The sequence below is a fragment of the Mauremys mutica genome, chromosome 1, assembly GCF_020497125.1.
Source record: "Mauremys mutica isolate MM-2020 ecotype Southern chromosome 1, ASM2049712v1, whole genome shotgun sequence".
NCBI classification, from domain to species: domain Eukaryota; kingdom Metazoa; phylum Chordata; order Testudines; family Geoemydidae; genus Mauremys; species Mauremys mutica.
The window spans coordinates 252,796,636-253,079,183 of NC_059072.1; the positions used below are offsets into that span (position 1 = coordinate 252,796,636).

The 282,548-nt window shown below is 43.1% G+C and overlaps 5 protein-coding genes across 11 annotated transcripts; 1 reads left to right on the forward strand and 4 right to left on the reverse strand.

Annotated features, from left to right (window-relative positions):
• Positions 1 to 40,170: 40,170 nt before the first annotated feature.
• Positions 40,171 to 50,869, reverse strand: CHAMP1 (chromosome alignment maintaining phosphoprotein 1). Of its 3 annotated transcripts, none has more exons than XM_045007059.1 (2): positions 50,610 to 50,869; positions 40,171 to 43,878 (listed from the first exon to the last, which is right to left on the reverse strand). In XM_045007059.1, exon 2 carries the CDS (start codon positions 43,812 to 43,814, stop codon positions 40,974 to 40,976), a length of 2,841 nt encoding a protein of 946 aa, XP_044862994.1. In that variant the 5' UTR covers positions 43,815 to 43,878; positions 50,610 to 50,869; the 3' UTR covers positions 40,171 to 40,973. The 3 variants fall into 3 exon arrangements, with proteins under 3 accessions (XP_044862994.1, XP_044863002.1, XP_044863012.1); XM_045007067.1 differs by lacking the exon at positions 50,610 to 50,869 and adding an exon at positions 50,114 to 50,262; XM_045007077.1 differs by lacking the exon at positions 50,610 to 50,869 and adding an exon at positions 45,458 to 45,474.
• Positions 50,870 to 60,732: 9,863 nt separating this feature from the next.
• On the forward strand, positions 60,733 to 78,653 carry LOC123346416 (F-box only protein 36-like). 2 transcript variants are annotated; one of them, XM_044983808.1, is made up of 5 exons: positions 60,733 to 60,998; positions 65,769 to 65,888; positions 67,819 to 67,927; positions 73,945 to 74,117; positions 78,106 to 78,653. In XM_044983808.1, exons 2-5 carry the CDS (start codon positions 65,793 to 65,795, stop codon positions 78,268 to 78,270), a joined length of 543 nt encoding a protein of 180 aa, XP_044839743.1. In that variant the 5' UTR covers positions 60,733 to 60,998; positions 65,769 to 65,792; the 3' UTR covers positions 78,271 to 78,653. The 2 variants fall into 2 exon arrangements, 1 of the variants encoding a protein (XP_044839743.1); XR_006572988.1 differs by lacking the exons at positions 60,733 to 60,998; positions 65,769 to 65,888; positions 67,819 to 67,927; positions 73,945 to 74,117 and adding an exon at positions 74,427 to 74,635.
• An 11,009-nt stretch (positions 78,654 to 89,662) lies between these two features.
• UPF3A (UPF3A regulator of nonsense mediated mRNA decay) lies at positions 89,663 to 140,651 on the reverse strand. Of its 3 annotated transcripts, none has more exons than XM_045007160.1 (10): positions 140,455 to 140,651; positions 139,042 to 139,148; positions 123,438 to 123,544; positions 119,445 to 119,543; positions 119,221 to 119,331; positions 113,612 to 113,667; positions 113,359 to 113,517; positions 108,676 to 108,836; positions 98,853 to 99,147; positions 89,663 to 91,108 (listed from the first exon to the last, which is right to left on the reverse strand). In XM_045007160.1, exons 1-10 carry the CDS (start codon positions 140,587 to 140,589, stop codon positions 90,935 to 90,937), a joined length of 1,404 nt encoding a protein of 467 aa, XP_044863095.1. In that variant the 5' UTR covers positions 140,590 to 140,651; the 3' UTR covers positions 89,663 to 90,934. The 3 variants fall into 3 exon arrangements, with proteins under 3 accessions (XP_044863095.1, XP_044863112.1, XP_044863104.1); XM_045007169.1 differs by having other exon boundaries at positions 89,664 to 91,108; positions 98,909 to 99,147; XM_045007177.1 differs by lacking the exons at positions 139,042 to 139,148; positions 140,455 to 140,651 and adding an exon at positions 133,713 to 134,053.
• Positions 140,652 to 156,896: 16,245 nt separating this feature from the next.
• On the reverse strand, positions 156,897 to 222,725 carry CDC16 (cell division cycle 16). Its single transcript, XM_045007190.1, has 18 exons — positions 222,478 to 222,725; positions 217,737 to 217,791; positions 215,667 to 215,764; positions 214,522 to 214,560; positions 209,742 to 209,882; positions 207,087 to 207,246; positions 206,149 to 206,243; positions 205,436 to 205,569; positions 204,531 to 204,610; positions 202,251 to 202,300; positions 190,531 to 190,604; positions 188,153 to 188,278; positions 181,875 to 182,027; positions 181,059 to 181,122; positions 179,807 to 179,868; positions 171,419 to 171,554; positions 168,783 to 168,873; positions 156,897 to 158,256 (listed from the first exon to the last, which is right to left on the reverse strand). The coding sequence occupies exons 1-18, from the start codon at positions 222,523 to 222,525 to the stop codon at positions 157,991 to 157,993; spliced, it is 1,872 nt and encodes a 623-aa protein (XP_044863125.1). The 5' UTR covers positions 222,526 to 222,725; the 3' UTR covers positions 156,897 to 157,990.
• A 30,500-nt stretch (positions 222,726 to 253,225) lies between these two features.
• CFAP97D2 (CFAP97 domain containing 2) lies at positions 253,226 to 282,293 on the reverse strand. Of its 2 annotated transcripts, none has more exons than XM_045017383.1 (5): positions 282,250 to 282,293; positions 262,654 to 262,734; positions 260,294 to 260,412; positions 257,254 to 257,446; positions 253,226 to 254,787 (listed from the first exon to the last, which is right to left on the reverse strand). In XM_045017383.1, exons 1-5 carry the CDS (start codon positions 282,259 to 282,261, stop codon positions 254,620 to 254,622), a joined length of 573 nt encoding a protein of 190 aa, XP_044873318.1. In that variant the 5' UTR covers positions 282,262 to 282,293; the 3' UTR covers positions 253,226 to 254,619. The 2 variants fall into 2 exon arrangements, with proteins under 2 accessions (XP_044873318.1, XP_044873327.1); XM_045017392.1 differs by lacking the exon at positions 282,250 to 282,293 and adding an exon at positions 266,625 to 266,851.
• Between the last annotated feature and the right edge of the window lie 255 nt (positions 282,294 to 282,548).

Consider the following 282,548-nt stretch of genomic DNA (forward strand, 5'->3'; position numbering starts at 1 on the left):
AAGAGAATGTTGCACAGTGGGTGGGATGGGGTGAGTACAGAGCTGACATGGAGGTATAAGCTCTGAAATAGACTGCTGTGGGGGGAATCATCACAAAGAGATCTTTATAGAGACAGCCTCTCCACCCCGAGGTCCAGGTCCCATCTTGTAGATTTTTCCACAGGTCAGGGGGTCTTTGGCTGCTCTGTGAAGTTCACACCATCCCTTGTTTTGCGTCACTATAATGTGTAGTCAGTTCTCTGTGTCATGTTAGTCGGCCATTGACAGTAGCTCTTTTCTTGTCTCCTAACATTCCTTGGCACAGAATGAATCACTGCACAGTTTTAATACAGCAGGTAGATGTGATGGGTTTCCTTGTATTACACAGTAATGGTACACGACGTAGTTAATTCAGAGCTAAGGCAGAGCATATCAGACAGAAATGGTTTTTGAGGTTTGTGAAGCTGAGGTGTTGGCTAACCACAAAAGCATATTCACGCATGTGAACTTCTGCACATCACACCCGTTATGCAACAACAGAAAAGAAGAGAGTCAATAAACCACAACTTAAAAAAAGAAATGGGGAAATGCACTGTTCTTCCCTTGTGAGGGTTTGGAGGTTCTGTGCAGCTAATTCCTCTAACTTTCAACTGAAGCCAAAGAAACTGATACCACAGAGCTATGGGTTACGGAGGAAAATACATGCACACCTTCTGCATGGAGGTGACTGGAGGCCAGTGGTGAGGAGAGAGAGACAGGGGCACCATAGGTCAGTGTTCTCCTCTTGTGAGCAGGCCACTTGTTTCTGGAGGGCTTAGTTTTCTTCCAAAAGTTGCATCACTTGAGCCTGAAGAGCATGGACCTCAGTCTGGAGATGGACAACCAGCTCCTATGGACCAGCCGCCCTCTGGAGGGTCACCCCTCCATCCTACTATTTGGGCATCATCCAGGGAGGGGTCAGAGGTGATCTGTGCAATCTGTCATGCGTCAGGAACCAGAACTGAGGGTCAGAACCAGAGTCAAAGGCTGAATGCCTGCGCCAAGGATCAGACCAGAGTCAGAGCCATGAATCAGGGCCAAGAGTCAGAACTGGTGTACCTGGAGTCAGAGAAGGCCAGAACTGAGCTGGGTCCAAGGAAGGAGCAAGGGTAGGACAGGGACTAGGCGGGGTCTGTTTTAGCAGGGATCTGCCTTGTTGCACAGACGCCTGGAATTCCCTCCAGGCTTAAATAGTGCACTTGGCCCATTCAGAGGTCACGGGGATGCAGCCAATTGGGTCTTCTGTGGGTGGCACTTCCTGTGGTGCCTAGTCTCCCAGGGTTTATAGAGCACTGATCATGGCTCTGGCAGGGCTGCCAGGCAGTGGCTGGAAGAGTCAGTCACCTGGAGTCTGGCAAACTTGGGTTCTAGCTCACCAGATCCTTACAGACACATACTTGGGAGTAAAACTTGATCGTAGCCTGACATACACCTGCCTACCTGGAACACCTGAAAATGAAGATTTCGTCCCTTAATGCCATGGTACCAAAACTAGTGGGAACCTCCTGTGGAACAGAGTCTTTGGTCCTTCTTACCCAAACCTAATACAGTGTGAGTTTTACATGGGTAACAGTATTGATGGATGTTGCCTCCAATTGTAAATTCTATTTCATATTTCATCCCCTAACTCACTGAAATTCCACTCCATCTGTTGTGCTGCTCCCATCCACTAATAATTCCATCTTAAATATCGGAACCAGCAAGATGTGTGTTTAACCTCCTCTCGCAGTACATTATATCCCTTTTCCACCAGCATTCGTCGGTTATGATCTAAGTAGATTGTTCTCTCAAAGACAGGAAACTCTTTTGTGTGTATTAAAGAAGCACAGTTCACTCTATCATTCATTATTGTTATAAATAACTAGAATGAACAGGATAGAGTCCATCTGGTACAATCAGCAGCACTGTACATGTGTTGCACTTGGACCTGCAGAGCAGTCATGTTTGCATAAACTTATTTTTGCAAGTTTTGGCTACAGTCTATAAAATAATACACCTCAGTAATAATCACGCCTGGCTGTCTCTAACAATTGCACAATATCCCTAACGACTGGGGAAGAAACAAAACTTAGCTCAGCCTTTGGCTGACAAGTGGCTCTTTCCTACCTCACTGCAGTCATGGGACTAAGCATTTGCTTTCCCTGAGAGACTCTTGATCCACTTCAGTCATTACAGCAAGAAACATCTGACGACTATAAAAGCACAGACAGATCAAAATAAAAACAGAACTCTACAAATGAAAATACAAACACAACCTCAACACCATGAAGTATTACAGAAACTTAAAACATGTTTGCAAGCTACGGTACTTTGAGATGAACAGGGCCTTTCTGTTCTTTTTGTTTAGATTTCTGAGCTGGAACTTGTATAAATATAGGGACCAATAAAAACAAAAAGTTGAATTCAATGGAAAATTGCTGTTGATTTTAACGTGCTTTAGATTAGGCATCTATTCCGGAGAAAGCTCCAGGCTCCCATTAGTCAAGCTGTATTTGCACCCATTCATGCAGGTTAAACTCTGTAGAGAAAGTGGTTTGAAACTCTAATATGATAAAATCTCAAGTTCCCTGAGGGGGACTAGAGACATGCTCCAGTGTAAATCTGATTGACATACAGATCTACTTGTATAGATACTGTCATCCTGTACAATATCCCTTACCCTTATGAAGTACAAGATTATTACTAACAAAAAGGAAAGCTGTTTAATGTTTTCATATTTAAAAACAGATAATTACACAATAATACAAATGTATCACATGCCATCAGAAATAGTACTGGGGCAATAATTATGATTAGAAAGAAAACAATGTCATTATTTCATATATCTATTCTTATTTTAGGTATATTTCACATGGATAACATTTTTGGATAATGAACTATATTACACATCTAAACAAAATGCCACAGCCTGGTATATTTTAAAGAAATAAAATTTCATACCACACTGCACACATCATGCATTGTGAATATGCTACATTTGTTACTGAATAGCTAGTTTAGGAAAGGATGGTTGCTTTAATTTTTTTCTTTTCTTTTTAATTGGGACAATTGTTTGTATCTCTTCACTTGTACGTTCAGTGTAATGCACCAATAGCCACTAGAATCAGTGGCTACTGGCCCTTGCATGTGAGTGGGGTGTGACCTTCCATAATCCTGACCCAGATCAGGCAACTGGTGCAAAGGAGTCAAGATTATTCTCTCTTATCAGTACTCCCATATGTCACACTTATGACAGTTACTCTGGTCCAGTTGTACATGTTGTGACCCTACACCCCAAATTCTTCAGAGATATTGTTGTTATACAAATGTGGCATAACTAAGACGTGTTCTATGTAAGATAAGTCATGTGAGGTATCATTGGAAAGGTTGTGATTTACTGAATATAATTATCCTATTTGTATGCATGTATAATTTTTATATCTAAAGTTGGGAATATGAACTATGTATCAATTACAAAAGTGTTTGCACCTGGGGAATGCCCACCAGACAAAATGCAATCCGTCTGTCTGGTTAGTCAATGGGCCATGGGAGAACAATAGGACTCTGAAGATGCTAATCTCCCACCTTCCTGAGAAGCTTCCTGGGATGCTGCTTTGATGCTGCAGGGTCATGTGATCATGTCACAGGTTACTGGACCCCATCTTGGCCTACTAATATTTTTCCACTAATAGGGGATGGGGATCAAACTGAGAAACAAAGGATTCCAGGAATATGTGAATCCTATTTAAGACAGGGAAGTGAGTTAAGCAGGGTTGGCTCTTCACTGAATCCCCGCCCAAGATGACTGCTGAAAACACCTAAGACTGATCTGGGGAAGAAAGGACTGGACCCAAGCTAGGTGTCTGGTCTATGAAAGGAATACCTGGAGTTCTAAGCTGCAAGCAAGAGCAGTTTGTCTTCAAGAAACTCTGCAACCTGCTTAAAACAACATTTAGGCTGAGAAATTACTACTTGTAGCCAATTTCTTTAGTGTATTAAGCTTAGTTTCCACGTTTGAATTATTTGCTCAGTAATCTATTTTGATCTGCTTGCTATCATAGAATATCAGGGTTGGAAGGGACCTCAGGAGGTCATCTAGTCCAACCCCCTGCTCAAAGCAGGACCAATCCCCAACTATGCCTTATAATCACTTAAATTTATCCTCTGTAGTTAATAAACTTGTTTTTATTTTCTCTAAACCAGTTTGTGCAATTCATAACTGGGGGACAAAAAGCTCTGCATATCTTCCTCCACATTGAGGGAGGGGGTGAATTTCAATTAGCTTACACTGTAGAGTTCTCTGTGTTGCACAAGACAATACAATTTTGGGGGGGTGCACTTGAGTGCTGGACAATCCCCTAGCTGATTCTTCCCATGCAGAGCTGATTTCAGTGTCTGTTTCTTTCTGCAGATGATTGTTGTCCCTACCTGTCTGTGTGCTAGAGGAGGCTTGAGGGCCTGGCACAGCAGGACAGGGTGAGGGAGCCCAGGCTGGTGGAACGGGCGGGCTCAGTGGGACTCCAGTACATCAGGTGGCACCCCGGAGTGGGGGACAATCTGTCACAATGGCACAGTGAGCAGGGTAATGTGCACAGCTTATTGCTCTGAGACACTGGTGATGATTTTAAGTGAGCTTTAAGTGTGTTGGCTAGAGAATAGACAAAGTGGTTACCAGTTTGTTATTTTCTGTTTGCTTATTTTGGGCAAGAGAAGTAGGGGTAGAAAAGCAGGAAAACGAGTGAAAGTGAAGCTACCAAAAAGCTGGAGCTCTGTAGATTGCAGGCAGAAGAAAATGAAAAGATGCACAAGAAACAGGTGGAATTAAGACAATTGCAGATAAAAGAACAAGAATCGGAAGAAGCCAGACAAAAAGCAGGCCATAAGAGGGCCATGGAAGCTCAGAAGTAAGCCATGGAATTGCAAGCCAAAGAAGAAACAGCCAGGCAAAGAGTTGCCCTGGAACTGCAAGCCAAAGAAATAGAGGAGAGAGAAAAAGAGAGACAGCATGAACTGGCCTTGATTGAGAGGCAGAACCAGAACCTCACACCTGCTGGCCCCACCTCTCCAAAAATCCACAAATGGGCATGGTTGTGTCCTGCATACAGTGAGACTGGGAACATTGCTGAATATTTCATCACCTTTGAGAGGCTGTGTGTGCTCCATGCGATTCCTGAGGGCCTGGCATGGAGGTAGAACGCACGGGCTCAGTGGGACTCCAGTATATCAGATGGCACCCCAGAGTGGGGGGAAACCCATCACACATGTGTCAGGAGAGAAACATTAGACTCATAGAACCACGGGGTAAGAAGGGACTGCATGGGTGAGCTAATCTAACCCCCTGGCAAGATGCAGGATTGTTAGGGGTTAAACCATCTAAGACAGATGGTGATCCAGCCTCCTTTTGTAAACTTCCAGTGAAGGAGCTTCCATGACTTCCCTAAGCAGTTTGTTCCATTGTCCTACTGTTCTTACAGTTAGGAAGTTTTTCCTGAGATTTAATCTAAATCTGCTATGCTGTAGTTTGAACCCATAGCCTCTTAGCCTGCCCTCTGTGGCAAGAGAGAACAACTTTTCTCCATCTTTTTTTTATGACAGAATGACTAAGTATAGATGAGACGATTCTTGGGGCACCTAGAACTGAATCACTGTGTTACCCCCTGCTTCCACCCAAAAGTTTAGTAGCACTTGGACATCAAACTTTATGAATACCAGTGTAAATGAGCTGGGATCAGAGGCTAAAACAGGTAAAGAACAAGATAAAAATTATTTAGACAAGTTAGTTGTTTTCAAGTTACCATGACTTGATGAAATACATCCTAGAATACTCAAGGAGATGACTCAGGAGATATCTGAGCCATTACTGATTATCTTCAAAAAGTCATAGAATATGAGTGAGATTCCAGAGGACTGGAAAAGGGCAAATATAGTGCCAATGTATAAAAAAGGGAAATAAGGACAACCCAGGAATTACAGACCAGTCAGTTTAATTTCATTACCTGGAGAGATAATGGAGCAAATAATTAAGCTATCAATTTGCTGATACCTAGAAGATAATAAGGTGATAAGTAAGAGTTAGCATGGATTTGTCGAGAACAAATAGTGTCAAATCAACCTGATAGCTTTCTTCCACAGGGTAACAAGCTTTGTGGATAGGGGAGAAGCGGTAGATATACCCCATCTTGTCTTTAGTAAGGCTTTTGATACTGTCTTCTCATAAACAAACTAGGGAAATACAACCTACATGGAGCTACTATCAGGTGGGTACATAACCGGTTGGAAACCTGTTCCCAGTGAGTAGTTATCAGTAATTATGTTTCGGAGGTCATGAATTCTGTGACTTCTAGAGACCTCCGTGACATTTCTTCAGCCTGAAGATGGCAGTGCTGGAGCTCCCAGTTATCACAGGGGACCCTCACACACAGCTCCCAGCTGCCATGAACAGTGGGGGGCTCCTGCAGCTCCCAGCTTCCGTGGACCTCTTCCCCCCCCCCAACTGCAGCAGGGCTTGGGCTCTCATCCCCCGTCAGCCCCATTTTGTCAAGGTTATTTTTAGTAAAAGTCAGGGACAGGCTACTGGCTTCAGTGAATTTTTGTTTATTGCCCATGACCTGTCCTGACTTTTACTAACAACAGTGACAAAATCTTAGCCTTAGTTATCAGGGGGTCACAGTCAAGCTGGAAGGGCATATTAAGTGGGGTCCTGCAGGGATCAGTTCTGGGTTTGGTTCTGTTCAATGTCTTCATCAATGATTTAGATAATGGCATAGAAAGTACACTTATAAAATTTGCAGGTGATACCAAGTTGCGAGGTGTGACAAGTGCTTTGGAGGATAGGATTATAATTCAAAATGATCTGGACAAACTGGAGAAATGGCCTGAAGTAAATAGGATGAAATTCAATAAGGACAAATGCAAAGTGCTCCACTTAGAAGGAACAATCAGTTGCACACATACAAAATGGGAAAGGATTGCTTAAGAAAGAATACAGTGGAAAGGGATCTGGGGGTTATAGTCGATCCCAAGCTAAATGAGAGTCACAGTGTAACACTGTGCAAAAAAAGCAAATATCATTCTGGGATGTGTTAGCAGGAGTGTTTTAAGGAAGACATGAGAAGTAATTCTTCTACTGTACTCTGCAGTGATTAGGCCTCAACTGGAGTATTGTGTCCATTTCTGGGCAGCACATGTCAGGAAAGATGTGCACAAATTGGAGAAAGTCAGAGAAGAGCAACAAAAGTGATTAAAGGTCTAGAAAACATGATCTTTGAGGAAAGATTGAAAGAACTGGGTTTGTTTAGTCTGGAGAACAGGAGACTGGGGGGAAACTTGATAACAGTTTTTAAGCCCGCTACACCAAAATTCCACACAAAGATGGACTACAAGCCATCAGGAACAGTATCCCAGCTGAGCATTGTGACTTTGTCCTCACCCACAACTATTTCAGATTTGGGGATGATTTATACCTTCAAGTCAGTGGCACTGCTATGGGTATCCGTATGGCCCCACAGTATGACAACATTTTTATGGCTGACTTAGAACAATGCTTCCTCAGCTCTTGTCCCCTAGCGCCCCTACTCTACTTGCACTACATTGATGACATCTTCATCATCTGGACCCATGGGAAGGGGGCCCTTGAGGAATTCCATCAGGATTTCAACAGTTTCCACCCCACCATCAACCTCAGCCTGGACCGGTCCACACAAGAGATCCACTTCCTGGACACTAGAGCACAAGTAAGCAATAGTCACATAAACACCACCCTATACCAGAAACCTACTGACCACTATACTTACCTACATGTCTCCAGCTTTCATCCAGACCACATCACACGATCCACTGTCTACAGCCAACCCCTAAGATACAACCACATTTGTTCCAATCCCTCAGACAGAGACAAACACCTACAGGATCTCTATCAAGCAGTCTTAAAACTACAATACCCACCTGGGGAAATGAAGAAACAGATTGATAGAGCCAGAAAGGTACCCAGAAGTCACCTACTCCAGGACAGACCCAACAAAGAAAGTAACAGAATGCCACCAGCTATCACCTATAGCCCTCAACTAAAACCTCTCCAGCGCATCATCAAGGATCTACAACCTATCCTGAAGGACAATCCCTCACTCTCACAGATGTTGGGAGACAGGCCCGTCCTCGCTTACAGACAGCCCCCCCCAACCTGAAACAAATACTCACCAGCAACTACACACCACACAACAGAAACACTAACCCAGGAACCAATCTCTGCAACAAACCCCGTTGCCAACTCTGTCTGCATATCTATTCAAGGGACACCATCATAGGACCTAACCATAGCAGCCACACCATCAGGGGCTCATTCACCTGCACATCTACCAATGTGATATATGCCATCATGTGCCAGCAGTGCCCCTCTGCCATGTACATTGGCCAAACTGGACAGTCTCTACACAAAAGAATAAATGGACACAAATCAGACATCAAGGGATAGCTCAGTAGTTTGAGCATTGGCCTGCTAAACCCAGGGCTGTGAGTTTAATCCTTGAGGGGGCCATTTAGGAAACTGGGGTAAAAAAAACTGTCTGAGGATTTGTCCTGCTTTGAGCAGGGGGTTGGACTAACTAATCTCCTGAGGTCCCTTCCAACTGTGATATTCTATGAACATTCAAAAACCAGTAGGAGAGCACTTCAATCTCCCTGCATACTCAATAACAGACTTAAAATAGCCCATTCTTCAACAAAAAAACTTCAAAACCACGCTTCAACAAGGAACTGGAATTAATTTGCAAACTTGACACCATCAAATTAGGCCTGAATAAAGACTGAGAGTGGCTGGGTCACTACAAAAAATTATTTTCCCTCTGTTGATACTCACACCTTCTTCTCAACTGTTGGGAATGGGCCACATCCATCATGTTTGAATTGGCCTCATTAGCACTAACCCCCCACTTAGTAAGGCAACTCCCATCTGTCTATTATTTAGGACTGATTTGCACACAGATTTTGTTCCAATATAGTGAAATTGGTATATCCCCTTAGTGTGGATGCAGCTATACCAATAGAAAACTACTTATTGTGATAAATTTACCAAAATAAGCTATAGCAATGTCAGCACTTTTATTTAAGTCTAATTGCATCCACAGTAGGTGTTGCACCAATTTAATTTAAACTGATATTTTTAAATCAGTACAAATACTGTGTATAGACAAGCCCTTGGACTCCCAGATGTCTGCCTCTTGTTTTTGACTCAAGGCCATATCTAGAAGAGGCAAGGCTATGCTTGTTTAGCAGATGAAAGTTGTCATGCTAGAAATTTCATTATGGCAGGATTTGCAGAGTAGGAAACTTGCAGTAATTAGTTCCTGTACTAGCATATAAATAAAAGGACAAGATGCTGACAGAAGCCCTTTATCTATAAATAAAAGTAAATACGATGGGTGTGTTCAAAATAAGGCAGAAATGTAATAACTTGATTTGACCTAGGACACATTCTTTGAGATTAACATTTTATTCCCAGAGGAATTGTGGTTTATTTGCCACTGTGTTCTCCCACGTAGTTTTTGTAGAATTTCGGAAAACGTGTAGTATGTTATACTTCAGTTAATACAACTTAAAATAACCCCAGAAAATTATCAGTGACCTTTTGCAAAGTGTTTTAAAAAATTAAAATGTCCTTAACATTTTATACTTGTGCTTGGCCAAGGAACAAGAAGGGTCTAATAAGCTGTTTTTGTGTGTGAGCACAACCCATTTTATTGTTATAAAAATATTTAGCAAAAGAAAATTGGATATGAAAAAATAGTGATAAGTATTTGGGAGTAAACCCCAAAATTCTAATTCCTCCCCTAACGTGGGTATTTCAGACGTCAATGGGCAGGGTGGGTATTTTGTTCCTCATGCTGCCAGCTATCCTAGTGCTGAAACAGAGAGAACACACACAAAAGTGTCCATCCATCCTCTACTGGATGGACTCTAACTTGGTCAGGTGCTGGTGGTTCTGCCTCACCCTCTAGGGACCAGCTTGCAGAACACATGAATGTAAAGTATCAGAGGGGTAGCCGTGTTAGTCTGATTCTGTAGAAGCAGCAAAGAATCCTGTGGCACCTTATAGACTAACAAACGTTTTGCAGCATGAGCTTTCGTGGGTGAATACCCACTTCTCCGGATGCAAGTTTCCACTACTTGCATCCGAAGAAGTGGGTATTCACCCACGAAAGCTCATGCTGCAAAACGTCTGTTAGTCTATAAGGTGCCACAGGATTCTTTGCTGCTTCTACATAAATGTAAGTTTCTCCTTTGTGACTCAGAGGTTCATTTTGGCTTGCTGCTAAAGGTAATTAGAGATGCTGCACATTTTTTCTTGTTATTCCCAGATGAATAACCCCCAAAGCAGTATCTTGAAGAATAACATTTCAGCCATGATTGGCACAGTCTTTGGTAGCAATTAGGAACAATAATGTTGGGCTGAGCACACGTAGTGTGTATTTTGTTGGTACAAGCCACCAGTAGGTATTAGTACCAGTTCAACTCTGGGGTGGTGGAACAATGTATTTTTGTACAATGTACAGAAGGAAGGTTGTGTTTACTCCTCACCAATGAGGAAAACATGTTACACCATATATTTACTGGGATAAAAGGATCAGATGGCAAGTGAAGACAGTTCTACTATAAACAGAAACCACTCTTTTTCTGGGATGTGCCCTTTGTCATAAAATATTGTCACTGTAAATCAGTTGGCCACCCCCCGTGTGCTCCCTTGTACTGCCTGACTCTTTATCCTCCCTCTTCCAGGCCCTTTCACACAGACTCCACATGCTTGCTTACCTAGTCACCACCCTTACTGGGGCAGGGTTTATTCAGACAAAATGAACTCAAAACTCATTTTTTTTAATCACTTCTTAAAAGTCCTGCTCTACATTTGACTCGCTACTGCCCTGCCCAGAGCTGACTCCATTTCAGACTTCCCAGAGTCAGCTCCCCTCCCCCAAGAACTGCTTCAGCTCTCTTATTAGGAATCAGCTTCTTGAGGTTCCCTCTCTGCCCCAGGTATTTCTGGTTGGCTCATTTAGCCAGGCTCTTCCAGACTTGAGTCTTCTCTAGGCCAGTGGTTCTCAAACAGGGGTCGCCGCTTGTGTAGGGAAAACCCCTGGCAGGCCGGGCCGGTCTGTTTACCTGCCCTGTCTGCAGGTCCGGCCGATCGCAGCTCCCACTGACCACGGTTCGCTGCTCCAGGCCAATGGGGGCTGCTGGAAGTGGCGCGGGCCGAGGGACTTGCTGGCCACCGCTTCCAGCAGCTCTCATTGGCCTGCAGTGGCGAACCGCGGCCAGTGAGAGCTGCAGTCAGCCGGACCTGCGGACGGGGCAGGTAAACAAACAAGCCCAGCCTGCCAGGGGCTTTCCCTGCACAAGCAGTGGCCCCAGTTTGAGAATCACTGCTCTAGGCAGTTCCCTCTGCTCTCTCACAGTTGCACTGAAGAAGAGTCTCTGACAGAGACACACACAATCTGTAGCCACCAGGCTGTTTCTCCTACCCAAGAGATGGAGGTAACTGAGTTGAATGGAACTTACCAAAGCTTGCAAGAAAAACAAACACTTAGGACAGAGGAAGTATGTGTATAGGCCTCTAGTTGTTTTACCCTTTGCTCTGTGAGCTATGTACCTCTGAGTGACTAAATCATGTTTTGTTTTGGAGAAGATAGTTTTGAGTGACTTTAATCAGCCATTGTCACAGGCTCTTGGAGGAAAAGGGGCTCAGAGGTGCCAAACACAATTGGGCCTGTCAGGTAAAGGCGGATGGTAAATCTAGGGCTGCAGCCCAGAGAGCCAGTTTAAGAGTGAAAGGACCATGTGGTTCCACCCAGAGAGGAGCAAAATCTGTCCCCAAAGGGGTGCACTTGAGAGGGACTGAAACCAGTGGGTATGTACTCAGCTGTTCCTCTGCTGCTCCTACCTGTGCTAACATGGCTACACTGCTATTTATACTCATACTAGCTCAAAGAGAGCAACTGTGAGTATATGTACATGAGCAGGAGAATCACACCCACAGCTTGTGGTGCAGATGTAGCCTAAAAAGGTCTCCAGCCCAGCTCGCCCTGTAACCATAACATACCCCATTGTAGTTATTCTCAAATTGATGCTTCCTGAGCTAAAAAATTTAAAAGCAAATAGTGGTGTCGTCTTATAACTCTGCGCTGGGAAAAAGCAAAGCAGGCTTTTATTAAATCATAAGCCAGTGACCTAGATTCTTCCCAGCCTAACATTTTTTCTGCTGTTTTGTGTACATATACACTGAATACTTTGATATTGTCTGCAGTGAAGTTATGAAATTAATGCTTATGTTCATTCTTTTAATGACCATTGCAATAAGATTAAATGCATACAAAGCTTACATGCTAACTGAGTCTACTGTATTGGGAATATTCAATAGATCCGAATTCAATAGAATTCAATAGAATTCAATAGATTCGAAACATGGATTAGATATGTATATGATTAAAAACAAAATCTATTTTAATGCAATGTTAGGGATGTACAGGTAAAACAAAAATAAGACTGAAGAAATGCAAGAGTTAGGATTCCTACAGCAATATTAACTTGATTACATTGCACATATGTTATATTCTTCTCTGTTGTTAAATATATAATTTAACACATTGCTGTGTTTGGGCCAGAGCCTTAAGTCTAGGTGAGCTGTGATCATTAAAGGATCTGTTTGTGTGTGAGTTGGTGGCATAGAAGCAAGATGGGTTTAAATCACCATTTCACAGCAATTCCTATAACCTGCTCTAGCAGCTGAGGATCACCAGTGTGCCAGATGCTCTGGCCACCCTACCTACTGCCCTAACATGTCCCTTATGCCTAGCCAGCTGAGAACAGGTGCTATAGATGGTATTGTCAACTCCAACTGTTCAGAAATCATGAAACAGGCCCCCAAAATCTGAGATGGTCTTAAAAATCATGCATTTGGTGTCTTTTATTTGCCTTCTAGATTTTGAGCCTGTACAGGTCACATTTTCAAGCTTTTCTACACGATGGTGAGAGCTAGACACTTCCCTGAAAATAAATCTGAGATTCTCACATAATAACATGACTCCAGGAGATGAGGCTTTAGGAAAAACATCAAATAACACAAGACTTATAAAACTGCAAGAATTTGCATCACTTCACAGAGCTGCTACCAGAGCTGCTTTATGCCACCCAGGGAATTCCCTGTAGAAGAGGATTCCCCAGTTGCCCTCTTAGGGCTACTTTCAGAAAAGCAGCTGGACCTGCGGGCCAAAGATCTGTCTCAATGTTCTTAAATATGGACCACAAAATAATCTAGATGTGCAATGCTGCTATGTTAACTTTGCAGTAAGAACTTTAACTTTTGCATGCCTTCCACCAAAATTCATGGATTAATTTGGCCCAGTGTTATACCTAGCATAATGGGCTTTTTCTCCTCTCATTTACACCCCCCATTTTATACCAATGTCATGTCAGTGATGTTAGTGGAATTACTTCTGATTTGTGGCAGTGTGAAAGGGAACTCAGGCCCAATGGGTGCAGCTGGATCCAGTAATATAGGAAGGGGTTAATGAAAGGCCTGATGATAAACAAAATCAGCATACATCTCCTTCCCCTGAAGAACTGTATTTCACCGTGTATAATATATGATGCAAACCAGCCTTCACTCACTAGAAAAAGGCCAGAGTGGCCACAAACACAACAGCTCTAACTGAATTGCTAAAGGGCAGTGATAGTGACATTTGAGAAGTCTGAATATATTCATGATTTTGTTTGGAGCACAGAGAGGTAATTCTGGGTTAGTCCCAAGAAATTGGAGCAGCACTATTTACATTAATGATTATTCTTAGCTAAGTTGCCATGGAGCAAATCCTGGCTAATCCTAATGGACCAGTTCAGGAATAATCTATTTTTTAAATCCCATTGCCTAATTCTCTATCACAATTGTTAGGCCAGTATTTATCTAAGCTACAAAAGCAGCAAGATATACCAGGAGTTGCGATTTCACCAAGTTTGGGCAATGCTATCCTCATTGTTAAGGATAAGAGAGTCTCTTATTGTTCAAACTTGAACTACGCAGAGAAGGATTAAAAAAAATAAAAAGAAAAACATTTCCCTTGATTTCCCCCTGAAATTACATATTATATCTACTATATTCCTTAGCCTGGCATGCCACAACCATTAGATTAATGGCATTTCCAAATGAATGCTTAAGAGGATATGTACATAATGTATATGCAGTCGCAAAGGGGATCATTAAGGTTTTTTTCTTACGTGTGCCCAGCAAGTCCACATCAATCTTGCTGCTGCCATCCTACAGCAAGTCTCTGTCTCAGCCTAAGTACTTAACATTTATTAATTAATTCTCCCAACATCTTTTCAACTTAAGCAAGCATTATTATCCCCCAACTCATGCAGGATGGTTACACACTTAGTCAAGAACACAGAGAGAGTCAGTGTCAGTGCAATGCACCCACACTGCAAATACAAAAAGCTGGGGGAGGAATGGAAAAAAGGTCTAGCCAAGTCCATGCACACAGCTCCCTCCAAGCTTTTGGGGACAAGTGCATTGGTAAACTCTTCAGAGCATTACGTTTTTTTACAAATTAGTATGGCAGGACCTAAATCATGGGTAGTTTTTTTATGGGGGGGGGAGGAGATATTATGAAAAGGAATGCCATTTATATCAGTAATTTTCTTCCTCCACAAAAAAACCTCTTTGACTATCCAAGTTTTCTGTACACAGCTAAACTTATTGTCACCAAAGCCACAGCAGTGTTCACTTTGAAAGAAATAATGGCATAAGGTCATTGTAGACAACACCACATTGTTGTCTGCCATTAGTTACTAGGGACAAAGGCACAAAACCATTTGATTTTAAAGTACCTCATTGCTGGAAAAAATTCCAGAGAAATCAAATTAGTGTAGACAATGGAGGTATTTAAAGGGAAATTTAATGGTTTGATGAGACAGATGGAATCTGTAATTAACTCTGGAATTTTATTTCACATATGTTATGCCCTGCACATTTTCAAAGTTACACCAGATGAAATGGGTGTCCAGCAACCTAATTAGCTGGCAACTGATCCTCCTTGGATATAAAACATTAACCAAAAAACCCAAACAGCCTACAGCCAATCAGAAATCAGCTTATATAAAAACAGTAAAATAACTACTTTTAAAAATTCTGAAGAGAATACAACTTAGGTCCAGAATGACCAAAAGCTATAGTAGCTGTTGATTGTTTACTAGTCAGTTGCTAGTCTTAATGCATTTCATAATGGAGAAGTGTCCACATCATAAAAGACACTAACACGGTCAGCTCCCTTGTTGGCAGTCTGATCAGGGAGGCCAATGGTTTAATCAGCATAGAGGCTCAACTACCCCTCAACTTGCACCCCTAATGGTTCTCTCTGTTGGTTAAAGTTGTGGCACGTTAGCAGGTTGGTGGAGGAAGATTGCCCTGTTGCTATCTCTTGATATGCCTCACCCCTTCTCCATGAGTAGTAAATATAATCTTGAGAAGGTCAAAAGGTGGCTGCACAACACTTTTCTAGTGTCCTTATTCCTTGGGCAACTGAGCCCCAAGTTTGTCCTAAGGAGCAATTTAGAGCAGCTTCAGGGCTCCCTAAATCACACCAACATAACTCTGGGATCATTTTGGCAGTCCTAGAGCAAAAGGGCACAGGCTATACCCTCTTTTTCCCAGCCATGTTCCAGATGGGTCATGGAGTAGTGTAGGAGCCACTACCCTGATCTCTGTACTAATTGAGCATTTAGTCTCTTGGTTACAGCAGATTTAAGGATGCTTTATGTTACCAGAGCAGCGCAAAGCATTCTTAACAGTGTTGATGACCTGGGCCAAAGAGAGTAATTGTTAATTTTCTGTACCATTTGTTAGCAAAAATAGGAATCCTTATATCAATTATTTGGGATAATACAGATACATTTATTAGTACAGAACTAAATTATTCCAGTTCTGAAATGAATTAATAGATATTCAAATCTCTGCATGCTGCTTAGAAAATTTATTGGTGAATGTCTCTACACTCCCTCCAAAATTATTTTTCATAAATATTTTGCCACTTTCTCTAGCAGCAGCAGATCATTTTCCTGAGCTAACGTTTTCTTCCAACTGATGTAATTTTACTTGTATTTTATCTTCTTTCATATGATTAAAGTATGCACTCAGATTCCCATGGGTTTTGTTTCTCGAATGCTGAATTTCAAAGGATTTGTCAAAGACAAGTTGAGAATATCAAAAATCTTTTCTCCACCCCTAATATCAGAAACAAAACATTCATTGCATCAACTAGCTTTTTTTAGAGACATTGTACAGGTATATAGTCATCAGATCTTTCTATTTAATGTGGTGTTACCATATTACAGGATGAGCATCATTACAACATTATGTCACTTCTAGTGATTTTATTAAATTGAGAGAAATCTCTATATAAATATATTTAATAGATCAAGTATGTCTATCAAATGTTAATATTCAAAAATATTGGAGAGGTATGCTGGGGGCGGGGGTTGAGGGTGAATGTCCTTTGTCTGTGTACTGAATAAAAGGTAACCAAATATCTAAGTATCTATCTTTCCTGTCTATTTTGCTGAGTACATAATTGGTGTGTTAATTTTTCCATAACCACAACCTGCCATATTTTTTTAATCATTCCTTAATGGTTGGGCTAATTTTCTTTTTACAAGTAGAGGCTACCAATAGCAGAGCAACTACTAGTAGATGAAAGATTAATTCTTCATTTCCTTGTGAGGTCACCTAATATTTTAATTGTACTATTTTTCACAAAGGATACAAAGGCTCTGTGAAATATTTACCTTTTATTTTTTTACTCTAAACAGAGCAGTAAAGTTCCATGTTCACCAAACCAAATCAATGTGCTCCTGTTTTACAATTTCAGCTCTAGCCACATAACATGTGAGGACCAAACAGGTCATATAACTCTCCAAAATTCATTTTTGTCTTGAATGAGCACAATGAGAAAATAATGGAGCAATCCCAAACCACAGCTAAAGTATGTAAAAGAATACAAGGGCAAAGCTTGCAGAGTTCATTACTATTGTATATCTGCACATAAACTTTCCTTTCAATAAGCCAAATTTTGAAATCCTTATTCAAACAAAACTCCCATTGATTTCAAAGGGAAATTTGCGAGAATAAGGACTAGGCCTTATACTTGTATAATACTTGGACTACCATAATTTCATTGCACTAATAACCACAAGGTCATTTAAGTGCAGTTTGCCTGTAACCAAGGAAAACACTGTTAAGTAATAGCAATGGGACCAAATCAGAACCTTGCCACAGCCCGGCAGGGCCGGTGCAACCATTTAGGCGGGGCGCTAGGATTTGAGGGGTGCCATTTTCTTCGGCAGCGACCACGGCGGCCGGATCTTCGGCCGCCCTGTTCGCTGCCGGCATTTAGGCGGAGGGAGCTGAGACAGGGGAGCGTGGGGAGGGCTGCCTGCAGCAAGTAAGGGGGGGGGCAGCATGCAGGGGAACTCCCTGCCCCAGCTCACCCCTGCCCCGCCTTCTCCCCGAGCACGCCGTGGCCGCTTCACTTCTCCCGCCTCCCAGGCTTGCGGTGCCTAAGCTGATTGGTAAACTGCCGCAAGGGAGGCGCCTCAGGACGGAGGAGGGGAGCTTCCGCGGGGCGGGTGTGCCTCAGGGCAGAAGTGGGGAGCTGCCGCGGGGGGGGGGCGCCTCAGGGCAGGGGCGCGGGGGGGGGAGCGCGCAAGGTGGAAGTTTCACCTAGGGCGCGAAACATCCTTGCACCGGCCCTGCAGCCCAGACATTACTTAAGGGCCTGTTTCTCCATTGCCTTGCATCTTGTGTAGTTATTTACATTTCTGCAAATTATATATGTATTATATAAGTACAAAGGATCTGAACTTTGTGTCTGGTCTCACCTCTATATCATCATCTAATAATGGTCACAGTTTTGTCCCCCTCCCACCGAACTTTGAGGAAGTTTGGATATGGACCTGAACTTTGCCCTTCAGGCTCACCTCTAAAATATTATCTTCCCCAGATAAACTTCTGTGTGGTTCTGGATCCCTCACTAAACAACACTGGAAATACAAACAAGAAGTTCAGTACTGTCTCATTATGAAATATACACTTAAGTTAAATCCTGATCCTAGCTCTCTCCCTCAGACCAGAGCCACTCAACAGCCATGACAGAAGATCAGGGATGGAGTATCTTCTGTGGCATTTGCCCCTTCCACTGCATGGGTTGAAGAGTTTTGAATGGTGATGGAGCCGCTAAATAGTGAGTGCACCAACCTTACAGTGTTTCCTGCTTTGAGCCATACCAACATTTCTGATGCATATCCCAAATCTAGGGTGACCAGATGTCTCGATTTTATAGGGACAGTCCCGACTTTTGGGTCTTTTTCTTATATAAGCTCCTATTGCCCCCCACCCCCTGTCCCGATTTTTCACACTTGCTGTCTGGTCACCCTACCCAAATCCCACCCTGTCTATGCCACAGAGCTGCACTAGTTTGGTTGCCGTCCCTGTCCACTCCATGCAAGCAGAGTAAAGGGCAGGATTTGTCCCTAATTGTTCAGCATTTTATTAATTTATTATTATAATGCAGGGGAGAGAAAAATTTAGGGAACATGAGCATGTGTATTTTTGAAAATTATTTCAAATGTTATTTAAAATGCTATTGTAATTAATAAACTCGTTATTTAAAGGAGATAGTAGTCCAAGAAAGAGAGCATCCCCAAATAAAATAAGCCGGAAATTCTGTAATACTGAGTTCTATGGAGTAGGCGGTAAAGAGTTCACAGTCTTACTGGGCTTCCTGCCCACAGCTAACTCCCCATAATTAAGGATCTAACTTTTGAACAAGCACAGAATGCATTTGTATGTAACTTGGATGCACAATTATCACAACTGCATGGTTTAAAACCTATGTTCTCATTTGAAATACCTTTACCATACTCTACCTGGCAACAAATTGCTCTCCAGCTCTCTCTAGTGGACAATTGCACTACATGGGGTGGGGGAGCTGCAAACAACAGAAATATTAATACATAAATTTGGTTTAGAAATAATGAAGATACTTTTTAAGAAATTGTACAGGCTCAGGACCCTATTTTCCATTCCATGTTAACATGCAAAGGTGTCATGCATGAGTATATCTGGAGTTGTGTATTGCAATAATGTCAGACTCCAACGAGAAACTGCTGAGCTGGAATTGATATGCAAACTAGATACAATCAACTTAGGCTTGAATAGGGACTGGGAATGGCTGAGCCATTACAAACATTGAATCTATCTCCCCTTGTAAGTATTCTCACACTTCTTATCAAATTGTCTGTACTGGGCTATCTTGATTATCACTTCAAAAGTTTTTTTCTCTTACTTAATTGGCCTCTCAGAGTTGGTAAGACAACTCCCACCTTTTCATGCTCTCTGTATGTGTATATATATATATATATGTCCTCAATATATGTTCCATTCTATGCATCCGAAGAAGTGGGCTGTAGCCCACGAAAGCTTATGCTCAAATAAATTTGTTAGTCTCTAAGGTGCCACAAGTACTCCTGTTCTTTTAATGATTATATTGGATAAACATTTGCTTATATATAAAATTATTTTAAAATATATACAAGTATTTTTCTTTGATCCAGAGCTAAATTTAAGATTTTAAACTCACAACATTCAAGTAAATAAAAATTATGACTTTTCCATTTTAATGCACGTTTTCATTATAAATATACATGTGCATTGTAAATGGTTTTAAAATGTTAATTGTTCATCATTTGTTTAATTTAATGCACAAAATAAAGATGGTGCATTTAACAGAATATTCTCTGTATTATGAGATACACAATACAATCTTCACATAGTATCGACAATTGTTCTCTGCCTTTATCTCTGCAACTGTTATTACACTTCTTAAAGCTGTTAAAATAAAACAAAATAATATACAATAAAATAAAAAGGTTAAAGCACAGAGAAATGGGGTCTGATCCTGCAGTTCACACTTAGGGTGAAATTTGCTCAGGTTGCAGAAGGCCTCCAGTGCAATGGAACCACCAGGGTTATGCTGTGCAGGTGGTAGGCAGCTTCAGAGTGGGTACAAAGAGGGATGCAACATCTCATGTGCAAAGTGGAGCTAAATTCTACATAGGTTCTGTAAAGGACACACTGACATCCGGAGGTTTTGAAGCAAGATAAAGGAAGCCAGGTTGTAGCCATTAGGGCCACGATTATGTGGATTCAGGAAGAGTCCACAAAGCCCTCTATAAGGGATGAGAATGGTTTATGATCCCTACCCTAGCACTATCTGCAGTGAGGCTCCCTCCCATTCCCTGGCACGCTCCCCCATTCAAACTCATTTACTTGGCCTTCATGCAAGCTAGGTGATTAATTTCACCTCCAACTGAACTCTTATAATTTGCAGTGAGAGTATTGGCTACTTAAGAAATGTATAACTGAGCTCAGAGCAGGTAACAAAGGTAGGGTATTAAAATAGTAAAAATGTTAGTCACCTCAGACAGGGGTGAGGATTTATAAACATTTAACATAAAAACTGCATCCATACTGAACTGAAATGTAAAATAATTGTAACTTCCTTCCAGTGCAATTCTAAAAGGACCCATAAATCTTCATGTAACAAAGTGAAATGGTGGGCTATAAATGGAATCATAGAGATACCCCCACTAATCTTTTCTAACCTCTACATCTCTACAGTTGCAGCCAGCTCCACAGAACTTTGCACAATAATGATGCAGTGTGGTCTGTCTGACTGACAGTTATGAAAATTATTTCTAGCTCATATGAGTTTATGGAAATTGAATAGGTGTGAGAAAGCTGTAGAGCGACAATTCTTCAGCTGTGAATAAATGATTACAAGGAATGCCAAGTTTTATTTTAATCCCACAAATTTAGCGATTTATTTTCATCAAGTTACACTTCTCTTATTTCCTGTATTTATACATTAGGAGCAAGTAATATGTATTATATTAAAGAGGTTTTGATATTAATCCCGAGACCTGGGATTGAACACAATGAAACTATTTTTGGAAGAATGTAATGTTTTGTCATGTAATTTAGTGTTAAAGCCGCTTTCAAAACCAAGATGCTGTTTTAAAAGTGGAGGAAGAAGACACTAACATGCATCCGTTCTGTGGCTGGAGTACTCATTGCCAAGGAGCCAGTGGAAGAGGAAAGCTGGGCTGTGGTACATGGTAATACAAGTAAATAATGATTATCTTTAGTTAGTGAATTGAACTTTCTGTTTCTGATCAACATCCGTCAAGATTTTTTAGAATTGGTAGATCTCATCCTCTCACACCTAGTTTTTATTTAGATTGGAAGAGGAAAACAAGCTTTCCTACTTTTTAAACTCCCAATCAGTTTCTTCACTTTGATTGAACTAATTATTGAACTGAACTAACAGAATAAACTAAAATGAAGAAAATATTCTCTCTGTACCTACAGAAAAAACTGCTGCTGTGAAAAGCTGGTTTAGCACGTCAACAAACTCTAGTTCCAGGTGCTTTGTCAGACTTCCACCAGTTCAGTGGCTTGACTTTAAAACTTTGCTGGCAAGCATGTACTGTTTGCATTTTTTTAATGTAAATGATTTTAATAGATTATAGTTAAGGCTGCGAGTTTGTCACAGAGGTCATGGATTCTGTGACTTTCAGTGACTTCTGTGACTTTAGCAGCAGCCAGCTGTACCAGCTGCTGCTGGGGCAGTCTCAGGCCACTGCCCCCCCAGCAGCAGCAGGAGTTTGGGTGGGGGGTGGGAGTTCAGGCATGGGAGAGGGTGAGGGTTATGGGCAGTGCTTACCTCAGGGGGAGTCCCTGGAAGTGGCAACATCCCTCAGCTCCTAGGGGGAGGTGCAGCCAGGGGTCTCTGCGCATGGCCTCCACCTGCAGGCATAGTACCTGCAGCTCCCATTGGCTGCGGTTCCCAGGCAATGGGAGCTGCGGAGCCAGCATTTGGAGAGGAGGCAGTGTGCAGGGCTGCGTGGCCGCTCCTCCACCTAGGAGCTGAGAGATGCCACCACTTCTGGGGAGGCGCAGAGTGGGGTAGGGAGCCTGCCAGCCCCACCGATTTAGGTCATGATTATCTGGTGTTATACAGAAGACATGAAGTGACATTTGCTTATTTCTTAAGCTTTTTTTCACTTGTTAGGAGAGCACTTCTGTGACTGTGAACATGGCCTGTTACCAACTAGCTATACATAATGTGCATGCTCTTGCTAATGAATTATTAGCTTTATGAAAGCTCAGATTACTTGGGAAGAAATTCACTCTAAAAAGTAAATTTTCAGGTCAGTACCTGAATCTGTTTATTTCCAATAATATTTTATAGGGATTTAGTTTTCTTTTTAAAGTTGAAGGCAGAGCATTTAATTTAAATTTGAAAGTGACTTACTATGGAACGTTTTATTTCAGTATGTTTCAGATAACGCCACCATGCATGGGGGAGGAAAGGAGAATGGAGGTAACAGCTGAGTATCCACTCCCTCCCATGACCAGCAAGCATTGATTTCCACTCCCTTTACAAAGGAAAGAAAGAGAAATGCCTAAAGATATGTCTACACTACGAAATTAGTTTGATTTAATAGAAGTCGATACTGTAAAAATAGATTTGATACTGTTGTTTGCGTGTGTCCCCACTAAGCACATTAAGTCGGTGGTGTGCGTCCACAGTATTGAGGTTAGCGTCGACTTTCAGAGCGTTGCACTGTGGTAGCTATCCCACAGTTCCCGCAGTCTCCGCCTCCCATTGGACGTCTGGGTTGCATTCCCAATGTCTGATGGGGCAAAAACATTGTCGTGGGTGATTCTGGGTACATGTCATCAAGTCCCCCTCTGTTAAAGCAACGGCAAAAAATTGTTTCTCGCCTTTTTTTCCTAGGTTACCCGTGCAGACGACATACCACGGCAAGCATGGAGCCCGCTCAGCTCACTGTCACCATATGTCTCCTGGGTGCTGCTGACAGATGCGGTACTGCAGTGCTACACAGAGCTGTTCCTTGCCTTTGCAAGTTGGCAAAGATGATTACCAGTCATACTGTACAATCTGCTGCTATCTCCTGGTTGCTCCTGGCTGGCCTCGGTGAGGTCGGTCGGGGGTGCCTGGGCAGACATGGGTGCTCCTGGCCGGCCTCGGTGCAGTCGGTTGGGGAAGCCTGGACAAACATGAGAATGACTCCCCAGGTCATTCTCTTCTTTAAGTTTTGTCTAATGGAGATTCAGTCCTGCCTGAAATATCAGGTAAGCCTACTAAAGAACCAGAGAGGCAAACGGCCACTTCGGGTCAGAGCCCCAGACATCCTGCAGAAATGATGAGCTGCATGCCATTCTAGGGGGTGCCCCGACAACTACCCCACCCGTTGCTTCCCTCCTCCCCCACCCCTCCTGGGCTACCTTGGCAGTTATCCCCCCATTTGTGTGACGAATTAATAAAGAATGCATGAATTTGAAACAACACTGACTTTATTGCCTCTGCAAGCAGAGATCAAAGGGGGGGGGGGAGGATGGTTGGCTTACAGAGAAGTAGAGTGAACCACCATTCTGCACTTGCTCAGCCTATAGTTGGACTGCTCCTTACTACTGTCCAGGCTTCATGAGCCATGGGAGCAAGGGGTAGGCGCGACCACGCGGTGCTGCCGACTGGGAGATCAGCCTGAGGCAGAAGCCTCCAGCTGGCATGATATTCTAGGCAGGACTGAATCTCCATTACACAAAACTTAGAGAGAGAATGACCTGAAGTCATTCCCATTTTTGTCCAGGCACCCCCGACCAACCTCACCGAGGCCAGCCAGGAGCACCCACGGCACGATGAGGACAGCTATCAGTCATACTGCACCGTCTGCCATCCGCAAGGCAAGCAGCACCCAGGAGACATATGGTGACAGGAAAAAAAGGCAAAAAACTATTTTTTGCCGTTGCTTTCACGGAGGGAGGGGGGGCCTGATAACATGTACCCAGAAGCACCTGCGACAATGTTTTTGACCCATCAGGCATTGGGAGCTCAACCCAGAATTCAAATGGTTGGCGAAGACTGCGGGAACTGTGGGATAGCTACAGTCGTCAGCCCTCACTGAGAGCAACGGCTGAGAATCGTTTCGTGCCTTTTTTCCGCGCAGATGGCATAGCATGGCAAGCATGGAGCCTGCTCAGATCGCCACAGCAGTTATGAGTACTGTAAATAGCACACGCATTATCCTGAAGTATATGCAGCACCAGAACCTGCAAAGGCAGGCGAGGAGGTGACAGCAGCGACGGCAGTGTGGTCACGAGAGTGATGAGGACATGGACACAGACTTCTCTCAAAGCACGGGTCACGGCAATTTGTCCATACTGGTGACAATGGGGCAGGCTCATGCCATGGAATGCCGATTCTGGGTCTGGGAAACAAGCACAGACTGGTGGGATCGCATAGTGTTGCAAGTCTGAGATGATTCACAGTGACTGCGAAACTTTCGCATGCGTAAGGGAACTTTCATGGAACTTTGTGACTTGCTTTCCCCTGCCCTGAAGCACAAGAATACCAAGATGAGAGCTGCCCTGACAGTTCACAAGCGAGTGGCAATAGCCCTCTGGAAGCTTGCAACGCCAGACAGCTACCTGTCAGTCAGGACTCAATTCGGAGTGGGCAAATCTACAGTGGGGGCTGCTGTGATCCAAGTAGCCAAAGCGATTTTTGACTTGCTGCTATCAAGGGTAGTGACTCTGGGAAATGTGCAGGCCATAGTGGATTGCTTTGTTGCAATGGGATTCCCTAACTGTGGAGGGGCGATAGACGGACTGCATATCCCTATCTTGGGACCGGAGCACCAAGGCAGTGAGTACATAAACCGAAAGGGTATTTTTCAATGGTGCTGCAAGCACTGGTGGATCACAAGGGATGTTTCACCAACATCAATGTGGGATGGACGGGAAAGGCACATGACACTCGCATCTTTAGGAACTCTGATCTGTGTCAACAGCTGGAGCAAGGGACTTACTTACCAGACCAGAAAATAACTGTTGGGGATGTTGAAATGCCTATAGTTATCCTTGGGGACCCAGCCTACCCCTTAATGCCATGGCTCATGAGGCCATACACAGGCAGCCTGGACAGTAGTCAGGAGCTGTTCAACTATAGGCTGAGCAAATGCAGAATGGTGGTAGAATGTGTCTTTGGACATTTAAAAGCGCGCTGGTGCAGTTTACTGACTCGGTTAGACCTCAGTGAAACCAATATTCCCATTGTTATTAGTACTTGCTGTGTGCTCCACAATATCTGTGAGAGTAAGGGGGAAGATGTTTATGGCAGGGTGGGAGGTTGAGGCAAATCGCCTGGCTGCTGATTACACGCAGCCAGACACCAGGGCGATTAGAAGAGCACAGCAGTGCGCGGTGCGCATCAGAGAAGCTTTGAAAACCAGTTTCATGACTGGTCAGGGGGCTACGGTGTGAAAGTTGTTTGTTTCTCCTTGATAAAAACCTGCCCCCTTGGTTCACTCTACTTCCCTTTAAATAAACCACCCTCCGCTCCTCCCTTTCATCACCGCTTGCAGAGGCAATAAAGTCACTGTTGTTCAAAATGTATGCATTCTTTATTACTTTGTCACGCATATGGGGGGATAAGTGCCAAGGTAGCCCGGGAGGGGTGGAGGAGGAGGGAAGGACAAGGCCACACTGCACTTCAAAACTGATTGAATGCCAGCTTTCTGCTGCTTGGGCAGTCCTTTGGGGTGGAGTGGTTGGGTGGCCGGAGGCCCCCACCGCGTTCTTGGGTGTCTGGGTGAGGAGAATATGGAACTTGGAGAGGAGGGTGGTTGGTCACACAGGGGCTGCAGCGGCGGTCTGTGTTCCTCCTGCTGCCTGTCCTGCTCAACAATACGCCAGAGAATATGTGTTTGATCCTGGAGTAGCCTGAGTATTGCTTCCTGCCTCCTTTCATCACGCTGATGCCACATCTCCTCTCGCTGGTCCCTCCTGTCCTCACGTTCATTTTGGGCTTTCCTGCATTCTGACATTGTCCGCCTCCATGCATTCTGCTGGGCTCTTTCACTGTGGGAGGACTTCATGAGCTCAGAGAACATGTCATTGAGAGTGCGTTTTTTTTCACCTTCTAATCTTCGCTAGCTTCTGGGATGGAGACGATACAGTGAGCGTTGAAACATTTGCAGCTGTGGGAGGGGAAAAAAGGGAGAGTAGTATTTAAAAAGACACATTTTAGAGAACAATGGGTAGACTCTTCCACGGTGAACCAAGCTGTTAACATTACATAGCACGTGTGCTTTCTTTACAAGGTCGCATTTTGACTCATATTGAGGGCCCGCTGGTTTGGTGTGAGAGATCACACATGCAGGGCCAGCAGGCAACAGAATTCGGTTTGCAGGCAGCCATGGTAAGCCACAGTCTTTTGGCTTCTTTAACCTTCATAACATGTGGGAATGGTTTCAAACAGCAGCGCCCTCATGTCCCATACCAAGCACCCGTTGGGTTGGCCATTTAAAATGGGTTGGCCATTTAAAAGGAGGGGCTGCAGTTTTGGGGTTAAAGCGCAGCACAAACACAACTAAAGCCCTCCACCCCACCCTATTCTCTGGGATGATCACTTCACCCCTTCCCTCACTGCGTGGGGCACAGCGGGGATGATTTCTGTTCAGCCACAGGCAAACATCCCAGCAGGAACAGCCACCTCTGAATGTCCCCTTAATAAAATTCCCCTATTTCAACCAGGTGACCATGAACGATATCACTCTCCTGAGAATAACACAGAGAGATAAAGAACGGATGTTGCTTGAATGCCAGCAAACACTGGGACCATATGCTGCCATGCTTTGTTATACAATGATTTCAGACTATATGCTACTGGCTTAGCATGGTAATGGAGGACAGAATAAGGCTGCCCTCCCCAGAAACCTTTTGCAAAGGCTTTGGGAGTACATCCAGGAGAGCTTCACTGAGATGTCCCTGGAGGATTTCCACTCCATCCTCATACACGTTAACAGACTTTTCCAGTAGCTGTACTGGCCACGAATGCATCCCAAGTCTTCAGGGCAAATTAATCATTAAACACGCTTGCTTTTAAACCATGTAAAATATTTACAAAGGTAAACTCACCAGAGGTGCCTTCGCTGCCTTCAAGGTCCGTGAGCCCAACTTGGGTGGGTTGGGAGGGTACTGGGTCCAGGGTGATAAACAGTTCCTGGCTGTCGGGGACAACATTTTCTCTGCTTCCTTGCTGTGCACTAACTTCAATGTCCTCCTCCTCCTCCTCTTCCTCGTTCCCTAAATCCACATCTCTGTTGCATGAGAGTCCATTGACGGAATCAAAGCACGGGGTGGGGTAGTTGTAGGGGCACCCCCTAGAATGGCATGCAGCTTCATAATAGAAGCGGTGTGTCTGGGCCTCTGCCCCAGAGTGGCCGTTTGCCTCTCTGGTTTTTTGGTAGGCTTGCCTCAGCTCCTTAAGTTTCATGCAGCACTGCTGCGGGTCCCTGTTATGGCCTCTGTCCTTCATGCCCTTTGAGATTTTTTTCAAATATTCCGGCATTTTGACTTTTGGAACGGAGTTCGGATAGCACGGATTCGTCTCCCCATATAGTGATCAGATCCAGTATCTCCCGTTCGGTCCATGCTGGAACTCTTTTGCGATTCTGGGACTCCATGGTCACCTGTGCTGATCAGTTCTCCACGCTGGGCAAACAGGAAATTAAATTCAAAAGTTTGCGGGGCTTTTCCTGTCTACCTCGCCAGTGCATCGGAGTTGAGAGTGCTGTCCAGGGTGGTCACAATGGAGCATTCTGGGATAGCTCCCGGAGGCTAATACCGTCAAATTGCATCCACACTATCCCAAATTCCAACCTGCAAGGTCAATTTCAGCCCTAATCCCCTCATCGGGTAGGAGTACCAAAATCGATTTTAAGAGCCCTTTAAGTCGACAGAAATGGCTTCGTCATGTGGACGGGTGCAGGGTAAAATCGATCTAATGCTGCTAAATTCGACCTAAACTCGTAGTGTAGACCAAGGGCTAAGAGAACTCTCTCCCTGCAGCGGTGGTGGAATTGAGTACAGACAGTCTCTCTACTAGATGCCATTACTGGAGTTCCACTGACATTCCCAATCACACTGGAGCTTTTCTGAGGTTTGGCTCCAGGGATTCAGAAGTATGAATAATCGGTATCGATGTAAGCACCTAGGGTGGGAACCACAAAAGTACTTAAGCGCCCAAACCCCAGACTTAGGTGCCTAAATCCCAGTTTTAGGCTCCATTGCAATCCTCAAAACTCCTGCTGGATCCAGTGCCTAAACTCACTCAGTGCCTAAATTTTCAGGGTAAAAGTTCCCTCGGCACCTATGTTTCTGCCTCTAGGCATATGCACTGCTGCCTCCCTCTATGTGACCAAATGCTTATCTCACGTGTAAGCCCCACAGCAATCTACGAACTGGGGGGAAGACAGGCATTTGCTCACCTATCTTGCACATGGGGCCTGATCCTGTAGACATACTCAAAGGCCACCTATCCAGCGTGGGTCCCTTTCCAAATCAGGAGCAGGAGAGGAGGAGCAACCACTAACCACCTTATAACTTTTATCCCAGTGGTTAGAGCACTAGCCTGGGATGTGGGAGGCCCAGGTTCAATTTACCGCTCTCTGCCAGAGGAAGAGAAAGGATTTGACAGCAGCAGCAGTTCTCAAACTGTGGGTTACGATCCCAACAGATGGACTGTCGGTCCAACAGGCTAGATTTGGCACATGAGATGATGTGGTCCACCCCTAATGTGTCTGGATCTGCTCCACAAATGCTGCGCCAGAAGACTGCCATTTTGATCTACAAAATGATGGCCTGCACCTGGTGTGACCTTTGCTTGAAAGGTCACATTGTGCAGAGGCCGCCTTCCAGGCTCAACACTTGTGGAGCAGATCCAGACACTTTGGCTGTGTGGAGGGGGCTATGCAGACAATGCTTTGCCATTTGCACCCCCCAAATGTGCAAGCATCCAGCTGAGAGACTTGAATCTAGAAGATCCTTATTTGCTGGCAGCAGCCTTATCAACAGAGCATCCTCTCTGCTTGAGCTGGTATGAGCCTATAACATATGAATGGCCCTACTGGGTCAGACCAAAGGTCCATCTAGCCCAGTATCCCGTCTTCTGATAGTGGCCAGTGCCAGGTGCCCCAGAGGGAATGAACAGAACAGGTAATCATCAAGTGATCCATCCCCTAGTTGCTCATTCCCAGCTTCTGGCAAACAGAGGCTAGGGACACCATTCCTGCCCATATTGGCTAAAAGCCATTGATGGACCTATCCTCCATGAATTTATCTAGTTCTTTTTTTTAACCCTGTTATGGTCTTGGCCTTCACAACATCCTGTCAAGGAGTTCCACAGATTGACTGTGTGTTGTATGAAGAAATACTTCCTTTTGTTTTAAACCTGCTGCCTATTAATTTCATTGGTGACACCTAGTTCTTGTGTTCTGAGAAGTAGTAAACAACACTTCCTTATCTACTTTCTCTACACCAATCATGATTTTATAGACCTCAACCATATCTCCCCTTAGCTGTCTCTTTTCCAAGTTAAAAAGTTCCAGTCTTATTAATCTCTCCTCGTACGGAAGCCGTTCCATACTCCTGATAATTTTTGTTGCTCTTTTCTGAACCTTTTCCAATTCCAATATATATTTTTTGAGATGGGGCAACCACATCTGCACACAGTATTCAAGATGTGGGCATACCATGGATTTATATAGAGGCAACATGATATTTTCTGTCCTATTATCTATCCCTTTCTTAATTATTCCCAACATTCTGTTCACTTTTTTCACTGCCACTGCACATATGCTAGCCTTTTCTGAGATAGGAATCTGCAGACACTTGTAATCACCTTATGGCAGAGCCTCTATCTTCTTTTATGCAACCCTGAATACCCTGTTGGCACGAGAGGATAAAGAATCATTGTAAGTCACTGTCTCTGTTCTGCCCTAGCATCACCACACAGAGCCTTCTTAAGTCCTGGCCTCATTTGCTTAACAGTGAATTCCTCCTTATTTGTGAGAAGAGGTGCAATGGATTTGGCCTGCTTTGAGCAGGGGGTTGGACTAGATGACCTCCTGTGGTCCCTTCCAACCCTGATATTCTATGATTCTATGATTTTTGCATCAACAAGTGCAATGCAAAGAGCCACGTCCATCTCTGACCACACTCACAAGGCATCATTTGAGGTGAATTACCACATCACATCACACAGGCCAAAAAGCCTCACACAATTGGAGAGGCTTTGATTTTGTCAGCTGCAAATATGATGAAGATAATGGGTGGGGAAACCAAGGCAAACAAATTCAAAGCCATACAACTCTCCAACAACACAGTGAAGCGAGGGATTGAGGTGATAGCAGCTGATCAGGAACGCACACTGGTGGAGCATCTGAAAAACACAGATGCTTTTACTCTTCAAGTTGATGTGAGCACTGAGAGCTGTGATGCACATTTCTTGGCTTTTATGAAATACATATGGGAGGGTGCAATTCTTGAAGACCTTCTGTTCTGTCTCCCTCTTCCTGGACACAAGACAGCACAAGGAATGTTCAACGTGCTACATGTAAGATTACAATATCCTGTGTGATCGCATGGTGGGCTTTTGCACAAATTGAGCTCCATCTATGGAAGGCAACAAAGCAGGTCTGCATGCCTTGGTAAAGAAAGTTGCTCTGTCTGCTGTGTGGACTGAGAACTGGCCGCTAAAGCTCTAAGTCTAGAGGTCGGTGAAGTTTTGCAGCAAGTATTGTCTACTGTGAACTACATCAAGTTTCAGCCTCTTCATGCACATCTGTTTGAAAAACCATGCGAAGACATGGGGTCCAATCATGATGTGGTGTTGTTCCACACTGAACCTCGTTGGCTCTTGAAAGGAAAAATACTGGGATGATTCTTAGAACTGAGACAAGCTGCATGCCTATGGAATGGATTGCAAAGAGTGAATTTGATTTTCTGTGGCCAAAGGAAGATATGCCTTCTTACTTATGTCACAGACATATTTGGGAAACTGAACGAACTGAAAACAGGTCTGCAAGGAAAGAATACCTATCTCCTTCAACTGAGTGATCGAATGATAGGATTCATGAAGAAAATTGTTTTCTGGAAGAATAATCTATTGAAGACAAACTGTAAATCCTTCTTGCAGCTCTACAAGTTCCTGGCTGACAATGAAATTATTGAGCCGCCCACTCAGATGACAAAGAGCATCTCAGCTAGAGGAAAGAACAGTCTGCATCCTTTTTTCCCCCAAGTTGGACACGACAAAGTATGATTGGGTGCGAACCCCCCTACAGTGCAAGCCAGATGCCATGAATTTGCCAGCAGCTGAAACTGAACAGCTCATCCAAATTTCCTGTGATTGATTCATGCAACCAACATATGCCTCTCTCTTCCGGAGTTCTGGTTCACTGTCAAGAATGAATATCCTGCACTCTCAACATGCGCCTTGAAACTGATGGTGCCATTCACAAACACATATTTGTGTGAAGCTGGATTCAGCACACTTGTGTCTAAAACATCTTGCCAACAATCTACCATTGATATCACACTGGAGATTAGATGTCCAGTTTCTACCATGCCACCAGATTTTGAGAAGCTATATTATAACATGCAAGCCCATGTGTAACATTAGAGTGCATTAAATAACGTACTTAATGTGCAAATTACTTGGATTCCTCAGTGGCTGGGTTACTGTCTGGTGTCACAGGAAACAGTAAGTCTCAAAATGGGGTCATGCAGGCAAAAAGTTTGGGAACCTCTGGTCTACAGGATATTCTGATATGAGACTCCCCAATCTCTCCTGTCAAAGCTGTTCCACTGTGGATTATATAACAGAAGAGTGACTGGGCCAGAGTTATAGCCCAGACCTGAAGACGAGCTCTATGTAGCTCAAAAGGTTGTACCTTCCAACAAGTTGGCCCAATAAAAGATATTACCTCACCTACCTTGTCTCACTTATACTGGGACCAACATGGCCACAACACTTCAAAAAACTATGGTTCCTTCCTATTATGTATGGTATGTAAAGAGCAAGAGACAGCTTAACTATTGGGACTTTGTGTATTACAGTTAGGGTGAGTCCAGCACCCAAACAGAAATTCACTGACTGCAACATCTTGGTGGGGATAAAGTGAGAACATGTGTATTCCCAAACACAGAAAGAGAAGACTGTCTTAAAAGAAAATTCAAAGGCACATTTCCCAAAGAGGGGTGTCAGATAGTACCCTCAAAATGTAGACATTAGACAAAATGTAGACATTAGATGCAGCAATGGCAGGCACTGGACACTAGCTTCTGCTGTGTAGGGGGTAGGTAGCACAGAAATCCAGCTGGCAGCCACAGTTGGGGAGAGGGCAAGGATGGTCAAGTGGCTAGGGTGTTGTGAGCTGGAAGATCCATGTTTGATTCCCATCTATCACAGGTGCCTGTGTGACTTTAGACAAGTCATTTAGTCTCTCTATGCCTCAGTTCCCCATTTGTAAAATAGGGATAGTAGGACTTATCTACCTCCAGTGATGATGTGAGGATAAATACATTAAAGACTATGAGGTATGCAAATACTATGGTAATGCAGCCCTTATATGTACTCTCCTATAGCCTTCAGGTGATGGTGGCTATGCTTTCTGCCATAAAAAATTATTGATGAAAGAGTAGAAAATAAAATTGATACTCTGGCTCTAAAGCTAGGAAAAATGTCTGTTCAGTTGTCAAGAGAAAAAACACAAACTGAGCAAAGATTACCTTATGTAGAAACCTTTAATTCATTAAAAAAGATTTTTGAGTTTAAAGATATTTTCCCTGGGAACAGAAAGGAGAACTACATGTGGCTGCTAATTTAGAAAAAATATGAACTGCTGTTGACTCAAAGAGTTGTCAGGTTTTGATTTATTTTTACATTTTATGTGAATTAAATTAGAAGAAAGCATGGTTAAGATTACATAAGATTTCACTGTCTATGCTGAAATATTCCAAGCTTGATTTCTGCTTGAAGATTAAATTTGTTTTTAAAGCTAGAGTAAGTGTGGTTTAAGATATTTTGGAGTATGGGGAACGTGGAAAAATACTTTCCTCATTATTAAAACAGCAATTTTAGCAACTTTTTTCTTCTATTAGAGGAGGGTAGAGAGTTGAAATCTGGCACAGAAGAGGTCCTCATTGATATGCCTTTGAGTGTTGCTCTTCTAGAATCCTTTCTAGATTGCTAGAGTATGGGTGGAACTTTGAAAGCAGAAACATTCCACAGCAGTCAGCAACTTATCCTTCACACTTAAGGTGAAGTGTCTCTGGGATGGTAAGCAGAATTCTGCTTTGCTGTTGAGACAGGAGGTAGAGTGACGGAGGTAGAGTATATGGCGCTTCTCCAGCCAGCTGCAGATCTGGACACCAGGCCACTTTGAGGTTATTATGGTTGCTCTGTTCAGCCTTATCTTCCTTATGAGCCTGGTTATCAAGGGAATGGGAGGGGGAAGGGATTTAGGTTACAGCTTAAGTCCAGCAGAAATGCAACTGAGAGAGCACTTCTGTGTACTCTTGTGCAAAACACTTGGCATTTGGTGTTTTGTTTGGAAGCAAAGAGGTCTAATATTACTGGGTGACTCATCTGTGAAATAGTTATCTGCCTGCTACTGGTTTCAAGGACTACTCATGTTGATCCTGAGACCTCCTGCTAAGCAAGTGCCCCGCTACATTCTTCTTCCCTGTAAGGTGAAGAGCTATTGGGAGGTTTTGTTTTTGATGCACTACAGCCAAAGTTTTCTTGTCTCCAAAGACAAGATCTAGGAATGCATTCCTCTCTATTTATTGATGAAGTACATAGCCATGGTGGTGTTGGTAAGCACCTGTATTACACAATGCTGCAGGGAGGGTGAAAGGTCTTGAGGGACCATTGTATTACTATCAGAGAAAACTCTCCAGTCTCTACTTGAATAGAAGATTGTTGGGGGTGGAATAGATCTGGACAAGGAGAAGTCTGGAGATAAATGTGAGAAGGGAGGGACAGGCAGTAGAAACAAAAGTGAAACTGTTTGAGCAGCATATTCCAGAAGTCTTGAGGTCTTTCTGAGTGTAGCCTTCATTGATTTGAGATCTACCATACCATTCTCTCACTAGAAGGGAAAACCTATCATGGCAGCAGGCCGTAAGAGACTCCGTTTGAGAATATCTTAATGAAGTTCCTCTACTTGTGGGTAAGAGAGGCATGCGTGCAAAATGCAAACAGCACAACAAAGAAATGCAAGGCCTGGTTGCCCTGAATGAAACAACATCATGAGAAGTGTTCCTTCTCAGGAGAAAGCTGCGTTGAAGTTGATGAAAGGAATATGTCTGAACATGCAGGATCTTCAGGTTGGTAAACTTTTTTATTTCATACTTCTTTCTTAAGGACTGCCTGTCTTCCTTCTGGACTATTCTTGAATTCTCATGTTTGAGCAAAAAGTATAGTTGTTACTCTATGGTACTATCATTTTAGATGCAGTTATGATAAAAATAAATAGCTGAAATATGCATATCTTCCTTTTACAATTTCACCTTTAAAATAGTACTGAATGTCAATGAATGCAATAAGTTATACTAAATGAGCAGTGTGGTGGTAATAATTAAATAACTGCATTGACTTATTTTGTTTAGGAGAATTCATCCTCAACATACAGGATTCTGAAGACTATCCACCTTCAAGATCACCATCATTTTCTATAGTTTCAGAGTTATCTGCCAATGATAGTTTCAGTCACATCATGTATGTCACATAGCCACAGTATGTGACCTGTAGCAAAAAGAAAAAAAAATCTCCATCATCCAGAAACATCCATAGATAAGTTTGTGCTAAGAACCACCAGATTACAAAAAGAGGTAATTAAAGAAAAAGTTGCCCAGTTTGTTTATGCAACAAACTCTCCTTTCCGTATAATTGAAAACCCACACTTCATTAACACGGTTCAGTCATTAAGACCAGGATACAGTCCACCCAACAGAGCAGATATCGCAGGCAATTGCTGGAGAAAGTATATGAAAGAGAAATTGAGCAGTGTGCAAAATGTCTAGAGGGTGAAATTGTTAATCTGTCTTGATAGGTGGAGCAATGTCCACAATGATCCTGTTGTATGTGCTTGTGTGACAACAGAAGAAAGGAATGTTTTCCTTACAGAAACAATTGATACATCAGGAAATGCACACACAGCAGAATACTTACAAATAGCAGCAGTAAAAACCGGAACAAACTGTGAAAAAAATTTCAAATGTCTAGTATGCAGCTTGGTCACAGACAATGCTGCAAATGTATCCAAGATGAGAAGAAATTTAGAAGAGTCCCAAGCTAATAACATACGATTGCAGTGCTTATTTGATGCACCTCCTAGCCAAAGACTTCAGTGTTCCAGAAATAAAGGCAAATGTTGTTGAAATTGCAAAATACTTCCATAACAACCACTTTGCAGCAGCTGCTCTGAAAAAAGTGGGAGGAACCAAGCTAACTCTCCCACAAGACATGTGATGGAACTCAGTAGTGGACTGTTTTGAGCAATATATCAAGAACTGGCCTAATCTGATGACCGTTTGGGAATAAAATCGTGAAAAAATAGATGGCACTGTGACAGTTCTCAACACTGGGCTTAAGAGAAATGTTGAACACATGCTGAGTACTCTGAAGCCTATTTCTGTAGCCTTGAACAAAATGCAGAGAAATAGCTGTTTTATTGCTGACACTGTTGAAATTTGGAAGGAAATGAGTGAGATCTTAAAAAGAGAAATATGCAATGACAGAGTTAAATTACATGCATTAAAAAAAACAAATGGGACAAGCACTATCTTTAGCTCATTTTCTTGCAAATATTCTCAATACTCGGTACCAGGGTCAAACCTTAACTGCTGAAAAAGAGTTGGCTATGACATGGACATCCAGCAATCATACCTCCATAATGCCAATTATAAGAAACTTCAGAGCTAAGGGCAAACCATTCAAGAAATATATGTTTGCTGATGATGTTTTAAAGAAAGTCACACCAGTGAACTGGTGGAAGTCACTTAAGCACTTAGATTCAGAGACTGTTGAAGTGATAGTCTCACTTTTAACAGCAGTAGCGTCTTCTGCCGGTACAGAAAGAAGTCTCTTCCTTTGGACTAATTCATTCCAAATTGAGAAATCGTTTGGACTCAAAAAAGCAGGAAAGCTTGTTTTTCTTTTCCAGGTTATGAACAAACAGGAGAATGAAGATGAAGACGACTTAGTTAACTGCAGATGCCAATATTTTAAGTTTCTCACCTTGACCTGGCTGACCTAGTCAATTTAATTTTGGGTTGGTTTTTTTTTTTAACTATTTCATTTAACTATTTTAGTTAAACAATTTTAACAAAAACAAACCTAATTTTAAAAAACTTGGAGTGTTTAAATTCAAAAATTCATATGATTGTTTTGTTAAAATATTGTTTGCTGTTGAAGAAAAGATCCAGAATACATAACGTTGTTGTTTTAGTTAAATAAAACAATTTAAATATCTGTCTGGTGATGTTCTCCTTTTAATACAGCATGGCAAGAAAATCCTCCAAATATTAATGATTAACCTGTTGAACTGGAGATAGTTTACCTTCCAATGACTTCATAAATATCTGCTTCAATTACCTTTGGTAAATGAAATAACCAATCATCCATTTTCTGATATAGCCGTAAAATTAATCTGAAAAGTTTTCAAAATAAATCACTTTAAAAATGTATAGTGTGTACCTTCTAAAAATGAAACCTATCTCTGAGTTGTGAATATGTATTAAGGTTATAACAACCAACAAGAATGCACTTTTATGTAGAAATCCATGATTAAATCAAGTCTTCCTGACTAGCTATTTAAATGATAATTTAAATCAATTTGATTTAAATCAAATCCACCCTGACTAGAGACATCATCCCTGCCCATCCTGGCTAATAGCCATCGATGGACCTATCCTCCATTAACTTATCTAGCTTTTTTTTTTAATGCTGTTATAGTCTTGTCCTTCACAACATCCTCTGGCAAGGAATTCCACAGGTTGACACTGCATTGTGTGAAAAAATACTTCCTTTTGTTTGTTTTAAACCTGCTACCTATTAATTTCATTTGGTGACCCCTAGTTCTTGTGTTATGAGCCCATGAAAGTGAACTTAAAAACCTCATGTGATTATGAGAAAACTAGAAGCATATTGCCCTCCTTGCAATGCAGGACTATTGTCTACAGTACAGCCTAGAGCAGGGGTAGGCAACCTATGGCACGCGTGCCAAAGGCGGCATGTGAGCTGATTTTCAGTGGCACTCACTGCCTGGGTCCTGGCCACCAGTCCAAGGAGCTCTGCATTTTAATTTAATTTTAAATGCTTCTTAAACATTTTAAAAACCTTATTTACTTTACATATAACAATAGTTTAGTTATATATTATAGACTTATAGAAAGAGACCTTCTAAAAACGTTAAAATGTATTACTGGGACGCAAAACCTTAAATTAGAGTGAATAAATGCAGACTCAGCACACTTCTGAAAGGTTGCCAACCCCTGGGCCTAGAGTATATTGCTTTCATTGGAAATAACAGGTTGACTTCCCACCATTGAAAAGTGCAATGAAAATACACAGTCCATTACTAATATTTATTCCAGTGTAAGTGCATTAATATATGGCCAAAGCAGATAAGCATAACTTACTGTATCTGTTGGAAAACAGCAATGTTAAGTAACATCCAAAAATAATTAAAACAAAAGGATCCTGACAAAAGGAAGAAAGGAGAGTAGCAAAATACAGATCCTGGACTTCAGAAAAGCAGACTTAGACTCTCTTAGGGAACTGATGGGCAGGAGCCCCTGGGAGGCTAATATGAGGGGGAAAGGAGTCCAGGAGAGCTGGCTGTATTTTAAAGAAGCCTTATTGAGGGCGCAGGAACAAACCATCCAGAAGTGCAGAAAGAATAGCAAATATGGCAGGCGACCAGCTTAGCTTAACAGTGAAATCTTCAGTGAGCTTAAACTCAAAAAGGGAGCTTACAAAAAATGGAAATTTGAACAGACGACTAGGGAGGAGTATAAAAATATTGCTAGAGCATGCAGGAGTGTAATTAGGAAGGCCCAGGCACAACTGGAGTTGCAGCAAGGTATGTGAAGGGTAACAGGAAGGGTTTCTACAGGTATGTTAGCAACAAGGTGGTGGTCAGGGAAAGTGTGAGACCCTTACTTAATGAGGGAGGCAACATAGTGACATATGATGTGGAAAAAGCTGAAGTACTAAATGCTTTTTTTTGCCTTTGTCTTCACAGACATCAGCTCCCAGGCTGCTGCACTGGGCAACACAGTTTGGGGAGGAGGTGAGCAGCCCTCAGGGGTGAAAGAACAGGTTAAGGACTATTTAGAAAAGCTGGACATGCACAAGTCCATGGGGCTGGATCTAATGCATCCAAGGGTGCTGAGGGAGTTGGTTGATGTGATTTCAAAGATAATGGCCAATGGCTCTGCAAACTCGTGGCGATCGGGGGAGGTCCTGGACAATGGGGAAAAGGCAAATATAGTGCCCATATTTTAAAAAGGGAAGAAAGAGAACTTGGGGAACTACAGACCATTCAGCCTCACTTCAGTCCTCGGCAAAATCATGGAGCTGTAACTCAAGGAATCCATTTTGAAGCACTTGGAGGAAAAGAAGGTGATAAGGCACAGTCAACATGGATTCACCAAGGGCAAGTCATGCTTGACCAACCTGATTGCCTTCTGTGATGAGATAACTGGCTCTCTGGATATGGGGAAAGCGGTGGACATCATATATCTTGACGTTAAAGCTTTTGATATGGTCTCCCACAGTATTCTTGCCAGCAAGTTAAAGAAGTATGGGCTGGATGAAGGGACTATAAGGTGGATAGAAAGCTAGCTAGATCATCAGGTAGTGATCAACGGCTCCATGTCTAGTTGACAGCCGGTATCAAGCGGAGTGCCTCAGGGGTTGGTCCTGGGGCCGGTTTTGTTCAACATTTTAATTAATGATCTGGATGATGGGATGAATTGCACCCTCAGCAAGTTTGCAGATGACACTAAGCTGGGGAGAGAGGTAAATATGCTGGAGGGTAGTGATAGGGTCCAGAGTGACCTAGACAAATTGGAGGATTGGGCCAAAAGAAATCTGATGAGGTTCAACAAGGACAAGTGCAGAGTCCTGCACTTAGGAAGGAAGAATCCCATGCACCGCTACAGGGTGGGGACCAACTGGCTAAGCAGCAGTTCTGCAGAAAAGGACCTGAGGATTACAGTGGATGAGAAGCTGGATATGAATAAGCAGTGTGCCCTTGTTGCCAAGAAGGTAACGGTATATTGGGCTGTATTAGGAGCATTGCCAGCAGATCGAGGGAAGTGATTATTCCCCTCTATTCAGCACTGGTGACACCACACCTGGAGTACTGTGTCCAGTTTTGGTCCCCCACTACAGAAGGGATGTGGACAAATTGGAAAGAGTCCAGTGGAGGGCAACGAAAATGATTAGGGGGCTGGGGCACATGATTTACGAGGAGAGGCTGAGGGAACTGGAGTTATTTAGTCTGCAGAAGAGAAGAGTGAGGGGGGATTTGATAGCACCTTCAACTACCTGAAGGGGGGTTCCAAAGAGTATGGAGCTAGGCTTTTCTCAGTGGTGGCAGATGACAGAACAAGAAGCAGTGGTCTCAAGTTGCAGTTGGGGGAGGTCTAGGTTGGATATTAGGAAACAGTTTCACTAGGAGGGTGGTGAAGCACTGGAATGGAATAGAGAGGTGGTGGAATCTCCATCCTTAGAGGTTTTTAAGGCGCAGCTTGACCAAGGCCTGGCTAGGATGATTTAGTCGGGGTTGGTCCTGCTTTGAGCAGGCGATTGGACTAGATGACATCCTGAGATCTCTTCCAATCCTAATATTCTATGATTCTATGAAAGGGATTGGAAATGGAAAATAGTGTATGCGTTCCCTACCATGGTATATTACAAGTATTTTCTTCCTCTTGTATTTAATGCTCCTTTCCAAAGTACAGACATGGGAGTTTAAACTATTTTTGCTTCCATGAGCAGAAAGCTATAATACCTACAGAAAAACTTCAGATTTATTCTGCACTGAATGCTGCTATTCAAAAGTATTTGAGACTACAACATAGTGGACTACCACAGGCTTTTCTTTTAAAGACTAGACAAAAACAATGCCCAGTGTTCAAGTTAGCCTTTTATTAAAAGATTGAAGCATAACATTTTACCAGATACAAGAAATTCAGTTTTCTCTGGCATATCAAAACATCAGCGCCAACAAGAGAAAATTCTGGTTGCTGTATATATATATATATAGTAAATCTGAGATTACTCCATCAATTTAATGTATATTAGCACATGCTTAAAACATAGTCAAAATACAATGTCACAAAATAAGTACCTTGACATTTTTATAGTCAGACAAATAATTCAAAGAGGTGAGAGCAGTGAATTTCCAACAAATGCTACATACTCAATCACAAGCTCATGGAATAATTATTCCAGAAAACCAACATGATTCTTTCATGCCTGATCAATCATTTTCAGTTTCATGGGCTACTAATTTTGAGGCTTTGCTTCACATTTTAAAAAATAAGACATTTGAGAGATGTGAAAAACAAAGTTCAGTCTTCACAGTAATATGATTTGGGTTGTTTGCCACACACACCTCTCTACCTTATTACCTGCATGTTTTACAACAATCTTTACAAAACTAGTTTTCATCCCTGTTTTGGTTTCAGAAATATAGCATCTCTGACGAATAAAGTATGAATTTATTGATGAATAAAACTGGGACATGAACATGTATTTAGAACAACTTTTGAATAATAAATCCTTTCAGTAATACAACTATAAGACAAGTTAAACACAGTACAATAAACCATGCATTTTTGACTTGTCAGATCAGCTAAACTACTTAGCTAACGTACAGCAATACTTACATATTTTAGTAAATTAAACTCATTGAGTATAAGAAAAAAATCACATTTGTTCAAGTGGTTCAAGGCTGTCCAATTGCTTTTTATTTGTATCTTCACTATGACGGCTTTGGCAATGGGTTAAATGTTTCTTAAAGCCTCTGGGAAAATTTGATTCAAAATTACAGCGTGGACATTTAAGCAAACTTTGACCATGAGCAGCAACGTGGTTTTTAAGAAGGGACTCCAAAAGAAAAGCCTTTCCACATATTTTACATTTGTAGGGGCTTTGAACATTATGCTTGTTAACTAAATGATGCAAAACAGCACCTTTTTTCATTGCACGACAGCAACAAATTTTGCAATAATACTTTCCCTTTCCACGCTTCATGTATTTTGCAATCTCTTCTTCTGAGATGAAAGCCTCTTTCTCTTCTGTAAACTGCAGTACACACTGTGGCTGAATGGGAGTAGTTGCATCTATTTTGCTCTCTTTGTTGTAATCGGATGATTCCATATCAAACTGTTCTTGATCACTATTTGATTCTTGTTCCTTTACCTTGACAGAATCCACCTCCGTTTTTCCACATTCGCTGTTATTTACTTCACTATCAGAGGTCTCCTGGTTTTCCTTCTTAGGCTTCTTTGGGGGGCATGAATACAACATATCTTCTAAAGGCTCCTTCACTAAGATTGACTGCTCTTCCTGAGACAATAGATCATCCAGTGTTTTTTGGTCTTCTAAACTCTGAGCTAGGATATCACTCTCATCGGACTCAACAGGCGTCTGGGGCTCAGCAGAAACAACTGAAGCAGGTTTGAGACACTCAGGAAAAAGAACATTTTTCTGGACCTCAGAGGAAACAGAAGGAGCAGGTTTGTGGGGATCAGTAGGAAGAGCATGTTTCTGCACATCAGAGGAAACAGCAGGAGCAGGTTTCTGGGTCTCAGAAAACAGAGCATGCTTCTGGACATCAGGGGAAACACCACATTTCTGCGGCTCAGTAAAGGCTTGTTTTTGTGACTCGGGAGAAACAGCAGGAGCAGGTTTCTGGGACTCAGTGAAGAGGGCATGTTTCTGTGCCTCAGGAGAAACAGCAGGAGCAGGTTTCTGGGACTCAGTGAAGGGGACAGGTTTCTGGATCTCAGGGGAAGCAGCAGGAGAAGCTTTCTGAGACTCTGGGAAGCAAGTATGTTCCTGGACTTCAGGAGAAACAGCCGCAAGTCTCTGGGGCTCTGGGAAAAAGGCCTGTTTCTGGACTTCAGGAGAGAAAGGAACAGGTTTCTGGGACTCAGTAAAGACGATATGTTTCTGGACTTCAGGGGAAACAGTAGGAGCAGACACCTGAGGCTCAGGGAAGAAAGCACGTTTCTGGACCTCAGACAAAGGAGCAGGTGCAGATTTTCGTGGCTCAGAGAAGAGGGCTCTTTTCCGGGATTCAGGGAAGAGGGCCCGTTTCTGTCCCTCAGGGGAAATGGTGGGGGCAGACTTCTGAGTCTCAGAGAAGAAGGTTGACTTCCGGGACTCTGAAGTAAGTTTCCAAGACTCAGGAGACATTGAGGGAGCAGGTTTACGAAGATCAGAAAACAAAGGAGATTTCCAAACTTCAGAGGAAACAGTGTGACTAGGTTTTCGGAGTTCAGGTGAAACAGGGGGAGCAGACATCCAAGTATCAGGAGAAAGAACAGGTTTCCAGCCTTCAGGGTATACAGAGGAGATGGGTTTCCATGGCTCAGACGAAACAAGATTAGATTTCTGGGGTTCAGAGAAGGATGCAGATTTCCAAGGGTCAGGAGCAGGCCTCCGTGGCTCGGGGGAGACCACCGGGGCAGGCCTCCGCGGCTCGGGGGAGACCACCGGGGCAGGCCTCCGCGGCTCGGGGGAGACCACCGGGGCAGGTTTTGGGGGCCAGGGAGAGACAGCGGTGGGAGATTTCTGTAGCTCATGAGAAATAGCAGCGGCAGGCCTCCAGGGCTCAGGAGAAGCAGAGGGAGCAGGCCTCCACGATTCTGGGGAAATTGCAGAAGCAGGCCTGCGGGGCTCAGGAGACAAAGCAGGAGCAGGCCTCCGCGTCTGAGTCATATGCCTGCGGGGCTCCGGAGACACTGCTGGGGAACGTCTGCGGGGTTCAGGGGACACCGCCGGGGAACGCCTGCGGGGCTCAGGGGACACTGCTGGAGCAGGCTTCTGGGGCTCCGGGGACACCACTGGTGAACGCCTTCGAGGCTCAGGGGACACTGCTGGGGCAGGCTTCTGGGGCTCAGGAGACACTGCTGGGGCAGGCTTCTGGGACTCAGGAGACATGGCTGGGGAATGCCTGAGCGGCTCAGGGGACACTGCCGGGGCAGGCTTCTGGGGCTCAGGGGACACTGCCGGGGCAGGCTTCTCAGGTTCAGGGGACACTGCCGGGGCAGGCTTCTCAGGTTCAGGGGACACCGCTGGTTTCTGAAGCTTGGGGGAAATAACTAGGTCAGGTTTTGGGGGTTCAGGGGAAAGGGCAGGTTTGTGTGGTTCAGGGGAAAGGGTAGGTTTGTGTGGTTCAGGGGAAAGGGCAGGTTTGTGAGACTCCCGAATGAGTGTTGTTTTCAGGGATTCAGTCTCAGCTTCTAACTGATTTTTCTGGTCTTCATTCCACTTTTCAGGTACTGCATGTTGTGATGTGATGTGATAATAAACGTTGCAATACATCTTGCTGGTAAAGAAACATTTGTGACAATGGAACAGTTTTGCACTTTTCTGATAAAATATAAGTTTACCTAAACCAGCAGCATCCATTTCATCACAATACTCTGGGTGGATGGTACCCATATGTATTTGTATGTTTTCATAATCTGTCCCTCTGAAACTGCAGTGATCACATTCTAAATGCTCTGATGTTTTACGCAGTATCTGGAACATGTCCATTTTTCTATGGTCCGTTGGAGCTTGCTCAGCACAAGAAGTCTAAAAACAGCAAGCTTCCGTATTCCTGCAATAGAGGTAAAACAGTGCATATTTAGCTCATATAATACAAAATTTACTTTTTAAGTTTTATTCATTTTGAATTAGCTTGATGCACTTCTCCATTTCTAGAATAAAAATTAATCCCTGCTAGATCAAGCCAATCCAGACATTTACAAACCTTCAAGATAGTTACGAAAAGCGTCATCACCATCTGATTCTTTCTTTACACAAAATCCACCTATTTCTCTTACACAGGAAATTGATATCTGAATTTAATAAATTATTTTTCTGTGGGGGGGAATAACTTTTGCATGGCTATAACCTCCTGCATGAAGACATACAAATACAATTTCCCCTAGGCCTGCAAGTCACTGCACAAAGTGGAGTTTGTGCAAGTAATTTAAATTCTATTTCTGTTTACCAGGTGGGTCTGGTTGGTATATATTTATCAGCAGAGGGACTTTGCAAATAAACCACATGCAAGGGACCAATGTAACAAATATTTAGCTCATGGCACCATGTTCATCTGACAAACATTTCTTTGCTTGATATGAAAATACTTATACTACACATTTCATCTGAAAAGTAGACAGCACTTAACAAAAAGTTAATCTTTGCAAAACCACTGTAGGACCATTATCTTCATTTTACAGATTAATAAACTATAATGAGAAATTAACCATCTGGGACAAGGCCACATAAGCATTTCATAAAGCTGTAAACAGAATCATGAGGTCCTGACTCTCAGACAACTGCTCTATTCACTAAACCCTCCTTTCCATACTGTAATTATTTTCATGAAAACACACATTTGTGGCACACAGAATGACTGTAAATTACAAAACCATGCTGCTGTCTGAAGTCTGTCTACCTGATGTTGTTACATTTAGGATTACCAACATTGAAAAAGCAGAGAAAAAAAATTTTTTTTTCATTTTTTGTGCATTTGACAGCCCTCTTTATAGGTGGTTTCTCCAGTATGTATGGGTCTTTCACACAATGGAAGGGAATAAAAATGTTTATAAAATAAAAAACTGACTGTAAACCCAAAACAAACTCACAAAGAGATTAAGACAGATGCAGCAGAATGGGTGACAGGGGCTGGATCACTTGATTACATGATCAATTAATTCCCTCTGGAGCACCTGGCATTGGCCACTGTCAGAAGACAGAATACTAGGCTAGATGGATCTTTGGTCTGACCAGTGGCCAGTATGGCTGTCCTTATGTAACTCATTTAAAAAAAAAAACTGACTAGATTTCAACTGATAGCATCTCCAACAGTGAAAAGTGATAGTGTGATAACAAGCTGTCCAGATAAATTATTGCTGTAAATAGAAGACTCAGTCTAACCACACCCCATCAACAATTTTCACCTGTTTTCATTAGTGCCCTTGTACTGGGCGAGGAATATGTGTGTGGTAGTAAATTATTAATAATATTATTGTTAATATTATTTATTTGTATTGAGGTACTGTCTAGGAGATCCAGTCTGGAAGTAAGGTTGAGTCTCTGCTCTAGGGCTGAGAAAAAAATCCTTCACATATGCACAGAAAAATGGTCACTCAACTGTACACTTCCATATTGAGAAATAATTAATCTACCTAAAAGATGGAAGCTTTTTCTTTTTTCCTGGAAGACATGGCTTTGATTTCCACACATCTTGAAACCACAGAATCTGAACTGGAAACATGGGTTAAAAAAACCTTTGAGATTTTATTATTTATTTTAATCCTTACTATAACTCTGGATAGTCTCACTACCCATACTAAATGTACAATCCTTTTATGAATCCTGCTAAACTGCTGGTTTCAATTATATCTTGTGGCAACAAGTTCCACAGGCTAAATGTACATTATGTTGCTTTTTAATTTTATTGAATACCTTATCCTTTTATTGCGAGAATGGACCCATCTTATCCGCCCTTTTACCCTTTCCATACCACTTATTATACATACCTTTATTATATCCCCCTCTATACTAAACCATCCCAAATCTCTTCAACATCTTTTCATATGGAAGCTCTTCCATACCTCTAATTATTTTGTTGTCTGTCTCTGAGCCTCTCTCTTCCTCCCTTCATGTCCAATCATTTTCAGAATTTCTTGATACATGGCATATTACTAACCATTCTTGGGAGGCTGAATTATTTTATACTTCAATGCATTTTATATTTATAGGAATTTCTGTGGTTTGACACTAGCCTTTGGCTTTCATTGTCTCCCAAATGAAAGCATAAAAATAAGGTGAGTCTGTAACAGACTGGGATCAGAATGCATCAAATTGTGAGCTCCATTTTTTATTGTAACCACCACACTGTGCTACATGCTAAACACGTGCAATGTTGACTAAGTCTATGTCTACATTACAGACATTAGAGTGGCACAACTGTACCACTGCAGCTATGCTGCTGTAAGGTCTCCCATGTAGCCACTCTACACTGATGGCAGAGATCGCTCCCATCAGCATAATTAAACCATACCCAAGGAGCAGCAGTGGACGCAGTGCTATCCACACCAGCGCTTTTGTCAGTGAAACTTATGTAAGGTGTAGTTTTTTCACACCTGACTGACAAAAGTTTTACCAACAAAGGTGCTAGTATAGCCATACCCTCTAAGATAAGTCTATTGTAACATATTCTGAGCCACTATCCTGCCCAGGAGATATCACCTCACTGAAGGACTACCACTGAAGGTATCAGAGCAATCTAGGCCAGTGGTTCTCAAATTTTTGTATTGGTGACCCCTTTCACACAGCAAGCCTGTGAGTGCAACCCCCCTTCTAAATTAAAACCACTTTTTAAAAATATTTAACACTATTTTAAATGCTGGATTTGGGATAGAAGATAACAGTTCTCGACCCTCCACATAATAACTTTGGGACCCCTCTATTTGAAAACCCATGATCGAGGCCCATTAACTTTAACTGTTCTCATCTGCTGATTACTCCCATGGATTTTCTACACTGGACCATCAGCATAGTTAGTAGATCTGCAGCTTTTCAGCCTGGATGCATGACAAAAACAAAGGGGAGTTTGCTTCTTTGAGAAGGGGACCATCCATCGCTACATATAAGAACAACCAGCTAGAGAGAAGGCAAGAGGGACTCTGACTAGCCTAAAACACTGATAAGACCTCACTTACAGCGTGACTAGAAGGGTGTGCATCTCAAGACATCTGTTACTTTGCAAAGATCTGTAACTTTTCTGTTTTCTTAAGAATAAAGTGACGCTAAGAAATTCCTTTGCTAAGCCTGTGATTCTGGCTTCCCTGCCATGTTGTCCCCGATGGGGTTAAACTAGAAGCCAGAGTGCCAACGTGTAAAGGACTGGGGGGCTCGGAAGGTGAGAGGCACTGGTCCCAGGGTCTGGGGTGGCTACACTATGGAGTCCACACAGGGTGGATTGATTTAAATTACCCATTTTAATCATGATTTAAATCAGCAAGCAAGAAACCTTGTTTTATATCATCAATTTTAGTGTTGTTTGTACAAATACATATACTTTTTATTTTCCTAAAGAAAAGTTATCATCATTGGTTGGTAAGTATTAAAACATGTTCATTTCCAACTCAATATAGCCTGTACACTAAATTCAGTATTTCTTTTTCCTAACTAGGTGAATATGCTGTATTTATACATATTTATTTAAGCAATTACATAGCTTAACACATGGTAATTCACAGGTTTTTTTATTTTATGGTAGAAATTGGTGAATGATGCATTTCTTATTTACTATGTGATCAATTTTTTACTTTATATCATATTCTAGATCAGGGGTCGGCAACCGGTGGCTCGCGGCTCGCCAGGGTAAGCACCCTGGCGGGCCGGCCCGGTTTGTTTATCTGCCGCGTCGGCAAGTTCGGCCGATCGCAGCTCCAACTGGCCGCGGTTCGCGGTCCCAGGCCAATGCAGGAGGCAGGAAGCCGCGGCCAGAACATCCCTCGGCTCGCGCCGCTTCCTGCCTCCCGCATTGGCCTGGGACCGCGAACCGCGGCCAGTGGGAGCCGCGATCGGCCGAACTTGCCGACGCGGCAGATAAACAAACCGGGCCGGCCCGCCAGGGTGCTTACCCTGGCGAGCCGCAAGCCACCGGCTGCCGACCCCTGTTCTAGATAGAAAGAAATTGGAATTCAATTAAAAAGGTACAAAATATCATTTTGAATTTGTTTTTATTAAATAAAACTATCTTAGAGTTACTGACTACAAAAGAAAAATATTTATCAAGACATGTTTTGCCTTTAAAATTGATTATTTTAAAAAGAAAGTATTATATCATGGAAATAATTAGGGCTTCTAGGCACTACGGTAATACAAATAATTTTCTGTAGTTAGTGAACTGATTATTTCTGATCAATGTGTCTTTCAAAATTTTAGAACTAGTAGATCTCATCTTCTCATCTAGTTTTTAGTCACAGAGCGGAAGAGGAAAACAAGCTGTTGGGTTTTTGCTTTGTTTTTTTAAACTCTTAATGAGTTTCTTAACTTTGAATGAACTAGTTATTGAACTGAACTAACTGAATAAAGTGAAATGAAGAAATATTCCTGCTTCACCTACAAAAGAGGCTACTGTTGTCAAAAGCTGGTTTATCATCTCAGTATACTCTGGTTCCAGGTTCTTCACCAGGGGCTTCCACTAGTTCAGTGGTTTGACTTTAAAATTTTGCCACCAAACGTATTGTTTGATTTTTTTTTAATTTAAACAATTTTAATAGATTATAGTAAATTTAGGCTTAGCATAGATAGACAATTTCAAATTTAAATATATTTATTTTAAAGAGAAAAATATATTTAACAAATAAAAATATGATTTAAATAAAAAAAACAGTCCCTGTGATGCTCTTTTTCAAGTATATTACATGAGGATATTGAATTGGCTGAAAATTCATCCCAAGCCAGACAATTAGTTTTCAGAAACATTTATAATATAATTAACAACAACATTTTCTTGGTAATATAAGGCTTAGAATCTAAGTTTAGCAAAAAATCAGATTCATTTAGCTGTAAAGATAGTTAAATTGGAAAGAAAAATTAAATTGGCAAAATCCATCTATAATCACATCTGAACATATTCTCCTGAACTCTTATCTCTCTTACTTTATTGCATCTTAATTTCTTTCCTTACTGACTTTTCTAACTCTTTTCCTTAAGATCTCCCAAAGTCACTGCTACTCAGGCACCTGCACCAACTACTATATGGTACTGCTACCCACCTTCACAGATGTATCAAAAAGTGTGCACAAATCACACACAAACCATTTCAGGATCTACTTCTAAAATACCATTCAATAGACTTGCTCGCACCTTCCTCATATACCTAAAAAAAATTCCAGACATGGCCAAACAGTGGCTCATGAGCCATATGTGGCTTTTTTACAGTTAAAGTGAGTCTCTCACAGCCCATGCCACCTCCACTCCTTCACTTACCAGACTGTGTGGGGATGGGGAAGAGGGGCCTCAGGGCATCTGCCCTACAGTGGGGTGGTTGGATTATCATTAGGGGCTTCTGCCCTCTGGAGAGGGGGGAACTAAGGGCTTTAGCTCTACAAGGTGATGTCAGGGCAGAAGCGCAGCAGTCACTGCCCCACAGGGCAGGTTGTGTGTTTCTTGCAGCTCTTGAACTTCTGAAGATTATTGTATGTGGCTTGGAAGGTCAGTAAATTTGGCCTCACCGACATAAAAAAAAACAATTACTACTCTGAATAGGTTAATTTGCACCCTTCCATAAGAAACTCATGGGATTATATAGCCCAGTGGTCAGCAATGAGCTGATTTACTGTGGCACGCTGCTGCCGGCCTGGGGTCCCCGCCACTGGCCCCGCTCAACCCGCTGCTGGCCTGGATGCACAGCACCTCGGGCCGGCAGCAGGCTGAGCGGGGCCGGCGGCCAGGACCCCAACTGGCAGGGGCCAGCAGAAGAACCCCAGATTGCCAGCCTGGGGTCCCAGCCACCAGCCCCGCTCAGCCTGCGGTTCCATCCGCCAGCCCATGTAAATGTAAAATCAATTACTGGCACGCAAAACCTTAAATTACCAGGAATAAATGAAGATTTGGCACACCACTACTGAAAGGTTGCTGACACCTGAGACAGCCCATCAAGTTGATTCTAATAACAAGTGACAGGGACAGTCCCTTAAAAATTGCATGCTGTAGAAAAACTCCTTTATTTGAGAAAACATTATCCTAGATTATTAAAAAATGAAGGGAAGTTTGCAATTCAGTTAACCTGTCTCTATTTCTGGCAGCTATTTTTGTTTGCTTACTTTTCTCGCCACTGGGGCAATGAAATCGGCTGCACGCCCAGGTCTCAGTACCGCGCGGCGCGGGTTTCAAAGGCTGCTGGTTCCAGTAACTACAGCTTTCACCATTTGTTTTCTTTAGTATTTTGATTCCGCGTTTTCTATTGCCGTAAACCTCAGTATAAACCTGGGGGCGGGGTTTACACATATAAAGGCCGGGACCAAAATCCCACTGGGGGGAGGGGGGAGGAGTTCACGCCCCCGCACGGGGGCAGCCCCCTCGCACTTCCGGCTGGGGCCCGACCGGGGGCGTGCGGGGGGAGGGGATCCCGCAGCCCCGAAGAGCGGGGGAGGGGCCTGAGCGCGAGTCTCACCGGCAGCGACCGGCCCCGAGCACTTTACGGGGGGAGGGCGGGGTCTCCAGCGAGAACGGCCCCAGCACGGGGAGGCCTCGGTCCCGCTCCCGCCCGGAGATGGTTTCCCCCCACACACACCCCCGCCCTGTCCCGGCCGGACTCACCGCGGCGGCGCCGCCGCAAGGGGCCGGGGCGTCTCTCGATATCGTTGTTCCCGCCGCTCCGGTCGGGCGGGGGCTCCGCGCGCGGGCAGACCGCGGGGTGGGCGCGGCCCCTCCAATGGCGGCGGCGGCTGCCGGCCGGGCTGAGGGGGCGGGGGGGAAGAACAGGGGGGCGCGCGGCCAAACGGCGGAGGCTTTGTCGGGTCTCCGGCCCTTCCCGCTGCCCCACCGGAAACGCCGCCGCTGTCTCTGCCCCGCCCCCCGCCGCGCGAGACCGCAGGCGCCCCCCGGGAACGTGCCGCTGCCTTGTGGTGTTGTGCGCGCGCGCGGCGAGGCGGGGGAGGGGGCGGGGCGATGAGACCGTTACGGCTGGAGCGCGGAGCGGGGGCAGTTCGGGTGGGGAGAGAACGGGGGGGGGCGGCTGTTGCGGCAGGGAGGCCCCGTTCGGGGGAGCGCGTGCAAGGCGGGGGCAGGTGCCGCGCGTGCAGCAGCCGGGCAGGGCCCGATCCAGCGCCTCTTGGCGCCAAAGCCCCCGGCTGGGGTGGGAACCGGCTTGTGCCTAGTGAGGGGCCCTGGTGATGTGATTCGCGGGAAGGTGGCCCCTGTCATGGGTGGGAAAGGAGCATCTGTTACACACCCCCAGGCGGTGCCAGTGCCCCACTCACTGCTCCCCTCTCCCCGCACCCATCCTTCACATTCTGGGGTTCTTGCTCCCGCCCCAAAAGCTCCCCGAGGCACTGGCTACATTGGGAGTGTCCCCTGGTTTCCAATTGGGCTACGCACTACGGTTGCGACTCCAGGCTTTGCTCGCCTACGGGTGGTGTTTGCACAATCTCATATGCCAATGGCTAGAACTGGTGCAAACTCCCAAAGCAGACAAGGCTGGAGACCCAGTGTGATACTTAACTGGCTAATGTGGGTTTGGCTTTTGTTTTTGACAGAGGACTTGAAAACAAAACTTAGAATGTGTGATAATGGTCGGCCAGTTGCCAGCTCAGGCCAAGGTCCCCAGGTCTCAACTGAACACTGACTAAATAGCTGGCATTAATCTGGCTCACCTTTGTGTTAGTATTGTTAAAATAGGTGTTTGTGTTTAGTCTTTATTGAATGCATGTGAGTTGCTGCAAGAGACATCAAGGGTACAAGAGCAAACTATCCCACTGCAATGGAAAGATAGAAAGTATGGCAAGAGACCACCCTGGCTTAACCAGAAGATCTTCAATGAGCTAGCAACCAAAAAAGAATCCTATGAAGAGTGGAAACTAGGTGAAATTACAAGGGATGAATATAAACAAATAACATAAGTATATAGGGACAAAATTAGAAAGGCCAAGGCTCAAAAGGAGATAAAACTAGCTAGAGACATAAAGGGTAACAAGAAAACATTCTACAAATACATTAGATGCAAGGGGGAGACCAAAGACAGGCTAGGCCCATTACTCAATGGGGCGGGGGGAATAATAACAGAAAATGGCAGAGGTGCTTACTGATGTCTTCGTTTTGGTTCTTACCAAGAAGGTAGGTGGGGTTTAGACCATAGTGAATGCCAGTAAAGTGCCACTTCTCTCCAGCCAGCTTTGAAGGGGAAAGTGCCGCTTCTCTCCAGCCGCTGGCTGCGCGGCTGCCCCTGCTCCTCCTGAGTCCTCCGGTCCGTGCTCACAGGGCCGCATACTGAAAGGGGCTTTAGAGCTGCAGGCCCTCAAGCCCTGCCTGCCGAGGGGGGGAGCTTCCTCCCTCCCAGAAAGTCCTAAGCACTGCCAAACAGCTGTTTGGTGGCGGGGGAAGCGCTGGGAGGAAGGGAGGGGAGGAGGTGGAGAAGAGGAACTTGTGCAATGCTCCCTTGTAAAGTCAGCCAAATGACATTATAAGGGAGCATTGCACAACTTTAAACAAGTATGTTCCCTAATGCAGCAGCGATGCAACTTCAAAACAATATTAAGCGGGAGGATGGTAATTGAGGAGTTACTGTATATTGCTGTGATTCTTGGTGTAAGGCACCATCTAACATCTGGATGGTGAGATAGATCAGAGTACCTAAGGGTACTGCCTGTGACTCCATGTTTAGGCTGTTATAGTGCCCACGGAGTTTACACTTGATAATTGGTGGGCAAAATCTAAATATAGATCTCAAAACCAATTTGGGCTTTGTTTCCTGGGTCTTAACAGTCTGCCCTGAGATTGGTACTCATGCTTATGAGTCACGGCAGGCAGCTTTACAGAATGAAAGGCTGGTTTTCAGCTCTAACTGGAGTCTTCATGACATTACTGGATATGAACTAGTTTGCCAGGGATGTCTGTCACAACAAAATGGTTCCCACGGCATTGGAATATCATTGTGATTTAGAAGGCAAATGTTCATGAAGAGAGGTCAGTAAACCTGCAGTTGCTTGTCTGCTTTCTTTCTTGACCCCCCACAAAGCTTGTCCATCACACACTTTAGTCTTCTGGTGGGTTGTCATGATGGGATGACAGGCAGTAAGCTTGGATTGTACAGTGGCTTTTAGTTTAAACAGAAATTGTATTTGTGTTAATTCTTTGCTTTTTGCTAGGGAATGCAATGTTGGAAACATATGAGCATATAAGCATAAAAGGGAAAGAAACGGAACAGTAACAAGACAAATTCCATCTCTGATTATCATTTGATCTTGAATCTCTATCCCTCTCCTTTTCTTCTTGAGCATCTTTTCAACAGAATGCTCTGACCTCTCAAGGTTCACCAGCTTCCCTTCTTTCTTCACCAAGGAGTAGATTGGGGTTTCTCAAACTGGGAGTTGTGACCCCTCAGGGGGTTGCAAAGTTATTACGTCAGCCTCCACCCCCAAAACCTGCTTCGCCTCGAGCATTTATTATAGAGTTAAATATAAAAAATGTGTTTTTAATTTATAAGGGGGGGGTGTCGCACTCTGAGGCTTGCTGTGTGAAAGGGGTCACCAGTACAAAAGCTTGAGAACCACTGGGGTAGATGTTATTTAGTCACCCATGGCCCAGGCTGGGAGTTAGCTGGTACAGGCTGGTTCAGCATACCAGTCTGTTTGGGGCTGCTTTTTTATTCTCCAGAATTTAAGCTTTCATTTAAAAAAAAAAAAAGGAAATCTCTACCTGTTATGGTTGCTGAGATACACTTGGTCATATTCTCAAATCTAACTGATTTAATGACATCTGCCTGCTTTTTCAGAGCCTTTACCAATAATTCAGAAAGATGTAATCTGCCCTCTACATCTTAATAGGCACTAACTCTGATACCAATTGATGACAATGTTGGCATTTAAAATATTGTAAGGGGCTTCCTTTTCCCCACGGGCTGGGTTGCAGGTTGAGAAAGAAGCTGGGCGACTGGGAAATTGGAACAAACTGTTCTTGTGAGTGGTTCTGCTGGTCACTAGTTTTAGGGGTAGTAAACACAGCTGTGTTAGGGCTCTGACAGTATTAAAGTTTGTTGGATTTTTAGATAAAGTGGTCTCAGTTAATTCCTTTGGTACTCAGACAGTACAGTATTAACTATTTCACTGGTCATCAAAAGAGCTATGAGTGGAGATATAGGATTATACTGTAATATGAAGATCTGCACACTCTATTGTGAGTGCTAGGCACTCATTTCGTTGCCTCAAGAGAGTGGGCTTGGGAGAATACCAACACTTTTTCCCACCCCCCAATCAAGACGGAACCAAATTGAAAGAGCCTGGCAGAGTCCACCAGGATGTCAGTGGAGCATGCCTCACTGGGAGTCTGACCACACCCCCCCCCCCCCAAAAAGAGAGAACCAAGCTAAAGAAGCCCAATGGAATATATGAGCCTCCCTGAAGTGAAGCCAAGCCCAAGAAGACCTGAGAGCATGTATGGTCATATTTTCAAACTAAACTACTTTGAGTGGCATCTCATGTAGGTGGATCCTATTCTGTGGTGGATCTTGGAAGAGTACCACCATCTCTTCATCCCCAAATCTGACCTCCTTCCCATTACTACTGCTGAATTTTTTAGGGTCCTTTCTCATGGCTACTGCTTAACACATGATGTTAAGCCTTCTATCTTTAATAGCTGAAACATGCAGGAAAACTGCAAGTTACAAAACCTGTTTAATATATAATCCTTTGTTTATATAATTTAAAATATTAACAGGGTTAGTAAAGAAGTGAAAAACAAAGATAGTCCCAGAGAGTGGGAATCAATTTATAAATCAAAGGAAAAGAGAAAATAATGGAGGCCAATTTTTCCCAGATTTCATCAAAAAGGTAGCCTTTTATCTGAACTTCAACATATGGTCTAGGCATAAGATAAGCAAAACTAATTTGCATCTTACAACAGAAAATGCTTTTTCTAACAAACACTGCTTGACATATAAAATCATAGAATATCAGGGTTGGAAGAGACCTCAGGAGGTCATCTAGTCCAACCCCCTCCTCAAAGCAGGATCAATCCCAACTAAATCATTACAGCCAGGGCTTTGTCAAGCCAGGTCTTAAAAACCTCTACGGAAGGAGATTCCACCACCTCCCTAGGTAACCCATTCCAGTACTTCACTGTCCGCCCAGTGAAATAGTTTTTCCTAATATCCAACCTAGACATCCCACACTGCAACTTGAGATCATTGCTCCTTGTTCTGTCATCTGCCACCACTGAGAACAGCCTAGCTCCATCCTCTTTGGAATCCCCCTTTCAGGTAGTTGAAGGCTACTATCAAATCCCGCCTCACTCTTCTCTTCTGCAGACTAAATAACCCCAGTTCCCTCAGCCTCTCCTCATACGTCATGTGCCCCAGCACCCTAATCATTTCCATTGCCCTCCATGGAACTATCTCCAATTTGTCCACATCCTTTCTGTTGTGAGGGCCCGAAAACTGGATGCTTCCCATACTGTGCTGTCCCCTGTAGCAGTCTGGGAGCTGACCTAGTCTGTGAAGATCGAGGCAAAAAATGTTTTATATGGCTTCATTTAATTACAACAGGTTCTTGTCATAGTCTTAAAATCCTCCCTCTCTGGTCCAACATCTTTAGGAGTCCCTTTCTCTTCCTGGACCATCAGTATTTTTTTGACTGTGGCCATTAAACCCCATTAGTCATTTAGGGGACTACTTGAAAAGACCACTGTGTTCAGCACAAAAAAGCTGTGACTCCCTTTTAGGTACAAGTATGCTATTGTGACGATAGTGAAACCTAGTCCTGCTTCCTCTGTTAACATAATATGGATAACAAAAGGAACGTATAATGCGCTAGCTAGTGTGCATGTTTATGCCACCCATTCTGCTACATGGAAAGTCAGAACTGTTCAAAACGGTGATAGTCTCCCTCTAGTGGTTGGTCACTCAAAAGCAGCAACCTAAACATGACATCTACCTTTATCATGATGAGTGAAGACAATAGTTTAAAAAATGATATGTTAGTAGTTACTTGTCTGTAATATTAAAAGAAAAATTGTCTTTATTCAGAAAGTCTCAGATTTTTCTATAGAGGGTTTATTGGTGAGCCTTAATACACATTAATACTACTACAGCTAAGTAGTGGAATGTCTGGTTTCTCCTTCAAGTGATTCTGCACATATACTGTAGGCATATATGTATATACTGTAGTGCTCCCAATGCACTCATATCAGACTTTTGCCAGCAGTATCGCTAGGCAGCTCATGCACCCCTACTCTCCTCATGCATTGAGACAAGGCCATGAAAGGGGCATGTCTGGCACCTCCTTCTCAGTTCCTTCTGGCTTCCCATGACAAAAGCCAGAGCTGTCCATAGCTGTTTGCTTCAGTTATCCAGTATTTTCTAAAAAGCTTTTTCAATATAGTATCATAGACAGGCACTGTAAGTGTCCTGTTACTAAGATCTTTGCAGTACCGACGGATCCTGCTGCTTCTTAGCTTTACCCTCCAGCTGGGGGGCCTTCGGTATCAGTTCCGTGGGATCTGCTCATGACATCTTACCTGACCTGGTGTGGCTTAGGGAAGGATCGTGTCTCTTATGAGCAGCCCTCTGCAGGGATCTGCTCTTGTGCCCAAGGAAGTGTGTCTTACTCTTGGGGTGAGGCTTGTCCTTGGGCTTCTGTGGCTCATGCTCAGAGGGGCACTGCCTGTCTGTGGAGGCCGTTGTACAGAGCTGACTCCTTGGCCAGGATCAGAGTGTCTCTGGGGTGTCATTTCCATCAAGAACTTGCGGAGACGGAGTTCATGGGTCTCTCTGGTTCTAGGGGAAAAGGACTTACACTTCACCGAGATGTGTGTTTCTCCCAGACAGTATAGGCACCATTGATGCTCATTACTGACAGAAAAGGAACAAGGGCAGGAGATGCAGTTCTTGAAGCCTGGGATCCTGGGCATAGTCCCCAGGAGATGAGGGGTTGAGTCACCCAACTGGGAAGGGACTATACTACAACTGCATTAACTATTCTAAGTAAACTATAAATGAAGTATAAAACTATTTACAATAGTGTAAGGCAACTCTTTTATCTAGGTAAGAGTGAAGGAGGAATAGGGGTTCCAACTTAGGCCATGTGGCGGTAAGAGGGAACTGGAGTGGCAATGACCCGCTCTTCCTCTTATCCCTTGATCAGGAGAATGAGGAGACATACTACACACATGTGGATCAATGGACACAGCTTGGAGACAACTTCTGGATACTTGTAAGAGAACTGATATAAAGTCACCTGCCATGCAATATATATGTGCACAATCACATGAAGGAGAACAAACAGTTACTTACCTACAATAACTGTTGTTTTTCAAGATGTATCATGCACACATACATTCCATGCCACCTTCCCTGGCAATTGGGGCAGTAATTTTACTAGCAGTGAGAAGGAACAGAGAGGAACCTGATAGACACCGGACACACCCCTTTTATGGCCTCAGCTCAATGCATGAGAAGAGCTGAGGCCCATCTGCTTCTTAATGGCACTGCTGGCTGTGGTATTCCAATAATGTGAAAACTCAGGTTTAAATGCAAACAAGAACAAACTTTTATTCCAGGGGTCTGATGGGCACTCTAGGTGTCTCCATGATCCTCTCAGGGCTCCTCCTCCTCCTCCCTTTCTCGGCTCCAATTACTGATTTCTTAAAAGAGCCATGCCTCATAAGCAGACATTCCCAAATACTACATTTCCCCCTCCAAACGCTTTTGTTTGTATACAACCATACAATAACACATTATACAATTTAAACCTTCAAAATTCCAGTAATTCCTCTGTATATTACACCACAAAGTCCTTCAACCAACTTGGTGGCCCACAGGACCGTAAAGGTCTATGCATCACCCTTGGGACACCCACAGCTGGCAGAAGTGGCAGTGGAAGCAAAATTAGAGCCTCTAACAGAACAGGCAAAACTTTCTGTTGGGGAAGGCAGTACCACTTCAGCTGCTGATGAAGCAACAGGTGTTTCCAGACCCATCTCACCTGTGATGGCCTCCCATCATGGACTAAATTACTGATATGCCAATGGGACCCATCATGCAATTCATATGTTACCACTCCCAGACGCCGGGAAACCTACATTGAAATTGAAAGCTGTCACCCCAACTTGACTCCCCTGCGTGGCCTGCATACATGTACCCATTACCCCACTGCCAGGGTCTTCACCCTAGCCCTCTCCTTGTCATCGGTGCAACCTTTGGAGTATGCCTGATACTTCTGTACATGGTTATGAACCTCCCATGGACCTATATTCTTGGGATCCTTAAGAAGGGGGTGTAATAAGTCTAATGATAAGCATTTCTCTCACCTCAGCAGCAGCAAAGCTCTCTCAAGAACAGCCCATTAATGCTGTAATACTGAGCAGAGAGCATGCAGAAGGGGCAAACCCTGGAACAGATGGGCCTGAAGTGAGGTCTTCAATGTAAGATTAAATCTTTCTACATCTCTTTTAGCCTAAGGGTGGTATCTGGGAGTAAAACTATGAATATGAAGGGGTCAGTGCCCTGACCCAAACAGTGTTAACACTGTGGTTAATGCCTGGTGGACAGTGCGTAATGTGAAAGTGTGGCCATACAAATAAGGATGCCAACTTTCAATGTCCATATGCAGGCTAGGGCCTCCTGCTCTCCAGCTGAGTAGTTCTGCTCAGCTGAAGAGAGAGTTTGGGAGGCAAATGCCACTGGGTGTTCCACCCCTTGGTGGATCTGGGAGAGCACAGTACTGAGATCTACAGCGGTGGCATCACACATGACTAGGGCCTTACCAAATTCATGGTCCATTTGGGTCAATGTCACGGCCATAGAATTTTAAAAATTGTAAATTTCATGATTTCATGACCCCTACAGAACTTCTTTCTTTTTTACAACAACAAGATGTGACACCCACAGAGAAGAGTCAATTGCTTCTATAATGTCCTCCTTGAGCAACAGAGAAACCTCTGTGGCTACAGTAAGATCTGCAGAATGTTGTATAATTGGGATGTCCAGTGGATTCACCCATGGACGATGCTCAGAAGTATGGCAACAGAGAGACCAGAGGAGACCTCATGGAATACATCTCTCCAATCATTCCCCACAAAGTGGATTTCTGTTTACTGTGTATTTAATACTTGAAAGTCCAGTGCCTGGAACTATAGATGCTGACTCCATGGGTGCTCCGGGGCTGGAGAACCCATGGAGAAAAATTAGTGGGTGCTGAGCACCCACCAGCAGCTCCCCATGGCCCCGCCCCCTGCTCCAGCCTCACCTCCGCCTCCTCCGTGAGTGTGCCACTGCATCCTGCTTCCCCTCCCCCAGCACTTGCGCCACGAAACAGCTGTTTCGCAGGGCAGGGAGGGAGTGGGAAGGAGGAGGAATGTGGCGCGCTGGGGGAAGAGGCTGGGCTGGGGTGGGGATTTGGGGAAGGGATCCAATTTGTGGAAGGGGTTGGAATGGGGGCAGGGCCAGGGGTGGGGAAACTGTGGAGTTGGGACAGGGCCAGGGGCAGGGGGAGCGAGCACCCACCGGCGCCGGAGAAAGTTGGCACCTATGCCTGGAACAGATCCAGCCTGAGAATGTTGGCTCCAGAACAGGCCACATAAAGCGGGAACATTCCCTCTTCTCACTGATGATACGTCACGGGGAGATCCATCATCCTCAACAAAGCAATTTTCACATTGCCATATCTAGAGAGTGTGGACTGCACTGGCTCCAAGGTGAAATAGGCAAAATATATATGGTACATGGGTGTAGTTTACTAGTGATACTCACCAGCAGCAGCATCTCTCCACCAACTAAATGGCAAGGGCAAATTTTAAAACTCTCTCAGTCCCATGTAACCAAGTTGATCCCCCCAGGGATGGAATCTTCCTCCATCTCCTGGTCATCCATATAGGTGATGGCTGGGGCAGAGCGACATCATTTGGCACATCGGCAGCACATTTGTCCCTCAGCTGGACACTCCCAGAGCCCCTGACAGTGCCAGTTTCAGCAAGACTTGCTTCAGTGAGGACCCGTGTCAACACTCTGCTCATGCATCCGCCAATGATTAGAGTGATTCCCCTCATTAACCCACACAGTTATCTGACCCTCTGTCAATATGCTGTACCAGGGTGGCTTCAGTGATGGATGGTGTGAATGAGGATCCTGGAGAGGTCTGGGTCTGGGAAAGGATCTGAGCCTCTTGAGTTGCAAGTACAAATTGACAGCCAATCTCCACCACCCTGTAGTGTCAGGGAATCCGGTCCATCAGGAGGACCTGCAAATGTGGGGATGAAATCTGCTCCATAAATTGATCCTGAATTATCTGATCAGTTAGGGGTGCAAATTTGCACAGAGCTGCCAGTTCCCAGAGGCTGGCTGCAAACTGCCAGACTGACTCCCCAGGGAGTTGCCTTGCTGCTGAAACTTAATGCGTTCGAACATAGCATTGGGTGTAGATGAAAGTGAGCTGCTAGTGCCCTCACTGCCTCCTGATACAATATGTTGGTCTCCAGAGTGGAGAAGATCCAAAAGCCTTCAGCACCTGGAGTAGAAGTGCGTGCTGATGAGCTTCAGGTGCCACTTCCAGACCAGTTGCCTTCAAGTACACATCTAATGCTGCAGTTCACCTGGTCCATGACAAACATGAGTCTCCTGGTAGCAACAGGAATGGGACAGGTGTGGTCACAGAGACTGGGAATTGCCTGGTAGCCGGGGCCACCCCTGGGTCCAACATCTTGTTGCCACTGTGGTATTCCAATAACTTAAAGACCGCTCAGGTTTAAATGCAAACAAGAACAAACTGTTATTTCAGGAGTGTTATGGGCAGCCCCTCTCTATGTTTCTCCAGGACCACCCAGGGCTCCTCATCCTCCAGGCTCCACTTTCTGGTTTCTTAAAGGAGCCACACCCCATGAGCAGCCATTCCCAAATATTACACTGGCGAAAGTCTCAAACTCAAGTGCATTGGGAGCACATACACCTGCAGTGGAATGTATATGTGCACAATACATCTTGAAGAACAACAGTTACTGTAGGTAAGTAGCCATTTTTTCTTGAAGGTCCTGAATTCTATCCTGAGTGCCACACTTGTACATAAGAACATAAGAATGGCCCTACTGGGTCAGACCAAAGGTCCATCTAGCCCAGTATCCCGTCTTCCGACAGTGGCCAATGCCAGGTTCCCCAGAGGCAATGAACAGAACAGGTAATCATCAAGTGATCCACCCCTGTCGCTCATTCCCAGCTCCTGGCAAACAGAGGCTAGGGACACCATTCCTGCCCATTCTGGCTAATAGCCATTGATGGAACTATCCTCCATGAATTTATCTAGTTCTTTTTGAACCCTGTTATGGTCTTGGCCTTCACAACATCCTCTGGCAAGGAGTTTCAAAGGTTGACTGTACGTTGTGTGAAGAAATACTTCCTTTTGTTTGTTTTAAACCTGCTACCTATTAAATTCATTTAACAAGAACTAGGGGTCAGTTCTTGTGTTATGAGATGTAGTAAACAACACTTCCTTATCTACTTTCGCTATACCAGTCATGATTTCATAGACCCCAATCATATCTCCCCTTAGCCGTCTCTTTTTCAAGCTGAAAAGTCCCAGTCTTATTAATCGCTCCTCATATGGAAGCCATTCCATACCTCTAATCATTTTTGTTGCCCTTTTCTGAACCTTTTCCAATTCCAATTAGAACCCAAACCTTCAAATAAAACAGAAGGGGTTGATCTAATCCTTGTGTGCAGGGTTTGCCTGGCCCTATTCTATTTTCTAAATGGAATGGAGTATTAAAGCTTCTCTGATGGAGATGGGATATGTTACTCCTTTTTGTTTTTATTCCTTTTGAAGAGAGTATTAGTAATTAGCTCTAGAAATAAGCTGTAAACAGGAGGGTTGGATTTGCTTGTTATCCATGTTGCCTTGGGAGAGAGAAAGTTTTGTGCACCAAACACTTGAAACTGTATATCTGTTGGCTTGCATATTGTTTACTTGTTGATGCTAGCCAATAATGCTAGTCTTGCCTCATCAATAAGGTGTCTTAAAAGTACAATGTTGTTTGGCATTCTACTTCATAGCACTGAACTGCTGGAAAAGCTCCAAGACCCAGGCAGAGAGTGGACAGAAGAGATAAATTGTAAATTGAGTGTAAGGATATTACATATACATTACCTGGATTCATTTTATACTAATGCCCAAATTGGAAGAGAAGTGATGCTATTCCCCCCCACAAGTTATGGTAAATTCCATCTTGTTTCATTTTTGCATCCAGTAATGTTTAGAAGCTGGGGAGTATTGTACCCACCCACCCCCCCTAAATTACCATGGATAGGTACATGAATCCAGCCTTTTCAGGGTTATGGAGCTGTAACAGTGCTTCTTGTAATGAATCTCAGATGTCACCTGATTACTATTTGTTGCATCAGTCCTGCTAGATGTATGCCCTGTTCAGTGAGTCAGTGTTTACAACCTGCCACTTTCTGGCAGAATACTGCTAAACTAGACTTCAGTGGAGTTGCACTGATTTACACTAGCTAAGAGTCCATCCTTCAGCATTCAAGTCTGAGGACAAATAAGTATTTAAAAGAGAAGTACTGTATGAGTTATTTCCAAATAACTCAGCATTTTGCTTTGACTATAAGGCAGACATTTCTTAAGGAAATGCATGTCTGGAAAACTAAACAAAAGCTATGGAAAAAGATATTGAAGCCAAGCATGCAGAAGCATAGAAAAGTGTCAAAGAAGAGTTTTCAAGGGGCCATGCACAGAATTATAGAGGTGTGTGCATCCCAGAGTAGGCCATGGAGATGGATTCTCTGGAACCCAATTAGATTTCTATTGGCCTCCTAAAAATTATGGCGGTATGTGAGCAATTAAAAGTGGTTTGCCCACACCCAGCAACTTTGTATAAATGGTAATTCATTAAAACAGGCCTTTATGAGGGACATGCACTGCAGCCGAGGGTGCTAAAGGAGTTGGTGGATGTGATTGCAGAGGCATTGGCCATTGTCTTTGAAAACTCATGGTGATTGTGGGAGGTCCCGGATGACTGGAAAAAGGCTAATGTAGTGCCCATCTTTAAAAAAGGGAAGAAGGAGAATTTGGGGAACTACAGGCCAGTCAGCCTCATCTCAGTCCCTGGAAAAATCATGGAGCAGGTCCTCAAGTAATCAATTTTGAAGCACTTCGAGGAGAGGAAAGTGATCAGGAACAGTCAGCATGGATTCACTAAGGGCAAGTCATGCCTGACTAACCTAATTGCCTTCTATGATGAGATAACTGGCTCTGAGGATGAGGGGAAAGCAGTGGACATGTTATTCCTTGACTCTAGCAAAGCTTTTGATATGGTCTCCCACAGTATTCTTGCCAGCAAGTTAAAGTAGTATGGGCTGGATGAATGGACTATAAGGTGGATAGAAAGCTGGCTAGATCATCAGGTTCAACGGGTAGTGATCAATGGCTCCATGTCTAATTGACAGCCGGTATCAGGCGGAGTGCCCCCAGGGTCGGTCATGGGGCCGGTTTTGTTCAATATCTTCATTAATGAACTGGAGGATGGCATGGACTGCACCCTCAGCAAGTTTGCAGGTGACACTAAACTGAGAGTAGTGGTAGATACGCTGGAGGGTAGGGATAGGATACAGAGAGACCTAGACAAATTAGAGAATTGGGCCAAAAGAAATCTGATGAGGATCAACAAGGATGGAAGAATCCCATGCACTGCTACAGAGTAGGAACCGAGTGGCTAGGCAGCAGTTCTGCAGAAAAGGACCTAGGGGTTACAGTGGATGAGAAGCTGGGTATGTCAACAGTGTGCCCTTGTTGCCAAGAAGGCCAACAGCATTTTGGGCTGTATAAGTAGGGGCATTGCCAGCAGATTGAGGGACGTGATCATTCCCCTCTATTCGGCATTGGTGAGGCCTCATCTGGAGTACTGTGTCCAGTTTTGGGCCCCACACTACAAGAAGGATGTGGAAAAATTGGAAAGAGTCGAGCGGAGGGCAACAAAAATGATTAGGGGGCTGGAGCACATAACTTATGACGAGAGACTGAGGGAACTGGGATTGTTTAGTCTGCAGAAGAGAAGAATGAGCGGGGATTTGATAGCTGCTTTCAACTACCTGAAAGGGGATTCCAAAAAGGATGGATCTAGACTGTTCTCAGTGATACCAGATGACAGAACAAGGAGTAATGGTCTCAAGTTGCAGTGCGGGAGGTTTAGGTTGGATATTAGGAAAAACTTTTTCACTAGGAGGGTGGTGAAGCACTGGAATGGGTTACTTAGGGAGGTGGTGGAATCTCCTTCCTTAGAGGTTTTTAAGGTCAGATATTCTATGATTCTATGACATGCTGTTAGACAACAGGAAGGTGGTTGGCCATTCCTCTACTGCTTTTTTGAACCTTACAAGTGGAAATGGGGCTCCCCAGTGTGAAATATATGAGTGTAAAAAGGAACATGTTACAAATGAGTTAAATTGTTGAGCACCAAGTAATTTTATGCTATAAAAATTATAATCTAGAGAAAATATTCAGGTAGACCAAATTATTAATAAGCTTTTTATGATAAAAGTTTAAGGATGTGCCTCCCCACTTGTCATACAAAGGTTCTTACCATGGTTTAGGAGACACCATGCCTTACAGCCACATTCCCAAGCATCTGGCTCAAAATGTGTTGCTGGAATCATAATGTAACAAGCGTAACTTTTAATTTTGTATTAATGCATTTTTGTTCACACTCCAGAAAATGCATTATTGCAAAATTAAAAAGGCATTGAACTACACAAAATATTTTTTAAAAAACCCTATGAATTTGAAAACTTATATTTAAAGCTTTACATATAAGTATCGGATCCCATGGAGACTTTTGGGGCCAGATTCTTTGATTCAACATGGTCACCTTGTACACTCCCAGCAGAGAATTCACCCTATGTGGCGGGAATCTCCTCAGAGTATGCCAGATCAGGATGGTGACCTGTCAGGGGTGAGGGGAGGGTGAGAAAAAGCATAGTAAAGCTGAGGTCTTCCATGCCCAGTCCTATGCTGGCATAAAGAGACTTTATGCAAGGCTGGACAGCCCTGAATCAGGGAGCCATAACTGGCACCTTCTGGCTGCCACTCTCAGCTCACATCATTAAGTTCAAGTAGTAGATTTTACTACACCTACCTTTCTATTAGCAGGTTAAAAATGAAGTGAATGATGGTTCCTGCTCCAAACCGCTTTCCATAGGCAGAACGTTCCACCTGCGTCAGCAATAGGTGATTAAGGCTGTGATCCTGCAAGTGGATCTGGGTGGGCAGATCCCAATACTTGCATAGGTTCAGTTGCAGGATCAGGGACTTAGTTGTCTGGATACAAACCTGATCATGTGATACTGATATCAGGCTTAGAACCAGCTCTCTCTCTCCCAACTTTTTTCCTTTTACTAACTTCATAGACTTATTTTCTCTCTCTCATTTATGTGAATGTCCTGTGGGATTAGTTCTGGTCTTTAATGGCTAAAAAAGTGTGCCATGAATACAAACTAACCTATGCTGAGAAGGTTGGACATTGTCTGCAATTATGTAACTTTCACTTCTAATAGAGCACTCTAATAATTTTTGACAGCTCCTGAGTAATAGTCAATACTGTGAACATAGTACTCCTGAGGAGAGATTTGCCCAACACTTAGCCCTCCCCTCAAGTAGGCTGGAATGTGGATGCTGATTATGCTTTTTGTTATAAGACAAGGTAGAAAGAGTTGAGTTCAACCACTCACTGCACAGAGTCCATAGAAACAATCTAGTGAGGCTGTGATCTGTCTTGCAGTCCAGGCAAGTAGGAAAAGCCAGCATGACTTCCCTCCTGCAGGATAAACTTTATGAGATCCAGTGTCAGGCTCCTTCTCCCAGCAAAGACTTCCATCACTTTACCATCACCAAGACAGAGGTAAAAAGTGTTCATTGACTTTCAATTAGCATTGTAAAAAAATCATCAGCTCATAATTGTGTTTCTAAAAATGTTACGCTTTGTATTCAAAGCATATAGAGCATCACACAATGTTTTCAACCTTTTTTTGCATCACAGTAATGTCAGAAGATGTCTTTTGTGGAAGAAGTTTAGTCCTATAATTTGTATTGACTGATCTTTAATGCTTTGCTAAACAAGATGCTTAAAACAAAGTGAATTTGAATTTCTTTTTCAAACTTGCAGTAAATTATCTGACATTCACTGTGCTGTTGGTAGTGACACTTTTACTCCTTGCTTTGTTAGTTTTGAAAGTTCAATAGCAATTTGAAAGTTCAATAGCAACCTAATATTATATCATCATAGCAATATATGTAAAAAATTGTCTTAATATGACAGTAAGCTTGCAGAGTTATAATCACTTATTCAAGAAATGCAAAAGCTAGGTTCCAGCAGCAGTGCAAACTTGGCTGTTTTTCACATGTATGCCCTGTAGTATATGGATAAAATTTTCAAAAGCAAAGTGACTTAGGTAGCACAGCTGAACTCTTATACACAATTTTACCCTATATTTAGAAAATGTCTAATCCAATAGTTCTCATTCTTTTTCATTCTGGGACCTCAGGCATATGCACCGAGTGTCTAATGTACCGGGAGGTGCTTGCCCTGACTCTGCCCCAGGTCCTACCCCGACTCCATCCCTTCCCCCAAGGCCCCACCCCCACCCTGCCTCTTCCCACCTCAGCTCTGCCTCTGCCCCCCTTCTTCCTTCCTCCAAGTGCACCAGGCCCTCACTCCTCCCCCTAGCACCTCCTGCACTCCGCAGAACAGCTCATCTTGGTTGGTGGGAGGCTCTGAGGGGATAGGGAGGCACTGATAGGGGGTCGCCAGTGAGTGCTAAGCACCCACCATTTTTTTCCATTGGTGCTTCAGCCCTGGAGCACCCACGGAGTTGGCACCTATGACCCCAGGTAACAATAGGAATAAAAAGCACCTTTAATTCTACTGTCTCTCAAATAGGTCGGTTGCAAATTCTAACAAAACTGATATTTTGACCACTTTTTTTCCCCAAAAAAATGTTTTTTTTTCTGATCAGCTTATAATATGAGATCGGATTTCTTGATAAACTAACATTTATCTGTCACATCTTCCAGAAAATTGTTTTAGAGGGAATTTTGTCAGTAGTCAGGCTAAATTTTCAAAGAATCAAGCTTATACTCACTGTAAGAGTACAATGAAGGGCTTTTGGATTTCTTTGTATAGTTGATGAAGTAAGATTTAGTATTGACAGAGAATTTTTCCTTCCTTATATCTGGAAATAAGACTCTCTGGCCTCTACAGAAGAATACTATGGGATAGCACGATGGACTGCATGTATGTCTTGTTTCGTATAGTATTGTCCTATGTTCCTTTCCTTTTGTTTTCATGTATGGTATAAGAGTTGTGCTTAACAAACCTTGTCATAATTGAGAAAAATAATGTTAATAAAGAGACAAACAAGTGTAAGACTGTATGTGATGTTGATTCAAGTTTTTTAGGCTGGTGAATTTAAAAACAACAACAAAGAAACAAAATCTTGTAGATAATTTCAGAGAGGCTGTGTGGTTTTGTTTTACACTGATTTACAAATGAGCGTGTTTAATTGATGCATACATCTACAGTTTTGTGACCCCCAAAAGCAGTATTGGAAGAGTGATATACTGTACAATTGTTTTGGTAAGCATTTATAAAAAGCGTCTTTGTGATTCTAGTCCTAAATTTGTATCTTTTCTTGAACATTACAAATGGGTTGTACAGTATGAGATCAAAGACCTTGGCGTAGCTGTTTTTTGTTTGAATTTATTTTTGGCTAAATTAAATTGAATTTAGTCCCTGTATCCACACTCATTCTTCTTGGTGCTGGTTGTTGTAGGTGATCTGGAGATCATGGAGGATTTCCTTTCGGCCTAATCAAGAAAAGCTTTTCCCAAAGGAAGTGAGGAAACCCCACAGTGATTTTTTGCTGAATGAACAGTTACACAGCAAGTATTGAGTTAGCAAACAAAGAACAAACAGTATGACTAATGTTGTCTCTCTCCTCTGTGATATATAGATGTTCTAATACCACTGCTGGTTTTGGATTACATGTTGTTGTGGTGTATGCACACTCCGTCCCCATTTTGGGATGAGTCGTGGGTGTGGGGGCACCACGGTTACAGTCTACCAGACTGTCCTCATGCTTAAGAGAGTATGGGTCACAGGTTAGAGTGAATATGGCAGCTCTTGAGTTTGGGGCTGCGTGGCCTAATGGCCAGAAACAATATGGCTGCCCTCAGGCACAAGGCAATATGGCCTAATGGCCAGAGTCAGTATGGCTGCCCTTGCGCTCAGGGCTGCAGGGCCTAATGGCTGAAGTCAGGGGCCACCACCCAGGGGAGTGACAGCTGGGGTAGAGGGACCTGGGCCCTCCCTGCTCCACCGGCTCCCAGCCCAGAGCCCTGTCAATGGCAAGTGTGGTCACCATCCAGTCAGTGGGGCTCCTACTGCAACACTCTGACCTTCCTTGGGTGGGAGATACCAGTCACACTGCCTCCCTGGGCAACTTCCTACTGTGTCTCCTGAAGCCAGGATCTGTACTCTGTCAGGGTCTCTGAGCTCCTCAGTGCAGGTAGTTTCCCGGGATTCCGACTCCGGCTGGCCAGCCATAGGCAACAGGTCTCCAGTCTGGTCCTCAAGATTGCTGGTTCCTGCAATCAAGTGCTGAAGTGGTTCCTGGGCTGGAGCCTCCACCAAGCATCCTCCCTCTTCGGCGGTCAGCCTAGAATGAGCTGGGCTGCTCCCTTTTATACTGAGGCAGCAATCAGAGCATACCCAGCAGGGTCTGAGGGGGCGGGACTTCCGTGGCCCATAATGTGAGGTTAACCCTTTCTTGTCTAGTGTGGGGTATGCACACCCTGTCACATATACCCTTCTTTTTACCTGGTTAAAAAACTTTATCCTCAAATCCACAACTCATTCCTGAAATCATTTTATACTATTTCATGGATTCCAATCTATGGAATATCTATCATGTGTCTGTCTCTTTCCCACACCCCCCAACAATGTTAGTTATATAGAAGATCCTTGGACATAATTTGCAGACCAGGATTTATCCTTCGTGCCCATGTAGAAGCAATACAATTATCTATATTAACAAATTAAGTTTTTTCTCATAGTGAGATGCTTGACAGTAACAAAGCTAAATGTAGTGGTGTGCAATATAGTCACTGCATAGGACTATTTTAATTTATTTCAATCCCTTTTTGGATCAGTCAGTTATTTTAGAATTATCTGTTTGTTTTTGTTACATGGTGATGGTTGTAATGAACAGGGCAATAAACATGTAACCCCATATGGTACTGTAGCTATGGAGAAATCCATTAATTATTGTACATGTCTTAAACACACATTGAAAACCCTTATGCCTTTTGTGACAAATGTGATACTTACATTTCAAAGGGTTTTCTTCGGAGGTAGTTGGTGTTTATATAAGGAACTGACAAGCTTTCAGTATGCAATGGTCTATGGCATTTCTATTGCAGCATGGTGTTCTAAGACAAGGAAATGGCCTTTGTTCGTTCTGCTGAAGAAAACTACATCTTTCATTTGACATGTCTGGGCAATTCACCCTTATTATTCCACTTTTAATTATTATGGAAGCTTGCCCTAGTGCTAAATTATCTTTCCTGGGTTGGTAGTTAATATTCTTTTAGTGGATTATCTTTAATTGAAATTTTCCTGGGGGTAGAACACTTAGTTCTGAAATAAATAATATTACTGTCAATAAAGGGAATTTAACATCTCTTATTAGCACCTGTGATTTTGTTACACCTTGCTCAAGTTTAGCTACAATGCAGTGATCAGTCCTTGCCGATACCTCCCCATTTTGTACCACATGAGCTCTCTTCTAGTCCTTTTTAGTGGCAGCAGATAATCCTTTCTTCATCAGCAGTGGGGTGACTTCCATTTGGTTTTAACCAGTGAGAGCTGATTTGTCTTCAGTATCATTAGCTTTACATATGTATTTTAAAAGTTCATTACACATGTGTGACATTTTGGAGATCACCCAGAGCAGGCTGGGGTTCTGTCATCACCTTACTTGTAACTTAGTGCTATGCTGCAATAGCTGAGAGTTCTGACACCAGTAGCCAGCCTACATGAATAAAGGTCTCAGCCCTGGCTTCTAGCAGCCTAGTTACTTCTTGCACGGTAACCTCAACAACCTGCTCCAGTTCAGAATTCCCCAAATCCATCTCCCCAAGTTCTTAGCTACCAGACACTTGGGCTTTTCCTCTCTGGCTTGTTGCTCCCAAAGCCATGAAACCTGCTCTCAGTCATCAGTTCTCTTTGGGACACATTGAAAGCCCAGTTATCAGTTCTCTTTGGGACTCTGTTTGCTCATCAGAGACCTGGTTGGGGTAAAAATAAGCAAAATGTTTGATTAATAGAAAAATCATAGTTCAAGTGATTGCCCATGTCCATTTCACTGTAGGTGCATGCGTGTGCTTCAGTGCACAGCTGTCAAGAGAGGTTTTCCCTTAGCGGTATGTGTTGGGGGCGGCATGAGCACCTTCTGCTGCCTTGCGCACTGCACACAGGCATAAAGGGTGGAGCCACCCACCCTGACCCCCTTCAGTTCCTTCCTACTGCTTGTGATGGTTTTCAAAGCTTCCATCCTTGCTTCTGAAAATCTTTTTGTCTAGTGTATAAATAGTGCTGGTATAGGATATATATAGTTAGTTCAATTTAGTGTCATTTAAAAAAAATGTTTTTGTGGCTCCAGTGCCCAATCTGTGTACCTGCCCTGATACTGGACATATGCCACGTTCTTTGGGTTTCAAGCCCTGCCACTCTTGTGGTAAGGCAATACCTAACAGTGACCCTCACCCCACCTGCCCTAAGTGCTTGCGGGAGGCTAACAAAAGTGACAGACGTAGCATCTGTAAAGGTTATAAGCCCTGCTCCAAGAAAGACAGGGCAGCCAGACTTAAATTAATCAGCACTCCATCCTCCATCAGAACCATCTACCAAGCACCTCTGTGTTAGTTAGTAGTTCACCTTCGGCATTACTGGTACTGAGAGGCAAATTGGTGTTGCTGGCATCATAAAATAGACTGGCACCAGGGTCATCAAGAGAGGCAAAGAGGTTGAGTTCATCTAAGGACTTGGGAGTGAGCTCAAAGAGGAGGCACTCTCCGGAGCATACCACCAAGCAGGGAAGTTTGCTGATTCCAAAGACTGGTATGGGCCTGTTGAGACCAATTTCTGAAGTACCACCATCAGGATCACCTCACACGCCGGTACAGCAGAGCACTTTCCTGATACCATCTAATCCTGAGGCAGCTGAGGCTGCAAGAGAGTTATTGAACCTCTCAGTAGTGCCATCATTGGCAGTTCAGGAGTCTTGCCCAGCACCAGTGCCCAAGGAACCAAGATTGGTGGCTTCACGTCCACACTATGCAGGTTCAGCAGATTTGGCCATTACTGTAGCAATGAAGACGGTACTGTCTAGGGAAAAGCTGCAGATCAGCTCCCCTGCTCTCCTTTCTTCAGAGTCTGAACCTACCTCACCGGTACCAATGGGTACAGAACCATAATGCTCACAAGAAGAGGATTCTTCTTTGTCAGATTTTGAAGTGGGCTCCCATGTGTCCCACCCGAGCCATTCTCACCATCAGGAGCATATTACCTGTCCACCTTGGTTTCAGCACAATATCACCATGGGACATAGCAAAGGGATCTTTGGGCCACACGTAGCTGGGGATTGAGATCACACCACTGGCCCTTTGGGAACCTGTGGAGGTTTCCCCCTCAATCTAGAGTGTCCTCACATCCCCTCCAGCTGGCTCTGCCTACTGGCTGTCAGGAGCATTGACACTGCAAACACCTTGTGTCAGTACCAGGCCCAGCACCGAGCAGGTTCAGAGCCCTTCTTACAGGCAAGCCTGGGAAGAATGGGAACTAGACCAGCCCCCAGAACCAATGCCACCCTCTTCCTCATTCCCTGATGAGGCAATTGTGGCAGACCCTATTTCTCTGACTCCTGATGATTTCAGGACACATCAGGAGTTGAAGACGATGACTTTGGCTCTGGACATCCACCCAGAGGAGGTCCAGGAAAAGTCACACGGGCTTGTGGACATCTTGACATCGGTGGCCCCGGCTAGTATAGCTCTGCCTATTAATGAGACTTTTTTAGAGCCCAACTAGGTTCTTTGGCAGACTCCAGTTCCCCTACTGCCTACTGCAAAATAGGTGGAGAGGAAGTACTATATCCCCTCACAGGGGTTCGAACATCTATATCACCATCCCCCTCGGGGCTCCCTGGAAGTTTCGGCAGCCAATAAAAGAAAGAAAGGGACACCAGTAATCAACCCTGAAGAACAAAGAGGCCAAGAAATTGGACTTGCAAGGAAGCTTTATTCCACAGGTGGATTACAGATTGGTATTACAAGTGAGAACATTTTGCTTTGGTGATACAATTTTTCATGTGGGATACAGTGTTAAAGTTCAAGGACAAGCTCCCAAACGATGCAAAACAGGATTTCCACATTGATTGAGGAGGGCAAGTTGGTTGCCAGAGAAGCTCTGCGGGCTGGTCTGGATGCAGCAGATTCTGCAACTGATGGAATAGCCTCTTCCATCGCTCTGAGATGCTTGTCATGGTTGCAATCTTCTGGCCTCGCTCCAGAAGTTCAGCAAACAGTCCAGGACCTCCTATTAGAAAAGTAACTGTTCTTCTCTGTAAAAACTGACAAGACACTGCATCATCTCCAGGATTCTAGAGCAACCCTAGAGTCCCTGGGTATTTACATCCCAGCAGTAAAGCAGAAGGTCTTCTGTCCTCACCAGTCCCAGGGATTTCAGGGGTTTGCCCCTCAAGCCCAACAATTGCCAAGGAAGAAGAGCAGAGGTCACTAAAGACACCCACCAGCATCCTCTGCCCCTGCAGCTTCTGGTTCATCAAGGCATCATCCTCCAATACCTCATTTTGATGAGCTGGTCAGGAACAGACTGCCAGTTCTTAGAATGCTACCTTTTTCTTCCCTGATTTTTGCAAACCACCTATCCCACTTTTGTAGTAATTGGGCCCACAACACAACAGATCAGTAGGTTCTAAGCATGGTGGAAGTGGGATATACACTCCAATTTATTTCTAACCTCCCATCCCATGTCCCTGTCCCTCTTCAGTGGCCTCTCTCATGAGACTGTGTAGTTGCACGAAATACAGTCACTTCCCCTTGCAGGAGCTATAGAGGTCCCTCCATTGTTCAGGGGGAAGGGGTTTTACTCCCAATATTTCTTGATCCCAAAAGCAAAAGAGGGGTCTCAGGCCTATTTTAGATCTAAGGGAGTTAAACAAGTTTGTGGGGGAGAAGTTCAGGTGGGTTGGGGAGAAGATCCACAGACCCCAAAACAGGCCAGAACATTGAGCTGCAATGCAGCTCCCTATGGTCACTTCTCCAGTCCATGGGCTAGAGTGGTGGCTGCAGCCCTCCTTTCCCATTGCATGTGGTGTTGAGGCTACTGGATCAATATAAATAGTGATCCTGTGGCTCCCTTCCCAGGCCAGTCCCCATAATAACTAGGCATCCCAGCCTGTGTGCGACTGGTGCAGAGACTTCTGTGGTACAGACAGCCGTTTTTTATTCTCCTCTTTGTTACAGCTGTCCTATCCACCACATAGCCATGAGTTGAAGAAGGTGAGCATGAGTTATCTCCTCCCCCGTCCGCCCCATCCAGACTCTCAGCAAATCCTGTTGCTTCTTCCCCTATAACATCTCTAAAAACTGCCCCCTTTTGTCCCCTACTGTTAATTGTAATCTTTTCCCTGCTAGATCACAGTCTCTTTCCTCCTAACACAAGGGTGTGCACATGCTCCTAGTGCTGGATCCTTCATCTAATTACAGTGTCACACTCGGGACCTGGCATTCATGAACATGGCTTAAAATTACTCATTTCCAGAGAGATGTTTATCTGCAGTTTATTTAGTATCTATTCTTTTCTTCCTTTTACACAGAGCAAGTGCAGAATATCTTTGGCTACAAGATGCTGGAATACACGCTGAATTTGTGTCAGGGATGTTACGATTTCCTAACTCGAATGCCTGATAACCTGATTATGCACATCCTGTCCTTTCTTAATGCAGATGACATCAGACAGCTGTCAAAAACTTGCAAGAAGTTTCAGCAGGTAATTGTATAAGTACTCACATTACTACTGATGTTGCAATGAATTTGAAGCAATAGGGGTCTTAAGGTTTTGAAGGCTGGAGCTTTACATTATCATTTTTGACACAGGGGCACTGTGATCAGTAGATCCATCACCACTGATTTCTATGGTAACTAGAGATGGAACTAGGTAGGAGAATGCAGATCTGGATTTTGAATAGTTTAGGGGTATCAGGATCTTCCCTCTCTAGTGGGAATTAGAATCTTGCTATGGACACAAATAATCTAAAACCATATTCCGCTTGGCCAGTTGAACCTTTATGATGTCACAGCCATGCCTCCGAACACAGGAACTGATGACTTGAATCCTAATCATCAAAAAGAAAATTCCTACAATTGTGATTTAAAAACATATGGACTTGGGGGTAGCAGGGGGGAGAGAAAAGATGAAAACTGCTAGCTCTTTCTGTTTCTTTTCTACCCTCATCTAATATGTGTTTTGTATCTGAACCCCTCTGAGGAAGCTTGATAACAGCAAAGGTAAGGTTTCTTCCCCTCACTTTTTCACAGAACCCATTCTTCATTTCCCTTTCCCTCTGCACTTTCACCTCTCCCTCTCTCTCCCCTGGTGCATCCTGGGAATTGTAGTACCTGAACTCAAAGCTACTAGAATCACCTGGGAACAAACTTACAAACACAAACTGGGGTAGCTATCGGCGCCAGGCTAGATACAACAATGAGCTAAGAGTTTCACTTTTAAAATGTAGCTGCATTCTCTCCCTGCACCTTTCCTGCCAACCCTTTCCCGTCTTTGTTTTTTCACCTCTCATAAGCTCTTTAGCAACTGAATGGGGAGCCTTAAACCAGTTCACCACTCAGGTTATTAACTTAAACTTTACCATGAAAGCTGCCTAGCCAAGCTGGAGAGCAGCAATTGGGTTGACAGAAGTTGTGGTTTCTTTTGAAGTTCTTCTATGGGAAGCATGGGACAGGATCTCTATGTGCAGTAGAAACCTATTTCATGCTACAGAAATCTTTGAAAGTCAGTTACCCAGAGGCAGTTCCAGCACATTGCCAGAACTGAATGCTTGCCAGCCGGTCAAAGGGTCATGTTTCAGGTTTTTTTCCTATAGTATCTCATTGGACCTGCACTTTGGACTTCTAACACCACTCGGCCTGGGATTTGCTAGCTATATACACTGTACCTTTGTGTAGACATTAGCAGAACATCCTACTTTCTTAAACAAATCAAGGGCTGTTGACAGAGTGCACGTAGGCCAAATAATATCCCTTTCCTTTATCTAAGTCCTTATGTGACTCCTCCTCACCCTGACAAGCCATCATAGCTAAGCACCATGCCACAATATCTGCTAAAATAGTTTTATATATATATATATATATAGTCTAGTCTTGGGTCTGTGAAATTCTATCTCCCCCACTAATCAGCCTCACTGTCATGAAAGGTAGTGGTCATGGGAGGGAGAGGTGATCTCTCAGGTAGCTAGGGCCAGCCCTAAGATCTTTAGTTGCACCCTATATTCAATGGGGAGCCAATGCAGAGAGTAGAACACCAAGGTAGCGTGTTCACAGCAATCCATGTTGTTAAGCAGATGGCGGGCTGAGTGTTACTTCTTCTGAATCCCAGTCAGTTTACATCTCTCTTCAGTCATTGGCTCTTTCATCTAAAATTATCAACTGCATTAACCGATGTATGAGAGAAGTTACAACACACAAACAACTTTTACTATTCTGGTGCAGCTCTGGCTTTGACACAGTGTTGGGGCACTGTGGGTGGGAGGAGGCATGACCAGATATCCCTTTGGCCTACTGATTTTTCTGCTACCACAAGGCCCATAAGGACTATGGAAATGGGAGGTGCAAATATAGATAATCCTCAGGGCTGCCTTAGTCTGTGCCAGGGGCCAAGACAGCACCAACCAGCTCCCAAATAGGGAAGGCATAAGCTACATCTCCTCAGTCCCCGTGCTGGCATTGGACCAGGGGCATTTCCCCTTCCTTTGGGTACATTTTGTAGAATAAGATATTGGGGGGGGGGCAAGGGCTCCCTCAACCACCTCCAGATCTCACTGTCCATCATTTATACTGTCCCCCCGACCCAGTTCATCACACAAGGGGTTATCTGAGTCACACAAATAAGCAAGAGTAAGGTTCTTTCCCCTTTCCCTTAGGAGAGAGGGCAATCTGGGTGACACCAAGACAGGCAGAGGTAGCCTGTCTCTCAGGTGGTCTTTCTGGACTCAGCTCGATGTGCTTGGTCTATCAGGATCTATTGCCTGTTAGTGGGGCTACCTTCAGCCCCTCCTCTTGGGACATACTGCTTTACAGCTGGCCTGTGCAGCTTTGGGAGCAGCACAGTTTGTGACTGGCTCCTTCTCAGCCGACCTGTCTCTATTATCAGCAGTCTCTAAAGCTAAGCAGCCTTCTTTCTGTTCACCCCTTCCTGTGGCAGGTTTTCCTTTTTAAGCTCCTCCCCTCCAGGCAGAAGTAGTCTTGCAGGTGTGCCTCATTAGGGCTGAATAGGCCCAGAAGAGCTCGTTAATCTTGTCTCCCGTAGAGCAAGGGCATGTCCCTTCACAGATGTAAATAATTTCATTCAATAAAATGCATTAAGTGGCAATTGCACTGTTTGGCATTCAGCAGATGTGCAAACCAGAAACATACACACCAAGGAGATGAAGGTATAGGGAACTGTAGGAACCGGAACTAACAGAGGATGCAAGATAAAGCCGCTTCCCACAACAAGTTTAAACTTACATCTACCACATCACTCCCACAGGACAAATTCAGCTCTAAGATAAGGAAGTTCATCTCCTACTGATATGATTCTTATCTCACCCTGTTTTTACTAAGGAATTCCATTTACTTCAGTGGAGTTACTCTTGTTTCATCAGGATGGGAAATCAGAACCAGGCCAACTGGCTTCAGTAGGCATTGCAATCACGTATGGCAGGGTTGGTATGCACAGAGTACCAAATCAGTGCAAATTCATTTGTTCTGCACACTCAGTGTCCCATACTGTCCCCTTACAAGCTGCACACAGAACACATGTGGAAGGAGGGCCAGTTGCCTCCTCTGGACCCAGTGAAGGCCTCTCCCTGGGATCTGGAACATGCATGGGGAATGGAAATGGGACAGGCTGCAGGGAAAACACACATCAGCCCCCTTACAGCCAGAGCAAAATTCCCTGGAGAAGATAATACAGGCCGTATTTTCTGCAGAGCCTTCTCCCAGTGGTTGCCAAAAGCAGTCAGCCATTGGAGTGTGCTGCCAGGGTCTGGAGCTAGTGCAGCAGCACAGGGCCTCTGCATGAATGGCCTGACCTCCTCCTACTTATCCCCCAGGCTTAGAAGTGGGCCCAAATGCCTTTCCCATGGTGGGCCAAGCTCCTGTCTTCCCTCCCCCACGGGATGATGTAGCGGAGAAGAGGGGATCACTGCAAGGGGATCCTCATGGAGGTTTCCTTCCTGGGCCTCCCTCCGACAGGTTTATCTTTGGGAGGGGGTTGACCCGGGACACTGAACCAAATTACATTACTTTGTTGCTTATGTTCATCTTCTTATACTTATACCATCTTTTAAGACACCATTGAAATTAGTCCCTGGTCTTGTTGTGAAATATTTTGCCAAACAAGGGTATTATTTAGCTTGACATTTTGGAAAAGGTAGAATTTGTATTGATATTAGCAGTCAAATCTCTTCTAAACTTGTGCCACTTTTAACCAAAGTTTTTTTTCCCCATTGGCTTCAATAAAATAATATAAAGGAAAAACAAACAAAAACAACTAACCACCCCCTATCTCCCCCCCGGACCCTGCAAAAAACCCCAACAACCAGCTATGAGGGAGTCAGATTTTGAGGTCATTTACAATACTTTAAATCTGGAGTAACTCCTGTGACTTGAGATTTACACCACTATGTTCTAAAATGAAATCAGACTATGGCCTAATGAAGTGTATATTGAGTAATAACCATTGCAAATATTTATTTTAGTTATGTAGCAGTGAAGAACTTTGGGAAAGAATTAGACTGCTACAAGATAAACACACTCATGATCTGAAGATTATGAGGTTCCCAGTTTACAAGAAGCTAATGTACTTCAATCAAAAGCCCAGTCATCAGAAGCAGATGCAAAGACGACAGACCACATTCTTCTAAAACTGTTTGGCAATTATCAGACTAGACTGACAGACCACACATCTTTTTTTCATATTATGTTGCTATTGTTATTAAAAGTCTATTGTGGAGATCAAGAGAATTATAATAAGTAAATATGAATTGTCTCTAGAAGTTTAAGAGATCACAGAGCTTTCCTTTCATAAATTAAAACTGAAAGGAGTGGATTTAAAAATCTTTATTACAAATAATTCATCAGAAAAAGATTAGTGATTTTTATACCTTTCTCTTTGTGTATGTGTGTTTTCTTTGTGCACGTAACATCATTTTTGTGTATAGTCAGTTTCACTGTTTTGTTGATGATTCACAGCTCTATTGGGGCACTATTTAGCCAAATCTGAAAGCAAACCCGTGGTGTAGCTCAGATGCCTGCCTAAAGGAGTCTTTGAAAAAAATAAAGACATGAAGGAATGACTTACAGCAATTTATTTTATTTTATTATGTAGAAAACTTAGGGCGTGCTATTTAAAGGGTGCTGTATCAGAAAACTGAGTTGTTGAAGTTGCCAGTGTGAAGTTTTTGAAATTTAGTCAGTGTGCATTTAAAAATGCTTCAGGCCATGAATATATTTTACTTTATGATCCTTTGCAGCGCACTTCATTCTGCCTTACAAAAAGTAGCTCCTAAGATGCACACATTCTTACTGTGGTTCACTACATACAGAAGGACTTACCCACTATAACATATTGATGACTTGACCCATAAGTAATGTCTTCAGTGAAGAAAGGGTGCAACAGACAGAGATGGCCGTTGGTCATTAAAATGCTGAAAGTTCTTATTAAACACAGAGTATAACCTCTTGCAGCCAACATATTGAACTAAATTCAGCTGTAGATGCATTTCCATCATCCTCAATGAAATTGCAAGAATGAGTTTGGGTCATTGTGCAAAGCGAGTTAATATGGTAGAAATAAAAATTTTCACACCATCTGTACTCTGCATGAAGGCTGCCTGCACATCTGCATTTATTTGTGTACTACCAGATTGCCTCATTGGGGAAGTGCAGCAGGTTGCTAGGCAGATACAATCATTTTCAGCCTAAGTCAGCTGGTGTAGTGAGCCTACTGCTGTTGCTTGGCAACAGGCAAGCAGCTGGTTTTTCTGGCTAGTCTGGGGCTGAGGCAAGTTCAGCCAGCAGAGTCTTTGCATAGCAATGGGGATGCACCTGAAGATTTTAACAAGGACCTACCAGGGGAAAAATAATAATAATAATAATAATAATAAAAACCCTTGGGGAGCATATGCTTAAGAGAGGAGTGGATCAAGGACTGGGAAACTTATTTCATTTATTCTGCCATCTAAAGAAAAAGTTTCTATTATAACCAAGGGGGGAGGCAAAATTTCTCAGAAAAAAATTAAGTCCATTTACTGTAGATATGTAGATTAAAAAATAAACAGAGCATATTGACACTGTAAGAGCATGCTGTCCTTTGAACAAAGGCGGAGGTGGGATGGGATGAAGCCTTTTCAGAAAACCTTGGGCTGTCCTTTCTCGTGAACATCTTTTGAAAATATCTGTGGTTTTGGTGCAATCTGTTTCATTCCAATGCAAAAACCCTGGCACCATAAAGCAGGCAGATCTGGCCAGCTGATTGTTCCCCTGGTGTGACAGAGTGCTCAGCTGGCACAGAGCGGGAGTGCCAGGCCCCAAACCACCTTCTCCATTTAGCCCTAGCACTTGGCATGAGTCATGGGTAGGGAAGGGTTGTGGCTGATATGCTCAGCTGTCATATGGCCACTTAGGTACTGTACCCTTGTAGAAGTTAGAGCAGCACTGTAGGGGTCATGACTGCAGAGCCACCATGAGACACAAGAAGCTTGGTACAACAGAGCATGTGAGATACGTTCTTAAAATATTTTTATGAGTTGCAGGGCTAGTTACAGCATTGCCAACACTTGCAATTTTATTATTGAGTCTTGTGCTATTTGGTGTCTTTTTAAGCCTCAGCTCCTGGAGTAAAGGGATTATTTGAGCCTCTCAACTTTTATTTAAAACAACACAACAGGTTTTGACCCCTGCTGGCTGCAGAGAAATGTTGGAAAGCATGCCCAGTGTATACCTGAGACGTTCAGAACCCAGGAGTCAAAAGAATTCCAAGATTGTAATATTAAAAAAAAATCAGGAGGGGCAACTCCTGATTGTGAATACTTGGGGCTGGCAATACTGAAGTTAGCTCTGGGGTAGCAGTATCGATACGTGGGACGGACTCTATCAGAATCAGATAACTCATCCCTTCATCCTGTCACTGAAAGCTCACTCCCTGCCTAGGCTTTCTTTAAGTCAAGTGGGAAACTGCTCTCATCAGCCTGGAAATAATTGTTATAGGTCTTCCCTGTGATCTCTCACAGCTGCTGGCCTTTACCAGGACCTCCTCAGGACGCAGAAGCTTGTGTCTGCAAGCAGCTGCATGGTGGCTGCCAAGGGAATGACTATCTTGTCAAGACCCCGCTGCATAACCCCATCTTCCTCCAGGTGATGGAGGCGCCCCTCAGTTTGCCAGAGGTTGGTCCTAGCTGGTGTTGTCAGAATCTGAGACCTCTTGGATGATGGACAGTGGGACTCGGGAGACCCTGGGGTACTTGCCCACATGAGGTTGCCCCTCTTCATGTCCTCTGTCATATGTTCTAGGAGGTGGAAGACCACCCAGTCCTCTATCCTTATTGCATACTTCAAACATGTCCTGCAGGCAGGTGCTCCTACCTGCTCCTATCTCTTGATCCTCTGGAGCTTGACACCATCCAGTCTGGTTCTCACTAGCTGGGTCTAATCCTTAATTACCTGTCTCCCTTTCATGTGCCACAGTATGGGCTAATTGGGCTCTCTGGCTCCCCTTAACTGTCACTGCCAGTGTGGGGTTTATACACCCCATCACAATGAACTATCTGATTTAGGTGTAAGTCAGACACCACCGGGGGAAAAAACTTTCAGATGGGGTAACCTTAACAACAGTATATGGAGGGCCTGCTGTAAGTGCTTGTAATTCCCCAAGTCTACAGGGTGACGTGATTGCTACTAAGCAGGCTGTCTTCTGGAGAAATGTTGTAAGCAACTTGATGTCAGGTGCTCACAGGGAAGACCCACCAACACAGCTAGAACCATACTGAGATCCCAAGAGGGTAAAAGGTGGGAACACATGTATGAGGCCTTTAAGAAATCTAACCACTGTATGATGTGAAAACTGTGTGGTTCTGTTTCAGAGGAAGGTACACTGATATAACTGCCAGGTACACCCTGATAGAAAGTCCTGATCTTTTTAATTATGTTATGCAGTCCAGAATATTAGGATCATCTAATTCTGTTCGAGAAATACTGTGTTGCTGTGCCCAAAGGCAGAACTTTTCCCGCTTTGCTGCATAGGTGATTTTTTTAGATTCCCTTCTACTTTGTCTGAGAATGTTTTTGACATCCTTAGAACAAGATCTCTTCATGGGAGTCTGCCAGCCTACAGTCAGGCTATGAGCTATAGAGAGGTCAGGTTCAGATGCAAAATGCTCAGGGAGACTATGTCTGGACTTACTGGTAATGTTTTGGAAGTTGAATTGACTCTCATGAGGTCTTGATATCTGAATTGTATGAGCCAATCTGGTGCTATCTGGATCATTACCACAGATTCTTATTTGAGTTTCCTTAAAACCCTCAGTGTAAGAGGAAATGGGAAATATGCATACATTCGATGCAGTGTCCAAGGAGTGAGGAATGTATCTGAGAGGGCTCCTGGACCTGGGACTCCCCTGGAGTAAAAAGGTGGGTGATTTTTTTTTGTTTCTGTAGCAAACAAGTCCATGTGGGGCTGGTCCCACTTTCAAAAACCTTTCAGAATGATAGAGTCCTTTATCATCCAGTCATGGTAATCTGAAAACTACCTGCTCAGGCCATCTGCTAGAGTGTTCTTTAGTCCTGATAGGTACACAGCTGTCAGGCTGATGTGGTAACAGATGCCTCAATTCCACAGGCAGGCTGCTTCTTCATACAGAGAAAATGATCCTGCTCTTTATCTGTTCACACAGAACATTGCTGTGGTGTTGAATCAAAGGTAGAAACAACAAATCACTCTGAGTTCTAACATATTTATGTGGTATCCTCTCAAGACCGCAGACCCTGACATTGATGTTCTAGGTATGCTCCCCAGCCAAGGTTGGAGGAATCTGTCACTACTGTCTTTGAGGGAAGTGGAGGAGAAAAAAATAGGACACCTCTGCATACCTGATCAGGGATTTTCCACCAATCTAGCAATTTTAGGACATGTAGCGGAATAAGGAATATTGTTGGGATAACTGCTGGGAAGGTATATGGACTTCATCCAGCCTTGCATCCCCATCTCTGAAGATCGAAAGATGGGATAATTGAGGAAAAACTCCCCATTCTGAGCTAGATATGATGAATAAAGGTGTTGAGTTCCCTTAAATCCAGAATAAGATGCTATTCTCCTTTTTTTCTTGGGAATTAAAAAGTAACAGGAATAAATACCTTTTCCCTTGTATTAAAGAGGCATTTCTTCTGTTGGTCTTAGAGTAAGAAGGCTCTCAACATCCTGTTGCAATAGTCTCTCATGAGAGGAGTCCTTGAAAATGAACAGGGAGGATGAATGGGGAGGGAGGGCTTTCAACTGAATTCGGTATCGCACTTGGATTATTTCCAGGACCCAACCGTGATGGGTGAATGTGATGGGATCCCTGGGATACAACCTGGGGCCGTGGGACCACTGTGCCCTCTTATCTCTCCAGCCTGGGCTGTCTCTCACAATGCTTTGCTAGTGACAAGCAGCAAACCCCTCCAGGTGCTGTTATCACTCAGCACAACAGCATGTGGAGCCCCACACCCAGCTAGATTGCACAAATGCTCCCAGAGCCACACATGAATCACACAGAGAAAGGTACCAGCCAAATCCCCCCAGCTCCCAGTATGGTACCTCAGGAATATACCATTTTGCACTGCTCCAGGTGAGCAGTGCAAGTTTATTAATTGGTTCACCACTTCATCAATGGAAAGTGGATATACACCATCCTTTGTAAACCTGAACAGATTTACCAAACACTTCAGGCAAACTCACTGGTAAAGATAAACAAGTTTATTGATTACAAAAGATAGATTATAAGTGATAGGCAAAAAGTCAGAGTGGTTACCAAAATAAAATAAAATATAAGCACGCAGTCTAAACTCTCAACCATATTAGATTGGGCAACATCTAGATTAAGCAGTTTTTCTCATCCCAATGGATATTGCAGTTCATAGTATACAGCAGGGGTCGGCAACCTTTCAGCAGTGGTGTGCCGAGTCTTCATTTATTCACTTTAATTTAAGGTTTTGCATGCCAGTAATACATTTTAATGCTTTTTAGAAGGTCTCACTCTATAAGTCTATATATTATATAACTAAACTATTGTTGTATTGTAAAATAAACAAGGTTTTCAAAATGTTTAAGAAGCTTCATTTAGAATTAAATTAAAATGTTGATCTTACGTCGCTGGCCCGCTCACTCAGCTGCTGCTCTGGGGTTCTGTTCACCTAGGCCGGCAGTGGGCTGAGTGGTGCCTGCAGCTTGGACCCAGGCTGGCAAGGGTCTGGCAGCCAGAACCCTAGACTGGCAGCGGGCTGTGCGGGGCCGGTGGCCGGGACCCCAGACCGGCAGTGGGCTGAGAGGCTCAACCCACTGCTGCTCAGGGGTTCCATCCGCCGGCTCCTGCCAGCCGGGATCCTGGCTGCCGGACCCGTTCAGCCCACTGCTGGTCTGGGGTCCCAGCCCTGCCCACATACAGTGGGTACCTACCTTTTCCCTGGTTCTGGCCCATTCTCTTCCTCTCTCTGCACTGAGCTGAGGGTGGGAGTGCACTGAGCACAGGGCTGGGGGTGAAGGGTCTGACCAGGAGCTAGAATGAAGGAGGGGGCTCAGGCTTGGGGCAGGAGGTTTGGGTGTGGGGGCACTTACCTGGGCAGTTCCCATTTCGTGCGAGGGGTGCAGGTGGGAATGTGGGGGGGCAGGAGCTCCCGTTTGGTGCTCAAGGTGGGGGTGGGGATGTGGGGGGTGCATTGGGTGTGGGGGGGCTGGGTATGTGGGGGGGTGCAAGAGTCAGGGCAGAGGGCTGGGGGCATGTGAGGGGAGTGCAGGTGTCAGGGCAGGGGGGGCTGGGTATGTGTGGGGTGCCAGAGTCAGGACTGGGGTCGTGGGGGTGTGTGAAGGAGTCAAGCAGAGGGCTGGGTGTGTATGAGGGGGGTACAGGGCTCAGGGCATGGGCCTGGGGTGTGTGTGGGGCTGACGGCAGAGGACTGGGTGTGTGTGAGGGGGGGTCAAGGCAAGGGATATGCCCCTATTCCACCTCCCCTTCCCCAACGCCCTGCCCCCGCTTCTTCTCTGCCAGGAGCAGCGAGCACACTGACTCTGCTCCTTCCGAACCCCCTCCCTTGCAAGGGCCATCAGCTGATCGGCCGGCAAGAAGGGAGGGACGGAGAGGCAGAGGAGGGGCAGGAACCCAGCACAGTATGGGAAGAGGCAGGGGAGCCGGCAGGACCAAGCTTCTGCCCCCTGCCCCCGCGGGATGGGGCAGGGGGGTAGAAGGGGGAGAAGAGCGGGCTGGGCAGGATTTTTAATGGCACACTGCTGCCTGCCGGGACTCTGGCAGGCAGCAGTGTGCCATTGCCTCCTCTGTTGGAGTCTTCAGTCTTCTGAGTGTCCTTGTTGCTTGCAGCGTACAAGGGGAGAGGAGAAAAGGCCAAGCATGGGGTCACAGTATTCTGTTTTATACCCTTAGTGCCATGTGCCTGGAGAACACAAGTCAGGCATGTCTGGTGGGCATTGCTGAGTCCCCAGGCAAGGTTGACCAATTCCCCTGGTGTGGCCTTGTGCAAGTGAGTCATTGTATTGTAGCTTCCTTGCTGGACCATGGCTGTTGATGGTTGTTCGAAACCCACCCGGGCGTTGGTTACTTTCCTTGCTGTTGTCTTTGGGGAGCTAATATCTGGCCGATTCCCCAACTTACAGCATGTTTTAGTGACAACCATACTACACAATCTCATAACTTCATATGCACTAATAATATACATATTTAGATAGAACACTGATTTTCAGCAGATCATAACCTTTTCCCTGATACCTTACATGGCATGCTTTATATGCGAGATCACAATTATAGATAAATGAGGGGGTTACAGGGTGCTCCTCTGAGGTATAGAGTGTCACAGTGAGATTGGTCCACACAGCTTGAAAATAAATGATCCTCAAATGGAGCAGGGAATGGGTTAAGATAACCTGGATATGGTTTCAAGAAGTTCTTGACTAAAGCATCAAACCATCTGTCTGGATGTCGGTATTGATCTCGCTGTTGCAGAGGAAGAGAAAGTGGAAGGTTGTTTCCTGTATAATCTTTGTTTCTTCCTGAGTGGTTCCCATGGCCTGTGGTCTGGAGGATAGAAAGAGGATGAAGAAGGCTGCATTGGATAGTGTTGTTTAAGCTGTTTTCTTCTGGGTTGTGGCATATTAAGACCCAGGTACCTTAGGGTAGCTTGTGAGTCCTATAAAAATGTCATGTATCATCTGTCTTACTGCTGAAGAGATCACAACCCTCAAAAGGGAGCTCCTCTATAGCAGTTTGTACTTCCTTCCGGATCCCCAAGGATTGCAACCACGATGCCCGGCTCACGGTCTCTGCTGTTGCCATTGATCTTGCTGCAGTATCTGATACGTCAATCGCTGTTTGCAAGGAGGCCCAAGATATTAACTGACCCTCTTCAATTAGGGATTTTAATTCCTCCCTCAGATCCTGTGGTAATTTGTCTATGAACTCCAACACCTTATGCCAATTTATGTAGGCGAATTTGGCAAAGAGTGGTTGTTAATTGGCAACCCTAAACTGGACAGAGGAGTCTCTCTTTCTTCACAGAAGATCCAAATATTGGGCTCTTTCTCTTTAGGGGTTACCCTAGAGCTTTGCTGTTTTGTTCTCTCCTGAGCTGTGGTTGAAACAAGAGATCCGGACATGGGATGAGTATACACACGCTCATATCATGGAGATGGCACCTGGTTCCTTCTGTCTGCCTTTTTCGATGCTAGATGACTAGATGTGTCTACCAGAGAAGCTGAGGAGGTTCTAAGAGTCCCTCATTTACTGGTTGTATGCAAGATGTCTTAACAATTTGTGTGAGACTTCTCCTGCACAACCTCAGTTGGAACTGCTATGTCTCTGCCATTCGACAGAGGTCTTAAAAAGTCTGGTCGTTGTCTGAGTGTTATGGAGCAGGTAGGACCACAGCTTTGTCAGATGAAGATGACAAAATGGCAGCAGGAGGAATATCAGTTGGCTAGTGGAGTTCCTTAGCGACTTGCAACTTTTGAGGATCCACAGTTGCTACCTGGGATGGCTGTTGCTGTTGGTCTCTCACAGATGCTACTTGGATAGGGGATTTAGGACTAGAGGACACCTGATGAAAGCCCCATAGTGCCCAATATGGCCATGAATAAGGGCTGTAAGCAACATGAGTTGGGGGGCAAGGGGAGGGTACCAGGATGATGGGTATTTTTAGTAACAATTTTTAGTAATTTTTAGTCATAAACAAAAATTCACAGCCTGGCTGTGACCTGTCCATGACTTTTACCCCTGACTAAATCTTAGCTGAGGGAGGCACTGCTGTGGGGGAGCCCAGGAGGGCAGGAGCCCTGGGGGGCTGCTGCTGCTGCTCGGGAGGTAAGCCCCAGAGGCTGCTGCTCGTGGGGGGGCCCAGGGCCAGCAGCACCAGCTGTGGGGGCTGCCAAGCAGCGGCTGCTCCAGCTGCCCCCGGGGCCACCCACCCGCCACTGCTGCAGGCAGCCACTCAGCAATGGCTGCTCTGGCCGCCTGGGATCACTGACCAGGGGGTCCCCAGGGCCAGCCGCACCGGCTACTGCTTGGAGCTGCCCGAGCAGCGGCTGGTGCAGCTGGCTGCAGAGCTGCTCCAGCAGTGGCCAGTGGCTGTCCCCGGGGCCAGCTGCTTGGGCGGCCCTGGGGTCAGCCACACTGGCAGCTTCAGAAGTCACTGAGGTTATGGAAAGTCACAAAATCCGTGACTTTCGTGTCCTCTGTGACAGACACAGAGCCCTAATGATAACAGCACTGACTCAGGGAACATGGTTACCACTAGATCTCCTTGTGCTGTGAATGTCAGAATTGAGACTGTTGGTACCCTGAGCAGATTTTTTTGAGGTAGTCAGTACCAGAATAGATTATGCCAACAAGGTTGGTACCAAGGTTATTGGTTCCAAAGCAGGAAGCCACAGCATCAGTACTGAGTGCCCTGGATACAGCATTTCTGAAACAGTAGTGGAGACTGCGTGAAGGTTCTCCCTGTCTGGTACTGGTGTACAGAGACCAGAATATTTATGAGTGCCAGAGAGACTTAAGTCAGACCTTGTTCTACCCTTGTGAGAGGAGGCATGAGATCTATGGCCCTGTCTACACTAGAGACCTTACAGCGGCACAGTTGTACTGATGCAGTTGAGCCACTGTAAGATCTCCCGTGTAGCCACACTATGCCAATGGGAGAGAGCTCTCCCGTTGACCTAATTAAACCACCACCACTGAGCGTCAGTAGCTATGTCTCCTGCCAACAGCGCTGTCCACATCGGTGTTTCTGTCAGTGTAACTTATGTCGCTCGGGGGAGGTCACACCCCTGAGTGACATAAATGATACCGAAAAAAGTGATAGTGTAGACATAGCATAAGTCTCTTCCTTTTTACAGGTTCCTCAGATGGCGCCTGTCCTACTCTTTAAAAGAGTGGTGCTGTGTTCTTCCCCTCATGGCTGAGAGGACTTAGAAGTGGCAGCAGAGGTGTGCTTCACAGGAGCTGGGGCTGTGGAGGAGCTTGCGGCATTCACCATCACCAGAGCACTTCTGGGAACAGAGTGTTCAGACCCAGGCAGATCTTGTTCACCCTGGTCTGAGGTTGGCCTTATATATTTGTCTAAGAGTAAAGCTTTAAATGAGCCTCCCTCGCTTTTCGGGTTCTTTTAGAAAAAGACATTTAAATGGAGCGTTTGTTGGAAATATGCTCCCATCCAAACAGAATCTAATATGCCTGTTGTTGAGGGGTGTAGCCACCTCGCCCAAAAGGCAATATTTGAACCCTGGTGGTTTTTGCTCAGCCATAAGGACTGAAGCCTAGCTAAAAGACAGAGAAAAAACTATCTGGAACAGACACCTAATAAAAAACTGTTTCTAAACTATGCTACATCTACACTGAATAGCTAACTATGTATGGCGATATCAGTTTTATAATCGCAAGTGAACAACAGACAGGTACACTGCTCTCGGTTCTGTCTTGCAGTCACAGGCAGTAAGAAGGAACTGAGGTTTGGTCAGCCCCACTCTAACCTATATGACCTCAGGAGGGGGAGCACAAGCACATTCAGGGTGCATGTGTGGCCCCAACAGATGCTGTTGGCCAAAAGATTCTGAACACGGCTGCATGGGACACATGAGCATCAAGTCTGGATTGTATATGGACAAAATATCTTGAAGAAGAATCAGCTACATTCTGCATCTTGTGGCCCCTCCCACATCCAATGTAGGGGAAGGGGTGGCCTTTAGGCTGATGGGCTCTGGTCACTACCTCCTATAATTCAAAGAGGCTGGAAATATTTGGTCTCATTTGGGCCCTGATCCTACAAAGACTTGCGGTTTACCTACACATAAAGATGCACCTAAATAACTAATTTGGTTTGAATTGACACCTCTCCTTATTTTGGTGTAAATCTGTGGGTGGACAGTTATGACAAGATCACTTTACCTCCCTTGGCTTCCAGGCACCCGTTTGCCTCAGTTTCCCTACCCTGGTCAACTCACTGTCTCCCTCATACAGTCCAGCAACCCAGAGCTATTGGGTCACCAAGGTGATAAGCCCTCTGGCTAAGTCATTACAGTTCATCCTTTTCAGAGTTAACAAAGAGTCCAGCAAAACTGTAGAGAACCGCCTAGCATTTTCTGTCACTGATCTGGCTCTACTGTAGCCAGCATTCCTGCTCCCTGCAAGTCTCTCCCTTCATGCTACATAGGCTCCCATAATAGGAAGTTCCACTCTTGAGATACTGTCACATGATCCTGACCCAAACACTAGCCCAAGCCCAGCACAGGTGGGATAGAGCCCAACTCAGCCCATCCTGTGATGACAGACTTATTTAATATTAAGAGTGTCTTACTTCAAAGTAGTTTAAGTTGGTAAAAAATGGTTAATCCTCTTGCATATAAAACATCTTATATGTAAAGTTAATATTAAAACTCTTCAATTATATTTTTAATCTGCCTTTTAATACTAGTAAGTGGCATACTATCTTTCTTAATACCTTTGGTGTACTAGGCAAAATAATTGTGGAAGATCATTTCTCAGTTCATCATCAACATGTTTTTACTTTTTATTATATTTAATGTTTAATGTCTGGGAAAATACAATGAATTTTTCTTTGAGTTTAGAACAATCAGATGTTACACTTAACAAAATGTTCAAAGTAGAATGTCAAAAATAAACAAACATCTTAATATTAAACTTCACTGACAAAGCAGATCTTGGTTTCAGATAACTGAAAAGTGAATCAGTCGTAAAAGACAACTATCAAAGAGCCATATTTTGCCCTTGGATGGACATGTAGCTGTCTCTGAAGACACTGGGAGCCATATGCATGCATCAGAGGGTGGAATTTGGCCTAGGTCTGCAAAATGAAATTTTGGAGCTGCTATGTGTGTTTTTTTCAAACAAATTATATTTTATAACATATATATCATACATGTTCCAAATTCTGCAAATGCAACTTATGTGAAACATTTAACATATAAAAAGTCATCACTGTACAATCACTTTTTAAAAAGTCAATGCCAAAACAAACAAACAAAAAATAAAAATGCAGTTTTAGTAAAACTAGAGACAGTATTTAAGTGCTGAGGTTTGCGTTAGCTTTTTCTGTTTTAAACACAGGAATATATTAGAACATAAAAGGCAAAAGTGGTTAAGAAAAAGACCAATTTTATAACAACATATAATAGCTTTTATTCACACTTACCTGACACTATAGTTAATTGAAAAACAATGTAAACACAATGAGGTACAGATACCAATAAACGTTTGCAAACTATGGACCTGATCCTGTTAACGCTACTGGCGACAGTGCTTCTGCTGGGTGTAGTCCCTTTGACTTCAATAGTACTACTCTCTGTAGTAAGCATTATGCCTGATGGTGTTCGCAGGATTGGGTCCTATGTAGTTAATACCATTCACAGAACACATTTAAAGTGCCTCAGATTTCAAACTGATGCAAATATACATTTCTTTATTTCTCTCAATTTAATAGGCTAGACTAAGTGAAATATTTTCTGACAAGTTTTATATAAATACTAGTTGAAAACTAATAGAGGTTTTCTAGCTAAAGGTAAATTTACTAAAATACTGAACCACTACTAAACTAGTCAAACAGTGCTTGCTTCTGTTTTTTGTAGAAAAGCAACTGAATTTCTTTTACGTGATATTTTATCTGCCTCCGATCACCATTTTCTTCATTTTAAAGAAAGAAAGAGACAGATGTATTATAGTTTTGTTGGTCCAATCTATGGAATTCTGAAGTGGTCTGATATATTTTGTGCAGAAATTAAATCTTAAATTCATTTTTTTCACAAGTTTTCTACCCCAATGTTTATTCTGCCTCTTCACCCTTCTCAGAACCACCTCCAGTTGAATTATCTACCTCATACTTTCTATCGCAGGCGTCTTCAGAGGACTTCCCACTGCAGTCATAGATCTTACTTGTAGATCCCGTATGTGTTCGAATGCGAGCTCCTGGCTGGTATAACTGCATGGCTGGACGATCCTAGAAAGAAGTGCATAAGGTTAACTTTTGGAGAAAACTATCATTTATTCACATATGTGAGATTTAGGCCTTGTCTATACTACAGAGTTATGTCAACAAAAGGCAGCTTTTGTCGACAAAATAGTGAATGCATACACACTGCAATGTGACTTTTGGGGGCAAAAATGCCGTTTTGACGACAATATAAAACCATCCCGACCAGAGACATGTCTTTTCCTGCAAAATTTTGTCGACAAAGTGACAGTGTAGACACCATGCTTGAGTTTATCGCTTTAATTGGCCTCCAGGAGGTATCCCACAACACCCATCCTGATTGCTCTGATCAGCAGTTTGAACTCCACTGCCCTGCAGTCAATAAACAACCATCCTCCCCTCCCCCTTAGATGCCCCAGGAATTTTTGAAATTCCATTTCCTGTTTACTTGGTGTGGAGAGGTCTCATTGCATCTTCCCAGGTGACCATGGCGGCTTATCGCAGCAAATGCTCTCCCACTTGGACCACTGTGGAGCTGCTGGAGCTGCCTAGTATATGGGGAGAGGAGGCTATGCAGTTCCAGCTGCACTTGAGTCATAGGAATTTTGATACCTACGGGCAGATTTCTCGAGATTTTTTTCTTGTGCGAAAAGGGCTATGATCGGGACATGCTGCAGTGCAGAGCGAAGATAAAGGAGCTGAGGCAGGCATAAGGCAAGGGAGGCAAACCGTCGCTCTAGTGCTGCATCTAAGTCCTGCCAGTTCTTAAGGAGCTGGATGCTATTCTCGTTATCCCACCTCCATCACCAAGAGCCCTGTGGATACTTCGGTGGGCCTGGAGGTGGTGGAAAGAGGACCTAACCCGGACAATGAAGTCACTCATGATGAGGTGGAGTCAGATGACAATGTGGAGCTCCCGGCAGCGTCTCCTAGTGGGGCGGGCAGCCAGGAACTGTTCACCACGTCAGAGGTGTCTAGCCAGTTTCAGCAGTTGCTCTCCAGCGAGCAAGAAGCAGGAGAGGAGATGCCTGGTAAATGGCTGTGGTTTGCGTAATGCAGAGGTGAGTTCAGGGTATAGAAATGTACAAGGCTGGCTGTGTTTCTGTGTTCTGGACACTTCCCTGTGCAACTAATCAGTACGGCAGAACAGGGTGTTGATGTACGCTGAGATCTCACAGCAATCCTCCAGAGAGATTTCTAGGAAAGTTTCCTGGAGGTACTCGGCAATCCTCTGCTGAAGGTTCCTTGGCAGAGCTGCTTTGTTCCTTCCTCCACTGTAGGGAACTTTCCTAAGCCATTCAGCAATCACTTGTTCAGCGACCAAAGCGGCACGCAGGCAAGCGGCATAAGGACCATGGTGGAAGCCACAAGCATGTAGTAGATGTACCCTCGCTTCCCTGCTTACCCTCAGCAGTGAGCTATCTACCACAATGACCCCGGCCTGTGGGAAAGTATGGGAGAATTTTAGAATTTTTTCCCTAGTTGGCTGCACTGCAATCCTTACAGAGTGTTCTTTTCCCCATGTAGAGCGCCCCTCCCCCCAGCCAACACTCACCATGTTTTGAGTGTTCACCAAGATGTGTGCTTGCCAAGGGTCAGTGAGAAAGTGATTGTTATGTTACCAGAGGTGTATTTTACTGAAATGTTTCAATACTGTGCGTGAACTTAACAATCATACTTCTGTGCATTGTTCCTTGTGCTTCAGCAGATGTGGCCTTGAGGAATACCCCACAAACACCGGCCGAGCATCTCTGCCAGATAAGAAAGTGCCCAAGATGGCGCAAAGAAGACATGTTCCAGGAGGTACAGCACTTCTCCAATGCAGAGAAAAGGGAGTGCAAGGAGTGGAGGGAAGCCGAAAGGCAGGACAGAAAAGAAAATCAGGAGTTTGGTTAAGGATTCTACTGAGCGGATGATTAAAGTAATGGATGAGCAAACATAGATGCTGAAGTCTTTAATAATGCTGCAGACTGAGCAGATGCATGCCCGCCCTCCCCTGCAGTACAATTCAGAGCTCTTTTCTGTGCCCCCCGCAACTCCGCCCGCACACTCCTTTCTGCTTTCTGGGACTTCTCTGTTTCCCCTTCACTCCACCCCCTCGGACAACTTTCAAAATGATAGCTGGACCTACACACAGCTCTGAAAGTCTGCCCTTACCTGGTGCCTCCTTTCCCACCAAGTGTCTTTGTGTGTGTGTTTTGTTTCTTGTGCAATAAAAGCAAAGTATTTGAATGGTTGCTCATCTTTAGTCTTTAAGGTGCCACCGGACTCCTTGTTGTTTTTGTGGATACAGACTAACATGGCTACCCCGATACTTGACATCTTTATCTGTTTCCTACAAATTGAAATAGCAGGCTCTACCAATACATACACAGGCATTTTAATCATTTGCTTACTGGAATGTACGGTCCCAAATTTCACCATTGCTTCCTAGGAAAACTACATATAATGTAACATTGCAGCACCAATCACAGAGATATACATTACTGGTTCTCATTTTCAAAGTTTTGCCTCAAAGCCTCCCTGATTCAAATTGTTCCCCTCCTGGCCCCTCTGATAACCCAGATATCTGGCTGCTCAAAATCAGCAGCCAAGCAGTCTGCCTCAATACTCCACCCAAGCAAACCTTTCACTCTTACCTTCACAAAGATTAGGCAATGTACAACACGAGGCTATGACCATGGGAATATTATCCTCACTGAGGTCTAACCTGCCATAAAGGCATTGCCAGCATGCCTTTAATCTGCCAAAGGCACATTTCACTGTCATCTGGCATCTACCCAGCCTGTTGAATCACTCCTTACTGCTGTTCGGGTTTCCCGTTTAAGGTTTCATGAGCCATGGCTGTAAGGGGTATGACAGATCTCCCAGGATCACTATGGACATTTCAACATCCCCCACTATAATCTTCTGGTCTGGAAAGAAAGTCCCCACTTGTAACTTTCTATACAAGCGTCATGCACCTTCCTGGACATCATGTTGATGTCAGTGAAATGCCCATGGTGATCTAGAAGTGCCTGCAACACCATGGAGAATTACCCCTTCCTATTGATGTACTCTGTCACAAGGTGGTCTGGTGCCAAAATCGAATATGTGTGCCATCTATTGCCCCTCCACTGTTAGGGAAACCCATTTCTGCAAAGCTGTCCACTATTTCACACACATTTTCCAGAGTCACGGTCCTTCATAGCAGGATGTGATTAACTGCCCTGCACACTTGCATTATTGCAGCCCCAACAGTCGACTTCCTGACTCCAAATTGATTCGTGACCGATCAGTAGCAGTCTGGAGTTGCCAGCTTCTACAGAGTGATTGCCACGCACTTCTCTACCGATAGGGCAGCTCTCATTTTGGTGTCCTTGTGCCATAGTGCTGGGCAAGCTCCGCACACAGTTCCAGGAAGGTGGATTTATGCATCCGAAAATTCGGTAGCCACCGCTCGTCATTCAGTGCTTGTTTCCTAAGCCCAAAAGCGATGTCCCACCATCTGCAGCTGTTTTGTGAATGTCAAAAGCAATCTAAAGTTGCTCCTATTCATATCACACAGCACGTCTGGCAACTGGGAGTCTTCTTCAGTTAGGAACTTTGTGATTAACTGCACTACCATCTGCAATGTCTTAATGACAGTTATCAGAGCATAGGAGAGCAGTGCGGGATCCATCCCTTCTCACAAAGAAGCCGGGGTGCACAGCAAACAAGGGCCATTGAAAAATGCCATGAAAGAAAACCAGAAGCCCATGGAATGCTGGGACAGAAAACAATGCATCATGGGACATTTCGCCCAGTCCCAAAATGTGCAGCGATCTGCTCCACCTTCCCACAAGACCTAGCGACAGAAGGTGTCGAGCTGGATTGTGGGATAGGTACTCACAATGCATTGCTCACACTGTCGATGATAGTGCCCCAACTGTGGACGTGCTCTGATGACAGAGGGAGCAAGTGTGAACATGAAATACTGATTTTTATTATAGAGCTTTTTAAGTGTCGACGTGACTTTTGTCGACAAATCTCTGTACTGTAGACAAGGCCTTAAAGTGACTAACCTGAGTTTATTTGGATAGTGCATTTTGGGTTAAATCATTTTGTATTTAATGAGAACTAGGAAAAAGATGGAGTGTAATGAAAACAGATTTTGCATTTATTATCCACGTCTTTTATAACACTCTTCTTGGGAGCCAAGAATTTTGAGTAAAATAAAACAGCTGTAAAACAGGATGATTATATTACATTTAATTTAAACTGTGAGCAAAAATATTATCTAACACAAGGATTGGCAATGTTTGCACATGGCCTGGCGGGCTGGGCCAGTTTGTTTACCTGCCGCATCCGCAGGTTCGGCCGATCGCAGCTCCCACTGGCCGTGGTTCGCCACTCCAGGCCAATGGGGGCTGCGGGAAGTGGAGTGGGCCGAGGGATGTGCTGGCCACCGCTTCCCGCAGCCCACATTGATCTGGAGCGGCGAACCGCAGCCAGTGGGAGCTGCGATCGGCCGAACCTGCAGACACGGCAAGTAAACAAACCGGCCCGGCCTGCCAGAGGGCTTACCCTGGCAGGCCATGTGCCAAATGTTGCTGATCCCTGATCTAACAGAATGTTATAACACAGGCCAAGAGAATTCTGTGGTAAATTTTGATACAATCTATAGTATAAGCTGGGAAGGTCAATAACTGGTGCCACGCACACTTATGGCTCTATACAAGAATGTCAGATAATAAATACAAATATAATAAAATAATACTAATCAGTGGGAAACCAGGACAACCAGTGCTTGATAAAATTAGAACAGTGAACTGCAAATTAAATTTGGCATTCCATATTCATACAGAAGATATTCATGTTCTGTATGGGTAGAATGGATACCACCCAATGTGAATCAGGAAACAAAATGAGTACAAAGGAAGAATGGCTAACTGTATAGGCATAGTGACTAAAATCATCAAAAACTTGCTGATCTGAATATCAAATAGCAGCAAGTTTATAAGAAAAAAAGCACCTCAAACTCCCAAAAAGGAGAATGCTGATAATTCTTGGGTAGATAGATAGATAGATAGATAGATAGGCTAAAGACTTTCTAGGACAATAAAATATTGTGAATGATTACTGTTTAAAAGCCTCTGCCTAACGAGGCTATTTATTTTAACTATCACAAACATTAGACTTTGATGCTATGGAGAGATCATATTTGACATCTGTTTTAAAGTGTAGGGTTTAGTCCAGAAAATGGCATGGAATAGCCCATTTTAAGAAAACTGCAGAGCACTGAATTTTGTTCCATCTCAATCCTTATTTCCTTTCATCTGTCCCTCACAATTTTCAGTCCCTTTGGTCTTGTTTTTTTCCTTCATTATTTTTTCCCCTTCACTGATACAGCCTTCATTATCAGCTCTTCTCTTCCCCCTTCTTTGCTTGAACTTCAGCCTTGTTTAACCCTGCTTTCCCTTTATTTTCCATTTCTTTAGATTATATACCAGATTTTTATTTAGGAGGTTTAAGAACAAATTGTTGTAGGAAGTGTTTTCTGGTGCTATAAGCAGCCACATCAGCATGCTACTTATCTCTCTTCATCACATCCAGCCAATCAACACCAGTCATGCAGTCCTAAACCCTGTGATGAACAATGAACATAGAACCCACCAGAACCATTATAATAAAGGATCAGTCAGCTTTTATATATCACAGACCCTCTTTATCCATCACAGTTTCTATGTTCATCAGACTGAAACTTGGCATAAACAGTGTAAGCTCAACTGGACGTTTAATTTTTTATAAAATGGTTTAAATCAATTTAATATTTTTTAATATTTTTAGACAGAGATTCAGACAGCTGCTAGAGGTGGCAGAGAAAAAAGAGCATGGCTACTCCTTGCCTGTCCTATCTCTAGCAAAAGCACAGCTCCCTCAGGAGGCACACTGTCATGGGGACCTTGCCTGTGCCTGGTTTGAAAACCCCCTTCAGAAGAGGTGCACATTACAGAGGGGGATTCCATACAAGACAGTGTCAACCATCTTGAATGAAAAACTTACATGATTAGAATGGGGAGAGGATGAGGCCACCAATAGCAGACATCTCTTGGAAACGCTATGACACATCCTCTGAAATCACAAAGCCCCAAGCCCTCAGAAAGGGAATCCACAGGTTTCAAGGTGAAGATAGGAAAATGGTTTTCTGCATGTAGTTCCCATTCAAGAAGCTGCCCAATTGTGGCTGGTTTTTGAACAGGTTATTTCCCTGGATTTGGCACTTCTCAATGGGGTGATTTTCCCTCAGCCAGGGAGAACCTTTACCTGAGGGCAGAATGGATGAAGATTCCAAGATCTACCTTCCTATCTTCTGTATTGAAGATTTCTAAATATGCTCATTTCTGGATAAATTGTTTATTTATTCACTTTTACTTTAAAAACTGAATAACTGTAAGCTAGCTAGTAATCTGCCTGACTAGCAGCAAAGAATCCTGTGGCACCTTATGCCCACTTCTTCGGATGCAAGTGGGCATTCACCCACGAAAGCTCATGCTGCAAAACGTCTGTTAGTCTATAAGGTGCCACAGGATTCTTTGCTGCTTCTACAGAACCAGACTAACACGGCTACCCCTCTGATACCTGCCTGACTAGTAAAGATTCTGCTTAGAATAAATTCACTTTTAAAAGGATAATGAGCCAAAGTTTTCAAACTCTATTATTAGGGCTCTACCTAATTCACGGTCCATTTTGGTCAATTTCACGGTCATAGGGATTTAAAAATCGTAAATGTAATGATTTCAGCTATTTAAATCTGAAATTTCAGGTGTAATTGTAGGGGTCCTGACCCAAAAAGGAGTTGTGTGGGGGTCACAAGGTTATTGTATGTAGGGGGTGCTGCAATACTTCTATCTTTACTTCTGCGCTGCTGCTGGTGGCAGCGCTGCCTTCAAAGCTGGGCAGCTGGAGAGCGGCGGCTGCTGGCCAGAAGCCCAGCTCTGAAAGCAGAGCTGCTGCCAGCAGCAGCGCAGAAGTAAGGAAGGCATGGTATGGTATTGCCACCATAACTTCTGCACTGCTGCCTGCAGCACTGTGCCCTCTGTAAGCAGCCGCCATTCTCTGGCCGCCCACCTCTGAAGGCAGCAGAGCAGGAGTAAGGATGGCATGGTATACCGGTAGTATTGCCCCTCTTACTTTTGCACTGCTGCTGGCAGGGTGCTGCCTTCAGAGCTGGGCGCCCAACCAACAGCCACTGCTCTCTGACCACCCAGCTCTGAAGGCAGCGCAGAAGTATGGGTGGCAATACCGTGACCCCTCTGAAATAACCTTGCAACCGCTCTGCAACTCCCTTTTGGGTCAGGACCCCCAATTTGAGAAATGCTTGTCTCCCCCGTGAAATCTGTATAGTATAGAGTAAAAGCACACAAAAGACCAGTTTAACGGAGGGAGACCAGATTTCACGGTCCTTAATGCATTTTTCATGGCTGTGAATTTGGTAGGGCCCTATCTATTATAGTGCACCCGTGATATAATTTTTAAAACACTCAAAAAAAATGCTAGGCTTCCAAGACTAACATTCTAAAGAAGATTCCAAATATTGTATGTATATATGACCAGAGAAGACAAATCCTATCGCCTTAAATCATTTTAACTGTTATTTTTAAAAATACAGAAATCTGGGTTTTACTGAAAATCAAATAAAGAATTGCTTTTCTTGAAAAAAAGCATCTTTATGCTGAGATTGCAAAGGTAAAACCTGTGGCCTTGAGGTATATTTTACTAATGAAAGATTATCCTAAATGAATAAAAGAACCTTATTTCTTATGCGCTCCTTTTTGGATGCCATGTCATCACACTTGTCCTCTTTACCCAGTTTGTCTACGGCCTCCACAGTGAAGCTGTAGTTGTGGTTCCCTTTCTTCCCTCTGTCTTGGCTGTATCCTTTCCCCCATTTCAGCTCTTCTTCATTCCTTCTCACAAACTTGTCAAATTCATAGTGAGCTCTATGCTTTCTGCCATCATCCAACCGATATCTTTGTCTTTCAAGGTCTTTTTCTCGAAATCTTCTCTCCAAATCCATTTGCTCTTTATCACTATCATTTTGTGACCTATGTGTGTTTAAAGAAGGAAAAAACCCGAACAATTAACTTAGACAAAATCTTTGCTCACAGGACTTGATTCAAAGGCCACTGAAGCCAACAAAAAGACTCCCACTGACTTCAACAGGCTTTAGATCAGGCCCCCAATCAGGCAATATTTTTAATTTAAAAAAGAGATGCATTGCAATATTGCTACAGGTTTTGTACATCATAAATTCAGCTCCCCATTGTGCATTCAGTTCAATTGGAAGCAGAACATTTTTCCACTGGCTTGAAAAGAAAATCAGATTTACTTCAGAACTGCTTTGAAGATCATCCTGCAACCCTTACTTATATTTGAAATCATCACATAAATAATGCTCTTGATGGTAATGATACACATAAGTAAAGGTTACACAATCAGGCCGTAAGAGCCTGATCCTGCAAAGACTTAAGCATGTGAGTAATCTCACAGACTTCAGTGGGAGCACTAATGGCATAAAGTAACTTGCAAGCTCAAGGCCTTAATTTTATGGCTCCATTTAACAGAAATTATTCACAGCCCTTGCAACAGATGGAAGGTATTAAACAAGCCAGAGTTAATGCTGCTGTTCCAGCCTTCGCTTACAATTGTGTGCCTAGATGATGTAGCCCACCACTGCATTTTTATTTAGGTGAAAAAACATTATCTTTTCACAACATGGTACTTAATTTATATTATGTACTAAGTAATTTATATTATAAATAAACTGTTTGGAACATTTTGCTGTTAAGATGATACAGTTCTCTGCACTTTTATTCATCTCATTGCTCTTGTTCAGTAATCAGCTAGCTCCCTCATAAAATAAAACAGTAAATTATAGAAAAGATTGCAGAATAATGTCATTGGATTATTAAAAAAGAGTAAATAGATAGTAGTTATTTCAAACTTTTATTATATGAAATAAAAAGTAAGTAATTCAAATTGAAACAGGAACATATAATTTTGCCAGCCTCTGGCATTTTAGCTTGTGACAAAGGAAATGCTAATCAGCAGACAAAATGGATGAAAGGGTCTGGAGATTTGTCACTTTTTTATTATTGTTTATTAGCACCTGTTTGTTCATTAACTTTGTTTGTTGAATATGAATAATTCTTCTGTTTTCCACACCATTTTTTCCTTGTAAGTCATGGAACAATGAAAGACTTCAGCCTCTGCCATGTAGTTATCTGCTGATTGGCACTTCCTTTATTAAAAAACGGGGGGAGCCACACCTGCAAATTGCTGAGTACCAGCAATAGAAAGTCAATGTTAATTGAGGTTGCTCAGCAGTTCGCAGGACTGCCCTGTAACAGCATATTACACTTCCAGAGTGGAAAGAAAATGGCAGCTCTCACTGAGTCATACCAGAACCTTTCACAATTACAGAAATATTAAAACAGTGGCATATACTTCTAAATATGTATATTACCAGGAAGTTTTACTTTAGCTGTCCAGGGTTTGACTAGCCATGCCCATTTTGCTTTCCTCTATCTTTTCAGCTTTTAAATGTAAACATGTAACTGCAGGCACTGACTCCATGAAGGGCCTGAACTCCCAACAAAGTTTGGGAGAACACTCAATTTGCATGACCCTTACCATAAGATGGAAGAATATTTTTAGGTTAGCTCCTGCAGAATCTGCTTGGCACCCTGCTTCCTACTCTGCCCGTTACCAAGCACAGAGAAAGCCTCCAATTAGAAGTGCTGCAGGAATGAAGTTGGCAGGGTGGATTTGCCTAAAGATGGCTCAGAGGATGGCAGCTGACGGGGACAGCAAATTCAAGCTCAGTAGTGGCTGGGGTAGCTTTGTAAAGAATCCATTGTAAGGAATGGTTAGGTAAGGGTGAGATAACAATAAAATAGTTAAAAAGCTAGAGAGAAGGAGAGGAGGAAGAGGTTGGGCTATCAGGGAAGGAGAAAGCAGAAAATTAGAGGAAATAAAGTGGGAGGAGACTTATGAGCAGCTAGTCAAAGTTCAGGGCCTGGTGCATTGTTGCAGTTGGGAAGAGAAATGGAAGATGGAGCCTGGTACTTTTCATGCAATATTGTTTATTTACAAAGTTATGTTTCCCTAACACAGGAGGAACCAAACAACAGGAGACAATGTCTTTGCTCATAGCATCAAAAATTCCTTCAGCCAGTACCACCCCACTCCAAAATCTCTCTCTCTCTAGGCCTTTTCCAGGGCCGTGCTCCTAGCTGTGTGTTCCAGCTGACTTTCTCGCTCTCTCCACCCAACCTCATTCGAATTCCTGAGTGGGCTTGGGCATACCTTTGTCTTGGAGTCCACTATTGTTTCTTACATTTATGTTGATTGAAGGGTGCCTGTTACAATCATCAGTTTAAGAGGTTTTAACCCAGTTTTAAACAATATGTATGTATGTGCGCGTGCATGTTGAGGTTTTCATTTATAGGGGAAAAAGACAGTTACCTTTTCCATAACTTGTATTCTTCGAGATGTGTTGCTCATGTCCATTCCACATTAGGTGTGTGTGCTCGCCACATGCACCGGTGCTGGAAGTTTTTCCCTTAGCAGTATCCGTACTGGACCAGCTCTGGCACCCTCTGGAGTGGCACCTGCATGGCACTGTATAAGTGGCGCCACCGGCTCCCTCCACCCTTAGTTCCTTCTTGCTGGAAACTCCAACAGTGGGGAAGGAGGGCAGGTTTTGGAGTGGACATGAGCTACACATCTCAAAGATCATCAGTTATGGAGAAAGTAACTGTCTTTTCTTCTTTGAGTGCTTGCTCATGTCCATTCCATATTAGGTGAATCCCAAGCAGTGCCAACAGAGGCAGGTAGGAGTTCACGGACGTGTAGATCGCAACACAGCTCTGCCAAACCCATCATAGTCCCTGGCCTGCTGAGTGATGGCATACTGAGCTGTGAATATATGAACAGAGGACCACGTTGCGGCTCTACAGATGTCCTGGATAGGGATGTGCGCCAGGAAGGCCACCGAAGATGCCTGAGCTCTCGATGAGTGAGCTCTGACAATCGGTGGCAGCAGAACCCATAAAAAGCCCTTATGCATGAGGTAATCCAATTGGAAATCCTCTGTGAGGACACTGGAAGGCCCTTCATCCTATCTGTTGTAGCGATGAAGAGCTGAGCTGATTTACGGAAAGGCTTAGTACATTCTAAGTAAAAAGCCAAGGCCCTTTGGACATCCAGCGCGTGAAGACGCCTCTGTTCATTGGTCTTGTGCGGTTTGGGACAGAACACCGGGAGGAAGATGTCCTGGTTCATATGGAAGGTGGATACCATCTTCGGCAGGAAGGCCAGGAGGGGCTGCAGCGGAACTTTGTCTTTGTAGAAGACCGTGTACAGTAGTTCTGAGGTCAAGGCTTTAATCTCAGAGACCCGTCTCGCAGATGTCACTGCCACTAGGAACACAACCTTCCATGACAGGTGGGAAAAGGAGCAGGAACCCAGCAACTCAAAAGGCAGGCCAGTGAGCCTAGAGAGGACCAAGTTAAGATCCCATTGCAGGAAAAGAGCCTATACCTGCGGGAAAAGTCTCTTGAGCCCTCTCAAGAATCTGACCGTCATGTCATGGGAGAACACCGTCTGTCATTGGATCGGTGGGTGAAAAGTGGAGATGGCCGCAAGATGCACTCTAATGGAAGAGTGCGCCAGGCCCTGGTTCCTCAAATGGAGCAGGTACTCCAGGACAGCCTGTATGGAAGAACATGAGGGAGAGATGCCACGTTCGGACACCCAGCGGGAAAACCTCATCCACTTGGCCAGCGGCAGGAATGAGTCGAGGACTGCACCAATGAACTCTATCCTCTGCACCAGCACTAACATCAACTTTTGTTGTTTACCAGTAGGCTCAGGGAATGGTACGTGGCTTGAAGCACTACAACATCCCTTTGGACTTGAGACCTGGGGCTGTCCTTGACGAGCCAGTCGTCGAGGTACTGGTAGATCTGGATACCCTGGCACCTGAGGTAAGCCGCTGCCACCGACATGCATTTGGTAAACACCCCTGATGCTGTCGCCAGGCCGAATGGGAGAACCGCAAACTGGTAGTGGTGGGGCCCCACCGTAAACCAGAGGAAGTGTATGTGTCCTTGAAAGATCGCTATGTGGAAGTATGCGTCCTTCAAGTCAAGGGTGGCATACCAGTCTCCCGGATCCAGGGAGGGGATAATGGAGGCCATGGAAACCATGCAGAACTAATGACAACAAGGACGATGCCAGTGCCACGGGAACCACTACGTCCATTGGTGATCCAACAGCTTGCTCCCCTGGGTCCTCCTGGACCTGTGGGGTCTTACCCCCCGAAGCCTCGAGCACCAGAGGGGGATGGGAAACCCAGGCCGCTGGCCTTTCTGAGGCTCACAACGCTGATCGGGCAGCCTGGGAAGGTTGGGTGAACCCCCAAGGGTTCCACGGGTACCATGGTGCCAGCCTCTGTGCCTGGGAGTTCTTGTCGGGTGGCACGTGCCTCACAGGGTCTGTGCCAATCTGTCGGCGAGGTATGCCTCAAGTCCCTCGATCGGTGCCCCCTGTGCGGAGTCCGAAGAAGGCTTCGCTGAGCCTGTCTCTCCAGTTCTGAGGTGCGACAGCTTCAGGCAGGCGAGTGATGGTGGGACGTCCCTCTAGATGAGGAATGGTGCCGCTGAGGTGGGAACACATGCAGAGGTCCCAATGCAGGTTTTCCCTGAGACCAGGGTACCACTGGAGCCGGTGTGGGTGGCACTGGGAGAGTCAGGATCTCCTGAGCTGCATGAAGGGCTTCGGGCACCTGAAGCTATCCGGGTCTGCACTGCTATCCAGAGCCGCAGGCAAAGTATTAAATGGGCTGCACTGCTCGACTTGAGCTGGAGCCTGACTTCCTGAAGGGGGCATTGAGCTGCCTGGCACGGGTCGTGGCTCGCCCCCAGCCCTCTCCTTTTCCTTACGGGAGGTAGGAGATCTTCCCCTCAGAGTCTTTTTTGGCTTCTTGACTGGAGTCATGGAGGAGGACCGGTGCTGACTTGTGGACAGCGCCAGCAGAGCACTGCACATGGAGGCTGTGGTGCTTGGTGTGGAGTTGGACTGCTGCTCTGGTGCTGGAGTGAGTGCCGACTCCATTAGGAGTGCTCTTAGAAGGATATCATGCTCATTCTTCGTCCTAAGTTTAAAGGACCTGCAGATATGGCACTTGTCACTTATGTGCTCTTCGTCTACGCACCTTAGGCAGCTGGTATGTGGATCGCTGATGAGCATAGGCTGTTTGCAGTGATCGCAGGGCTTAAAGCCTGGGGACCGGGACATGCCCCGTCCCCTGGCTGAGTCCCGTTTAGAACTAAGAATACTACTAAGGGTAACTGATAAACTACTAACTATATACAACTATATTACAGGTTTTCTAAGTTCACAAGAACAGAGAACAAAACAGTGCTGGCCAAAGCAGCAGACATTCCAGCACCATCACTGGTGGCAGAAGGAACTGAGGGTGGGGGGAGCCGGCAGCGCCCCTTATACCGCACCATGCAGGCGCCACTCCAGAAGGCGCCAGAGCTGGTCCCCTACAGATACTGCTGAGAGAAAAACTTCCGGCATCAGTCCATGTGACGAGCACACAGACCTAGTATGGAATGGACAAGAGCAAGCACTCAAAGAAGAAGCTATTGTTCCCGTAGTTTAAAAAGTGATCTGTAATAGGCAATCAAACTCTTAGATCCATCTTTGGTCATAACGCATTACTGCTTTTTCGGTCTACAAATAACAGTTCAATTGCGATCCTCAATCCAATTTAAGTAGATCATAGCCAATTACTTGGTAAACAGCACCATTCATCACAATTTAAAAAGCACTCAGAAAGAAAAAGGTACAGTCTTAAGAATGCTGCGTTACACCTGAAGCACTAAATCAATGCCCTGGCACACATAAAGGGTCTGTTGTAAATGTTATGTTGCTCTGCCAAAGGATTAACACATACAAGCCGTATTCTCAAATAACAGATTTAATCCTGAAAGGTGCTGAGTATCTACTGAGAGCTGCTGAGGGCCCTCAATTCCCACTAAGCAGCATGAAGGGAAGTTTCTTATTATCTCTCAAGAGATGCTCGGCACCTTAGAGGATTGCACCAGGTATCTGAAACCTTTAGCCAAAGATAATGATAAGGAGGCAGAGTGGCCTACTTGATAGACAAGGCCCTTCATTTTTGGTGTTTATTTTGTTTAAAATTTCCCAGGAATTTATCAGTGTTTATTGCAAAAATTTACAAAACAGGTGAAAATTAGTGCAAAAAATCTGAGCACAGTTTTCTGGGTAAATATCAGGGTTAATATTCGGGGATGGGAAGACCGAAAAAAAAAAAGAGAAAAATAAGAGTACTTCTGATCTGGCTCCTACTTCCGAAAAAGAGATGGCTTCCCAGGTTACTGAGCCACCAGCTCTTCTTCCAAAGCAGGGAGTCAGATGTAGGGAGTTCCAGCACTTCCTTTTTTAGGACTAGAGTATGGACATATGCGTGCACATACATGAGTGTGTGTATTGTTCACTACACTGCCTTACTTTAATAGACACCCTCGCATTTAGATTAATTTATTATTAACATAAACACATCTACCTAATGTAAAGTATTGGATTTTCTTAACGGTCAGTATTTTAATGTACTTGAGTGGTACAAAATTCAGGTGAAAATTGGTAAAAAAAATAAATAATAGCTTTAGTGAAACCAGAGGATTTTTCAATAAAAATTGGTAAAAACAAAAAATGAAGGGCCTTGTTGATAGAGCACGAGACTGGGAGTTCTATTTCTGCTGAGTAGCCTGAAGCAAATAACTTTCATCTCTCTGAGCCTTTGTTTCCCCATCTATAAAACAAGGATAATGATCTTTACCTACTTTGTAAAAGCTTTGAGATCAATGGATGAAAAGTGCTACATAAGAGCTAGGTATTAATACATGTAGATGTTAAATGTAGCATTTCTTAAGCTAGTTAGTTCAACATTTGTATTTTATAGTCATTGAACAAATTCTCTTTACTTTTCTATTTGCCATTACAAGAACATTTCTTGCTCGGCATCTCTATCTCCCTAAAAATACAAGTGGTAACGTTACATTTGCACTTCCCTGCATACTGCTTGATAGAAAACTTTAGAAGACCCCCATGTGGGACAGAGTAATACATATGTTATTAGTCTACAGCAGGGAAGTGAGAGTCAAGACTTCTAGAATTTAATTCTCACTCTGCTGATTCACTACCTTAAGCACTCTGTGCTCCAGTTTGTCCATCTGTAAAATAGATGTAATAGTAGCTTACCTACATAGGAATGTTCTGGGACTCATTTTTTCATGCTTCCAAAGCACTCTGAGATCCTTCATTGAAAAGCACTGCAGAAGTGTAAAATTTTAATGATCTCTCCTAGCACATAAACCTTACCAATATGTCTGTTTTAGGGGGTCAATCCTGCCCTGTAACCTGCTTGCAATGAAACACAAAATGCTGGAAATATTTGTAAAAGATGCAGCATTGCCAACCTCAAGAGATGAAAATATCATGAGTCAGACCCCTCAAAAAATCCTGGGTTGTTTTTTTTTAAGATTATATTGTGGTTTTTTTGGTCTGTCTTTTAATGGCTGAACTTTCCCTACCCATTCCTGGTATGTGTATGTGACATTTGGTGTTGCTCATTCTCCCAAATTTTTCAGTAAGGTGATTTTGGCCCCTACGCCTTCCAGTCCCCTGCCCAGAAATTAATCCTGTCCCCCAATCTTTTCATTAGTTCTGTCCTCACCCAGCCCTAACCCCCAATAGTTCAGTTCCTGCATCAGCCCCTCCCCCACGAGGTCAGCCCCCATCAGTTCTCACCCCCTCAGTTCAGTCCCCCAGCCTCCACAATCAGTTCAGAACTAGCCCCAGATCACACCTCCCCAGCCTCCACCATCAGTTCAGCCTCTCCCAGTTCACTTCCCTCCCACCACCAGCCTCACCTCTGCTCCTCTTAAGTTCTTCACCCCCTTCTTTCAGACCTGGGGTGGGGGCTGACATAGGGTCCCCTCTCCCCCTTCCAGGCTGGAGGGGCAGCTCCAGGGGCTCCTCACCCTTCTCTGCCCCTTCCCAGGCTAGGTGTTGCAGGGGGAGCATGGATGAGATCCCCATTGCTTACAGTAGGGGAAGGGAGAGGAGGTGGTGGAGCTGCAATGGGCTGCTGAGCTTTTTGCTCACTCCTCTCCTCTCCACTCCTGCAAAAACAGCAAGCAGAGAGGGGAGCTTCTGCAGAGCTGCATTTTGTGAGGGGACTGGAGCTTTTTGCATCATCATAAGACAAGCTCCACCCCCATCTGAAATCCCATCATTCATGAAAAAAAAACCAAGAGTTGACAACACTGGAAAAGGTGCTCATCCCCTCTACATGCTGTGAAGCCCATCTTCACAGCCGCTCCTTCTGGGCTGCTGCAGAGATTGGGGTGAGAGAGGTCACTGAAATGTCACAGATCCACTGACCATTCTCAAGAGACGTTGTAGCTGGAGTTCAAGCATCTGCAGCTCTGAATTTGCAGAACTAGCCATGGAGGACCTCTGTGGTTTTTGCAGAAGTTGGAAGTTAATCATCATTAAAGAGGAATCACAAAATATTAATTCTTTCTGTTGAATGGTGCATGAAGAAACATATTTCTAAAGCTATTAAATAAATACAAAAATGCCCATTGTCAGATAAAAACATAATAAATATATCTGTCAAATTGTTACAATGACATGAGGTTAGCTTGTCCTGCCAAACATTACATTTTCCTTTGATTCAAATTGGATCAAAGGAATTTGCACTCTATCTTTAATTTCAGCTTAAGTTTCTATGTAAATATTTCAGAAGGCTTAAAAGCAGATCTTTATAATAGTAAAATATCTAACAGCTGGTATGAAAGATTGTTTGCAGTTTACCCTGTAGAATGCCCTCATTCATTTCAGAACTATGAAGAAGTCAAAATTGCAAATTTGTCAGTGAATTGCTAAGATGTTTTGAAGTACATTCTCCTTTGAATGAATGCACATAACTCTTATTCAGGTTGAATATGTGATTGTTTCATAGCACTAAAATGATAGGAAGACATGAAGTTGTAGACGATTATGCAACAAAATGAAGTGGAGAATATTATTGTGTCATTAATATTATTGCTATTATATAACAAGCAAACCATCCTGTCTATCCATTTCAGTGGAACTAAAAATATTCTGCTGTGTGAAGATGGAGCTTTTAGGACTTTCCAGCAATACTGACAAGCACTTGAACACTTTAGAAATGGACTATCAATGATGTTTCACACTTACATAGCACCTTTCAACAAGGGATCTCAAAAGCACTGTACAGACATTCATTACTTATGCCTTGCAATACCCCTTTCATGGAGGTAAGTTGTTACTACATCCATTTTACACATTGGAAAACTGAGAGAAAAAGATGTAGATGGCCACATTCACAGAGCAAAATCCATCCCTGTGTAGAGAACCAGCACAAGGACAATTTACCACTTAAGTACCACTTAAGATCTCAGATCCAAGGATCCAAGTTGCAACCTTATAAGATAAACATTACTTACTTTTCCTTAAGTTCCTTTGGTGAGCCCTCCAATGGCTTGGATTTTATACTCCCAGATCCAGGTGATTTTTCCCATTTGCTTTCTTCAATATCAGCTTCTTCTCCTTTTTCCTTGTTCGTTTCACTGGGCAGGTCATCTCCCTTTTCAGGCTTTTTAAGAAGCTATGAAATAATGTTTATATTAAGGTATACGTTTTATGCACTTCAGACATTTCAACAACTTCTTATTGTAATATACCAATGTATACCAGGTGATGCTAATTTGTAAAACCTATTTTATTCAGATTTTATTTTAGTGATTTAATTCTTTTGCAAAGCACAACATTAAAATAGACATTTAAAAGGCAGTTTATTTATATTAATGGTTAACTAGAGTACAATACAAATCATGCAGCTGCAACCTTTAAAATATGACTTCATAAAAAAACTCTGGAAAATGCATGCTTACCTACTTTCTTCTCCTAGGTATTAGCTATAAATAATTACAGCATAGCTCGGAGACAGGCAAAATATTTTATGTGTTGAAATCATACCATAAGGGGGCCCGATCTTACTACCATTGAAATCAATGGCAAAACTGCCATAATACTTCAAAGAAAACAGGATCACCCTTCACTTCTCTAGGTAATTTACAAAATCTGGCAACAAAATAACAGCTTGAGACATACTAGTTAGTATATATTGCCCCCAATAACAACTACGTGAGTGAAACCAGACAATCACTATGCTCTCAGATGAACTCACACAGGAAAATGATAAAAGATGAAAACACCATATCATCTGTAAGTGAGCACTCTTCACAAAGCAATCACGCTATATTGGGCCTACCAGCTGTCATCCTCAAAGGAAACCTGCACAACACTTTCAGAAGACAAGCCTTGGAGCTTAAAATTCATAACTTTGCTAGACACTAAAAATCATTGCTGGAATAAAGACATTGGATTTATGGCTTATTACAACAATCTATACTCACTAACAACCTCCCCCTCCATCCCATCCTTTCCCCCATATGACTCAGGGGAGTTAACGGGACACTTCACCTTGAATGGTCCCTTGAAATACATGTTAATCACTTATGCTATACAATCTGTTCCACCTTATATTTAACTGTAACATTCTGAGTATGTTTCCCAGACATGAAGAAGAGCTGTGTGTAAACTCAAAAGCGTGTCTCTTTCACCTAGAGAAGTTGGTCCAATAAAAGATATCACCTCACCCACCTACCTTGTCTATCTAATATCCAACAGAGCGACATTCCTCTTATGACATCCCAAGTTACTTGTAAAATAGAGAATATTTTCCTGGTCTTTTGATGGTGAAACTACCTTTCAAAACTCTTATTGTCATAGATATATGAGTAATATTTAATGATTTTTGCACAACACATTTTGGAGTGGATTGTGATGTTCCTTTTCTTTGCATGTGACAACGCAGAATGTGTTTCTTGTCTTGTTGCACAAACATGCATAATTACAATACTGGTACACTGCATATTATTAATTATATACCAAGTTATGTCTTCAAAGCACCCTATAAATTTTGGGGCCAATCCTGCAAACCTTAGTCATGTGAATCGTTCTATTACCTTTAATTCTTAGAAATAAGGCTTTGCATGACTGGACTGATTAATAGCATAAAATATGGATGTAGCCACTATCTATTAATCTTAGACATATATTAGAAAGAACAGTGCAATTTGATAACCACACCTTTGGTGTTACAGTTTTAGGTCCTACTTGTTGTAATGTATGTTTCTTAACACTTTTTTTATTTTTATCTTAAAGAAAAATAAAAAATACTGGTATAATCTTAATAAGTTACTTTTATACTTATGTTACATCAGAATATTGTACTGCTATGGAGAGCTGTAAGTCAGCATATGTAAATTCATACAATTCAATTTAAATATATCTTTTCAGTACATGTAAAGTCTACTGTATGTCCCTAATTACTCTGCTTACAATTGGAATCTAATCTCAATGGCGTTAGTCATATTGGATGCAATATTTCATTCATTCTTTTTGCTGAATACCATGCAGTTAATGAGACCATAGCGTCATGTTGAGAGTTATGTGAAAATAAACTCAGATTAAAATACATTTTTTAGAAAGAGATCCAATATAATAAAATATAACAATATTGATTTTATATAGGAAATCGGTAGGGCTGTCGACTCATCACAGTTAAATCATGAGATTAACTCAAAAAAATTAATCACGATTAAAAAAATTAATTGCGATTAATCACAGTTTTAATCACACTGTTAAACAATAGAATACCAATCAATTTATTAAATATTTTGGATGTTTTTCTACATTTTCATATATATTGTATTCTGTGTTGTAACTGAAATCAAAGTATATATTATTTTTTATTACAAATATTTGCACTGTAAAAATGATAAAATAGTATTTTTCAATTCACCTCATTCAAGTACTGTAGTGCAATCTCTGTTGTGAAAGTGCAACTTACAAATCTAGTTATTTTGTTTGTTACATAACTGCACTCAAAAACAAAACAATGTAAAACTTTAGAGTCCACTCAGTCCTACTTCTGGTTCAGCCAATCGCTAAGACAAACAAGTTTGTTTACATTTGCAGGTGATAATACTGCCCTCTTTTTATTTACAATGTCACCAGAAAGTGAGAACAGGCATTTGAATTACACTTTTGTACCCGGCATTGCAAGGTATTTATGTGCCAGATATACTAAACATTCATATGCCCCTTCATGCTTTGGCCATCATTCCAGAGGACGTTTCCATGCTGATGACTGATGACGCTTGTTAAAAAAATAATGCATTAATTAAATTTGTGACTGAACTCCTTGGGGGATAACTGTATGTCCCCTGCTCTGTTTTACCCGCATTCTGCCATATATTTCATGTTATAGCATCTCAGATGATGACCCAGCACATGTTGTTTATTTTAAGAACACTTTCACTGCAGATTTCACAAAACCAAAGAAGGTATCAATGTGATATTTCTAAAGATAGCTACAGCACCCAACCCAAGGTTTAAGAATCTGAAGTGACTTCCAAAATCTGAGAGGGATGAGGTGTGAAGCATCCTTTCAGAAGTCTTAAAGAGCAACACTCTGATGTGGAAACTACAGAACCCGAACCACCATAAAAGAAAATGCTGGTGGTATTTGACTCAGATAATGAAAATGAACGTGTTGGTCTGCACTGCTTTGGATTGTTATCGAGCAGAACCCATCATCTCTAGCACATCTGGCACTTAAATATCTTGCAACGCCGGCTATAACAGTGTTATGCGAACGCCTGTTCTCACTTTCAGATGACATTATAAACAAGAAGCGGGCAGCATTACCTCCTGCAAATTGTAACCAAACTTGTTTGTGTGAGCGACTGGCTGAACAAGAAGTAGGACTGAGTGGACTTGCAGGCTCTAAAATTTTACATTGTTTTATTTTTGAACGCAGGTTTTTTTGTACATAATTCTACATTTGTAAGATCAATTTTCATGAGAGAGTGTACTACAGTACTTGTGTAAGATGAATTGAAATATACTATTTATTTTGTTTCTTTACAGTGCAAATACTTGTAATTAAATAAATATAAAATATTTATATTATATATAAAAATATATATTCTATATGTAAATATATATAAATATATATAATATAAAAATAAAGTGAGCACTGTACATTTCGTATTCTGTGTTGTAATTCAAATCAATATATTTGAATTATGCAGAAAACATTCAAAACTATTTAAATAAATGGTATTCCATTGTTTAACAGTGAGATTAATCGTGGTTAATTTTTTAATCGCTTGACAGCCCTAGAAATAAGGTATTTTTCCATGAGTCTAAAGAGTGGTTCATAGGACAAAGCTAATGGATCCACAAACGGATCATTCTGCTGTCAAGGGGGAGACTCAGATTTTAGATTAGTGGGGGTTCTGGCCAAACTCATCCAAGGTGTAACTCCACTGAGGCCAATGGAGTTACACCACAGATTAATCTGGCCCCTGGTCAACAAGAGGTGGTAAAAAACTCTGAGCTCATGGATAACAGAAAAAATGTAGAAGCCCTACAGTACTCCAGAAGTTTTTCAACCTTTATGCTGGAGTTCCACAACATGGCTACAATATGAGCAAAAAGAAAAGTCAGAGGAACAACATCAGAAAAATAGTAGTTCAAAAAAGGGATATTAAAAAATCCTATAATCCCAATTGTCCCTGCCTTGACAAACTTCTAATCATGGGACCTGAGTTAGATCTTCCTTTATTCTGCCCAATTGATATGAGTTCTTAGTCTGCAGAAGAGAAGAATGAGGGGGGATTTGATAGCTGCTTTGAACTACCTGAAAGGGGGTTCCAAAGAAGATGGATCTAGACTGTTCTCAGTGGTTTAAGTTGGATACTAGGAAAAACTTTTTCACTAGGAGGGTGGTGAAGCACTGGAATGGGTTACCTTGGGAGGTGGTGGAATATCCTTCCTTAGAGGTTTTTAAGGTCAGGCTTGATGAAGCCCTGGCTGGGATGATTTAGTTGGGGATTGGTCCTGCTTTGAGGAGGGGGTTGGACTAGATGATCTCCTGAGGTCCTTTCCAACCCTGTTATTCTATGATTCTATACTTTGGAAGTTAGGGGGAGACAGAAAAATAAATTCTGTATTGTTTCAAATGAAGAATAATTTTATTTTTTCCTTAAAAGTACCTTGATCCTTATTTCTTTTTCAGCAATTTTCTTTTGCTTCTCTGCTTCTTTTCTTTTACGTCTTTCTTCTTCTCTGCGCTTTCTTTTCTCTTCCTCTCGCAGACGTTTCTTCTCTAATTCTCTCCTCCTTCGTTCTTCCCTTTTTTCTTCTCGTATCCTCTGAAGAATTGCAAAAAATGTTATATACAATTTTTCAAATGCAAAACATACTTGAAACATAGAAGTTGAGCTTCAGTCAAAAGTCTGGACCTACCTGCTTTTCTAATTTTCTATTTTTAATATATTCCAAAAGAGGTGTTGTTCTTCTAGCTAAAATACAAAAAATTTGTCATGTAGTGTTCAACTCCTAAAATATGAACTTGTTTCTTTACTATAAGTACTTGCCCTTTACTTTAAGCTTTAACTGTAAGGGAGCTAGGTGATATATAACATTTTATTTCAAGCGGTGTATATATGTTGGAAAGTGCCCCCATCTTTCCATTCAGAAAGGATCCCTGGCTCTTCATCATTAAGGACCCTAGAAGTAAGAGAGCCAGAGATATTTTCTGTGATTATTTAATGTTTGAATTATAATCATATACTTTAATTTTCAGGAAAGACATTTTTACTGCTATTCACCAAAATATTATTTACGAAAAGGAAACAAATATGTTAAAAATTATTCCTAAATTTTAACACTGGTACACCAGCACCTGGCTGTCCAGCTATTCTTATACTACGATCACCATGGTCATATATAGCACTTTTCATCCACAGATCTCAAAGCATTTACAACGGTAGTATCACCACCCTCATTTTCCCGAGAGGAAAATGAGTCACATAGAGGTAAAACGACTAGTCTAAGGGAACACAGCAAGCAATAGCAGAACTAGGAAAAGAATGCAGGTCTCCTGAGTCCCAGTAAGTACGTCAAACTGTCTTTCTTATTATATGGATTTGACACTTTGTCCATTTTAAGTAGAGATAAACCCAAATTAAAACCCCACACTGAAACATTCCCAAACTTCACAAAAATTTGGAGCCAGATCCAAACTTTGTAGCTTGCTTGCCATCTCCAATTTTCACACAGTCATAAAATTAATTGTGGGTTGAAACTTGAAACTTATAGGTGTAAGTAGCTATAAAAATGTTCGAGCTCCTCTGTCAGTTTTAGATGTGCAGGAACAGAATTATAATACTGGACAATATTTAGGGCTAAAGACTGCTCTTGGATTCATGTATGGGGCTCTCACTAAATCCAAAGGACAACAAGCAAACACAAAAGGGAAAGGAGGGAGGGATGGAATGGCCATTAGTGTGCATGGTATAATTTTTGAACCCACAATATAACAAAGTTGGAAAAGGACATTTCCTTGAAGCTGTGATTTCATTTATCCAACCTTTAAAATTTAAAACAACATGGCCTAAACCTGACCTAAATTTATATCCTGAAAATATCTGAATGTAGACATTACTAAGTTATTATGGTGTAACTGTTACGAAATTATTTATTTACAAAATCGTGAGTGCAATTTAGAGGCCTTTTTAAAATCATGAATGAACCCTTAAAAGAGGGGTGGCCAACTTGAGCCTGAGAAGGAGCCAGAATTTACCAATGTACATTGCCAAAGAGCCACAGTAATGTCAGCAGCCCCACACCAGCTCCCAGAGCCTCCCACCCACTGGCAGCCCTGCTGATTAGCGCCTCCCCCTCCCTCCCCGCACCTCCTGATCAGCTGTTTTGTGGCATGCAGGAGGTTCTTGTGAGGGAGGGGGGAGGAGTGAGGGCATGGCAGGCTCAGGGGAGGGGGCGGGAAGAGGTGGAATGGGGGCAGGGCCTGTGGCAGAGCCAGGGGTTGAGCTGTGAGCACCCCCCGACACATTGGAAAGTTGGTGCTTGTAGCTCCAGCCCCAGCATCGGTGCCTATGCAAGGAGCCGCATATTAGCTTCTAAAGAGCTGCATGTGGCTCTGGAGTCACGGATTGGCCACCCCTACCTTAAAAAGAAATCAGCTGAAAAATTAAGAGAAAAAAGGGATCACTATGCAAGCAACAGCTTTTAATTTTTTTTTCTTCCCTAAAAACATGAACAGAAGGATGAACCTACCTTAATTTTGTTAAAGAAATTCTGCTTTTGAATTCTGTATTACATTACTCTGTCACACTGAAACTGATGAGCTACAGCATCTGAGCTGAGACATCAAACATGCTCATTTGATCTAACATGACCTAGAGGCACACAAGAGCCCCTTGAGAATTTGAGGCCCACTTCTGCTCTCTGATACATGGGCATATCTTTCATGGGTGAGAGTTACACCCTTGTTTCTGAAGGCATAGCTGGGCACTTGTACAATTCAACTAGAGCTATGGTACTCACTGAATACGTTTTTTCTTGGTTTTGACATTAATAAAACAATGGTTGCAATTTCAAACAATAATACAGTATTTGGGGAGGAGGGATAGCTCAGTGGTTTGATCATTGGCCTGCTAAATCCATGGTTGTGAGTTCAATCCTTGAGGAGGCCACTTAGGAATCTGGGGAAAAAATTGGTCCTGCCTAGTGAAGGCAGGGGCTGGACTAGATGACCTTTCAAGGTCCCTTCCAGTTCTAGGAGATTAGTATATCTCCAATTATTTCTTTTTTTTTTTTTAAAATAGAGCAAAATAAACATAGGACAATTTAATTTGATCTACTGTGAATTGATTTCATGGAAACAAAACATTAAAAAGCCATTCTGTAGAACCTCCCTCAGCTGAGATACTGTCAACACTGCACTTGCAACTCTAAGGCTATCCCTTTTTCATTAATAGCTGAATAATTTAAAGTTAGACAGTCTTTATTAAGATACTCGGAAGCTCATTTTCACATTGCTGTGAAATATCCAGGGAAAGCTTCTGGCCAAGTAAGGATACATATTCTTGAGGAGCTTCCACATCTATAACAGTCACACGCTTTCAAGCTTTGTTGATGACAGATTTATTTAATGTCCTTAGTAATATTCTTCCCACCTCTCCTCTAATTTACCCTTACTCTTTGCTGAGCTCCAAATATCCCTTTGCCAACTGTTAACTCACACACCTACTACACAAGCAAGTATCAATGCCAATGCTGCAGTGTGAGAGTGCCAGGGGGGGATACATGGGGTGGAGGGGGAAGTATGGGCAATTTAAGAAACAGTAGTGATCAAAATAGATTGGTTAGTTTTATATATCCAAATAAGGGAACGGTGTACCACTAAATTTCTCCTAATCAATCATAACAGCTAGTGGACAAGTATATGTTCTGTATGCAGTCCCTTGGAGATGTTGACACATATAACATGTCATCCTGCAAAGGCTTTATTTGGCGGCCATCTGAAAAATGCTAGTATTGTCAAGATTAAAATATATTTTGAAATAGCTCCAGTATGCAGCATAAAATAACAATATTACTAAAGGGTTTGTGAAAAAAAATAAAACTTATTTTTAATCAGAACTGAAAGTTTTAAATAAAAATGGTCCTTTCCTGCCCCAGGTCCTCTCTCTATGTCAGTGTCCTGGGGGTTTAGCTTCCCATTTTTATTGAGCCTCAGTCAAGGCAAGGGTTGTCATCAGTCACTCTCCTTTCAGCTGAGGACTAAAGAGGATTGGTTCTCTTTGAGTCTGTCAATAATACTTCTTAATCACTAGAGGCCAAAGCCTGCAACACTTTTACTTAAAATTTGTGCTTATGCCCTTTACTGCTCCTCTATACTCTGTAAAAACAGCTTCATTTTTCCTTTGGCAGTTCACCTATCAAAAAACCAACACCCCCCACTCCAAAAAAACAAAAAAACACTTGGCCTGACTCTAGCAACTAGCTAAATGGTTAGTGCCATGTAGGCTATCCAGATTTGATCCCCTCTCTTGGTTTTTCATGTCCTGTAGTGCTAAGGCAGAGGTGGGAAAACTATGGCCCGGGGGTCACATCCAGCCCTTCAGACATTTTAATCCAGCCCTTGAGCTCCCACCAGGGAGCGGAGTCCGGGGCTTGTCCCGCTCCAGCCGGGGAGCAGGGTTGGGGGCTTACCCTGCTCCGGGCGTGCCGTCAGGGCTGCCCAGAGGATTCAGGGGGCCTGGGGCAAAGCAATTTTGGGGGCCCCTTCCATAAAAAAAGTTGCAATACTATAGAATACTATATTCTCGTGGGGGCCCCTGTGGGGCCCGGGGCAAATTGCCTCACTTGCCCTCCCTCTGGGCAGCCCTGCGTGCCGTGGCTCCACATGGCTTCTGGAAGCAGCGGCATGTCCCTCCTCCAGCTCCACACGCTGCCCCCACCCCAAGCACTGCCCCAGAAGCTCCCATCAGCCAGGAACCGTGGCAACACCTGTGGACAGGGCAGCGTGCAGAGCCGCCTGACCGTGCCACCGTGTAGGAGCTGGAGAGGGGACATGCCACTGCTTCCGGGAGCTGCTTGAGGTAAGCTCCGCCAGGAGCCTGCACCCCTGACCCTCTCCCGTACCCCAACCCCCTGCCCTATCCCTAATCCCCCTCGGTCCCAGCCTGGAGTACTCTCCTACACCCCTAACCCCTCATCCCCAGCCCCATGCCACAGCCTGCACCCCCAGCAGGACCCCTCACTCCCTCCCGCACCCCAACCCCCAATTTCGTGAGCATTCATGGCCTGCCAAACAATTTCCATACCCAGATGTGGCCCTTGGGCCAAAAAGTTTGCCTGCCCCTGTGCTAAGGATTATGAATACCTCACATTACTTAACTACCCCTTACTAGGACCAGAAACTAAGGGTGAGAATTAAATCTAGGTTTTCAGCATCGCAGTGAAAAGAACTAATCAAAAGGCTAATCTCTAGGGTCAGTCCAACAGCTGTTTTGCTTTTTTTAAAAAAGCTGACTTGCCAATGGGAAAAAATTAAACTGTTTTTATATAGTAAAATGGAGCAGGAAAGGGCATAAATACAATTTGTTTTGTTGCTTTGCCATACCCCATGAACTATATAAATATATGTATTATTAATAATGTGCACATGGTTGAAAGCTGAACAATGAAACCCAATATACTTTAATCCTGAAGAGCTCAATCTTGATCTGATGGGTACAGATCCTGCTATAGAATGTGAAAGTCTATATAAACAAGATTTAGTTCAAGGTTTGATTTTTTTTTTCAGGCTGCCCTCAGATGATCCTGACAGGGTATTTCACCTTTCCCCAGGCAGGCACCCAGGATCATGAACAAGTTTGAGTGCAATATTGAAGCTCTTACCCATTCTTTCATTTTGGGTTATCATTTTTTGCTCTTCTACCATCTTTCAACAATAAACTCATAGACTATTCTTTTATAAATACTAAGGACCAGTTTCTGAAGCCACGGTATATACAGTACGTGTGAGTTCCATGCATGAAGAAGCAGCAGAAGTGCACCACATGAGGTGGCTGTAGGCCAGGGGTAGGCAACCTATGGCACACGTGCCGAAGGCGGCACGCGAGCTGATTTTCAGTGGCACTCACACTGCCTGGGTCCTGGCCACCGGTCTGGGGGGCTCTGCATTTTAATTTAAGTTTTAATTAAACTTCTTAAACATTTTATAAACCTTATTTACTTTACATAAAACAATAGTTTAGTTATATATTATAAATGTATAGAAAGAGACCTTCTAAAAACGTTAAAATGTATTACTGGCATGCAAAACCTTATATTAGAGAGACTAAATGAAGATTCGGCACACCACTCCTGAAAGGTTGCCAACCCCTGCTGTAGGCATTACTCCAATGGAGACTGACAACATAAATACACTCTCAATCACTGCCAGACTGAATAGGGGAGATCCTGCTGGTAGTATCCCAAAAATATGGAAAAGCATATTTTTAAAATTATCAATAATGAGGAAAAAAATCAACAAAACAGACCAATAAGTTCCCTTGTTTTTGCCTCAATCTCTCCCAACAGAGTCTCAGGATTAGCACAGATTTTCTCTTCATCGGCACAGTAACTTTCTAAAAATTTTCTATATTCTGGATCTGTGAAAACATTTTTTGAAAAAACGTTAATAAACTATTTATACAGAAATTAGTATCTTATTAACAATAAACAGAATAGCTTTTCCACCGTGAGATCAAGAAAATGTGTTTACCATCCTCAATGCTCCCAGATTTTGCATCTTTTTTCTTAAGCTTCTTTTTTGAAATCTTTTGGAATGGAGCAAACTCTACCACAGCAGGATATTCCAAACCTTAAGAGAGAGACCAAATGCTCAATTTTTAGATAGGGAAATATTTGTAATTTAACAGTGAGATTTTCAACAGTCTACAGCACCGGCCTAACTCTGTTTCCATTGAAGTCAGTGATAAGCACTTTTGAAAACCCATGCTAAATTGCTAATTAAATGACTACAGTGATAGAGATGAATAACATGTAGTACCATGAAATATCTACAGAGTAAAATAAATAAATATGCATTTGAATTATGCACTTTGATTTCAGATACTGTTGTCACAAGTATCAGAACAGAAATTGCCCCTTAATTTATTTTGATATCCCTACTAGGACTGTCATAATTAAAATAGATCAGTAGTTGCACTATCAACCCATTCTTTTATCATTCACAGCTTGACTATAAATCTATAGAGATTTTCACTGAGTTAACAAACTGACATACAGCCCAACAGATATAGCACACTAATCACTTTTGTTATTCTGGAAATAAATATAAAACAATTGAGAGACAAGGTGGGTGAGGTAATACCTTTGATTGGACAAACTTCTGTTGGTGAAGAAGTTGGCTAGGCCTGAAAAAGGGCTCCGTGTAGCTCCAGAGATCATCTCTTTCAGTAACAGAAATTGGTCCAATAAAAGATATTACCTCACCCGCCCTTGTCTGTTTAATATCCTGAGACCAATATGGCTACAACACTGCATAAAACAATTGAGATATTTCTATAAAGTTTTGTTACTAGGAGGGGATAACAAAGGGGGTGACATCTCCATTTAAATCTAGCAACATGTAAAGTTGTGTGAAACTCAGTCATTTTAATTTACATGGGTTTGTGCAAGCCTCCTTCTTGTTTTCACTTGTATAGGTTCTCAGTCCATAAATTCTGCTCTAACTCTGGAGTTAGAATAATAAAAAACTTAAAGAAAAAATGAGATGAAACAGATGGAATTTCTTTGGAGTCAAAACAATGTGAAACTTTTGAGTTTTGCCTGTTTTTCACTCAAAACTATAAATCAGCACAAGTTCACCCAGAAGTTGCACGCGTTCACTCAAAAGTTACCCAACTTCACTGGAAACTAGATGGAGGCTTGCCAAAAAGTTTTGGAAAACCCGGCTTGAGGGAAAAATACAATTTTTGTTATGTTTAAAATATTCTTACAGCTGTTTTGTTGAGAAGCCCTAATACCTCCCAACTTTGGAGAAGGGACTTGAAATTTGGCAGGGGGGTTAACTTTGTGCCAGGGATGTGCTTTTTGCTATCCTTGTGAAAATTCCAAATTTGGCAAAATAGTCTCTAAAATATCTCAATTGGTATGTGCTCAGTAGAGAATTGTCAGAGTTTGGCAGCTAAATTCTGCAAAGATTCTGTCTCCACTGAGCATGCTCTATCCCTGACAGCTCCTATGTGCCAACCTGACTGCACGTGTGCCACTGCACCAAGTAAGTGAGCATGCTCTATCCCAAGGCTGCAGGAGTTGAGCAGGACTTTCCCTGCAATTGTTCTCCCAGGGCCACTGTGTCACCCAGCACCAGAACTGAGAGCAGAGAGATGGTCTCTCTAGTGTTCTCAGTGCTACACCTGATGACATGCAGGCAGCAAAGATGAGGAGGAAACAACTTCACTCTAATGCAGCAGGGTGGGTAGGGAGAAGAAACCAGGATGGGGCAAGGGCAGGAACAGAGAGTGTATGGGGGACAATGGGAGCAGGGGAGATAGTGGCAATAGCCGGAGAGGTGGGACAGGACTATGGGGTGGGACAAGGACAAGAACTGGAGAATGGAGGGGTAACAGTTGGGGGGGAGAGAAGCACAGGTGAGGAAAGGGACAAGAGCCATAGAGAAGGTGGAAAAAGAGAAGGAGATTAGGAGCAGAGGGAGGGATGGGGCAGGAACTAGGAGAGGCAGGGCAGATAGGAAAGAGGAAGGAAAGTAAACAGAAGCACAGGGGAAAAAGGGATAGGAACTCAAGAGGGGAATAAGAGCAGAGAGTGGAGACAGGGGCAGTAGGATCAGAGCACCAGAATAAAAGGGACAGTCTGAGGGCAAAGGTATATGAAGGGTCTTTAACCACTAGAAGACACTCCTCTCCAGACCCTGGAATTGAACCCAGGATTTCAGTATCTCAAAATTCCTTTGCTGTCCAGCAAATAGCATGAAAACCAATGGCAAATTAAGTATCTCATCCCTCTCTACTAGCTGATCCATACACAGGATAACAGCCTACTATTACTACCAGTTACTCAGACAGATCAAGTGGTAGAGGTCTGTGCTGTGGATCTAAAGGTCCCACTCTTGCTGATGACCCACGTGGAGGTCAATATGGTTTCCACATAATGGATATTTGTTTTTTTCAGTTTTTTTTTTAAACCTAGAAAACTACATTAAAAAATGAAGGGTATGTCTACCCTACAGCTAAGAGTGTGCTTCCCAGCTTGAGCAGACAGACGCACTAGCTCAGCTCGAGCTAGTTCACTAAAAATAGTAGTGTAGCCAGGGGTAGCATGGGTGGCAGCTGGGGCTAGCTGCCTGAATATAAACCGATCTGGACCCCCTGAGTACTGTACTTGGACAGCTTCCCAAGCTGCCACACATGCTTCCCCTGGATACACTGCTAATTTTAGAGCACTAGCTCAAGCACAGCTAGCACGTCTGTCTACTCAAGCTGGGATGCACACTCCCAGCTGCAGCATAGATGTACCTTCAATTACAAGATCATTAAGGTTGCAGTCAAGCATGCAAAAGTTAGGAAATGCCAGAATCAATGTTATCTGTACCACCTTAATTTGACCCCCTTATACCAATCTTCAATAACAGGATCACATACTGTTATATACACAGGCCCCCAGCCTCATTCAGTGTGCAGGATGGAATGAATGAATGAATGAATGAATGAATGAATGAATGAATGAAGGGATGTGCAGTGACTGAGGTTGTTGTCTGTAGGACCCATCTTATTTGTAGCCGAATTTGGAAGGAGTGTACTGAAAGAGGCAGGGGACTGCAGGAAGAGAAAGGATGGTTTGATAGTTAAGGCAGTTGTAGAAATAAATTCTATCCCTGCCTCTACCACAAAGTTCCTAAGTGATACTGGGCAAGTCACCTAAACCAAGCTTTTCACAGGTGTCCACTAATTGTGTGCCCTTCATTTTCTTGGTACCCACCTTGAGACACTGAGGTCTGATTTGCAAAAGTGCTGGGCAGTCACAACTGCAACTGAAGCCAATAGGAACTGTGCTCTGAACATACGAAGTGCAATAAAATCTAAGTACTCTGAAAAATCAGGCCATAGGCATCTCCAATTGGGCATCCAAAAGTAGTAGAGACTTGGCCTCCATTCCCTATGCGTAAAATGGGATAAATAATACTATCTTATCTCCCAGGCACAGCATAAAGATCAATTCATTCATGTTTGTGAAACACTCAGATACTATGCTGATGAGCTTCATAGACAAGCCCAAGAGGAAATTAATAGGGTTTGGATGATGTGATAAATAAGGCATGTGATCACACGCTGAATGATGAGGATTAAAAAAAAATATTGAGTAGCTACGCACTCAGAGAGCATCATTATCTTAAGCACCAAATGGGACAGGATTCCTATGGAAAAAACAGTATGTGACCCTTTAAATAAAGACAATATCATATGCACAAAGGGGCCAAATTAAGACTGACAGGCAAATTTAAATCTGGCATTTCTTAACTTTTGAGTGCTTGACTTTGCAATCTTGATGCTCTTTTAACTATTTGTTTTAGTATGTAGTTAGCTACTTATATTGAGTAAACATTTCCAAAATACTTACTGTCCTGAAGTGCTACAAAGGCTACAGGTTTATATATGTTAATTCCAGAAAAAAATCAAATATGTAATAAACAGGTTGCACTGAGATTTTTAAAAAATGTAAATAGTCCAACCTTTATTATCAATGAAGACATAGCCATCAAAGCGATCTCTAAAAAGAAGGATGTCATCAGGATTTCTAAAATTAATGTATGCTCTTGAGTAGAGATGAGGATAAAGACTGCAACAAGAAACAATTTTATTTTCTGTTATTTATTGTCATGTTCAGGAATGAAGAAAGAAGCAAAATTAGAAAAATCCTGTCATAATTCTCATCTGCCTTAGGAAATGATTTCATTAAACTTGCATATTATAGAATGCAACTTTTACACACACACTTACAAAATCACAGGATCCAAGCAAAATGGAATTGATTTCCAGGATATTCCTCATCCGGGGAACTGTGGAGTTTAATTCTGAATTAGGAGACAAATGTCTCTTTTTTCAAACCTTGGAGTGTGTAATGCCCCCTTATAGTCATTAGGCCCACTTTCCTATGATGGTGACATAAGAGCTACGGATATTGGCAATGCCACTGGGTACTTCTTGAGCATGCTCAGGAAGTCTTTTGCTGATGATATTGGGGAGGGGGAGATTCGATTGACTGGCAGCTGCCAAACTGTCACTTTGAGTCTTTACAGAAATCCATCTTTTAAAAAAGATTAAACTTTTTCATAAACAGGAAGAATATATCCTGGGACATATAAAAATAAAAACAAAATGATATATTTTTGACAGACTTGTATACAAATCCAGCAGGTAATTTACAGTTATTGCCAACACCCGAACATTTCCACTAGAAGAATGAACGGTTACTGACCTGATAATAGCTGTGTTCTTTGAGATGTTGTCATCTCTGGGGATCCCACATGGTCCCCATCCATGTGACAGCAGAATCTTTTAAAAAGAGTGTGTGCTGGGGCTGGGGCTGTGCCTGCGCCCTACATGTGCTCATGTCTCCCCAGCCCCCTGCCATGGGCATGAGCAGAGCTGTTGCAACCATCCCACAGTTCTGCCGCCAATTCAGAATCCCAACTAAGGAGGACTATGAAAAAGCGGGGATGAAGGGCAGGCTGTAATATCCATATCATCACTGGAGAGTAAAGCAGCAACTAACAATTACTGGAGGTTTAGGCATCACAGGAAGTACCGCCCCAAGTTTGATCCTGGTATTCCGTCTCCTGACTTGGCTTGGTGACTAGTCTTGTCTCCTGCCTTCAACCCCAGCCCAGCGGACACTACTGGCCCAGCAGCCTACACCCTGACCATTACAATTAGACAGACTTGTCTTCGCCAATATGGAGCTATCAGGATCAGTGCAACTGCACCTTGCCTGATTGTACTCAAGCAAATCAGTGGAAATGTGTACATACATGAGTCCTTGACCCCACAGTATGAGGAAGGTGTTTTGCAGTGATCCCAGGTTCATGCCTCCTCGGAAGAAAAGGCTGGGCATTTTGTATTATCTTTGGTGCCAAACAATTCTATAGATTTCCCCACCACAGAAATATTGACTTGATGACGGAGCTCTTCAGATATCACTTATGGGCGGTGATAAAACTGTCTGCTTAGGAAGTCTACTGGGTTATTTCTGACTCCTGGCAGATAAAAAGCAACTGGGGTAATACCATGTTGTTGGCACCATGTCTATAACTTGATTGCCTCCTGACATAGAGGTGATTAAAAGGCACCTTCTTGCTTCTTTATATAGTGCATTGCAATTGTGTTGACTGTGAGGAACTATACTGTGGAATTATGTAGAACAGGCAGGAATGCCATGCAAGTTATTCTGAATGTTCATAATTTTAGAACATTTATGTGAAGAGTCATGTCCTTTTAAAACCAAGTCCCTTGTATCTGGAGGTGATCCAGGTGTGTGCCTCAACCTGTACCTGATGCATCTGTGATCAATGTCTGTGTAGGAGGGGCAGAGAAGAGCACCCTGCTCTGAACATTCTTAGGGTCACCACTTCAGTGCTGATAAAATGTGTATAGGGACAACAACATGTTCATTTGATGTCTTGCAAGGTGATACATCAACCTTAACCACCCTTGTCATAGATGCAGGTGAAGTCTGGCTAGCATCATCATCTGTGCAAGCTGACACATGGCCCAAAGTCTGAGGAAGTTTCTTACTGTAGTTGATGGAGTCAATTTGATACTGGTAATTATCATCTGAAGATAAATAAATCTGTCTTTTGAAACGTATGCTTTAGCTGATTTGGAGTCAATTAAGGCTTCTATAAACTTTATTGTTTCTGGTTGGTTGAGAAATGATTTTTCATAACTGACCAAGAGGCCCAGCTGTCTGAATAAAAGAAGGACATAATTCAGAGCTGAGCTGTGGCAACTTCCTGATGGGCCCTACCTTGGATCAGCCAATCATCTACATATGGGTACATATGAATACCCTGTCTCCTCAGACGTGCTGCCAGTGCAGCTAGGCATTTTGTGAAGACTCTTGGTAATATGGAGAGACCTAACGGTATAACTTTGTATTGATAGTGATGGGGCCCTACTGTGGATGGGGCTGGGTGGATAGTGATGGGGCTGGGTGGATGGCAATACTGAAGCATGTATCTTGTAAGGTGAGCCAGGAACCAATGTTGAACCCAAAGGGAAGGGACAATGCAGGCAAGCATTACCATCCTAAATCTGAAACAGTTCATGTATTTGTTCAATCTTCTTAGGTCTATGTTAGGATCCCTTTTTGAGGGGGGATAAAGATATATTGGGAGTAGAAGCTTCTCCCCTCCACTCCAGCAGAAACTCCTCTGGGGTCCTACAAAAGCAGAGAAGTCACTTTCCTTTAGCTGATTTTCATGAGAAAGGTCCCTGAAGAGAGATGGGGAATGGAGGGTAAGGACTGAAATTGGATTGAACAGCCATGGTAGCTGTGGCCATCTTGCATGCATCAGAGGAAGGAGACAATCAATCAATAAATGAGACACAATTCACTTGGGGGAAAATCCTTTTCTGAGCCCTGCCGGTAACCAGCTGGAGCTCTGAAGTTTATATCCAATATTCTTGTGCCAACACCTTTAGCTTAAATAGCTGTTCATCCTCCCCCTCCTCCCCAATGTATTTATATAGAGCAACCATATCCCCACTCAGCCTTCTTCTTGCTAGGCTAAACAATCCAAGCTCTTTACATAAGACAGGCCTTCCATTCCTCTGATCAGCCTAGTATTTTTTCTCTGCACCTGTTCTAGTCTGAATTCATATTTCTTGAACAAAGAGGACCAGAACTGTAAACTGTATTCCAAAGGAGCTCTTAACAGTGCCCTGTACAATGGAATTAACACTTCTCTATCTCTACTGGAAATGCCTTGCCTGATACGTCCTAGGACCACATTTGCCTTTTTCACAGCTGCATCACATTGGTGGCTCATAATTATCCTGTGATTGACCCACAAACCCAGATCTTTCTCCTCCTCTGTCACTTCCAAGTGATAAGCCCCCAGCTTATACCAGAAATTCTTATAGACCCTAAGTGCATGACCCTTACACTTTGTACTATTAAATTTCATCCCTTTTCTGTTGCTCCAAGCTTCAAGGTCATCCAGATCTTCCCGTATGATATTCCAATGGTTTGTGCCTCTTCTTATGGAAAGAAAGAGATAAGTGCTTATCCCAGTGTTTGGGCCTTTTTTGCCTTGTTGAAGAGGCAGTATCAGTCTTTGGTGCTGAGCTGATAATAAGTACTGAGGTAGTATTTGATGCCAGTTACTTGCCTGATGGTACCAAGCATGTATGCCGGTTCCAACCTTAGATGCTGCACACCAGCTGGCAGAGATATTGGCTGACAGAGACTTAGAAGAGGTTGGATTCATCCTGGAAGATGATCCTTGCTCTTCAGGATCTGAATTTCCTCTCATGGATTATTCAGACCCATGGCCCTGAACTTTGTTCTTGTTGAGAATGAACAACACATTGGGCACCAGTCTGACATATGGATCTTGGTGACACAAAATAGAGAATGACAGTGGCTATCTGTGAGTGGAATTAGACTATCACAGGACGGACACGGTTTGAAGCTTGAGCGCTTTGATGCCACCATTTTGTATTGCATAGAGGGAAAAATTAAATTCAGGGGTTTTTACATTTTTTGTTGTTATGATGGAACTAAAATAATAATGCAGAAAATTTAAAGTTGAGTGCTAATCCTAATCAGCCAGCTAATTCATGACTGAAGCAGATTCCAGTAATGGTAGCGGGACACCTCTTGTTCTATTTCATTGCCCCACACAGTAAGGGGGAAAGGAAGGACAGGTGCAGTTACTCTGCCCTTTATGTCTCGGGTTGGGGCACAAGGGCATGCACAGTGCAGGTGTGGTCCAACAGACACTGTTTTTTAAAGATTCCAATCTTATGTATGTGGGGAACACATACAGCTAGAGTGGGATTCATGAGGACACAAACTCGAAGGAGAATTTGTCTGATCCTGCTGAATTAGACAGAGCTAATGGGATGGATACTCATTTACTGTATATCATTATCTAGCATTTCTAAAGGGCACTAATTCCAATGGGATCTTAAACTGAGAAATTTCTCAATTTATATATAAATTTAAAAATAAAAATGTTATATTTATAACTCAATGAAAGACATCAGTCTAAAGGAAACAGTGTTAATGACATATAGATTTATATCTGTAAAATGTATTTTATCTATAAAAATAAATATGAATTGAATTATATTGATTAAAGATTCAACATTTCTATGCAAGTGGATAGTACTGAGTGTACTATACGGAGGTAGCCATGACCATGTGAAAAGGCTGTACTATGATAGAATGAGTTTCTCTACCATTGATTTCAATGAGAAACAGTCAATGCTTTTTTTAGATATATTTCAATATGCATATAGAATAGAGTAAGAAACAATATTGTTAAATTAACTTGGGTTTGTTTACTTTATAAGTAGAAAGGATTTGTGATTTGACATTAGAGGAACATTTAAGTTGAGATCACACAGGCACCATGTGTATGCTGCTAATGGCTGGAGCAACCAGCAAGACTTTTGGATAACTGTCACCTCCCAGGAAGCAGAGGGCTCTCTCCTCTGTGCTTGGTCATCTCAGTGGGAGTACTCATGTGTTTCATGTTAAACACATGCTTAGGTGCTTGACTGAACTGAGGCCTAAATTATTTTAGTATTCATTAGAGATTAACTTGGATTGCATAGTTAAACTGCTCATATCAAGTACTTTTCCTTGTTGCTCTTTGCTGCCAAAGCAGAAATGCTGGAATTAAAGACAATGTTAGTCTAAGAAAAATGAATCTGTTAATAAAATTCCTAATTAAATAAATGAAGTTGTTTGGTAGACATGCCAAAAATTAATTGTGCATCCAAGAAAAATTACTGCCTGGCAAAACTGAAAAACATATTTAATGTATTTTTATAAACAATTTCAACTATTAAAGAAATACACTAGGACAGATGAAGCAGAAACAGGCTTCTTTGAATACACCAGATGTGGAAAAAATTAGAGCAATTTCATGCTTATTTCCTTATCCCTTAAATTCTTGCAATTTCATATTGTCAAAAAAAAATTAGGAGTGTAATTGAAGGGAGAACTATAGATCTTTCTCTGTCCATTAAGGAAACTGCTGTGCCTCTGATTTGCATGCATTTGGACCAACTGCCAGATATCTCTGGAAGTAGAGGATGGTTACAACTCCTATTAATACAGGTTTTGTGTATGAATTTAGGACTAGTACTCCACTGTTTGCAGAAAAGAAAAATATTTTTTGCCATGTTTAGGTCCTGATCCTGTAAAGTTGCAGAGCATCCTCAATTTCCACTTACTTTACATGGGAGTTGAAGGTGCTCAGCACTTTATAGGATCACGCAATTATTACCTATAAAATATCAGGAATCTTGACCCGGAACAGTAACCATTGTAAAAGGGACTAGAAAACCAAAAAATATTTATTCTCTCAGAAACATTTCTTGCAGATGTTTTCCACCTGCTTTTGCACCACAATCTATTTTCCCCCACAACACATGAAACAGCAATATTTTTCTGTCCTTTTACACTTATATTTGTTATATTGACTACACTTCACAATTGAGTCAAACATTTAAAACAGTGAATTTTATTTTACATTAAGCATTTATTATTGCTGTTAGCAGAGGTTAAATATATGACTACCAGAGTGGATAGAATTTTGTACTCTGGAAAGTACAGACATCAAAAATTATCTTGCATGTTTTGAAGGGATCCAGTTTAGCCACAAGATTTACAATAATAAAAGCTTTTAAATATTATGGACCAAAATCACCACTCACAGCACATGAAAATCCAAAAACATGTGTGCAAAGTTGCACTATCAAAGTGGGATTCTCCCCTAACTATAGTTGATTTATTACAATAAATAAGCATGGCTATGAGAGTACTTAGCAATTGTGGGTTCATTCCTCAAATGAAGCCATTTCCACAGACAAACTCAAGTTATTTAATTTCTAGGAGGTGAATCAGAGAGGTAGGGCCAGCCAGTTTGGGGCTCACTGTTGTACTCTGGGAAATGTGAGAGGTGTGAAAGCTATCAAGTTTTCCACTTTATACTCTCCTTGTGAGGTGCCTAATAATTACTCCTGGGGAAATTCTGCATCATTGTGCACAAGCAGAATTTATGTGCTACGCAGAATTTTTTTCCCTGCAGAGTATCAGAGAGGTAGCCGTGTTAGTCTGGATCTGTAAAAGCAGCAAAGAGTCTTGTGGCACCTTATAGACTAACAGACGTTTTGGAGCATCAGCTTTCATGGGTGAATACCCACTTCGTCGGATGCATGTGGGTATTCATATTGACATGCATCTGACGAAGTGGATATTCACCCACGAAAGCTCATGCTCCAGATGTTTTGGAGCATGAGCTTTCATGGGTGAATACCCACTTCGTCGGATGCATGTGGGTATTCATATTGACATGCATCTGACGAAGTGGATATTCACCCACGAAAGCTCATGCTCCAAAACGTCTGTTAGTCTATAAGGTGCCACAAGACTCTCTGCTGCTTTCCCTGCAGAAAGGTGCTGCAATTATGCCTTTTGCCCATCAGGGGCCACTGTGGCAACAGAACAGAGAGCAGCTGCTCCCCAGCCAGCCCCAGCTGCAGATAGGGAAGAGAAGAGGCTGTGTTACTCCCATCACCCTCCACGTAGGGCCAGGTCAGGAGGCACAGGGTATGTGAGGACAGACACTGTGGGGCACATGGGGCTGCTGTGGGGGTCACAGACTGGGGTTCAGAAGGGCTGGGGTGGAACAGAATCATTTGGTTTGTATATTTTACAAAAAAACCCTCCACAACCTACAGTGAAATAACACAAGACCACAAAAGTGAGAAGACTCACAGCCAAGATTCCTACAACAATTTTACCACAGATATTAGTCAGAAAATGAAGGGATTCCTCCTTGTGCCCTGATGTGACAGGAACATTAACTGTCAATTTTCTTGCATTTCTGCTCTTGTAAACCCCTTTCCCCACACATTATGGAGTCTGAAATAAATTCCCCCATCCATGTACATACTAAAATATAGTTGAGGAACAACATTTGACAATTGTGCACATACACTGTGATGTCAAGCTAAAATACACTGGACCAGATTATGTGCTGCTTTGCACTTTGTGTGGTCATTTATAATATGTAAAGTGTATGAGTGAAAAGGAGCTATAAATTTAGAATTGGTAATTCTGAATTGATAGCATTATATATCTATAAGACCTTCACTTTGCATGTGTATAAATGACCACATACGGTGCAAGGCAGTGGAAATTAGGGATATTATGAACTTCTGGATGATCAAAAGCATACTAACCCTATCAACCCCAAAATAGCCATTGTCCTTTGGAAGCTCTGCAAAATGTGCTCTACTCTAAGGGTCTTAGGTGCTTTTCAAGAGGCACTCAAATGTGCCTCTTGAAAAGCACCTAAGACCCTTAGAGTAGAGCAAAAATGCACAGGATTGGGCCCTTGGGCCTTGTCTACAGGGGACACGTTTTCAACATAGCTTTCTTCACTATAATTATAGTTATAACTAAACTAAAAAAGTGCATCAACACTGTTTTGTGTGAAGCGGTTTAAGCTACTTCTCTTGTGAATTGTAGCATTCACACAGTATCATGCTTTTTTGAAAAAAGTGAACAGCATTTTGGGCAGGTATCCCAGGATTCCCTGTTCTACACTCAGTGCAGTATGGCTTGCTTATCGTGTTGGATTGTGGGATATCTACTGGGCTTCTGGGACTTGGTGTCAAATTCCAATGATTCCTTCCACAGTATCCCAAAACTGGTCTGGTTTTCACTAGCTAGTCATTTTCAACTGTTTTAGTTGCAAACAAATTTTCAAACTGCTATCAGGCAGCATGGAACACCATGATGCAGACACTCATTAATACAAACAGAGTACCAGAGGTACTGTTAATCATGCAGGCAGGTGCTTTTGAGGAGAAGGAAGAATGCCATCACTATAACCACTAAGATTTCACATGGATACTGCTAGAGGAGGAGGAGAATGAAACCAAGCAGTTACTTCTGCATGACATTTTACTGGACTGGCTTCACTTGGTGGAGCACTGTCTCTGGGCCTGGCCAGCCAGCACTGACTGTAGTCCTGGTATAACCAGCAGTGGAAGTGGAAGGCCAGTTCCCTGGAATCTACACAGAACTTACCTCAGAACTCAAGTGCCAAATCACTAATATGACAGTTCCTCTCAGTGTGGAGAAGTATGCGGCCATTGTCATCTGTAAATCTGCCTTATCCAATTGCTACTGGTCACTAACTAACCAGTTTGGTGTTGGTCAATCAACTCTTGGGGCTGCTGTCATGGAAGTGTATGCTCCCCTCCAATCTTTTGGGTTTTTTGCTTTGTACTGGGACCCACTCATGAGGTCAGCAAACATCTCCTCCCTCATCCTCTTTCTCTTCCCTTGGTGATTGACCAGGCACTCAGCTACTGATAACGCTCCTCTCCATGTGGGCCATGCCATGCCAGTTGCTAGGAGAACAGAGAAACAATAAAGCAGTTACTGTACCAATATTAGCCATCATGCCAACAATGATAGAATGTTACTTCTATTATTTACCATCAAATTATCAATTTTGGAATTCCATTGTCTGGCCTGGCGTGCTAGAAGATGGTAAGACAATTTAAGTTATTTTGCCTCAGATCAGGTCAGATCTCTACACCATGGTGTAAAGATACCCTTTAAATGACCCCTTATACAATTTTTAGGGGGTGAGAAGAATGGAGAGTGTGGTTCCCCAAGGAATAGGCTAATAATTGCATGTACACCCCAGAGGGCTGTCCTTAAATGGGGAATATTATCCTGAGGTGTATTCTTAAGAGGCAGAGATGGGTCCTGTGCAGAAAGGTAAAGGGACAACTTAGAAAATATGCAACATGCTATATGCCTGGATGGTGCCCCCTCAAACTGTTGCCTAATGGAAGGGAAACACTACCTAGATGGGTGGCCCTAAGAAGCAAGCAGCAACTTGTCAAATGCTTGCCAAACTAGATTGCTATCTTTGCCTACAATTCTCATTTATCATACCAATGGATGAGAGCAAAGTGTGCTATAAAAATATAGAATTTTGCAGCTGTGAGGCATATCCTGTTAACAATGCAATGGGTTTAGCAATGTAATATACTGCAATAAATGAGTGCAATAAAGCTGATGAAAAGATCCTTTTATCACACCTGCAAATCACAAATACTTTACAGAGTCTATGCAACATAAAAGACTTAAAACAGCCTCTGTAATCTCAAATGGCCAATTTAACATGTTTAACTTTACATGTATGAAAATCTTAAGATCTAAAAAAGCTCAGGGCAACGACAAAACTGAGGGCTTACATGTATTTTCTACTGGTGTATTTCTTGCTTTTTGTTTTGCTATAATAAAACTGATTAAGATGCAATGTATTTGTCTTTTTAATTTTTTTTTTCACAGCTGCAGGGCCACTATCTTTTTCAGCACCACAAGAATGACAAGCAGGGAGAGGAGGCAGAAGTGGTTGAGGAGCAAGAAGCATCAAGCAGCATGGGAAAGAAGGGGAATACATGTTTTGGTCTATGGGCATGGGATTAAATATTTTGGGGATTAAAAAATCCACTTTTAACTGTTGAATTTTCTGTCTTAGGTGCCATTTTGAGCATACTGCGGGGACTGGAGTAAAGCCAAGCAAGTGGAGGCCAAAGGGTGCTGCGTAGGGGCAGACATGTCCATGCTCTGCTGTGACAATCACTGCCAGACATGACAGGGCACAGCCAGTATCCAGACAAAAGTTTTCCAAATCCCTCTAAACAGGCATTAATGGGACTGACAACTGCTTAATACTTACTGGATGAGGTCCACTCTGCCATATTGTCTCTGGCTGGGCACTGGGAAGGCGTCTCTGGCTGGCTGGAAGGAGTGCTGAGGAAATCTTGGTTGTCTAGAGGAATCGTCTCCTGCCTGGGAGTTCAAGGCTTCCTGTGGGGTTTCTGAAGGCATGCCTGGCTCACTGCGGATTGTGGCCAAACGGTCCAATGTATACTGGGGTTTTGTGGTGGCCTCTATGGCAAAAATTGGATTCAGTTCTTCATAGCAGGAGTGTGCACTGGGATTTTGATTTTGTCTTTGGTGTTTTTGTAATTCTGCTGCAGCACTTTGGTGTGGCACTGGCATGTGTCCTGAGAATGCTCCTTTTCCTGTTTTTGATCTGCTAGCCACTTATAGATCTTTGCATTTCAGTGACTGCTGGAAAGATGAAACTGAATTTGCTCCTTTTAGATGGGCTTGGGACCTGTCAGCAATGAAACCATTGGGGGATAGCTAATCAAGATGACCCCTGTGCATTCGAGAATGCACAGGTAACCAGACAAACCAGTCCAATGTGAAGCAATGAGTGTGGGATATCAGTGGGATGACTACCTGAAGTAGTACAGTTAATTCAAATGGGGATGTATCCACATGAACTTTATAGCAGTATAACTCATTCAGAAATTGTGTTATGTTGTTACCAAAGCAGATTAACCATAGGAGGATAAGAAGCAAAATAAAGGAAAAAAAGATTGTTTATGTGTGGACACAAGGCAGCTCATGTCAAAAAACTCAGATATACCAAAAACAATTTCCATGTAGATAAGGCCTAACTCTCTGTGGAGACATCAGATTGATGACTGAGCACAGAATCTGAGTACAAATCATAGAGGGAAAAAGTGCCTCTCAGTCCAACCCTACAGACCATTAGTTTACTAAAGGGTCAAAGAAGCATTAAAAAAAGTCTGACATCCCAAGAAACAGATGTCAGAGTCTGCAATGTTAATTTCTTTATTTTCTAAAAATTATGTATTCACAGATTTCAACACCTCAAAATGTAGTAACCAAATAACATTTGAAAATGCAGCTTTATTTTCCTTGTACTTTTTGCTTTACTTAATTGTCAAGAGTAATTTTTAAAGCAGATGAATTTTACAAAGTGATTTAAGTGTGCCCTCATCTTTCTCCCACCAATACAGAATGATCTGCCTCTTCAGAGATACATGAATGGGGACAGCAGTATCAGCAAGTCATGAGGGTATTGCAAGCCCTACAGCTGAGAAGAAAGTTCACGCTAAATAATTTACTCAATCTATTTAGTCCCTTTTTCAACATGTGCAACATCCATGAGCAAAATGCAACTTTTTCCTCTTTAAGTGCTGTTCGCGTTTACTTGACAATTTTGATGGTCTGGTGCTCAATACTCAAAATTAAAGCTGTGTTGGTCACGTAAACCACATGGCAGTGTTTCTGTTATACACTGCTACCTCGATATAACGCCACCCAATGTAACACGAATTCGATATAACGCGGTAAAGCAGTGCTCTGGGGGGCCGGGGCTGCGCACTCCGGTGGATCAAAGCAAGTTCAATATAATATGGTTTCACCTATAACGCAATAAGATTTTTTGGCTCCCAAGAACAGAGTTATATCGAGGTAGAGGTGTATATGTTCTGTTATTTTCTATATTGGAGAGGACAATGATTGACACAGAATATGACAGAGTTTGCAAAACCCTCACCAGAGTCCTGGCACACAGGCAGTTAAATAAGCCAGACAAAGATCAGATGGTAGCCTTCACAATTAGGTCTTTCTGCATGAAAAATATGTATTTGCAGGAATGCGAGGAGAGAAAAATAAACTTTAAATCTATGACCTGCTTTGAGTTGCCTAATCTTTCTAGGAAAGATGGCTCTCTATGGACTTGTGCCCCAGACAGCTTGGAACATTACCTGGTAGATAGCCAAACAAATCCATTGAAAACAGAGAAACTCTTTTAGGAGAAGAAGTTTCAATCTGCCTTTGTTATTTTTCCATTATCTACTGGAAAGGGCAGCACAGGCTGAACGGGAGCCCACAGAACATCCCACTTCGACACATGGAGGCACTTAAGAGTGCTGATCCATTACAGATAGAGTGTCCTTGAATCCTTGTTTTTTTCAGTATCTGCCAAACTCCAGGTTGGCGTATGAGCAGCCTAGACTGACAGACTAAATAACTGAACATAACAAAACTACTCTACATTAACTTACAGTAAATCTATCACTTAACTAATTAAAACTGTCTTAAACTGATACAAATAAAAATTACAAGTCTGGAGCAACCAGACAAGTGAGATTATGGAAAGGAAATTTGGCAGTTGAGAACTATGTAGCCTCTTTGTAGCCTCAGCTGGTGGTTCAATGTCTGAGGGGCTCAGCGCTCCAACAGTCATTGCCAATAAACAGTTTGAGGGTTATAACCAGAGGTGCACACATGCCATTAGTTTGGATCTGCTAGAGACAATTCTCTAAGAAGAAAATGTCAGATATGCACAGCTATACACTGCACACTCTATTAATTTAGGATACATATCCATGTACAATTGCTTCATGACAATTTTAAGGGTATTTGGGTTGCATTAAGTGTACATTTCCTCCCTTTCTGAAATTTGTTTTGTTAGCCAGTGAATGCTGTCTTAACATTTATGGCACCATGCATATTAAATACATGTATTAGCAACCTCAATTTATATTCTTTGTTAGTTAACTTTCTTATTTTGTTTAACTGTTTTTGAAATTGCTAATGAAATAATTAGTAATATATTGGATGTTAGCGTAGATTTTCAATGAGTCTTGGAGCACTCGGGAGGTTCCAGAAGACTGGAAGAACACAAATGTGCCAATTTTTAAAAAGAGTAAATGGGATGACCCAGGTAATTATAGGCCTGTCAGCCTGACATCAATCCTGAGTAAGATAATGAAGTGGGTGATAGTGGATTTGATTAATAAAGGATTAAAGGAGAATAATATTATTAATGCAAATCAACATGGATTTATGGAAAATAGATCCTGCCAAACTAACTTGCTACATTTTTGATGAGATTCCAAGTTTGGTTAATAAAGATAACAGAGTTGATGTAATGTACTTTAAACTTCTATAGGGCATTTGACTTGGTATCACACAACATTTTGATTAAATAAATAGAACAATATAAAATTAACATGGCACATATTAAATGGATTAAAAACTAGCTAACTGATTACTCTCAATATGCAACTGTAAATGGGGAATCATCATTGAGAGGGTATGTTTCCAGTGGGGTCCCACAGGGATCAGTTCTTGGCTGTATGCTATTTAACAATTTTATCAATGATCTGGAAGAAAACATAAAATCATCACTGATAAAGTTTGCAGATGACACAAAAATTAGGGGAGTGGTAAACAATGAAGAGGACAGGTCACTGATTCAGAGAGCTCTGGATCATTTGGTAAACTGGGTGCAAACAAACAATATGTGTTTTAATCACATCTAAATGTAAACATATATATCTAGGAACAAAGAATGTAGACCACGGATCAGTAACCTTTGGCATGCGGCCCGTCAGGGAACTCCGCTGGCAGGCTGGGTCAGTTTGTTTACCTGCAGTGTCTGCAGGTTTGGCCGATCGCAGCTCCCACTGTCTGCGATTCGCTGTTCCAGGCCAATGCAGGAAGTGGTGGCCAGCACATCCCTTGGCCCGCGCCGCTTTCCGCAGCCCCCATTGGTCTGGAACAGCGAACCGCAGCCAGTGAGAGCTGCAATTGGCCGACCCTGTGGACGCTTCAGGTAAACAAACCGACCCGGCCCGCCAGCAGATTTCCCCGACAGGCCGTGTGCCAAAGGTTGCCGATCCCTGATGTAGACCATACTTACAGGATGGGGGACTCTACTTTGGGAAGCAATGACTCTGAAAAAGATTTTGGGTCATGGTGGTTAATCAACTGAACATGAGTTCCCAATGTGACACTGGCCAAAAGAGCTAATGCAGTCCTGGGAGGCATAAACAAGGGAATCCCAAGTAGCAGCAAAGCAGTTATTTTACCTCTATATTTGGTACTGGTGCAACTGCTACTGGAATACTGTGTCCAGTTCTGGTGCACAAAATTCAAGAAGGATATTGATAAACTGAAGAGGGTTCAAAAAAGAGCCACAAAAATTAGTAAAGGTCTAGAACACATGCCTTATAGTGAAAGACTCAAAGAGCTCAAACAATTTAACAAAGAGAAGGTTAAGGGTTGGCTTGATTACAATCTAGAAGCATCTACATGGGCAACAAATATTTAATAATGGACTCTTCAAAAGGTATAACATGATCCAATGGCTGGAAGCTGAAGCTAGACAAATTAAGACTGCAAATAAGGTGTAAATTCCTAAAGGTGAGAATAATTAACTACTGGAACAATTTAACCACGGTCATAGTGGGATTCTTTATCACTGACAATTTTTAAATCAAGATTGGATGTTTCTCTACATGTTCTAGGAATTATTTTGTGGCCTGTGTTATACAGGAGTCACGATACAGGAAGTATTATTCAGGAAGTCATTTCTGGCCTTGGAATCTATAAATGAAATAGGATGCTATCCTTGAGTGCCCAGGTGTGTAAATTTAAAATTAGCTTTTTGTGAACATCCATGTGAATAAAACTTGATTGCGTGAAAGCCTGTAGAAAGCAACAAGATGTGAACAATGAAGAAGTTAATTCATTTTAAATTCAAATGAACACTTGTGGAAAAATGGCTGTAGTATTTGCCCAGCTCAACACCAAGAAAGAGAATAAGTCACACAAGGTGTACAAGAAGTTTAGGAAGACATCTGTTCTACTTCACCACTGAAAATAGTTTATAATATATATATAAATATATATTATAATAATATATATATATAAATACTACCTACCTAACTAAAACAAAAAAGATAAAGGCTTTATAGACACAAAATGTAAATTTGTTATGTGACTATGCCCAGGGTTCCTGAGGCCTTGTCTACACTACAGGGAAAAGTCGATCTAAGCTACGCACTTTGAGTTACATGAATAGCGTAACTCAAGTCGACGTAGCTTAGATCTACTTACCGCAGGATCCACACTACACAGTGCCAACAGGAGACCCTCTCCCGTCAACTCCCCTTACTTTTCTAGATCTGGTGGAATACAGGAGTCGACGGAAGAGCGAGCTGTGGTCGATTTAGTGGGTCTTCACTAGACCCACTAAATTGACCGCCGATGCATCGATCACTGTGCATCGATCCGCCACTAAGTGTAGACAAGCCCTTAGTGAAATAGGTTGCTTACAAACTCATAGAAAGTACCTCTTTCCTTCTTAGTGCTGACAAACAGCTCCTCCTCACCTGGGATCAGCAGTGCAAAATTCAAAATAATCGTGGGCAGGTAGCGGATGTAGCTGCTCTTCCAGTTGCTCCTTGGTTAGACTAGGAGGAAGCCGGCGAATAACTACCTATAAAGTAATATAGTTAAAAGTGAAGACTCATTTAGTACTAATCTAAATATTTAAATATTGTCAAAACAGTATACAAACTACATTGAATCTTTCTGAAAACTCTCCCTAGAACTACGAATTTCAATGGGATCCAGTCTTACCATATACTCCTGCACTAGGATGCAGTTTCTGTCACATACAGATGAGGGAATGATAGCTAACACATGTAATACAATTGTAGGACAACTGAAATCTTTCATCAGAGAGTTTAGAAGCAACTATAGTTGAGCTGAGTATAAAATATATTAACAAATTATGTAAAATCAAATTAAGTCACTAAATATATAAAATACATAAGTCTCTCTGTATAAAATGATTTAACATGAAGTAACTTTCTCAAAACACTTTTGTTGCAAGAATAATACATACTATATGTGACCTAATGTCTTGTACCATTTAATTCCATAAAACAGTTAGGGACACAATTTGCATGAAAAACACACGGCTGGAGTGCTGTCAAATGTGTAGAGCAGGGAAATGAGAGGTCAGGATTCATGTGTTCTGTTCCCAGCTCTCATTCACTGTCTCACTTTAAGCAAGTCACACGGCCTTTCTGTGCCGCAGTTTCCCTATTTGTAAGGAATTTTGTAAGAATTGCTTGTAAAGTGTTTAGATGAAAATTGTTTTATTAAAAAAATAACAAAGTTGATGTTGTGGTGCTTCACAGACTCCTTCCCCGGGGGCAAATTCCCTACTCCTCTGCCACAGCATTTGTCATCTTGATTTTTAACTCACAAAATGTGACCAGGCAAGCAGATTTGCAGTGATAGTGCTTGTAACTCAAATCATGTTACAAAAGTGGATCAATATCCTTATTCTTGTTTTGCAAATTGAGGCACCGAGACTGCTACAACCACAAACCACGCTGCCTGCTAAACACTATGCGAAATCTTTGGAATATAAAACCTACCCCCCCATTCCGGGTAGAGTCTCACAAGACGTCCTAGAACCTCTGCCAACCCTTCAGTAAGGTGCCACCGTGATACCCCTGCACCAGCCCAAGCCCCTGTCATCCCTGTCCCCGCCCCTTCCCTGCTCTCCCACCCCACGCAACTCCCCCTCGCGCCTCCCCCGCTCAGGCAAGTCCCCGCCCCCCATTCCCATGGGCAACCCCCCCCCGGCAAACCCCCACCCCTCCCCCAGGCAAACCCTCCCTTCCCCTCCCCCTCCCCCAGGCAAATCTCCCGCCCCCCCCCCGTCCCTCCCGCCGGCAAACCCCCGCCCGCCGCGCGCTGTCCCTGGTGCTGACGCGCCGGCCGCGCACCTTGCTCAGCGCCGCTCTCTTCTCCTCCCGCTGCCTGCCCAGGGCCGGGTGAGGCGGCGGCGGCGGCGGGCCCGGGGGCGGCGGGGGGGTCTCGGGGTCCCGGCGCGGTGACTCCCGCCGGAGCGGGGTCTCCATGGGCCGCTTCTCCCGGCTGCCCCCGCGCGCCAGCCCCGGCCCGGCCTCCCGCTCCGACCTCATGCAACCGCCGCCGCCGCCGCGACACCTCGCGAGACCCGCCCCCCCACACACGTGCCGCTCAGAATCTCGCGAGATTTCAGCCCGGGCGGCAAAGGTGGGGGGCAACTAGCGCGAAGGGCGGAGCCCCGGGGGCCGCTGGAGCAGCGCCGAGCCCTGGGCCGGGGGCGGCGGCTGCAGTCCCGGGCTCCCCCCACCCTGCCCGGGCTCCCCGGCTCTTTGCAGCCCCCGGAGCCGCGCTTCCGCCGTGTGCACCGGCCGGGCCGGGCCCGAAGCGCTGCGGCAGAGCCGGGCTGCGAAGGGCGCTAGAGGCTGAATTTGCCTCTTTACCCCGCGCCTTTGCCTTTACCCGGCGCCTTGCGAGGTCTCTTCCCCCGCCTTGCCCAGCAAGCCCCTGGCTGGAGAAATCCTCACAGTCACAGCGCTCGTTTTAATGAGTTTTTCTTTGTAATAGTTCATGTATTAATAGCTCTATGAGAAAGCAGGGCCGTCATTTCCTGATCCCTGGCCTGTTTGTCTCGTTTCCATGTAATGGTTAGACTTCAAAACTGCATCGCCCCTGAGGGATGACCAAAAAAAAAACCTTTAAAATTGTCTCATCATGCATGACTGACAGAAGTCTCCCTGTCAGAAGAGCAGCAGAGGGGTAGCCGTGTTAGTCTGGACCTGTAAAAGCAACAAAGAGGCCTGTGGCACCTTATAGACTAACAAACGTATTGGAGCATGAGCTTTCGTGCATCCGACAAAGTGGGTATTCACCCATGAAAGCTGATGCTCCAATACGTCTGTTAGTCTATAAGGTGCCACAGGACTCTTTGTTGCTTTTCCTATCAGAAGAGTCACTGCCCTTGCCATCAGGCTGGAGGAGGGCATTGGGCTTGGTTGGTGAGAGAGCTTTCAGTGAATCAGACATGCCAAACCTGCCAAAAAAAAAAAAAACCCGCAGAAATTGGGCTTGTTTTTGGCTTAATTGGCTTGTGAGTTGTTGGCTAGTTTTTGGCTTGTGTCTTGATGCTTGTTGGGCTTTTTTTGTTTGTTTGTTTTTTTAATCAGCTCCTGGCAAGCAGGGGCAAGGGTGGGGGAGAGAGTCAGGGGTGTGCAGTGGGCCCACCACAGTCTCAGACTACACGCCAGGGGGGATCTAGTCACATAGTGTTGGGGTTCTTAGGGATTGGCTTGTTTTGAAATGGGATTAGCTCGATTGGTTTATTGTGAAAGTCGGGGTGCTTATTTACTGGATGAAAGTTGGCAACTGTGCAAATGTGATCTACGTGTTCAGGTTGCACATTTGGTTTAAACTCCTGCCATGGCAGTCACATGAAGGAACTGTGAAGAAAAGAAAGAATTTATTGAGCACTAACAATTTATTTTTAAATGGTTTTCAAACATAAGGAACCACCTCATCCAAAGAGACATTCCTGATATGTGGCATTTGCCACACAGGTTATAAACCTTGTTACATAAAAGGAGGATGTGATTTAGGAGACGGGCACCCAAACAGCCTCAACTCTGGCTTGTAGTGACATCATGAGGGCAAATATGTGGGAAAAGCCATCTACAATTAGTTTAATTTAATCTGGGACCACAAATAATAAACTCCTTTAATCATAATCATATGGTTATTGCATGGCATCACACAGGGCTGAGTTAAGGTTTTTAGTGCCTTAACTGAACTGTAGCATGCTTTAACATATTTACCATGCCTCAACCCATCTTAAGGACAAGGTTGAAGTGTAACCTTAACTCTGAATTTCCTGGGTTTGTAATGTTTGGTTTGGGGATAAGTACAACATACCTGTAATGTTTTTTTACCCTTAAGTTACTGATACGTACTCTCAACCTTCACTCCATCTTAAAATAGTTTGTGATTCAGAATTTATAATAGCATGGGATTTTAACCATATTGTGAGACCTTCTCCAGTTTTCATAGACATTAAGTGAAAATTACCTAAATGAGTCATCTCTGACAATAGATTTGAATATACCAGCCCCCGTCCCGCTTCTCCCATGAGTAATTTGGTACAAAACTAGTGAAATCTAGGGAGTTATCATTAACATATTAGGTGTTAAAAGCACCTCTAATACGTATTTTTGTATAGGACTTGATAGCTTAGTTCCTTTATACAATGAAATCAGAAATCTGTGTGAACACCACAGTCAAATGCACAGGTAAGTGTACTTGTATTATAATTAAGGCTACGTTTTAGTCACAGGTATTTTTAGTAAAAGTAATGGACAGGTCATGGGCAGTAAACAAAAATTCACGACCCGTGACCTGCCCATGACTTGTACTATATACCCCTGACTAAAACAGGGGCAGCTTGGTGAGGGGTGCTGTGAGTGCTGGAGGGCACCACAGGTGCTGGGGGGGCACAGCCTGGGGAAGTGCCATGGGTGCTCAGGGTGGTGCAGCCCAGGGGGTTGCCATGAGTGCTGGGGAGGGGAAGCACAGCCTGAGGGCGGGGGACGCGGTGGGACTTGGGGGGGGGGGGTTGCAGCCCAGGGGGCACCACTGCTGCTGGGGTGGGGGGTTGATGGGGGTGGGGCAGGCTTCCTAACTAGTTCATAGGAAGCAGCGACCTCAGCTCCTAGCTCCATGTGCTGCTTCTGCTCTGCTCCAAACCCCAGTTCTGCAGCCCCCATTGGCTGGGAACCGTGGCCAATGGGAGCTGTGGGGGTGGTGCCGGCGGGTGGAAGCAACACATAGAGCTAGGAGCTGAGAGAGGGGAGTTCCTATCACCCTTCCGGGGAGCTCCCTCCCAGGTAAGCACTGCCCCACACCCCAATCACCAACCTTGAGCCCCTACCACACACACCCAAACTCCTGCTGCTGGGAGCAGGGGAACCATGGCCAACCGGCGCTGCAGGGGCGGCACCTGCAGATGGGGCAGCACACACCTCTGCATAGGACCTGGAGGGGGGACATGCTGCTGCTTCTGGAAGCCTTATGGAGCGGGACAAGTCCCCGACCCTGCTCCCCGGTTGGAGCAGGGCAAGCCCCTGAGCCTGCACCCTCGCAGGAGCTTGAGGGCTAGATTAAAACATCTGATGGGCTGGACGCCTTTTTGAAACTGTGATATACCATAAACTAATAATGGTTGGTGTTGACCACAAACTGGAGAAACCATCTGTGGGACGGGAGTATGGGACACGTGAAAGTACGTGTCCTTCGAGTCAAGGGTGAATCCAGGGAAGGAATGATGGAAGCCAGGGAGACCATGCGGAACTTCAGCTTCTTCATGAATCTGTTGAGGTTTCGCTGGTCTAAAATAAGTCTGAGCCCACCCTTGGCTTTTGGGATTAGGAAATACCAGGAGTAAAACCCCTTGCCCTTGAGCTACTGAGGAACCTGCTTTACGGCTCAAGTTTCTAGGAGCATTTGCATCTCCTGTATGAGAAGTTGCTCGTGAGAGGGGTCCCTGAAGAGGGAGGGAACAGAACTGGAGAGAATATCCCAATTCTACCATGCGTAAGACCGAGTGGTCTGGGTAGAGAGTCCGTCCTTTGTTCTGTGAGAGGAGGTCCGCTCTCAAGGGGAGAGCTCGTGGAGCACACACTGCCAAGCGCATCAGGTAAGGGAACCAAGTCTGCCTGGGCCACATTGGAATGATCAGTATGTTATGGGCCTTGTCGGGATTAGAGGTATCGGTGGGAATGCGTACATGAGTGCTGTGTCCCATATGATGAGGAAGGCATCTCCCTGGGGACTGGGGTGCTAGGCCCGCCCTGGAGCAGAAAAGTGGGCACTTGTGGTTTGTTGCTGATGCAAAAGGTCTACAGATGGAAAGCCCCATTCCTGGAATATCGATTGGAAGACACTGTCTTGTATTTCCCATTCATGCTGGAGTGAACACACCAGTTCCAAAATTTCATGGCCTCGGTGCAGAGTGAATAGGAGCGAACTCCTCCTTGGCAATTGATATAGAACATAAATGCTATGTTATTTGTCAGTATGATGATTGATTCGTTTCGTCTGACCAGGACTTATTGCCTGTACGCATTCTATATCACTCGGAGCTCCAGGAGACTGATGTGAAGCCGGGTTTCCATTGCTGACAACTTGTCTTGTATGGTGTGCTGATCCAAGTGAGTGCCGCAGCCTATCAACGACACATCGGTCATGATTATTAGTGATGGTGGATCCTGTTGGAAGGGGATCCCTGTGCAGATGTTTTCTGGTTTCGTCCACCATTGTAGTGATCCAATGACTTTTGGGGGTACTGTCACCCTTTTGTTTAGATTGTGTTTGCTAGGAGTGTATGCTGTGCTCAGCCAGCCCTGTAGGCAACGCATACGCAATCTTGCGTGTCTCACAACGAACATCATAGCTGCAGTATGACCTAATAATTGTAGGCAGGTCCTGGCAGACGTTTGAGGGCTGCTGGTGACTGTTGAAATGAGGATGATTATTGTTCTGAACCTGTGATTGGGTAACAGTGCTCTGGGTTGTGTGGAATCGAGGTAGGGCTGATGAATTCCAGTTGTTGAACTGGGTCAGTGTAGATTTCTGTATGTTTATTCACAATCCCAGTGACTGGAACAGCGTGATGGTAGTCTGCACCATGTGAGTCATTTCTTCCTGAGTTGTACCTTTCAGTAGACAGTTGTCTAGGTACAGGAAGATCATCACTCTTTTTCTTCGTAAGTGGGCCACCACTACTGCGAGGGTTTTGGAAAAAACTCAAGGGGCAGTGGAAAGGCCAAAAGGTAGTACTTTGTAGTGACAGTGATTGAGACCCACCATGAATCTTAGAAATTGTCTGAGAGACAGGTGTATGGTAATATAAAAATAGGCATCTTGGAGGTCCAGGGCTGAAACCCAGTCCCCCTTGTCTAGCGCTGTGATAATTGTGACCAGTGTGACCATTTTGAATCTGTGATTCTGCACAAATTTGTTGAGCTTCTGAAGGTATAAGATGGGTCTCCACCCACCATTTTTCTTTTTGGTGAGAAAACAATGGAAATAAAAGCCCTTCCCCTTGTGTTGAGTTGGAACTTGCTTCATGGCACCCAACTGTAGAAGATGGTTCACTTCCTGTTGTAAAAGGTGCTCATGAGAAGGGTCCCTGAAGAGGGGCAGGAAAGGGGATAGGTTAGGGGGAAGGGAGAGGAAAGGGATGGCGTAACCCAGTCTTATAATCTCCAGTACCCATTGGTCTGTTATTGCTTCCCAGGCATGGTAGAATGGACACAGGCAGTGGCCAAAAGATTGGGTAGGAGTATTTAACAGCACTGTATTGTGGGAAAGGTCATTCAGACCCTCAACCAAGACTTCAAAACTGTGGCTTGGTGGTAGATGGTTGTGAAGACAGGGACTGAGTTTGAGGACCCCTACATCTCAGTGAGCATTGCTTATTTCTGTTCTGGTCAAAGTGCCATTGTTGTGGGTGGTGGAAAGAGGTGGGTCTGCCCTTTTGGTATGGTTGATACCGACGTCATTTGTTCGGTGGCATATATATGCCTAAAGTGTGTAGAGTGGCCCAAGAGTCCTTCATCGAGTGAAGATCATCGGTTTTTGTGGAGAAGAGTTTCTCCTGATCGAAAGGGAGACCCTCCACCTTGAGTTGGAACTCCAATCACTGCTCTACCAAAGGCTGCATCGTCTCTGGCCTGCTGGGTAATAGCATAATGTGATGTGAAGGTATGTGTTGAGGATCATGTCACAACTCTGCATATTTCCTGGCTGGGAACATACATCAGGAAGGCCGTTGAAGAAGCCTTTGCCCTGGTGGAGTGCGCTGTGAGCAGGGGGGGCTGGCCCCTCCGCCAGGTTATAGAACTCACAGATGCAGAATGTGATCCATGACGAAATTCATTGAGAGGTGACTGGAAGACCTTTCATCCTGTCTGCCAGCCACAAACAGTTGAATGAACTTCCAGAATGGTTTTGTCCTTCCAATGTAAAAGGCTAGCGCTCTGCGGACGTCCAGCAAGTGAAGCCTCTACTCCCTGCTACTTGCGTGGGGCTTAGGATAGAACACCAGGAGGAAGATGTCCTGGTTGATGTGAAATTGAGAGGCAACCTTTGGTAGGAAAGCTGGATGTGGTCTGAGCTGAACCTTATCCTTATAGAACATGGTGTAAGGGGGCTCTGATGTTAGGGTCTTGAACTCAGACACTCTCCCGGCTGAGGTTATTGCTACCAGAAACGCCACTTTGTATGAGAGGTAGAGCAAGGAACAAGTAGCCAGTGGTTTAAAGGGCGGACCCATCAATTTGGAAAGGACCAGATTGAGGTCCCAGGTCAGGACCAGTTGTTGAGACCTTTCAGGAAATGGCTGACTGTAGGGTTGGCAAAAAGCGGCCCTCTGTGCCTGGATGGAAGGCAGAGACGGCAGCCAAGTGAACCCTTATTGATGACATGGACAGTCCCTGCTGCTTGAGATGGAGAAGGTAGTCCAGTATAAGTATCAAGGTCAATGTTGGGAACGATGATGCTGCGCCAACCAGATTGAAAATCTCTTCCACTTGGCAAGGTAGGAAGCCAACCCTGGTGGAGGGTTTCCTACTGCCAACGAGGACTTGTCTGACCAGGTCCAAACAAGAGAGCTCCACTGGGTTCAGCCATGGAGCTTCCACGCCGTGAGGTGCAACAACTCGAGGTTCGGGTGCTGGAGACGGCTGTGATCATGAGTTATTAAGTCCGGGAAGAGCAGTAAGGTGACTGGGGCTTCCATGGAAATTTCCAGGAGCAATGTGTACCAGTATTGGCAGGACCAAGCTGGAGCTAACAATATCACTGAAGCTTGTTCCTGCTGTATCTTGAGGAGCATCTTGTGAACAAGAGGGATAGGTGGAAATGTGTATAGGAGGTGGAACGTGGAGAAGGAACGTGTCCACAATGGAGCCCAGGCTGTGATTCAGGAAGGAGCAAAACCACTGGCACTTCCTGTTGCGTTGTGTAGTGAAGAGATCTATTTGGGGAAAGCCCCACCGTTGGAAGATGTAGTTTGCAATATCTGGGTATAGGGACCATTTGTGGCCACGGAATGATCTGCTGAGATAGTCCACCAACTCGTTCTGTACTGCAAGGAGGTAAGATGCTGGTAGGTGTATTGAGTGTTCTACACAACAGTTCACAGCCTGAGCGCTTCCTGGCACAGGGGAGAAGAGCGTGCACCCCCATTTGTTGATATATAACATCACCGTGTTGTTGTCTGACATAACTGATACACATCTGTCTGTAAGTGGGCTCCGAAAGTCTGGCATGCCAGGCACACTGCTCTCAGCTCTCTGACACTGATGTGGAGAGCGAGTTCTGCCTGAGACCAGAGGCCTTGTGTTCTGAGGTTTCCCAGATAGGCTCCCCAGCACAAGGCTGACACATTCGTCTCCCAGATAGGCTCCCCAGCACAAGGCTGACACACGAGGCACTGCTGACACATTAGCGAGAGGGATGGCTGAGGACCGGTGAAGAGGACCGCTACACACACTACCTGTGGGTCGAGTCACCAGTGGAGGGAGTTGAGGACTGGACGAGGCAGAGTCATGGGGGCCATTTAGGGATCTGGGGCAAAAATCTGTCTGGGGATTGGTCCTGCTTTGAGCAGAGGGTTGGACTAGATGACCTCCTAAGGTCCCTTCCAATCCTGATGTTCTGTGATTCTATGGCCCTGTCCAAATTGTTCCAAACCAGCTGATACACTAAGGCTAGCCAGGATTGGAGAGGCCAGAGTCTGAGCCTGGCATGTTGTACCACATAGGTGCAAGCGGCCATGTGTCCTAGAAGTTTCAGGCAATTCCTTGCTGTGGTGGTGAGGAACTGCCTGAGACTTCGAATGATGTCGCCCAGGGCCCAAAACCTCGTTGCCAGGAGGTATGCCCTGGACTGTGTTATGAACTCTATTCGCTGAACAGGGGACAGAGTTCGATTTCCCCATGTTTAGGAGAAGACCAGTTGGTCAAACGTTGTTCTTACGAAGTCAACTTGTGCCTTCACTTTAGCCCTGGAGCAGCCCTTGATCAGCCAATCATTGAGGAATGGGAACACCTGTACCTGCCACTTGCGTAGGAATGTGGCCACAACTGCTATGCACTTGGTGAACACACGAGGCACCGCTGACTGACCAAATGAGAGGACTGTGAACTGGTAGTGGTTGTTGCTCACCACAAACCTGAGGTACTTTCTGTGGGACGGTGTAATCGCTATATGAAAGTACATGTCCTTCAAGTTGAGAGCAGCACACCAGTCCCCTGGATCCAAGGAAGGGATGATGGAGGCCAAAGAGCCCATGTAGAACTTGAGTTTCTTCATGAACTTGTTGAGCTCTCGCAGGTCTAGGATTGGCCTGAGCCTGCCTTTGGCTTTCGGTGTTAGGAAATACTGGGAAGCCCTTGCCCTTCAGCTCTTGAGGAACCTCTTCCTCTGCTACCAGCGACAGGAGTGAGTGCACCTCCTGTATGAGGAGTTGCTTGTGAGAAGGGTCCCTGAAGAGGGACAGAGAAGGGTGGTGTAAGGGCAGGAGGGCCGAGAATTGTAGTGAGTATCCCCTTTCTACCGTGTGGAGCACCCATTGGTCAGATGTGATGTGGGGCCATGCAGGGTAGAAATGGGATAGTCAGGTAAGACAGGTTGGATCCAGTCCATGTACTAGAGCGCCATCCTCGTTCGCACCTTCAAAAGGCCTGCTTCTGGATGGACGAAGGCTTGGGCTAGCCAGAGCCGTGGCCAGAGATGGGTGCAGCCTCTTCCTGAAGCTCCTGTTTCTCCTCCATTGAATTGTCCTGTCAGTTCAGCAGCTGTTAGAACCGCAGAGGAGGTTGCAGCCTAAAACGCTTCCGCTGCATGTCGGGAATATGGAGGCCCAGCGACTTGAGGGTGGCTCTAGAGTCCTTTAGGGTATGTAGCCTTTCATCTGTCTTTTTAGAGAAGAGAGCCAAACCCTGAAAGGGGAGGTCCTGAATAGACCTTCACATGGCTATCACCGTCGCCGTAACCCGAGTTGCCACATCAGCTCCGTCCATCGTGGCCTGTAGTGAAGCTTGGGAAATCAGCTTGCCCTCCTCCACAAGGGCCAAAAATTCAGCGCAAGTCCTGTGGCAGCAGCTGTGCAAATTTCGCCATTGCCCCGCATGTATTATAGCAGTACCTGCTGACAATGGCCTGCTGATTGGAAATGTGGAACTGCAAGCCGCTGGTGGAATAGATCTTTCTCCCAAAAAGGTAGAGTAGTTTCGCCTCCTGATTCTTTGGAGAGGGACCTTGGTAGCCCTGGCGCTCATGTTGGTTAGCAGCGTCCATTACCAGGGAATCTGGTGGAGGATGGGTATATAAGTGCTTGTAGCCCCTGGATGGCACAAAATAGCATCTTTCATTGTGATTAGCTGTAGGGGGCAACGAAGCTGGGGTCTGCCACAAGGTTTTTGTGGTGTCAGCAATGGTCTTTATGAGGTGTAGGGCAATATGTGCAGGTCCGGAGGAGGCAAGGATATCCACCTATTGGATCTGTGTCCTCCACTATCTCCTCTGCCTGAATGCCCAGACCCTGAGCAACCCTCCTTAGCATTTGCTGCATGACCCTATTGTCCTCCAGGGCCAAGGCTACTGAGGTGCCTGCCAGCGCCTCATCTAGAGAGGAAGAGACCTCTGTAAGGAGTGGCTGCTCTATTTCCTCCGCGCCCACGGGGTCCTGCGGTGCTTGGGGTTCCTGGGCTGGTGCTGACACCGATGGTGCCATGCCCCTCGGTGCTGGGACTGTATACATGAATGCAGGGGTTGTCAGGACTGAGGCCGTCAGTGCTGATACCATTGGGGCCGGTGTAGACGGCGCTGGTGCCGCAGGGGTTGGGATGGTGGCGTCAGGGAGTGATGGCGCTACCCCCGATCTTGCCGATGCCAACAGTCCTGGAGGAGGTACAAAAGTGGCCTCGGCCACCGCCGCTGCCCTGGAATGCAACCCTTGGCTCCGCCCTTGGCCTTGGTGAAAGGCCCAAGGAGTCCAAAAGGCCCACTGTGCCAGGGGCTCTCACTGCATGGGCCATGGTCTCCGAAAAGGAGGACCACGGAGGAGCGGTACTTCGCGGTGCTGACAGTCTGCGCTGAGGGCTCAGGGACTGACGATGCTGCTGACTCTGTTCTGGTCCTGGGGAGCAGTGCACTGGGGATGGAGACTGGCAGGACATCATTTTGGGCTTTCTCCTTGATGGTGCCAGGGGAGCAACTAGTGACAGCAACCTATCCCATCTAGGCAGGGAGAATGGTCCCATGAGATGGAGCAGGTCCTGGGCTGCCGCAAACGCCTCTGGAGTCGATGGGAGGCGTAGCTCTCAGCTCAGCCTTGGCAAGCAAGAAGGGACCAGACTCGACTGCTCTTCCTCAAGGGCAGGAGTCGACGCGACTGTCACCGGCAGTGGGACTGAATTAGTGTGGCCCAACTTGGGTCTCACGATGGCTAGCTTCTTGGGCCTATCCAGGGGAGAACGACCCCTCTCCAGTCTCCTCCTCTTCTGTGGCACCGCCGATTGAGACTGGTGCCTGCCTGTGGCATGTGAACTGCGAGTGGAGCCAGGACGTTGCAGAGTCCTTATCTTTACTTGGCACTAATCCCCATGCTGATGGTGCCAGGGCACTCTGTACCGAGGAGGAGATATTCGGTGCAGGGTCTGCCAGCCTGGGGTCGGATAGGGGGCAGAGTGCAGCTTCCATTAGTGGGCTCTTCAGGCGCTGATTCCCATCTTTTAATGTCCTGGGGCAACCTCCCCTGCAGATCCTACAGCAATCCTTTGGATAGCTCTCCCCCAAACACTTCAAACATGAACTGAGAGGATTGCTTCTGGGCATACACTTGCTGCAGATTTCACAGGCTTTGAAGCCTGGAGACAGTGGCATGCCCCAGTGCTGGGATAGCGCTGGAGGGGAAACCACGCCAAAGGAAACTTAAGAACTAACCTTAAGTACCTACTAACTACTTAACACTAACTATAAAAATTAATGAATAACTATATACAGACTGCTAAATGCACTTGTCACGACAAGAGCAAGGGGAAGTTCCAGCTATCGGCCACTGGTAGTAAGAAGGAACTGAAGGGGCGGCGGGTCGGTAGGGCTCTATGGGTGCCCGGACAGACCCGACGGATACTGCTAGGGGAAAAATCTTCCGGCTGCCATGCGTGCGCACGCACTCACACACACCTGATTGGAATTGACATGAACACTCGAAGAAGAAACAGGTACCATGGACAAGGCAGGGCTCAGGAATCAGGCAAGAAGGCAGAATCCAGTGTAGCAGCCAGCCAGGCATTCACCTAGTTGCTCAGAGAACTTCCTATGCCTCCTTCTGGCTTCAATAGCAAGTCTGAGCCAATCAGAGAAGCCACAGCATCAATGTTTTCATACTGACACCCCCAAGGGCACCATAGAGTCAGTGGATCTCTCAACAGGTGGTCATCTGTGGAGGATTTCCTGATGAATTCTCCCTCCCTATTCATGCTGGGGAGCCCATTTTATTCTGTGTTACATACACCTATAACCCGTATAGATAAACATTACAACCTAATCACCTTATTTAATAATTTAATCGTTATATATTGTGGTTAATTCATAAATAATCAATGGGGGATTAAGAGATTTAAACTGTAGGTACAAGGGTGGGAATATGTAGGATAGGGGTATTGGATTGATAAGCATATATTATTGGTGTGTGTTATGTATATAAGTAAGAGAAGACTATAAAGGTAAGACCTACAGGCCTGAGGCCTGTCAAATTTCAGCTTAGCCATATCAGGCTTTAGAAGAAGGCTGAAAGAAGCTGACATGACTGGTTGGCTCAGGGTAACCAGTAAAGCTGCAAGATTATTGAAGAGGTGTTAATTAATGATGATTGTGAAAATATGCCACAAAATATCCCAATCAATACTGCAAACTGCCCATTTCCCTTATCTGGATTTCCACATCCCATAAATGTTGGGGGTGCCCTGCTTTTCATAGGCTATTTTCTTAGCTCCCCTTATCTTCGTTAACATTTACATCAATAAGTCACCATGGCAACTTACTGTCATTGCAGAATTTCCCATGTTGTTACAATTGGGCATTTTGCAGGATGAATGGTACATAGCCACTTCTGTAGCCATACCTGCAGCAGCATAAGCCGCCACATCCAAGGAAGCCTGCGGAGCTGATTGATGACTAGATAACCTTCCACAATAAAGGACTGAAACTGCTCCCTAGTCCTTTCCAGCAATTTATTTGCAAATTGAGAGATTGCTTTCCAGTTATTATAACCACATTTAGGCAATGCAGAGCTGTAAACTCACCACAGAATTAATCTTTCTCCCAGACACCAAGTTTTTTTTGCATCTTTTTCCTTGGGGGTGGCTGTTGCCCAGTCTTGACTACTCTTCTCATTCACCATGGCCACTACTAGTGAGCCCAGCATAGCATGCAAATAAATACTTCTCAAACATTCTGTTCATTTGGCCACAGGGGGAATGGAGGAAGGGGCTTGCCATAGGTAGGCTGCATGAGGGCCTCATTTATGGGAAGTTATTTCCTGCTGTAGCCAAGTGCAAAACATCAGTTTATGGGTATTTTCCTCCACTAGCTCTACTTGTATATGAATGAAAGCAGCCAATCTCCTGAGAGCTCTCGGTATACCCTAAAATCATCTGGTACCAGAGAGGATGCCTCTGGTACTAGTGTCTTATCTGGTGATTAAGATGATCCATTAAGGGAAGGCAAGGGAAAACTTCCCAAGGTTAGTCCTGCAGTATCGGGAATGACTATTGTGCTGACATGGGGGGGAAGTCCAGTAATAGAGTCCACAGGTTGATTGGTACCAACTGTCACAGGCCTCTCAGTACCAGCAGCCAAAGGCTCTCTCCTACAGAATCAGCTCTTGAGAGAGAGTGACAATGTTGATCTGGGTGCTGGAGCATCCCTCAGGCCATCCAGTATGGTCAGCAACAAAGCTGGAATGATACCGGGCCCCAGTTATGCCTGGCCCGAATGTCTGAATCCCTGGCTCTATTCTTCTCAAAGATCTCCATTTGTAAGTAGGAGAATGGGACCTGGAGAGAGACCTGGACTCTTGATAGTGAGACTCAAGATTCTGCTGAAGTGAAGTGGAATATTCTGAAAACCAAGGTGGTGCAGTACTGTGGGTGGGAGGAGCTCTCGGAGATCATGACCAGGATCTATGCTGGGAGTGCAGCAGCAGAGGAAGCATGGTCAGCTTCCTAGCTGCTGGTTCCATGCAAAAGGTGGAGCTAGCACCAAAGCGGAGGATGATGAAGAAAGCAGTACTGGGCATATGATTGGTGGGCTGACAGCAGAATGCGGTCTATACACTTTTCATCTCAAAGCTGTTAACAGGAAAGTTTACACACACACACACACCCACCACACACACTCTCGCTCTCTAACCAAAATTAAAATGTGTCTTCTTCCAGGACTACCCAGTAACCATCCCAAAATATCAAACTTACCTTTGAATGTTGCTTTTCAGTTTCTTGCAAGCAACAGAAAAATAATATCCCTGTACATTTATCACTTATGTCTCCTTTACCCAGAAAAGCGAAACACTGATTGCTTATGCATGCTAGGGTGCGGGGGGAGAGGATTAGGGGACAGTGGCTGGGTATGTGTCTGAATAAGGGAGAAAACGTGTCTAATGAGAGGTGAGCAGAGTGTGTGTGTACTGAAGAGGAGTGTGTGTGTGGGGGGGAAGGCTAATGGGGATTGTGAATGATTGATGGTGTGTATAGATGGTGATGTTTGTTTTTTCCTTAAAAAATAAAAAACACCTTAGTAGGAGCCAGGTCTGAATCTTTAGAGCAACTGTATTTCAATTTTTTAAAAAAAATCCTTACAAATGATTTATTAATTTTAACTATTTTTGGAATGTGGCTTTACTTTGCACAATTTGTACTTCAGCAATGATTACCAACTTGGTTAAAAACACACCAAGATATATAGCATCCAAAGTGCAATACGTGGGATAAAGAAGTCACCTATGATAACATATTCTAAAATGATTAATTTATTGCACAAAAATAAGATTCCTACTTTTACCAAATATTCCCAACCTCTGTTTCTACACAGACAAATTGACAGTTGATGACAGCAGCAACAGCTTTTCTGGCAGAGCCAGGTCCCCCAGATTCTTATTGAGAAGGCAGCCTCTGCTGCTTTGATATAAAATGCTCTTGCTATTTTGAAGGGAAGGCAAAAAAACAAAAACAAAACGAAACAAAAAACAGTTGAGAAGAAACGTCAGCCTGCAGCTGGAGGAGAGCAGTAGCTCAGCTGACAGTTGTGTTAAAATAGGAGAGGAACTGAACATTCAACTGCCTCCTTTACAAAACACTTTTAAAAGCATGTATATGAACATGAGATTATGAACTCTCCCTTTCTGACTTAAGAATTCCCCCTAAGAAAAAGCTCAAAAATGTATTTTTTTTTAAAAATCTCTATACGATGTGCCTATCCATTGCCCTAGGCACATGTACATTAAAAACCTTCACAAGACTCTTCAACCTCCTCACCCATTCAGCGGAACAAAATTAACTACACACAAAATCCCCACCTTTCTTCACCCCACCCATCCCCTTCCCCCCCCAAAAAAACCCTTCCTCCTCAAGAGTCTAGTAGAATAGATAGGCCTTGTAGCACATCTTGAAGATGAAAAGATTCTGACTAGTTTGAGGCAATGTGCACATTGGGTGAAAGCAAGATCCAGACCTTACGGCCCTCTTCTTGAGAATGCCCAACCAACAGGAGCTTCCTGTCTGTCTGAACTGATGAGAGGTGTTACACAATTCCTACATACCAAAGAAACAGGAGCTAGTAACCCTTCCTGCAACAGGCTCTCCTGATGTTTGACCTTTTATTTTTTCTATACGATGCCCCTGCTGTGTGGTTTCCATGTCCAATGCCCACTGAGCAGGGGCTCTTTTGTTTTCTTTTTTACCACTGGGTACCCCACTTCAATGCATTTTTAGGCCAATTTCCTAGCCCAATTTCAGGTGAACTTCTGGAATTCTCCCCTCATGACAGCCAGGATTCATAGCACCTGCAATCCAAACAAGAACAATCTGTACCTTCCTTAAACTGCCAGTAGAGGGGCACTAAGGATATGAGCATCCCCCTCTGAGAGGAAGATGCCCTGGAAGGAGTTTCAGAGGGTATGAGATGCAGAGGATTCCCATCCCACATCCCTTGTTCAACTGGACCAACCAGATTCAGTCCTTGCTGAGAGTGGGAGTTTTCCCCAGTTACAATTATTGGCGATACTCTGTCAGATAGCCCAAGTACAAGCTTGTGCCACAACATCTTCACCAGTCTATTGTTACCAGCACTAGCTAAAAAAGCTAGCATGGGTATGCCTATCATGCTACACTCACCCTTTCACTTTGCAGTGAGGACACAACCAAAAAAAACAGCATGAGGGAAAACTGCATCTCTCAAGGTTTAGTTTTTAAAAGAAATAAAATAACTATTTCTCTTCAGAAGCAAGAACACAGGGGAAAGGGGACAAAAATCTAAAGCTCCCCACAGAGAAAAGGTCCAAAAACCAAAGGAAAATGCTTATCTATTGCACAGAGATGTAAAAATATCTAGCATATGTGATGAGTGTTTTTCATCTATAGATCTCAAAGCTCTTTACCAAGGAGGTAAGTATCAATATCCTCAACTTTTCAAAGTGCTATGGAAAGATCAAGTAATATATAGCATTTAACTAATAGCACTAATAATAGTCTTCCAGCATTTGTTCCTTTTTGTTTTTTGTCCCCCCCCCATCTTACTTTGATAACTATGAAACATATGATATGTCGGGTAGTTTTATTGTCCCCCCCCCACCAAAGCAGTGTCAGAAATGATTGACTTTATTCCAACATAATGTTTAAAGTGGCTTGTTAACCAGATTTATAATCAATATCTGATGAAATTTTAGGCCTATTACTTGATTCTGATGACTAAAAAGTGAATTAATCACCTTTCTATCTGAGAAAAAACAACATGTAACATAGTTGCTGGTTCCTGAGCTTTGAAGTACTCAAAACATCTGGACTGCTACACTATTTTTCTTCTTCTCTTCATGCGGATTTTCACTTCTATACATTAGCAAACACTTAACATTTAGCCAAGGTTGCTGAACTTAATTAACAAAACACAGATAAGTTAAAATTAGAGGCTATCCTGAATTAAACTACTTAAACTTAACCCTCCCCTTCCCCCCCCAAATATGCACAAATTTTAAGGCAAGTAAGGATAAGGAAGAAGAGAGGGGAGACGTTTATACAAAACATGGTTAGTATCCATTTTAAGCAGGAGCACAGAACAGCCCTACTTAGTTTATTGGATGGAGAAATCATTTCTGTTCATAAAACACAAGGTTGTTAATTGTAAATAGTGATGCACAGAGCGGATTCAAAAATAAAATACCACAGACTTAGAAATTTTTAAAGTACTGTACACACACTATTTAGTTCTTTACCTTGACAAAATAACCAAGTGAAATGTAAAGAGAATTTCTACAGCCTTATAATCAGCACATTCTGCCTTGCTTATAATCAAGCTAACTTTTGAAAATAGCAGCTCAGGATGTCACTGATTTCCAAAAACTGAATCAGATGTAACTATTAAAATATTTATGATACTCTGAATATTTGTGCCATTCATATTTGTTGCCTGATCAGCTTTCCCAAAGCAGTTTTGCTTAACACTTATCTTCCACTAGTACAGTACAGATGACAAGATTAAACAATTATCAAAAATAGGACAAAACAGAACCCATAATATCCATTACCCATGCTTAAAAAGCTTTGACATCAATTTAATATATAGCAAATTAGATTCAGCTGATAAAAATTGCTCTCCACAAATGCATGTAGAGGCTGAACAAAATAATGGATACTGTTGAAATTATTCCTGTCTTAAAAGAATAAAATATTATGTTAGCAACAAAACCCTAGTTATTTTTGAGTGTTCCTCAGAGATAGGTTGAAAACTTAGAAGCCATAATCATACTACAGTAGCCCTGGGCTACTCAATTTAATGAATATTGTATATTACTTCATTTTCAGGACATATTTTTAAAGTTTCACAGTCTTAAGAGCAGTCACAGGGTACAGTAACCAGTTTTAAAAACATAATATATGAATTTCACCTTTTACTCCATTATGTAAGATTATTTTGTAGAAACAATAAAATTGGAAATAGTCTGTTGGTAATGAATATTTTTTAACATTCTTAAGGTAGACATTACTTCTCTGGTATTAAGCATAAAGAAGTAGTTGGGATTTGTATAAAAAATAGCAAATTCCTGAATGCATGACACAGCAACAAAAAAGCTAAATCAAAATGTTTTACACTTTTACAAAATGAGATCTGTACCAGTGTTAGTCATGAACTATGGTCTGACATGGATGTTTCTAACATCATATCACTTTCATTCATTTCAATCTCAAAGGTTTCTTCTAATGGACGAGTAGTATCTGTAGTTTTCCTTTGATTTGATGTTTCCAGTGTCACAATACCACTTTCATCCAGCGTTTGTCTTTCTATATCAAATTCCCTGAAATCCCAGGGAGGTGAAATAATGTTCTTTAATGTCTTCATAGTGTGTACATCAAAGTCATAACATCTTAATTTGTCCTTAATTTCTGTTCCTAAAAAGAAACGTTATTAGTTACTGTTCATATGAACATCCCCAAGATTTCACGTCTCATAAAATACTTAGTTTACCAGCAAATAATCATGCCACTTATACACCCACAGACCACTGATAAGAAAGTCTATAAGCTTTATGCTTTGCCTACTACTGGTTCTAGTGCACAATCTCCTCTCTTAAAAAGACCCACGGTATCCCAATATATTGAGTACAATTCAGCTTCACTTTTACAAGAAGACCTCTTTCTGTTAAACTATTTCCTGTCCAGTCGCTTAAGTCAGTTTTAACCATATATAGCTCAATTGTAGCCTTTAGTCAAATAACTGTATAGTACATCAGAATATATCAACTGACTATATGTGCAATAAGCCCTAACATTTAGAGGAAATGCATTTTCAATTGCTTTTCACACTGCCAAACCAATTTGTTGGAATGACAACACAGACATTACTTCTTAATTGGCTTCAGCCTCATTAACATGCTTCACGGTGTACTAACTCTATTATTCACCATGGAGAAATGAACAACTCCAGTGAAACAGAAAAATATGTGCAACTAGGAAGCTGTGTGAGAAAAAATGCTTCCATACTGCATAAATATCTCAAACTTTGGCAGCATGGGGGGCTTCATTACCTCATATGGGATCATCTTCCTATTTTTAAAGGGTTTTTTTGGGGGGGGGGGGTTATGTATCCCTACTGCTTCTACAAGGGACAAGTGTGATATTCATTCACTACCACAAAGACGTGTTAGCCAGGGATTCCCTACATACATTTATCTGATGCATCATTTGTGAGCAACTCCTACAGATAATATTGCTCTTAAATATTGATCATCCCCCCATCTTTAAACTGTGACAAGCAATTTTTATTTAAAGAAACACTGTTTTGCTAATAAAAAGACATGTATTTTTCGTTTTTTTTTATTCTCTGCTATCTTCACACAATTACACTTTAGTAATTTTCAACCAAGAACTCTCCTCTGTCTAGATGCTTACAAAAAAAACTTGACAGTGACTAGAAAGCTGGTGTGCTGTGATCATCAGTTCAAATACATTCCTGGTCAGTAATGAGGAAAAAATTACCACCTAAAAGCTGTTTGGTGAAATGAGTCGGTAGCCTCAGTCCTGTTCTTAGTGGACAGGACATTAAAAAATACATTATTACTGACACTCCTACTGAAAGACTGAAGTGTCCAAGAATTAAATGAGCAGGGAAACTGAACTCTCTCTTCATCCTTTAGAGATGGTCCATTCCCAGTAAGCAGCAAGCAGTCTAAACACATTTTCCAGTCTTCTCTCCTTATCCCCCTCTGTATCTCCAATCACGAAGACCTCAAGTTTAAAGCGGTCTCTATCTTCTCCATATTCCACCTTTAAACACATTTCTTCCAGGAATCAGAATCACAGAAATGTAGGAATTGAAGAAACCTATATTGGTCATATAGTTCAGTCCTCTGCACAGAGGCAGGACAAAGTATTATCTAGACCATCCCTGACAGATGTTTGTGCAATATCTGTAATTTTTAAGAATGGGCTAGACAATCTCCTGAGGTAATTTGTTCCAGTGCTTAACTACACTTAAAGTTAGGAAGTAAACAGTGAGGTGGCAAAGAGGTTAAAAAGTGAGGTGGCAAAGTTTGCAGACGATACTAAACTGCTCAAGATAGTTAAGACCAAAGCAGACTGTGAAGAACTTCAAAAAGATCTCACAAAACTAAGTGATTGGGCAACAAAATGGCAAATAAAATTTAATGTGGATAAATGTAAAGTAATGCAACTGGGAAAAATAACCCCAACTATACATACAATATGATCAGGGCTAATTTAGCTACAACTAATCAGGAAAAAGATCTTGGAGTCATCGTGGATAGTTCTCTTAAGACATCCATGCAGTGTACAGCGGCAGTCAAAAAAGCAAACAGGATGTTAGGAATCATTAAAAAGGGGACAGAGAATAAGACGGAGAATATCTTATTGCCCTTATATAAATCCATGGTACGCCCACATCTTGAATACTGCGTACAGATGTGGTCTCCTCATTTCAGAAAAGATATACTGGCATTAGAAAAGGTTCAGAGAAGGGCAACTAAAATGATTAGGGGTTTGGAACGGGTCCCATATGAGGAGAGATTAAAGAGGCTAGGACTTTTCAGCTTGGAAAAGAGGAGACTAAGGGGGGATATGATAGAGGTATATAAAATCATGAATGGTGTGGAAAGTGAATAAGGAAAAGTTATTTACTTGTTCCCATAATATAAGAACTAGGGGCCACCAAATGAAATTAATGGGCAGTAGGTTTAAAACAAATAAAAGGAAGTTATTCTTCACACAGCACAGTCAACCTGTGGAACTCCTTGCTTGAGGAGGTGTGAAGCCTAGGACTATACCTATGGAGGCTAAGTCTATTAATGGCTATTAGCCAGGAGGGGTAGGGAATGGTGTCCCTAGCCTCTGTTTGTCAGAGGATGGAGCTGGATGGCAGGAGAGAGATCACTTGATCATTACCTGTTAGGTTCACTCCCTCTGGGGCACCTGGCATTGGCCACTGTCAGTAGACAGGATACTGGACTGGATGGACCTTTGGTCTGACCCAGTATGGCCATTCTTATGTTCTTAAGTTTTTCCTAAGGTCTAACCTAAATCTCTCATGTTGCAATTTAAGCCCATTACTTCTTGTCCTGTCCTCAGTGGATAAGGAGAACAATTTATCACCCTCCTCATTATAACAACCTTTTATGTACTTGAAGACTTACGTCCTCTCTCAGTCTTCTCTTCTCCAGACTAAAGAAACCCATATTTTTCAATCTTTCCTTGTTGGTCATGTTTTCTAGACCTTTAATCATTTTTGTTGCTCTCCTCTGGACTTTCTCCAATTTATCCACATCTTTCCCAAAGTGGGGCACCCAGAACTGGACACAGTATTCCAGTTGGGGCCTTATCAGTGCTGAGCAGACAGGAAGAATTACTGCTTGTGACTTGCTTACAACACTCCTGCTAAAACATCCCAGTATGATTGCTTTTTTTGCAACATTGTCACCTCATATTTAGTTTGTGAGCCACTATAACCACCAGATACTTTTCTGCAGTACTCCTTCCCAGGCAGTCAGATCCCATTGTGTATGTGTGCAACTGATTATTCCTTCCTAAGTGTAGTACTTCGCATGTGTCTCTATTGAATTTCATCCTATTTATTTCAGGCCATTCCTCCAGTTCATCAAGATCATTTTGAATTCTAATCCTCTCCTCCAAAGTGCTTGCAACTACTCCCAGCTTGATATCATCTACAAACTTTATAAGTGTATTCTCTATGCCATTATTCAAATAATTTCTAAAGATCCTGAGTAGAACTGAACCCACGACAGATCCCTGCGGGACTCCACTCAATATGCCCTTCCAATTTGATTGTACGCCACTGATAACTACTCTGATTACGTTTTTCAGTCATTTGTGCCCCCAATTTATAGTAGGTTCATCTAGGCTATATTTCTCTAGTTTATTTTTTGAGGTCACAAGAGACTGCATAAAAAGCCTTACTAAAGTTGAGATATATCACATCTACTGCTTTCCCCATCCACAAGGCTTGTTACCCTCTCAGAGATGAGGTTTGACATGATATGTTTGACAAACTCATGTTGACTGTTAATAAGGTGATAAGTATCTTCTAGTTTCTTACAAACGGATTTGATTATTTGCTGCATTATCTTTCAGAGTATCAAAGTTAAGCTGACTGGACTATAAATTCCCTAGCTTGTCCTTATTCCTTTTTTATAGATAGGTACAATATTTGCCCCTTTTCCAGTCCTCGGGTATATCTCCTGTCCTCCACAAGTTCTCAAAGATAATCGTTAATAGCTTGGAGATCTCTTCAGCCAGTTCCTTACGTATTCTAGGATGGATTTAGTCAGGCCCTGTCAACTTAAGACATCTAACTTGTCTAAGTAATTCTTAACTTATTCTTTTCCTATTTTATCATCAGATCCTACCCCATTTACACTGATGTTCACTATGTTAGTCATCCAATCACTGCTAACTTTTTTGGTGAAAACTGAAACAAAAATGTTATTTAACATTTTGGCCATTGTTGAGTTTTCTGTTATTGTCTTTCCCTCCTGATTAAGTAATGGGCCTACCCTGTCCTTGATCTTCCTCTTGCTTCTAAAGTACCATAAAATGTTTTCTTTTTACCCATTATGTTCCTACCTAGTTCAATCTCATTTGTGCCTTGGCCTTTCTAATATTGTGTGTGGGGGTGGCGGTGAGTTGCATTCTTCCTTTGTAATTTGACCTGGTTTCCACTTTTTGTATGACACTGCGTTTCAGGCCATTGAAGATAAAACGGTTACTCACCTTCTCATTAACGGTTGTTCTTTGAGATATGTTGTTCATATCCATTTCAATCAGGTGTGTGCACGCACACGTGCGCGGTACCTGGAAGATTTTCCCATAGCAGCCTCTTTCGAGTAGGCCTGGGCACCCAGGCATTGCGCCTTCCTGGCACTCAATATAGAGCCCTACTGACCCACCACCCCATCAGTTCCTTCTTGCCGGCTACTCCAACAGAAGGGTAGGAAGGTAGGTATTGGAATGGACATGAACAACACATCCCGAAGAACAACAGTTATGAGAAGGTGAATAACTGTTTTTTCTTCGAGTGCTTGTTCATGTCCATTCCAATCAGGTGATTCACAAGCCCAAGTTCAGAAGGTGGGGTCGGAGTTGTCTACTTACTGGAGCATTGCTCTTCCAAAGGCCGCATCATCTCTGGCCTGCTCAGTGATCACATAGTGTGTGGTGAAAGTGTGAATGGAGGACAATGTCGCTGCGCTGCAGATTTCCTGGGTGGGAACCTGCACCTGGAATGCCATTGAAGAGGCCTGGGCCCTGGTAGAGTGTGCAGTGATCGAAGGAGAGGCTCCTTTGCCAGGCTGTAGCACTCACGGCTGTAGGACGTGATCCATGACGAGATATGTAGAGAGGAGACAGAAAGACTTTTCATTCTGTCCGCCACTGCCACGAATAACTGGACAGATTTTCAGAAAGGCTTCGTTCTCTCGATATAGAAGGCTAGCGCTCTGTGGACATCCAATGAGTGAAGCCCTTGCTCCCAGCCGCTGGAGTGCAGCTTAGGATAGAATACTGGGAGGAGGATGTCCTGGTTAATGTGAAACCGGGAGACAGCCTTTGGGAGGAAGGCCGGGTGAAGCCTGAGCTGAACCTTGTCCTTACAGAGCACTGTGTAAGGGGGCTCTGATGTCAGTGCCTTGAGCTCAGACACCCTCCTGGCTGAAGGTTACTGCTACCAGAAAAGCTACCTTGTATGAGAGATAGAGCAGGAAGCACGTCACCAAAGGTTCAAAGGGCCATGAGTCTGGAAAGGACCAAATTGAGGTCCCAAGCTTGGACAGGCTGTCGGACATGTGGGTACCTTTAAGGAAGCAGCTGACCCTAAGGTTAGCAAAGACTGAGTGGCCCTCTGCACCTAGGTGGAAGGCAGAGATGTTGGCCACATGAAACCTTATTGACGACATGGACAGCCCTTGCTGCTTGAGATGAAGAAAATATTCTAATATAAATGGCACAGAGGCAAGCATTGGGAACGAATGGTGCTGCGCTGACCAGACTGAAAATCTCTTCCACTTGGCAAGGTAAGTGGCTCTCGTGGAGTGTTTCCTACTGCCAAGGAGGACTTGTCTAACCTGATCTGAGCAAGACACCTCCATCAGGTTCAGCCATGGAGCTTCCACGCCGTGAGGTGCAGTGACTTGAGGTTCGGGTGTTGGAGACAGCCGTGAACCTGAGTTGGTGAGTCTGGGAAGAGCGGCAAGGTGACTGGAGTTTCCACGGACGTTTCCAGGAGCGATGTGTACCAGTGCTGGCGGGGCCAGGCTGGAGCTATCAATAGCACTGAAGCTTGTTCCTTCCATATCTTGAAGAGCACCTTGTGAACAAGAGGGATAGGTGGAAATGTGTATAGGAGATGGCCTCCCCATGGGAGGAGGAATACGTCCGTGATGGAGCCCGGCTGTGATTCAGGAAGGAGCAAAACTGCTGGCACTTCCCATTGTGTCGTGTGGCAAACAAGTCTATCTGGGGAAAGCCTCACTGATGGAAGATTAAGGTTGCCACATCCGGGTGAAGGGACCACTCATGGCTGTGGAACGACCTGCTGAGATATTCCACCAACTCGTTCTGTACTCCGGGGACATATGATGCTTGCAGATGTACTGAGTGCTCTACACAGAAGTCCCACAACATGAGGGCTTTCTGGCACAGAGAGGATCATTCACCCCCGTTTATTGATATAGAACATCGCCGTGGTGTTGTCTGTCATACCTGATACACATCTCCCTAGCAAGTGATCTCGGAAAGTCTGGCATGCAAGGCGTACTTCTCTCAGCTCTCCGACACTGATGTGGAAACTGAGTTCCGCCTGAGACCAGAGGCCTTGAGTCTCCCAAATGTGCTCCCCAGCCCAGAGCTGATGCATCGGTCACTAGCGAGAGGGACGACTGAGGGCTGGTGAAGGGGACCCCTGCACATACTGTCTGTGCATCAAGCCACCACAGATGGGAGTAGAGTACCATGCGAGGCAGGGTTATGATCCTGTCCAAGCTGTTCCGGACTGGCCAATACACTAACGCTAGCCATGATTGAAGAGGTCGAAGTCTGAGTCTGGCATGCTGTACTACATAGGTATAAGCCGCCATGTGTCCCAGGAGTTTCAGGCAATTACTTGCTGTGGTGGTGGGGAACTGCCTGAGACCTCGTATAATGTCGCCGAGGGACCAAAACCTTGCTTCCGGGAGGCACTCCCTGGCTTGTGTCGAGTCTAGTACTTCCCCTATAAATTCTACACTCTGAACCGGGGACAGCGTTGATTTCCCCATGTTCAGAAGAAGGCACAGTTCTTCGAACATCACCAGTCTTCAAAGTATGGGAACACTTGTATCTGCCGTCTGTGCAGGAACGCAGCCACGACTGCCATGAACTTGGTAAAAACATAAGGCGTCACTGACAGGCCAAACAGGAGGACTGTGAACTGGTAGTGGGTGTTGTTTTCCACAAACCTGAGGTATTTTCTGTGGGACAGAGTTATTGCTATGTGAAAGTATGCATCTTTCAAGTCGAGGGTGACATACCAGTCTCCTGGATCCAATGAAGGGATGATGGAGGCCAAGAGACCATGCAGAACTTGAGCTTCTTCACAAATTTGTTGAGTTCTCACAGGTCTAGTACGGGTCTGAGGCCGCCCTTTTTCCTTAGAGGAAAAGAAGCCCTGCCCTTCTGCTCCAGAGGAACCTCTTCCACTGCTCCTAGCAAAAGGAGTGACTGCACCTCCTGTATAAGGAGTAACTTGTGAGTGGGGTCCCTGAAGAGGGATGGGGAAGGGAGGTGGAAGGGCGGGAGGGCACAGAGTTAGATTGGAGTATCCCCTCTCTACCGTGCAGAACACCCAGCGGTCCGAAGTGATATGGGACCATGCACAGCAGAAAGGGGACAGTCAGGAGGAAAAGGTAGGGTGGGGTAGATCCCTTTTTTTTTCTGGTGCGCTGTCCTCAACCGCACCTTCAAAAAGCCGGTTTGGGGCCAGAAGGTGGTTTGGGTTGGCCAGAACCTTGGCCTGAAGACAAGTGTGGCCTCTTTCTGCCATTCCTATTCCTCCTGTTGGTAGACCCGCAGAGGAGGTTGAGGCCTGAAAGGCTTCCGCTGTGTGGTGGGAGTGTGTAGGCCCAAGGATTTGAGGGTGGCTCTAGAGTCTTTTAGGCTATATAGTCTTTTATCTGTCTTCTCCTAAAACAGAGTCACACCCTCAAAACAGAGTCCTGTATGGTTTGCTGGACTTCGTACAGGACCTGGAGCCAGGAGCCCCTTCTCATGGCCACCCCTGTAGCCATGACTCTCATAGCTGCATCAGCACTGTCCAGTGCAACCTGGAGGGAAGCTCAGGAGATTAGCTTGCCCTCCTCAACCAAGGCTGAAAACGCCACATGGGAGTGTAGGGGGAGCAGCTCCACAAATTTTGCCATTGAAGTAGCGGTATTAAAAGAGTACAGACTGACAATGGCCTGTTGATTGGAAATACAGAGCTGAAATCCACCCATGGAATAGATCTTCCCCCTGAAAAGGTCGCCTTTTTTTTAGCCTCTCTGTTTTTGGAGGAGTGGCCTTGAAAACTGTGTGCAGGTTAGCAGTGTCCACAAAAAGGGAATCAGGTTGCGGGTGGGAATAAAGATGTTCATAACTGTTAGAGGGCACAAAACATCACTGTTCATTGCACTTGGCAGTGGGTGGCAATGGGGATGGGGTCTGCCACAGGGTTTTGTTGGTGTCTGTGATAGTTTTTGAGTGGTAGCACAATACGGGAAGGTCCAGAGGGCGTGAGGCTATCCACCATGGGATTGGAGTCCTCTACTGCCTCCTCTGCCTTGATGGCCTGACGCTGGGCAACCTGGCGCAGCAACTGCTGCAACATCCAATTGTCCTCGAGCACTGGGGCTACAGCAGTACCAGCCAGTGCCTCGTCCAGCGATGACAAGGAGGAAGCCCCAAATAATGGCAGTGCTGGGAGCTCGGGGACCAACTGGGTTCTCTCTTTGGAGGTGTTGGTGCCAGAGGGTGCCGTGAAGAAGGAGAGCACCAGGACATCATCGCCAGCTTCCCTCTTCATTGCACCTGGGGTTGCGGTGGTGCAAATGGGGCTGGAGCCACCTCTGTGCTAGGGGGCGAGAACAGCACCATGAGACGCAGCAAGTCTTGAGCTGCCTCGAAATTCTCCAGTGTTGAGGGAAGTTGCTTGGCAGTTGCTGGCCAGTAGGGTCTGGCAATCGCGGTGGGACTGGACATAACTACCTCGCCTGGGCAGGAGCTGACGCGGCCCTGCCCGGGGACCTGGTGCTGTGGCCCGACTGGGGTCTCACAGCCATTGGCTCCTTAGACTTAGCCGGGGGCAAACACTCCCTCTCTGCTTCTTCTTCTTCTGAGGCACCGGCAACTGAGACTGGTGCCTGGTTGATTGGCCATGGCAGGAGCTGTGCCGGTGCTAAGCGTCTTGGGAATAGTCCTTTTTTGGCACCGGTTTCCAGGATGACAGTGCCAGGGCACTCCGCGCCAACGAGGACATGCTGGGTGCAAGGTCCCCCAACCCAAGGTCTGAGTGGGGGCAAAGAGCTGCCTCCATTAGAAGAACCATATGTCACTGTTCCCTTTCTTTAATAGTTCTGGAACTTGCAGCAGATCCTACACCTGTCCTTTTGGTGACCTTCCCCTAGGCACCTTAGACAAGAAGCGTGGGTGTCACTCTTTGGCATGTGCTTAACGCAGACCTCATACGTTTTGAAACCTAGGGACTGCAGCATACCCCAGTTCCGGGGAGTCAAAAGTGTGGGGGGGAACCCCCAACTAACTCTAACTACCATATAACTAACGGAGATAAAGGCACTTGCTGGGCAAGGACTATGGGATGTTCCAGCTAACCGTCACTGGTGGTAAGAAGGAACTGAGGGGGTGGTGTGTCAGCAGGGCTCTATATTGAGCACCATGAAGGCACGACTCCAGGGGGCACCCATGCCGACCCAATAGAGGCTGCTATGGGAAAAATCTTCCGGCTACTATGCATGTGCACGTGCACACACCTGATTGGAATGGACATGAACAAGCACTCAAAGAAGAACTTCTGGTTAAGCCAAGGTGGTCCCTTATAATACTTACTATCTTTTCTACGCATTAGGATAGTTTGCTCTTGTGCCCTTAATAATGTTTGTTTAAAAAACTGCCAAGTCTCCCAAACTCTTTAACATTAGACTTCCTTCCTTCTTACTTTGTCCATACTTGTTTCTTTACCTGAATCATCCTGTGTTTTGTCTTTGACTTCAAGCATTTTGTATGGTGACATGTATATTGGGGGTGCTATGAATGATTATTAAAAATAGATGCTAAAATAAACTGCCCTAGCAGCCATTATTTATGGTATCAATAACTAGTTTCTCCAGACAGTGCCAAGATTCAACCAGTTAATACTGGAGTATACATCTCCTCCATGATGGAATGGTCTTTAATGTCCTCCATGTGAAAAAAATAATCTTGTCCCAGATTTATATTTTTTCCTTTCTGATCTTAACATAAGACTCTTCCCACTGAATTTAATGAACTTTCTCTAGATTCAGTAGCTAGCTAACAATTTTTTTTTCTGATGGGTTTCTATTGTACATGTAACATTAGAGGATCTTTTATGTGATACACATTAAAGAGTTTTTTGGGTTTTTTTTACTATTCATAATTTTACTACATATCGCGACAAATGATATACTTACCAATGTAAAAAGTGACAAAGAGTCCTGTGGCACCTTATAGACTAACAGAAGTATTGGAGCATAAGCTTTCGTGGGTGTCACATGCGTCTGACAAAGTAGGTATTCACCCACGAAAGCTTACGCTCCAATACTTCTGTTAGTCTATAAAGGTGCCACAGGACTCTGTCGCTTTTTACAGATCCAGACTAACACGGCTACCCCTCTGATACTTACCAATGTAAGCTTCAGAATCACCAATATACATTTCTATGCAATGTCCAAGCATGGTGACTGAAAATGTGTCATCCCTCCTAAGACCAAGGGCCTGTAAAAAACAGAGTACAGAATATTCAATAGGAGAAACAGATAGTTGCAACATCATAGCATCGTAATAACGTCATAGTTTTTTCTCTTCATTTTTATGTTTACTTTAGTTGCTGCTGCAGATTGTTATGATAGAAGAACACAGTCTTCACTATAAAATGAGACTACCCTTCCAACAAACGAACAAAAAATACTGCTACCTCTTTAAATGACAAAAACTTAAGAGTGCAGACCCATTGGCCATTATCTTTCAAAACTCATGATCAAGGGAGGTCCTGGACGATTGGAAAAAGGCACATATAGTGCACAACTTTGAAAAAGGGAAGAAGGAGAATCCGGGGAACTACAGACTGGTCAGCCTCACTTCAGTCCCCAGAAAAATCATGAGGAAGGTCCTCAAGGAATCCATTTTGAAGCACTTGGAGGAGAGGAAGGTGATCAGAAACAGTCAACATGGATTCACCAAGGCCAAGTCATGCCTGACCAACCTGACTGCCTTCTATGATGAGATAACTGGCTTTGTGGATAAGCGGTGGACGTGATATATCTTGACTTTTGCAAAGCTTTTGATATGGTCTCCCACAGCAGTCTTGCCAGCAAGTTAAAAAAGTATGGATTGGATTAATGGACTATAAGGTGGATAGAAAGCTGGCTAGATCGTCAGGCTCAACGGGTAGTGATCAACAGCTCGATGTCTAGTTGGCAGCAGGTATCAAGCGGAGTGCCCCAGGGGTTGGTCCTGGGGCCAGTTTTGTTCAACATCTGGATAATGGGATGGATTGCACCCTCAGCAAGGTCGTGGATGACACTAAGCTTGGGGGAGAGGTAGATATGCTGGAGGGTAGGGATAGGGTCCGGAGTGACTTAGACAAATTGGGCTAAAAGAAATCTGATGAGGTTCAGCAAGGACAAGTGCAGAGTCCTGCACTTAGGACGGAAGAATCCTATGCACTGCTACAGGCCAGGGACCAACTGGCTAAGCGGCAGTTCTGCAGAAAAGGACCTGGGGATTACATGGATGAGAAACTGGATATGAGTCAAGAGTGTGCCCTTATTGCCAAGAAGGCTAACAGCATATTGGGCTGCATTAGTAGGAGCACTGCCAGCAGATCAAGGGAAGTGATTATTCCCCTCTATTCAGCACTGGTGAGGCCACATCTGGAGTCCAGTTTTGGGCCCCCCCACTACAGAAAGGACATGGACAAATTGGAGAGAGTCCAGCGGAGGGCAATGAAAATTATTAGGGCGCTGGGACACATGATTTACAATGAGAGGCTGAGGGAACTGGGCTTATTTAATCTGCAGAAAAGAAGAGGGGGGATTTGATAGCAGCCTTCAACTACCTGAAGGAGAATTCCAAAGAAGATGGAGCTAGGCTGTTCTCAGTGGTGGCAGATGACAGAACAAGGAGCAATGGTCTCAAGTTGCAGTGGGGGAGGTCTAGATTGGATATTATGAAAAACTATTTCACCAGGAGAGTGGTGAAGCACTGGAATGGGTTACCTAGAGAGCTGGTGGAATCTCTATCCTTAGAGGTTTTTAAGGCCCGGCTTAACAAAGCCCTGTCTGGGATGATTTAGTTGGGGTTGGTCCTGCTTTGAGCAGGGGGTTGGATTGGATGACCCCCTGAAGTCTCTTCCAACTCTAATCTTCTATGATTAACAAAACTAAAACTAGGTACACTAAACCCACCTTTGTTCCAGTACTAAAATTTGTCCACCAAACAGCAGTGCAACCTTTCCTCCTCCATGAAGGAAGATGAATTAATAAGATATAATACTTACAGCTTCTATACTAAGAATCTTTGAGCAAGTTTATTGTTTGTTTGTACAGCTAAATTGGAATATATAGACTCAAACTAAAAATATATTAATGTGAGTTGAAGTTGAGTTTAATTTAGGGGTAAAAAAGCATTGCAGGAATGTTATCTCCAAACCAAGCATTACAAAAACTCAGAAAATTCAGTGTTAAGGTTATACTTAGAAGAAATCCAATCATGTTAAGGTGTGGAACCCTTACACTCAAAGAACCTTCATTCTGCCCTGCAGTGATATATTATAATCATATAATTATATTTACGGTACTTTAGTGTTTGTGGCCACAGACTAGATTAGACTGATTTTTAAATACACCGGTTTTTCATATTTTTTTCCCCCTCAGTGTCACTACAGGGAAGCGGTAGCTAATTTAGAACCTAATTTCTTGAAACATAAATTATACCATATTTCAATGAATTTTAACTATCTGGTAAATCTGAAGAGTCAATGTCGTTCACTTATTAGGATAATCTGGGATACAAAGGACTGACACATACTACATTTCTTAAGGGATCCTTTTAAAATTATTTTAATTTAATTAACAGGTTTTACTTGTAAATGCTCAGAACATTTATTCTCTATTCAAAAGAGTAAGTGCTGTAAGTTTGGGAAGGATACATTGTACTTTTCACACATAAGGCAATGAATTTGTTTTAAGTACACAAATAAAATGTAACTCTACTTATGCAGCTGTGACCAGCACCTCTCTCATTTAAATCTTATACATACCGTATGAAAATAGTCAATTGCACTTTCAAAATTGCCCATTAGACTGTGTATGTATCCAATAGCAGAGTATGTGGAAGCATTCTGAGGAATCAATACTAGGGCCTGACGATGATATTCTAATGCTTCTTCATATTTCCTGTTAAGTTTAAATATAGAGTGCATATTAGTAAGTTCTACAGTGCAAGTACTATCGTTGTACTACGTTTGTACTCTGGCTAGCACATGAGACCTACCCTTACTAAAGGCTTAGGTGACTCCGCAAGATAAATGTTAAATAAGTTATTGCTTCATACTTGCAAGATGAAAGAATGGACTAAATCTTCATGACATAATCACAATTTTATTACACAATAATTCAGAAAGAGAAGGTTACTCACCTTGTACAGCAACTGAGGTTTTCGAGATGGGTGTTCCTGTGGGTTCTCCACTTTAAGTGTCTTGGTGCCCTGAACTTCTAATTGGAGATTTGTAGTAGCAGTGCACAGTTGGCTGCGCACACGCCGCAGCCGTCTTGCGCTGCTCTAAGTGGTTACCTAGCAGTACACAGCCAACTATCCCCCACTTCCTTCTCTACCCCAGAGGATTGGCGTGAAACTCCGAAGTAGAGAGGAGGAAGGGGGGTAGTGGAGCACCCACAAGGACAACCATCTCGAAGAACCTCAGTTACTGCACAAGGTGAGTAACCTTCTCGTCGTCATCTTCTTCGAGGAGTGTCCCTGAGGGTGCTCCACTTTAGGTGACTGTTGAGCAATGCCCCTCAGTGGAAGGGAGGGGCTTTGGAATTGGTTCACTGAGTTGGATAACCCTGAGTCCAAACTGAGCATCTGCTGCTGACTCTTGTTCTAGAGCATAGTGTTTAGTGAAAGTATGGGCAGATGCCCAGGTAGCTGCTTTACAAATGTCAGTAATAGGTACTGTGACACTGCATCCCATATTCTTCATAGATATATTATTATGGTATGATTATGGCATAACTATGATGTATTTTAATACAAGATAGGTCATGTGAGAAACCATTGTTAAGGTTATGATTTACTGAATATGATTATCCTATTTGTATCCATGTATCATTTTGGTATCTGAAGTTAGGAATATTGTCTATGTATCTATTACAAATGTAGAGGGTGACTTTCATGAGCTTACACTGTACCAATTTCTGTGCAGCGCAAGGCAGTATAATTTTGGGTTTACCTGCCAGAGGGGTGTGTGCTCTTGAGCAGCTGGACAGTTCCTTAGCTGTAGACTCCCCATGCAGAGCTGATCACAGCAGCCTGAAAGTTCTGCAGCTGGGTGTGTCCCTACCTGTGAGTGTGCTGGTGAAAGAACAAGCTTGGAGAGCTTGGCAACTTATCACAGCTTCACAGTGTGAGAGGGAGCCCAGGCTGGTGGGTCAGGGGGGCTCACTGTACCACAGTTCCAGGTGGCATCCTGGGGGGAACCCATCACAGGTACATTATTGAGAAAGGCCATAGATGTTGATAATGCTCTGATGGGGTGTGTGCAAAATCCCAGTAGAGGTTGCAGGTTGCTGTTTTGATAGCACAAATGGATACATCCAGATATCCATTTGGATAGTCTTTGTTTTGAGATGGTTTGGCCCTTCGAGCATTCTGTTATGGAAACTAATAGTTCAGATGATTTTCTGAATGTTTTTGTGCTTTCTATGTAGAAAGCTAGTGCTCTGCAGATGTCTAGTGTGTGGAGTAAGGCCTCCCTGATGTTGGTATGCAGCTTTGGGAAAAATCCAGGTGAGTATGTGGGATGATTTAAATGAAAAGGGGAGGCAACCCTCGGTATGAACTTGGGGTGCAGTCATAGGATTACAAGTAGTACAAGGTGAGTGTGCCATTAGGGCACCTAGTTCTCCCACCTGTCTTACTGACGTGATGGCAATGAGGAAAGCAACCTTAATTGGTAAGTAACAGCGAGAAAGTTGTGAGGCGTTCAAACAGTTTTCCCATGAGACCGCATAGAACAAGGTTGCGGTCCCACATGGGAGTAGGGATTCTTAGTGTGGGTTAAGTGTTTTCACCACGGATGTAGTGATGGACTGTGCTGCCATGTCTGCAAAGTCAAGAGAGGCCTGTAGGGCTGTCCTGGCGACGAGACACCCTTCTGAGATGTTTGCCTTATAGTGTTCCCTTTTGTCATCAGGTAAACTTTCAATAAATTACAAAATTTTGGTAAATAGATTATGTGTGTATTTTGCCAGAAGGGCTGAATAATTGGCTATACGGAAGTAGAGTGTGGCAGAGGAGTAGGCTTTCCATCCGAAGAGGTCTAGCCTTTCCGGTCCTTATCATATGGTGTCGTTCTGGACTAGTGTGGTTTCCCCCCTTGGATTTACCGCATCCACCACCAGCGAGTTTGGTGCAGCGTGGATGAATAGAAACTCTGCCCCTTTCACTGGCACACATTGTTTATTGTCAGACATCTTACAGCAGGGAGGGGCTGTGGCGGATTATTTTTGCAGGGTCCATAATGGCATCATTAATTGGCAGTGCTATCTTTGCTGTTGGGGATGCCTGGAGTATGTCTGTGCGCTTGTGTTGGGTCTCTTGTAGCTCAGCTAACGAAACGCCCAGAGATTCAGCTACACTTTTGAAGAGGTCTTGAAAAGATTTGAAATCATCCCCTGTAGTGTGTGGGGGGGAGTGGCATTATCGTTTTGTCCTGTGATGAAGATGATATGTGGGTGGGTAGCAGGGTGTCACCTTCAGGTGTGTCATCGGGCTCTTCTCTCTCTTCCTTTTGTCTCTCTGAGGGTGTTGGGGCAGTTGGTGAAGGGGACAGAGTTGTTTTGGATCTCGGTGGGTTAAGGGGCCTGAGGTTCTGGGCCCTATACATAGCCCCTGGATCCCAGTATGACCAGTTGGATGGGAAGGGTGCCCATGGTTGGATAGGCAGCAGTGCACATGGTTGACCATACCAGCCCCGCATGTCTGTAGATGTTTGGTGCTGAGAGGGTCCAGGTTTAGGGAAGGAATCACGAGGAGTGTATATTACTGCCTCATCCTCTTCTTCCTCATCACTAGAGAAGGGAGGGTCTGATCCACAGGGAGTGGTTACCAGGCTTGGTCCCGGTCTCGTTGGGGTACCGTTGGTACTGAGTAGGGGAATTCCAGGTGTTGAGGCCACTATCAGGTCTGCATACCTCATGAATTGCTGCGGAACCATAAGGCTTGGTGCCAGGGACGGCATCATGCACTGACCAGGAATTAGGGTCAAAGCTGTTGGTGCCGATGACTTGGAGCTGTGCTGGATAGGTACACAGCAGATAGTGACACTGTACTGCTTGGTGCCGAGGTTTTCTTGGGCTCCGTAGGTGCCGAGCTGGGAGGTTTGGCTTTACTGCATGCACCTCTATTAGAGCTTTCCCACATAGGGTCTTTAGCTCCTCGGGACATCTCAGTATGGATGTTCCCAGTGCCTCACGGTCTGGCGCTCTTGGTGCCATTGGTACCAGGGCAGATTTTTCATTTGGAGATCGCTTTCTTTTAGATGATTCTCATTGTGGGGATGAGTCTGACCGCCTTTTGGTAGCCTTTCTAGGAGCAGGCTCCTTAACATCCATTGTTGAAGTAGATCCCCTGTCAGACGCTGCCGCTGGTGACCAGGAGGAGTCCTGGACTCGGGGTTGGAGGCTGGTCTGAGGGATTTCTCCATCATCAGGAGCTTTAATTGGAGATCCCTAGCCTTCCTTGTCCTGGCAGTCAATTTTCTGTAGTGTGGACACTTTTCGGTAACGTGTGCCTCACCGAGGCAGCTGACACATGGAGCATGGCCGTCAGAGACTGGTATGGAAAGTCTGCAAGTCAGGCAGCGTTTAAAGGCAGGTGAGCCGGGAATGCCTGAGAGAGCAATTCCTTTGGAGAAAGAACAGGAATAACCCCATTTTTCTCTCTTTTTTTCTTTATTCAATAGCCGAGTACCCGCCAGAGAGGCGGGGGTAAAGGGAGAAAAAAATATATATATGTTTAAAAAAATATATAAACTAAAATATAAAATATAATACATAAAGGGCAAAAGGCTAGGGTAGCTAACTACGACTAAGCTAACACTATTGGGAACAACTGCAAACTATTAAGCTCTCAAAGGTAAAAGAGGGCACTGCTGTCGCTCCAACTCAAGCCAAAGGCAGTAGAGAAGGAACTGGAGGATGGTTGGCTGCACTCCACTATGTAACCACTTGGAGTGGCACAAGATGGCTATCACTAATCTCCAATTACAAGAGCAGGGCGCCGACATCTAAAGTGGAGCACCCACAGGGACACTCCTTGAAGAAGAACCAAATTTTCCCTTATACAACATATCCCTTCACATTTAAGATTTAAAAAAATTGAAGTGTATGAAAAATCTTCATGAAAAGGGTACTCTATGTTTAGATTTAAATCCTGTGTGTGGAAAGAACATCTTACTACTTATTAAAGATAAGCTTAATTTAAAGTTGCCACATATGCATATTTGTACCCATCTGCAAAGGCATGGGGGTGGATATAAGATGCAGTAGCTTCCTGCAGTCACCTCCCATTGAAGAGGATCCTATCTTATGTAGCAAACTACTGTAGAGGTTTAATGCTGCTTGAGGCAGCATTATCTCCCTCCTCACTTGGATACAGCTACATTAGAGATGTGAATGGCAGCATAATTGGGCCAATCATGCTGCCACTGTTGCTTGGGGTGGGAGAGGAAATGGAAAGCTTAAGGAAGATAAGCATTCTCTGTAGATTTTCTGACATTGCTGGGGTTGTGGCAGGCATTTTATGGAAATCTTCAGGTGCTGCACTGAAAATAGTATTTCTACTACCTCCACTTTGCTTCTAATTCTGCCTTCCAGAGGCAGGCAAGAACATAGCATTTATCAAATTAGATATTTTGATGTTATGGGGAATATGAGGATTTTCAAGATATTTTAAAACCTTCAAATGAAACAAGATATAAGCAATTCTTTACTTTGCTTCTGAACATTTTAGGTATATCCCATAATTCCCTTCAAATACCAGACAGCTTTTCCTGAAATTAAAATCATCCATGAATCAAATTATGTATTCATTCAGAACCCAAGACACATACAAAAGCACACATGCTTACAGCTGGATGTCATTACTACAAGAATGTCAAGCTACTATAATTAAAACACAGATATCACAAATCTCAGAGGACTGTTAGATAGCATTTTCTCTATTCAGAAAAGTTACATCTGTTTTCATGGTTAACTCTGATTTCTATTATATAAAACTATATTAAACAGCAACATGTAAATCTATCAGAAATACTAGAGAATTAACAATTAAATATAAAATTTGTTCGCTGTGCAACCAAGCCTTCCACACTATACAATATTCATACCTATTCTAGCATGTAGCATTTCACTGTAGTCTGTCAACTTAATTTTAAATTAAAATGATTTTTTTGCATTAAAAATGTTTTACAGTATTTAGAAAAATGTCTTAAATACATGGACTCATAAACAAAGAATACAGTATTGGCTGCTCTAAATGTGATGTAAATATTTAGAATTTTTTTATTGCAGGAAATTTAACAAGACAAAAGTGTTATTAACCGAGACAAGGATTTTGGAAAAAACCCTCTATAATTATACTAATGCTACTCCTGGGGGAATTCTATGCTACTGCGCATGCACATATTTAATGAGCCCCGCAGATTTCTAATTTTTCGCACAGAAAAAAACCTTCTGACAAAATGTTGCCGCAGTTCTGCCTTTTGCCCACCAGATGGCGCTGTGGTGCTAGAACAAAGTTGCAGCACCCCACATCGAGGGAAGAGAGAAAACTGCCTTGGCAGCGCTTGTCAGGCCAAGTCAGGAGACAAGGTCTGTGAGGTGCTTGGGGGGTGGTGGTCAGACGGGGGCTCAAAAGAGCTGGTGGGGGAGGACAGACTGGGGCAGTGGCTGAATGGGAGTGGAGGCACAGGGCCACGGGGTGGGGGACGGGGAGGGAGGTGCAGGGCCACATGGTGATGGGTGTGTGTGTGTGCAGAGCTACACAGGGACAGGGGAGTTGTTGGGTGAGGGCACAGAGACACATGGGGACAGGGGCAGACATGCTTGACTGAATGGGAGAGGCTAGGGGTCAGCCAGTGTCTGTCCCCTCCTCCCCTCAAAAAAACTCAAAACTGATCCATACTTTTCCCATCCATACCCAACAACCCTCCAAGTTCACACCCAGGCTCCTTCTCAGCAATTTACTTCCCTCTCCCTCAGCTCCTCTGAAGAAGTGGGTATTTTACCCACAAAAGCTTATGCTCAAATAAATCTGTTAGTCTTTAAGGTGTCATCGGACTCCTCATTGTTTCAGCTCCTCCATTACCCCTGACTCCCCCAAGCCTTTGCACCGCTTTTGAGGGGTGCAGGAAATACAGTTCTGTATTGTAGTTTAAATGAATTATTACTCAGAGTTCTGTATCAATATGCCTAGTAAGGAATCTATTTGTCAAAAAACATTTCCTGAATCTTTTTTGTTGTCTGTATTGTTACACACATACTTGCTGACAGATATTTTGAAATAAATGACCAAAAATAATTGAAACTGGTGTGATTATACTGTGTTATTTTGACAAATAAAATATGCAGAATTTTGTAGAATTTTTAAATTTTTGTTGCAGAATTTTTAATTATTTAGCACAGAATTCCACCAGAAGTATAATGATTAGTTTCCCAGCAGCATGGCCTTTTGTTTGCTTTGGCAAAGTGGGCAGCTGTTACACAGAATACACTTATTTCCTAAGGAAAATGAAGACTAATTGGCAGCTCTTGTAAAAGGTGTAATTAACACTGAAGCCAAAAGCAATAGTACAGCTTCAGAGTATCTCTCCATTCTAATTGCTTTCACATTAATGATTCTGAAACACAATAGCTATAAACCATATGGCCAATTAAGGAATTATAGCATTGTTCATATGAAACAAAATAAAATTATATTTAACTATTAAAATCAGATTTTAAAATTATAGATATGAATACATTTCTGAATTGCAAACATTTTTATTTAATTAATTCTTATTAAAAATATTAGTCTGATATAATTAATTATTTAGTCTGCTACAAAAGGTATAATTCCCATATGTACTTTGTACTGCAACATTATTTTGTCATGGTTGTAATCTGAACAAAATATGGAATAGTCCTACCATCAAAGAATATTTTTTAAAAATAAATATCTTTAAAAGATGGTCCGTTGCTGATGTATTGTTGAGAAAAATATGCTCAGATTTTGTTTTACAACTGTCCTTGGATTTTACATTTATTTCAAGTATTATTTTATAACTCAGTCAGAAAAGTATTCATACCGTATATACTCGTTCATTAGCCCGTTTGTTTATAAGCCGACCCCCCCCCAGATGGATAGGTTAAAATAGCAAAAACTGTATGACCCTTTCATAAGCCAACTCTATATTTCAGGGGTTGGCAAACTTTGGCGCCTGGCCCGTTAGGGTAAGCCGCTAGCGGGCCTGGCCGTTTTGTTCACCTGGAGCGTTCACAGGCATGGAGACCCTCAGCTCCCAGTGGCCGCAGTTTGCCATTCCCAGCCAATAGGAGCTGCGGGAAATGGTGCCACTTCCCATTGGCTGGGAACAGCAAACCGTGGCCACAGGGAGCTGAGGGGCTCCATGCCTGCGAACGCTCCTGGAAAACAAAATGACAATGTATTAGATATTCAATTCAATGATTCCATAGAGTTTAGAATCATCAAATTTTGGTGAAAACCCATTTATAAGCCGACCCCACTCTTTGATGCGTCACTTTTTTACCAACAAATATTCGGCTTATGAATGGAGTATATACGGTATTTTGTTTCACAGCAAATCTGTAGTAAAGCTTCTAGAGATGGGTGGAAAGATGGCTGCAAACCTTGAACTTGCCATTCTCAACAGTAATTCTACAGTCCTTATGGCAAAACTCCCACTGAAGCCAGTGAGAGTTTTGCTTGAGTAATAAGTCACATTCTGATCCAGGAAAACAGTCTGCACAAGAAGACCCTTACACTGATGCAGACTGTTCTGCAGAATCTGCCCATAAGCAAGGGCTTCAATATTGATGCAGAAGTCATTTAAAATGTAGATCTGAGCACTTATGATTAAAATTTTATCAACTAATAAAATAATTGTAAGACTTAAGATTTTATATAAATTATTGCATATACATGAGGCATCCTCTGTCTGTACACCATGTCCATGTGTAAACACACTGCAAATGAATGTGCACAAACAGATTTAGATGGCCTCATTCTGATTTACAAGAAGACCTCCTTACACTGCTTTGACAGAGTAAAGTCTTATTGCAAATAAGCAGTAGGTCCAAGAACAACAAACTTTTTTCTAACATACCAGGTAAATGTAGCTTTAAAACATTTCACATTTTCCACTTACTTGAGCTTTCTGCACACATGTCCTAAGTTGTTCAATAAAGGCTCCCATTTATCAACTGTTACCTGAAAAATAATACATCCAACCTAATGATATCAACCTCACAGCTTTTAATTAAATTCTGTGTGCTCAATTACTAGAGAGAAATCAGCACGTAAATGAACAAGGCAGTTCATCCATGGAGAATGAAAACTTGAAGACAGGCATTTAAAATTCCGTTTACATTAAACAGTTAGCTACATATAACTTTATAGGTAAAATAAGCAAACATGTTGTCCAATGAAACCACTGACTTATTAAAGTGAATCTTCCTCCCCATATTAGTTATCTTTTCCAGGTTCTTCCAGACCCCATCCCAGTTAAATAGCCTTAAAAACTGCAGTGATATCATTATTTTAGTGTTTGCCACCTTGTCCAAATAAAATGTTATCTTTACCTTACAAATTCAATGCCAGCTTTGCACTTTCAAATTTAACTCTTTACTATTTATTAGCACAGCTGGGTTCATCAACAAGCAGTATAGAAGTGACCCTCAGTAAAACTAGATCTTGACAGAATGATTGCAAATACTAAATATCCCATTTGGCTTTATCACTTTTCTTCCATGGTCTAAATTTATCTGATCTGAAAAAATTAGTCCATTCACTGGCCACACAATGCCAATATCTAAGCTGTCAAAATCCTTAAATTCCTTTCTGGTCATGGTGTTTAGCTTATGCTCTTAAGCATCAGAAGAAGAGCTGTAACTTTTCCACAGATACCGTAACTACAAACTCTATTCTTATTCCTCTGCATGTCTAAGCATTTTTTAAAAACTAAGATACCTTGCTATACTGAGTTTCATATGTGATTGGAGAATTCATATGGGACAGAGCATAGTCTAACAGTTTAGGCACACAACTGGGAGTCACATCTGGATTCTGCTAACAGCTATGCCACAGGCATGTAGGAATACATTTTAAATCTGTTACTTTTTAATTTCAGCTGAAGGCTTGTTGTTCTAGGTATTATGGGAAAGGGTAAAAAGGAATGTCTGATAAGCATAATGTAAAAATATGAAAACACTGGATGGCAGAACTTAATGACAATAGCTAAGGTTTTAAGTCAGTCTATATAATTGGGGTCGACAATGTCTCAGAACTTACTGCATTTATTCTAACAATCCAATTACATAAGGCAATATAATATGAGACCCTGCAGTTTTAATAAATAGTTCATTGACATAAAATTAAGTACGCATTAATTAAAAAATTACCTCATTTCCAATAGCTTTAATTTTCTCTAAAGCATCAAGGAACCACTTTTCTGCAGTTTTCCAGCTAAAATAAGAAAAAAAAAACACATTACTGGAATTACCAACAAACTATCTATCATACAGTTGCCATTCAAAAGTCCCTTCTTAATGACAAAGCTGAATATGCTGTGTTAGAAAGAGAGAAAAGTTATCTTTTACACTATTTATACACAGATAAGTTCATTCACATTAATTAAATGGTGAAATACAAGCAGTTGTGACAAACATCTTGCACACAAAGGTGAATGATCTTAAAGCCAAACTACAGAGCAAAAATTAAAATGGAGTATAGCCCAGAAACATTTTAAATGCTCCCAATAACCAGGCTATGGATAACAATCAAAACCTTAACCTTATACACCTTTTAAAAATTTGTTCCCCCCTCTGGAATCATCTTGGTACTTCCCGATTTGCCAAAAACAAAGAATGCTTCATTGTATGACATTACAAATACCATTTCAATACATGGAATCTCCTGCATGTATGAATACCTCATGTGATGACTGGCTGTTCTATATGTGCCTAATCTCCAAGTATCAATTCTTTCCTGACTCAATCCTTAAAACATCAAACTGGATAAAATACCCTATTAGAAGAGAAACTAATTTGATAAGTAAGAGTTTAGGGTGAATACTAACTAACTAGAATCATAAGCAATTTCTTGTTCTGTATATCAAAATAAGCCCTTTTATAAAAACAAAATATATGCTACTACATTACATTTAGGAAAAGAATATAGATTAGTAGTATTGTCTTTATCTCCTTTTGCAAACTTACTCTCCATTTTGAAATGCAACCACTCCAACTTCATGCATAACAAAAGGATCCTCAGGTGCAATGCTTAGGGCTTGGCTGAAAAATCTTTCAGCTAATTTTGAATTGTTGGTCAAACCATATTCTAGTCCAATATAGAGCATCGGCAAATGACAGCTGTAAAAAATAAGGAAAAAAAGGAAGTTTCATATATTTATTTGCTTGATGTAAATATTTAATAATTTGCAGAAATCTTAAAAGCATTTAATTGTGTGATACTTTATAAGTATACCTTAAATAAAAAAAAAAAAAAACGTAAAAAGAGCAGTTACTTACCTGATAGTAACTGATTCTTTGAGATGTTCTTACATGGATTCCACTTATGGTGTCCATGTGCCCCAGCACAAGAGTTCAAAACATTGTCACTAGCAGTATCCAGTAGGTGTCGTGCATGTGCCCTTTAGGCCCCAGAGCATAAAGGGGGCAGCGACAACAACCACCACTCAGTCCCTCCGCTGACCAAAATCCTCATTCATAAAACTGAACTGCAAAGATGGGTTGTGGGATGCACATGTGCAGAACATCTTGAAGAACAACAGCTACTATTAGCTAAGTTACCTTTCTTTCTTCTTTGAGCTACTGGACATGTGGATCCCACTTATAGTGATAAGCTAGCAATCATTTTTTAAAGGAGGTGGGAGCTAAGAGTTATCTGAAAAGAGATTGCAAAGGTTCTTCCAAAACAGGCATCAGATTTTGAAGTAGTGACTAACAATGACATTTTGTAAACGTGTGCTGAGGACCAGGTAGCCATTCTACATATTTCCGATACAGGAACCTGACTTAAGCATGCTATTGATGTAGCTTGCACTCTGATGGAGGACTCTTCTTACTAATATCATAAGCAGTTCTAATACAATTGGATACCCTTTTTGGAAGTCTTTATGATGAAACAGTCATCCCTTTTGATTTATTACCACACAGAACAAAATGTCTTGAAGTTTTACAAAAAGATCTAGTTCTGTCTAGGTAATATAACAGCAATCGTCTCAAGTATGTAATTTATATTCAACAGGTGAAGAATGAGGTTTTGAAAAAAAATTGGTGAATGAATGGATATGAAAATCTGATAGTACCTTAAGCATAAAAGATGGATGCAGTCTCATCATTACTGTAGACAGGTGAAAAACTGTAAATGGAGGCTCTATCATTAGGGCTTGTAATTTGCTTATTCTACAAGCTGATGCAATTGCCACCAGAAATGCTACCTTCAGTGATAGCAGAAGAACTGGATAATTTGAGAGATTCAAAAGCGGAGGGGAGAAGGGTCCAAAAGCAAAAAACCCACTGAATTTAAGTCCCATATTTGAGTGATCTTTCTCACGGGAAGAAAAACGCGGACAAGCCCTTCCGTAAATCTATTCACTGACTGAAGAGAGAAGATTGTACTTTCCTCTACTGGAGAATGAAATACAGATATGGAATGGAACGCTGCCAAATGATCTTCGATTGAAGCAATAGTGCCAAGTGCTTTAAGGATAAGAGTTAATCTAATATTATTGGAACAGAACACTGACATGGAATTACAGACATGAAATTACAGACAAGTCATCTTAACTTCTTACCAGGAAAGATAGTGGAGCAAATAATCAACAATCAATTTGCAAACACTCAGTAGGTAAAAGTGATAAAATGGTCAACGTGGATTTGTCAAGAACATATCATGTCAAACCAATCTAACAGCTTTCTTTGACAGGATAACCAGCACTGTAGATATGGAGGGTGTGGTATACCCTGACTTTAATATGGCTTTTGATAGTGTTTTGCATGACCTTCTCATAAACAAACTAGGGAAATATAGCCTAGATGGATTAGCATTCTCAGGTCTATTAGGAGGCTCTTTTCCATATGCGTCCCTAGAATTATTTTCTTTCCGTCCATGTGATTTCCTTCTTGGTGGTGGACTCCTGTCTGTGCTGGTTCAAATAAATTTTCATTATAGATATGCTTGCTTCTTTTTTGAAGACAGGCTCTGTCTGGTATCAAGATCAGGAAAACCTCTAGGACTGGTGACTCAGGTTCTGGAATGACCCTGAGGTTTGGCAAAAAAACCAACAACACACAAAATAAGCTTTTGGAGCTGCAAATTTAGTTGTAAGAGGTCCCTACAGTGAGGCACTGTAGATGCCTCTCTACTTTAAACCTTCCTTTGCAGCTGAAACTCCTGGCTGTAATTCAAAGATGCCAATGCCGACAAGGGAAGCACTGTAGAAGTCTGTCCTAATTTTGATGCTGAGAATGACAGTGCTGCTGAAGCCAGTGCCAAAAAGGAAGAAGGCAGATGACTGAATTCTTTTTCTCTTGGGATCTTTTAGACGAAGAAGCAGGTTTCTGTACCAGCTCTGTAATGCGATGCAACATGGCAGGTCTCAGTCCCACTCTTTCCTGCACCGACAGTAATGGCTCCCTTCAACAGTTCCTCTTCTCTCTCGGCACCAGCAGTAAGGGCTCCTTTGAAGAGCTTTTCTTTGCACCTGCCACCGGAGACAGGCTTCGCGCCAGGAAACTGACATAGGGTATGTCTACCCTATCGCTGCTACAGCAGCACTACAGCTACTTTCCTGTAGGCACTCCCTACATCGATGGGAAAATGCCTTCCATCAATGTAGGTAATCCCCCTCTCCAAGAGGCTGTAGTTAGGTAGACCGAGGAATCCTTCCATCGACTTCCAGTGTCTATGCCGGGGTTAGGACGACATAACTACAGTGTTCAGGGCATGAAATTTTTCACAGCCCTAGGCAACCGTGGCTAGATCGACTTAGGCGTAGACAGGGCCGGCTCCAGGGACCAGCAAAACAAGCAGGTGCTTGGGGCGGCACATTTCTAGGGGCGGCATTCTGGCGCTGGCCATCATAGGTGTCGACTCCAGGACATGGGGAAAAAGTGCCCCCACCTCCCCTCCGCTCTGCCTCCGCCTGCTCCCCTGAGCGCGCTGCCGCCGCTCCGCTTCTCCCCGCTCCCTCCCAGGCTTGCTGCACGTGAAACAGCTGTTTCACGCAGCAAGTCTGGGAGGGAGGAGAAGCTGAGCAGCGGGGCGCTCGGGGGAGACGGCGGTCGTAGAGCGGAGGTGAGCTGGAGCAGGGAGTGGTTCCTCTACCCCCCGTTACTTCCTGCGCCCCCACCTCCCCACCTGCTCTCCTGAACGTGCCGCCGCTATTTCACGTGTGGCAAGGCTGGGAGGGAGGGAGGGAGAAGCCGAGTGGCGGGTGCTCGAGGGAGGCAGTGGTGGTGGAGCGGAGGTGAGCTGGAGTGGAGAGCGGTTCCTCTACCCCTCGTTACTTCCTGCGCCCCACCACCCTAGCTCACCTCTGCTCCTCCTGCTCCCCTGAACGCGCCGCTGCTCTGCTTCTCTGCCCTCCCTCGTCTGAGAGGGAGGGGGGAGAAGCGGAGTGGCAGCGCACCCAGGGGAGCAGGCGGAGCGGAGGTGAGCTAGGGCGGGAGGTCGCGGGGGGTCCCCAGGAAACAATGGCGGGGGGGAAATGTGGCACGCCCAGAGGAGGCGGCGGGGCTGGGGATTTGGGGAAGGGGTTCGGAAGGGGTGGAGTTGGGGCCAGGCTGGGGGGCACGAAAAAAAGGGGGAGAGCCAAAATTTTTTTTGCTTGGGGTGGCAAAAATCCTAGAGCCGGCCTTGGGTGTAGACCAGGCCTTTAGAGTCATTCAGTCTTCTAACAATGGGAGTCCCTGCCTCCTCTGATTGACCTTTCTGAATCTCATCTTTTTAAATGCTGCTGAATTAGCTGTCACATTTCTGGTGACAGGATCATTGGCGAGATAAGCTGTGAAAACAGAAGCCTCTGTACCAAGTTCATGCTCTGAGTCAAGTCAGACATAGCTCTCATGGACTTTTCCATAAGAAAAAGCTGAACTGCTTCTCCTTTTGTGTGGGCTTCTTGAAGGACTTGCAAATCACACACTCCGCAACAATATGTTCCTCAACCAGACAGAAAAGGCACCTGTCATAGGTGTCAGTCACAAGAACAGCCCCCCTACAAAGGGACCTGTCTTGAAGCCCAGAGATTTGGGCTCTGCCATAAATTGCTTTTTCCCCCATACCTACTGCAAATAAGCTAATTTAAATAGTAACAAGTGCACTAACCTACTACCTATAAACAAATTAACTACCAACTATTAGACTAAATGCTAAGTAACAAGATTACTACAAAGAGACACTTATGTTGTTACAACTCACTGCCTAAGGCGGTTGGGGTTGCTGTGCCCTTTATGCCCTGTGAGGGTGCAGCGGGGAGGCATACAGGGCGCATGGACCACTGCTACTGGACGCTGCTAGTGAAAATGTTCCAAACACCTATGCTGGGGCACATGGACACTAAATGGGATCCAAATGTGCAGTAACGCAAGGAAGAATATGTATTATGTAACACTACATGAAATAGATTCCAAATGAAGTACTAATCTGAAGAGTACCTTAAAGGGAAAATGTTTAGTAAGAAGTTAATTCTAATGTTTACTAGTATTATAGCCTAGACATGTGTATTGCCCTTTCCTATCCCCAAGTTAATTCTGAGTTTAATCCAGTTCTGCTTCTTTACCTATAAACTGAAAAGACAAATAACTGGACTTTAATGACACACTAGGTAGTAACACTATCTAAACTTTTAAACTGTAAGCAATACTCAAATACAAATGATGAATTCAACAAGCAGAAGGATAATGGAACACTACTTATCTTTTTCCTCCCTTGTTTTCAACATAAGAACGGCCATATTGGGTCAAACCAAATGTCCATCTAGCCCAGGATCCTGTCTTTTATGCCAGTGGCCAATGCCAGGTGCCCCAGAGGGACTAAACAGAACAGGTATTCATCAAGTGATCCATTCCTTGTCGCCCATTCCCAGCTTCTGGCAAACAGAGCCTAAGGACACCATCCCTCCACATCCTGGCTAATAGACATTGATGGACCCTATCCTCCATTAATTTATCTAGTTCTTTTTTGATCCCTGTTATAGTCTTGGCCTTCACCACATCCTATGGCAAGGAGTTCCACAGGTTGACTGTGCATTGTGAAAAAATACTCTTTTGTTTTAAACCTGCCGCCTATTAATTTCATTTGGTAACCCCTAGTTCTTGCGTTTGAGGAGTATAAAACACTTCCTTATTTACTTTCTCCACACCAGTCATGATTTTATAGACCTCTACCATATCTCCCCTTAGCCGTCTCTTTTCCAGACTGAAAAGTCCCAGTCTTTTTAAACTCTTCTCATATGGAAGCTGTTCCTTACCCCTAATAATTTTTGTTGCCCTTTTCTGAACCTTTTCCAATTCCAATATATCTTTTTTGAGATGCGGCGACCACATCTGCACACATTATTCAAGACATGGGCATACCATGGATTTAGAGAGAGGCAATATTATATTTTCTGTCTTATTTATCTATCCCTTTCTTAATGATTCCCAACATTCTGTTAGCTGTTTTCACTGCCGCTGCACATTGAGTGGATGTTTTCAGAGAATTATCCACAATGACTCCAAGATCTCTTTCTTAAGCGATAACAGCTAATTTAGACCCCATCATTTTATATTTATAGTTGGGAATATGTTTTCCAATGTGCATTATTTTGCATTTATCAGCATTGAATTTCATCTGCCATTTTGTTGCCCAGTCACCCAGTTTTGTGAGATCCCTTTGTAATTCTTCACAGTCTGCTTTGGACTTAACTATCTTGAGTAGTTTTGTATCATCCTCAAATTTTGTCACCTCACTGTTTACCCCTTTTTCCAGATCATTTATGAATATGTTGAACAGTACTGGTCCCAGGACAGACCCCTGGGGGACACTACTATTTACCTCTCCCCATTCTGAAAACTGACCATTTATTCACACTCTTTGTTTCTTATATTTTTACCAGTTACTGATCCATGATAGGACCTTCCCTCTTATCCTATGACAGCTTACTTTGCTTAAGAGCCTTTGGTGAGGGACCTTGTCAAAGGCTTTCTGAAAATCTAAGTACACTGTATCTACTGGATCATGCATGTCCATATGCTTGTTGACTCCTTCAAAGAATTCTAGTAGATTGATGAGGCATGATTTCCCTTCACAAAAACCATGTCAACTCTTCCCCAACAAATCATATTCATCTAAGTGTCTGATAATTCTGTTCTTTACTGTAGTTTCAACTAGTTTGCCTGGTACTGAAGTTTCCATTTGAGTTATTGCCTTAAGTGTATTTTTATCAATGAAAAAAATATATACAAAATGGCATAGTTTACTTTTGACATACCCTTTCATTAGCTGTGCTGCTGTGAAGTAAGCAGCCATTGCTTGGTCATGCTCACTCTCAACTGCAAATGAATGTCCATATGCTATCCAAGCTGGTCCATAGGTTCTCTCAAGTGTAGTGGCTTTGCTAAAAAAACACACACACAAAAAATCAGACCAACATGTTATAACTACATCTGAAATTCATTATATTCATCTTATTGGAACACTTAAGCAGTAAGCTTGGTGAAGTATAAATAGTCTGTGTACTCATGTATATATTTAATAAATTTGTAGCAAACTAATGAGTGTTTAATAAAGAACTTTGTCTTTAAATGATTATCATACTGGTGAAAGCTTACCTTTTGACATGCATTATTTGAGATTTTAAGAGACTGTATTACTCTCATTTTCTAAACTGATTTTAGCAAATTTCTAAACTATGTTATTTAGATAGTGTTGTTAAGTGTGCATAGTGAAACACCAAGGTAAACTGATGAACTAAATCCTTACTGCAAGGAACTAAATTTAATGGTGTGAATGCATGCAAAAGAGGTATATGTTTTTTATATCTACACATAAATCTTAAAGTAAAGACACCAACAAAAAGCAAACAGAAAAACAACTACATTACATTAGAAAATCTCTATTCATGCAGTGTAAACAATGTTAAACATGTGAAAGTAGAAAATGGTAATGTCAAATGATGACATTTCTATGTCATAGTTAGGCCATGTCTACACTAGCACTTATGTTAGCAAAACTTTTGTCGCTCAGGGATTTGAAAAAAACCCTTCCCTGAGTAAAACACATTTTGCTGGCATAAGCGCTCACGTGCACCAGCACTATGTCGGCAGGAGACCCTCTCCCGCCGACATAGCAACCGCCACTCATTAAGCTGGTTTTATTACGTCGACGGGCGAGCTCTCTCCCACTGGCATAACACAGTTGTATTGGTACAGTTGTGCCTCTGTAAGCTTGTAAGTGTAGACATAGTCTGTGGGTGGAAATATTGCCTATGTGACTGCAAAAGTCTGGGCTTGCCTAAGGCAAGCCTATTATTCTCCATTCCAGACAGCTGCCCTGCCTGGGAAAGAAAGTGTTTGACGCTTCTTTGAAGGACTGTCACCAAAAAGCCATCAAAACTGCAATTTAGGGTCATCAACTTTGATCATCTGCCAACTACTGCCCCTTAGCCATGGAACAATAGTGTCCATACAAAAGAGCCCACAAGAAGGGGGCAAGCATGACTGGAGTGTCTGGAGCTTCCCAATTTCAGTACATGGCACAGAGACTGAGGCCCTACTTAAGAGCAGAGACTCTGTGAACGGAGCCAACCATAACCACAAGAAAAACATGAAGGAGAGAGGTTTCAGAGTAGCAGCCGTGTTAGTCTGTATCCGCAAAAAGAACAGGAGTACTTGTGGCACCTTAAAGACTAACAAATTTATTGAAGCATGAGCTTTCGTGAGCTACAGCTCACTTCTTCGGATGCATAGAATGGAACACACAGACAGGAGATATTTATACATACAGAGAACATGAAATGGTGGAAGTATGCATACCAACAGGAAGAGTCTAATCAATTGAGATGAGCTATCGTCAGCAGGAGGAAAAAAACTGTTTGAAGTGATAATTAAGATGGCCCATAGAAGGTGTGAGGAGAACTTAACATAGGGAAATAGATTCAATTAATGTAATGACCCAACCATTCCCAGTCTTTGTTTAGACCACAGGTAATTGTGTCTAGTTTGCATATTAATTCGAGTTCAGCAGTTTCTCTTTGGAGTCTGTTTTTGAAGTTTTTTTGTTGCAAAATTGCCACCTTCAAGTCTGTCACTGAGTGGTTAGAGAGGTTGAAGTGTTCTCCCACTGGTTTTTGAATGTTATGATTCCTGATGTCAGATTTGTGTCCATTTATTCTTTATTATGAAGGAGAGAGGAGGCTGAAACACTGACAAATTTCAGACTCACAGAAGAGGTGACATCAGAGATGGGGAAGATGCATCTCAGGCCTTTGTTATTTTCATCAGACAAGATGTCTAAGCTTGAAAGTATACTCTAGAGTTCCAGAGCGTCACTAGAATTAGAATCAGTTAGAAGCACATGGGACCCAGTGACTGGGTTCACTTGCAATATCCCCCATATGAGGCCAATTTGTAACAAAACATTTTTGATTGACTGCCATATCAAAGAAAGGGTAAACACAGGGGACATACAGCAGCCAGGATTCCTAGGTTTCTGTAATTACATTTATTTACAATGAACAGCTCTTGTGTAATACTTTTATAGTTAACTATTCTTTATTTGAAAATTAAATCCTGAATAATATTGACCTAACAAGTTATAAGCAACACAATAATAAATCTAATATTATTGGATATGAAGTTAAGCTTTTACCTGAGATATCTTCTGGCATGTTCATTTTTGTGACCGACCATGAGATAATAACATCCTACTGCAAACCATGAGACCTAAACATCAATGTCAAAAGAACAATACTAAGAGTACAGCAGATGTTGAAAATGATACATCTACAAATGATACAGGGCAGGGAACAGAGAGCATTCAGAGAAGTTAAAATATTTTGCTTGAAGTCATCACTCTCAGAGTTTCAAATTATTATAGCAGCATCTATTAGCATAGCTAGCCCTGTTTCCACTATAAACAGTTTGAATGATTTGTAACTCATCCATTTAAAGCCTCACCTAAAATAGGGCTCAAAATGAGTTAAGACACTATGTTTATACATAGAATAAGCGGGCCCACACATGGAGTTACAAGGAAAACTTAATGTGCAGACTAACCCTTAGAAAAAATGGAAAGGAGGGAAAAATAATCCTGAATGTATTCTATTTTTCTCCCAACTATTATAACTTGGTCAAATATTTACAGGGTGATATTCAAAGGCACCAACTGCAAATTACTTTCAATAAGTATTAAGCACTTAACTAAACGCCAAGCCACTGATGTCTTTGAATACTCTGCCTACATTTAGCTGTAGCACTTCAGTGTAGATGCTTAGGCTTGGTCTACACTACAAAGTTAATTTGACATAAGCCATCTTGCGTTGACCCAGTTGTGCATATGTCTATGCTTAAATTTGCCTCCCACCGATGCAAGTGCCCTGTTACAGCAACACAGTAACACCATCTCCCCGAGCAGCACTGAGCCATGTACTCAGATCGATGCAGCGAGAGTGCAGATACTGCATTTATGTTGACCCTAACAGTCTTCCAGCAACTGTCCCACAATGCCAGATACTGACCACTCTGGTCATAATTGTGAACTACACTGCCCAGGGGTCACAGAGACTAGAAGGCCTGTCTCCCCTTTGAAGCCCTGCAACTTTTTGTAATGTCTTTTCCTGATTGTCCAGCTTGGCAAGCACATTTAGCAGCTCCCCATTGTTGTGTGCAATTGCCAAGCTAACCATGCTGGCTTCATGCTCCAGACGCACTTCGGCGTGGAGCAGACAGGAGATATTAGATCTTCTGGGCCTGTGGGAAGAAGATATTGTGCAAGCACAGATATAGACCAGCCATAGAAACATGGATATTTATGAGCAGATTGCATGGGGAATGCAGGAGAAGCGGTACAACAAGGACCAGCAGCAGTGGTGTGTGAATGCAAAAGGATCTGAGTCAGGCATATCACAAAGCGAGGCGGGCCAGCAGTCACTCCAATGCTGTGCTGCAGACCTGTTGCTTTTACAAGAAGCTGCATGCCATATTTGGCAGAGATCCCACTGTCTCTGTGGATACTTCTGAGGAGGCCAAGCCACAGGCCACTGGCATGAACAGTGAGGGGAACTGGGGACATGCAACCGGGGTGGGGGGGGGAGGTCCATCTATGCCGCGAGCCAGGACTTGTTTGAGACTCTACCGCGGTCCAGTCAGTCCCAGCAGCCGAGCACTGGCGAGTCCAATGCAGGGGTAGGAATATCAGATGTGTAATTGTATTTCCATTACAATGATGTACTGATGGCACCCCAAAATTAACAGGTTACAGCTATTGACTTTTCATTAATTTACTCTTGCAAGAGGTGATAGGTGATAATAACAAAGAGAGGTGGCATTATCTGCTTTTCATTCTCCTGTACAGTTAGGCAGGGGGCCATGCAGAGCAGTTTATATACACAGAAATATCCCTTGAATCCTCTTGAGAGATCTCAATGGAACTTTTGTGAAGGTACTTTCAAATCCTCTCCTGACGGTTTCTAAGGATGGCAGCCTTATTTCTTTCTCCACAACAGGACACTTTCCCATGCCAGTCAGTGATGGCTTCGATAGCACCACTGCAATATGCAGGCTAGCAGCATATGCACCAGGGCGCTTTGGGATACCAGCAGCAGCTGTGCTCCCTGTGCCTTTGTTTCCTTCAAGAGTAAGATACCAGCTAAAATCCCCACTGCATGTGGAAAATGGTACCAGTATTCAGTACCACTGCCCTATATTCAGTTGAATGCAACACAGCAATTCCCTCCTCATTTCCCTCACCCCGACAGGCTATATGCACCATGGCTGCTGAGAGTGGCACCATGCACAAGCACTCCGAAGCAGAAGTGTCAATAAGCATGTCTTGTTTAAAATTTTAGGGGAGCAAGGGAAGGGAGTTCTGAATCATAACTTTCACTTTCTGTTATGACTATATCTCTGTGTTTTATCTACAGCTGCTGCCACTGCGGTCTTGAGGAATTCCTCCTCCACACGCACAGAACACCTGAGCTAGATAAGGAAGAGAAAGACGACGACCTTGGATACAATGTTCAATGAGCTACTGCAAGCCAGTGCTTTATCAGACTATTAGCAAAAGGGCCTGGAAGGTGAATATTGCAGGCGCCTGGAGAAAGAAAGAGTGGGCAGGAGAAAGCCCTAGGAGTCCCAGCAGGAAAAGAAGAGGGAGATGTACCAGGTGTGACAAAGCTCTGTCCTTGTCTCTGTGGGTCCTGCGTTTCCTGACGGATTTCGCTAGCCTCAGAGGCTCACTGTGACCCTCCACTTAACCCTTCTCTCTCTAGAGACAAGGGTCACAGTCCACTGAGCCATTTCCATCATAAGCCAGCGAGGCAGGTGAGGAGAAACTATCCTCCTTTGTACAGTCTCTGTTGTCTCCCAGTCTCAGTGATTAATCAGGGGGCAAAGGAGGGGGAGCCCAGGCCCACCCTCTACTCCGGGCTCCAGCCCAGGGACCCTAATAGTATCAGCTATGGTAGCTGACCTTTTAGGAACAGGACACGTACAATTCCCTGGCCTACTTCCCGACAGCAGCCCACCACTTCCTCAAGCTCCACTTCGCCCTTACCTCAGGACCTCCCTCCTTGTGCCTGATATGGTGTGTACAGCTCAGTGTCTCCAACAGCGCAACTTCTCACAGCTCCTGACATACGTGCCCACCTGACTAACTGGGAGGCTTTTAACTAGTTTCAGCCAGCCCTTGATTGGCTTCAGGTGTCCCAATCAACCTAGCATCCCCCCGTGCCTTCTGGAAAGCTCTTAATTGGCCCCAGGTGTCTTAATTGACCTGGAGCAGCTGCCATTTACTTATCCTGGTACCAGAGATATATTAGCCCCAGGTTAAACAAATCCATCTCCCACTACTTTTCTATAGATATCTGGCCTTGCCCCATCACATAATGGGATTTCTCTGGCACCAAACACAGATGCTGCAGACTCTTGTCTCACTTAGCAATCCATGGAGAACTCCTGTACAGCACCACCCTTCACACCGCCTCAACATTCCACTTGGTATCAGGGGATGCATCCCTCTTCCTACCACTCTATCCCAGGGGGACATTAAGGACAACCACAAGTTCACACACACTGACCTGTGAAGCCATGATTGCTGTATGTGGACATAAGCAATCCCTTGTTAAATTCTGTTCCATTAATTTATTGCATTTTTAATGTATTGGATTTTAAATTGCACCAATTTTACTTTGCACTGGTTTTCTTACTGAATAAAAGTCTATTATTTGGAAAATAATTTATCTTTATTAATTCACAACATATGTTGCAGAGTGCTTAGCAATTCTGAAAGCACCTAATGGCTTGTTACAGCACAGTGTGACAACCATTAGGATTCATGACAAACAGTGTAATAATCATAAATGTACAGCAAGCACTGCAAAATTAATAGATGCAGCATTGACAGTGTTATATTCATAGATATACAGCAAGCACCACACAATTCCTAACAGGCCTCAAAACAGCAAGGCCAGGTAGAGCACTGCAGACCACAACATATTACTGTGGCTCAATGTTAAAGCGGTCTTTAAAAGCCTCCCTGAGCCATAAGGCTCTGTGCTGAGCTCTTCTAATAGTCCTTGTGTTTGGCTGTTCAATCTCAGCAGATAGCAGCTCTAACTCCATCCTCTAACCCAGAGGTAACTTTTCCCCCTTTGTTTCACAGGTACTATGCAGAGCAGGCAGCTATAACTATTGGAAGTTTTTTTTCACTGAGATCCAATCTTGTGAGTAAACAACAACAGCGTCCCTTCAATCTACCAAAAGCACATTCAACTGTTATTCTGCTCTTGCTGAGCTGGTAGTTGAATCTTTCCTTGATGCTGTCGAGGTGGCCAGTGTATGGCTTCATGAGCCAAGGGAGCAAGGGGTACACTAGTTCCCCCCAGGATCACTACCGACATTTCAATATTACCAATGGTAATCTGCTGGTCGGGAAGGAAAGTCCCTGCTTGTAGCTTTCTGTGAGCATCATGCACCTTCCCTGAGCAGCCAAAATTTATGTCCATGAAGCATCCCCAGTGATGCAACAATGCTTGCATAACCAAAGAAAAGTAGCCCTTTTTGTTGATCTGCACTGTGGCAAGATGGTATGGCACCAAAATAGGGTTGTGTGTGCTGTCTATTGAGCCACTGCAGTTTAGGAACCCCACTGCTGCAAATCCATCCACGATGTCCTGCACATTGCTGAGAGCCACAAATCCTGTGTAGTAGGAAATGATTAATGGTCCTGCACACTCACATGACAACACCTGGGCAGTGGATTTTCCAACTCCAAAATGGTTTCTCACTGACCGGTAGCAATCCAGCATCGCAATTTCCACAGTGCAATCACCACTTGCTTCTCCGCTGTCAGTGCAGCTCTCATCCTGCATCCCAGTGCGGAAGGGCTGGGGTGAACTCACCATTTAGGAATGTGGCTTTGTGCATTCGAAAGTTATCCAGCCACTGCTCATCATCCCAAGGCTGCATAACAATTTGATCCTACCAGTCAGTGCTTATTTCTTGGGCCAGGAGCAGTGTTCCAGCAGCAGCAGCTGCTCTGGGAATGCCATCAACAACCTTGAATTGGTTCTCACTATGTCCCACAGCAATCGACCCTTCAAGAAATCGTCATGTTCCCTGCTGATTCTGTTGCTCTTATGGCTCTAGAAATACTGGAGGATCATGTGTCCTTATCCTTGGAATGCTTATGACAATAATGCAGAGCTGTGCAGGTTCCATGTTTTCTGTCTGCCATCCTCTGAAAGGAGAAAGGCCACAAGGGTTCGTGGGATTTTTAAAAAAGGTGGAAAAATTATGAGATAGGGATGACATTATGGGATGGAAACAGTTGCACACTGGAAAATTGACCCCTTGCTCCCAATCACGCTGTGCAACTCATTTCTGCCCATCATGCGCTGCCAAAACTTCCCAAAATAGTGTGTTGGAGAGTGGTTGCACACTGGGATACCTACCCATGGTGCACCGCGCTGTGCATTGACATAAGCACTCCTGGTGAGTGCATTCAGTGCTGACACAAGGAGCCAAGTATGCACACGCACAAGTGATACACTAAATGCAGCAGCTTTATGTCAGTGTAACTTGCACCAACCAAAGTTTGTAGTGTAGTCATTGCCACTATCTAGTGATGGGAGGGGTTCTCCCATTGCTGTAGAAAATCTACCTCCCCCAGAAGCAGTAGGTAGGCCAACAGAAGAATGCTTCTGTCAACCTAGCACTGTCTACACCGGGAATTAGGTCGGTTTAACTACAACTCTCAAGGATGTGAATTCTTCACACCCTTGAGAAACATAGCTATGTCAATGTAACTTTTCAGTGTAGACCAGCCCTCAGTGTTTGAAAAAGGAAGAGAGAAAGAGGAGGAATTTTGTAAGTACTTAGTTTATGACATGAATTCATTTTATTTTGATTTAAAAAAAGTTTTAAGGCTTGAACATCTCAACTGACTTGGAAAAACGGCCTCTGCACATGCACATCAAGTATATATCCTAACTGTCTTACCTAAGAGGTTAGCAATATATAACAATGAAATCATAACATATCCACTGATATTTTAACAGGTTCAATGAACCCTCAATTCAGATGCAACAACAGAATTGTGTTACACAATGTACAAATTGTAACAATTCAATCAACATTATAACTGAACAGAATAGAAAGAGCACCTTTTTGTATGTGTTACAGTCACTGCAAGAACCGGACTTAGTAATAACTAAAGGTTATAATTCAACATGCTCAACGGGACCACTAATATAAGTGTGCCACCTCATGTTTTCAGTTATGGGATATACCCTGGCACCACGCCTCAGGAATCTTCTAGAAAAGCAATGGCTGCTGGGAATGCATCCTTGAACGTTCAAAGCAGAGGTTATAAGAAGCGCGAGAAGTCCCAATCACTGTCTCAGTTCCTTTCGCTAAAGCCCAAAATATTAAGAAAGCAGAATTCCAAGGAAGAGGAGATAGGTGAGCACGTAGTATGAATATGCAGAATCAACATTTTTGAAGAACTAATTACTAGTAAGTACCCTTTCTTCCGTCCTCGAAGTTTCCTTTGCATAGTCTCACTGGAGGAAATCTAGCTAACTATACTATTTCCCCATTAAGGTTGGTTGAGAAATTCTAATTAAACAAGGATTTCAAAGTAGTCCTTCTAAAGCAAGCATCAGCTCTACGCTCCAAGTCAAAAAGAATAGTGCTGCATAGATATGAACAGAATTGCAAATAGCAGCACTGCAGTTTTCTGTTATGGAATCAGGTCATCTGGCTTAGCCTCAGGAAAGTGAGCTTTACGACTTAAGTACTGTCACCCCTGCCATAACATGTCTCATTGCTAAGATTAAGATTTTGTCACAGTTATTTTTAGTGAGTCACAGACAGGTCACGGGCAGTGAACAAAATTTCAGGGTAGCCCATGATCTGCCCCTGACTTTTAATAAAAATAACTGGGACAAAATGGGAAGGTGGAGGGTCCAGCACCCACTGCTGTTGTGGCTCTGGGGGGCCCCTGGCTGTGGCTGGTAGCTGCAGGGCCCTATCAGCTGACAACTTCAGTCCCGCTGCCCCAGGGCAGAAGCGGAAAATGACACAGAGATCTCTGCAAGTCACACAATCTGTGACTTCCATGACCTCTGTGACATAATCTTAGCCTTACTCATTGCATAATCTAACACCTTTCAACAGGTTTTGAGTAGAAATGCCATTCCATTTACAAAGCTACAAAAAGTTCCGATGGCTTCCTCCATACCCTGATTCTAGACAAACAGAAATTCAAAGCTGACATCAAGAACATCCAAACTAATTTCCCCATGGATGAGAATGTTTTTGAAATAAAGACAAGAGATTAATAGTCTGATTTAGCTGGAAATCAGACATTATTTTAGACAAGAATTATGAAGGAGCACACAATGCAATATTGTCCCAAGAAATATAGTGAATGAAGGATCAGCCATCAAAGCCTTCAGCTCACTCGCTCTTCTCTCAGAAGTAGTTGTGATTAAAAGTTTTACGTACAATCACAATAAAATAGTCTCTCAAAGGCTCAAAATGTACATCCATTAACTACATCAGCATTATGTTGAAATCACATATTTGGACAGATTTTTTGAAAGGCATAACTAGTGAAAAAGCATTATCCAGCTCTTTGAGGAAAGTTGTGAGAGTAGGATGGCTGAAGACTTTCCATTTGTCAATAGGAGAGTACTCTGCCCAGATGACAGACAGCTGAACCTACACTGACAATGAGAGGATGCTAAAGAACTTCAGGCATAATAATAGATGAAATAGGGACAGAATATGGAGACAGGTCGTTATCTGATATCCACAGAGAAAGTCATTTCCATTTCTGGGAGTAACATTCCAATGGCTGACATTACCTAAAGACTATCCATCTAAAACGATTTATTTTTCTCAAATTAAAAACCAAGAAAAGTTTTCCAGGCACAGACTGAAGGTCCCTTACACATCTGCAACTAGCCACACAAAAGCCAGTCAGGAAATTCTAAACTCAGCCTCAAATATTAATTACCAGAAGGGGGGCATTTGCGTTATCTAGAAGGCCAGAAGGTTCCTGGAGCTCAATAGCATTGGGTGGAAGTTTGCATCCCACATGTAGAATTATGCAACTGTCACTCTAAAGGAGCAGCAAAGAGTCCTATGGCACCTTATAGACTAGCAGACGTATTGGAGCATGAGCTTTCGTGGGTGAATACCCACTTCGTCGGATGCATGCAGCCACGAAAGCTCATGCTCCAATACATCCGTTAGTCTATAAGGTGCCACAGGCCTGGTCTACACTATGCATTTAAACCGAATTTAGCAGCATTAAACCGAATTAACCCTGCACCCATCCACACAACGAAGCCCTTTATATCGATATAAAGGGCTCTTTAAACCGATTTCTGTACTCCTCCCCGATGAGGGGAGTAGCACTGAAATCGGTATTGCCATGTCGGATTAGGGTTCGTGTGGCCACAATTCGACGGTATTGGCCTCCGGGCGGTATCCCACAGTGCACCATTGTGACCGCTCTGGAAAGCAATCTGAACTCGGATGCACTGGCCAGGTAGACAGGAAAAGCCCCGCGAACTTTTGAATTTCATTTCCTGTTTGCCCAGCGTGGAGCTCTGATCAGCACGGGTGGCGATGCAGTCCCAAATCCAAAAAGAGCTCCAGCATGGACCGTATGGGAGATACTGGATCTGATCGCTGTATGGGGAGACAAATCTGTTCTATCAGAGCTCCGTTACAGAAGACGAAATGACAAAGCATTTGAAAAAATCTCCAGGCTATGATAGACAGAAGCCACAGCAGGGACTCAGCACAGTGCTGCGTGACAAGCGTAACGGAAAGCCAAAGAATCAAATGGACGCTCATGGAGGGAGGGAGGGGGTACTGAGGACTCCAGCTATCCCACAGTCCCAACAGTGTCCGAAAAGCATTTGCATTCTTGGCTGAGCTCCCAATGCCTGAAGGGTCAAAAACATTTTCCCAGGTGTTTCAGGGTATATGTCGTCAATTTACACCCTTCTCCCCCCCCCCCCCGAAAGAAAAGGGAAAAAAAATCGTTTCTTGCCTTTTTTCAATGTCATCCTATGTCTACTGCATGCTGCTGGTAGACGGGCTGCTGCAGCGCTGAACACCAGCATCCCCTTCTCGGTGGCAGATGGTGCAAAATGACTGGCAGCCATCGTCATCATCAGCCCGTGAGTGCTCCTGGCTGGCCTCGGTGAGGTCGGCCGGGGGCGCCTGGGTAAAAATGGGAATGACTCCCCGTCATTCCCGGCAGACGGTACAAAAGGCTTGGTAACTGTCCTCATCATAGCAGCTGGAGGCTGAGCTCCATCAGCCCCTCCGCCCCCCTTTCATGTCTAAAGAAGATTCTGTACTCCCTGGACTATCATAGCAGCGGGAGGCTGCGCTCCTCTCCCCACCACCCTTTAATATCCTGCCTGGACTATCATAGCAGCTGGAGGCTGCCTCCCTCTCATTTTATCTCACTAAAAATTCAGTGTTTCTTATTCCTGCATTCTTTATTATTTCATCACACAAATGGGGGGACGCTTCCACGGTAGCCCAGGAGGGTTGGGGGAAGAGGGAAGCAACAGGTGGGGTTGTTGCAGGGGCACCCCCTAGAATGGCATGCAACTCATCATTTCTGCGGGATGTCTGGGCCTCTGACCCGGAGCAGCTGTGCTCTCTGGTTCTCTAGTACACTTGCCCCATATTCTAGGCAGGACTGACTCTATTTTTAGACAAAACATAAAGAAGGGAATGACCCGGGGAGTCATTCCCATTTTTGTCCATGCGCCCCCGGCCGACCTCAGTGAGGCCAGCCGGGAGCACCCATGACAGCAGCAGACAGTACAAAAGGATTGATAACCGTCATCGTCAATTTCCAATTGCAAACGGTGCAAAATGACTGATAACCATCATCTCATCGCCAATTTACAATGGCAGACGGTGCACAAGGGATGGTAACCGTCTCTGCTACCTTGCAAAGGCAAATGAATGCTGCTGTGTAACACTGCAGTACCGTGTCTGCCAGCAGCATCCAGTACACATACGGTGACAGTGACAAAAGGCAAAACAGGCTCCATGGTTGCCATGCTATGGCGTCTGCCAGGGCAATCCAGGGAAAAAGGGCACAAAATGATTGTCTGCCGTTGCTTTCAAGGAGGAAGGATTGAGTGACGACATTTACCCAGAATCACCCACGACACTGTTTTTGCCCCATCATGCATTGGGATCTCAACCCAGAATTCCAATGGGCGGGGGAGACTGTGGGAACTATGGGATAGCTATGGGATAGCTACCCACAGTGCAACGCTCCGGAAATCGACATTAGCCTCGGTACATGGATGCACACCGCCGAATTAATGTGCTTAGTTGTGGCCGCGTGCACTCGACTTTATACAATCTGTTTTAAAAAACCGGTTTCTGTACAATCGGAATAATCCCGTAGTGTAGACATACCCACAAGACTCTTTGCTGCTTTTACAGATCCAGACTAACATGGCTACCCCTCTGATACTCTAAAAGGAGGACTTTGAATTCTGAGCAGATAATCTAAATTTTAGATTAGTGGGGTTTTTTTAACATTAGATTTGTTTTCTAAAAAAGAGAAAACTATGATCAATCACACAATCAAAGAAAGTTGTTTGCTGTGTTGGTCCCAGGATATTAGAGACACATGGTTGGTGAGGTAATATCTATTATTGGACCAACATCTGTTGGTGAAGGACAAGATTTTGAGCTTACTCAGAGCTGAAGAAGAGCCCTATGTAAGCTTGACTCTTTCATCATCAGACTTTGATCCAATAACAAATATTGTCTGCCTACAAATCAAAGAAATGCAACTCAGATTCATAGAAACAAACAAAATAAATGTATTTTAAATTCACTGATACCAGTGATGATGGGACATTCTCCACACATTGTGTTTATTTGAATAGTTCTTATATTTGCACAGGTATGTGCTTAGTTGAAAGAGTATTCGCTGAATACATGAAGCTGAATTTATTTCAATGTACAGTACCCTAGTTACATGCCCAATCATGTATGTGTAGAGTCCATCACGTAGGTGGAACACTATCTCTATGCACTGTTAAAGTTGGTAGTAAGCAGTGAACGGTGTGCACAGTACACAAATTTTCAAACTATCAGAACACTGTTTATAAAACAAACGTATTCAAACGTCTAAAAATCATTGACACTAAGTTTGACGTTTTAAAAGACAATGCCTTTTCAGTTATCTACGCAAAAAGCATTGGGAACAATTCTATGAAGTGGGGAAAATGTTTTTCTTGCACATATCTCCCCAATAAGGGAGAACGGAGTTTTAAGTGATTTAAATCAATTATTTTTTACACAAAGGGTTTTAAACTTCTTAGCCACACCATCTTTTGGAGCATCAGAAGACTCTCACCAATATAAAATGTTGAAGGAATGTCAGTTATGTAATACTTCTGAATATGGGAGGAAAATTCCTCCATGCCTGCTGCAGATAATAATTTTATACTCAAAAGCACGACATTATCTTTTAGTTACTCAAGCTAAAATAATAGTGTTAGTAATTGTAAAGTGATCTATCTTTTTTTAAATCTAGCTGGAGACCTGTTTTCATGATCTCCATCAGTGGCAAATTCTACAAACTGAATATGTTTTATATTAAGAAATATTTTTATTCTAAATGGATTGTAAATTTAATCAAATTATGGTACAGGACAAAAAAAGAAATAAATTAACTATTTCCACACTATCACTTCCTGAGTCTGAATTCTGGTTGTTCAAACGGATTATTAGATTACAATTTCTGTTGCTTTTACTTATGCAAAGCTGGAGGAACACAGACTATAGGGACCTATAACAACTTACAGGATTATTTGGGTACAAATCCACCAATTTATGAGAAAGATAGAATAGCTCTGTATGGGTGAAAAAAAGAAAAGAAAATTAAAGCATGTCAAACACTAACACATATTTTGGCCAATAAACTTTTCTAAAGCAGTGCTAAATCATCTCATATTACAAACTGCAAATTAGTATATAAACTCAAATATTCCATTCTTTAAAGATAGATAATTTGACCTTTTACATGTTCATCTTTTTTTTCAAAATTTGAAACATTAGAATGTTCAGTTATTTTGCATTTAAACAACAAAAGAAAAAAATTGGTTTGTGAAGGCTATGTGAGAGAATGTGAACTGTAAACCTGACTTTCTTAAGTACCTTTGAAAATCCCAGTCTAAATGTTTCAATATCTTTAAAGCAACTTAGAATTCCCTCCAAAGAACCTGGCACTGCCCACTGTCAGATGACAGGATACCGGGCTAGGTGGAACATTGATCTGACCCAGCATGGCCATTCTTATGTTCTTAATACAGTTATGAACTGTACAACATATATACTGATTTGATTACTACATTTACATTTTCAAAAGTCTTGCAAAATACATCAAAAACTCAAAAGTTAATCTGCCTGTAACTAAAAATAACTAACTATGTTGGTTTGTCTCTAGTTGAAATCTTGATAGCATGAACTAACTTAAAATTTCAGAAATGTTGCTTCAAAATTAATATAATAAAATATGCTTGAAAATAAAAGCTAAAAAAGTTAAACAATTGAATCTAGAGTTTCTTACTTTTTTTTTTTGGTAAAAATGGTGCTACTTGGTAAAGTTTGAAATACATTTTTTATCAACATTTAATTACTTTAAGAAACCAAACAGTTCTCTGATAATAAAGCTTATGCGGTGTAACAAGAAATCACACTACATTTTGCATACTGTGTGAGGGCATAATGCTTGTTTTCCAGACAAAGTATATAAACTATTGTGCTCCTACATGACAATGTTCTTCAACATAAAGAGATACTGTTTGCAATATACCTCATGTTTTATGGGAAAAAAAAGTTGTCTCAAGACATACTTGTAGAAAAACAAGACTACAGGCTACATTTTTGAAAATGGCTGACTATATTGCAACGGCAAAATCTGCAAGCACACCTATTGCACACAAACAAGAGTTAGCACACTAAGGACTTGCCTAGAGAGTTAGCATGCGACAATCTGGGATGTAATTCTACAGCACTTAAATGAGCTGGCACTAACTAGCCAAGTGGACCCTGCTACCATGCAGTAAAAGTTCTGATTCCAAAGAGGAGTAGATCAAAACGCACTAGGAAATTTTTAGTGCATGGTCCATATGGCTAATTAGTATGCAGCACACTCCTATGTTGTAAATTTATGCCCCAACTTGCCACACAATAGCTATCTGTTCACACAAACCTTTAATGGCCCACTCATGCATACATATGACAGCATTTGCGCCAGCATTTCCCAAACTGTCGTCCATTGAGAGACTGCATGTCATTTGATGATGGCTCCTCAGTCCCGTTTCCAGCTGTTTCCAAAGACCTCCAAGTTCTTCTTTGGAAAGAGCATGGATGACTGTACAAACAGCTGGAAACAAGAATCAGATGTCTAAGCTACATTATTGTTGTAGTTGCCACAGGGATGTTGAGTACTTGTGAACAGCATCTTAACTGAAAGGAGATGAGATCTATGTGATTGTAAATGGGACAGGAGGCAGCTTGTGAAACACTGTCTATTAAGATGAAGTTCACACTATGGAAGTTTGAAAACTTCTGGCAAACACAATAGATATGCTCATGTATTTTGTGGTTACAAGTAGCCACTTTTGAAAATGTCCCTCTATTTTTGTTTAAAATACATTTTCTTTCATTGTTTGAACACTAGGCTGTTGAAAACATGTCAGAACTTAAGCAATAATAGGTTGGCTCACAGTAGTGACTCACTGGCTGCATAGCCCAAGGGACAAGACACAGAGAAGACTGATAAAGGGTACAGGACAATCATTTACATGAGTTCTCTTCCCTGTGCAGCTCTCCAAATCCCTGTTGTGAGGGTTTTTTTTTTTTTCTTTTCCCTCCCTCTTTATGGCCATCCTGTGGAAACTGCATGCAGAGGGTCAGATATTTCTTGCTGGTTCAAATCTAAGAGTTGTGGTGAAATCTTGGTTTTATTTTTAGAGGCTACCCTAAAGACATTAGGAAAATAACCTAAGTGTCTTTTAAAAATAAAAATCTATATTTGACTCTAATCATATTACAAAATTAGTCAATAATATTTCTCACCATTTGCTTTATTCAGCTCCACGAGTGTCCCTATGTGCACAGGTAAACAATTGGCATGGAAAGGATCTTTTTCCATTACTCTGAAAATACAGAAACAGCAAGGATTATTATAAAGTAAATTATTAAAATCATTTAATTGATTTGCAGACATATTACTGTTATAACATATTATATAGTGAGCAATTAGCACTTCAATCAATCTATAATCATGGAATCCTAGAATATCAGGGTTGGAAGGGACCTTAGGAGGTCATCTAGTCCAACCCCTGCTCAAAGCAGGCCGAACCCCCAGACAGATAAAGGGTAATCATGATCTCTTCACAAGATAATCATGATCTCTTTACAAGTGGTCATTTCCTGATAGCATAATAAAGTCTAACCACACAACAGAACAATTAGAACTGATTTAGCTAAACATATAAATTAACAAGAAATTCTGACAGATGGAACAGACATTAGGAAAACTGAATGCAATTTGCACTATATTTGTTTCACACTTCACTACCAAATGAATGCAGAGTACATCTCTACCCCACTGCAACGCTGTTCTCGGAAGCCAAAAAAATCTTACCGCGTTATATCGAACTGGTTTTGATCCACCAGAGTGCGCAGCCCCCACTCCCGCAGAGAAAATGTAGGGGTTAACATAAGGCAGCATCATATAAAGGCCAAGTATTTTGCTTTGTGCCACACGTAAAACAGATGTACTTTTACAACATCAAATGCTAGAGTCAACTGCATGTTTACTCTACTTGAGGTATTAGCTTGCAAAATACACATTAAACAACCGAGTCAATAATATATTTGGGTGAACTTGTGATTATACAGAATTTATTTCTGCAAGCCATCTGAAAGGTAGCAAAATGAACTTTCAAATAAATATCAAAGTTGCTTCATATACTTACACAGAAGTAAGCTTGTAGCACATTTTGAAGTCACAGTTATAATAATGTCTTTCAGCTAAGGACACTACTACATCCAGATTGTCCTGAAGACCATCTACAGATTCAGGAATTATTGTTTCACTTGGCTTATTATACTGAAAAAGATAATTGTAACATAACTATGATATAAAATGGGAAAACTCAAGCATTGTTCTATCAATATTTGTTTTTAGTTCTGAAAATGATAATTTAAGGACCTCTGAACCTCAAATTTTGACTCCATATAAAAAGCCTGTATTGAGTATAAAATTAACTTTTAGGTAACGCATTTCTTTATGACACATTTGGCATAAGCAACTTCCAACAATGAAAGAATTTGAAGGGTAGTCTCCAAAAAGGACACAATGCTGTGAGTGTCATAGCACTAACTGTTCCATGCTGGCCTATGCTACATTTTTATCTCCAGAAAAAAACCACTTTGGAAGTAATATATTTTAAGACAGCCAGAATTAGGGGTTTCCATTAAGTAAGGCTATAACATACATTAAAGGAAATGAATATGAAATTGTTACACACTTCTATCAATGGAGAGCTAATAATGGCAATTTGGTCATAACACAATCAAAACCATATAAGAATTTTTAAATTATATCTTTGAAGCTAAGGACAAAAACAGTTGTGTATGATACTTACATCTGAAGGCAAGATTTCCATAGGATTAATCAGATTTTTACCTTTTTCAGTTTGTTCTCAAACAGAAAATGAAGCAAATCTTGTTCTTCTTCTGTACACTGTTTACCAAGAGGTAGAGATTCAAGAAGCTCTTTTTCTGGGTAAATTAAAAAAATATGAACCTGAGGTAAACTATGTTTGAAGTAAACAAAATTTTTTTTAACAAGTTGTAAAGAACTGATTTTCATTGAATGCAAAGGCTGTGAAAAGTTTTGTGATATCCACCCCAATACCATAAAGAAAACAGCATACCATAAATACACCAAAAGTGACTAACTGCGCTCTGCTATGATAATATTGAGAGATATGGAAGTAAATGACTGAATCCTCTTTGTTTTCAGGCCCTCTCTTTCTACAATTCAAATTAAAGTTAACATAAAGATGGAGTACCACAGCCTACTGTTTTATACTTACGCTGTAAGCTAAGGTTGTTCACTGAAATGCAAGATGTCTAAAGAAAGGATTCACAACAGTTTGGCATCCATAATGCCAAATCCAACTGTGGTTTCTTGCCATAAGCAACCCAAATCCCACAATCCTTTTTTACTTCAAAAGAGATCACCTCAAAAAAGGTTGCTAACTCTGAGTAGGGAGCACTGGAGCTGCAGGAGGTGCTGGTTAGGAGGTAGAAGAGCTAGGTTTATTTTGCTCCTAGCACCTGGCAGATCTTATTGATTGTCAGTTTATGAGACCCAGTCGTCATACCCTCACTGGTTGTGCCCAACAGTGGTGATTATTTTTTGCTGAAACCTACAGCTTAAATGATTAACAGTTTTTGTCCATTTAATAAAACCAAAGAGTTGCTAATATTTGGGCATGGAATATTTTCTCAAAATAATTTTAAACTGATTACTCTAACTTTTATCTACTGGACAAAATGTATGGTAAAACGGGAGATGATTTCATTTATATATGAGAAACAAACACAGCTAATCCAAACCTTCTTGTGCTGTTAGCATATGGTGTGATGTTAAAAGGTCAAATGCTTCAAAGCAGTAAACATCAAGCTTCAAGGCTTCTTTGTAGCTGTACGTTGCCAGGGTTCTATTATCCAGAGCATCATAGATCTTCCCTCGCAAAAGGCAAATAGAACTCTTGATCTAGTGATGGAAAAGCAGGGCTGGAGGTCAGACACTGAATCAATGTATGTAATTTGGTTTTGAGCACAAAAGAAATGGACTACCTGAAAAGTAACAAGCATTTCATATATGATGGAATCTGGTTTTTATTCTTTTTATTGCCTTGATATATAACATTTGTTACTAATAATCTAAAACCAAAACGAATACTACATTAAGCTGTCTACAACCAAACAAGAACTGGTTAAATACATGACAAAAATAGGTAGACTAATATGCAATAATTCAAACAAGAGCCCTTGAGGGTTATTAAAGAGAGCACTAATTTTACTATACTTTTCACAACCGGAAGATAACCTCTTTTATTACAGCCCAAATTGTCTTAGCTTTTCAGTGTCACCGTGGAGTTTCTTGAGAAACCTATCAGTAATACTAGAAGCAGTGGAGCTACGTCTGTCACTCAAGAGGATGGCACGCTCTATGTTCACATCTGAAAGATTATCACTGAAACCACAATTAAAATTAAATCTTAAATCCTAGAGAAGTTGATGGTTCAGCCCTGGTGATACTCTAGCTCCCCAAAGGCAACTTCCTAATTGCTACTGCAAGCAGGTAAGTGATTTTTAATGCTGGTATTTAAGGGTCTGTCTACACTGGAGTTTCACACTTTAAATTCACATGCTACCTTAATCCAAATTAATATTCAAGTGTAGTCAAGCCACGCCTCATTGACAGAAGCAATGAAGAGATTAAAGCTAGGTCTACACTAAAAAGTTAGATCAACATAACTGTGTTGCACAGGGTCATGAAAAATCCACCCTTGCATGATGTAGTTAAGTCAATCTAACCGCTGGTGTAGACAATGCTAGGTTGAGGAAGAATTCTCCACTGATCTAGCTACACAAGCATAGTTTGACTTCTATAGTTTAGGGGATGAGGGGGTGTGACAGCTGCAGTCAGGCCAATTGGGCCATGCATTGGGGAGGGGGGGCGCAAATTCCATACCTCTCAAAGAAGTGAATTAACTACAGCAATGGTAGAACCACTCCCATCGCTGTAGTGAGTGCCTACACTGAAGTGCTACAGTGGTGCAGTTGCAGCTGTGCCGCTGCATTCCTAGTGAAGACGCAGCCAGTGTGACACGGGGTGGACTAGGCTCTGAGGCCCCCTGCTGGAGACCTTGTGGCCCTGCTACACCCATCCCCAGAAAAGGGCAGTAGAGAGGTCCTCCAAGCTGCCTAGAGCAGCTGTGTGGGAAGCAGCCAATCAAGGCCCAGCAGTCTAGTATAAGAAGAGCTGCAGGGCCAGAGTGAGTTCAGTTCCTTGCTAGAGATGAAGGAGCGTGGATGGTGTGTGGCTGGCTGAGGGAGCTGCAGGACATCAAATGAGGTAGTGGTGCCAGAAGCCAGGAAGAGCAAGAAGGAGCCCTGAGCAGATTGCAGGGACTCCATCAGGACAAGGCCCTGAGATAAGGGTGAAGACAACACAGGACAGTGGGGAAATAGCCCAGGGAATTACAGCAGCACGGTTTAGATAAAGGGACACAGTGACAGCTGGAATCTACAGGGTCCCTGGGTTGGGACCAGGAGTAGGGAGTGGGCCCAGGGCCCCTGAGCCCTCCATTAGTCACTAGGGGAAGTGGCCTGGACATTGAGACACCCCAGAGGGGGAACTGAACTGTAGTGGCCCAGCTGAAGAGCTATGGCCAGAAAGGCCCTGAGAAGGTGAAGACATTGCCTCCAGTGGAGGAGCCCCGGGGCACTGCTCTATTCCGGAACACGGACAACCAGAGAGACATTACAGAGAGCACTGAGAGAGGCCTCGTTAGACTTGTACCCCGAAAAGGGTTTGCTTTGCTTTCATCTCTCAGACTGTGTATGACTTGGCCGGCCAGCTGGGTCAGTGAAGACCCACCACAAACAGGCAGAGAGAGTGCAGGCACACGCATGCCACCAGAGGGTGCTCGCAAGAGGTGAGTGCAAACCCATTACACAGTGTTAACACCTCAAAAAAATACTTAAAAAGGCAGAATAAGTTCATTCCCTTATTGTTATTTATCTCCAAGAATCTGCAGTCCAACTGAAAGAGATGATAGTTTACATTGTCAAGGCTCGATTCGTATCTGGAAGACCTAGAATTTATTTATTTTAAAACTGAAATAGATTACGTAGAACTCCCTAGAAATTCTCAATTATTAATTCTGAGCAAGCATTTGCACAACAACACTAGTAATAGTGACAAACCAGGATTATCATTTAATATAGGCAATAATCAAGACAGCTAGATCTAAGTATAGATTTCTGACTAAATGGAGAAAACACATAATACTTCTGGAATAAATATTCCAGTATAAATACTTCTGGAATAAATAAATATTCATTATCCTATAATAAAAGTCAGACACACATTCAGTTTCAAGCCCAGATGCCAATGACATTACTTTCTGATAAATCCCTGTATAATATTAACATTCTTCTTCAACTATGAAAATATCATGTTTTGAAAATGCTACCTACAGAGGATTGTGACATCTCCCAGCCACTGGTAGAGTCTTTCAACCCACTTTCATCCTTCAAGTATTTTTCAAATAGTCTTTTGTTGATTGGCTCTTCCATGTCAAGAATATCAAGAGCCTGTTGATGCTCTTTTGCAGCATACTACAGAGAAAACAAGGGTAAGATGTTAAGCATTTAAAATCAAAACACCAATAATAAGACTATGGCAAGTAAAAATTATAGAGTTGGTAGGCCAAGCCACTTCACATTTAGGCATATCTTTATTTAGCTGTATATCAGCTTATCATCAGAATCTAATTGTAGTGAGAGAGCAAGGTCTCCCTCCCTTACGGACAGGGAGAGAGCCGCGACCACCCCCTGATGGGCAGAACTGGGACACCTCCGACCACCCCACCAGAAGCAGAGGGGTGGAACAGGAAACAGAAATATAAAAGGCAGGCCTTACAGCTTAGCTGGAGGAAAACTACCGGAGGAGCAGGACATCTCCCCCCAGCCCGCTGCTGGAGCTCAGACCCAATGGAGGCTGCTATAGCGCCAGAGACACAGAGGGACTGCTGGAACTGCCAGGCACCAGGGACACCAAGGAACTGTTGGGGCTGCTACTAGCTGTTTACCTCAGTGAGATGAACAACGACCCCAGAACCCAGGTACTCCCTGAATGGGAGTGTAGGAAGAAGCCCAGGGAAGCCAAATAGAGTTTGTCCGCATTACTGACTGTAAGTGTGTTGCGGACGGATTCTCTGCTGACCCAGTGGCAGACCACTCTGCCACTGTTCAGGCCCTGGGCTGGGATGCAGTGGAGTCAGGTGGGGGTGCGTCCCTCTACCCTCGCTACCACCCCACTCCTGGAGGAGGCAGCCTCCCCACCTTTGGGCCAAGAGGACGCCAGTTGGGTTTGCTGTCTGCCCCACCAGAGAGCTGATTCCCCTAGACTGCTGTGTTGCTCTGCCTGACTGCAGGCCAGAACCCTTAATTTTTGGCTGCCCGCCCTGGCTGAGGGTCACAGACTCAACTGTTGCTTGGCCTGAAGGCTTGGGCCTACTAACTGTCGGCTAATTCCCCCCGAACTGAGTTGCTCCAAAGGCATTGTAGTGAGGGGGCGTGGACTCCCTCCCTGATGGACAGGGAGAGAGCCGCGACCACCTCACATTAACAATTCACAATATTTCAGTATTGCTCAACCAAACATTTGGAAAATAAATACCTGCAGAATGATCATAGTGCCTATCATGATGTGATTACAGAAGTATACAAACATACCTTAAAATGAATTAAGATGGGGTTTTCTATCGTTTGTTACAATTAGGGATGTCGCACGATTAAAAAGATTAATCGTGCTGTTAAACAATAGAATACTATTTATTTAAGTAGTTATGGATATTTTCTACATTTTCAAATAGACCTCTACCCCGATATAACACGGTCGTGGAGAGCCAAAAATCCCTACCGCATTATAAGTGAAATGCCGTTATATCAGGGTAGCGGTGACAGGTCTGCAGCGGTGATTTAAAGAGCCCCGGGCCCTTTAAGTCACCGCTGGAGCCCTGCCACCGCTACCCTGGGGCTGCGGCAGCGGGGCTCAGCCAGCGATTTAAAGGGCCCGGGGCTCCCCGCAGCAGCCGCAGCCCCAGACCCTTTAAAGCACTGCCCAAGCCCTGCTGCGTAGCCCCAGGGTAACGGCGGCACGGATCCAGCGGTGATTTAAAGGGCCTGGGCTCCCTGCAGCAGCAGGAGCCCCGGACTCTTTAAAGCACCGCCGGAGCCCCGCTGCTACCGCGCTATATGCAAACCCATGTTATATCGGGTCGCGTTATAGCGGGGTAGAGGTGTATATTGATTTAAATTACAACACAGAATACAAAGTGTACAGTGCTCACTTTATATTTATTTTTATAATATTTGCACTGTAAAAAACAAAAGTAATAGTATTTTTCAATTCACTTAATAAAAGTGTACTGAAGCGCAATCTCTTTTTCATGAAAGTTGTGCTTACAAATGTAGAATTATGTACAAAAAATAACTGCATTCAAAAATAAAACAATGTAAAACTTTAGAGCCTACAAGTCCACTCAGTCCTACTTCTTGTTCAGCCAATCGTTTAGTCAAACAAGTTTGTTTACATTTGCAGGAGATAATGCTGCGCACTTCTTGTTTACAATATCACCTGAAAGTGAGAACAGGCGTTCGCATGGCACCATTGTAGCCAACGTTGCAAGATATTTATGTGCCAAATGCACTTAAGATTCGTATGTCCCTTCATACTTCAACCACCATTTCTGGGGACAAGCGTCCATGTTGATGACGGGTTCTGCTCGATAATCATCCAAAGTAGTGCAGCCTGACACGTTCATTTTCATCATCTGAGTCAGATGCCACCAGCAGAGGGCTGATTTTCTTTTTTGGTGGTTCGGGTTCTGTAGTTTCCACATAGGAGTGTTGCTCTTTTAAGACTTCTGAAAGCATGCGCTACACCTCCTCCCTCTGAGATTTTGGAAGGCATTTCAGATTCTTAAAATTTGGGTTGCATGATGTAGCTAGCTTTACAAATCTCATATTGGTACCTTCTTTGCGTTTTGTCAAATCTGCAGTGAAAGTGTTCTTAAAACAAACGTGCTGGGTCATCATCAGAGACTGCTATAATATGAAATATATGGCAGAATACAGGTAAAACACAGTAGGAAACATACAATTCTCCGCCAATGAGTTCAGTCACAAATTTAATTAATGCATTATTTTTTTAACAAGCATTATCAGCATGGAAGCATGTCCTCTGTAATGGTGGCCGAAGCATGAAGGGGCATACAAATGTAGCATATCTGGCAAGTAAATACCTTGCAATGCCAGCTACCAAAGTGCCATGTGAACCACTGTTCTCACTTTTAGGTGATAATGTAAACAAGAAGCAGGCAGCATTATCTCCTGCAAATGTAAACAAACTTGTGATTTAACAAGAAGTAGAACTGAGTGGACTTGTAGGCGCTAAAGTTTTACATTGTTTTGTTTTTGAGTGCAGTTATTGTAACAAAAAAAAAAATCTACATTTGTAAGTTGCACTTTCACCATAAAAAGATTGCACTACAGTACTTGTATGAGGTGAATTGAAAAATACTGTTTCTTTTGTTTGCCATTTTTACAGTGCAAATATTTGTAATAAAAAATAATATTAAGTGAGCACTGTCTACTTTGTATACTGTGTTGTAATTTAAATCAATATATTTGAAAATGCAGAAACATCACTGAAATTTATTAAAATTTTTCTTTGTATCCTATTGTTTAACAGTGCGATTAAAAGCAATTAATTTTTTTAATCACAATTTTTTTGAGTTAAGCGGATGAGTTAACTGCAGTCAATCAACAGCCTTAGCTACAATCAATCAAAATACATGCTGTTCCATTTATTTTAGTCATCCTCCAGACAATTTCATTTCTTTGGTTGCACTTTGTTTAGATAGCGCTTTTAATCCAGAAGGGACCGAAAGCATACTGCCAACTATATACTTATAACACCAATAAAACAAAGCTACCTGTGGGGCAAAATTCAGCAACCAGCCAGTATAAACCACACTATACATTATTAGAGAGAAGGAAAATTCTGGAGCACAGACAACAGGTCAAACACCTTCCTCTAAAGAAAGTGTCCTGGGATCTATAGCATCCATGCTGAGCAGGCAGAAATTTGTTGTTCTCTGGTCTCATTCAAGAGACGCACAAACTACTCGTGGGGCAATTGTACGCCAAAAAAAATAAAAGTTCTGCACACACAATTTTAAAATTCTGCAAATTTTATTTGTCAAAATAACTCTACATAATCATGCCAGTCTCAATTATTTTGGTAATTTATTTCAAAATACCTGTCAGCAGGTATATTTGTAACAATACAGACACACAAAATTTCCCTCCAGGAGTAGAGAGTTAAAGAAATCCCTATGACAACCCAGTTCCTGTTTCTCTGCCCCCACACCCTGAGCCCAGCCAGGGGGTCAGACACCCACAACCCCTCCCGCCCCCAGAGCCCAGCTGTGGCCCCCCCTGCCCAGACACCCTCCCCAGCCCCAAGCACCGCCATCTCCTTCCCTCAGGGCATGCAGGGAACTGCAGCTGCCGGAAACCCTCTAGCTCAGGGGTTCTCAAACTGGGGGTCAGGACCCCTCAGGGGGTCACGAGGTTATTACATGGGGGGTCATGAGCTGCAAGCGTCTACCCCAAACCCTGCTTCACCTCCAGCATTTATAATGGTGTTAAATATATAAAAAAGTATTTTTAATTTATAAGGGGGGGGTGTCGCACTCAGAGGCTTGCTGTGTGAAAGGGGTCACCAGTACAAAAGATTGAGAACCACTGTTCTAGCTCCGTCGTCCGTAACACCCCCCCACCCTCGCGGGCAATATCTTTTATGTGCGAGCTGGTCTCTGCCAGGTCCAGCAGCCCCTAGTGGCAGCCAGCAGCTTTGCAGCCCATTTCTGTGGGGGAAAGGAAATTCTGCATGCACAATATTAATTTCTGCAAAATTCTGCGTAGTGCTGAGGTGCAGAATTCCCTCAGTAGTAACACACAGCATGCTGTATGGAACTCAGTTTACCCATCCTACAAAGATGAGAGAATAAGTCTTCTCTCACAGGATTTGAACCTGTAGTTCCAGTATAAGCATTTCAACCCCGAAATTTAGACCTCTAAATATTCCCCTTCTAGCATAAAGTGTGCCATATGTGGTCTGCATGTTTACGTAGCATGCTTTGTTTAGTTTGATTTTATCCAACCATAAACTAAAATATATACTTACATGACATCTAGCAGCAAGGTATCGACATGCTTCATATAACTAAAAGAAATAAAGAGGTTTGAAATACTTAATTTATCAAGGAAGCTACAAACAAAACTCCCTAGTGTTAATAGCAAAAAGCTGTTATTCCTACATCAATGTCTGTTTTTCGTCTGACTAAAGATTTCTTTCTTACTACCCCGAATCATTCTCTCAAGTCTCTAACTCTTGAGGCAGACAGTAAATGGGGAAACCTCAACCCATCATCCTGTCTCCTTAACCCTATCTTATCCTCTCCATTTCCCTTATCTTGAGATACTCTTTCCCTATGACCCTTTCCCTACAAGCACACTCTTATACACCACCCTATTTCCTTCCTACCTTTTGACTTTAATCATAGGGCATGTAATCTATTCAAACTGCTAGATTTCCTCGGCTCTCTCCCCTTTATCTCCTCCAGTGTGGTTCACCCTTTCCACCTCAGCAAAACTTCCCTGACCAAAATCACTAATGACCTTCTAGCCCAGTTTGTAAATTTCTTCTATACCAGGGATCGGCAACCTTTGGCACAAGGCCTGTCAGGGAAATCCACTGGCGGGCCGGGACCATTTGTTTACCTACCTTGTTGATCATGGGACTATGCATTACAGAGGGATGTGCTGGCCACCGCTTCCTGCAGCCATTAGCCTGGAACGACGAACCGCAGCCAGTGGGAGCTGCGATCAGCCAAACCTGTGGACACTGAAGGTAAACAAACCGTCCCGGACCATGAGCGGAGTTCCCTGATGGGCCACGTGCCAAAGGTTGCCGATCCCTGTTCTATACTATTGTTTTGAACCTCTCCAACTCTGGAGGCACTTTCTCCTCCACAACTCTAGTTAAAGTGGGAGGAGAACTAGAATAGCACACAGTCCCTTCCCTAAACCTATTGGTCCCCTCACAGGTCAGCCCTCGGCCCTTTACTCTTCTCTATAGATCATTCTCTCACCATGACCTTACATTATGCAGTTTACGTCACTACTCTTCCTTTCAATTTTGATTGTTAGCTCTGAAGGTAAAGAACCTATAGTGCATTTAGCACAGTTGAGCTGCTATTTAGCACCAGGTATAGCACTATGGTTCTAAATAAATAACAAAAGTATTATTTCTTGTTTGAAATTACTTACCTTATCTAGCTTGCGTGATCGAAGGGCGTGTGCTGCTCTATGATACTGAGCCGTCAGGTAGAGACATTGGGCCAACCAATAGATGTCCTGAGGTTCCTCTAAAAAATATATATATATATAATATATATAACCCCATTAAGTACATTCCTAAAATACTTGCTTTTATCATAATTTTGCATGGTATAGACATTTTCAGGTCATTAAAAGATGTCAGTATACTGCTCTTCCTCAAACAGTCATCTAAAGAAATTACTCTAAAAATAAAATACATCTCTTTGCACATCTCAGAAATAAGAAAATTTAAGAATTAAACCAAACCCTAACACCAAGACTGTACGCACTCTCAGCAGCATACAAGGATGTAAAAAAAAAACTAACACCAGTCTGCATACCATAAGTAACAGAGGGGAAATAAAACTGATGTGGAAAAGAGAAAAACAACACACGTATGCTGTAGGTGACTCCAGACTTTGAATGCAGTAACAGCAGAAAACATACTTTGAACCTTTTTCTTTCCAAGTTTGTGCTGAAATTAGTGCCTGCAAAAGTAAAATATTATTTTCAAGTTCTAGAAGTATGACAATTAGGTCCTGATCCCAAAATTTATGCATGTGCTTAAATTTACACACTGTGCATAATCTCATTTGAAGGATCAGGTACTTGGTAAGTAATAAAGCCATTGCAAAACAGATATAAAGAGCAGATAAGGAAATACTCCAGAATCTGAACATTGACAAATAATTTGGTCCAGGTGACATGCATCTACCAAAAACTATATTTAAAGAGAGTCATGATGCACTGAGAGAGTCTTCAATATTGAAGAAAAGCAAAAATGACTTCAAAGGAAAGAAAAAAAGTTACCCTATCAATTACTACCCCATAAATACAATAGACCAGGGGTGGCCAAACTGTGGCTCGTGAGCCGCTCGCGGCTCTTTTACAGTTAAAGTGTGGCTCCCAAAGCCGCACAATCCACCCTCCCTTCTCCACCTACCAGGCTGGGGCAGGAGCTCAGGGCTTCCACCCTGCAGCAGGATGATGGGCTAGAGGCTTCTGCCAGAGATGACTGGTGCCTGCTGAGAGTAGGGGAGGGGCAAAAATTTAAAACCCACCCCCCACAACAGCTTGAATCATGCCGGCCCCTTACCCTCAGTGGCTCCTCCCTGCAGCTCCCAGGTGTTAGCTTTGCATGGAGAGGCAGTGGCAAACAGGTGGGAGCTGCAGGAAGGGGTCACTACTTTAGCTCCACAGAGAAAGGCAGCAGCAGCTTTCCCTGCTGCTCGCCACTGCCTCTCCCCATGGTCGCAGCTCCCAGCTTGCAGACTTCTGCAGCTGCCGTGCAAGAAGGGGGTCCGGTGGCATTATGTGATGAACCAGGACCAGCAAACCCTGGCAAAAATCTGGAGGGGGAGGAGGGGGCATGTGACTCCATGTGCCCTCCCCACACATCTCCTTTGGTGTCTGCCTAGCAGAGATGGAGGGTCTCAGGAATTCAGCCCCGTGGGGCATGCCTGCTCTGGCTTAGGGCTTCAGCCTTCTGATGATTGTCATATGTGGCTCAGAGGGTCAGTAAGTTTGGCCACCCCTGCAATAGATTAAACACTAGAAAAGGAACTGTAGGAAACAATCTTGCACTGACAGTGGACTAGACTAAATTATAAAAAAATCATTATTTTTAATTTCAGTGTTTATGAATCTGCAAAAAGGTTCTTGCAAACAATAGAGATTTTTCCAAGTGGAAGGAGTTGACCCTCCATGCAATCCTGGCCCTGAAGGACAGAATGTTTTTCAGCCTGGGAAACAGGCTTAGTTCTTGCACTAGTAGTTAGAGTACATTTTTCAAGCACAGGAGTTAAACATGCATGAATGCTAAATTGCACACTATCTATTCTAGCAGGTCAAAAATCTAATGCTGTTTGGGTAGATGGTATTGCAAAGAGGCTCACAAGAATATTAAATATACAGTGGAACCTCAACAATATACAAGAAGCTGAAAAAACGATCACAGGCAAAAGTTTTAATGAAACTAATATTTTAAATTAAATGAAATACAACATAATGATTACTTACCATGAGACAGTGAAGCAACTTTGTCTGCCCAAAACAAGGCACTTTGATACTGTTGCTGGAAAAGAATGTTAGAAATGTTAGGGTTTATTTAAATATATTATTTAGCTTGATATATCTCACTGGTGGCTGTCTAACCTATCTTTAAAAAAAAAAACAACACACCTTGAGTTAATTGATTGCCAAATAAGTCAAAGCAGTTAACATGTTTGTAAAGACTACTTAAGGCACTCCACAAACATGTATGATTTACCCTAAATTGAGGCAGGGGGCTTTACTGTGAATCCTGGGAATAAGAGAGATGGAAGAACAGCATTTGATTATATTGGAGAGCCAGCTCTGCTACAGATAAGATTAATGACCCATCCACTCCCAGTGTGTAAAGACTGGGAGTGGATGGGTCATTAGAAAAAGTAAAAACTATTTCCCCATGCTAATTTTTCCCCTACTGTTTCTCACACCTTCTTGTCAACTGTTTGAAATGGGCCATCCTGATTATCACTACAAAAGTTTTTTTCCTCCTGCCAATAATAGCCCACCTTAATTGATTAGTCTCATTAGAGTTGGTACGGCAACACCCATTTTTTCATGTTCTGTGTATATATATCTTCCTACTGTATTTTTCCACTGCATCCATCTGATGAAGTGGGTTTCAGCCCAGGAAAACTTATGCCCAAATAAATTTGTTAGTCTCTAAGGTGCCACAAGTACTCCTCGTTCAAGAAGACATGTTATGGCCACTAAACCTGAGCAACACTCAGTCACTATAAATTCAAACCCAACTCTAGCAGAAATCTGAAAATGAAATTTAGACATGGTCTGTCAGAGAGTGTTGTTTGGGGGAGAGGGGAACATAATCAGAGTATTGCTGAAAATTCAGAACACATTCAAACTACTCAAAAAAAATTATACAGTCAAATGCTTGCTAGGAAAGGAGGAGGAATGAGGGTTTGTGCCATGCTTGAGTTGTGCCAGAATGCTCTTGAATAGTGTTTTGGCATTTGTTGGGGGAGTAGGAACAGCATTCTGATACTTCTGACCCAGTTTCCCCACTCCAGAAGGAGAGACGGTATCTTAGTAACCACCACTTCTCCTTCTGGAGTGATCCTGGAAACAGAAGTAGTGGATGAAGAGATGGGTGATACGGAGGTGGCTGGCATGCCATGTGGGACAGAGGGTCTCTCTCAGCCCCAGATTCTCCTCAGACACTTATTCTACTCTACAGGAAACACCACATCTGCTAAAACTTACAACCCTTGTCACTTTACCCATATGCACATAACACCAAACACTGTATTTTCACTTACCTATCATTAAACTCACAGACCACACTCATCTCTCACTTAACTGCTGACAATTCCCAAGGCTAGAAGACCCATATGCCCCACAATTGACATAACCTAGTGCTGAAATAAGGCATACTGGAACTCCCAAGATACACCTGCACATTTTTCTTTTGATCATACATACAGGGGGTCAGTCAGAGGAGCTAATCCTCCCCAAGGGGGCACAGCTCCCCAAGACGTCGCTGTATCACAGCTCTGACAAACTGCTCTAATTAATCTGTTCAATATTCAATACAGCTGCACTTAACACAGTAAATGCAGCTGGACTGCACACAGATAATTCTCAGTGGCTACTGCTGGTCCAGAGGTCAGAGTTAAGGGTGCGTGGGCATTTACCTTAACTCTATATTTTCTGGTTTTCAGAAGTTTGAGTTTTTTTGAATTTGATGTTTTGGAAGAGTATAAGATACCACTGGGCAAGCTTAACTCTGCATTAATTAATTTTGTTGTCAGAGATTATACAAGAATTTGGGATCTGAATGAAGCAATATTCACAACATATGGGAATTTTTGCAGACTGCACATCCTATACCATTTGTTGTGGTCCTCTATCCCGGAAGGGACTGCATGAAATCTCTAAGGCTAAAGTGCTTTAAGAATCTTCAAGAAGAAAGATGCTATATAAATGTCAAATATAATTATTATAGGCAAGGCTAATAGCAGAGCCTATTATTAAGGTTATCCAGCACATACCACTATAAGGCCCTTATTTCAATTGCTTATAACTTCACCAAACTTTTACCATTTGGGCCAAGATTTTCCATACTGGTTATCTGCCTCAGCCTATTTCCTAAAGCTGTCTCTAAAAACAAGGTTATTAAAAACATTTTTTAATCTGCAATTTGCAGCAAATAATCAATTTGAAAGAAACTAGAAGATAAGGTGATACTTAAAAGTCAACATCTGGATGGGGGGAAGCAGTAAAGCTGATATATCTCAACTTTAGTAAGGCTCTTGATACTATCTCACATGACCTTCTCATAAGCAAACTAGGGAAATATAACCTGGACAAACTTACTGCAAGGTGGGTGAATCAAATGGCTGGAAAACCATATTCAGAGAATAGTTATCAATGGACCACAGTAAAATTCAAAGGGCATATTGAGTGGGTCCACAGGGATCTGTCCTGGTTTTATTCAATATCTTCATAAACGATTTGGATAATGCCATACAGAATACACTCATATGATACCAAGCTCAGAGGAGTTGCAAGTACTTTGGAGGACAGGATTAGAATTCAAAATGATCTTGACAAACTGGAGGAATGGTCTGAAATAAATAGCATGAAATTCAATAAGGGCAAATGTAAAGTACAACACTTAAGAAGGAATAATCAATGCACAAATACAAAATGAGAACTGACTGTCTATGAAGAAATACTGCAGAAAAGGATCTGGGGGTGATAGCGGATCACAAATTAGGTACAAATCAACAAAAAAAAGCTGTCCCAAAAGAATAAAAAAAAAATCACTCTGGGATGTATTAGCAGCAGTGTTGGAACCAAGGCACATGAAGTAATTCTTCCACTCTACTCAGCACTGATAAGACCTCAACTGGAGTACAGTGTTCATTTTGGGAACGATGTGGACAACTTGGAGACAATCCAGAGAGTTACAAAAATGATTAAAAGTCTAGAAAACATGACCAACAAGGAAAGATTGAAAGAGTGGGTTTCTTTAGTCTGAAAAAAGAAGACGGGGTGGTGGTGGTGGGGGGGTGATAACTGTCTCCAAGAGCATAAAATGTTGCTGTAAAGAGGAAGATGGTACACATTGTTCTCCTTGAGCACTGAGGACAGGATAAGTAATAATGGGATTAAATTGGAGCAAGGGAGATTTAGGTTAGATGGTAACAAAGATTTCCTAAATGGAAAGGAGTTAAGCACTAGAACAAATTACCTAGGGAACTTATGAATCTCCATCACTGGAGATTTTTAATAGCAGGCTAGACAAACACCTGTCAGGGATGGACTAGGTAATATTTAGTCCTGCCTCAGAGCTGGGGGACTGGACTAGATGACCTGTTGAGATTCCTTCCAGTCCTACATTTCTATGATATAATTTATCTTCAAACACTCTTGTGAAGCGAGTGGTATTACCCCATATTTTACAGACAGGGAGCTGAAGCACAAAATGTCTAAGATTAGTTGTCCACTCATCCGCTACCCAATTTTAAACAAATCAGACCTGATTTTTCAAAGTCCTTCGGATTATATGGCACTTTATCTGTTCCAAGCGCTACTCCATCCCATTGACTTCAGCTGCAGCTGTGAGTGCTGAGCACTGCTGCACATCAGACCCCAGGTGTTTCAAGCACCCAGAAAAAGCGGGACAGGCTGTTAATAGCCACCTGTGAAAAGCTGGTGTAAGTCACTTGCTCACAAACTCTGTGGCAGAGGCAGCCATAGAATCCAGTTCCCCAGGGAAACATTTACCAGCCTTTACCATGAGACCATCCTGCCGCCCTCTGCTCGTTGTCCACACCCCTTCCAGGGCTGCAGCAGATGAGGCAGGGGCCCACCAGACCACACTGCAGTCCCTGCCCAGCCCAGGGGGGGGACCACCCCGTGCCGTGCACAAGGGGGTCTCCAAACCCCTGAAACGGCAATAACGGCCTGAAGCTATGCGGTGCATGACGTTACTTAACACGACACACACGGGACCTTCCCAGTAACACATGCATGGCCCAGAGCTGGCGGGGGCTCCCTCCAGAGCAGACTGTTACGCTCCCAGCTCTCGCACCCATAAGAAAGGCCGTACCGGGTCAGACCAAAGGTCCATCTAGCCCAGTATCTGTCTACCGACAGTGGCCAATGCCAGGTGCCCCAGAGGCAGTGAACCTAACAGGCAATGATCAAGTGATCTCTCCCCTGCCATCCATCTCCACCCTCTGACAAACAGAGGCTAGGGACACCATTCCTTTCCCATCCTGGCTAATAGCCATTAATGGACTTAACCACCATGCATTTATCCAGTTCTCTTTTAAACCCTGTTATAGTCCTAGCCTTCACAACCTCCTCAGGTAAGGAGTTCCACAAATTGACTGTGCGCTGTGTGAAGAAGAACTTCCTTTTATTGTTTTAAACCTGCTGCCCATTAATTTCATTTGGTGACCCCTCGTTCTTGTATTATGGGAATAAGTAAATAACTTTTCCTTATCCACTTTCTCCACATCACTCATGATTTTATATACCTCTATTATATCCCCCCTTAGTCTCCTCTTTTCCGCTGTTGGGGCCCCCGAGGAAACAGGGGCGGAGACGCACCCCAGGCCCCGCCCGGCGGAGCGCACCTCCCCAGGGCGGCCCCGCAGCCACTCAGAGGGCGAGGGGGCGTCAGGCCGGGTCGGGGTTAGGAGCTGAAGGGAGAAAGAGGCTGCGCGGGCTGCTGCCCCCTCACCTGGTCTATGTACTGCCGGACCCGCTTCCTCAGCCGCTCCAGGTTCATCTCCCCACGCGCGCGAGCCGGGTGGCCTCGGGATGCTCCGCACGCGCCGCTCACTCAGGTAACGGTCCGGCTGTCACGCGCCACGCGCGCAGCCCGGGCACCCCGCACTCCCTGCCGGCCTCGTTCTCTAGGCGTGCCGCGCGGTAACGTCCCCCCTTCCGGTGTCACGCCCGAAGTCACTCCCCCCAGAAACGCCACCCCGCGCGGATGGTTCCTACAGCACGCGCGCCGAGCCGAGGCGCTGGAGGAGGGCGGCGGACGAGTGGGGCGGGTCTACACTGTCTCGCTCCCTCCTGGGGCAGGGCCCGGGGCAGAAAGGGGGGGCTGTGACCCAGCGCTGCCAGTGATTGTGACGTTTCTCTGCAGTCTTTAGCTCCTGGAGTCCTGTTATTTGGCTAGAGCCTCCGCGTTCATTAGAAGGAACGTCCCCAGCGCCCTGGGGAACGCGTGACCCGCTGCACCCTAAAGGCTCAGGCACAAATGAAGAGAAAGAGAAAGCTCCCAAAGTGGCGGGGGGGGTGTGGTATCATTATGTATTTAATCCTATGATTTCTTTAAAGGCCTGACCGGGGGGAGGGGAAGGGCTGGTACGATTCAGCACCTTACAAGATATTATTCGCAGAGGATCTCTCTTCTCCCTCTGTTACCCCCATTGTGAGGAGGCCTGGGCTGCCACACTGGGCCAAGTACCACTCAGTTTAAAAGGTCCAGGGAATACTGAATGAGGGCTGAAATCCTTCCCCAGCAATAGCACACTTGCACTACTTGCTGTGTATTAGGTATTAATGATTAGACTAGCTCAACCTGTGCTTTTATTATTTAAGCTGAAATATTAACCATGGACGTCCAGAGGCAGTGAAATCGGAAAGGAAGATTAGGGCTCACAAGTGACCCAAGACTAACTGAGCAGTTAATCCACGTAGCAAGTGGCTAGCTATGGTTGGGAATGTGAAGTAAAATATTTTCTTGGCATTAGGTCAAGTGTGCCATAAACGTGATGGGGGAAAATAATTTTTCAAAAGAATGTCATAGTATTAAGGCCAAGACTGGAAACTAGTAAGGCCATGATGCAAATTTCCTTATAGTGACTGCAGAGTAAAGTGTTGTAGATGCGCAAATATTGGTAAACCTAATGGCAGAATTATAGTCTTCAGATAGGATGTTGGAATACAATTCCTTGTTTGTTTGTTTGTTTTGTTGGGGGAGGGTTGTAATATATAGTACAGTAGCTAAGGAAAAGGTGCAGAAATACAAAGCAATGTTTGTTTCATATTCTAAATAAAATAGTAGTACAAGTGCAAGTGACCTACAATGTGTTTTTTTAAAAACAGTATGACTTAATACATAGTAAATACAGATGTACAACTTATGCTACATCTAAAAATCTGCTTAATCATGCAATGAATTAAATGTTTGATCTATATGCCAGCCACCAAAATGCAAACAGAGAGCACAGACTGCATACTAGTAAATTCTCAGATATCTTTCAATGCTTGGGTTATCTGGAAGGAGGATACTATTTTAAGATAGAACAATTAGTAACTCTGTCCATCCGTCCTCCAAACCCTTCCCCAAACATTTGGTCTCACAAATAAAATAAAATAAATTGATAATATTGAAAAGCTGGAGGTTATTAAAAGTGTAGAAAAACCTAGAGAATGAGTTAATTCAGGAGTTATAAATGGAAGACCAAGGCATTGAACCGCATACACCATAACAAACATCCAGTGAAATCTGTTGAAAAGGGAGCAACTAAGCTCTTGCAAGCACAAATATTCTCAGAGTTAGATGCAAGCAGAACATTCGTTTCAGCAAGTAAAGTTAGATAAGTTCTAAATTATTTTTAATGCAACATTTGTGCATGATAAATTTAAGTGACTATTCATATTTGTTGTATATCTTTGGTATTCTACAGGTTTCTGAGTGATTATATAGCCCTGAAGTTATAACTCGTACTGTTTTAATTTGGGGGCAGGTATACAATAAGTTTTGCAGAGATCAGGCCTTTGTTATGTCTGTCTTTCACTGATTTATATGACATTATAGATCAGCCCTCTTCTGGGTTCAGTTGCCTGAGGAATCTTTTGCAGTTTTGGCTGCACATTTTTTTGAAGCATTGCATATACAAATAAAGTTGATAAGACTTTGACTAACTGCCTGAAAAAGGTGTCTAGATTAAGCTTAGTGGCAGGTGGCATTTGTTCTCAAATGATACTTGCAATTCAGGGATCTATTGTCCTGAAACTTTACATACATTAGAGCTAGATACATGTTAATAGTTCATATTCTTCAATTTCTGAATATTTAAAGTACATTTTTTAAATTTCTGTGTTTGGGACATCCAGGTTTGCACAAAATCCATTTTTCCCCCAATTTTAAGATCAAAGTTTAAGTAATTTCCCTCTATACTTCAAAATAAATAATTAAAGCATACATTATTAATAAAGCCTAATTAATTTGAGTCAATATTTAAAGCTAAACGTGATATAAATCTTTCACATTCTAACCCTTTCAAAAACAAAAATACTTAAAAATCACTAAAATGTTTCAGAATACATTAAATTAATCCTTATTCTATTCAAATGTTAATATCAAACCATAGAAAAGTAAAAGCATACAAAATGCATCTAAAAATATGAAAGAACAAACTGAAAAGTAAATATTCTTTTTTTCTTATTATCACTTACAGTGAGAGGATTCCTCCACCCCCTTTTATAACATTTCAAACATAACCATAGTTTTCAAAACAAACCCATAGCTGTACCAGTTAGAAAGGACAAAAATCTCTCTGTCTGCATATATTTTAAAACTTTTAAATGGGAAAACTAACTCTTCTTTTCTTTAAAAAAGATAAATATGTAGTTGGCTCTTGTCTTTATAGGGATTTCCTCTTGCAGTTACTTTATAAAATTTGTCCTTGAACAACAGACACATTTTGTATCAGTAAATCAAAGTATTGCTAACTTTCACATAATTGCATGAGATAATGAGGTATCATTGATTGGGTTCCTTTCTATAATTTCTTCAAAATTTTTTAATTACATACCTCTTTATTTACTTTCTCAGTTTCATTATTAAAGAATTAAACCATGCATATAAAACATTTCAGTGCTTAAATATATATTAATATGCACATGGGTAGATTCCTCTCTCTATTTACATCTGCTCTGTTCAGGCGGGGGGTAGGAAAAGGGTGCCAGGGAAGCTGGTACAGCTGTTTGATTCTGTGACAGCCATGACATGAGTTACAGCAAACCAATGGTTCTTTTACACCACCTGAGCATGTCTCTGTAGAAACCATATAATTTGCCACTTCAGAACCAGCAGAGGGCTGCTGTCTTAATCCTGAGACACCCCCTCTCCAAAGGGAAGGGTGGTGGATGCTGGAACTACTGTGCTGGTTTAGGCTGAGCTCAAAACCTTTCTCAATCCTCCCATCTGCGGAGGAAATTCTCAGCTGTGGCCAGACTCTGACTCTTCAGCATCTTCTGAACAATAGAAAAGATCGGATCTGGAGAAGGGAATCTGGCCTCTATGATTATACATTTATTTTGGAATTAATGTAACTATTGTTTGTTTTTATTTTGGGGATTCAGTTCCCAGTATAGCACCCAGGTGATAGGAAAGGAGGAAGAAATCCCAGATGGCCTGGAATCAAAACTGGTCTGAGACTTACCAATGTGGTTTCCTCAAAGATCATTATTCCCTTCCTGACAATGGTTCTCCACTCAATTCAATAAGCTGCCAGAATTTCCAAATGTCAGCAGCAATGTTACCATCTTTAAGTGATTTCTTAAAATGACGATAAGAACCTTCATGTATTTAATTACCAAAGATCTTCTTCAGAAGATATTCAGGGGGAATTTGAATGATGTACCCAGCTTGATGCTACTAAATTTCCTTACCAAGAGCAGGAGCTTAGAGTGATGGCAAAGTTTCTCTCTGGAGGTAGCCATACTGGTTGATGTTGAGTATCATTCTGTGGCAACACATGTGGATGTCATCAGTCTTCCAGACTTGATGCACTTGCAAAGTGACATTTTGGAGCAATAGTTTGCAGCTACAGAATGTATGCTAAATATAATTCTGCAAATGACTGAAAAGAAGTGTTAAGATATTTACCTGGGGACCACTCCAAAGCTCATTCAGAGTCTTTCTACTAATTTCATTGGCTTCAATAAGCTTTAGCTTAAGGTCTTACTATCCTAAATGTGCTATTTTTCTGCTCACTATTTAACAGCAATCTCATCTTGCCCTGTCAGTTGCTGTATTTCAGCCGTGGCTGATTCTCATGTATTATATAATTTTATAGAGCATTTTGGGATCCTTATATTTACATCATACCATCCAAATTAAAGATGATTGAGTATATGAAAATGTTTAGTCATACCTCACATAAACAGCTTATGTGCCTTTTTATAACTTCTTAATATGTTAAGGACTGTTTGTCTACCTTGACTTGTTCTCTCTTTTGGGAGATTAATGTGAAACTTTTATAAAAGAGATCATGTGTAACACTGTTCTTATCTATCCTGACTAGGCATCTTGATTTTGAGTGTTTTCTGGGAAATATTTGATTGATTTTTAGATGTTTTGGGTAATAAAATCCTGAGATAAGGCCCTCAAGGGGCCAGTTTCAACAACTGAACTGCAGCTGGAGAATCTATCTGCTTACAGAACATCAAAAGATTCTTCAATAAATCACATCACTACACACAAAAAAAAGCAGTGTTTTTTTTTAAAGGAAAATATACTGAATTACTTTTTGAATGATGTTTGAAGACTCCTGTTTAAAAATTAAAGGATGCAGAAAAAGAGAGAGACAGATTATATTCCTGGGGACAGTTTCCTTGCTGGAGAGCCAAATTTAGATTTGTTCAAAGAGTAATGAGTGCTTACAAAACTTACATTGAACAGAAATGTTTGGATTATTTAAAAAAAATCTGAAAACAGATTTGTTAAAATTTGACCATCCTCCTATAGTTCTTTGAACCCAAGGAATAAGCATACTGTACTATGCACGAGGGTCAGAAAGTAAAGGTGATCAATCTATCCTGAGTGTCAAAGTATCAGCTGGCAGGTGCATTTATGGGGGCTAGTTTAAAAATGTAAGTAACATTCACAAAAGTAAATAGTTATGAATAAATTACATTGTAAAAACTCAGAGAAAATAAACACCGGGTTATTTTCAAAACATCTAATGACATCATAATTTTCTGGTGACTAAACCATACTAATACTATTATAACAATATTGTTAAGAAACCTATTTTATGCTATTCTGCAGTAGAAATTTAATTTGTTCTATAACATAACAGAAAAACAATGATAACAGATCAGTCGTTAAAGGCTAGATGGTGATTTATACCAATGGAATTACTTGAGTAAGTGCTTACCAGTGTGAGTAAGGGCTCGACAATATCTATCAAGTTCAGCACATAGCTAACCTCTCTAACAATGTCATATTATTACTGTTACCCTTGTCCTTCTCGTCTCCCTTTCCTTGTTATCCTCATTTGTTGCATCTTATCTTAAAGTAGATAGTAAATAAGCTCTCCAGAGAAGGGACCATATCAACCATTGTGTTCATACTGTACATAGCAGTAATCCTGACTATGGCCGTTCTGTGGTACCACAGTATACATAATATCACCAATTCCATATTTTTACTAGGACAAAAAGTTTTAAGGAGGGTAAGGGGAAATAAAAAGAACACCTGAAAATAACTGGCTGCTGCAACTTACATGTACTGCTGGATTTGCTAGCACAGCTTCTAAATTGTTTGAACCAACAATTCTCTGCTTAACAAGATGCACATGTATATTTATTCTGAAGTGTAGACCTGGAGAGTTAAGAACAGTCTGCTGTGACTGATCATTGTGCAGTTTCCAAATGGTCAGATTTTTGTTGACTCAAGCCCAGTATTTTTATTAAAAAGAAGCAAAGACACTAGTTCTCAATGAGTAGCCAGGGGGTCCATGCCCTCCTGCGAAGATTCTCCTCCCTAATACAGCCAGTCATGAAAGGCTTTCCCTCTACCCAGGTTACTGGTTCCAGCTGTCTAGAGTAAAACCACTGAGAGTCTTGTGAGAAACCTACAGTTAAGCATGAAGTTTATAAGGAAGCATGATTAATCTGAAGGATGATGTAGGGTTAATGCTACCAGGGAGCATGTAAAGCTCCTGACAAGGAGTGGAAAAAGTATAGCCTAATTTCACCAAAGCCCCCTTACTTAGACTACTTACTAGGTATACCAATCAGATGATAGAAGCGAGGATATAGTTCAACATTGGGGAGTATTAGTAAAAGGATATTTTGTTAATTAAATAGACATGATCTAGGGCTGGAGAAATGCTCTAGGCCAAAGTAGGGGACTTAAAATCCTGACATTTACCAAGACTGACCAGGCATTTTCCCTACTCTGTAGAACTCTTGATCCAATTAAAGAGCTACTATTGAATCGGACTTGAGATTTTAAAAGATGATCTCCTGCCCTCTGGTGTTCAAGAGCTTCTCAGTTGCTGTGCAGTGTTTTGCCTGGTTTTCAGAACACTTTCCAGTCTTGCATCAATTGATTAATTGACATCACATTTTTCTTATCCTGCTGTCTCTCTGGGCACCAGTGATTATTAGAAACTTAGAGAAAGTATTAGTTTGTAGGGGAAAATTACAACAGAGAATTAATTGTGATCTGGTCATTCACTATTGACAAGCTGGAGTTGGAAAAGAGATGAGTCTCTTTTAAATATACAACTCACCACTGACTGATATCTGTTTTAATTTGTCTCTCTTTTTTCTTTTTTGAAAGCCTGTAGTTCTAATTGGTGTACCAAGATTTCTATTATGAATTTTCCATATGTCTCACAATCTGAGTCAATATAAATGCTGGTCATGATGTGCAGCATAGACACCAGAGTGATGTAAAATGTTCAAGAGGATACATGTATTTTAAGTACATCTAAATGACTAAAAGGGGTTGAGGTATTCTGTACCAAAACTCGAATTAAAACGGGGATTCCCAATGGTGAATCTGCTATTTATCTATAAAGAACTGGCTTGGTGGCTTCTGAGGATGAGAGGGGAATTTGGGCTCTCTAGTGGTGCCACTGGATGCTCAAGGTGCTAACAGAATGAAATTCAATGTTGGTAACTATGAAGTAATGCAGAGGGTGTATTAAACCCAACAGGGGAACCTAAAGGGTTAAGAAACAACTCTGGGCCAAGTTTCAGAGTAGCAGCCGTGTTAGTCTGTATCCGCAGAAAGAACAGGAGTGCTTGTGGCACCTTAAAGACTAACAAATTTATTTTAGCATAAGCTTTCGTGAGCTACAGCTCACTTCTTCGGATGCATAGACTGGAACACACAGACAGGAGATCTTTATACATACAGAGAACATGAAAAGGTGGAAGTATGCATAACAACAGGAAAAGTCTAATCAATTGAGATGAGCTATCATCAGCGGGAGGAAAAAAAACTTTTTGAAGTGATAATTAAGATGGCCCATAGAAGGTGTGAGGAGAACTTAACATAGGGAAATAGATTCAATTAGTGTAATGACCCAACCATTCCCAGTCTCTGTTTAGGCCAGAGTTAATTGTATCTAATTTGCATATTAATTCAAGTTCAGCAGTTTCTCTTTGGAGTCTGTTTTTGAAGTTTTTTTGGTTGCAAAATTGCCACCTTCAAGTCTGTCACTGAGTGGTTAGAGAGGTTGAAGTGTTCTCCCACTGGTTTTTGAATGTTATGATTCCTGATGTCAGATTTGTGTCCATTTATTCTTTTGCGTAGAGACTGTCCGGTTTGGCCAATGTACATGGCAGAGGGGCATTGCTGGCACATGATGGCATATATCACGTTGGTAGATGTGCAGGTGTACGAGCCCCTGATGGCGTGTCTGATGTGATTAGGTCCTATGATGGTGTCACTTGAATGGATATGTGGACAGAGCTGGCATCGGGCTTTGTTGCAAGGATAGGTTCCTGGGTTAGTGTTTATGTTGTATGGTGTGTGGTTGCTGGTGAGTATTTGCTTCAGGTTGGGAGGCTGTCTATAAGCGAGGACTGGCCTGTCTCCCAAGATCTGTGAGAGTGAGGGATCATCTTTAAGGATAGGTTGTAGATCTTTGATGATGCTCTGGAGAGGTTTTAGTTGCGGACTGTAGGTGATGGCTAGTGGCGTTCTGTTATTTTCTTTTTTAGCCCTGTCCTGTAGTAGGTGGCTTCTGGGTACTCTTCTGGCTCTGTCAATCTGTTTTTTCACTTCAGCAGGTGGGTATTGTAGTTTTAAGAATGCTTGACAGAGATCTTGTAGGTGTTTATCTCTGTCTGAGGGATTGGAGCAAATATGGTTGTATCTTAGAGCTTGGGTCTAGACAATGGATCGTGTGGTGTGTCCGGGATGGAAGCTGGAGGCATGTAAGTAAGTATAGCGGTCAGTGGGTTTCCGGTATACTCAGTAAGGGGCTGACAGGGCAGGGAGAGGAAACTACCTGAGAACTCCTGAAGAAGGGCATTGCAGAAGCCTTTCCCGGGCGGTGGGGAAGGGAGAGAGGCCTGTTGAGCCTAGAAAGGCTGAAGATTCAGTTACTCTTTTTCTTTACTAGTGTGAGTCAAACTGTGAGACTTTGATGGGTAGGAAGTGGCCTAGGGAGGCAGCTTTAATACATTCCTGAGTGCTGGACTTAGTGGCTTCTTACAGGGCCCTGGGCTAGGGCCCAGACCATAGGTGCTGAAAAAAATCATGTGTGCTTAGCACTCACCAGCAGCCCACTGATCAGCTGGAGACTGCATTTTTGACTTCTTGTTAACCAGTGTGGTGAGACAGAAGTTTACTTTGTTACTGGCTTGGTATATCTAATGATAGAATAACCACCAGTCTGGGAATCCTGTGGCACCTTATAGACTAACAGAGGTTTTGCAGCATGAGCTTTCGTGGGTGAACACCCACTTCTTCGGATGCAAGTACTTGCATCCAAAGAAGTGGGTATTCACCCACGAAAGCTCATGCTGCAAAACTTCTGTTAGTCTATAAGGTGCCACAGGATTCTTTGCTGCTTCTACAGAACCAGACTAACACGGCTACCCCTCTGATACTTGACACCAGTCTGGGATGGGTCTGCGCTATTTCTCAGCAGTTTGTCCTGAATCTGGCATCTTAAGCTGTGATCCACGGAGGCACGGTGACGGGGTCAATACATGGGCGGAAGCCCTCACTCTCACCCTGCATTCATGAAGGCGGGGGACCCAATATTTTCCTTGAGACTCTGTTATCCCAAGTAGGGTGTAGCAGGGCGGACCCCTGCTCCTGCCCTGAAGGGATTAAAAACAGCCCTGGGAAGTGGCTGTGGTGGGAGAAAGCAGCCTTTAGGCTGGGCTGATTGGGGAAGTGGCTGCAGCTGGGGCCACACCCCAAACTGAGCAACAGGGCCTTATAAGAAGGCCAGGGAAGCCAGAAGCAAGATAGTCTCTCTCTGCATTCAGAGGGAGATGGGCCTGGCTGCAGGGAGCTAGACCCGGTACCTGAGTGGAGCAGGGCTGGGGAAAGGCTGAGAAGCTGGGGAGCTCCAGCCTGGAAAGCCCCAGGCTGCCGCCTAGCAGAGGGCTAACAGGTACTGGGGGTTGCAGAGGCAGCCCAGGGGTAGGCCAAAGCAGCAGGTCCAAACCCTCCTTGCCAGTGATGAATAGGCTGATACTGCAGTCTGCCCCAGGATGTGGGGCTAGACAATGACTGGCAGTGGCCATACACTGAGGCAAGGTGGGGATAGATGGTGGGGGTTCCCTGGGGAGGGGAGACCCTGAGAGAAAGGGGTTACTGCCAGGGGGCAGCACCCCATGTAAAAGGGCACCAGGGTCCAGGGAGGGACTCGGGGGCCAGGGAACAGGCGGATCACTGGCCTGCAGAGGGTGCTCCGTGCTGGAAACCAAGCTAATTCCCCGGAGTCACCAGCAGGAGGCGCCGCAGGGGTGAGTCCGACCCATTACATAGGGATAAAGTTAACTCATGACCTCACTGGAGGGCGAGTCAACCCTCCACCACAGGGTAGACTGTCACAGGGCAGGACAGCAGTCAGTGAGAGACGTGGGAGGTGGGGTGAGCAGAGACCTAGTGCTGTAACTATAGGCAACACTGCCAGTGAGCACTGCCTATCAATGCACATTGGAAAACATAATCCTAACCATACATACAAAATGATGGGTCTAAATTAGTTGTTACCACTCAAGAAAGAGATTGTGGGATCATAGTGGATAGTTCTCTGAAAACAGCTGCTCAATGTGCAGTGGCAGTTAAAAAAGCTAACAATGTTAGGAACCATTAGGAAAGAGAGAGATAATAAAGCAGAAAATATCATAATGCCATTTTATACATTCATGTTATGCCCACACCTTGAATGCTGCATGCAGTTCTGATTGCATCATTTCAAAAAAAGATATATTGGCATTGGGAAAAAGTACAGAAAAGGGCAACAAATGTAATGAGGGGTATGGAACAACTTCCATATAAGGAGAGATTAATAAGACTGGGACTTTTCAGTTTGGAAAAGAGACAACTAAGGGGGAATATGATAAAGATCTATAAAATCATGAATGAAGTAGAAAATGGAGAAGTGTTATTTAATCCTTCACATAACACAAGAACTAGGTGGTCACCCAATGAAATTAATAGGCAGCAGCTTTAAAACAAACAAAAGGAAGTGCTCCATACAATGCAACCATCAACCTGTGGAACTCATTGCTATAGGATTTTGTGAAGGCCAAAAGTATATCTGGGCTCAAAAAAGAACTAGATCAGTTAATGGAGGATTAGTTTATCAATGACATTTAGCCAAGATGGTCAGCGATGCAACCGTATGCGCTAGGTGTCCCTAAACTTCCACCTGCCAGAAGCTGGGATGACCAGCGATGGACCACTTCAAATTGGCTTGCTCTGTTGGTTCCTTCTGAAGCATCTGGCACTGGCCACTGTTAGAGACAGGATACTGGACTAGATGGATCATTGGTCTGACCTGGTATTGGCTGTTCTTAGGTCTACTTGCTCCTTGGTGTTTTTACTGATGGTGCTACTGTATTTTGTGTGGGTAGTTGGTTATGATGTAGACCAGTGAGCACCAACTGGTCGATCACGATCGACTGGTCGATCCTGGAGCCTCTGCCAGTCAATTGCGGTCTCCAGCTCCTAAAAGCCGGCAGTGCAGTGGGGCTCAGGCAGACTGCCAGCCTGCCCTGGCCTCACACTGCTCCAGAAGCTGCTGGCATGTCTCTGCGGACCCTATGGGGGAAGGGGAGAGGTGGCTCTGTGTGCTGCCCCAGCCCCCAGGACCATTGGGAACCGGCCAGTGGGAGCTGTGGGGTGGTGCTTGTGGGCACGGGCAGTGCACAGAGACCCACTGCCCCCTTCGCCTTTGGGGGCCACAGAGATGTGCCAGCAGCCAGCACCTTCCAGAGCGGCATGGGGCCAGGGCAGGCAGGCAGCCTGCCTGAGCCCAGCTGTGCCGCTGACCAGGAGCCACCTGTAGTAAGTGCCTCGCAGCCAGAGCCTGCACCTCACACCCCCTCCTGCACACCAACCCTCTGCCCCAGCCCGGAGCCCCCTCCTGCACCCAAACTCCCTCCCAGAGCCCACAGTCCGCATCCACTCCTGCACCCCAAATCCCTGCCCCAGCCCAGTGAAAGTGAGTGAGGGTGGGAGATAGCGAGTGACAGAAGGAGCAGGGAATGGAGTAATCGGGGTAGGGCCTTGGGGAAGGGGCTGGGTAGATCCTGGGTTGATCTTAAATTCAGAAAGTGATCTTGCGTGTAAAAATGTTGAAGGCCACTGATGTAGACCATGCTCCCCCAGATATGGATACCTCTAATGCTTTTCACATAGACCAACAGTAGTTGGATAACAATGACTATTGAGCACTAGTGACCTACTCCAAATTTGAATCTGAGACCTACAGTGAAAAGCTTCATATTTCGTTATCAAGACCCTGAGCCATTCCCCTGTTTACCAAATATAACCTGGCTAGGTGATCATGTATAATAAAGTGTTTCTAAACCATTGCAGTCATCAAGTCTGAGAGTGCAGAGCGAGAAGGCATGTTGGGCCAAGTTCATTCCTAATGTGTCCCCATTGAGGTGAATAGTTATATCAGAGATAAACTTAGACCCTTGATTGAAATTTATAATCCATGGAGAACCCTTCTGAACAAGACTCTAGGAGTGAATACTGAAACTTCCTGCATGAGCCATAGACACTTATAATCTTCATCTCTGTTATTCTCCCAAGTGTAGGCAGAAAAGATTCCATTTGACACAGGCTGCTGCAAGAAGCCCTTTTACATAAGAAGATATAATTTAATAGTTTCTGAGAGTGCAGGAACCCAGGGTGAAATTCCAGCTCTATTGAAGTAGGATTTCACCCCAAATGTCCCAACGATGAGGGTGCTATTTTTTTCACTGGGGCTTTTTCTTGACTTGGACATTGTTTTTATTCATTATTCAGGAGTAGTTTTACCTTCTATTTTTGATAAATGGTTCATTTATAAAATGTTTATTAATTTTACAGAAGAGACCTGTTTTAATCAAACAACTAAGAACATAAAAACTAATCTCTTCTCAAAAAAGCATGCATGAAATATAAAAACATATACTCAGTCCTTAAAGGTGCATACAGGACCAGTCCTGCTTGCCTGGTTTATATGAATAATCACATAAAGAAAATAATCTTTGGCCCACAGTACAACATGTAACAACAAAGTATAACTATGCAAATATAGAAATAAATAAAAATACTCCCACCCAGCAAACAGGCCCATGCATGTTACATTGTATTGATCTGTATGTTCATGTATACATTTCACACATAGCACTATAAAGCAACTATCTGTACTTCCCCAAGTCTCTAGATTTTCCCCTATGAAATTTAGAAATGGATTCTATATTGCATTAAAGTAATTCAGTTTAACTTTTATTCCAAATACAATATTTTTGTATGAGACTGTTGTTGCAAGGTCTGTCAGGTTATTGTAGATACGTTTTCCATGTCCTTCCATTATTGTAGAATAATCCTTTTAACATTATTAGACTAGGAGAAAGTCATTCTGCTAATGCTTGAGGATTTCTTTAATTTCTGAAAGATGAAATATGGCAACAGAAGGTTCCAGTTATAAGGTATATTATTTAATTACTAACATTTTGGACTAAATTAATTGTACCTTTTTGCATTCCAGGAGTATGTCTGTGATATCCAATTATAGCTAAGTAGCTCCGTCATTTATTTCACGTATACATATGTGACCTATATATTATAAAGAACTTAAATTTCAAACATGCAGACAGAATCTGGAACAAAATCTCAAAAGAACAGTTACCAGTCAATAAGCAGTATGGCATTAAGACAATGTAAATCAATCTTCCATAGATTATATTGGATCCCAACTCACAGCTACTGCACACATATTTCTAGTTGCCATCTTTTACTTTTTAATTATAAGACTTTTCGTACTCCTCTTTTAGCAGATCTATGAGAATGATTTTAAAGAAAACATAAGATGCATATATGCAAAACTTGAATTGCTTAGAATGTTGTTGGGCACAATCCTATTACCACAAATGAGACAGAAAGGCTATGCTACAGGAAGTGGGACAGAAACCTCTTTACATCCTGTTCTTTTATTCTGTCATCTGCATAAAAACACGTAAAAGAAAATCAGCATCTACACCAGGGGTCTCAAACTCACGGCCCACAGGCCATCTGCGGCCCGCGAACCTCCCCAATGTGGCCCATGGGGCTCCAGCAATTTTGGGGCCAGGTCTCTCCCTTGGCCCCACCTGCGGCCCCTGGGCGCTCCCCCTGCCCAGGCAATTTGCAATGACCTGGGGCCCCGGCAGCGCAGTGGAGCTGAGCAGTGTCTGCTGGCCCCTCCCTGCTGCCTCGAGGTGGGGTGGGGCGGGGCTGTGCCTCCACGTGCTGCCCCCGCCCCGAGTGCCCCTGCGGCTAATGGGAAGCTGCAAGGGCGGTGCCTGGGGGCAGCAGCATGCAGAGGTCCCCCAGCCTTGTAGCCCCAGGTAAGCGCCTCATCTCCTCCCCCATCCCAGAGCCTACATCCCCACATACCCCCTCCTGCCCTCAAACTCCCTCCTAGAGCCTGCACCCCCTCCCCCTTCCCACGCACCCCTCCCGCCCCCAAACTCCTCCCAGAGTCTGCAAACCCACCCCCTCCTCCTGCATCCCCACCCCATGCCCCAGACCAGAGCCTGCACCCAGCACCCAAACTCCATCCCAGAGCCTGCACCCCAGACCCCCCCCACCCAAACTCCCTCTCAGAGCCTGCACCCCAATCCCCTATCCCAGACCTCCTCCCCCACCCCAACTCCCTCCCAAAGCCCTAGGCAGGTAGGGGCAGAGTTTTAGGGGGTGGGTTCTGGGCAGCATGAGTGACATTATTGGCCCGCTGGGAGGATTTGAGGACTGGCACTGGCCCTAAGGTAAATTGAGTTTGAGACCCCTGATCTACACACTGTTTCTTCAAAACCAAAGTTTTTCATGTCAGATGTGACCTGCTGAAGAGACGACAACACAACACAGGGTAAAATAGTTATTACTTATTGCTGAGGTGTAGCATCAAGGGTAAAAGCTGTGGCAGACTGACCATTTCCTGAAATATGAACTTTACTGAATTAAGTTAAACCTTACTGAATTAAGTTTAAAGCTTTGGGGGTCCATTGTATTAAGAATGCAATTGTGCATGTGTTATAGTGGAATTGTATGTAACTTAGGCAGGCCATTCATTCAGTTTTAAACCGGACAGTCCTCTTCTTCGGTGCTTTGTCCTCCACCTGGTACTGAGACAAAACCAGATGTGGTTTTGTCCAGTATCAGAGAGGGGATGCCATTTTGAAAAGCACGGTGCTCCCTCCCTCCTGCCAGTCTGACCTCACATGCACTGTATGCGTGAGTTCATGCCAATGGAGGCAGAGCAGTGTGATGTTCCAAAGAGCGTCCTCTGTCCAGTGTGAGCTTGTACTCACATTGTGTGTGAGGTCACACTGGTGGGGGTGGGACACACCATTCCCACAAGTACCAGAATGCCTGGTATTTTGAGAATATGTGAGTGATCGCCCTAATGTAACTCCCCTAAGAGGAGGGGGGTACTCATGTAATTCCTTCGGTGATCAGCACTTTGAAGCCTCTGCACCTCCTGGAGAGCTATGCACTAACCAGTTCAAACTGGATTCTCTAGGGATCAACAGACAAAGAAAGGATTTTTGGATAAATAGCCTGGTTTTAAACTGACTGAGGGCCTCCTTCCTGATCCAGCAGACTGACAGGATCCCTGGTCCATGGAGGCCACAGTATTTAGGGAAGGAGGGCTGAAAGGACTGGGCCTACTGAGGCTCCACAAGACTGGGTGCTTGTTCTAAGCAGAAGCTGTGAATCCACAAGGAAATCCTTTGGGTAGGGTTTGGAAGGACTGCTCCTGCCAGAGCTTATGTTAGGATGGGGTGAGCTCTGATAAGCTTGTTAGCATGTGGGTAGGTTCTTTTGTTGTCTTTAATATGTTTTCTCTGCAGTGCATTTACCTTAAGAATAAAATAGGCTTGTATAAAAAGAGCAGTGTGGTTTCCATAAGTGTGGGAAGTCACAATGTTAACTGTCTCTGAAAAGAAACACAGAAACCAACTCCCTGGGTGCTCCAGAGCTCAAACACCATGGGGGAAAAAAAATAGGGGGTGCTCAGCACCCACCAGTCACAACTGTGTGGCAATGCCGCCAATCAGCCATTTGGTGGCGCCGCCGATCAGCTGTTTGGTGGCTGGGGGAGGTGCTTGGGGGAGGGCAGAGAGCAGTGAGTGGCGGGCGGGTGGGGGTCTTGGGCGAGGGGTTGGAGGTAGGCCAGGAATTGGTGGAGCAAGGATGGGGCCTTGGGAGAGGGGACAGGATGGGGGCAGGACCCCGGGATGGAGAGGGAGTGGAGCGCACACCCCTCCCACCCCCAGAAAAATAAAAGTCAGTGTCTATGAAGAGAAAGGAAGCAGTTGTGCGTGGGTAACCTGTCTTTACTGGGAATAACACAGTGAAGGCCTGGAACTGTGCAGCCTGGAAATACCCCAGTCTGAAGAGAATGAGACGTGGGTCTCCACCCAAGAAATGCAACAGCTGGGGAGCTGAAAGGCTGAGAGTAGGTGCCTTGCTGGAATAATGAGGGTAAATGCAGCTTCAGTATGGGACATAAGCCTCAAAAGCCAAGACTATACAGTGCTGAACATCTCCTGCCATGTGCTGAGCAACCTCAACTCCCATTAATATCAGTGCATATCAGCTTGTTTCTGTATAATCAGTAAGAGTTGAGGTGCTCAGCACCTTGCAGGTTCAGACCCTTAATAAACCACTTGTTTGTATTTTTGTTTTTTTTATTACTACAGGCTTTTATGTTGATATAAATGCCTGGCAAAGAGGCTCCTGGCAAACCAGAATTTTACTTTTAACAGCACTAGTTTGAGTATATGTGTATAAACAAACCACTTAAGTGGATTTTGTGAAATAAATGTCATAATCGTTGGGATCTACTGTCTAATGTCTAGTGCAGAAAATGGTCTCAAATAGATTTTATGCTCTCTTCTGGTTTTATCTTTCCTCTGTAAATGTGCTTCCTTGTGCAGCTGGTTGTTTTGTTTATTGTTTTTGTTTTGTTTTCTGTGGTATCAGGATTATGATGATGAGGTGTCACGTGGAGTGGGTGTATTCAGGATACCTCTTGGAACAAGCAAAGTAGGGAGATAACAAGGAGAAAGCACTTCAGGCTTCCTGAACTAAACCATTGCATAGTCCTGCTATGTACTATTGAACAGTTAGCATATTTCAACCCAGAGTGTGCTGGAGTTCAGTGGTTAAGTGAACGGAGCTGTTATAAGGCTTAATTAACTAATGTTTGTAAAGTGCTTGAATCAAAGTTCTGATATCAGTGAATTCAATAGAGATTTGTCTAAATAAAAACTGCTCAAGAACTTCAGAAATGTGGGTCACAATGTATAATTTGAGAGCAATCAACCTTACTAGTTCCCACTGATTCTCCTTTTTGATCCTATTCCTGATCTTAGATGCCCCTCTGCACATCTGCTCCTGTTTGCTGGCATGGATCCCTTTCTCTCTTTCCTGATAGCCAGGCTGCATACTCTAAAACAGGGGTCGGCAACCTTTCAGAAGTGGTGTGCCGAGTCTTCATTTATTCACTCTAATTTAAGGTTTCGCATGCCAGTCATACATTTTAATGTTTTTAGAAGGTCTCTTTCTATAAGTCTATAATATATAACTAAACTATTGTTGTATGTAAAGTAAATAAGGTTTTTAAAATGTTTAAGAAGCTTCATTTAAAATTAAATTAAAATGCAGAGCCCCCCAGACTGGTGGCCAGGACCCAGGCAGTGTGAGTGCCACTGAAAATTAGCTTGCGTGCCGCCGTTGGCACACATGCCATAGGTTGCCTACCCCTGCTCTAAAATGTCTCGCAGTATCTGGTGTCCTTATCAGTTCTCTGTGGAAACAACCAGCCAGCATTTATTACCCATCAAATCCCCAAAATGTGAATTCATAACTTCCCTAATTCAGGCATTATAACTGATGCTAACCTGTGCTATAAAATCAGTGTGAGCATGGGGGAGGGGACACGCAGTCGTTGGCACAGGGAGATGAGGGGAATGGGACCACTGCAGGGAAAGGGGAGGAATGGAGATGCACACAGAATCCCTGGTATAGGAGGAGCAATCAGAGCTTGTGGAAAGAGGAGAATGGGATACACACACAACCCCTGGCATGAAGAAAGGGTTGGTGAGGGGGTAGAGGTATCCGTCAGTCCCTAAGACAGAGGGGGGTGGGAAGGTGGTGGTACACCAGGACCTTGTGCAGGAGAGTAGAGAGATGCAAAGAACCCCAGGTGTAAGCTCAGTCTAAAAGAAGCAACAAAATGTACTACACTCTCCAGCAAATAATTTTTTTGAATGTGGTTAATTAACTCATTGCTTGTAGGAGACACAGCAGAGTGAACTTCGGAAGAGTTTTGAATGAAGAGGAGCTGGTGGCCTGGTGAACAGTATGTCGTGTCGCTCACACCCAAAATCAAATGATTTGTATTAAAGGTGAAATTCTCATCGCTGCCAATGGCCAGTACAAGGCCTAGCCACAATTTAAGCCCCACATATATCCTCAAATAGGGCTTCTATAATTCTTAGGCCTTGTGCTGGTGCTGTCCCTCAATGCTCCAGATTTCACCCATAATGTTCGACTCCTGCCACATTTTGTGGTATGTTAAACGCAGTAAAGCTCGCCTCCCTGTGTGTTTTTGATATGCTATCAGGCTATAGCATGCTCCACCTTAACTAAATTATATGAGAGAATCAGAAACCATTTGGTGTATTCCTTTCCTTTCCCTAGCATGTGCCTCATTTGCTAAAAATATGTCAGGAATCAAACATTATGGGTGAAATCTGGATTTAAATAATGTTCTTTCAGAGATAGTGTTCAACAGCTAAAATGCCGTTTTCCTTATTTGGAGCCTCACTTCGTATGTCTACGCAGACAAAACAAAAACCCCAAAACACCCCAAACCCTGTGGCAGTGAGTCCCAGAGCCTGGGTCAACTGACTAAAGGGCAAGTCTGCTCTACAAAATTAAATCGACCTAAGTTACTTAGACATACAGCCACGGCAGTAATTAAATCACTCTTGGGTGTCCACTTTACGCTCCTTGTGTCGGCATTGCACGTCCTCACCAGGAGCACTTGCACTGATTTAACTGTCGGTGTGGGGCATTGTGGGATGGTTTCTGAAAGGCAGCAACAGTCAATGTAAGCAATGCGGTGTCTATGCTGATGCTGCGTCAACCTAACTACGTTGACCTAAGTGCTACGCCTCTCACGGAGGTGGAGTTATTAAATCGGTGTAGTGGGTGAGTTACATTGGTGGGAGCTACAGTTTACTGTAGATACTTACAGAGTTAGGTTGATGTAATTAAGCTGTCTTACATTGATCTTAGGCCTTGTCTACACTTACATTTTATAGTGCTCTAACTTGTTGGCTCAGGGGTGTGAAAAATCACCTCCCTGACTGCATCAAGTCTGTGTGCTTTAAAGCGCTAGTGTAGACAGGTGCCGAGTGCTGGCTTGCAGGGCTCAAGCTGTGGGGCTAAAAATAGCAGTGTTGACACTTAGGCTGGAGCTCAGACTCTGTAAACCTGCAAGGGGTAAGGATCTTGAAGCCTGGTCTCCAATCCAAGCCCAAATGTCTACATTGCTATTTTTAGCCCTATGGCTTGAGTCCTGTGAGCCCAGGTCAGCTGACTGGGACCATAAAGGGTATATCTATACTACCTGCCAGATCGGCGGGCAGCGATGGATCCAGCGGGAGTTGATTTATCCCATGTAGTCTAGACATGATAGATCAACCCCCGAGCGCTCTCACGTCAACTCCTGTATTCCACCACCACGAGAGGCGCAGGCAGAGTCGATGGGCTAAGACTTGCTGCCCCAAATTTTTGTTTTTGCTGTGTAGACATACCCACTGAGGCCTGTGTTTTGTCAGGGACAATAACAAGTGTTTTAAACGTTTTTCCTTATGCTGAAATGTGATTATTTTGTTATTCTGAATGCTAGTATTAGGGATGTGGGGGCATTTCAGATGGCCTGAGATGAGACCTGAGAATTACATCTTTCATTAACTGCCAACCTGATTGTTTTGGGGGTCTTGCTAAACCTGTTCTTTTGGTAGCGTCCTGAACTAGCTTTACGTTTTTGGTTACTAATATATGTTTTGTGACCTTCATGTTTGCAGATCCATTTGTAACATGCATTGTATTTGCCCAGTGTCTGTGATATAGCCAACACATTACTTACTCCAGATAAGGGATGAAATAGCTTTTCCACCTGATGTAGCCTTCATTTCCACTTATTTCCAGGGGGTATAGGCGTATTTATGGAATGGTGTAACAAATGTTCCTTTCTACGTCCTTTTGGAGAACTTGTGAGGCCAATGTGATTGTGGCTGGGCTAGGGTTTGTGCAGCCGGAGAGAGTCTTCACAGGAGGCCCAGGTGATGTGCGCATGTTCTCACATACAGGTCCCACGGGGTGCGGGTGGAATTCTACAGTTTAAAGGGTAGGTCCAGAGGCGCATTAGTGGGATGCAGCATGCTCCCTTTGGGTGCAAGCAGATTTCCCACAAGTTACTGTTGGTCACACCAACAAGGACTATACGCCATATGACTAGAGTACTGTATGACTGCAAATACATCCCCTGCCCCATACATTTGCTTGGGTTTATTTTGGGCAACTGCTGCCAGCAGGTGCTACATGGCAACATAGCTCCTTTAGCATGGGGAAGAGGGAAGCCATTGGAAAGGTGGCAGTCTTGGGTCTCCATGCAAAAGTCCCTGTCCCTGTAAGCACCCAATCCTGAAATCAGTGGGAGTTTTTTATGCAAAGGTCTTAGAGGATTAGGCCCCATGTATCCCAAGGTCTTTGTGGCACTAGGATTTTCTTGGATTTAGTGGGTTGTACCTCCTGCCATCTCGGTGTGTGTGAATGAATGGGACAAAGGCCATGTATGGAAACTGAGGCCAACATTTCCAACTTGTCTCTTTAAAGTTAGGCACTTATATATCCGTATTTAGGCACCTACATTAAATGTGCTTGATTTTCAAACAGCTACACTTCTGAAAATCAGATATTTTATTTACGGCCTAACTTTAGTCCCAAATTTAAAAGGTTGGCTTCTGTTCCCAAACTCTCACGTGTGGTTATAATATGGCCCTGTATGTTGCAGAGAGAATGATAACCCAATTTAATGGAATTTGGAGATCAAGTGTAACAAACTCAGGCCAGAGATATTGTAGAATTCAACTAGGGGGACCAAGTGTCCTGATTTTATAGGGACAGTCCCGATATTTGGGGCTTTGTCTTCTATAAGCTCCTATTACCCCCCACCCCCACCCCGTCCCAATTTTTTCATACTTGCTATCTGATAACCCTAAATTCAACAGAAAGTTTGATAGTGAGAGCCCACTACAAGTCAGATAAGAAGACTAAATATGAATTTAAAATGTACTTGTCTAGTAATTAGTGACCGTGGAAACTGTTCATCATTCTCAGAAAAGATGATCAAAACTAAAATTATGCTTGTGTAATATTAATTGCATCAGTATAATATTTTATACTTCAGGGTCATCCCGGGGGGTGGGGCAATTTGCCCCGGGCCCCACAGGGGCCCCCACGAGAATATAGTATTCTATAGTATTGCAACTTTTTTTATGGAAGGGGCCCCCCAAATTGCTTTGCCCCAGGCCCCCTGAATCCTCTGGGCAGCCCTGTTATACTGTGGAAAAAATGTGCAGGTTTGTATATACTCTAACCTTGCTGCTTCTCCCAGAAGGTCAGAGGATAAGAGTATTATGCTCTGACAGGCAGCCAGCACCACTTTACAACGGTTATTAGTTGCACTCAGCATAAAGGAAACAGACTCCCTTGTCCAGCTCACAAAATCAAAGCCTGAAACACACAATCAACTCAAACCTGTAGAAGTTGAAATCAGTCTTGGTTCAAGTTCAGACAGGCTTTGTGTGCTGGCATTGGTTTGCTGGAATTTTGGTTTGGGTCTGAACTTTCCATCAAAGATGAGTATGAGCCTTTTTAGGTGTATCTGTAGATTTGCAATCATTCCAAGTAGTTTATCACTGTTGAATTGAGTGCTTTATTCCTTTTACATAGATGGCCCAACCACATGTCCTCAAGGGATTGCAAAAGCCATTTTACTTGATTTTTTTTTGGAATGGGGGTTGGGTAAACTTAGCTTAGTTTCCCTGATCCAAATAGAAAATCAGAAAAAAAAATAGTGGTCACCTCACTCTTGATGTAACTCCCATAGATTTCAGTGTAATTACACTAGGATACAATCTATCTAATTATCATCTCTGTCTGTCTGGCTCTGACACTCTGTCTTTTAGCATGTTATTTATTCTTAATTCCATCAGTAAGACTTTGTCTGAAGTAGGATTTGAAGTCGTGGTGTTAGAATGTGTGAGAGAACACCTGCTAACTAACACCTTCTAAAAGTCTAGCATAGACAAGACAGTGTATATTTTAACACATGCTAAACTATTCAAATTAAACCTTAGGGAGAAGCCTAGCCCAGACTGGAAAGCAGCTGTGCCATTTAGGCTCTTTAATGAAGATGTCATTTCAGTATTCTCTGTGTGCTTCTGTTACACTGAAGTGCAGTGCAGGTGGGGAGGGCAAATAAAACTGTGGATAAAATGGTATCTTGCAAATTCATTATTGCTATTTAGTATAAATTTCTGGGAGTATCCACAATGTGCTAGGTGCAGTATGATTCCATAAGACAGCAGGCCCCTGCCACTAAGGGCTCAAAGTCTAGAAAAGACAGAACAAAGAGAGAAAGAAGAACAAACAAATAGGGTGGTCAGGAAGTGATTGTCTGTTTCCTGAAAATGAGCCAAATTCTCTACTGGCATAAAGAAACTGAGATCAGTGGAATTATGCCAGCAGAGAACTTGACTCAATATGCTTTAACACATGTAATTCCTGGATTGTGTAGTACTGTGATTCAGCAAACTGCAACCTCTAAGGCAGTTTCATTTACACTTTAAAAATTTAGGTTTTTCCATGAACTGATTAATATAACCAGTGCAGAAACTCTTGTGTTTCTCATTTTGATAATGCATTCAATTTATTTAATTTTGTCCCCAGAGTTTGTTTTTAATATGCCAAAGCCATTTTTATTGACTACATGCAACTGTATCATATAAGTTATCAGGCTACAAGTATAATGGCATGGTATCGCTGCAGCTATACTGCAGTAGTAGTATAGTGCAGGCATTTGCTATAGCAATGTGTGGGGGGGAGGGTTTCTGTTGCTGTAGTAAATCCACCCTTTCTCGAGGCAGTATGTAGGTCGACAGAAGAGTAAGTCCCCCACAGGGGCTTAGGTCAGCTTACCTATGTCTCTCAGGGATATGAATTTTTCACACTCCTGAGTGGCATAGCTAGGTCTACCTAAGTTTGTTTGTTTGTTTGTTTGTTTTTAAGGTGTAGACCAAGCCTCAGCCTATGCATCTGACTTCCAAGCTCTGCCAGTGCCATCATGTCCCACATCACCTAGGCAAATATCCCTCCAGGCATGCCTGTTGTTGTGTCTGCACAGTGTGAGTACAAAAATGCATGACTACATTGCAATTTCATTATCCTGGCATCACCACCACTACCATGACCAAACTGCCCTTCTTTGCTTATCGAAAGAGTACTATAGAATTGAACTGGGAAAAATCAGTAGGATTCTATAGAAATTATTCCACTAACCTATATAATTCAACAGAGAATTTTAAAAATACCCTATAGCATGGATATTATTCTTTACAATACATTTTGCAGGATGGTTAACATTTTCTATAGAGAGTCTTTAATTCGTTATTAAATTCTTGTGGGCAAGTTCTTCAGGGAACTATCCTCCTATGTTTCCCCAACCCCAAGGTGTTTCCACATCACTGTGGTTCACATACTTGTTCAGGCCAGGACTCTTCTTGTCTTTGTGTGAAAGAGGAAGGGTATCCAGTGGTTAGAACACTGGGGTGTTCTCACTTGGGAAACCTGGATTCAGTTTCCTGCTCTGTAACAGATTTCTTGTGTGACCATGGCCAAGTCCAGATCCAGGTATTGATCTCAATGGCTGTTAGAAGCCTAAATACCTTTGTGGATCTAGACTTTAGTCTCTCTGTGCCTCAGTTCTGTTCAGGTACAGTGGGGATAATAGTACTTCCTTACCTCATAGGAGTATGTGGTGTTAGGGTAAATACATTTTTAAAATTGAGAGCATTCAGTTAATTTGATAATGAGGGCCATTAAGTACCATAGATAAATTGCAGAAGACTTACTATTCTGCAGCACAAGCAGTAGCAATGGAACACTTAATAGTGGGGGTGCTGAAATCCAGCTCCCTTACCCCATCCCCCCCCACACACACACACCCCCAAGCTGGGGCTGGGAGCAGAGCTGTGTCTCCAGAATGGGGAGACCCAGACAGGTAAGGGGGCCAAGGCTAGGGCTGGCAGCCAGGACCCCAGGCACGGGGTTGGGAGCCCGCGTGCAGGGTCAGGAGCGAAGCCCTAGGAACAGGGACAGCAGCTGGGACCCCGCATAGGGGGCCAGAAGTGGAGCCTGTGTGTGGGGCCAGGAAGCCCCATGTAAAACCTGGGGGTGCTGCAGCATTCCCCTGCATCCCTAGTTCCCAAGATTATGAGCACAAGGATTCCAGAAGTCAGGCTGTACTTTTCCCTGATGACCTCCAAGTGTCACATGCCTCTTCCCTGATGACCTCCAAGTGTCACATGCCTTGCACTATAGCTCTCCTCCCATCCTTCTCTTCCCCCCATCCCCTTTTTAAAGTAAGTTAAGTTTTATTTGTGCTCCCCTCTCTCTCCAAATAAAACCTACCAATATAGTTTCCAAAATTACAGCTGTTCTGATTAACCTAATGGGGAAAATGTGCATGAACTCAAACTTTGCCTATGGGTTTGCAATAAGATTCAAACTTAGGGTGTCAGAAAGGAACAATCTTTTCCCCAGGTCCCACACTTGTTACTGAGATTCTTGTGATATTTGGTGATTTTCTTAACGCCCCTCTTGCTGGCTTCATGTTGTTATATGAGAATCTCAGCTTTCTTTCTTCTGAAGATTTCTGGCTCTTATGGTTGCAGAGTAAAGCTTGAAAACATGAAACCAGAAGGCAAATAAAAAGATCCAAAATGTTCTTGGTTTTTTTAATCTCATGAATTCTAAGCCAGTTTCGCTTTTTTGGAAGGCCTGACTCATGATTTTTGAACCTTTGTGGTAGGCAGTACTAAAGTTACTCAGTTCAAACACTGGTCTTGTTTAAATTCAGGGCAATGCAAAAGCATGTGAACAAATTGATTTATCCTTTTTTCCAATCAATCTGAATTACATAATAGGTCAAATTCTGTTCATAGTTATACTGGTGTAAAGTCCAGAGCAGCTGCACTGGACTTTAATAGATTCCATGGCCAGAAGGGACCACTGTAATCATCTAGACTGACCTCCAGAACAATACAGGGCATAGAAATATGGTTACCCTGGATTACACCAGTGTAAATTAGAGCAGAGTTTGACCAAAAGTCTATAACAAGTCTTTCTGAAATTTAATTTTTTTTTCAGAATGATCACTTATTGTGATGCTACCCAAGGTTGTGAGGCACCTCATCACTGTCAGCCCTTAGCGTGAAGCAGTCTTGTCTGTGCCTGCTGCGCAGGGTCGGCTTTAGGAAGTGCAGGGCCCAATTTGAACAGTTTCGACCAGGCCCCAGCAAGGATGATTTAAAAAAAACACACGTAAAAAAACACGTGGGGCTTGTACTCACCAGGCGGTGCTCTGAGTCTTCGGCGCCACTTCGGCGGTGGGTCCTTCACTCGCTCCGGGTCTTTGGCGGCACTGAAGGACCTGCTGCCGAAGTGCTGCCGGGTGAGTAAAAATTAAAAAGGTGCCTCTAGCCAGGGAAGGGATTCTCACTGGGTGCGGGGCCCTCTTAGGCGCGGGGCCCGATTCAGGGGAATTGGTGGAATAGGCCTAAAGCCGGCCCTGCTGCTGCAACCAGCTCCCTGAAACCAACAGCTTTTGGAAGCACAATCTCTACCTTCCAGGCCCCTGTTGACCTTGCTCTCTTTGTACAGGAGAGACAGGCACACATCAACCCCCAAATACTTGGAGTGTTCCCTGCGTTGTCCAGTCCCTTAACCACTGAAGACTCACAGAATTACCTGGCCTGCTATTCCTAATGGAACAGTACATACCACGTTGTGAGATTCAACTTGGGACCAGCACTTCGCTTAACACCATTGCACTTAGCTATTTATAGTGAAAACAAGAATAAGCTTATTCTCAAAGAACAAAGATTAAAGTGGTAGGAATAAGATATGGGAAACAAATGGTTACATATAAACCGAAATCATAACATGTTTTCTAGAGACTAAACTAACCAGTTCCTCTCTTGTCTAAAGAAGTTTCTCACCCAGAGTTCTCTGTAGCATTTTCAACTAAGCCTGGCTGAGATGCCTTTTTCATGAAGCAAAAGTGCTATCCTTTTATTCCCTCAGAGAAGGGTGCCTGGGTGTCTCCTTTGGCCTCCTCATCCCAATATACTTAAGCAAACCTTTGATATGCACCTCAAGACAAAGTTCTCTTTCCCCTGCTGTTTTTCTCTTCCTGTTAGTTCTTTTTTGAATTTCCTGCTTACAGTTCTCCATTTGCATTCAGTTCAGACTGAATTGTGGGACCCATTGTGAAGGAGACAATATTCAATTTACACGTAAATAGACCTCTCCCATCTGACAGAAAACCTGTTTGTTGCTGCCTAATGCCTTGATGCAGACTTTAAGAACATGTTTTCAGGATATACATAACTCCTTACATAGTATCTATACCAGGGCTAGGCAACCTATGGCACAGGTGCCGAAGGCGGCACTCGAGCTGATTTTCAGTGGCACTCACAGTGCCTGGGTCCTGGCCACTGGTCCGGGGGGGCTCTGCATTTTATTTAATTTTAAATGAAGCTTCTTAAACATTTTAAAAACTTTATTTACTTTACATACAACAATAGTTTAGTTATATATTATAGACTTGTAGAAAAAGACCTTCTAAGAACATTAAAATGGCACGCAAAACCTTAAATCAGAGTGAATTAATGAAGACTCGGCACAGCACTTCTGAAAGGTTGCCGATCCCTGATCTATACACACATGCCAGATGGCCTTAAGAAGTTCTTGGGTTACGTGTACATTGCTTGCTTGTTTACTTTAAATATTATTTTGTACTGGTATAGAAGTTTCAGTAGCAAAGAATTTAATTTAATCTTGGTTCCAATGTTGTGGAGTGAATAACCATTCTGATCAATTATATTTCAGTAGAATTAAGTTAAACATTTTAGGGTGGTATCATCTTTATATACATGAAATTAAGAACAAAAGCAAACAATTATTAAATTAAAAAATTCTTAATTAGCTAAAGATATGTTGACATTTTATAAAATGGTATGATGAACGCATGTGGGATCACATAAAGGCCTTTTCTTTTTTAAGTTTGGCTTGCTCTGCATATACTGATGAAGTTTTTACTTTTTTTAAATAAAGACAGACTAGTATATTCTGTCTGGTATCAAGGGAATTTGGGATTAATTAGATTATAGCTTTTAGATATTTCTTCAAATCATATCATCAGCTATCTAAGTAGGAATGAAATAATTCTGAACCAAACTTTGTGATCTTGAACCTGGCTTACATACTTACTGTAACAAATATGTAACAACAAACAATGGATCCATTATGGATTGGCACTCGGCTGGTAGATATGAACTCCTGTGAATGCAAGATTCTTGAGAATAAGCATTGCCTAACTGTTGGGAGTATTGCAATGTCCTGGCACGTGTGAGTAATGTTATTTGCTATTGAATGTGGAGCAGACCTGTTCAAGTGTTTGTGACTATATTGCCCTTATGTGGCTGTCCCATAGAAGATACAGCAAGTCCTAATACTACTACTATCTAATCAGGGTCTTCTAGCTTTGGGGCAAGGAGCCAAAGTCCATTGAAGCCAATGGTAGTTTTTTCTTTTCACTTCAGTGGGCTTTGGACCAGATCCTATTAGGGGTTTGTGGGTTTCCTGGAAGCAATGGTCCCAACTTCCAAGTTATATGGCTGATGCCACATGGGTACAGTTTAGCTGGGTGACCATGGTGTCTATTATTTGTCTAAGCAGGGTCTGAATGAATGCTTCTGTGACAGCTAGCTGGGAGGGGAAGGACTGTGGGTGTGGTTATGTAAATACAGTTTGCTCCTGATGTTTGTTCCTGTTTTGCTTAGATTTGCTTAGATATTCAGCAGATGGAGCAATATTTTGCTCATTGTAATCAACTTGGCTGGTGTTGGGTCACAAATCACATTAGTACTGAATGCAGGGGTAGTGAAATGCTGTTATCAATGTTGTGATTATTGTGGGAATGCAGGGAAGCAGGATTGTGTTTAACCTCTTCCAAATGGGGGCGGGTCACCCTTAGCAGAGAGGACCTTGGTGAGCCAGGGGCTTGACTGCCAAAGCCCTGTGAAAGTAAGAGGGGTGGGGATAGGAGTCCTGGGCAGCAGGCTGGCCCCTCCCCTGATTGGCTTAACCTGTTCTTTTTTATTATTCAAAGAGTATAGCCAAATAAGTTGTATTGGGAGTCTCTTTTGTTATTTTAATTGCTTAGGCAGAGCTGAAACCAGTTGTGGTTGGACTGTGTTTCTGGTCCTGTCTGCTGAGAGCTGAAATCACTTGAGATGGGGCAGTGTTTCTGCCCAGTCTGCAAAAGAGCTGAAAATCACTGCAAGATTGATGTGCAAAGGTCACAGTAGAGAGACAGTCAGCTGGCGAATGAGTGACCAGCAGGGTGGCAGCGGAGAGGCACAACGAGCAGCCAGCAGGGCGGCAGTGGAGAGGTGCAACAAGAACAGTGAGCAGGTGGCTGGTGAATGGCCAGTGAGTGGCCAGCAGAGCAAGTAAGGTGCCTGTTTACCATGCACCCAGGATGGGAGGTGAATTCTGCAGATGTACCTCTGAACTCTGGGTCTGCACTGATCAAGGACAGCCACTGTGAGTGGGGTGCAGAGAAGGGTCAGGAACAGTGCCATTACAAGGGCGAGGTGAGTGAGGCACTTGTCTCGGGTGCGCAAAGCTGAGGGGTGCAGAAAAAGACTGGTTTTCTCACCTCCCTCCCTAACCAGGTTGGGCTTGTTCCCTCCCTGCATGTGTCCCTGCAGGCGGCTGCCTGGAGAACAGCAGCCTCGGCACCTGCAGCTCCCTGGCAACCCCTTTCCATGTGCACCGGGACTGGTTCTGCAGTGATTCCAGCCCCGGGCTCCAGGGCAGCCTCCTAGCCACTGCCCGTGTCTCCGCCTGACTCCTCCAGCCTGAGCCAGCCCAGCGAGGAGGGGGAACGGGGAGAGCCACTACCCAGTACCCCCAGCACAGCCTGGCTTGTGCCCTGGAGCTTCTTCCTCTGGCTTAACCAGGTGGGGTTTAGTCCATTGTGGCCCAGACCAACCCCAACCCTGGAGAGCTGCGAGGCTGGCAGGGGATGAGCCCAGCCACCAGGAGAGTTTTAGTAGGAGCCAGAGGCAGGCCCAGTGCAGACTGTGGAGCTCCGTGTCCTTTGGCACCGTGGCTGCACTGAGCTGTGGCTGGGAACTAGGAACGGGGCCCAGGTGTAAGCAGTGCCCGAGCGCTACCCCGGCGCAGCAGCTCCCGGGCTGGGCCCGCAGCGTTCAGGGCCCGGGGCAGCGGGCGAGGTACTCTGGGAGCACCCAAGTTATTTCCCTCCCGGCCTGGCCAAGGATTGCAGTGCAGTGGGTGGGGGCTGAACCAGCTCCGGGGGGCTTTGGGCTCCCGGGTCCCGGCAGGGTTTGGAGGGGAGGCTAGAACGGATGGGGGGGGGGGCAGCTTGACTGCGTTCATCTAAGCAGCGTGTCCCCAGCACTGGGCACGTTGGTGCCCCAGCAGGGTGCTACACTGGGACTGCTCCTGCTTCTGGGCTGCAGTGCCCCAGATCCCCCTGCCCTGCTTGGGCCAGATTGCAGGGAGGTGGAGAGCTTGAAGAGCAGACTGAGCTAGGTCTGGCGTTTCTGCCTCTGTCCGCTGCTCCTGCCCGGCCTTTTCCACCCACCAGCTCAGGTGCCCCCTCCCTGGGCACGGGCTGGGGGCTGAAGTGATCAGAGCCGCTCCTTGGCTGGGCTTTGCCCTTGTGCGCTTGCACCGCCCCGAGACAGTTGCTTAAACACCAACACATTTAAAAACATGTTTCTAGCAAGGGGGGGAAAGCTGTCCAGTCCTAGGGAAGGAAAAAAACCCAGACATATGGGAGGAAAAAGCAACGGTGCCCGCCCGCTCCAGCAGTGAACAGGCAATGGAGGCGGTGAAAAATGAAACTAAAAACAACTGTTTTCTAGTTACAAATTTAAATAAACAGAACAGCCTTCCCCATGGTGTTTGTCTAAGTGCAGCAGCATTGCTGCTGTGTAGGTCATGAAAAGGGTGGTGCAGAGTTTAAAACTTCCCATTCTGGTAATTTCTTAAAGAACAGTCGCTCATAGTCCAAACACAAAAGCTTATTATTTAATTAGGAACAGAAACAAAATCTTTGATTGTTGGTGTTTCAAACAATATTTTTTTCCGTAAGAAATTCTAGTTCAAACGGATCTTATGATTAAAATAAACAAATGTTCTATTATCATTATTCTTGTTATTGAAGTATTTTCCCTTTTTTTTTTTTTTTTTTTTTACAAAGTAACTACTATGAAATTATATGGAGCGGGAGGGCGCAATTTTAGATTCTTGCCTCGGGCGCAAAAATAGCTAGTTACGGCTCTGATCAGGAATGTGAAAGTGACTTTTGGGTTGCTGGACTTAAGGACCTAAGGGGGGAAAAGGGCACGGCCCAACCTACTTGGGAGGTGGGTCTTTTACTCATGGTTTATGTTTATGAACCCTGTTTGCAGTGTTTTCCCAAATGAATTCCGAGTTACTTCCCTCCTTTTATTAAAAGTTTCTTTTCTACACTCGGACTCTGCTTGCGAGTGGGGAAGTATTGCCTCTTTCAGACGCCTAGGAGTGGTGTGTAATTTTCCCACGTTACTGGGGGGGGCTCAAGCCGGTTCTGTGTTGTATCAATGGAAAGGAACCCTTAGATAGTAAACCTGGCCCTGGTTGCTGCTAGCTCCATCTGGCAGAAGGGTTACATTTGTACCACAGTTTTGTCACAGTAAGGATAAATATTTACAACTGAGGATTTATACAGTTAAGAAACTGAAGTTCTCATCTCATCAATGCTCTAAACATGGTTCAGCTGGGCTGTATTCCAAATGAGAAAGGAAAATGTCTGTGACCTGTAAAATATTACTAGGAGAATGCTCTGAAAAAAGTAGCCAGCCTCCATGACTGACAGCTCATATGAGTCATTAAGACATGTTTGTAACTTTTATTTCCAACAAAACAAAAGCCAATACTTCTTAATACACCCTGTTATTTGGCTTCAGATTTTATATCCTCCAAGAGGAGTGAAGTTTTACTTGACTGGCTTTGTATGCTTAGACTATTTTGTGGATTCAGTAGGTGTTTTCCATGAAGTTAGTATCACATAAAAAGGTTGGAGGACGCATCCTCTAGACCAAGAACTCCCATCTTATAGGCTGTGGAGTAGTGGTGGCCTGGAGAGCACTTGCTGGTGGTACACAGAGAGCTGGCTCCAGTGCTTAATTTGTAATGAAAGAAGTGCTGGGGCTCAAGCAATTTTTTTACTTTCATAACTGATGCCGCAAGCCCAGAGATGCTGGGGCTATGAACTCCCAAGCTTAGAGGTGCTGGGCTCAGCACCAGCAAGTCCCGGCACAAATTAAGCACTGGTTGGCTGATCACAGGATGTTGTTTCTCCTCTTTGTTTCCAGCTTCTAAATTCCAGGAAAAGAAACTAAGAAAATACTTAATGTATTATTAATATTACTTCTCTATGTATGCAATTGCTGTAGCTGACACAAAGCTGACAGGAGATCATTAACAGGGAGGGAGGTGGTCCACCCAGCCATCTGAAGAGGGGGTCCAGCCTATGAACACATTTTTAAAAAAACCACTGCTCTAAACTATTTGCTGTCATCCAAGTCAACCTTCACTGGCGAATCTCCGATGGATACTAATGTGAGAATTAAAATATAGTTATTTTTTAACAAGCTGGTTTTAATCAGCTGGATTAATTAATTACCTGTGATAAAGTCAATTCATTGCTCCAGCTTTGCTCCCACTTCATTTGTGTTCATGAAACACTATGCAGAGTTATAGTTTGCTGGCAACGATAAAGAAATGTATATATGTTAATAAAGACATGTGCCTAATACCTAAACTTACAATAACTTCTTTAAAACTATAGTATCTATATAAGCTCTTGCAGCTGCCTCTCCCGCGCACCCCATCTCATGTTTAGTTCTAGAAATTGCTTGAACTGTGTTCATAGGGGACTGGTTGGAATTACACCATTTCTAAAACAGTCTCTCTCTCTTGGTGATCTTTTTCCTCTCTACTTTGGACATCCCCTTTTTCTCCCTCCTCTGTCTTGCTTTTCACATCTTCATCATTCTGGTGCTTATCTCTTTTCTCTCTCTCTTGTTTTGATGCGTTCTTGTTTAGTTTTTGTTCCTGAAAGAGAAGTGAAAAACCATTACAAAAATATCTAATATAAAGAACGTTTCACTATCTTGAGTTTTGCAGTTATTCTAAAAGTGGTCCCTCAGCCATGCACTGCTCACAAGAAAATGTGTGTGATAGAGCATTGGGTGGGGTGAGGGCTGAAATACTTCTCTGGAGAAAGGGAAGGGAACTCATCCTTTTACCCCTTAGAATTGTTTTGGCTGTCAGGAATGGAGCAAGTTCCATTAAGGTACGCCAGTGGCTAGGTTGATTGAGAGAGCTTAGCAATGGGGGAATTTGTTGGAATCAGTAAAGATGACCCTGATGTAGAAGCGGAGGAAAATTCTGTCTCCTCTTGGTGGCATTGGTATGCTCCACCAGAAAGAGTTGAGCAGTCAGAGAGGTGGGAGGAGGAGCTGACCAAAACAAGTGTAACTTTTCATTTATTAAAGAAGGAGCCGTACTCTGAAAAATCAGGTTATAGGTATTTCAAATTGGATACCCAAAATTAGTGGATACTTTTTATCTTAATCTCTGTACCTTCATTCCTCATCTGTAAATTGGGGATAAAAATACTCAGTCACTTAATGAGAATGTTACTAAGATAAATTAACATTTGTGAAACACTCCATGTCACTACTGTAGTGATGAGTGCCATAGAAAATCCCAAGTGAAAATTAATAACACTGGCTTTAAATCAGGGTTTGAATAGTGTGCAGTAAATGAGGCCTGGGGCCACACATTGAACAATGAAGATAAAACTCAATGCTAAATTGTTGCTCATTTAGTAAGCACCATCCATTCTGTGCACTGAATGAGGGCGTGGTCCTGTGTAAAAAATGTGTGATCATATAATTAAGACTACCGTAATGCACATGCACAAAAGGGATGAATTAAGGTTGTAGAGGCAACCTTAATTCTGGCTTTCCTAACTTTTGAGGGCTTGACTACCTTAGGAACCTTATTAATATGCTTTTAACATATTGTTTTGTGTGTATAGACACTCCCCGACTTACGCAAGTGTTGCATTGCATTCTGGAACGCAGGGGCGGCTCTAGCCATTTCGCCACCCCAAGCACGGTGGCACACTGCGGGGGGCGCTTTGCTGGTCGCCGGTCCTGCGGGTCCGGTGGACCTCCCGCAGACGTGCCTGCGGAGGGTCCGCTGCTCCCGCGGCTCCAGTGGACCTCCCGCAGGCGTGCCTGCGGATGCTCCACCGAACTCTCAGGACCAGCGGACCCTCCGCAGGCACATCTGTGGGAGGTCCGCCGGAGCACCTGCCGCCCTCTCGGCGACCGGCAGAGCACCCCCCATGGCATGCCGCCCCAAGCGCGCACTTGGCGTGCTGGGGCCAGGAGCCATCCCTGCTGGAACGCCTTGCATAAGTTGAATTTTGCGTAAGTTGGGAAAGTATACTTGACAATTACGCTCACCAAAAAACAAAACAAAAAAAACCCGGAACTTTTTCCGTAAGTGCAGATTTGCGCAAGTCGGGTTTGCGTAACCTGGGGAGCATCTGTAATATATATTTACAGTAGTTCAGGTTGCTTAACTCTTTCCATTAAAAGCCCTTCTTTTAATTGATTATTACTTTGACAGACTTAAAAAGGTTTTGGGATGAAACTTTTCTTGTTTGCTTTTTGCCTCAGGCTAAATATTTCTTGAAAGTTTCAGCAAAAATAGTACAGCTGTTTACAAGAATGGGTCTTGGAGAAAAAGATTTTTTTTCCCCGTCAACCAATTTTCCCTTTTTTTTCCCCCTTCAACCAATTTTTTCACTTTTAACCAATTTTTCCTCCTTTCTTTCAAGAGTTCTAGTATTCCATAGGTGTGCAGCTGAGACTTGAAACTTGGCAGAAGGATGGTCCTGGGGCCAGAGATGTGCCTTTTGCTGTTCCAGGAAAATCCATCCAGATTCGATTGACTTATTAACCCCTAAAAATCTCCTTTTATACATGCTCAGTAGTTATAAGCCAAGCCTCAATGATGTTGAATGCAGAGACATAACTCTCTAGTACCTCATGCTGCTGATTTACAGCTGTGCATTTTATCAAAGAAAATAAGATGCTGGCTACTTTGAACAGCAGATATTTGGTGGAAGTCAACCATGATATATTTCTGTAACCTCAAAATCTTTCACTATTTAGTCCTTTTTAGAATTTTGTTGTAGCATTTGGGTATCTCTGTAGTGGGACGATTAAATTGCTGCCTTTTTCTACCTCACAGAGTATTGCATTTCAGTGCTGGACAAAGTGATTCTTAAATGCTGTAATTTCTATAGTCACTTAATGAAGTTTGAAGAGTCCTTTGGGATCCATTTTGATGAATGATGCCGTATAAATGTAAGATCACTTATTCTGTAGCTGCCTGCCAGTTGTAATGATGTGCTCTCTAGAACAAATATGCAGCAAAACACACAAAATGGACAGGTCAAATCTGTAATAGTTAAGAAAAACCACCAGAAATCCAGGTTACCTTTCGATTCTGTAATTTATACCACCCACGAGGATATCTTGCAATGCTGTCCATGTATTTTTCCGCCCTTTGCCAGTCTTCATGCCACCTTTGAACTTGATACTGAGGCTCACACTTTGTTATCCTATCCAGAATGGCCTGGTTCTCTTGGCTCACTCTCAGTAGTTCCTTCTCTCGCTTTTCCCTGTTTAAACTAGAGGGGGAAACACATACAAAGGAAAATCAAGCTTCTGCCCAGTTACGAATGTTCTTGAAGAATTTGTGGGTCAAAGCTGGAACCTGAGAGAGAAATTCTCTGAAGCTGTTATACTTCTCCTAAGAGGAGTTTCTTCTCCTTATTAACAAGCCCTCACAACTCAGCCCTTTGTCCTTCTGAAGGAGATAAGTTTTGTTTGAAGAAGTTTTACACTCTGCCTCTCAGATGAGACCTTCAAAATTGAAATTCTGTCTGCTCTCTGTATATACTAAAGATTCCTTGGCACTTTTTATAAGATCCCAGCCTTAAAGTTCTATCTTGTCCTAAAACCAGTCCTCCAGCCTCAAATTATTTTTGTTGCTATGTTGAGGGAGATAGCATGCCTGGCTGCTGAGGTGTTAATAAACAATCATTTTAGGCATCTGGCATTAGTCCTCTGTTTCCAATTATTGAAGGAAAATGTCTCACCCAAATTTTAGATATAAACCAGATCAATTGGTTGTAGGAGAAGGTGCAGAGAAGTGTCTGGTCAAAAGTTCTTCAGAAATATTTCATGACTGGTTAGTGCCAGAGTTAAATGATACTTGGTTCTGTTCAATATCTTCATCAATGATTTAGATAATGGCATAGAGAATACACTTATAAAGTTTGCAGAAAATACCAAGCTGGGAGGGGTTGCAAGTGCTTTGGAGGCTAGAATTAAAATTCAAAATGATCTGGACAAACTGGAGAAATGGTCTGAAGTAAATAGGATGAAATTCAATAAGGACAAATGCAAAGTACTCCATTTAGGAAGGAACAATCAGTTGCACACATTAAAAAATGGGAAATGACTGCCTAGGAAGGAGTACTGCGGAAAGGGATCTGGGGGACATAGTGGACCACAAGCTAAATATGAGTAAACTGTGTAACACTGTTGCAAAAATGCAAACATCATTCAGGGATGTATTAGGAGGAGTGTTGTAAGCGAGAAACGAGAAGTAATTCTTCTACTCTACTCTGTGGTGATTAGGCCTCAACTGGAGTATTGTGTCCAGTTCTGGTCGCCACATTTCAGGAACATTGTGGACAAATTGAAGAAAGTCAAGAGAAGAGCGACAAAAATGATTAAAAGTCTAGAAAACATGACTTGTGAGGGAAGATTAAAAAAACTGGGTTTGTTTAGTCTGGAAAACAGAAGATAGAGAGGACATAACAGTTTTCTAGAATGTAAAAGGTTGTTACAAGGAGGAGGAAGAAAAATTGTTTTTCTTAACCTCTGAGGATAGGACAAGAAGCAATGGGCTTAAATTGCAGCAAGGGAGATTTAGAAAAAACTTCCTAACTGTCAGGGCAGTTAAGCAATGGAATAAATTGCCTACTGAGGTTGTGGAATATCCATAATTGGAGATCTTTAAAAGCAGGTTAGACAAACACCTGTCAGGAATGGTCTAGGATCAGGATCGGCAACCTTTGACACATGGCTCACCAGGGTAAGCATCCTGGTGGGCCAGGCCAGTTTGTTTACCTGCCGTGTCCGCAGGTTTGGCCAATCGTGGCTCCCACTGGCCGCGGTTCACCGCTCCAGGCCAATGGGGGTGGCGGGAAGCAGCAGCCAGCACATCCAGTGGCCCACACCCCTTCTCTCCACCCCCATTGGCCTGGAGCGGCAAACTGTGGCCAGTGGGAGCTGCGATCGGACGAACCTGCGGATACAGCAGGTAAACGGCCCGGCCCGCTAGGGTGCTTACCCTGGTGGGTCGCGTGCCAAAGGTTGCTGATCTCTGGTCCAGATAATTAGTCTTGCCATGAGTGCAGGGGACTGGACTAGACGACCTCTCGAAGTCCCCTCCAGTTCTATGATTCTATGATGTCAAGGGAGCTACAATGATATGTATCTACACAGCAACAATATAGGTTAATCTTCAGTAAATGCTATTGTGTGTGTAATATAATGCTCATGAGGATATGTACATTCATTAGCTCAGGTTCAACGGTATTTCAAATTATTCCTCATATATTTTTAATTTCTCATGGGACCATGCTGAAGTTTGGAAACTCCCTGTTATATAGCAGTTGCTGTTCTGGACTCCACCTGAATTACCTGAACTACTGAACTGCACCCTTCTGTCTAGAGACAAGTTGGAGCCTGATGAGCTATCGTTCCCTCATCAACCAGTCTGTCTGTAAATGAATCATGAGGGTTAACAAATGACACTTGACTTGCACAAAACATTCCCATGGCAGATTCCGGTGTCCTTGCTTCACTTCTGAATTCTCTTCTTACTAGAGCTCATGCATTGTTCTGCTATACTCTGAGTATGAATTTCTCTTGGAATTAAAATGGTACAAACAGTTACTCTCCTGTGAGAATTACCTGAGAGTGCTTACTCATTCTCCCTTGAGCAATGACTAAAGTCCTGATTTACTTACTCAATATGGTTACTGTACACTGTTCACTTTGTTGTTCTTATTTCATTTCCATGCTTTGGACCTACGTCTGTGGGAATGACTGGCAAAGCAAGTGTCAGTAACTCAGTCAGCAACAACAGATTAGTTGGGACATGATAATATGTTTGTTTCATTTATTTCCTCTAAACTAGGTCAACAATCACTGTCTCTATCCCTCAGTTATTAAACTGAAAAAATTAATCCAAAAGCTGGTATCTGTTTTTCTACAGAGACTAGAAGGATGAACCTGAAGCTGGAATCCCCATGACAGGGCAGGAGAATGAATATCTAAAATATTAGCACTCCTGAGGCCTCCTTTAAATACATGTCTTTGCTGTGCAAAATATTCATTGCTATGTTTATCACTGTCACGGTAACTTGATAACTCTATACAAGTTCTACCGCTGATGTTACCTTTTGGCCTGATAGTAATTTTTGTTATCAATTCGCCCTTTCGTCCTCATGATGCAGGACATCTTCTCCAGCAGCAAATGATTGTCTCTTTCGATGACTGAAAGCCGTTCCTTCTCAAGCTTCATGCACAAAAGAGGCAGAGAAATATTTGTTATGGTCCAATCAAAACAGCAGCAGAGTGCTGTGGATATTTTAACAAGAGGATCCCACTCTGGTTCCACACACAGACTGAGACAAAAACTGGCAAGGTAAAAATTCACCCCCAGTGCAGAGGTCCTGCAGAAGAACCTCTTCACCACATAAGATCCACATAAGTTAGGGGGGGTCCTCAGTGGTAAGCACCACTTTCCCCTGACTTCAATGGGCTTTGGATCAGGTTCAGGAACAGGCCATCTCTGTCCTTGGCGGGGTTACAATCTGATTTAAGGTGGGAAGCAACAAGTGGGTTTAATAGGCAAATGGAAGGAGCTGCAGCAGGAGGATGAGGGTAACAGTGATAAAAACGTAGCTGCATAGACTAGTTATGTGCACACTTAGCTAGTTTTGAGTCATTTTTTAAAATTAGTTTTAAGATCTAAACATGGAGTATATTAACGATATCCGTAAACCCAGTACAACACACAGATTCATTTGTGTAATGTGAAAAGATGCCATGGTGATGGGAGCAATGTAAGAACCTAAAGAGAAGAACGAGGTGGGATGGAAAGACATTATACCTAGCCCAGAGTTAGCCAGATCTGTGAGAAATGTTTGTGAACAGCTGCCCTTTTGGTGAAATCTAATCCATTCCAAAAGCCCCTCCCCTCCCTAAAAAGTGCTCTTCAGAAGTTTGTTTCTGTGCCCCAAGGATTCCATGTCTAGCAGGGGTGGTTTGAAAGGAACCAGAGAAGCAGGGACTCTGTAAGAGGCAGAGCAATCATTCTACCATTACCTTCAGAACTTAACTTAAACAACTTGCTCCCAAGTGCATCTCCTCCCCCAGGGTCACTGAAAAATGTATTTTGTGCCTACTGCTTCACCACCACCACCACCCCCGCCTCTTTTGCTATTTGTTTCTCTGAAGGCTTGCGTGGCCTAAATAAGATAAATACGAACTATTACCACATTATGCTTTGATAACCTTCAATAGCTAATGTTCCTGTAGTGAATTACGGGGAGGGGGGCTCTTAGTGCATCTTTTTTGTTTGCTTGGCTTTATAAACGAAACAGGTCAGATGTAGCTCAAATTGTATTATGGAGATACCTAAAAATGGTGCTGTTAAGTAATCCCATCAGGCTCTAAAAACCCAGAGGGCTAGTGACTACAAAGGAGAAGAGAACCTGGTTACAGGAAGATAAACTTATTTGCAACATTAGAGACAGTCTCTATATTTACATAGCACCTCTAAAGGTATCGTGTTACAGCTGGCAGGGGAACAAAAGTGTCAGGGTGCCAGTAGCATATAGGGACGTACCCAAGATTGGCAGCTTCAGATTTGACTCTTTTTTTAAAATATGCATCGGCAAACTCCATATATTTCTTTTCCAAAGGAAATTCTTCATTGCTCTTTTACAATAAGGAAAGGGGGAGGAGGAAGTGGCAACAACCAGCACAGATGCCAAATCCTACAATAGTATATAAACGTGTATTCATAGGGGAGAAATTAATTGTTTTGATAGCAAAATAGTTTCAAGCTCTCTGGGGGTTGCTATAAAGTAGGATGAGATGATAAACATTTTAAAGAGGCCAAATCCTGAAGTCCTTACTCAGGCAACACTCCCTTTGCCTGAGGGAGACTGTATATAGGTTTGTTTGGTTTTTTTTTTAAAAAGTGAACAGAGACAGTTATTCTAGGAGAATAGAGTTCATTTTTTCCATTGTCATTTTCTTTAATTTATAAAGATTTTGAATGAAAATTACCAATCAAAACTATCGCTTGTTACATTTCTTACATTTTGAGTATGCCCACATGTTATAAGATTCATAAGATAACCTGAATATTATCACAGGGCAGTTATTGTTTCAATTACTGTAGGCTTTTTTTTTGTTTTCTTTCTTTCCTTTTTTTTCTTTTTGATATGCAGGAATAGATTTTAGACAGGATCCTTGTGTTCTGGACCTGGCAATTAGAGGGAATTTGATGCATCAAGTCAGAGTTTATTTGATGTGGGACTGGGAGGGCAATATCCACTGGCCCAGTTAGGCAGAGCATGGTATAGGAGTGAAGCTAAAAGTTAGACCATTTAATATTATACCCCTGTTGATCTGCCTGTCTTACTTTCTTGGGGGTGGGGTGGGGGGAACACTATGTTGGGCATTGGCATATGCATTCCTGTTCAATGCTAATCTACTTAATTAAGTGATATACCCAGAAAGATACCTTTAGCTTCTTTAACTTCAAGTGAAGATGGCCATATGTTAGAGGAGTAGTGGTGTCCACTACAGGTTTGGCTGTCTGGATCTGCAGCAGAAAAAAATAATTATCTATTTTTGTTGAAAATCAAATCCTTACAAACTGTTATGAGAAATGTTTTAATTGTTTGCCCACTGTATTGTTAGCACTAATGTCATTTGACACGTTCATAATGTCAGCAATGCCAAGCCTGCCCAGCAAGGATGCAAGTAGGGTGGTACCCTCCAGTACGGAATACCTGCAAGAGATTTTTTAGCCGGTACAGGGTACTGGAAAGACGTGGGGCTAGCCCCCTTTGGGGGGAAGGCCTGCCCTCTGCTCCTTAAAGGAGCAGAACGCAGCTATGGAGTACATTCATTCTTTATATGGCTTTAACAGCACAATACATATGCTAACAAACTTAAACAAAGGCTTTGTTTAAGTTTGTTAGCATTGGTCAGGAGTCCTGAAGAAGGGAGGGATGGGAGGGATGAAAGGTGTTTAAACAGTGTTTTTGATTCTGTTTCTCCCCATTGGTCTGAATTATCCATGACACCCATACTGCATCACATCAAGTCCAAATCATTAGAGGAATGCCTCTGCCTGCACTGACCAGAGGATGTTTGGATTCTGATGTCAGCCCAATTCTGCAGCCTGATGGGGATCAGGTGTTGTTCCAGTGTACACAAAATTCTTCTTTGCAGCCAAACTAACATGCATTTTGTTAACTGGAACTGGAGCAGCAAAACAAAGAAAACAAATGCCTCATTTTCCAGCTTTGTGTGTGAGAGAACTATAAGTGAAGATTATAATGCTGGACACTGACAGCCTTAAACCAGCTGCCTCAAGAATCTGCCAAGGACTTTGTTGAAAATATGTTCCTCATCTTATCAATGGAGCTAAGACTTATCACACATTTGCCCACCTTTATTTGAATGAATCTCCTTCTGATCTGACAGCTCAGGCATTGTCAGTTTCATCCAGAACAGTTTACAAACTTGGAACCTAATCCCATAAACCCTTAATCGTTTGATCAATCCCATTGAAGACAATGGGACTATTTGCATGACTATGGACCACTTTTGTGGGCTGGTAAAAGTTTCAGGAGTCTGTTCCTATGAAGGAAGTTGAATCCTCCATTGAAATGCAGTGTTTGGGTACAATACCATAAAGCAGTTTAGGATACAGTTCTACTTAAAATTTGTCTTTTAATAAGTCATACATAGGTTGAAATGGCTCCTCACCCAACTCCCATATTCCATATAAACTAAACAGACTGACTACTACATATTTGGGGGGGGGGAGTGAGTAGTTAAGCATGTTGATGTTTGTATATACAAAGGGGGATATCAGGGGACGGGGAGAGCGTGGGAGCCCTGGGCTGGGAGCAGGGTGGGGAGGAGTCACATGGGGAGGTCACATACCCCTCGCCCCCATTGTGTCCCTCCCATGTGTGCAGTATCGGCAAGAAATGATTTCTACTTGCACCACTGCTGCCCAGGGAGGTAGTGGGAAACGAAGATAATAGGGACAATTGTTTTCCATCTCCAATAAAACTCAAACCATTCCTCCCTGAGAAAAGATAGACTACATAGGGGTGTCAGGACTGCTTATGCCTGCTTTACCCAGGAGTGCTGAAGTCTAGTCTGGCTCCAGGCACAGGTTCCCTAACATATGTCCCTGGAGCAATAGATACTTTGGGCTGTTGCAGGGATGCAGAATCACCGGAATGTAAGAATGACCTAGCTACTCCCACCCCTGCCCCCAGTGTATCCTGGAAATGTCCCTGACTCAGGGTCTCCTGAGGAGGTGTGGATCTTGGTGTGGGGAACCATGCAACTCCTGTGGGGATGCTGCTTGTGTTCAGGGTATTTTCCATGACCACACTGTTATAGCAATGCCTTCATAGGTATCCTCGGATGCAAAACTACTGATATCATCACCAAATAGAGTTTGTATTGCACCAGATTCAGTGGCACAGTTAAAATCTCCTTCCCCCCAACACGTCACATGAATATTCAGGTCAGGTCTGACAGGAAGATCACTGCAAATGATAGGCCATATGACTAGTCTTGGGTCAAGGAGTCCCTGGAGGTAAAAATGGGGGAGGAGGGAAAGAGAGAGAGAGAGTGGAAGAGACCACTCTCTGAGTCTCAGAGGGAGACTAGATTAATGAAATGCATGATTTTGTTGCTTTAGTTAATAGTATGGGATAAACACTGCTCAGCTCATTAATACATTATATATAATATAACAATAGTGTGTGTATAAAATGAATAATTATTTGAACTATGCCTCTCTGATGGACTCTGCCTTTCAAGAGTTGCTTACCCTTGTAATGTGTAAATAAGTGTAGAACATTTACACACTAAGCAAAAGGGGTTGTCAAGTAAGTGCAATTTATATGGTAACAGCATAGAAAACTACATTCCATAAAGCGTTGCCTGGAGTCCACATGTAGCCTTCCAAAGCTCCTAACGTAGCCTGGCACAGCACAGAGCTTTATGAATCAGGGACCAAGCCTGAATCCCTGATGATTTCAGAATTGAGGAAAACTTCTGTAAACTATCAGGTCAATCTCAAGACTATATAACAAGGCAATAGTCATTCCGTAGATTTATTGCAGTGATGTTTGGAGCTGCAATACTGGAGTTGAAATTACACGGTATCTATTTACTCAAGTTGCCTAAGTGCTGGTAATATGTTTGGCTTCCTTTTGTTCCAGTTTCTAATAGAAGGCCTGATCCTGCAAGATGCTGAGTGCCCTCAACTGTCATTGATTTCCATGGGAGTGGAGGGTGCTTAGCATAACAGGATTGGATCTCAATTAACAGGCAGTTTATTATTGGCTAGCAGGGCAAAAATTTTTGTCAAAACAATTTTTCATCAAAAATGCCATTTCAACTAAACCATTTTTTGTGTGTGAAATATCATTTTAATATCATCCTGTTTTGATGGGGTTTGGAATAGAAAGTTTTTTGATTTTTGATTTTGAACTGACTTTTTGTTTCAACATTTATCTTTTATTTTACATTAAAAAAATTTAAATTGAAAAATGAAACATTAAATGGAAATGAAACATTTTCAGTTTATCAAAATAAAATGTTTTGATTGATCCAAAATGACTATTTTTAAATTTTAATTTTGCAAAAAATTTAGAAATTTGGCTTTCCATCATGATTTGGGACTTTTTTTTTTTTTACAACCCAAAATGTTTCATGGGACAGAAGATCCATTTCCCGACGAGCTCTAGTTTTAAGGTTTGAATTCCTTGAGATGAATATAAAGTGTCCTACTTTCTAAGGGGTAGCTGTATGTCCACAATGGATGTAGATTATGTCAACCCTCCAGCATCAGACCACTCTTAAATAGCCCTAGTCATATTCAATGGCATGGCACGCTGGAGGTTAATTTAAACAAAAAGGAACTTTTTAGAACAAACTTCTGATCTTGCCATCTGGGTTAGAGACAAAATGCTGGATTTGATATTCTATTTCATCTTTAAATTCTCCCCGCCTATCAATCAAACCAGTGGAACAGAGTGAGTATTTTATATGGTAACAGCATATGAAACTGACAATATCTGTAAATAATGAAGAAATATTTCCTTACAGTAAGGTCGATTACACTGTGATATCTTCTTAAGGAAGCAATGAAGTTGAATCCTTGTCACAGGAGTTTTTCAGACTTAAAGACTATACAAAGCACCGAGGAAAGGCCTGAAGGGAACAATCCTACATTGCCACTGAGTTGGACTGTATGATTGACCAGATCTTTTCCATCTTTAAATTAGCAACCTGCATACAATGCACGCTCTTATTAAAAAACTTCTCTTTATATGGTAGGTCAACCCTGATCCCTAACGAATATTTTCATACTAATGTTAAAGAATACGTAAGCATTTGCATTAACAAATTTGACTTGCCTATTTACTCACTGTACTACAGGGTTGTACCTACCCTTTTCTTGTGCTCTTCATAGTTTGCTTTGTCCCATTTTTGCTGAAGATATTTGTTGCCACATGGTAAAATTGACTGGTAGGCTCTATGCATCTTAAACAACATAAAGCATCTCTATAACTGAGGTTCTTCTAAAGAATGAGTGATATCACTCTGAGCCTTTTTAAGCAAAGCCCTGGAGACTGGGTATGTTTGCAGCAGGTCATGTGGTGGTTGTCATGGTATCACTGCTAAGAAAAAATTGAATAGCCAGTGGTAGCATTTTAAACAATTGTGTTTAGAGCACAATAAACAAGAGCTGAACATCTTAGCAAAGGATTCCAAAGGGTATCATCTCAATATATTAAATAGCTTAGCAATTATACTTCACTGGTCATGCTTAGCTCTGCAGTGATTAAGGAAAGACAGTGTCTCAATATGATATTATTAATACTTTATGTAGCACCACAGATGTAGAAGAGTCTATATAACATAACATTTGTCAAGCTTACAGTTTAAAGGCATGCGTCACCACAATACAAAGCAAACATATAGTGTGGGGTGTAGTCTTTAGAGCTGCATTAGTGTGTTTAAAATATACATCAATACTAACATGCTTTGATTTGATAATAGCCCAATAACCTCGGTTTGTCGTAATATCATCTGATCACTGGTGAACTGGAGGAAGCTCACAGGAGTTTGCACAAGCCACTTGTTAATAGATCTGTGTCTTGTTTAACTTGACCATTTACCATCTAACTTGGCTTTTATATTTTGATTAATTTTATTTTAGGTCAGTAGAGGGGCGGGGAGCTCTCCTTTAGAAAAAGCTATATGAAATGATGCCTCAACAAACAGAAACAGTAGTAAAAATAGAACCTTTGCACATACTAATTTTGATCTGTGAAGCAGACATTTTCCACTCTCTCACGAACAGTTAAGGGAATTGAGAAGTATGATTTTGGCCACTGGAGAGCTCCAATCATTTTTTATTAATATAACAAATATCTGGAGAATGTCTGTCTGTAAAATTAATAAAGAATACAAAAGCTGTAAAGTTCAAATAAAGCCTTTCACTTAGTTCATGCTGAGGCCTACATGTATGCACTAATTCATGAAAATCAGACAACATTACAATATTGTGCTTTTTTTTCTTGAACAATCAGCATTCCTTAAGTATTTTTAGTGAGGCCCTGATTTGCTCTGTGGAATTGTGGCCTTAATGTGTTTTGCCTAATAAGTCATCTTAAGTGCTGGGAATGTAATAATCTATTAGGGCCTGATCCAAAGTCCATTAAAATCAATGGGAGGCTTTCCACTGAGTTCAGTGAACTTTAGATCAGGTCCTGGGAAAATGAGGAAAAATGGATGGTGGAAACATGGCAGATCCAGAATTGGCCCATATTCTCTGCTCCACCTGAGTTTATGTTTCGGGAAGTAAGGGAGGAGGAGGAGACGTGACCGTAAGTCATCTCTGTGGCTGTTTCCTACATTGCTGGGGCCATCCAGAATGCTGATCCAATCTTGTGTAAAAAAGTAGAAAAGGTTCAAGGCGGCTCACCTTTAATGACCAGCTACCTCTGGTCCCAAGGCACTGTTCCAGCAGCTGCGGATTGCTGCAGCATAGACATCCCCTAGCCACACACCCTTTCCCAGACACACCTTCTGCACTGAGGGCTAGGAGGAGCATAATTTAGGCAACACTACTGGTGGCCATATACTCCCAGCTGGGAGTATCTTCCACTTGTTAACACATGACGTTTTCATTAAGTAACTAGAATGATATAAAATTAACATGGCACACATTAAATGGATTAAAAACTGAGTGATAGGTCTCAAAAAGTAATTGTAAATGCAGAATCGTCATGAAGCAGTGTGTTTCCAGTAGGGTCCCTAAGGGACAGGTTTTTGGCCCTACGCCTTTATCAGTGACTTGGAGGAAAACATAAAATCATCAGAGTTAAAGTTTACAGATAACCCAAAAATTGGGGAAGCAGTCAGTAATAAAGAGGATACGTCACTGATACAGAGCAGTCTGGATTGTTTGGTAAACTGGGTACAAGCATTTTAATACAGCTAAATGTAAATATATGAACCTAGGAAGAAAGAATGTAGGCCTTTCTTACAGGATGGGAGACTCTGTCCTTGGAAGAGTGACTCTGAAAAAGATTTGGGGGGAAGGGGATGGATAATCACCTGAACATGAGCACCTAGTGTGACACTCTGACCAAAAGAGCAAATGCAATCCTGGAATGCATAATCAGAGGAATCTCAAGTAGGAATAGAGAGGTTATTTTACCTCTATATTGGACACTTCTGCAATCACTCTTGGAATATTGTGTCCCATTCTGGTGCCCATAATTCAAGAAGGATGTTGATGTTGATAACCTTGGTTCTGAGAAGAGCCATAAGAATGATTAAAGGATTAGATTTACCAAGGTTCACGGTGGATTCTCCACCAGTTAACATTTTTAAATCAAGATTGGATTTCTTTCTAAAATATATGCTCTAGGAATTATTTTGGGGCAGTTCTATGGCCTGCGTTATCTAGTCCAGTGTTTCTCAAATGAGGCCACCGTGGCTGCATGCAGCCACCAGGGGCTTTTCTTGCTGCCACAGTCTCCTGGGCAGTGATAGGAGGGGGGGGCAAAATAGCGGCCCCTCCCCTTCCTGTTGCTCCAGGATGCACCACCTTTGTGTTGATTGCTGGGGCCACCAGCAGTGGCTGGGCCCTGCTCCCTTCTGAAGGCTGCTGGGGCACAACGCTGGAGGAGCAGGCGGCAGGTGAGTTCCTCAGGGGTGGCAGAGCTCAGGTTTTGGACTTCAGCCCTGGTGTAGTGGGATGGCAGGCTCTGGCCATGGGGCTTCAGGCTCCAGCCCTCTCACTGCTTCCCCTGCTCCTCACTAATCCCCCCCCCGAATTGCCCCTGGCCCCCACTGCCTCCCCCATCCAGGGCTTAATTTGTCCCCAGACTTGCCAGGGCTAAGTAAAGTGATACTTATAAATTTGTTAATATCACTTTTCACAACAGACTTACTATCTGGCAATAAATAAATAAAGTGTTTGAGGAAAAATTATCAGAGCGGCCACCAGCAAGAGTTGGAGGCCACCAAAAAATTTGTCCTGAGAACCACTTTTAGTCTGGCTCCTGTATGATCACAAAGGTCCCTTATGACCTTGGAATCTATGAATCACTGGTCATTTAAGTTTGATTTGTGCCATTGTGGAGGGCAGAAAGTATCTTTAACAGAATATCTGGCCTACTATCTCTGCAATGTAACATAGACATTTACAGTACATTAGGCCAGTAGGTTACACAATGTTTGTATAGCAGCTATGGGAACTTCCACATGCAACATTATGCACAAAAGGACTTACCTGTCATTCCTTAATTGCAAGAGATACATACTGAGGAATAATAATTAAAAACAAAATTAAATATAACATGAAGATTGGAAGATTTGCAAAAAGTTTATTCCCTAGTTCATAGCATGCTCCAGGTGCATACAAACTTCCGCGCAACTCAAACAGAATTTTCTATATGCTTGTTTTCTTCAGTATAAAAACAAGATGAATGTGAATTTTAGTTCAACGTTGCTCCATGAATACAGCATCTGTTAAAGGCTCAGACTTGAAATGTGCTGAGTGCCGCTTCTGAGGGGCTGAACACTCTAAACTGTTATTGATTTACAGTTTTTGTCTATTTTCAGTTTGGACCTGATTTCTGAGCAGGGCTGCCCTTTTAATGATAGACTCAAAGAGCTTGGAGCCCTGCATATCCTGAGCTTCCACAGAGTGGTGCTGATGATGGTAAATGGGTGTTGAGTTACCTCCCATTCTGCTCGCGTTGCAGGGCCAGTGAGTTGCTACCCCATCCTCCTGCCGTCTCCAGGCCAGAAGGAGAGATCAATTTGGCCCACGAGCTGCCAGTTCCAGCAGCTGCTTGTGTTGCTTGTGCTGGGCTCAGCTATGGAATGTTTCTTTAAGTTAAGAAAGATTCATTTTTGGAAGGTGTAGATCATGTGTCTTGGGGCAATAATGTTCACCACGAGAAGTGCCTTATTTCCTATTTGCTTTTGGTTTGTAATTTTGTGCACACACTTTGAAAAAAAGTGAGAGATTAAAAATGCTTATTTTAAAACTTTAAAAGCTTCCTCTAACCAATTCTGTATAAAACTACATTAAAAACAAATTAAGTCTCAGTTTTTAATAACTCTTGTTTTCTAAATACTGTGATGACGACCGCGGTATAAAAACCTATGTAGAAGAGAAAAATAGAACAGATCATCTCAAAGTGATTATACTTCAGGCCCTCATTCTGCAAAGTATTTAAGCATGTGCCTAGCTTTAAACATGTTAAGTCCCATAGAAGTCAATGGGACTAATCCCATGACTAAAGTAACTCACGTATATGTTTGCAGGATCAGGCCCTTGGATCCCTAAGTATATTGCATTTTCTTGGATGGTCACTAGGAGAGATTGAAAGAAACCAGTTTTTGTCAGTTCAAACTGTTATTTGATATGATCCAAAGATCTGACCTGGACCCTCCATACTCACACCCTTATCAAGTAATTCATAAACAAATCACTATCCCCAGTAATTCAAGAATCCATCCATGGTCAGTGGGATAAAAAAGCAGATTGAAGAGCTCCTGGAATGAGTGATTAGGACCAGTTCTCTCTGTGCACGTCAGTAGCTGGCAATTGTTAAGTATAGGATCTGATTGTACACACTATTGCTGGATGCTTCTTTAATCCATGGGCCCAATTAAAAGAAATCATCAGAACTAACTTTTAGCTAGAAAAAGTAGTTTGTTTCCCACCCATTGTTTAAGTGATTGTGGGTGGGAAAAAAAGCACTATGAAAAGTATATGGGATACACTTTGGTTTTGTATTTAAAGAAAAGCTTTTACAGAACCTTTTGCAAAATCAAAGCTCCCACCAACCTGCAGTAAAAAGGCAGAGTTAACAAATATTTGGTGGTGGTGTGCTGTGGTTTATCGGTAAGGCCTTGTCTACACTCGGAATTTTCCCCGATTCCAGCCACTAACATGTCGGCAGAAGTACAAAATGTAAGACAAAAAAAAGCTGTGATTTTCACTGGTGGAGCTGAAATCATGTTAAACTTTACCAGTGCAAACTTCAGCTTACTTGTCTATACGTGTGGGTTGCACTGATGCAGCTACACTGATGGCCAGAACAGGGACAGATTGTCAATATAGGGAAGGCGTAAGTTGCAAGAAGAGACATGATAGCTACCGAAGAGCAGCACAGGGCAGAAAACTTCCAAAGGCCTAAAGTGTAGCCCGATCTGATTTCATGCAAGAACAGAAAAGTATGCTGGAGCTACAAAGGCTTGTAACTAAAAACAAAACTCAGACAGGCTTGCACAGGTGTGTGTACAATGATACATACATGTGTGCACAGAAGTGGGCTGAGGTTAATATTCATTTTAAAAACTCTAATGCTGCATTTGAAGCACTTTGCAATAATGAAGCAATTTAATGCAACAGGATGTGCATTCCATGCCTGTCGTTACACACCCCAGAGATTGTATTTTCTACCACTCAGAAAGCATGGGAATTTATAGCTGAATATTGTTTACTGCTAATTTAATATGGCTCCATATGTTAAAAACAGTTTGCGGGCTTATTACACAACACCATTCTAATACAAAACTATGTAATAGTTTAGAAAGATGTTGAAAAATTGTAGAAGAGAAAATGAGGATTTTACTTTTATCTAATTTTATTAGTTCCCTACACCCATCAATCGCCTTCATAATTCCTTTCCATTCCATCCCATGAAACTGATGGCCTGTCAGCAGCAATTTGTGGTCTGGCATTACCTTCCAACTCTCACTGTTTATCTCAAAAACATAAATGAGGAATGTCAAAGAGAGACGCTGCATTTTCCTAAATACAAATATCAGAATATGAACTTTTTGAGCACACTGAGATCAGCTGCATGAGTATGTTCGACATGGATATGAGATTAGCAAACAGAAGCATCTCTAAAGCGGTTATTTATTTGTATTTGTGCACTCTACAATAAGTATCCATCCAGTTCTCTAGGCACCCTTGATCATTTAAAAAATACTCCAGTAAACAAATAGACTTATCCGTTACTCTGGATCAAATCCAATAATCCAGCAACTGCATAAATCCAGCACGAACCCCTACTAACTGTCCCCTCCAGAGTCTCAGTTCATCACTGCCCAGCAGTACCCAACACCCACTTCCTCTTGGGCAAGAGAAAAAAAGGTGGGTTTTGCAGTACTTCCTGAAGTGCTTCCTGAAGACTTACAAACTCAGGCTGTTCAGGACCTACAGAGGAAGCCAGTTCCAAAGTTCTGGGCCCACTGTCAGCCTTTTTCTCATACCATACCAAGTAGGTCCCTCAGCTTAACTCACTGACTGTAATTGTGGCAGGATGTCAGAATGAGAGGGATAGGTAGGTCCCAGACCATTTGGGTTTTTTATAGGTGAAAACCAACCTTTAAAAATCAATCCGGCAGCCAGTGCAGATTGCAGAGCAAGGATTTAATGTGAAAAGAAACACTGCATAGCAAGTGGGCTGCTGAATTCTGCATGAGTGAGTTAGGCACCCAAGTTTGAACATTTTTCACAAAATCTTTAGATTCTGTCTTTCCTTGACTACCGAGTGGTAACTAAGATTTTCCCATTGATTTTTTTTTTTTACTATGTAGCAGGACACATAGTTGTAACTGACACAGTTGTGGGGGAGCTGCCTATTATTTCTCTGTTATTTTGCAAGTGTCTATCACCAAAAATATTCAAGTGCTGACATAGTATTGGCTGCAATAAATTGGGTTTAAAAAGGTATCTTCTTTTCTGATTGGCTGCAATACCATAGAATGATTCTGCACTACACTCTGTATGTCAATGTCTGGTTGTTAAACATTTTATATGATGGGTTTAATTAGAATGTGTGAAAGTCCCCTCATGTGCAAATAACATTTATTAAGTGGGTGTGAGATAAACTACAGCATATTTTGCTCCATTACATTTGTGCTTATTTGACCAGAGACCAAACTTCTGTCTTTGGAACTAAGTTGAGATATCACAACTATTTCCAGCAGGTGGCAGATGATAATCGTGCTTGTAATGAAATCTGGATACAAATTGTGTGTTTTCCAGATTGTTTACTTAGAAACTTACTTAAATGTACACATTATATAGCACATTATAAATTGTGTTATCATTAGTGATAAAATAAGATTGCATAATTGGCACAGATTGGTAATTACCAGTGCTAATATGTAATTAAATACTTGGGAATCAAGTGTAGGATGAAATTTAAAAGCCAAAGTTAAATTGAAAAAACAGTCTCACGGATCAAAGAAACTGCTGATATTCCAAAAATCTCCAAATAACCATCTGGCTAATTGTGCTTCCTAGAATAATGGTGTCTTTGCACATGTGCTATGATTGAAGATCATTTCATTGCACAGCAGTGTCTGGAAAATAAGCAATATGGGCTCTGACTTAAATAATTAAATGTTAAATATATGGGGCCAGATTCTATTACTTTTAGTTTCGTTGAGTAGTACCTTACTCCATGAGTTGTCCCACTGACTTCAGTGGTACTGCTGTCAGAGAAAGGTATTTCTCAACATGAATAAGAATGACAGAATCTGGCCCATGAAGTCCAGATTAACAGTCCTTTCTGAGAGCCAGGTTGTGATTCTTTACCCTCATTAGTGAGCAGTTACTCACATAAGTAACCGTAGTGAATTCAGTGGCAAATTACTCACCAAGGAATGTAACATAAGAACGGCTGTACTGCGTCAGACCAATGGTCCATCTAGCCCAGTATCCTGTCTACCCAGGGGCGGCTCTAGACATTTCGCCGCCCCAAGCACGGCGGCATGCCGTGGGGGGCACTCTGCCGATCGCCGGTCCTGCGGCTCTGGTGGACCTCCCGCAGGCGTGCCTACGGAGGGTCCGCTGGTCCCACGGCTCCACCGAAGCGCCCCCCGCGGCTTGCCACCCCAAGCATGCGCTTGGCGTGCTGGGGCCTGGAGCCGCCCCTGTGTCTACCGACAGTGGCCAATGCCAGGTGCCCCAGAGGGAGTGAACCTATCTCTCTCCTGCCATCCATCCCCACCCTCTGACAAACAGAGGCTAGGGACACCATTCCTTTACCCATCCTGGCTAATAGCCATTAATGGACTTAACCTCCATGAATTTATCCAGTTCTCTTTTAAACGCTGTTATAGTCCTAGCCTTCACAACGTCCTCAGGCAAGGAGTTCCACAAGTTGACTGTGCGCTGTGTGAAGAACTTCCTTTTATTTGTTTTAAATCTGCTGCCCATTAATTTCATTTGGTGGCCCCTAGTTCTTGCATTATGGGGATAAGTAAATAACTTTTCCTTATCTACTTTCTCCACATCACTCATGATTTTATACACCTCTATCATATCCCACCTTAGTCTCCTCTTTTCCAAGCTGAAAAGTCCTAGCCTCTTTAATCTCTCCCCAGATGGGACCATTCCAAACCCCTAATAATTTTAGTTGCCCTTCTCTGAACCTTTTCTAGTGCCTGTATATTTTTTTTGAGATGAGGAGACCACATCTGTACGCAGTATTCAAGATGTGGGCGTACCATCGATTTATATAAGGGCAGTAATATATTCTCCATCTTATTCTCTATCCCCTTTTTAATGATTCCTAACATCCTGTTTGCTTTTTGACTGCCGCTGCACACTGCGTGGACATCTTCAAAGAACTATCCAGGATGACTCCGAGATCTTTTTCCTGATTTGTTGTAGCTAAATTAGCCCCCATCATAGTGTATGTATAGTTGGGGTTATTTTTTTCCAAATGTGCATTACTTTACATTTATCCACATTAAATTTCATTTACCATTTTGTTGCCCAATCACTTAGTTTTGTGAGATCTTTTTGAAGTTCTTCACAATCTGCTTTGGTCCTAACTATCTTGAGCAGTTTAGTATCATCTGCAAACTTTGCCACCTCACTTTTTACCCCTTTCTCCAGATCATTTATGAATAAGTTGAATAGGATTGGTCCTAGGACAGACCCTTGGGGAACACCACTAGTTACCTCAACCTAACCCTCAGACATTGATTTCAATGGGGTTTTTGGTCAAGTAAAAGTCTGCAGGATCTGTCCCATAGAAAATTCATGATTGCATGAAAGGTTCCATAAAATATTTATTGCCATGTGTGGGATGGCTGTGTTACTCACAGTGATGGAGTTATGGATGAGTTATGCAGGCCTTCCCAATTAAGTCAATATAAACTTTATACCATCCGTCACTTATTTTGTTTAGGCTATGAAGTTAGGAAGTGATTTTGAGACAGTGGGGTTTTGTCTTATGAGTGTTTGGGGGGAGACTTTGAGATTGTGCTCTCTGGTTTGTGTAACCTTCCCCTGCACTCTGCTCAGTGAGTTTCCACTGTGTTTAGGGTTCCTCACTTTCCCTGTTGCTATTGTGTGGAAGGAGTTACACCGCATGTGCTTCCTACTATCTCCAGAAGTGGTACTCCAGCTATATGAGAGGAGGGTGAAAGCCTGTGATGCCAAGGTAGCACCAGCTAAGAATGAATGGGCAGACTGCAGCTGAATTAGTGACATGCAAGCCGTAGAATATGAAGACCATTTAGATAATGGTTGCTTATATATATCATTTGTGAAATACAAGCAATTTTATGATGGTTTTCATGACCACCTATTTATTATAAATAGTAATATCCTGTATTAAAGAACAATACGAATGGCACTAGGAATTTCAGCTCTCTCTATTTTTTTCCTATGGTTATGCCTAATTATACCCATTACTCAAAAGGCTAATGAGGGAGAGACTGGGATGGATATAGCAGTATATACTTATTATGCTATAGTAAAATTCACTGTTTTTCATATTGTACATGGTTATTGCTGCTATTATCTCCAGTAAGATCATAGTATAATTATAGTAAGTATAATCTTTCTTTGGAAAGATAGAGAGGTTTGTTCCTTAATGGGAGAGCAAAGGTTATTGACATCAGTGCAGATATGAGCCAGAAGACAATACTTTACCAGTTTAACTAGTAAGTGTTTAGTGAAGGTGCACTTCATCTAGAACTAAACCCTGTAACACACAGAAAAGTAGTTAAGTCCAGTTACCATAGCTTACCTAAGTATTAGATTTTAACTTGGAAATTATATTTAGAAGTTAGCTGAGGAAGCCTGTTCTTCCTGTGCCAAGAGCCATCTAATACCCTTCCTGTCCTCCAGGCTTCCAACTGCAGTGCAGTCTTCAACTGTCTTTCCTCTGTTCTAATCCATCTATCTGATCTGGCCTATCTGTGCATTTTGTATCATGCTCATCACAATGATATCTAGACTTCTCCCATTAAATCTTGTTATTTTTTCTTTATTATTGCCAAAAGCTGCCCTTTTCTCATTGTCATTATTGGTAAATCCCTTGTTCATGCCTTGGTCACCTCTCACCTTGATTACTTTAACTCTCCTTTCTGACCTTGCCTCTTCTCAAGGGTCAATGTGTTCAAAATGCTCTAACTGTACAATCTATCTCTCTGAATCCCTCAACTCATCTCCTTTATAATATCACATTCAAGCTCCTAACCTTCAGCATTGTACATAATCTCATCCCTATCCCCATCTTTAATTTCTTCCATCCCACACCACACACACTGGCTCCCTATGCTTCTCCCAATGCTCCTCCTTACTGCTCCCTTTGTTTTGGCTTTGCACCTTTTTGCCATACTGTCCCCTAAACCTGTACCCCCAATCCTCTTTCTTTCTCATCCTTCAAATCCCTCCATAAAACCTACATCCTGCCAGTCTCGCCCATCACCAATAACCTCTCCTTGTTCTCTCTTCCATTAACTGTTGTCTTGTGTTTGTCTTGTCTTTCAAGACAAATTGCATTTAACACAGTCAAACAGGACTAAGTTAACATGAGCTAGGTACCTTTTTGTTCGCAACCGCAGAATCCACACAAGGGAGTTACAGCACTACTAACTCGCACTAACGCACACTGCACTTCACACCGCCAGAGTCCACCTTGTGGGGCTGTGTAGACAAAGCTTAAGATAGTACATTCTTTGATGTAGAAATTATGTTTTACTGTTTATGAAGTACCAGGCAAATTAAAAATACCATATAAATGATTCTCAATGGATAGTGATAAACCCTGGATAACATGATTCATCCATGCAGTCTGTTATCCTGCCTCCAGTGGTGGTAAGCAACTGATGCTTTTCTAAGGAAAGCAACCCCCAGTACAGAATGGTTTGGGGCCTATTTACTAGAGAGAAACACATCTCTCACCATACCATGCTGCTGCAGTTGTGGGCATTGGAATCACACAAGTTGGAGTCCCTCCAGGAAAAACATAAGGGAGCTGCTGTCAGGGAGTTCTTCAGGAGAGTTGCCAGCTTTTAAATTCACTCCCCCCTTTTGGTCTAAAATAGTCCAAATAAATGACCTTTTTAGGCATGCTGCAAAATCCATCTATTTTCCCAGCTATTTAGAGGGGGTGGGCTGAAGTTTGGAGGTGCTTAATTACTGTCTGCAATGTAGGGATCTCATTTTCTGGGTTTGTTTGCTGTATATTGATTTGTTGGTGGGATGAACAGTCCATTTTTATACTATTGTAGACACTAACTATGTGAAAACGCTCAGCACTGAGGATGAGCACCTTTATGCATTCTGTATGAATGAATGACTTCAATTCACAATGTGTGTAGCCAATTGTGTGAAATTGCACATGGAGATTAGGTGTGGGAATTGGAGGCTCTTTCCTGACCCCTACAGCTGATGAGTTTATGGCCTGAAGCATAAGATTTGACTATTCCTATTATCTTAGCTTGCAAATTAGAGCTATAGATGTTGTTAGTGCTCATCAAATTATCCAGTTCATTTTAAAATCCTTCCACATTTGACTCAATTATCAATCCAGGCACTGATTTCCAATTAAAGTATTATTTCCTTATATTTGTTCCAAATCTATTACCCCCTTAATATCATTGAGTGTCCCCTTTGTTATCACATTACGAGACAGGATGCAAAGGAGGCACTGAGCAATATTCACTTCATGTTTCATCATGTCAGCTACCTCAGTCAGGTTCTCTCTAGGACTTCTTCTTTCCAAGCAAGCTTTTACAATCTCTCATCATATGTACATCCCACATATAATTCTCTATCTTCATTGCCCCGCACAACAACTTTTCAATTTCTGCTCTGTCTTTTTTAAGGGCAGACAACTGTAGCTGAACACATTAGAAAAGAAACTGGTGGACTATCTGTCATTTGATATTACATGATTTGGGGGTATTGTTTTATGTGTATTTTAATGCAAACAAGCACTGTTAGGTTTTTCCCCTCAATTGTAGACATCTATTCTTTAATGAATTGTCAGTTTTTACCATCTTGAACAATATATTACAAACGCTCTGATCCTGCAAAGCATTTATGCATGTGCTTAATTTTACTGTGAATAGTCCCAGTGAAGTCAGCAGGGCAAATTAAAGTTAAGCATATGCATAAGTGCTTGCAGAATTGGGGTGTAAGTCTCTTCTTCAGAAGATCCTGCAAGTTCAGATCCCATCAGTCAAGTGCATTACTTTACAGTCTTCCAATAATATCTGTCATTATATTGCTGTGATGGTTCTCATGGCACCCAGGACTGTGAGCCACCTTGTTACTGCCTGCCTCCAGTGAGAAGGAGTCTTACCAGCGGTAACTGGGTGTTAGACTGGTGGTATTAGGAAGCTTTCAGCCACTGTCCTCCAGGCCAGTAGTTCTCAAAGCCAGTCTGCCGCTTGTTCAGGCTGCGGGAAGTGGTGGGGGCCGAGGGATGTGCTGGCCGCCGCTTCCCGTAGCCCTCATTGGCCTGGAGCGGTGAACCGTGGCCAGTGGGAGCTGCGATCGACCAAACCTGCAGATGCGGCAGGTAAACAAACTGGCCCAGCCTGCCAAGGGCTTTCCCTGAACAAGCGGCGGACTGGCTTTGAGAACCACTGCTCCAGGTTATGTCAGCCCTGTCTTTGCCTGTCAAGTTAACAAGCGGTGAACCCTGTCCCTGAGTCGGTGCACTCCTGAAGGATTCCCCTGTGATATCCAGCCTCTGATGTTGGTTGTTTATGGAAATCCCAGGTCCTCTGCTCAGCAAAGGAGTAGTGCACCCCAGTTTACCAGCTTTTCCTTAAACCACCACTCCTGTGTAACACAGAACTTGTAATAAAACAAAAGATTTATTTATGGAAGAACAGAGATGCCACTAGGAACAAGAGAGGGTGATGGAAACAAATGGTTACAATACAAAACAAAATCATAAAATGCAAACTAGGGCCTACACTTTTAACAGTTACCTTTTCTATCTAATAGAGTAGGTTTTCCCTCCAAAGTTCAGCCTGTTGCAGAGTGTGCTGGCTTCACAGGAACCAGAATCCAATCTTTCATTAAAAACACCCCTGCCCAACAAAATGTCACCTCAGGGAATGAATACAGAACGCCTTTCCCCACTCTGTGATATACTGAAACAGTTGTTTGACTTCCTTCATAAACAGAGTGATCCCCTGTTGTAATGTTCCTTTTTTTTTTTGTTTTTTACCTCCAAGTGGGTTGGTTGTTCGCATTAGTCTTTGATACTTTTCCATTGACTGTTCTGTGATGGGGCAAAGGTAGACAACTGAGCCTTGCATTACATCACTGGCTAACCAGAGAGGGGCGGCAACTCCCTCCAGCATGAATAGGCCACCAGTGAGTAATATCATTCCCTGGTGACTCCTTTTAACCTTAAGACTATAAGGGCATAAACTTCAAGTTACTTTATTCCTTAAATATTACCTGTATGCACATCATACCATGGTTATGGACATCATTAAGTTGCAAGCTTTCAATAGAGACCTTGCATGTTATTCTTCATGGACATTGCTTACAGGGTATTTGTATTTGATGTAACAAGTTTGTCAGGTCTGAGATGAGAGCTGTTTGCAAAGAGCAGATGACTCTTTTCCAAGGGATCGATGTGTGTCAATTGTCCAATCCTTTGATGAAGTGAGTCTCAACGGCAAAGAGCTGCAGAGCCACTGCATCAGGAAATGGAGTTTATAGAGTGTGTCAAAATAGCATCCTGATATTGTATTGCACTTTTGTGTCATATTTTGTTGCTATTACCCAATGCAATTGTATGTTGATGCAATGTTACAAGGCAAACATTGCAATGCAGCATCAATAATAATATTTAAGCAAAACTTTTCAAACCTAGGTGCCTAATGGTAGGTTCCTAAATCTATCTTTAGGCCTTGGCCTTTATATTGTAAGCACCTTTCATGTTCAAAGCACTTTACAGACATCTACTTAGTCTTCACAAACTACCTCTTAGGTAGCTACATATTACTTCCATTTTACAGATGAGGAGAGAGGCAGAGAAGTTAAACAAATTGTTCAAGGCCTCAGAACAAATTTGTGAAACGTGGGAGTAAAACTCAGAAGTTCCTATTCTCAGTTATATCTTCAAGACACTTGCCTCTCTCAAGATCCCACGCTATAATAATGATTTCCCTTAATAGTCTCTTATTGCTGTGAGGGACTGATCTAATCAACAGCTTTTTTGACAAATCCTAGCATATTATTACTATCAGTCATTTTACTTCTTTATTAACTTTTCCAAAGAACAATGTAACATGGAGAAAGACATAACTTCCATTACAGAAGACATATTGGTTGCCACTGTCAATTTATACACTTATCCAAGCGATGTACTATTTTGTATTTAATTCTTTTTTGTTTTTTATTGTGTAAAATGAAGTGACTTGGTAGTAACTTCTCGTTTACTGGTGATGAGAAGGATCTACAAAAATATTCAGGATGAGTAAATATATAATAGCAATTTTGTGCTACTCAGCACCTAGTAGCTACTTGTTTTGTTAGCTTCTTAGAATATGTTAAAGTAGATTAGAAAATTTCATAATTCTGTTTCCTCCCAAGAGAAAGCTATCATCTAGATCATTGAAAGAAAGTGATTTCCTTGCCTGGCACAAATGAGTCACAGAAAATGACCTTCTGCATAGTCTAATTTAGACCCAAGAATCCTCTGCAGAGCTGATATTCAAACCCATATGTTTTCAATGAAGAAAAGCACTGAAATATATTGTCATTAACAGAGATACCCACATCCAAAAAGTAGCATTCCACTTTGCCTGGATTTTTTGCTCAGACTGCTAATATCTGCTATCTGTATATATGCAATACAGTAACTCCTCACTTAAAGTCATCCCAGTTAACGTTGTTTCGTTGTTAAGTTGCTGATCAATTAGGGAACATGCTCATTTAAAGTTGTGTAATGCTCCCTTCTAACATCATTTGGCAGCCACCTGCTTTGTCTACTGCTTGCAGGAAGAGCAGCCTGTTGGAGCTAGGTGGTGGGGGCTTGGAACCAGGGTGGACCGGCAGCCCCCCTAAGTTCCCTGTGCAGCAGCTGCCTACAGTTCAGCTGTGTCCCTCCCGCCACTGCCATGTGCTGCTCCTGTCCTCTGCCTTGGAGCTGCTCCCCAAGACTCCTGCTTGCTGTGCCGGGGTGGGGAAGAAAGAGGGGGGCTAAAATCAGGGTGTCCTCCCTCCCCCCTTCTCCTGCACCCTGCTTACCCCATCTTCCATAGAGCAGGGCTCAGGATGGAGGGAGCTTGCAGCAGCTGTGGTCTCAGCAAGCTGATCTAATTAACAAGGCAGTGTACTTAAGGGAAATGCGCATATTTTCCCTCCACTCCTGCTGCCTTGTGTAGAGAGAGAGAGAGAGAGTTAATCCTTGAGGGCTCAGCCAATTGCTAGTTCATCATTTAGCAGTAAGGGAAATATCCCACCCTCTGATTCCTCCACCTCAACCAAGCTTCACAATCATCATCACTGTGTACCAGTACTAAATTGTTTGTTTAAAACTAATACTG

Excerpts from the sequence above, each read along its gene's own strand:
- CDC16 (XM_045007190.1), bottom strand. The coding sequence starts at position 222,525 with ATGAACCTGGAGCGGCTGAGGAAGCGGGTCCGGCAGTACATAGACCAG. Across the intron at positions 207,247-209,741 it reads GGGAGATGTCACAATCCTCT|ATCAAGAGTTCTATTTGCCT; the intron begins GTAGGTAGCATT and ends TTCCATCACTAG. Across the intron at positions 182,028-188,152 it reads GCAGCACAGCTAATGAAAGG|CTGTCATTTGCCGATGCTCT; the intron begins GTATGTCAAAAG and ends TATTTTTTACAG.
- LOC123346416 (XM_044983808.1), top strand. The coding sequence starts at position 65,793 with ATGACTTCCCTCCTGCAGGATAAACTTTATGAGATCCAGTGTCAGGCT. Across the intron at positions 65,889-67,818 it reads TTACCATCACCAAGACAGAG|GTGATCTGGAGATCATGGAG; the intron begins GTAAAAAGTGTT and ends TGGTTGTTGTAG. Across the intron at positions 67,928-73,944 it reads GCTGAATGAACAGTTACACA|AGCAAGTGCAGAATATCTTT; the intron begins GCAAGTATTGAG and ends CCTTTTACACAG.
- UPF3A (XM_045007177.1), bottom strand. The coding sequence starts at position 134,038 with ATGCCAGTGCCACACCAAAGTGCTGCAGCAGAATTACAAAAACACCAA. Across the intron at positions 113,518-113,611 it reads ATAGAAAATTAGAAAAGCAG|AGGATACGAGAAGAAAAAAG; the intron begins GTAGGTCCAGAC and ends GCAATTCTTCAG. Across the intron at positions 99,148-108,675 it reads CCAAAGGAACTTAAGGAAAA|GTCACAAAATGATAGTGATA; the intron begins GTAAGTAATGTT and ends AAACACACATAG.
- CHAMP1 (XM_045007059.1), bottom strand. The coding sequence starts at position 43,814 with ATGGACATGTTCCAGATACTGCGTAAAACATCAGAGCATTTAGAATGT.
- CFAP97D2 (XM_045017392.1), bottom strand. The coding sequence starts at position 266,729 with ATGTTGTTTAAGATGCATAGAGCCTACCAGTCAATTTTACCATGTGGC. Across the intron at positions 257,447-260,293 it reads AATTACTATCAGGCCAAAAG|TTTAAACAGGGAAAAGCGAG; the intron begins GTAACATCAGCG and ends TTCCCCCTCTAG. Across the intron at positions 254,788-257,253 it reads ATAAATTACAGAATCGAAAG|GAACAAAAACTAAACAAGAA; the intron begins GTAACCTGGATT and ends CTTCTCTTTCAG.